The sequence below is a fragment of the Bufo bufo genome, chromosome 10 (assembly GCF_905171765.1).
Source record: "Bufo bufo chromosome 10, aBufBuf1.1, whole genome shotgun sequence".
Classification (NCBI taxonomy): domain Eukaryota; kingdom Metazoa; phylum Chordata; class Amphibia; order Anura; family Bufonidae; genus Bufo; species Bufo bufo.
This window is the reverse complement of record NC_053398.1, coordinates 4845598-5133955: the sequence shown is the minus strand read 5'-3', so window position 1 is coordinate 5133955 and position 288358 is coordinate 4845598. Positions and strand designations below refer to the sequence as shown.

General features: G+C 48.8%; 3 protein-coding genes across 5 annotated transcripts; 1 reads left to right on the top strand and 2 right to left on the bottom strand.

Moving 5' to 3' along the window:
• Window positions 1-17440: 17440 nt before the first annotated feature.
• On the bottom strand, window positions 17441-21648 carry MYOD1 (myogenic differentiation 1). Its single transcript, XM_040410511.1, has 3 exons — window positions 21091-21648; window positions 20353-20431; window positions 17441-17975 (listed from the first exon to the last, which is right to left on the bottom strand). The coding sequence occupies exons 1-3, from the start codon at window positions 21613-21615 to the stop codon at window positions 17761-17763; spliced, it is 819 nt and encodes a 272-aa protein (XP_040266445.1). The 5' UTR covers window positions 21616-21648; the 3' UTR covers window positions 17441-17760.
• A 76573-nt stretch (window positions 21649-98221) lies between these two features.
• On the bottom strand, window positions 98222-219194 carry OTOG (otogelin). The gene is made up of 58 exons (XM_040410305.1): window positions 219140-219194; window positions 218892-218943; window positions 211224-211272; window positions 198899-202520; window positions 198550-198843; window positions 195256-195306; window positions 193661-193753; window positions 187031-187185; window positions 181440-181561; window positions 181103-181308; window positions 179854-179987; window positions 178644-178750; window positions 172058-172167; window positions 165903-166028; window positions 165558-165666; window positions 163106-163152; window positions 162386-162531; window positions 155204-155336; window positions 151318-151495; window positions 147744-147868; window positions 147444-147659; window positions 143936-144101; window positions 143780-143854; window positions 138786-138829; window positions 138275-138428; window positions 133177-133284; window positions 132721-132859; window positions 131065-131199; window positions 130842-130988; window positions 130649-130768; window positions 129397-129513; window positions 128966-129122; window positions 126498-126524; window positions 126093-126260; window positions 125510-125788; window positions 120925-121042; window positions 120620-120699; window positions 117485-120111; window positions 117063-117231; window positions 116770-116915; window positions 116255-116329; window positions 114884-115067; window positions 114521-114741; window positions 114270-114408; window positions 113729-113923; window positions 113385-113597; window positions 111451-111555; window positions 111042-111152; window positions 110865-110966; window positions 110201-110299; window positions 108402-108442; window positions 108203-108278; window positions 106189-106367; window positions 105814-105918; window positions 101575-101694; window positions 100581-100626; window positions 100344-100423; window positions 98222-99170 (listed from the first exon to the last, which is right to left on the bottom strand). The coding sequence occupies exons 1-58, from the start codon at window positions 219192-219194 to the stop codon at window positions 98970-98972; spliced, it is 13398 nt and encodes a 4465-aa protein (XP_040266239.1). The 3' UTR covers window positions 98222-98969.
• A 5585-nt stretch (window positions 219195-224779) lies between these two features.
• USH1C (USH1 protein network component harmonin) lies at window positions 224780-264711 on the top strand. Of its 3 annotated transcripts, XM_040409458.1 has the most exons (27): window positions 224780-224902; window positions 228780-228847; window positions 230358-230501; window positions 230592-230730; window positions 231448-231556; window positions 231635-231659; window positions 232555-232612; window positions 237030-237130; window positions 238021-238105; window positions 238334-238393; window positions 241034-241090; window positions 241196-241338; window positions 241448-241513; window positions 242066-242187; window positions 245364-245413; window positions 245887-246039; window positions 251533-251649; window positions 252239-252634; window positions 253579-253635; window positions 253742-253861; window positions 254079-254141; window positions 254677-254718; window positions 255088-255141; window positions 255781-255880; window positions 256004-256113; window positions 256183-256238; window positions 264412-264711. In XM_040409458.1, exons 1-27 carry the CDS (start codon window positions 224867-224869, stop codon window positions 264422-264424), a joined length of 2544 nt encoding a protein of 847 aa, XP_040265392.1. In that variant the 5' UTR covers window positions 224780-224866; the 3' UTR covers window positions 264425-264711. The 3 variants fall into 3 exon arrangements, with proteins under 3 accessions (XP_040265392.1, XP_040265391.1, XP_040265390.1); XM_040409457.1 differs by lacking the exons at window positions 245364-245413; window positions 245887-246039; window positions 251533-251649; ... (2 more) ...; window positions 253742-253861; window positions 254079-254141 and adding an exon at window positions 243943-243989 and having other exon boundaries at window positions 254686-254718; XM_040409456.1 differs by lacking the exons at window positions 245364-245413; window positions 245887-246039; window positions 251533-251649; ... (2 more) ...; window positions 253742-253861; window positions 254079-254141 and adding an exon at window positions 243943-243989.
• Window positions 264712-288358: the final 23647 nt, after the last annotated feature.

Sequence of the window (288358 nt, the reverse complement as noted above, 5' to 3'; positions counted from 1 at the left end):
ATCCCCGCTACCCCACCTTATAATACACCGCTTCATCCCCGCTACCCCACCTTATAATACACTGCTTCATCCCCGCTACCCCACCTTATAATACATTGCTTCATCCCCCCTACCCCACCTTATAATACACCGCTTCATCCCCGCTACCCCACCTTATAATACACCGCTTCATCCCCGCTACCCCACCTTATAATACATTGCTTCATCCCCCCTACCCCACCTTATAATACACCGCTTCATCCCCGCTACCCCACCTTATAATACACCGCTTCATCCCCGCTACCCTACCTTATAATACACCGCTTCATCCCCGCTACCCCACCTTATAATACACCGCTTCATCCCCGCTACCCCACCTTATAATACACCGCTTCATCCCCGCTACCCCACCTTATAATACACCGCTTCATCCCCGCTACCCCACCTTATGATACACCGCGTCATACCCGCTACCCCACCTTATAATACACCGCTTCATTCCCGCTACCCCACCTTATAATACACCGCTTCATTCCCGCTACCCCACCTTATAATACACCGCTTCATCCCCGCTACCCCACCTTATAATACACCGCTTCATCCCCGCTACCCCACCTTATAATACACCGCTTCATCCCCGCTACCCTACCTTATAATACACCGCTTCATCCCCGCTACCCCACCTTATAATACACCGCTTCATCCCCGCTACCCCACCTTATAATACGCCGCTTCATCCCTGCTACCCCACCTTATAATACACTGCTTCATCCCCGCTACCCCACCTTATAATACACCGCTTCATCCCCGCTACCCCACCTTATAATACACCGCTTCATCCCCACTACCCCACCTTATAATACACTGCTTCATCCCCGCTACCCCACCTTATAATACACCGATTCATCCCCGCTACCCCACCTTATAATACACCGCTTCATCCCCGCTACCCCACCTTATAATACACCGCTTCATCCCCGCTACCTCACCTTATAATACACCGCTTCATCCCCACTACCCCACCTTATAATACACCGCTTCATCGCTGCTACTCCACCTTATAATACACCGCTTCATCCCGTTACCCTACCTTATAATACACTGCTTCATCCCCGCTACTCCACCTTATAATACACCGCTTCATCCCCGCTACCCCACCTTATAATACACCGCTTCATCCTCGCTACCCCACCTTATAATACACCGCTTCATCCCTGCTTCTCCACCTTATAATACACCGCTTCATCCCCGCTACCCCACTTTATAATACACTGCTTCATCCCCGCTACACCACCTTATAATACACCGCTTCATCTTGCTACCCCACTTTATAATACACTGCTTCATCCACGCTACCCCACCTTATAATACACCGCTTCATCCCCGCTACCTCACCTTATAATACACCGCTTCATCCCCGCTACCCCACCTTATAATACACCGCTTCATCCACGCTACCCCACCTTATAATACACCGCTTCATCCCCGCTACCTCACCTTATAATACACCGCTTCATCCCCGCTACCTCACCTTATAATACACCGCTTCATCCCCACTACCCCACCTTATAATACACCGCTTCATCCCCGCTCCCTCACCTTATAATACACCGCTTCATCCCCACTACCCCACCTTATAATACACCGCTTTATCCCCGCTACCCCACCTTATAATACACTGCTTCATTCCCCCTACCCCACCTTATAATACACTGATTTATCCCCGCTACCTCACCTTATAATACACTACTTCATCCACGCTACCCCACCTTATAATACACCGCTTCATCCCCTCTACCCCACCTTATAATACATTGCTTCATCCCCCCTACCTCACCTTATAATACACTGATTTATCCCCGCTACCTCACCTTATAATACACTGCTTCATCCCCGCTCCCCACCTTATAATACACCGCTTCATCCCCGCTACCCCACCTTATAATACACCGCTTCATCCCCGCTACCCCACCTTATAATACACCGCTTCATCCCCGCTACGCCACCTTATAATACACTGCTTCATCCCCGCTATCCCACCTTATAATACACTGCTTCATCCCTGCTACTCCACCTTATAATACACCGCTTCATCCCCGCTACCCCACTTTATAATACACTGCTTCATCCCCGCTACACCACCTTATAATACACCGCTTCATCTTGCTACCCCACTTTATAATACACTGCTTCATCCACGCTACCCCACCTTATAATACACCGCTTCATCCCCGCTACCCCACCTTATAATACACCGCTTCATCCCCGCTACCCCACCTTATAATACACCGCTTCATCCCCGCTACCCCACCTTATAATACACCGCTTCATCCCCGCTACCCCACCTTATAATACACCGCTTCATCCCCGCTACCCCACCTTATAATACACCGCTTCATCCCCGCTACCCCACCTTATGATACACCGCGTCATCCCCGCTACCCCACCTTATAATACACCGCTTCATTCCCGCTACCCCACCTTATAATACACCGCTTCATTCCCGCTACCCCACCTTATAATACACCGCTTCATCCCCGCTACCCCACCTTATAATACACTGCTTCATCCCCGCTACCCCACCTTATAATACACCGCTTCATCCCCGCTACCCCACCTTATAATACGCCGCTTCATCCCTGCTACCCCACCTTATAATACACTGCTTCATCCCCGCTACCCCACCTTATAATACACTGCTTCATCCCCGCTACCCCACCTTATAATACACTGCTTCATCCCCGCTACCCCACCTTATAATACACCGCTTCATCGCTGCTACTCCACCTTATAATACACCGCTTCATCCCGTTACCCTACCTTATAATACACTGCTTCATCCCCGCTACTCCACCTTATAATACACCGCTTCATCCCCGCTACCCCACCTTATAATACACCGCTTCATCCTCGCTACCCCACCTTATAATACACCGCTTCATCCCTGCTTCTCCACCTTATAATACACCGCTTCATCCCCGCTACTCCACCTTATAATACACCGCTTCATCCACGCTACCCCACCTTATAATACACCGCTTCATCCCCTCTACCCCACCTTATAATACATTGCTTCATCCCCCCTACCCCACCTTATAATACACTGATTTATCCCCGCTACCTCACCTTATAATACACTGCTTCATCCCCGCTCCCCACCTTATAATACACCGCTTCATCCCCGCTACCCCACCTTATAATACACCGCTTCATCCCCGCTACCCCACCTTATAATACACCTCTTCATCCCCGCTACGCCACCTTATAATACACCGCTTTATCCCCGCTATCCCACCTTATAATACACTGCTTCATCCCTGCTACTCCACCTTATAATACATTGCTTCATCCCCGCTACCCCACTTTATAATACACTGCTTCATCCCCGCTACACCACCTTATAATACACCGCTTCATCTTGCTACCCCACTTTATAATACACTGCTTCATCCACGCTACCCCACCTTATAATACACCGCTTCATCCACGCTACCCCACCTTATAATACACCGCTTCATCCACGCTACCCCACCTTATAATACACCGCTTCATCCCCGCTACCCCACCTTATAATACACTGCTTCATCCCCGCTATCCCACCTTATAATACACCGCTTCATCCCTGCTACTCCACCTTATAATACACCGCTTCATCCCCGCTACCCCACTTTATAATACACTGCTTCATCCACGCTACCCCACCTTATAATACACCGCTTCATCCACGCTACCCCACCTTATAATACACCGCTTCATCCCCGCTACCCTACCTTATAATACATTGCTTCATCCCCGCTCCCTCACCTTATAATACACCGCTTCATCCACGCTACCCCACCTTATAATACACCGCTTCATCCCCTCTACCCCACCTTATAATACTTTGCTTCATCCCCCATACCCCACCTTATAATACACTGATTTATCCCCGCTACCTCACCTTATAATACACTACTTCATCCACGCTACCCCACCTTATAATACACCGCTTCATCCCCTCTACCCCACCTTATAATACATTGCTTCATCCCCACTACCCCACTTTATAATACACTGCTTCATCCCCGCTACCCCACCTTATAATACACTGCTTCATCCCCGCTATCCCACCTTATAATACACCGCTTCATCCCCTCTACCTCACCTTATAATACACCGCTTCATCCCTGCTACCCCACCTTATAATACACTGATTTATCCCCGCTACCTCACCTTATAATACACTGCTTCATCCCCGCAACCCCAGCTTATAATACACCGCTTCATCCCCGCTACCCCACCTTATAATACACCGCTTCATCCCCGCTACCCCACCTTATAATACACTGCTTCATCCCCGCTATCCCACCTTATAATACACTGCTTCATCCCCGCTACCCCACCTTATAATACACTGCTTCATCCCGCTACCCTACCTTATAATACACTGCTTTATCCCCCCTACCCCACCTTATAATACATTGCTTCATCCCCTCTACCCCACCTTATAATACACCGCTTCATCCCCGCTACCCCACTTTATAATACATTGCTTTGTCCCCACTACCTCACCTTATAATACACTGCTTCATCCCCGCTACCCCACCTTATAATACACCACTTCATCCCCGCTACCCCACCTTATAATACACTGCTTCATCCCGCTACCCTACCTTATAATACACCGCTTCATCCCCGCTACCCCACTTTATAATACACTGCTTCATCCCCGCTACCCCACCTTATAATACATTGCTTCATCCCCCCTACCCCACCTTATAATACACTGCTTCATCCCCACTACCCTACCTTATAATACATTGCTTCATCCCGCTACCCTACCTTATAATACATTGCTTTATCCCCCCTACCCCACCTTATAATACACTGCTTCATCCCCACTACCCTACCTTATAATACATTGCTTTGTCCCCACTACCCCACTTTATAATACACTGCTTCATCCCCGCTACACCACCTTATAATACACCGCTTCATCTTGCTACCCCACCTTATAATACACTGCTTCATCCCCCCTACCCCACCTTATAATACACCGCTTCATCCCCACTACCCCACCTTATAATACACCTCTTCATCCCCGCTACCCCACCTCATAATACACCGCTTCATCCCCGCTACCCCACCTTATAATACACCTCTTCATCCCCGCTACCTCACCTTATAATACACTGCTTCATCCCCGCAACCCCACCTTATAATACACCGCTTCATCCCCGCTACCCCACCTTATAATACACCGCTTCATCCCCGCTACCCCACCTTATAATACACTGCTTCATCCCCGCTACCCCACCTTATAATACACCGCTTCATCCCCGCTACCCCACCTTATAATACACTGCTTCATCCCCGCTACCCCACCTTATAATACACTGCTTCATCCCGCTACCCTACCTTATAATACATTGCTTTATCCCCCCTACCCCACCTTATAATACATTGCTTCATCCCGCTACCCCACCTTATAATACACCGCTTCATCCCCGCTACCCTACCTTATAATACATTGCTTTGTCCCCACTACCTCACCTTATAATACACTGCTTCATCCCCGCTACCCCACCTTATAATACACCGCTTCATCCCCGCTACCCCACCTTATAATACACTGCTTCATCCCCGCTACCCCACCTTATAATACACTGCTTCATCCCGCTACCCTACCTTATAATACACCGCTTCATCCCCGCTACCCCACCTTATAATACACTGCTTCATCCCGCTACCCTACCTTATAATACACCGCTTCATCCCCGCTACCCCACCTTATAATACACTGCTTCATCCCCGCTACCCCACCTTATAATACACCGCTTCATCCCCGCTACCCCACCTTATAATACACCGCTTCATCCCCTCTACCCCACCTTATAATACACTGCTTCATCCCTGTTACCCCACCTTATAATTCACCGCTTCATCCCCGCTACCCTACCTTATAATACACCGCTTCATCCCCGCTACCCCACCTTATAATACACCGCTTCATCCCCGCTACCCCACCTTATAATACACTGCTTCATCCCCGCTACCCCACCTTATAATACACCGCTTCATCCCTGCTACCCCACCTTATAATACACTGCTTCATCCCCGCTACCCCACCTTATAATACACTGCTTCATCCCTGTTACCCCACCTTATAATACACCGCTTCATCCCCACTACCCCACCTTATAATACACCGCTTCATCCCCGCTACCCCACCTTATAATACACCGCTTCATCCCTGCTACCCCACCTTATAATACACTGCTTCATCCCCGCTACCCCACTTTATAATACACTGCTTCATCCCCGCTACCCCACCTTATAATACACCGCTTCATCTTGCTACCCCACGTTATAATACACTGCTTCATCCCCGCTACCCCACCTTATAATACACTGCTTCATCCCCGCTACCCCACCTTATAATACACCGCTTCATCCCCGCTACCCCACCTTATAATACACCGCTTCATCCCCGCTACCCCACCTTATAATACACCGCTTCATCCCCTCTACCCCACCTTATAATACACTGCTTCATCCCCGCTACCCCACCTTATAATACACTGCTTCATCCCCGCTACCCCACCTTATAATACACCGCTTCATCCCCGCTACCCCACCTTATAATACACCGCTTCATCCCCTCTACCCCACCTTATAATACACTGCTTCATCCCTGTTACCCCACCTTATAATTCACCGCTTCATCCCCGCTACCCTACCTTATAATACACCGCTTCATCCCCGCTACCCCACCTTATAATACACCGCTTCATCCCCGCTACCCCACCTTATAATACACTGCTTCATCCCCGCTACCCCACCTTATAATACACCGCTTCATCCCTGCTACCCCACTTTATAATACACTGCTTCATCCCCGCTACCCCACCTTATAATACACTGCTTCATCCCTGTTACCCCACCTTATAATACACCGCTTCATCCCCACTACCCCACCTTATAATACACCGCTTCATCCCCGCTACCCCACCTTATAATACACCGCTTCATCCCCGCTACCCCACCTTATAATACACCGCTTCATCCCCGCTACCCCACCTTATAATACACCGCTTCATCCCCTCTACCCCACCTTATAATACACCGCTTCATCCCCGCTACCCCACCTTATAATACACTGCTTCATCCCCGCTACCCCACCTTATAATACACCGCTTCATCCCCGCTACCCCACCTTATAATACACTGCTTCATCCCCGCTACCCCACCTTATAATACACCACTTCATCCCCGCTACCCCACTTTATAATACACTGCTTCATCCCCGCTACCCCACCTTATAATACACCACTTCATCCCCGCTACCCCACTTTATAATACACTGCTTCATCCCCTCTACCCCACCTTATAATACATTGCTTCATCCCCTCTACCCCACCTTATAATACACTGCTTCATCCCTGTTACCCCACCTTATAATACACTGCTTCATCCCCGCTACCCCACCTTATAATACACCGCTTCATCCCCGCTACCCCACCTTATAATACACTGCTTCATCCCCATAGCCCACCTTATAATACACTGCTTCATCCCCGCTACCCCACCTTATAATACACCGCTTCATCCCCGCTACCCCACCTTATAATACATTGCTTCATCCCCCCTACCCCACCTTATAATACACCGCTTCATCCCCCCTACCCCACCTTATAATACACCGCTTCATCCCCGCTACCCCACCTTATAATACACCGCTTCATCCCCGCTACCCCACCTTATAATACACTGCTTCATCCCCACTACCCCACCTTATAATACACCTCTTCATCCCCGCTACCCCACCTTATAATACACCGCTTCATCCCCGCTACCCCACCTTATAATACACCTCTTCATCCCCGCTACCCCACCTTATAATACACCGCTTCATCCCCGCTACCCCACCTTATAATACACCGCTTCATCCCCGCTACCCCACCTTATAATACACCGCTTCATCCCCACTACCCCACCTTATAATACACCGCTTCATCCCCACTACCCCACCTTATAATACACTGCTTCATCCCGACTACCCCACCTTATAATACATTGCTTCATCCCCCCTACCCCACCTTATAATACACCGCTTCATCCCCGCTACCCCACCTTATAATACACCGCTTCATCCCCTCTACCCCACCTTATAATACACTGCTTCATCCCTGTTACCCCACCTTATAATACACCGCTTCATCCCCGCTACCCCACCTTATAATACACTGCTTCATCCCCGCTACCTCACCTTATAATACACCGCTTCATCCCCGCTACCCCACCTTATAATACACCGCTTCATCCCCGCTACCCCACCTTATAATACACTGCTTCATCCCCGCTACCCCACCTTATAATACATTGCTTCATCCCCCCTACCCCACCTTATAATACACCGCTTCATCCCCGCTACCCCACCTTATAATACACCGCTTCATCCCCGCTACCCCACCTTATAATACATTGCTTCATCCCCCCTACCCCACCTTATAATACACCGCTTCATCCCCGCTACCCCACCTTATAATACACCGCTTCATCCCCGCTACCCTACCTTATAATACACCGCTTCATCCCCGCTACCCCACCTTATAATACATCGCTTCATCCCCGCTACCCCACCTTATAATACACCGCTTCATCCCCGCTACCCCACCTTATAATACACCGCTTCATCCCCGCTACCCCACCTTATGATACACCGCGTCATACCCGCTACCCCACCTTATAATACACCGCTTCATTCCCGCTACCCCACCTTATAATACACCGCTTCATTCCCGCTACCCCACCTTATAATACACCGCTTCATCCCCGCTACCCCACCTTATAATACACCGCTTCATCCCCGCTACCCCACCTTATAATACACCGCTTCATCCCCGCTACCCTACCTTATAATACACCGCTTCATCCCCGCTACCCCACCTTATAATACACCGCTTCATCCCCGCTACCCCACCTTATAATACGCCGCTTCATCCCTGCTACCCCACCTTATAATACACTGCTTCATCCCCGCTACCCCACCTTATAATACACCGCTTCATCCCCGCTACCCCACCTTATAATACACCGCTTCATCCCCACTACCCCACCTTATAATACACTGCTTCATCCCCGCTACCCCACCTTATAATACACCGCTTCATCGCTGCTACTCCACCTTATAATACACCGCTTCATCCCGTTACCCTACCTTATAATACACTGCTTCATCCCCGCTACTCCACCTTATAATACACCGCTTCATCCCCGCTACCCCACCTTATAATACACCGCTTCATCCTCGCTACCCCACCTTATAATACACCGCTTCATCCCTGCTTCTCCACCTTATAATACACCGCTTCATCCCCGCTACCCCACTTTATAATACACTGCTTCATCCCCGCTACCCCACCTTATAATACACTGCTTCATCCCCCCTACCCCACCTTATAATACACCGCTTCATCCACGCTACCCCACCTTATAATACACCGCTTCATCCCCGCTACCTCACCTTATAATACACCGCTTCATCCCCGCTACCCGACCTTATAATACACCGCTTCATCCCCACTACCCCACCTTATAATACACCGCTTCATCCCCGCTCCCTCACCTTATAATACACCGCTTCATCCCCACTACCCCACCTTATAATACACCGCTTCATCCCCGCTACCCCACCTTATAATACTTTGCTTCATTCCCCCTACCCCACCTTATAATACACTGATTTATCCCCGCTACCTCACCTTTTAATACACTACTTCATCCACGCTACCCCACCTTATAATACACCGCTTCATCCCCTCTACCCCACCTTATAATACATTGCTTCATCCCCCCTACCTCACCTTATAATACACTGATTTATCCCCGCTACCTCACCTTATAATACACTGCTTCATCCCCGCTCCCCACCTTATAATACACCGCTTCATCCCCGCTACCCCACCTTATAATACACCGCTTCATCCCCGCTACGCCACCTTATAATACACTGCTTCATCCCCGCTATCCCACCTTATAATACACTGCTTCATCCCTGCTACTCCACCTTATAATACACCGCTTCATCCCCGCTACCCCACTTTATAATACACTGCTTCATCCCCGCTACACCACCTTATAATACACCGCTTCATCTTGCTACCCCACTTTATAATACACTGCTTCATCCACGCTACCCCACCTTATAATACACCGCTTCATCCCCGCTACCCCACCTTATAATACACCGCTTCATCCCCGCTACCCCACCTTATAATACACCGCTTCATCCCCGCTACCCCACCTTATAATACACCGCTTCATCCCCGCTACCCCACCTTATGATACACCGCGTCATCCCCGCTACCCCACCTTATAATACACCGCTTCATTCCCGCTACCCCACCTTATAATACACCGCTTCATTCCCGCTACCCCACCTTATAATACACCGCTTCATCCCCGCTACCCCACCTTATAATACACCGCTTCATCCCCGCTACCCCACCTTATAATACACCGCTTCATCCCCGCTACCCTACCTTATAATACACCGCTTCATCCCCGCTACCCCACCTTATAATACACCGCTTCATCCCCGCTACCCCACCTTATAATACGCCGCTTCATCCCTGCTACCCCACCTTATAATACACTGCTTCATCCCCGCTACCCCACCTTATAATACACTGCTTCATCCCCGCTACCCCACCTTATAATACACTGCATCATCCCCGCTACCCCACCTTATAATACACCGCTTCATCGCTGCTACTCCACCTTATAATACACCGCTTCATCCCGTTACCCTACCTTATAATACACTGCTTCATCCCCGCTACTCCACCTTATAATACACCGCTTCATCCCCGCTACCCCACCTTATAATACACCGCTTCATCCTCGCTACCCCACCTTATAATACACCGCTTCATCCCTGCTTCTCCACCTTATAATACACCGCTTCATCCCCGCTACTCCACCTTATAATACACCGCTTCATCCACGCTACCCCACCTTATAATACACCGCTTCATCCCCTCTACCCCACCTAATAATACATTGCTTCATCCCCCCTACCCCACCTTATAATACACTGATTTATCCCCGCTACCTCACCTTATAATACACTGCTTCATCCCCGCTCCCCACCTTATAATACACCGCTTCATCCCCGCTACCCCACCTTATAATACACCGCTTCATCCCCGCTACCCCACCTTATAATACACCTCTTCATCCCCGCTACCCCACCTTATAATACACCGCTTCATCCCCGCTACCCCACCTTATAATACACCTCTTCATCCCCGCTATCCCACCTTATAATACACTGCTTCATCCCCGCTACCCCACTTTATAATACACTGCTTCATCCCCGCTACACCACCTTATAATACACCGCTTCATCTTGCTACCCCACTTTATAATACACTGCTTCATCCACGCTACCCCACCTTATAATACACCGCTTCATCCACGCTACCCCACCTTATAATACACCGCTTCATCCACGCTACCCCACCTTATAATACACCGCTTCATCCCCGCTACCCCACCTTATAATACACTGCTTCATCCCCGCTATCCCACCTTATAATACACCGCTTCATCCCTGCTACTCCACCTTATAATACACCGCTTCATCCCCGCTACACCACCTTATAATACACCGCTTCATCTTGCTACCCCACTTTATAATACACCGCTTCATCCACGCTACCCCACCTTATAATACACCGCTTCATCCCCGCTACCCTACCTTATAATACATTGCTTCATCCCCGCTCCCTCACCTTATAATACACCGCTTCATCCACGCTACCCCACCTTATAATACACCGCTTCATCCCCTCTACCCCACCTTATAATACTTTGCTTCATCCCCCATACCCCACCTTATAATACACTGATTTATCCCCGCTACCTCACCTTATAATACACTACTTCATCCACGCTACCCCACCTTATAATACACCGCTTCATCCCCTCTACCCCACCTTATAATACATTGCTTCATCCCCACTACCCCACTTTATAATACACCGCTTCATCCCCACTACCTCACCTTATAATACACTGCTTCATCCCCGCTACCCCACCTTATAATACACCGCTTCATCCCTGCTACCCCACCTTATAATACACTGATTTATCCCCGCTACCTCACCTTATAATACACCGCTTCATCCCCGCAACCCCAGCTTATAATACACCGCTTCATCCCCGCTACCCCACCTTATAATACACCGCTTCATCCCCGCTACCCCACCTTATAATACACTGCTTCATCCCCGCTATCCCACCTTATAATACACTGCTTCATCCCCGCTACCCCACCTTATAATACACTGCTTCATCCCGCTACCCTACCTTATAATACATTGCTTTATCCCCCCTACCCCACCTTATAATACATTGCTTCATCCCGCTACCCCACCTTATAATACACCGCTTCATCCCCGCTACCCCACCTTATAATACACCGCTTCATCCCCGCTACCCCACCTTATAATACACTGCTTCATCCCGCTACCCTACCTTATAATACATTGCTTTGTCCCCACTACCTCACCTTATAATACACTGCTTCATCCCCGCTACCCCACCTTATAATACACCACTTCATCCCCGCTACCCCACCTTATAATACACTGCTTCATCCCGCTACCCTACCTTATAATACACCGCTTCATCCCCGCTACCCCACTTTATAATACACTGCTTCATCCCCGCTACCCCACCTTATAATACATTGCTTCATCCCCCCTACCCCACCTTATAATACACCGCTTCATCCCCGCTACCCCACCTTATAATACACTGCTTCATCCTGCTACCCTACCTTATAATACATTGCTTCATCCCGCTACCCTACCTTATAATACATTGCTTCATCCCGCTACCCTACCTTATAATACATTGCTTTATCCCCCCTACCCTACCTTATAATACACTGCTTCATCCCCACTACCCTACCTTATAATACATTGCTTTGTCCCCACTACCCCACCTTATAATACACCGCTTCATCCCCGCTACCCCACCTTATAATACACTGCTTCATCCTGCTACCCTACCTTATAATACATTGCTTCATCCCGCTACCCTACCTTATAATACATTGCTTCATCCCGCTACCCTACCTTATAATACATTGCTTTATCCCCCCTACCCTACCTTATAATACACTGCTTCATCCCCACTACCCTACCTTATAATACACTGCTTCATCCCCGCTACCCCACCTTATAATACACTGCTTCATCCCCACTACCCTACCTTATAATACATTGCTTTGTCCCCACTACCTCACCTTATAATACACTGCTTCATCCCCGCTACCCCACCTTATAATACACCGCTTCATCCCCGCTACCCCACCTTATAATACACTGCTTCATCCCCGCTACTCCACCTTATAATACACCGCTTCATCCCCGCTACCCCACTTTATAATACACTGCTTCATCCCCCCTACCCCACCTTATAATACACCGCTTCATCCCCGCTACCCCACCTTATAATACACCGATTCATCCCCGCTACCCCACCTTATAATACACTGCTTCATCCCGCTACCCTACCTTATAATACATTGCTTCATCCCCCCTACCCCACCTTATAATACACCGCTTCATCCCCCCTACCCCACCTTATAATACACTGCTTCATCCCCACTACCCCACCTTATAATACACCTCTTCATCCCCGCTACCCCACCTCATAATACACCGCTTCATCCCCGCTACCCCACCTTATAATACACCTCTTCATCCCCGCTACCTCACCTTATAATACACTGCTTCATCCCCGCAACCCCACCTTATAATACACCGCTTCATCCCTGCTACCCCACCTTATAATACACTGATTTATCCCCGCTACCTCACCTTATAATACACTGCTTCATCCCCGCAACCCCAGCTTATAATACACCGCTTCATCCCCGCTACCCCACCTTATAATACACCGCTTCATCCCCGCTACCCCACCTTATAATACACTGCTTCATCCCCGCTATCCCACCTTATAATACACTGCTTCATCCCCGCTACCCCACCTTATAATACACTGCTTCATCCCGCTACCCTACCTTATAATACATTGCTTTATCCCCCCTACCCCACCTTATAATACATTGCTTCATCCCGCTACCCCACCTTATAATACACCGCTTCATCCCCGCTACCCCACCTTATAATACACCGCTTCATCCCCGCTACCCCACCTTATAATACACTGCTTCATCCCGCTACCCTACCTTATAATACATTGCTTTGTCCCCACTACCTCACCTTATAATACACTGCTTCATCCCCGCTACCCCACCTTATAATACACCGCTTCATCCCCGCTACCCCACCTTATAATACACTGCTTCATCCCGCTACCCTACCTTATAATACACCGCTTCATCCCCGCTACCCCACTTTATAATACACTGCTTCATCCCCGCTACCCCACCTTATAATACATTGCTTCATCCCCCCTACCCCACCTTATAATACACCGCTTCATCCCCGCTACCCCACCTTATAATACACTGCTTCATCCTGCTACCCTACCTTATAATACATTGCTTCATCCCGCTACCCTACCTTATAATACATTGCTTCATCCCGCTACCCTACCTTATAATACATTGCTTTATCCCCCCTACCCTACCTTATAATACACTGCTTCATCCCCACTACCCTACCTTATAATACATTGCTTTGTCCCCACTACCTCACCTTATAATACACTGCTTCATCCCCGCTACCCCACCTTATAATACACTGCTTCATCCCCACTACCCTACCTTATAATACATTGCTTTGTCCCCACTACCTCACCTTATAATACACTGCTTCATCCCCGCTACCCCACCTTATAATACACCGCTTCATCCCCGCTACCCCACCTTATAATACACTGCTTCTTCCCCGCTACTCCACCTTATAATACACCGCTTCATCCCCGCTACCCCACTTTATAATACACTGCTTCATCCCCCCTACCCCACCTTATAATACACCGCTTCATCCCCGCTACCCCACCTTATAATACACCGATTCATCCCCGCTACCCCACCTTATAATACACTGCTTCATCCCGCTACCCTACCTTATAATACATTGCTTCATCCCCCCTACCCCACCTTATAATACACCGCTTCATCCCCCCTACCCCACCTTATAATACACCGCTTCATCCCCACTACCCCACCTTATAATACACCGCTTCATCCCCTCTACCCCACCTCATAATACACCGCTTCATCCCCGCTACCCCACCTTATAATACACCTCTTCATCCCCGCTACCTCACCTTATAATACACTGCTTCATCCCCGCAACCCCACCTTATAATACACCGCTTCATCCCCGCTACCCCACCTTATAATACACCGCTTCATCCCCGCTACCCCACCTTATAATACACTGCTTCATCCCCGCTACCCCACCTTATAATACACCGCTTCATCCCCGCTACCCCACCTTATAATACACCGCTTCATCCCCGCTACCCCACCTTATAATACACCGCTTCATCCCCGCTACCCCACCTTATAATACACTGCTTCATCCCGCTACCCTACCTTATAATACACCGCTTCATCCCCGCTACCCTACCTTATAATACACCGCTTCATCCCCGCTACCCCACCTTATAGTGCACCGCTTCATCCCCACTACCCCACCTTATAATACACTGCTTCATCCCCGCTACCCCACCTTATAATACACCGCTTCATCCCCGCAACCCCACCTTATAATACACCGCTTCATCCCCGCTACCCCACCTTATAATACACCGCTTCATCCCCGCTACCCCACCTTATAATACACTGCTTCATCCCCGCTACCCCACCTTATAATACACCGCTTCATCCCCGCTACCCCACCTTATAATACACTGCTTCATCCCCGCTACCCTACCTTATAATACACCGCTTCATCCCGCTACCCTACCTTATAATACATTGCTTTATCCCCCCTACCCCACCTTATAATACATTGCTTCATCCCGCTACCCCACCTTATAATACACCGCTTCATCCCCGCTACCCTACCTTATAATACATTGCTTTGTCCCCACTACCTCACCTTATAATACACTGCTTCATCCCCGCTACCCCACCTTATAATACACCGCTTCATCCCCGCTACCCCACCTTATAATACACTGCTTCATCCCCGCTACCCCACCTTATAATACACTGCTTCATCCCGCTACCCTACCTTATAATACACCGCTTCATCCCCGCTACCCCACTTTATAATACACTGCTTCATCCCCGCTACCCCACCTTATAATACATTGCTTCATCCCCCCTACCCCACCTTATAATACACCGCTTCATCCCCGCTACCCCACCTTATAATACACCGATTCATCCCCGCTACCCCACCTTATAATACACTGCTTCATCCCGCTACCCTACCTTATAATACATTGCTTTATCCCCCCTACCCCACCTTATAATACATTGCTTCATCCCCCCTACCCCACCTTATAATACACCGCTTCATCCCCACTACCCCACCTTATAATACACCTCTTCATCCCCGCTACCCCACCTTATAATACACCGCTTCATCCCCGCTACCCCACCTTATAATACACTGCTTCATCCCCGCTACCCCACCTTATAATACACCTCTTCATCCCCGCTACCTCACCTTATAATACATTGCTTCATCCCCGCTACCCCACCTTATAATACACCGCTTCATCCCCGCTACCTCACCTTATAATACATTGCTTCATCCCCGCTACCCCACCTTATAATACACCGCTTCATCCCCGCTACCTCACCTTATAATACACCGCTTCATCCCCACTACCCCACCTTATAATACACCTCTTCATCCACGCTACCCCACCTTATAATACACCGCTTCATTCCCGCTACCCCACCTTATAATACACTGCTTCATCCCCGCTACCCCACCTTATAATACACCTCTTCATCCCCGCTACCCCACCTTATAATACACCGCTTCATCCCCGCTACCCCACCTTATAATACACTGCTTCATCCCCGCTACCCCACCTTATAATACACCTCTTCATCCCTGCTACCTCACCTTATAATACATTGCTTCATCCCCGCTATCCCACCTTATAATACACCGCTTCATCCCCGCTACCCCACCTTATAATACACCGCTTCATTCCCGCTACCCCACCTTATAATACACCGCTTCATCCCCGCTACCCCACCTTATAATACACCGCTTCATTCCCGCTACCCCACCTTATAATACACCGCTTCATCCCCGCTACCTCACCTTATAATACACCGCTTCATCCCCGCTACCCCACCTTATAATACACCGCTTCATCCCCTCTACCCCACCTTATAATACACCTCTTCATCCCCCCTACCCCACCTTATAATACACTGCTGCTCCTCTAGCTGTGAGGATTGTGAAGTTTTTGCCTAAGGGAGGTTTTCACCTTTTCCCGGACGGCAGGCGGTTATAAATAATCAGCTTTATTCAGAGTAGTGCGGTAATCGACCGCAGTGTTCACACGGTATAAATATATAAAAGCAGCATTGTACACAACAACCCGTCAGCGACGTTAAATATCTTATTTACACATAGAAAATGATAGAAAAGTGGTCCAGAACCTCGCACAGAACCTCGGGGCCTCAGCCTGACGACGTCCATTCTCTGGAAGCTCCAGCGCTTCCTGTGAATGCTTCAGACTAGAATGGTCCGGTCAGTGGCCCCGGACTGGAAATAAATAGGAAGCCCAAATGTGATTGTGTCCAGGAGCGTTAGACGTAAACATGGCGGTCTGCTTCTACAAGGCGTGATAAAGGGAGCTGTCCGTAGCAGGGGAGGGAATGCTGATGCATGGCTCACTCAGTGGCTCCCCCTGGAGGGCAGAGCATGGACTGTCTTCAGAACCACTCTCCAGTGCAGGCACTATAGGGCAGTGTGGACTTTCTGTAGAGATTCTCTCCACTATGCTGGAAAGGCAGTCCAAACTGGAGACGACAGAGATCTTCCGTGTATCTGTGGGGAGAGAAGACACCGGGTAAGAGAGAATAGCACCAAACCATTGGCTTACAGGACCATTGGCTTACCGTTGGCTTACAGGAATAAGCCAACGGTAGAAACTGCCGGCGGTATCTACAGGAAGAAGACATCAGTGAAAACTGCCGGCGGTATCTACAGGAAGAAAACATCAGTAAAAACTGCCGGCGGTATCTACAGGAAGAAGACATCAGTGAAAACTGCCGGCGGTATCTACAGGAAGAAGACATCAGTGAAAACTGCCGGCGGTATCTACAGGAAGAAGCCAACGGTGAAAACTGCCGGCAGTATCTGCTCACTTCACCATATTCTGATTCAATGGCGATTTATCTCTCTGCAGATAATTCAAAAGTATTTCTCTGAAGTCTTTAATGGGACAAACAGGTTACATGTGTAAAGTGCCAGTGTTCTGTTCCAAATGTCACTGGATGATAGATAGATAGATAGATAGATAGATAGATAGATAGATAGATAGATAGATAGATAGATAGATAGATAGATAGATAGATACTGTAGAGGCATGCAAATGTTTGAGCACCCCTGGTCACAATTCCTGTGAACAGTTCAGCATGCTGAAGATGAAATGATCTTCCACAAGGGAAAGGGCCTGAAGCAAAACTTTGGGCCCCCTGCATGGTTAGTACCTAGTAGCACCCCCTTTGGCGAATAGCACAGCTGGGGAGGAGAAAGAGAGACTATCCATATTGCTGGGGGAAGAGGAAGAGAGACTATCCATACTGCTGGGGGAGAAGGAAGAGAGACTATCCATACTGCTGGGGGAGGAGGAAGAGAGACTATCCATACTGCTGGGGGAGGAGGAAGAGAGGCTATCTATACTGCTGGGGGAAGAGGAAGAGAGACTGTCTAAACTGCTGGGGGAGGAGTAAGAGAGACTATCCATACTGCTGGGGAGAAGGAAGAGATACTATCCATACTGCTGGGGGAGGAGGAAGAGAGACTATCCATACTGCTGGGGGAGGAGGAAGAGAGACTGTCCATACTGCTGGGGAGGAGGAAAAGAGACTATCCATACTGCTGGGGGAGGAGGAAGAGAGACTATCCGTACTGCTGGGGGAGGAGGAAGAGAGACTATCCATACTGCTGGGGGAAGAGAAAGAGAGACTATCCATACTGCTGGGGAGGAGGAAAAGAGACTATCCATACTGCTGGGAGAGGAGGAAGAGAGACTATCCATACTGCTGGGGGTGGATAAATAGAGACTATCCATACTGCTGGGGAGGAGGAAGAGAGACTATCCATACTGCTGGGGGAGAAGGAAGAGAGACTATCCATACCGCTGGGGGTGGATAAATAGAGACTATCCATACTGCTGCGGGTGGATAAACAGAGACTATCCATACTGCTGGGAGAGGAGAAATAGAGACTCTCCATACTGCTGGGGGAGGAGAAATAGAGACTATCCATACTGCTGGGGGAAGAGGAAGAGAGACTATCCATACTGCTGGGGGAGGAGGAAGTGAAACTATCTATACTGCTGGGGGAAAAGGAAGAGAGACTCTCCATACTGCTGGGGGAAGAGGAAGAGAGACTATCCATACTGCTGGGGGAAGAGGAAGAAAGACTATCCATACTGCTGGGGAGGAGGAAGAGAGACTATCCATACTGCTGGGGGAGGAGGAAGAGAGACTATACATACTGCTGGGGGAAGAGGAAGAAAGACTATCCATACTGCTGGGGAGGAGGAAGAGAGACTATCCATACTGCTGGGGGAGGAGGAAGAGAGACTATACATACTGCTGGGGGAAGAGGAAGAGAGACTATACATACTTCTGGGGGAAGAGGAAGAGAGACTATCCATACTGCTGGGGGAGGAGGAAGAGAGAATATCCATACTGCTAGGGGAGGAGGAAGAGAGACTATCCATAATGCTGGGAGAGCAGAAAGAGAGACTATCCATACTCCTGGGGGAAGAAGAAGATATTCTTTTTATACTGCTGGAGGAGGAGGAAGAGAGACTATCCATACTGCTGGGGAGGAGGAAGAGAGACTATCCATACTGCTGGGGGAGGAGGAAGAGAGACTATCCATACTGCTGGGGGAGGATGAAGAGAGACTATCCATACTGATGGGGTGGAGGAAGAGAGACTATCCATACTGCTGGGGGAGGAGGAAGAGAGACTATCCATACTGCTGGGGGAAGAGGAGAACACAGCGGCCATAGCAGCACAATATATTACTACCTGCCATAGAGTGAGAGGAGCCTGATATACCATGGACTACTATATCCCCACCATGGATGTGTCCCCATCCCACACAAAATGTATTTAGTCCTACCAATAAAGCTTATTTGAATTTGATATGATATAGATAGAATGTTACATGCTGCAATACTCACCATTTGATACTTGGGAGTAGTAATCTTTATGGAAGTTGTTCCTCCTCTGGGTGTTACTGGGAGCTCGATTGTATTCCACCTGTGAACAAGCAAAGGTTTCATGTACATCTGCACTGATAGAACCAGGTAACAATGTAACATCTGCACTGATAGAACCAGGTAACAATGTAACATCTGCACTGACAGAACCAGGTAACAAAGTAACATCTGCACTAACAGAACTGGGTAACAATGTAACATCTGCACTGACAGAACCAGGTAACAATGTAACATCTGCACTGACAGAACTGGATAACAATGTAACATCTGCACTGATAGAACCAGGTAACAAAGTAACATCTGCACTAACAGAACCAGGTAACAATGTAACATCTGCACTGATAGAACCAGGTAACAATGTAACATCTGCACTGATAGAACCAGGTAACAATGTGACATCTGCACTGATAGAACCAGGTAACAATGTGACATCTGCACTGATAGAACCAGGTAACAATGTAACATCTGCACTGACAGAACCAGGTAACAATGTAACATCTGCACTGATAGAACCAGGTAACAATGTGACATCTGGACTGACAGAACCAGGTAACAATGTAACATCTGCACTGACATAACCAGGTAACAATGTAACATCTGCACTGACAGAACCGGGTAACAATGTAACATCTGCACTTGTAACATCTGCATTGATAGAATCAGGTAACTGTAACATCTTGGCTGACGCCCAAGACCTACTGTGCCGTCCGAGCAGTTTGACCGCGGGCTGGAGGCCTCCGAGTCCCCACTGTCGGGCTCTCTGTGGTAAGGGTCCTCTTGCCCCCGGAGTAGGCTCTGCAGACTTTCGATGTAGTGGATGGCGTTGCGCAGGATCTCCACCTTGGGCAGCCTCTGGTTCGGATTACTGGATGTGTACTTTTTCAGGGTCTCGAAGGCCTCATTGACTTTGCCGAGTCGCCTCCGCTCCCTCATGGTGGCCGCCTTTCTGCGGTCCGAAGTGGTGGTCTTCCTCTTACAAGCCTTACAAGCCCACAGCAGACATCTGCCGGCCTGGTGGTGGCTGCTGGGGGCCCGGATGTGCTCATCTTCTGCATGGTGCAGGTGGTCCTCAGGAACCAGCCGGGGGTCCAGGTCCTCAAAGAACCTCATGTCTGCGGTGCTGAAGCAGGGGTCATCATAGAAGTCCTCAGTTGCTGAGAAGGAGCAGAGGGAGCCGTCCACCTGGATCTCCATGTCCCGGAGAGGAGGTGACAGCAAGTCCATGGAGGTCACTGGAGAAGAAGCAGCGTCCTAGAGCAGAGTTCCCCCCCTCCTGCACAGGAGAACCCTGAGACAAGGGGGTAAGGAAGTGTCCTGGAGAAGAAGCAGAGGTCCTGACCAGATTCCTCTCCTTCACTAGAGACAACGGGGTAAGGAAGGGTCTTGGAGAAGAAGCAGAGGTCCTGACCAGATCCCCTCCTGCACAGGAGAACCCTGCGACAAGAAGTAAGGAAGGGTCCTGGAGAAGAAGCAGAGGTCCTGACCAGATCCCCCTCCTTCACTAGAGACAAGGGGGTAAGGAAGGGTCCTGGAGAAGAAGCAGAAGTCCTGACTAGATCCCCCTCCTGCACAGGAGAACCCTGAGACAAGAGGTAAGGAAGGGTCCTGGAGAAGAAGCAGAGTCCTGGGGCAAAAGTCCTGACCAGATCCTCCTCCTGCACAGGAGAACCCTTAAACAAGGGTGTAAGAAAGGGTCCTGAGAAGAAGCAGAGTCCTGGGGCAGAGGTCTTGACCAGATCCCCCTCCTGCACATGAGCTGTCATTTATGTGTGAATGGGAGACTCTGGAAACCTCTCTCTTCACACTTGTCCAGGGGTCAGCCAATCAGCGGTCACATCATGAGGAGGTGTGGTCCCAGGGCGAAAGGAAACTTCTCTGATTTGTGGACAATTTAATTCCCAAGTTAGGAAGTGGGGTTCCCATGCTGTTTTAAGCTTGGGAGCCCTTGACTGAGGTGCAGGGAAGAGGAGAAAGGGTTAATAGTTGCAGGGGAAGTGCTTTCTGGCCAAGCGTGCCACCAGGGGATATATAAAGGGTTAACTTTCTCTTCGTGTGCGCTGGACCCCAGGAGACTTGTGGTCTGCACCAGGTGATACTTTGCTGGCGCTCCAGCAGGAGAAAATTGCCAGGGAAGGTTCGTCATGGTTAGTCCCCTGCTGTCCGATAGTGCCCCGGGGAGCTCTGCGTCCCTCAGGTGGCTACTTCATCCATGACCCCCCCCCCCGACCCGTTTAGGCCCCTTTCACACTAGAGAGTTTTCCGCGCGGGTATGATGTGTAAAGTGACCGTATTGCACCCATTCATTTCAATGAGTCTCTGTATATGTACACATTCTTTTTTTCACGCATCATTTCTGCGTTGTGTAAGAATCGCAGCATGTTCTATATTCTGCATGTTTCACGCAGCCCTGGCCCCATAGAAGTGAATGGGGCTTCAGTGAAAAACGCATTGCGTCCAGATGTAATCCGGATTCGATGGTTGATAAGAATTTTTTTTTCACGTGCATGAAAAACGCATCAAAACGGATTGCAGCGGTGCGGAAAAAACTGAACGCAATCGCAGACAAAAATGACTGAACTTGATTGCAAAATGGTGCGAGTTTCACTGAACGCACCCTGAGCCAATCCGTATCGTTCATGTGAAAGAGGCCTTGTCCCCTTCCCCTGTCAAGCACAGCCGTTCTCAGTCCAGAGCAGGGTGTGTTGGATGGGGGTCAGCTGCACAGCCGTGTGCAGCTGACCCCCATCCAACACACCCTGCGCCAGCAGCGCCTCACGCTGATTCCATCTCCAGGCCTCCTACAGGTGTTTATGGCGGCAGCACTAACACGGCAGTCCTGCTACCCACAGCAGCGCTTATACAGCCCCCTGAGGTGTGAATCCGCCTGTTAGCCGCCTGTAGCTGGAAGACTAGCCAGGTGGTTTGGTCAATGTGCAGTAGCTGAAACTGCCCCCCTTCTCCTCAGCACCTTGCTTCTGCTCCCCCTTCTCCTCAGCACCTTGCTTCTGCTCCTCCTTCTCATCAGCACCTTGCTTCTGCTCCCCCTTCTCCCCAGCACCTTGCTTCTGCTCCTCCTTCTCATCAGCACCTTGCTTCTGCTCCCCCTGCTCCTCAGCACCTTGCTTCTGCTCCTCCTTCTCATCAGCACCTTGCTTCTGCTCCCCCTTCTCCCCAGCACCTTGCTTCTGCTCCCCCTTCTCCCCAGCACCTTGCTTCTGCTCCCCCTTCTCCCCAGCACCTTGCTCCTTGCTTCTTCTCCTCAGCACCTTGCTTTTGCTCTTCAGCACCTTGCTTCTGCTCCCCCTTCTCCCCAGCACCTTGCTCCTGCTCCTCAGCACCTTGCTTCTGCTCCCCCTCCTCCCCAGCACCTTGCTTCTGCTCCTCCTTCTCCTCAGCACCTTGCTTTTGCTCTTCAGCACCTTGCTTCTGCTCCCCCTTCTCCCCAGCACCTTGCTCCTGCTCCTTAGCACCTTGCTTCTGCTCCCCCTTCTCCTCAGCACCTTGCTTCTGCTCCCTCTTCTCAGCACCTTGCTTCTGCTCCCCCTTCTCCCCAGCACTTTGCTTCTGCTCCCCCTTCTCCCCAGCACCTTGCTTCTGCTCCCCCTACTCTTCAGCACCTTGCTTCTGCTCCCCTTTCTCCCCAGCACCTTGCTTCTGCTCCCCCTCCTCAGCACCTTGTTTCTGCTCCCCCTTCTCTTCAGCACCTTGCTTATGCTCCCCCTTCTTCCCAGCACCTTGCTTTTGCTCTCCCTCCTCCCCAGCACCTTGCTTCTGCTCCCCTTTCTACCCAGCACCTTGCTTCTGCTCCTCCTTCTCATCAGCACCTTGTTCTGCTCCCCCTTCTCCTCAGCACCTTGCTTCTGCTCCCCCTTCTCTTCAGCACCTTGCTTCTGCTCCCCCTTCTCCCCAGCACCTTGCTTCTGCTCCCCCTTCTCCCCAGTACCTTGCTTCTGCTCCCCCTTCTCCCCAGCACCTTGCTTCTGCTCACCCTCCTCCTCAGCACCTTGCTTCTGCTCCCCCTCCTCAGCACCTTGCTTATGCTCCCCCTCCTCCCCAGCACCTTGCTTCTGCTCCCCCTTCTCCCCAGCACCTTGCTTCTGCTGCTCCTTCTCCCCATCACCTTGCTTCTGCTCCCCCTCCCCAGCACCTTGCTTCTGCTCCCCCTTCTCCCCAGCACCTTGCTTCTGCTCCCCCTTCTCCCCAGTACCTTGCTTCTGCTCACCCTCCTCCTCAGCACCTTGCTTCTGCTCCCCCTTCTACCCAGCACCTTGCTTCTGCTCCCCCTCCTCAGCACCTTTCTTCTGCTCCCCCTTCTCCTCAGTACCTTGCTTCTGCTCCCCCTTCTCCTCAGCACCTTGCTTCTGCTCCCCCTTCTCCCCAGCACCTTGCTTCTGCTCCTCCTTCTCCCCAGCACCTTGCTTCTGCTCCCCCTTCTCCCCAGTACCTTGCTTCTGCTCACCCTCCTCCTCAGCACCTTGCTTCTGCTCCCCCTCCTCAGCACCTTGCTTATGCTCCCCCTTCTCCCCAGCACCTTGCTTCTGCTGCTCCTTCTCCCCATCACCTTGCTTCTGCTCCCCCTCCCCAGCACCTTGCTTCTGCTCCCCCTCCTCCTCAGCACCTTGCTTCTGCTCCCCCTTCTCCCCAGCACCTTGCTTCTGCTCCCCCTCCTCCTCAGCACCTTGCTTCTGCCCCTCAGCACCTTACTTCTGCTTCCCCTGCTCCCCAGCACCTTGCTTTTGCTCCCCCTATTCCTTAAGCACCTTGCTTCTGCTCCCCCTTCTCCTCGGCACCTTGCTTCTGCTTCCCCTTCTCAGCACCTTGCTTCTTCTCCTCAGCACTTTGATTTTGCTCCTCAGCACCTTACTTCTGCTTCCCCTTCTCCTCAGCACCTTGCTTCTGCTCCTCCTTCTCCTCAGCACCTTGCTTCTGCTCCTCCTTCTCCTCAGCACCTTGCCTTTGCTCCTCCTTCTCCTCAGCACCTTGCTTCTGCTCCCCCTCCTCAGCATCTTGCTTCTGCTCCTCCTTCCCAGCACCTTGCTTCTGCTCCCAAGCAACTTGCTTCTGCTCCCCCTCCTCAGCACCTTGCTTCTGCTCCCCCTGCTCCTCGGCACCTTGCTTCTGCTCCCCCTTCTCCCCAGCACCTTGCTTCTGCTCCTCCTTCTCCTCAGCACCTTGCTTCTGCTCCTCTTTCTCCTCAGCACCTTGCTTCTGCTCCCCCTCCTCCTCAGCACCTTGCTTCTGCTCCCCCTTCTCTTCAGCACCTTGCTTCTGCTCCCCCTTCTCCCCAGCACCTTGCTTCTGCCCCTCAGCACCTTGCTTCTGCTTCCCCTGCTCCCCAGCACCTTGCTTTTGCTCCCCCTTCTCAGCAACTTGCTTCTTCTCCTCAGCACTTTGATTTTGCTCCTCAGCACCTTACTTCTGCTTCCCCTTCTCCTCAGCACCTTGCTTCTGCTCCTCCTTCTCCTTAGCACCTTGCCTTTGCTCCTCCTTCTCCTCAGCACCTTGCCTTTGCTTCTCCTTCTCCTCAGCACCTTTCTTCTGCTTCCCCTTCTCCTCAGCACCTTGCTTCTGCTCCTCCTTCTCCTTAGCACCTTGCCTTTGCTCCTCCTTCTCCTCAGCACCTTGCTTCTGCTCCCCCTTCTCCTCAGCACCTTGCCTTTGCTTCTCCTTCTCCTCAGCACCTTGCTACTGGCTCCCCCTCCTCAGCATCTTGCTTCTGCTCCTCCTTCCCAGCACCTTGCTTCTGCTCCCAAGCAACTTGCTTCTGCTCCCCCTCCTCAGCACCTTGCTTCTGCTCCCCCTGCTCCTCAGCACCTTGCTTCTGCTCCCCCTGCTCCTCAGCACCTTGCTTCTGCTCCCCCTTCTCCCCAGCACCTTGCTTCTGCTCCTCTTTCTCCTCAGCACCTTGCTTCTGCTCCCCCTTCTCCTCAGTACCTTGCTTCTGCTCCCCCTTCTCCTCAGCACCTTGCCTTTGCTCCTCCTTCTCCTCAGCATCTTGCTTCTGCTCCTCCTTCCCAGCACCTTGCTTCTGCTCCCAAGCAACTTGCTTCTGCTCCCCCTCCTCAGCACCTTGCTTCTGCTCCCCCTGCTCCTCAGCACCTTGCTTCTGCTCCTCCTTCTCCTCAGCACCTTGCTTCTGCTCCTCTTTCTCCTCAGCACCTTGCTTCTGCTCCCCCTTCTCCTCAGCACCTTGCTTCTGCTCCCCCTCCTCCTCAGCACCTTGCTTCTGCTCCTCTTTCTCCTCAGCACCTTGCTTCTGCTCCCCCTTCTCCTCAGCACCTTGCTTCTGCTCCCCTTTCTCCCCAGCACCTTGCTTCTGCCCCTCAGCACCTTACTTCTGCTTCCCCTGCTCCCCAGCACCTTGCTTTTGCTCCCCCTATTCCTTAAGCACCTTGCTTCTGCTTCCCCTTCTCAGCACCTTGCTTCTTCTCCTCAGCACTTTGATTTTGCTCCTCAGCACCTTACTTCTGCCTTCCCTTCTCCTCAGCACCTTGCTTCTGCCCCTCCTTCTCCTCAGCACCTTGCCTTTGCTCCTCCTTCTCCTCAGCACCTTGCTTCTGCTCCCCCTTCTCCTCAGCACCTTGCCTTTGCTTCTCCTTCTCCTCAGCACCTTGCTACTGCTCCCCCTCCTCAGCATCTTGCTTTTTCTCCTCCTTCCCAGCACCTTGCTTCTGCTCCTCCTTCTCCTCAGCACCTTGCTTCTGCTCCCCCTCCTCAGCATCTTGCTTCTGCTCCTCCTTCCCAGCACCTTGCTTCTGCTCCCAAGCAACTTGCTTCTGCTCCCCCTCCTCAGCACCTTGCTTCTGCTCCCCCTGCTCCTCAGCACCTTGCTTCTGCTCCCTCTTCTCACCAGCACCTTGCTTCTGCTCCTCCTTCTCCTCAGCACCTTGCTTCTGCTCCTCTTTCTCCCCAGCACCTTGCTTCTGCTCCTCTTTCTCCTCAGCACCTTGCTTCTGCTCCCTCTGCTCCTCAGCACCTTGCTTCTGCTCCTCCTTCTCCTCAGCACCTTGCTTCTGCTCCTCTTTCTCCTCAGCACCTTGCTTCTGCTCCCCCTCCTCCTCAGCACCTTGCTTCTGCTCCCCCTTCTCCTCAGCACCTTGCTTCTGCCCCCCCCCCCCCCTCCTCAGCACCTTGCTTCTGCTCCCCTTTCTCCCCAGCACCTTGCTTCTGCTCCTCAGCACCTTGCTTCTGCTCCTCTTTCTCCTCAGCACCTTGCTTCTGCTCCCCCTCCTCCTCAGCACCTTGCTTCTGCTCCCCCTCCTCCTCAGCACCTTGCTTCTGCTCCCCCTCCTCCTCAGCACCTTGCTTCTGCTCCCCTTTCTCCCCAGCACCTTGCTTCTGCTCCTCAGCACCTTGCTTCTGCTCCTCTTTCTCCTCAGCACTTTGCTTCTGCTCCCCCTCCTCCTCAGCACCTTGCTTCTGCTCCCCCTCCTCCTCAGCACCTTGCTTCTGCTCCCCCTCCTCCTCAGCACCTTGCTTCTGCTCCCCTTTCTCCCCAGCACCTTGCTTCTGCTCCTCAGCACCTTGCTTCTGCTCCCCCTCCTCCTCAGCACCTTGCTTCTGCTCCTCAGCACCTTGCTTCTGCTCCTCTTTCTCCTCAGCACCTTGCTTCTGCTCCCCCTCCTACTCAGCACCTTGCTTCTGTTCCCCCTTTTCCTCAGCACCTTTCTTCTGCTCCTCCTTCTCCTCAGCACCTTGCTTCTGCTCCTTCTCCCCAGCACTTTTCTTCTGCTCCTTCTCCTTAGCACCTTGGTTCTGCTGCCCCTTCTCCTCAACACCTTGCTTCTGCTGCCCCTTCTCTTCAGCACCTTGCTTCTGCTGCCCCTCCGCCTTATGAATGCTCCTGCTCCAGCTCCATCGGTGTCTTGGAATGCAGTTACCAGTTTTGTCCACTTGCTCATAATAGTAGTGAGGGGTTCTCTCTTGACACCCAACCGCATAGGCTATTTTCTGTCCTGACTGACGGCCCCACTTTGGTCAGTGGTTCCAGCACCGTCAGTGTCTGTAGTCATCGGGTGCTCATCGTTCCCTGTCTTCATCCACTTCAGGCCACATGACATGACAGAGTGCAGTTGGAGCCCACTCAGCAGGTCTCGCACCCGTCGATCGGACCACAGTATGCGGTCACGTTAGAATCGTGGACACCGCAGTCCCCGTTGTACTTGGGCGCCTTTTGTCCAGTGGCAATCATTCGCTCGTTTTTCGATGTCCGTCCCTGGTTTTCTAATGACACGCCGATGGTTCTCCGCTGACTAAATATCAATTTACAGTACGACCCTTTTCAAACACTGTATTGCCAAGGTGCGTCTCTCACCATCCGAATTTGTCACACATTCTTTCCGCATAGGGGTGGTGTCACGGTCCCTCAGGTGACTGATGTCAGGAAATCAAGGAGACTGGCTGAGCATGGAGGAATCTAACAGCCTCCTTGATTTCTCTGGACTCCATGTTGATAGGGTTAATGACCACTTCCTTTTTCTCAGCTGTTGCTCAGTGGTCATCACTTCTACCCTTTATAGTCTGACCCCACCCTTCTGACTATGCGGTAGATAGCTTCATTTGGGTTTGGCTGAGCTGGTGTGAGTTTGTCTCTGGTGTTCCTGCTCGTCCGTCTCTACAGAAGTTAAGTGTCGCGTTTGTGTTTGTTATATTCCCTGTTGTTTGTATCTGGCCCTGAGACAGAGACTTCCATTCGTCCATCTGGGGAGGAATGGGTTGTCTCTGGTCCTAACCCTTTTCCAGGGCCTTATAGTTTCCCCCCCACACTGATTGCGATAGGTCGCTACCGTAGCAGCTGCGGCAGGTATGTTGGAGAATCAAGTTATGAGACTTGATTTGTTAACATTGTGATTATTGTTTTTTCCTTAGGTTTTAGGAGACCACTTCTTGAACACTTCTATGCGTTTTGGGCCGTGCAGAGAGCGTTGTAACGCCGAGGAGGCTTGCAGTTGGGCTTTCCGCAAGCGGACGTCTCATGGAGGGGTGTTCGTGGCTTCAAATGGTTTCAGATTTTGCAGGAAGTGGTGGCAATTAGCATGGAGTCCTGCGGTCCCACAGTCCTGTTTTTTTCACATAGGTGGAAATGATTTGTGCTCCGTCAGGTCTTTAGGGTTAATTGAAATTATACGTTCCAATATTGATAGTTTTCCTGCCTTTTTTAAAGATTTGGTGATAGTCTGGTCTGAAACAGTACCCCGAGTTTTGAGGAGGGGTGCGCACAACACGGACGGCATTGAAAGAGCGCGCCGACTGCTTAACATGCAGTTTTCCAGGGATGTGCTCTCTAGGGGTGGAGTAGGGATTTGCCAAAGAAAACTTGAGGGTGACAATCAGAATTTAATCCTACCGGATAGGGTATATCTTACCGATATAGGATTAGATATATTCCTCTCTGGGTTGCCGGAGGCTATAAATTGGGCTCTCTTTATACTGTTGGGGGGGGGGGGGGGGGTCGGAGCGTGGTGTAGAATCAACACCTGGCTTTGTTGGCAGAGGGAGGACTTATCTAAGAAGATGATGGAGAAGTTGCAGTCACCTGAAGGTTCATTGAAGACATGCTCACCATACCCACAGTGATCAGGCATGCAAGGTGTTGCGGATGTACAGCTTTTTGGGCATAGGAGGAAAAGGGGTGAGGGAATAAGGCCTGGAAACTAGGGAAAAAAGATGGACACCTCCTGGTAAAACCCTAATCAAAGTCCTGACTTACTACCAGTATGAACAGACCCCAGAGGTAGGTGAGCTCATACACAGGAATACCTAGTGTCCAAACTCTCCCTATAGGACCCTGGTACTAATGTCAGGATTGAGACAACCTGTTCCACCAAATGGAAGGACGAACAGGAGTCTCCCTCAGGCCTTAATACAAATGACAGGGAAATGCAACACACAAAATAACCAAAACAAAATACAAAAGGGAAAGAAAACACTTAACTTCAAGTGGCTATGGCAGCACCAGGAACTCAGCCGAGATCCACACACCAGCTATCCACAACTCCAACAGAAGCTATAAACCACACAGCATGGTGGGAGAAACAACTATGAATAGAGAAGGTTAAATTACCCTAATAGCCACACCTGGGGAAAGAAGGTGAGGGAAGCACCAGAAACAACACAGACGTCATTTGATCCAAACAGAAAACATGTCAGATCAAACCACGTGTTGCCAGTCTCACCGATCTCCTGCCACCTGTCGCGGGAACGTCCGTGACAGTTAGACAAGGTCCTCCAATGGTGTTAATAAAGCTGTGGCCTCCCCCCCCCCCTTTTTTTTTTAACCACAAAAGACCGTGTCTTTCTATTTATTTAACTGGATAGAGAGCCCTAATTGGTTGTAGGGGTTAGGACTGTTGCGTCAGTCATCTGTATAGGTGGCAGTGATGTGAAGGAATCTTCCTAGTGCAAAGACCACCATGCCTGCATCTCCAGTGCTGAGAGCAAACACCATGGACAGACTACTGGTGCTGAGAATGACCACCATGGATAGATCGCCAATGCAGAGGGCAACCACCATGGATAGACCTCAGGTGCTGAGTGACCACCATGGATGGGTCTCCAGTGCTGCAAGTGACCACCATGGACAGACCTCCAGTGCTAAGGGTGACCACCATGGACAGAACTCCAGTGATGGGAGTGACCACCATGAATGGATCTCCAGTACAGAAAGTGACCAACATGGACAGACCTCTGGTGCTGAGAGTGACCGCCATGGATCGACCTCTCTTGTTGAGGGTGACCACCATGGACAGATCTTTAGTGCAGAGACCAACCATCATGGATGGATCTCCAGTTTTGAGAGCAACCACCATGCACAGATCTTCTGTGCACAGAGTGATCACCATGAATAAATCTCTAGTTCTGAGAGTGACCACCATGAATGGATCTCCGGTGCATACAGTGACCACCCTGGACAGACCTCTAGCGCTCAGCAGGGGCATTGCTAGGTTAACAAATTTGAGGCCTGGGCCCCTGATGTTTTGTCCCAGGCCCCAAATGTCCTACCTGCCAGATAGATACAACTGTAAGTCCTCAGGACGGCAATACAACTAAATCTAATGTTCCTGCAAGAGCTGAAGGACCTGTAGTGACATCACAGGTCATGTGACCCATAAAACAGGAAGTGGTTGAGAAGGACCTGTGATGATGTCCCTATCAAGTGACCAGTGCAGGAGAGAATGGCAGTGAAGAGGAGAAGAAGCTGTGGTGAGGTCTGTACATGAGGAGAGGTAAATAAAGGGAGAGGCAGAGCAATGCTGGGAGTTGTGGTTATTTAACAGGGACTGTATGTTAGGGCTGAAGGGGGGATGTTATTTACATGGGACTTTATGTTGATGGTGGCTGTAGGAGGGAGTGATGTTATTTACATGGGATTGCATGTTAGAGGCGGCTGGGGAGGGGGTGATATTATTTACTTGGGACTGTATTTTGGAGGGGGCTGTAAATAGAGAGGGATGTTATTTACATGGGACTGTATATTAGAGGGGGCTGGAGAGATGTTGTGATGTTATTTACATGGGACTGTATGGCGGAGGGAGGGAAATAGTGTTATTTACATGGGACTGTAAGTTGGAGGGGCTGAAGGGAGGGGAGTGATGTTATTTACATAGGACTGTATTTTGGAGGGGGCAGAAGAGATGGTGTGATGTTATTTACATGGGACTATATGGTGGAGGGAGGAATATAACAGTAGGGGGCAGTATAAATCCAGGGGACATTAGGTGTTCTTATTACTACTGGGGGCTCTATAGGAGGGACTTATAGATCTGCCCTATTTCTACTAAGAGCACTATGGGTACCTTATTAATACTGAGGGGAACAATGGGGGGCTTATTTCTACTGGGGGCTCTTCTACTAATGGGGGCACTCTTGGGGAGCACTATCACGGTTGGGGGCTCTGTAGGGGGCAGTATTAGTAATGAGGGCATTCTAGAAGGGAATTACTATTGGTGGGACTATGAGGAGCACTATTACTATGAGGGGCACTATTATTTCTTCAGGACAGTATTTAGGGGTATCGGGGGCACAGCGAGCAGTGGGGGCTCCAGGTTGGGGGATGATGATAGAAATGTGATGAAGCTAAGTTGTCCGTGAGTCACACTCTGCAGAGACGAGGCGGCTGAAAGAAGTTGTCCGGACCAAATGAAGAAGATGATGACAGAGAAGATCAACATCGGAGGAGACGTCACCTGGAGGCCCTGGATGTGAGACTTAAGTGCTGCTGTATAGCAAGTACAGCAAGGGCGGAGACTTAGAGAACTGGGCCATATTCATTGGGGCTTGGAACTCGGATCTTTTGAGACCCTAGCAACGCCCCTGGTGCTCAGAGCAACCACCATAGATAGATTTCCGGTGCCGAAAGTGACCACTGTGGACAAATCTCTGGTGCTAAGGACAACCACCATGAATGGATCTACAGTGCTGAGAGACCTCAATGGAAAGATCGCCAGTGTAGAGAGTGACCACAATAGACAGATCTCCAGTGCTGAGCGTGATCACTGTGGAAAGATCTCTGGGGCTGAGAGCAAACACCATGAATGGATCTCTTGTGCAGAGATTGATCACCATGTACAGATCTCATAGGCAGAGAGCAGCCACCATGAATGGATCTATAGTGCTGAGAGCGGATACCATGGACTGATCTCTGATGCAGAAAGCTACCACCATGGACAGATCTCCAATGCAGAGGGTGACCACCATGGTCAGATCTCCGGTTCTGAGATTGACCACCATGGACAGATCTCCAGTGTTGATAGCAAGCAGTATGGACAGATCTCCTGTGTAGAGAGTGACTACGATAGACAGATCTCTGGTGCTGAGAGCCACCACCATGAATGGATCTCCAGTGCTGAGAACGACCAGCATGAACAGATCTTCAATGCAAGGAGACACCAAAATGGATGAACCTCTGGTGTTCAGAGCAAGCACTATAGATAGGTTTCCAGTGCTGAGAGCAACCACCATGAATAGATCTCTGGTGCAGAGATTGACCACCATAAATGGATCTCCTGTACTAAGACCGAGCACCATAGATGGATTTCCAGTGTTCGGAGAAGTCTGTTCCTACACTGGACCCAACACTCTGCTCCTTTAGGCTAGGTCTACACGACGACATTTGTCGCACGACAATAAGTCGCGCGACAGATAGGGCACAACTACCATAGACTGCCATTATAAAAATTGTCGCGCGACATTAGTGCAATAAAATGTCGCGCGACAAATGTCGTCGTGTAGACCTAGCCTTAGTCTTCGCTCATTGTCCAGATCACTACATCTGCCATCATTCACATTGTACTGGATCTACGCAGTATTATTACAACTAGGTTCTTATTACATTGTTTTATAAGAATCTTCCAATAAAATATTATAGCCATAATTACAGTTTTATAATGTACCGAATATGTTGTCCTTATTACATGCAAAGATTTTAATTTTATAATGTACAGAACATTTCCATCGTTGCATCCTAATTATGTATACAGATTATTACATATTCGTTACGAGTGCAGATTATTCCCATTATTGTAGCAATATGACTTGTATTGTTTATTATATCCTTATAAAGTTTGGATTAATATAACCATTGTGAGACAGTGACAGGTCTCACGCAGGTTGGAGGTAAGGAAGGGGTGGATAGTGCGGTCCACACCCCTGTTCCACCACAGGTGAGAGAAGCTGGAGGTAATCAGCCTGGCATAAGGCACCTCCCAGAGTGTCAGAAAGGGGGGAGTGTGTTACCTGTGGACAGAGGCCTGGAGGCTCTGTGTGGTCCAAGCCAGGAGGGCTGAGAGACCACTATTCCCCATGTGCGCTGAGACACTGGACTGGAGGCAGTGGGCGTACTGGGCTCTGTACAGCCAGGAGGCTGTGGGACATTGGCTGAGAAAGCCGCTTGTGTTCACAGGGTGTGAACTGGGACCTAGGGTGAGTCAGGAAACTCTGTGTTAGTTAGAGCCTGGACGGGCGAGTCTTTATTATTTTATGTGGATGTCACATGTGTTTAGGTGAAGCTGCGACTTCATGATAACCTGTATTGGTTGGAGTGTGCACAGTAAATGCACGGTTTGGACCTGAAACCTGGTGTCCTAAAGTCGTATCTGTGAGACTGACCCCCCCCCCCCCCAAATAAGAGGCGATCCCTTACAATTAGTGTCGGATGCGGGCAATAACAACAGCAGGTCGCTAGGGGCAACGACCTGACGGAAAAGAGCAGGTGCTGCTGAATGTTTCCAAGGAATTGCTGTGCAGTGATTTAAAGGGCCGGAAGCCTGCTAGTTTGCAGGAGCAGAGACTGCTGGTGTTAATCTGGACATTCTTTTTTTTTTTTTCTGTGGTGCAAACAGTGCAGGACTTAAAGGGCCAGTAGCCGAGTAAAAGAGACTGACTTGTGGCATTTTTGGTAAAAATGGCTGCAGCTTGGTATCATCCATGGGAGAAGGACTGCGAGCTAGTGATTGGGGGAATCCCGCTGGGGGTCACTTTAGATGCCCGCCAGCAGGTGTCTCTCGTCAGGCCTGAAGTGCTGGATTCTTAAAATGTGAGACCCTGGAAGTGGAGTTTGTGCTTGGCAAAGACTTCCCATTATTTTGGCAGCTGTGGAGCGGAGAAAATGCTACAAATTGTGTACCTGGAGAATCCGATGAACAGCAGATATGTGCCGTTGCCAAGGGCAACCGTCGGGAAGACAAAGAGGTGGAGAGCGGTGCGGTTCTCAGGAGTGCATATCTTCCCTGCGACTGTGTCCGGAGTCCTGGAGAGGAAGTGCGGAGGGGCAGTAAAGCTGTTGCTAGGAGCAACCACAACCTTGATGAGTCCGCGGGAGAGAATGTCACTGCTTTACCAGAATGGTTGATTACAAAGGGTAAGACTGTTCCTGTTATTAACCATGTGGCAGATCCAGTGACAGTGAGCCGGCGGCAGGGGATACCTGCTGGGCCGGTAGGTGATCAGTCTGTGTCTGGTGACAGTGAGCCGGCGGCAGGGGATACCTGCTGGGCCGGTAGGTGATAAGTCTGTGTCCAGTGACGGGGAGCCGGCGGCAGGGGACACCTGCTGGGCCGGTAGGTGATAAGTCTGTGTCTGGTGACAGTGAGCCGGCGGCAGGGGATACCTGCTGGGCCGGTAGGTGATCAGTCTGTGTCTGGACAGTGAGCCGGCGGCAGGGGATACCTGCTGGGCCGGTAGGTAATAAGTCTGTGTCTGGTGACGGTGAGCCGGCGGCAGGGGATACCTGCTGGGCCGGTAGGTGATCAGTCTGTGTCTGGTGACAGTGAGCCGGCGGCAGGGGATACCTGCTGGGCCGGTAGGTGATCAGTCTGTGTCTGGTGACAGTGAGCCGGCGGCAGGGGATACCTGCTGGGCCGGTAGGTAATAAGTCTGTGTCTGGACAGTGAGCCGGCGGCAGGGGATACCTGCTGGGCCGGTAGGTGATAAGTCTGTGTCTGGACAGTGAGCCGGCGGCAGGGGATACCTGCTGGGCCGGTAGGTGATAAGTCTGTGTCTGGACAGTGAGCCGGCGGCAGGGGATACCTGCTGGGCCGGTAGGTGATAAGTCTGTGTCCAGTGACGGGGAGCCGGCGGCAGGGGATACCTGCTGGGCCGGTAGGTAATAAGTCTGTGTCTGGACAGTGAGCCGGCGGCAGGGGATACCTGCTGGGCCGGTAGGTAATAAGTCTGTGTCTGGACAGTGAGCCGGCGGCAGGGGATACCTGCTGGGCCGGTAGGTAATAAGTCTGTGTCCAGTGACAGTGAGCCGGCGGCAGGGGATACCTGCTGGGCCGGTAGGTGATAAGTCTGTGTCCAGTGACGGGGAGCCGGCGGCAGGGGATACCTGCTGGGCCGGTAGGTAATAAGTCTGTGTCTGGACAGTGAGCCGGCGGCAGGGGATACCTGCTGGGCCGGTAGGTGATAAGTCTGTGTCCAGTGACGGGGAGCCGGCGGCAGGGGATACCTGCTGGGCCGGTAGGTAATAAGTCTGTGTCTGGACAGGCGGATCAGCCGGCTGTGATCGCTCCCTCGCAGAAATCTACAGGGGAGAAGGTTTCTGGGTTGCCTCAGTTGCCCATGACCAAAGCTAGTTTTGTGATGACAAGGATCCGGGATCCCAGGCTAGCCCGGGTGAGAGATAGCACAATATTGAAACCTGAGACTGGTAAAATAATAAAGGTGCTGGACAGTCGTGCGGATAAGGACTATCCGCTGATTTTCACTGAGCGTGAGACTCCAATGAGAACAGAGACTGATGAATTTGATGTTACAGATACGCTCATGCATGAGGGAGTGTTGGGCCGTGATATCGGTTTGTTGCTGTGGGGTAAGGTAGACACTTCTGCAGATAGTGACGAAACTCCTGCAGAACCTGTACCTGTCCCTTTAAGTGAGGATCTAAGGGAGCTGCACTTTGACCTGCATGGGGAAAGAATATTGACCACTGGAAACAATGGTGCTGGTCAAGTGCAAAGTGATGGTGACAAAAGTGTGGAAATGCATAAGGAAAATGTGATATCATATGAAATATGTGGTGACAGTGATATATCTTTTCCGTTGCAGGTTGTGGTCAGGGGAGAAGCGCCCCCTGGTGGTAAAAATGTAAATGATGATGAAACTTTATTTTCTGCTATGTTTCATGAAGCGCGATATGACTTATAGGCATGTCTTCAAACCTGTTGATTAAGTAGTGTGGAGCAAAGCCCAGCTCCAGCTCACTGTTTGAAGGTGCAGGAAAATATGATGGGGCTAGAGGGTGTACCGCACGTACCAGAGGTGGAAATGCAGTCTCCACAATGTTGGTTGGTTACTAAGGAAGTGTCCCAGGTGGGGATTAGCTCATCGGTGCCCCTAGAGGTCAGAATTAATAATGACACGAGCGGTATAGGTGACGTATGTGCTGTGACCGGTAGCAACCCAGAGAGTGAAGCTACCATGTCAAGGTCCTGTGAAACAAAGGTGGTTACTAGTAGCGACCAGACAGTTCTATCTGACAAGATGGGAATTAAGTTGGGTGACATCAGCCTAGGGTCTGAAGCCCATATCCAGACAGTTGTAGGTGACCTGACACGACAGTACAACTGCAAACAGGAGGATGATCTCTCTCTCTCTCCTCACGCTCCCTAGAAACGTTAAAGACGGGACTAGCTGTCTTCACAGAGCAACTGAAGAAGGCTTCAGAAAGGGCAAAGAAGGAGAGCCAGAAAGAGAATGGTGATACTCCTACATCTGCTGCAGCAGAGCCGAGCAAGGAGCAGCTGGAACCGGAGGCCCAAAAGCGGGGCACTTCCCACAAGCTTGTGCAGAAAGCTGAAAAGAAACTGCTGAAAAACATGGAGTTGGTGGTTCAGCGCCTGGAGAAACAGGGTGTGACATACAAAAAGGTGGAGAAAACCAAGAACAAACTTCAGCGAGGATTGGATGATCTAATGGTGGACCTGGACCACCAGAAGCAAGTTATGTCTAATCCAGCGAAGAAACAGGAGAAGTGTGACTGCCTCCTAGCTGAAGAGAAATACATCTCGGCTCGATATGGTGAAAAACGTGACCAGAGACTGATGCTTGGGAAAAGGAGACCAAGGCCCTCTCCTTGGCTAAAGCCCTGGAAGAAGCGCTTGAGGAGCATGCTGAATTGGAGAGGCTGAACAAGCAACTCGGAGCAGAGACTGAAAATCTCATGAGCTTAAAAGATGAGTTGGAGAAATCTAAGGGTGCTCTCGAGCAGCAGGTGGAAGGTGAGAAATCTAAAGAGGAGAGTTCTCTGGAAGACGTCAAGAAGCCAGAGCCTGTTAAAAATGGGACTGGAGAGGGTGGCACTGTGGTGCTGGCTGTGGCAGAGAAGATGGAAGATGCTTCTGCTAAACCAGATGATGGGGCTGATGTGGATGCCGAAGACCACAGACCCGTGGTAGCGTGTAGCCTAGGCCTGGAAGACGTCCCCTCTGCATACAAGGCCTTCCAAATAGCCAGCAGCCTTCTGGGGAAGAAGTACGAGGAGGTGAACGATCAGTTTTCGGATCCGGGCTATTACAATGGGCTGTATCTCCTGAATCCTCCACAAAATGAGAACAGGGTCCTGGGTGAGCCTCTGGAGAAAATGACAACAGACGAGGAGTCTGCTGAAGACCCTGGTGCCTCCTGCCTCGATGAGAAAGAGGGGGAGCGGTTAACAGGGCAAGTGTATGGTGCCATGTCCGAGAAGGATGAGAAGGTGGTCAAAGAGACTGGAGACTTCAAGAAGACAAAGACTGAAAAAGTTAAGGCCGATATGTTGGTTGACATGAAGTCCCCAGGTTCTACAGAGACCAAAGTTAAGCCAAAGGGAGCCGCTAAAGAAGCAGAGGTCTCTAAAACTGTCATAGTAGCTGGAGTAACTACTGTTGGAAGGAAGGAAGAAGTGACCCAGATGCACGTAAAAGAAGCAAGTAGGGGCAAGCATGCTCTGCTGAAGGAGCCCTGCAAAGCAAAGGAGAAAGTGTCGGGATATGACCATGACTGGGAACAGTTCAGGCAAGAGCTGCAGCAGTCCAAGAAAGGACGTGAGGCGCATGTACAGGAGCCAGAGGATCTAAAAAGAGAGAGAGATCAAAATATACGACAGCGCATCATTATCACTCGGGAAAGAGTAAGAAAAGAATATCTGGCCATGAGATGAGCACATGAGGCCTTTAGGCAGTTTCTGTTAGGCAGGATGTTGGTTTTGGTGATATACCAAGCTCTGCTGGCGTGGGTCTGGCAGAACAAAGGGAAGGTACGTGTCACCGAGGTTCCTGGCCTCGGTGAAATAAGAACCGGTAATTTTATGTGTCAGCGGCAGCTAGTGCTCGCTGACACTGTTCTACTTAGTGTGGCTGTAAAGCCAATCTGGGCCGGTTCTTATTGGGAGCAGCCAAAGAGCAGGGTGGATGGCTGTTCCCCACGTCCAGGCCAGGTCGATACCCTCTCACCAGCCTCCCGTGGTTATGCAGGTGTTCACCCTCACAGGCTTGAACAAAGGGGGAAGATATGTGAGACAGTGACAGGTCTCACTCAAGTTAGAGGCAAGGAAGGGGTGGATAGTGCGGTCCACACCCCTGTTCCACCACAGGTGAGAGAAGCTGGAGGTACTCAGCCTGGCATAAGGCACCTCCCAGAGTGTCAGAAAGGGGGGAGTGTGTTATCTGTGGACAGAGGCCTGGAGACTCTGTGTGGTCCAAGCCAGGAGGGCTGAGAGACCACTATTCCCCATGTGCGCTGAGACACTGGACTGGAGGCAGTGGGCGTACTGGGCTCTGTACAGCCAGGAGGCTGTGGGACATTGGCTGAGAAAGCCGCTTGTGTTCACAGGGTGTGAACAAGGACTTAGGCGAGTCAGGAAACTCTGTGTTAGTTAGAGCCTGGACGGGCAAGTGTTTATTATTTTATGTGGATGTCACATGTGTTTAGGTGAAGCTGCGACTTCATGATGACCTGTATTGGTTGGAGTGTGCACAGTAAATGCACGGTTTGGACCTGAAACCTGGTGTCCTAAAGTCGTATCTGTGAGAATGACCCCCAAATAAGAGGCGATCCCTTACACCATATATATATATATATATATATATATATATATATATTACATTTACCAATAATTCCCATTATTACAGCAATATATAATCTACGGATTATTCTTATATATTTAACCCCTTCTACCCAGGGTCAGTTTTCGCCCTTCTGCCCAGGCCATTTTCTGCAAATCTGACGTCATTTTATGTGGTAATAGCTTTGGAACACTTTTCTTTATCCAAGCCATATGTTTACTTGTGACACATTGTACTTCATGACAGTCATAAATTTGAGTCAATATACATTATTAGGAACACCATACTAATACGGTGTTGGACCCCCTTTTGCCTTCAGAACTGCCTTAATTCTACGTGGCATTGATTCCACAAGGTGCTGATAGCATTCTGTAGAAATGTTGGCCCATATTGATAGGATAGCATCTTGCATTTGATGGAGATTTGAGGGATGCACATCCAGGGCACGAAGCTCCCGTTCCACCACATCCCAAAGATGCACTATTGGGTTGAGATCTGGTGACTGTGGGGCCATTTTAGTACAGTGAACTCATTGTCATGTTCAAGAAACCAATGTGAGATGATTGGAGCTTTGTGACATGGTGCATTATCCTGCTGGAAGTAGCCATCAGAGGATGGATACATGTTCTCATTCTGTTTACCCCAAATTCGGACTCTACCATTTGAATGTCTCAACAGAAATCGAGACTCATCAGACCAGGCAGCATTTTTCCAGTCTTTAACAGTCCAATTTTGGTGAGCTCGTGCAAATTGTAGCCTCTTTTCCCTATTTGTAGTGGAGATGAGTGGTCCCCGGTGGGGTCTTCTGCTGTTGTAGCCCCTCCGCCTCAAGGTTGTGCGTGTTGTGGCTTCACAAATGCTTTGCTGCATACCTCGGTTGTAACGAGTGGTTATTTCAGCCAACGTTGCTCTTCTATCAGCTTGAATCAGTCGGCCCATTCTCCTCTGACCTCTAGCATCCACAAGGCATTTTCGCCCACAGGACGGCCGCATACTGGATGTTTTTCCCTTTTCACACCATACTTTGTAAACCCTAGAAATGGTTGTGCGTGAAAATCCCAGTAACTGAGCAGAGTGTGAAATACTCAGACCGGCCCGTCTGGCACCAACAACCATGCCACGCTCAAAACTGCTTAAATCCCCTTTCTTTCCCATTCTGACATTCAGTTTGGAGTTCAGGAGATTGTCTTGACCAGGAGCACCCCCCTAAATGCATCGAAGCAACTGCCATGTGATTGGTTGACTAGATAATTGCATTAATGAGAAATAGAACAGGTGTTCCTAATAATTCTTTAGGTGAGTGTATTTCACCTTTTATTTATGAAAAAATCCCAAATTTACCCCAAATTTAGAAATTTGTATTTTTCTGCTTTTAAAACAGAAAGTGATACTTATCACTTAACATTCCTCATATGTCTACTTTATGTCGCATAATTTTGTAAATGTCATTTTATTTTTTTAGGACGTTAGAAGGCTTAGAATTTTAGAAGCAATTCTTAAAATCTTTGAGAAAATTTCCAAAACCCACTTTTTAAGGACCAGTTCAGGTCTGAAGTCACTTTGAGGCTTACACAGTGGAAACCCCCAATAAATGATCCCATTGTAGTAACTACACCCCTCAAGTTACTCAAAACTGATTTTACAAACTTTGTTAACCCTTTAGGTGTTCCACAAGAATTAAAGGGAAATGGAGATGACGTTTCTAAATTTCACTTTTTTGGCAGATTTTAAATTTTAATCCATTTTTTTTCTTTAACACATCAAGGGTTAACAGAAAAACAAAACTCAATATTTATTACCCTGATACTGCAGTTTACAGAAACCTCCCACATGTGGTCGTAAACTGATGTAAGGGCACGCGGCAGGGCGCAGAAGAAAAGGAGCGCCTCGTGGTTTTTGAAAGGCAGGTTTTGCTGAACTGGTTTTTAGATGCCATGTCCCATTTGAAGCCCCTCTGATGCACCCTTACAGTGGAAAGTGACCCCATTTTGGAAACTAGTGGATAAGGTGCTAGTTTTATTGGTACTATTTTGGGGTACATATTATTTTTAATTGCTCTATTTTACGTTTTTTGTGAGGCAAGGTAACCAAATAATTTCTGTTTTGGCACCGTTTTTATTTTTTACAACATCTGATTATGTGCTATTTTTATAGAGCAGGTTTGTACTAACGCAATGATATCAAATATGTCTACTTTCCTTGTTTCAGTTTTACATAATAAAGCATTTTTTTAAAATTTCTGAACGCCTTATTTTTTTATTTTTCTGCCGATTGTCTTGTGCAGGGGCTCGTTTTTTGCAGGAAGAGTTGAAGTTTTTATTGGTATCATTTTTGGGTACATTTGATCTTTTGATCATTCATTATTACACTTTTTATGGGGCAAGGTGACCAAAAAATTGGTTGTTTTGGCACAGTATTTATTTATTTTTACAGCGTTCATCTGAGGGGTTAGGTCATGTAATATTTTTATAGAACTGGTTGTTACGGACGCGGCGATACCTAATTTGTCTACTTTTTCTAATTTATTTCACTTTAACACAATAATGTAGCATATTTAAAACAGGTGACGGTTTTATTACCATTTTGTGGGACATACGCCTTCTTGATCGCTTGGTGTTGCACTTTTTGTGATGTAAGGTGACAAATCTATTTTTGACAGTTTTTGTTTTATTTTTTGGTGTTTATCAGATGGGGTTGATCATGTGATATATCTATAGAGCCGGTCGTTGCGGATGCGGTGATACCTAATGTGTGTATTTTTTGAATTTCTTTTTTATTATTGCAGGGATCGGGCGCGCACCGCTCTGATGCCCACCCGATCACCATGACGTAATAGTACGTCAAAATGTGGCAAGTCACTTAATATGTGTACTGATTATTATATCTTTATTACATATACCGATTGTTAAATCTACGGTTTATTACATGAACAGATTATTCTCATTATATCTGGTAGGCTACTGTCACACTAGTGTTCTTACAGGATCCGTCAGGATTCAGCAAAAACGCTTCCGTTACTGATAATACAACCATCTGCATCCGTTATGAACCGATCTGGTTGTATCATCTGTAATATAGCCAAGACGGATCCGTCATGACCCACAATGCAAGTCAATGGGGATGTTTTCTCTGACACAATCTGACACAATAGAAAACGGATCCATCCCCCAATGACTTTCAATGAGGTGACATACATAGGACACATATAACATGTAGACCAGTACATACACTACTCACAAAAAGATAGGGATATTTGGCTTTGGGGTGAAATTTATGGAAAACATAAAAAGTTCCCACTCCAGTGATATTATATCATGAAACTAGGGCATTTAAGTAGAAGCAGCAATGGTGGGTAGAAGCCAACACCAGTGCTGGGTACACCGCCACAAAAATTTCAATGTTTTAAAAACTTGTCCTGTGGCCTTGAGCATCAATTCCAGCTTGACAACGACGTCTCCTGCTGTTCACAAGTCGCCTTATTGTCTGCTGAGGCATGGCATCCCACTCTTCTTGAAGGGCGGCCCTCAGGTCATTGAGGTTCTGGGGTACAGAGTTACGAGCCTCTACACGGCGACTCAGCTGATCCCATAGGTTTTCAATGGGATTCAGGTCTGGAGAAAGTGCAGGCCTAAACATTTGCGGTCCCACAGTCTCCAGCAGCCGTTCCCTAATAATGTGACCTCTATGAGCCGGCGCATTGTCCTCCATGAAGATGACATTAGGCCTGTGTTCCTGCAGAGGCTCCATGACTGGAGTAATGATGTTCTTCAAGTAGTCTAGGCTGTCACTGGACCATTCACAAGGTGTAGGGCAGTTCTGTACTGACTAGACACAGCTGTCAGGTACCCTTGCAGGTTGTCTAGCACACAGACCACGCTGATGTAATCCGTTTTGAATGGTCTGACGTGACACGGGTGCCTCTCATCTCCCTTAAATGTGCCTGCAGTTGTGTGGCATTCATCACCCAGTTCCACAGGGCATTTCTCACAATGAAGCGGTCATCAGTGTGGTATGTGGCCAAGGGACGTCCACTTCTCTGCCTTCCTGTGACTCTTCCAGTCTCTGTATCTCTGATACAACCTGCTGATGACTCTCTGTGATGCTCTAAGCTCAGGGGCCACTTCCGTCTGAGAACGTCCCGCTTGAAGCTTCACAATGGTGAGGGGCTGTTCATCAATTGTTAGGTGTCGTCTTGGTCTCATGATGTCAAAATGTGAACAGCATGATGAGGAGGACTGTTTAATACCAATTCTAATTGAACCATGAAATTTATTGGGCGATTCATGGATCAAACACCTGTTGTGAATTTTGTCGTTAAGCTCCTTGTTAGAGAACAGCGTTAAGTTCACCTGTAAAGGTTAAAGGGCATTTTAGGTTCATCTTTTAATTTCACCCACAAGACAAATATCCTGAACTTTATGTGAGTAGTGTAGAAGTCAGGTAATGTGGGGTGAAGGGGGGTGAAGGCTTAGGCCTCTTGCACACGACCGTATGGCTTTTTCAGTATTTTGCAGTCTGCAAAAAACGGATCCGCAAAAAATACAGATGACGTCCGTGTGCATTCCGTTTTTGCGGAACAGAACAGCTGGCCCCTGATAGAACAGTACTATCCTTGTCTGTTATGTAGACAATAATAGGACATGTTCTATCTTTGAAATATATGGAAACGGAAGGCATACGGACTACCTTCCGTTTGTTTTGCGGATCCATTGAAATGAATGGTTCCGTATACGGAACGCAAAAAACGGAACGCAAAAAAAATGTTTGTGTGCAAGAGGCCTTAGGCCCCCTGCACAAGGCCGTTTTTTTCCCCGTTTACTGGCCGTTTTTTGCGTTCAGTATACGGTCCGTATACGGAACCAATGTACTCCGTATGCATTCAGTTTCCGTATTGCCGTTTTTTCTGTTCCGTTCTAACATAGAACATGTCCTATTATTGCCCACAAATCACGTTCCGTGGCTCCATTCAAGTCAATGGGTCCGCAACAAAAATGGAACAGATACGGAAATGCATCCGTATGTCTTCCGTTTCCGTTCCGTTTTTGCTGAACCATCTATTGAAAATGTTATGCCCAGCCCAATTTTATCTATGTAATTACTGTATATGCCATACGGAAAAACCAAACGAAACGGAAACACAACGGAAACAAAAAACGGAACGACGGATCCGTGAAAAATGGACTGCAAAACACTAAAAAAAAGCCATACGCTTGTGTGCAAGAGGCCTTAGGGTACTTTCACACTACCGTTTTTGTTTTCCGGTATTGAGTTCCGTCACAGGAACTCAATACCGGAAAAAAACTGATCAGTTTTAGGCCTCTTTCACACTACCGTTTTTTTTTTTTTTTCATTTTGCGGGCCGTTTTTTGCGTTCCGTATACGGAACCATTCATTTCCATGGTTCCACAAAAAAAATTGAATGTACTCCGTATGCATTCCGTTTCCGTATTTCTGTTTTTCCATTCCGTTGAAAGATAGAACATGTCCTATTATTGCCTGCAAATCACGTTCCGTGGCTCCATTCACGTCAATGGGTCCGCAATAAAAACGGAACACATACGGAAATGCATTTGTATGTCTTCCATATCTGTTCCGTTTTTGCGGAACCATCTATTGAAAATGTTATGCCCAGCCCAATTTTTTCTATGTAATTACTGTATACTGTATATGCCATACGGAAAAACGGACCGCAAAACACTGAAATAGCCATATGGTAATGTGAAAGAGGCCTTACCCTAATGCATTCTGAATGGAGAGCGTTCCGTTCAGGATGCATCAGTTTAGTCTCTGCATGCTGCAGTTTTCTCTCCGGCCAAAAATACTGAACACTTGCCAGACCCGGCATTAAGTTACATTGAAGTCTATTAGTGCCAGTCCGGCATTAAGTGTTCCATCAAAACGGATACCAGATCCATTTTTCTGGATGACACCGGAGAGACAGGTCCGTTATTTCAATGCATTTTTCAGACGGATCAGCATCCGGATCCGTCTGACAAATGCCATCAGTTTGTGTCTGGATTGCAGGATCCGGCAGGCAGTTCCGGCGACGGAACTGCCTGCCGGAATCCTCTGACGCAAGTTTGACCCTTAAAGGTTTAAAGAAGAGCATGTTTTGGAGGAAAAAAGCCAGACTTGTTTACCACCAAAACCAGACAGACTGACCTTGTGAATGTCTGGTTTAGTTCAGTTGTTATGTCTGGAAAATCTGCTGCGTCATTGCCTTTGAGTATCATTGAAGCAGTAATGTAAGTCTATGACCACAAAGTGTAACATTGTATCTGTTTGTGCTGAGTTTCTCCGCTCCACCCCTCCCACTAGGAGGTTCTAGTTTTAGCCAGAAACTGTATACAAGGAGAGTAATCAGAGCCCCTTCTGCAGTTTGGGATCAGAGCTTAGAAAAAGAGACTCTGACAGACTACTGAGTGACCAGAAGAAGACGCTGACATGGGGACACTGAGCCACAGACCATGGGTCACCAGCCCTGTGACCAAGGAGCCACCTGGACTACTGAACTATAGACCCTGGATTACCAGCCTTTGGCCAGTGTACCAGCCTTCTGAGAGAGAGGGGGGGACAGCTCGCTCAGGCCTTTCCTCGGCATCAAACCCTTCTTTTGCCAGGGAGGAGACTGGAGAAGCCGGCCCTATGCCTCGTCTCAGGGAGGAGACTGGAGAAGCCGGCCCTATGCCTCGTCTCAGGGAGGAGACTGGAGAAGCCGGCCCTATGCCTCGTCTCAGGGAGGAGACTGGAGAAGCCGGCCCTATGCCTCGTCTCAGGGAGGAGACTGGAGAAGCCGGCCCTATGCCTCGTCTCAGGGAGGAGACTGGAGAAGCCGGCCCTATGCCTCGTCTCAGGGAGGAGACTGGAGAAGCCGGCCCTATGCCTCGTCTCAGGGAGGAGACTGGAGAAGCCGGCCCTATGCCTCGTCTCAGGGAGGAGACTATAGAAGCCAGCCCTATGCCTCGTCTCAGGGAGGAGACTGGAGAAGCGAGCCCTATGCCTCGTCTCAGGGAAGAGACTGGATAAGCCGGCTCTATGCCTCGTCTCAGGGAGGAGACTGGAGAAGCCGGCTCTATGCCTCGTCTCAGGGAGGAGACTGGAGAAGCCGGCTCTATGCCTCGTCTCAGGGAGGAGACTGGAGAAGCCGGCCCTATGCCTCGTCTCAGGGAGGAGACTGGAGAAGCCGGCCCTATGCCTCGTCTCAGGGAGGAGACTGGAGAAGCCGGCCCTATGCCTCGTCTCAGGGAGGAGACTGGAGAAGCCAGCCCTATGCCTCACCTGTATTGTTTTGCCATTGGGGTGCACCACGCCTTACCATACCTTCCAGAGAGCAGCAATACATGGTGGCACCTCTATGGTGTCCAGGGGACCCAGCGTAGCGTTGGGGTCACCCCAAACCCGCCCTCTGCATTCACACCTCAGCCTGACAAGTATGAGCCACGGCCTCCCATGTATATACCTCAGCCTGACAACAATGTCCCACGGCCTCCATGTATACACCTCAGCCTGACAGTGTGTCCCACGGCCTCCATGTATACACCTCAGCCTGACAGTATGTCCCACGGCCTCCCATGTATACACCTCAGCCTGACAGTATGTCCCACGGCCTCCCATGTACATACCTCAGCCTGACAGTATGTCCCACGGCCTCCCATGTATACAGTACACCTCCACACTCTCAGATGTCTGCAGCATAGCTATGGGTAGAATTCTGAGCACTAAAAGGCACGGTATGAACCTGATCCTGGAGACATCTGCTATATACACGAGCATAATAAGGTAATAGCAGTCTGTTCACCGTGTGCTAAGAACATCTTAGAGGGAATGTGCTGCCTATCATTTTCTCTGCCAGTTAATACCAGATAGCGATGTGTCTCCTGTTTTTTTCTGATCTGTTTTTATTTTCTGAATGCAGATTTTTTTTATTCTATTTGCTGAACGTGATCACGGGGGCAGCCATCTTGCCTAAGCTATTGTTAACAGCATTTAGAGAATAGCTTTACAGCAGCCACATGGGCCATAGACACAATAGACAGGGAGAGTTTTCCAGGGACGCTCCGTAACCTGTGCAGAGGTCATTGTGCAGGGAGGGGAAGTAATTAAGCTGCAATATCATCTATTGTGAATGGTGGATCCAGTGTTATCTAGATCTAGAGGTGATATCTGTCATTGTAATTTTCCTGTGATGATAATGAGATGACTGCTGAAAAGTGATCTCTACAGACCAAGTAGTGGCGCCTATTATAAGGCTTAGATGGTGTCATGCAACATTAAAAATAACATCACCAAAAATTTGTTAAAAATATCTCCATTTACAACTTATTCCTGACACATCCCATCTCCATTACACTTTACGTTGTACCAGACCTGAAGTATACGCTGCATATATAAATGGAGGGCATAGGTCTGAGCATTACGAGTGGTCTCATGCACATTGGAGGCCAATGCCAGGACCTGTCTTCAGCCTCCATGCTAGGCTCTGTTTATGAAGGTGTCAGGACGAGCCCATCTCGCCGTCTCTAAGACCTGCAGGGTGTGATCATCAGTCACGGAGCCAGGTGAGGGCCAGGGGCTGCGGGGTGACCTTTATGTCATGGACTGGTGAGAAGTCCTTCTCCTGTTGTTCGGGAACCTCCATGCTAATGACGCGCATTAGACCTCATGCATCACTTAATCCATAATTAGCTTTCATGTCCAGTGCAAATGAGGTGAAGGAAGAAGGTGTCCGGTGGAGTCCAGTGCAAACGTCACCTGGGGGCTAGCTCTAATGACAAATTAGCCAGAAGCTAATAGGGTGCAGTGGGGCGGATGATGACAAGTCCTCCTGCTGCGCACCCTCCTGCCGAGCAGTCCAGTACTAGGTGGCTGCCACTATGGGCAATATTGCCTGCCTGCAGTTGTGGGCCTATGGAGGATCCAATGATGGGCAGTGCCGCCCTGTATATCTAAATATTCCAGCATCAAAAATATGGATGGAGCCATCGAGGGTTCAGGTCTAATGGACAGACATCACCCTCCTCAGGTCACCAACAGCGCCTCATACACTAGCTCTGCCAGGCTGCCCCTCGCTGTGCCTACCCCACAACGGCGCTTTATCCTCTGGTCGCTGAGGAATGATCAAGGAACATTCAATGAGAAGTTGTGGGTAAGTAGCGCCACACGTGCCGGTCATTAGGGCGAGTGCTAGCTGTGTGGCTCTAGGGTCTACCAGGGACAGCGACTGGTCCTATCCCCCAGACTGGCGAACACTCAGAAATCCCGGGGAGACTTGTTTTGGGACACTTACCTCTTAGTGAACTTTAATGCTAATACCCACTCATGTATGAGGCTGGGGGTGTGGATGATGAGGGTTGCAGTTGTATGAATATCAGATTCCAATGCAGATGAATGAGAGCTGACTGTGCCCGGCGGCTAGAATGTCATAAATAGCGGCGCAGGCTGGAATGCTGCTGGCTCTGAGACCCGCAGCTCAGCTTTCTGCTGGCATTTTATGATTCAGAGCTGGAGATAGGACACATGGAATTCTTCCTGTAAGTGATATAAAACATTTTCTATGGATACAGGGAAAGGTCAGTAGTCTGATCCCCAAAACCTGGACAAGCCTGTGGATTCTGGGAGCAGATGGCGTCCAGTAGGAATCATGCTCAGTCCCCCCATTATCCTCACAGCCATAGTCTCACTGCTCTTACAGTAAAGAGTCCACAGTCTCTCTGCTCTTACAGTAAAGAGTCCATAGTCTCTCTGCTCTTACAGTAAAGAGTCCATAGTCTCACTGCTCTTACAGTATAGAGTCCATAGTCTCACTGCTCTTACAGTAAACAGTCCATAGTCTCACTGCTCTTACAGTATAGAGTCCATAGTCTCACTGCTCTTACAGTATAGAGTCCATAGTCTCACTGCTCTTACAGTATAGAGTCCATAGTCTCACTGCTCTTACAGTATAGAGTCCATAGTCTCACTGCTCTTACAGTATAGAGTCCATAGTCTCACTGCTCTTACAGTATAGAGTCCATAGTCTCACTGCTCTTACAGTATAGAGTCCATAGTCTCACTGCTCTTACAGTATAGAGTCCATAGTCTCACTGCTCTTACAGTAAAGAGTCCATAGTCTCACTGCTCCTACAGTAAAGAGTCCATAGTCTCACTGCTCTTACAGTAAAGAGTCCATAGTCTCACTGCTCTTACAGTAAAGAGTCCATAGTCTCACTGCTCTTACAGTAAAGAGTCCATAGTCTCACTGCTCTTACAGTAAAGAGTCCATAGTCTCACTGCTCTTACAGTATAGAGTCCATAGTCTGACTGCTCTTACAGTACAGAGTCCATAGTCTGACTGCTCTTACCGTAAATAGTCCAGAGTCTCACTGCTCTTACAGTAAAGAGTCCATAGTCTCACTGCTCTTACAGTAAAGAGTCCATAGTCTGACTGCTCTTACAGTACAGAGTCCATAGTCTGACTGCTCTTACCGTAAATAGTCCAGAGTCTCACTGCTCTTACAGTAAAGAGTCCATAGTCTCTCTGCTCTTACAGTAAAGAGTCCATAGTCTCACTGCTCTTACAGTATAGAGTCCATAGTCTCACTGCTCTTACAGTAAAGAGTCCAGACTCTGTACTGACCCCTGATATATTATACAGTTATTACATCTCTGTACTGACCTAACAGGTAAAAATGGACCAGATGAGGTGTGACTAGTATTATTATTTTTTTCAACAAAATGTTTATTGAGTTCTTCCATATGTTGCAAAGCAATCAGTTTACAGATTATTCAAACCATCACTTACATTTTATAACCCTTAACCCCCCCATCCTCCCCTCCCCCTTCTCAGGTGGTCAGAATTCTAGTCATATAAGAGTTATGTCTTATTTTCTAGTTTCTTATGTGTCTATTTTTTTTATTTCGCCATTATTCAGTTATTATGTTTTTAGTATTTTCAGCTTTCCTAATGCGTTTGCTATATCCTCTTTGAGGTGCCATGTTGAATCTCTAAAAGGAAACATCAATTTACCTATATCTGTCTCCGATAGGAATTCACTAATAAACCGTCTCCATTTCTTGAAAAAAACGTTATTGCTTGTGTTTCTTGTTTTTTCTCCGCCTCTATTATTCTCTATTCTCCGTCATACTAGGGCAGCCCGGGTCTAACCATTTACCTAGTAGGCGTCTCTTGGCAGCTAATATGAAAAGATGTGTTATTTCTGGTAGGTGAACTTTCTGAAAAAGTATCATTTCCGGGGCCTCTTGAAACCCATTTTCCAGTTTTTGCTTGAGTAATCTATTAGGTTGAGTCCAAAAGTATCTGGAAGCCTGGCATGTCCATAACACGTGGTGTAGATCAGTGTCTTCCAGCTTAGGCTACATTCACACTCGCGTCATGGACGGATCCGTTCAGATAATACAACCGCCTGCATCCGTTCAGATAATACAACCGTCTGCATCCGTTCAGAACGGATCCGTCATGAACTCCACTGAAAGTCAATGGGGGACGGATCCATTTTCTATTGTGTCAGTGAAAACGGATCCGTCCCCATTGACTTACATTGTGTGCCGTTTGGCTGCAGGCAGCGTTTGGCGTCCGCCTCCAGAGCGGAATGGAGACTGAATGGAGGCAAACTGACGCATTCTGAGCGGATCCTTTTCCATTCAGAATGCATTAGAATGCAAACTGATCCGTTTTGGACCGCTGAGCCCTGAACGGATCTCAGAAACGGAAAGCCAAAACGCGAATGTGAAAGTAGCCTTACACTTGGGACGTGCTGTTAATTTGTTTTGTTCTTCATTGTCTTTGTTTTTCTGGAAACCATATATTGCCCTATGAATGATCCTGAATTTCATCTTTCCCTATCCGTATACCTCCTATATTTTCTGATAAGGGGATGGCTCTGGATAGTGGCTCTAGGGTTAGGTTGAAAAGCAATGGTGACAACGGGCAGCCCTGTCTTGTGCCCTTTTGCAAGGGGAAAGGTGTGGACAGGAAAGCCGGTGTGTATATTCTAGCATGTGGGTCTTCATACAGTGCGTTTAAATATCCAGAAAAGCTCCCTCAAATCCCATTTTGTCTAGAACCACATTTAGCCAACTCCACTTGACATTATCGAAAGCCTTTTCTGCATCGATCGTTAATACAGACGGATGTTTGTGTAATTGTGTGTGGTTCGTGACATGATCTAGGACCATCATGACCCTTCTTATATGATGTACTGCCACCCTCCCTTTAATGAAACCTACTTGGTGTTTTGAAATTAACCTTGGTAATAGTTTGGCCAATCTATCCGTGAATATTTTAGATTGTAGCTTAATGTCTATGTTCATCAGTGAGATTGGTCTGTATGATGCCGGCTGTGTAAGGTCCTTTCCAGGCTTGGGTAGAATCTTTATGTAAGCTGTGTTTGAGTGCAATGCCATCTCCTCTCCTTCCATGTATCGCGTGTATACAGTAGGGGTGTAATTTGTTCATTGAGAATTTTTAAGAACTCGCCCGTGTAGCCATCTGGGCCTGGAGATTTGCCTAGAGTCAGGTTTTTGAATGCTGCCTGGATTTCCTCTGTAGTTATGGGAGCATTTAAGGAGTGTTGTTCGTCTTCAGATAGTGAAGGTAAAGGTATGGAGTGTAACCAGTTTCTTGCATCCTCTGTACATTCCAGTTTATCAGAGTATAGTTGTTTGTAGTATTCTAGCAGTATGTTATTTATTTTCCTTGGGTCATGATGTAGTGTTCCGTCTTTTGCTTTGAGGCTCACTATTCGTGTGGACGCAGAGTGGCCATGCGCTAATCTAGATAGTAATTTTCCGGCCTTATTGCCATACCTGTATAATTGAGCCTCTTTTTGGGTGCGATAAAGTTTCTCTTTTTTCTGTAGCCAGATTTCATGTTGGGACTTGGCTTCTTGCCAAATCTTTTTATTTGATGTTGATGGTATGGCGGTGAAAGCTGCATACGCCTGTATTAAAGCCCTGTATTTTTCAGTTTTGGACCTCACCAAAAGGGTACTGGCAGGTGCCCTTAACGGAGGCTGCCAAAGAGAAAACGGCCTTCATCACGCCTGAGAGGCTGTACCAGTATAAGGTGCTACCCTTTGGTCTGCATGGCGCCCCCACCACTTTTCAACGGCTTATGGACATTGTGCTGCAACTACATCGTCGGTACACTTCGGCTTACCTGGACGATATTGTCATCCACAGTACCGATTGGGAAAGTCACCTACCCAAGGTGCAGGCCGTAGTGGACTCCCTTCAGAAAGCTGGGGTTAGAGGAGACTATGTACCTGGGGTATGTCATCGGGCGCGGAGTCATCAAACCCCAAGTAAACAAAATAGAGGCGATAAGAAATTGGCCCCGACCTGTCACCACTAAACAAGTAGTCATTCCTAGGTATGATAGGCTATTAGATGAGGTTTATTCCCCACTTTGCGCCATTTACAGGGTTATTGAAAGGACGCAAGTCAGTGATGGGATGATCTGGCGGAAGAGGCGTTCTCCGCTTTGAAGTCGGCCCTGTGCGCCCGACTTCAAGAGGGAAATCATAGTACAGACCGATGCCTCCGAAGTAGGCCTCGATGCTGTACTGTCTCAGGAAGTCAACGAGGAGGAGCATCCAGTTGTCTTCCTGAGCTGTAAGCTCACCCCAGCCGAGACCATGTACAGAATAGTGGAGAGAGAGAGCCTGGCCATCAAGTGGGCACTCGAGTCTCTCCGCTATTATTTGTTGGGGAGAACATTCCGCCTGGTGACCGACCACTCCCCTCTCAAGTGGAAGAGCCAGGCCAAAGAGAGGAATGCCCGAGTCACCGGGTGGTTCCTGTCCTTACAAAACTTTAAGTTCTCCGTGGAACACAGAGCAGGCCGGTTGCAGGGTAACGCGGATGCCCTGTCCTGAGTATACTGTATGGCAGGTGTTCAACCCCTCAGGGTTGAACAAAGGGAGGAGGTATGTAAGAAGGTACAAGGAATCATCGTGTATGATAGGTACGTGTCATCGAGGTTTTTGGCCTCGGTGGAGTAAGAGACAGTTTTTATGTTTCAGCAGCAGTTGCTGTTTGACACCTTAATACTTAGTATGGCTGTATAGCTGATCCGGGACGGCTCTTACTGGGAGTAGTCAAAGTGCTGGGTGGGTGACTACTCCCCATGTTCCAGGCTGGGTTTTGCCAGGCCTAAAAACCAGCCAGCATTGCCAGGTGAGGAGGATTACCTCAGTCTGACAGTGGAGCACAGGAGGTGTGTGTGCTGGGATCTGAGGCTTGTGCCGTGCTGGAGGCTGAGACCCGTCTGTAAGGGAAACAGGCCCCCTAAAAGCCTGCTATGGACTGCTAGAGGTAGAACTGCCAACAAGGTGATTTTTGCTATGTGGACTTTCCATTGTGTGTGAACTAACACCAAGACTGCAAAGGGACCTTTTTGTTTTTGCTTTATGTGTGAATAAACACGGAAATTGATTTAAGAACTGGCAATTTGCCTCTGTACTGCGTCCGCACACCCTGTCTACCAGAGCGAAGCCCCACAACAGGTAACAATGCACCAGGTGAGGAGGAACTGGTGTCTTATACCTGTCCATGTTACCTATGTATAAGACAGAAGTCACACCTCACCTGGTGCATTGTCATCTGTGTATAAGACACTAGTCACACCTCACCTGGTGCCTTATATGCATTGTTAGCTGTGTATAGGACACTAGTCGCACATCACCTGGTGCATTGTTACCTGTGTATAAGACACTAGTCACACCTCACCTGGTGCCTTATATGCATTGTTAGCTGTGTATAGGACACTAGTCACACCTCACCTGGTGCATTGTTACCTGTGTATAAGACACTAGTCGCACATCAAATAGGTTTTGGAACCGCGCTGCAGGAAAATACGTATTCCGGTCCCAAATGGATGATGTACGGGTGTCAGCCCTTCTCCTCGACAACCAGAGGGTACGGTCCTCCCAGACCCCCTCCTCTACAAGATTTAAGGAGATAGGCAAGATAGTGAAGCACCCCTGAGAATGTTATAATCAAAGGTTTTATTCTACTTACAACAGGTCAGTAGACAAAAGGCATAAAATTACAAGATGATCGTCACGTTTTTGCCCGACCCGGGTTTCGCTACCTCTTCTTCATCGCCCTTGAAGAAGCGAGGTAGCGAAACCCGGGTCGGGCAGAAACGTGACGATCATCTTGTAATTTTATGCCTTTTGTCTACTGACCTGTTGTAAGTAGAATAAAACCTTTGATTATAACATTCTCAGGGGTGCTTCACTATCTTGCCTATCTCCTTAAATCTTGTAGAGGAGGGGGTCTGGGAGGACCGTACCCTCTGGTTGTCGAGGAGAAGGGCTGACACCCGTACATCATCCATTTGGGACCGGAATACGTATTTTCCTGCAGCGCGGTTCCAAAACCTATTTGACTTTGATTTTACCTGTGTGAAACCTACCGCACTACTCCGGGACCAGCAGCAGCGCTAATAGTGTCCGTGTTGGGACACAGGACTGACCTTCTGTTTTATCTGTAACTAGTCGCACATCACCTGGTGCATTGTGTGCATTGTTACCTGTGTATAAGACACCAGTCAGAGGGTCATAGGTGGCATGTAGTGCTGCAATAAGTCTACAGATGGAGCAGAGGAGCATGTAGTGCTATAAGTCTACAGATGGAGCAGAGGGGCATGTAGTGCTATCAGTCTACAGATGAAGCAGAGGGGCATGTAGTGCTGTAGTATGTCTACAGATGGAGCGGAAGGGCATGTAGTGCTATAAGTCTACAGATGGAGCGGAGGGGCATGTAGTGCTATAAGTCTACAGATGGAGCGGAGGGGCATGTAGTGCTATAAGTCTACAGATGGAGCGGAGGGGCATGTAGTGCTATAAGTCTACAGATGGAGCGGAGGGGCATGTAGTGCTATAAGTCTACAGATGGAGCGGAGGAGCATGTAGTGCTATAATAAATTTACAGATGGAGCGGAGGGGCATGGAGAGATAAACTGGCATGGATAATGGCCGTATATTTTTTGTCGGTCCCTCCCTGCACTCAGTCGCCCTTCTCTCGTACTTGACTCTGTGGTGTAGGATGGCTGCTGCAGATCCGCGGTTACTTCATGGATTTGTAAGTTAATCCCCCGGCCCCTGATGAAGTAAAACATAAAATAGCGTTTTAAGCATCTCAGGCGCCATTCTGCCTGCTCTCTGCTCTAAGTGGGCCTAATGCCAGTAGGCTGCTGGCACTGTGCTTGTAAATGAGGCATGTTGATCTCATGTGAGCAAAGAGAAGGACAATAAGGCCCCTGCGCTGACAGATGTGAACGAGCTGGGACCGGAGCGTGCAGTCTGAGCGGTGTCTGCGGCCTGCGCACCTGCACCACTGAGAATTTCTTCCAGGACCCTTGACCGCTGCTATCAGGACATTATGCCGAGGAGAAATTACCACTGTTTTGACATCTTTGGGGCGTTTGCATTCACAGTAATTGGGGAGAATTCTCCAGTAAATCCTCAGGGACGTCCAATGCTTCATGTTAATGGAATTCCTATCGGGCCTTTTCTTCCTTATTGTTGATTGTCTCCTATACTGTGCCATTATGTGAGCAGAGTTTTAAGTCTGTGGCCGGAACCTGGAGATAAGTGATGACCATTCAGGGATAATATGAGTCCCCCAGGATCAGATCTGCCTTGGACCATGAGGCCGTGTCACATCTGGTTACGCAGCTTCAGGATGGAGTGGATAAGAGAAAGTCTTAAACTGTAATCAATGGAGATAAGAACTTCAGCCCATGGAGGCTACAAAAGGCATCACACCTTCACAGGTGCACTTCAGCCATGGATATGACCGGCTTTGTCCAGGAGAAGACATCCTGTTGGCCAGTTCACCATAATACACCAATCTCCTTCTCCCTGGTGAAGTTCAGTAGGGCACAAAGGACCCAATGTGGCCCAGGGCTTGGATTCCCAGATCTGTGGGGTCTGACCACTGAGGCCAAACACTTTTCATGTGAGACGATATGATAGATAAATATGTGGATGTACATGACTACAGTTACAAAAATAAATAAATCACAGAAAACAGAAAATAATGCACTCACAAAATAGATGCAAACATTATATATGGACTAAGCCCTCACTCTGATATGATAAAATCCGAGACTCTCTGCCAATATATTTTGATCAAAACACATCTGTGCCCACCTACCCACGTCAAGGTGGTCTCAGTCAGGCAGGTCCTACTCTAAACCTACCTGTGCCGTTGGGCATTTACATTCAGGAGAACAGACCCTGCACATATCGTGTGCTGCTCCTAGTTACCTGTATGTGCATCCAGCAACTAATGAGAGGAGGAGATGCACAGCTATATGTACCACCTAATCAAGGGCGCCCGTGGGAGCCCACACAGCTATATGTACCATCTAATCATGGGAGCCCACACAGCTATATGTACCATCTAATCATGGGAGCCCGCACAGCTGTATGTACCACCTAATCAAGAGCGCCCGTACAGCTATATGTACCACGTAATCAAGGGCGCCCGTGGGAGCCCACACAGCTATATGTACCATCTAATCATGGGAGCCCGCACAGCTGTATGTACCACGTAATCAAGGGCGCCCGTGGGAGCCCGTACAGCTATACAGGGAGTGCAGAATTATTAGGCAAATGAGTATTTTGACCTCATCATCCTCTTTATGCATGTTGTCTTACTCCAAGCTGTATAGGCTCGAAAGCCTACTACCAATTAAGCATATTAGGTGATGTGCATCTCTGTAATGAGAAGGGGTGTGGTCTAATGACATCAACACCCTATATTAGGTGTGCATAATTATTAGGCAACTTCCTTTCCTTTGGCAAAATGGGTCAAAAGAAGGACTTGACAGGCTCAGAAAAGTCAAAAATAGTGAGATATCTTGCAGAGGGATGCAGCACTCTTAAAATTGCAAAGCTTCTGAAGCGTGATCATTGAACAATCAAGCGTTTCATTCAAAATAGTCAACAGGGTCGCAAGAAGCGTGTGGAAAAACCAAGGCGCAAAATAACTGCCCATGAACTGAGAAAAGTCAAGCGTGCAGATGCCACTTGCCACCAGTTTGGCCATATTTCAGAGCTGCAACATCACTGGAGTGCCCAAAAGCACAAGGTGTGCAATACTCAGAGACATGGCCAAGGTAAGAAAGGCTGAAAGACGACCACCACTGAACAAGACACACAAGCTGAAACGTCAAGACTGGGCCAAGAAATATCTCAAGACAGATTTTTCTAAGGTTTTATGGACTGATGAAATGAGAGTGAGTCTTGATGGGCCAGATGGATGGGCCCGTGGCTGGATTGGTAAAGGGCAGAGAGCTCCAGTCCGACTCAGACGCCAGCAAGGTGGAGGTGGAGTACTGGTTTGGGCTGGTATCATCAAAGATGAGCTTGTGGGGCCTTTTCGGGTTGAGGATGGAGTCAAGCTCAACTCCCAGTCCTACTGCCAGTTTCTGGAAGACACCTTCTTCAAGCAGTGGTACAGGAAGAAGTCTGCATCCTTCAAGAAAAACATGATTTTCATGCAGGACAATGCTCCATCACACGCGTCCAAGTACTCCACAGCGTGGCTGGCAAGAAAGGGTATAAAAGAAGAAAATCTAATGACATGGCCTCCTTGTTCACCTGATCTGAACCCCATTGAGAACCTGTGGTCCATCATCAAATGTGAGATTTACAAGGAGGGAAAACAGTACACCTCTCTGAACAGTGTCTGGGAGGCTGTGGTTGCTGCTGCACGCAATGTTGATGGTGAACAGATCAAAACACTGACAGAATCTATGGATGGCAGGCTTTTGAGTGTCCTTGCAAAGAAAGGTGGCTATATTGGTCACTGATTTGTTTTTGTTTTGTTTTTGAATGTCAGAAATGTATATTTGTGAATGTTGAGATGTTATATTGGTTTCACTGGTAAAAATAAATAATTGAAATGGGTATATATTAGTTTTTTGTTAAGTTGCCTAATAATTATGCACAGTAATAGTCACCTGCACACACAGATCCCCCTAAAATAGCTAAAACTAAAAACAAACTAAAAACTACTTCCAAAAATATTCAGCTTTGATATTAATGAGTTTTTTGGGTTCATTGAGAACATGGTTGTTGTTCAATAATAAAATTAATCCTCAAAAATACAACTTGCCTAATAATTCTGCACTCCCTGTATGTACCACCTAATCAAGGTCACCTGTGCGAGTCGGAACAGCTATATGTACCACCTAATCAAGGTCACCTGTGCGAGTCGGAACAGCTATATGTACCACCTAATCAAGGGCGCCCGTGGGAGCCCACACAGCTATATGTACCACCTAATTAAGGTCACCTGTGGGAGCTCGGATAGCTATATGTACCACCTAATCAAGGATGCCTGTGGGAGCCCGCACAGCTATATGTACCACCTAATCAGAGGCGCCTGTGGGAGCCCACACAGCTATATGTACCACCTAATCATGGGAGCCCGCACAGCTGTATGTACCACGTAATCAAGGGCGCCCGTGGGAGCCCGTACAGCTATATGTACCACCTAATCAAGGTCACCTGTGCGAGTCGGAACAGCTATATGTACCACCTAATCAAGGGCGCCCGTGGGAGCCCACACAGCTATATGTACCACCTAATTAAGGTCACCTGTGGGAGCTCGGATAGCTATATGTACCACCTAATCAAGGATGCCTGTGGGAGCCCGCACAGCTATATGTACCACCTAATCAGAGGCGCCTGTGGGAGCCTGGACAGCTATATGTACCACCTAATCAGGGCCGGCGCCACCCATAAGCAAGGTACGCCACCACATAGAGTGCACTCTTACTGGAGGCGCCGACCCCCGGCCCGCGGCACGGCCTCCTAGCTAATTTATTTACTTCACTTGCCTCTGTGTAATCTCGCACAGGCGCACTTGCAGAGGCATCATCGAGCAAAGTGTGCATGCGCCGTCTTCCAGCGCACCTCGTTCGGTGATGCCAGTGCGCCTGTGCGAGATTACACAGAGGCAAGTGAAGTGAATAAATTAGCTAGGAGGCGGCGCTGGGCGCGGAGGGGGATCTGTGGATGACACTGATGGGGATCTGTGGATGACATGGTATGTAGCTGGAGGGAGAAAACATGGCCTTACCACAATGATGGGTACAGTCTGTATAAATAGGTGGCTGACAAAAAAGGGGCGGGTCAAAGGGCGTGGTCAGTTGGCGGAGTCAAGGGGGTGGCAAAATTCCTTGCACCAGTTCTGCACCTAATCAAGGGCGCCCAAGGGAGCCCGCACAGCTATATGTACCACCTAATCAAGGTCACCTGTGGGAGCCCACACAGCTATATGTACCACCTAATCATGGTCTCCTATGGGAGCCCAGACAGCTATATGTACCATCTAGTCAAGGTCACCTGTGGGAGCCCGCACAGCAATATGTACAATCTAATCATGGTCTCCTATGGGAGCCCGCACAGCTATATGTACCATCTAATCATGGTCTCCTATGGGAGCCCGCACAGCAATATGTACCACCTAATCAAGGGTGCCTTTAGGATAGGTGGGGCAAAGGTACACAAAAATGCTACTCCCCAGATAATAGGAGCGCATTCACACTTGAAGGTGCCATTCCCTCAAGTGTATAAAACAAACTAAACAAAAATCACAGAGAAAAGATAAAAAACAAATATAAAACATCCTGCACGATATTATAGATAAATATGCGGATGTACATGGCTACATGTACGAAAAAAATCACAGAAAATAATACACCAACCCAACAGATGCAACAGGAGGTGCCACTGCCTCAAGTGTATACTACAAACTAAACAAGATGCCCAACAGCATAGGTAGGTTTAGAGTAGGACCTGCCTGACTGAGACCACCTTGGCGTGGGTAGGTGGGCACAGATGTGTTTTGATCAAAATATATTGGCTGAGAGTCTCGGATTTTATCATATCAGAGCGAGGGCTTAGTCCATATACAGTATAATGTTTACATCTATTGTGTTAGTGCATTATTTTCTGTTTTCTGTGATTTTTGTCACCCTAATGTACCCCTCCTTTACCCCTCTCACCCCCAGTTCTGTCTTATCCCTCCCATATCTAAGATATACATTATATAATATAACCTTCATGCAGTGAATGACCTTCTATTCCTCTATATGTGTCATGGTCACCCTAATGTAACCCTCCCTTACCCCCCTCCCCCCCCCCCAACCCCATATATCTGGAGGTGTATGATATTAAGAAATACACGTGATATATTATTTAAATGATAAACTTTGATGTTTGCATTAGGATAAAAAGATCAGACGGGTGAGTTTTTTTCTGGGCCCCATGCCGGAAGAAGAGCTGTGAAAGTCATGTTGTTCATTTTTCTTTTGGAGAAGTATTACGTCAGATCAGCCATAGTCATGGTCGCTTCTCAAGTGGCTGATGACATCAGAAGGACAGAGGCGTGCAGCAGGACTGACAGACGTCCAACCTGCTGATAAACCACATCCGAGACCCGTCACACTCCTCTGGGGTCACTGCTGGTGGGCGATGTGAAGGACTTCACCATACCTTGTGTACTACTTCTCCAAGAGGACCTGGGTCAGAAACCAGCATTGGCCCATCACACCCCAATGCCCACGTTGCCAGCAGTGTCCAGGGCTTGACTCCAACCCTTCTAGGATAGATAGGTGGAATGACCATTGTCCATTCCCTTTCCATCAGAGAGATCTCCTTTCCTTTCCCAGTCTGGGGCCCCTATCTTCTCCTGCTCTGGGCTCCCTGACTTTTTCTGCTGTGAAGACCCTGTCTTCTCCTGCTGTGGGGCCCCTGAATTTTTCTGGACAACTTAACCAAAAATCATGGACAGCATGAAATTTTTTATGGCCATACGCCCCACCACGCCTCCATTCTACACTCTTAAAGTGTCTTAAACACAATGTCCTTACATCACAAACATCCCAAATTAAAGGGGTTGTCCAGGGATGATGTCCGTGACGGGCTGGACTTTCTGACATCATTGCTGCGGCCATGTGAACAAAGACTGATAGGGATGTAACCGGCGAGTACAGTATCGGTGACGGGTACGGCATGTGACCACTGCAGCCAGTCACTATCCTCAGCATTAAAAACACTGACAGGTGATCGGCTGCAGTGGTAACATGCCATATTCCGGCAGGAGGGAACGGACCAGAGCTGCAGGGAATGGCGCTGAAGAAAGGGGTAAGAACACGCACTCACAAGGCATATCTGCCAAATCTCTGCTCCAATCGCCCCCCCAAGCATTAAAGATGGACATTACATTCACCACTACCATACAGAAGAACACAGCGCCACATACCTCATCATCCAGTGATGTCTCCTCTGATCTCTCAATAGTACCCCCAGTAGTAGTAATAATGCCCCATCACGGAAATAATGTTCCTCATAGTAATAAATCCTCCCATAGTATCGGTGATAACCCCCCATAGTGACCTAGAAAGTGTCCCCAGTATTGATAAAGACCCCCATAGTGCTCCCAGAAAGTAGTAAGGCCCCTCTATAGTGCCACCAGTAATTATAATGCACTCTTGTAACTTAAATGCCCTCCCAAGTGCCGCCAGTACTCCCCTGGAGTGTCCCAGGTGGTATAAATGGTGCCCTATGGTTTCCCCAGTAGTATAAATGTTCCATATATTGCCCGCAGTAGAATAAATGGTCCCCTATAGTGCTCCCAGTAATATAAATGGTCTCCTATACAGGGAGTGCAGAATTATTAGGCAAGTTGTATTTTTGAGGATTAATTTTATTATTGAACAACAACCATGTTCTCAATGAACCCAAAAAACTCATTAATATCAAAGCTGAATATTTTTGGAAGTAGTTTTTAGTTTGTTTTTAGTTTTAGCTATTTTAGGGGGATATCTGTGTGTGCAGGTGACTATTACTGTGCATAATTATTAGGCAACTTAACAAAAAACAAATATATACCCATTTCAATTATTTATTTTTACCAGTGAAACCAATATAACATCTCAACATTCACAAATATACATTTCTGACATCCAAAAACAAAACAAAAACAAATAAGTGACCAATATAGCCACCTTTCTTTGCAAGGACACTCAAAAGCCTGCCATCCATGGATTCTGTCAGTGTTTTGATCTGTTCACCATCAACATTGCGTGCAGCAGCAACCACAGCCTCCCAGACACTGTTCAGAGAGGTGTACTGTTTTCCCTCCTTGTAAATCTCACATTTGATGATGGACCACAGGTTCTCAATGGGGTTCAGATCAGGTGAACAAGGAGGCCATGTCATTAGATTTTCTTCTTTTATACCCTTTCATGCCAGCCACGCTGTGGACTACTTGGACGCTTGTGATGGAGCATTGTCCTGCATGAAAATCATGTTTTTCTTGAAGGATGCAGACTTCTTCCTGTACCACTGCTTGAAGAAGGTGTCTTCCAGAAACTGGCAGTAGGACTGGGAGTTGAGCTTGACTCCATCCTCAACCCGAAAAGGCCCCACAAGCTCATCTTTGATGATACCGGCCCAAACCAGTACTCCACCTCCACCTTGCTGGCGTCTGAGTCGGACTGGAGCTCTCTGCCCTTTACCAATCCAGCCACGGGCCCATCCATCTGGCCCATCAAGACTCACTCTCATTTCATCAGTCCAAAAAACCTTAGAAAAATCAGTCTTGAGATATTTCTTGGCCCAGTCTTGACGTTTCAGCTTGTGTGTCTTGTTGAGTGGTGGTCGTCTTTCAGCCTTTCTTACCTTGGCCATGTCTCTGAGTATTGCACACCTTGTGCTTTTGGGCACTCCAGTGATGTTGCAGCTCTGAAATATGGCCAAACTGGTGGCAAGTGGCATCTTGGCAGCTGCACGCTTGACTTTTCTCAGTTCATGGGCAGTTATTTTGCGCCTTGGTTTTTCCACACGCTTCTTGCGACCCTGTTGACTATTTTGAATGAAACGCTTGATTGTTCGATGATCACGCTTCAGAAGCTTTGCAATTTTAAGAGTGCTGCATCCCTCTGCAAGATATCTCACTATTTTTGACTTTTCTGAGCCTGTCAAGTCCTTCTTTTGACCCATTTTGCCAAAGGAAAGGAAGTTGCCTAATAATTATGCACACCTGATATAGGGTGTTGATGTCATTAGACCACACCCCTTCTCATTACAGAGATGCACATCACCTAATATGCTTAATTGGTAGTAGGCTTTCGAGCCTATACAGCTTGGAGTAAGACAACATGCATAAAGAGGATGATGTGGTCAAAATACTCATTTGCCTAATAATTCTGCACGCAGTGTAGTGCCCCCAGTAGTATAAATGGTCCTCTATAGTGTTCCTAGTAATAAAATGCTCCTCTATAGTGCTACTAGTAATAAAATGGTCCCTTATAGTGCCCTCAGTAATTTAAATGTCCCCTAGAGTGCTCCTAGTAATATAAATAGCCCCCTATAGTGCTCCAAGTAGTATAAATGGTCCCCCATAGTGCCCCCAGTAGTATAGATGGTCCACTATAATGACCCCAGTAGTATAAATGGTCCCTATTGTTATGCAAGCAGGTGTAGACCTGCAGCGTCCCACTACATGTGTGTGGGCACTGCTTAAAAGCACTTTTTTCCCTTAAAATTGTATTATGCTATGTTATGCTATTTTGCACTAACTTATCTGCAAAATCCCTGTTACCAGGCAGATTAGGTGTAATTTATACATCCCACCACTAGATGGGGATAACACTTAGGTCTTACAAATACCTAGGTCAGGCCTAGTTAGTGGAGGTTAGGCAGATCAGAGGAGACAGAGTAGTGGGAGAGAATGCAGAGTGAAGACTCAACACCACAGATCAGTGCGTGGAGCCAACTTCGCTATGAGGTAGTACCAAGGAGTGAGGCGCAGAAGAGCGTTTTCCTTCTGTGGCCGGACTATACACTTGCATCCCTGACCAGTAGGAGAGAGTTTGCCTCCCTGGAACAGACCTAAGCATCAGAAAGATTCATCGGTGATAATAGCTGTTATTTAGGGCCACAGACACCTTTGCGCATGGTGGAGGACTTTATGGCTTCTGGCCGCCACACCATAACTCTGGGAAACAGATTAGCTACCTGTCCCAATATTCAGCTTGGAGGGAAAGGACAAGGTATAGGACTGAGCACATCAACAGGAACAAGGTACTCCATAACCACAGCTCAAACCAAAGCCTAAGAAAGCCTAGGAACAGTGGATTTACAGATTAACTCTACTGCTAACAAAAGACTGCATTGTGATTGATGTACCTACTGCAACTGGAACCAACCTCAGTAAAAGCTGTGAGTCTTATCTTCCCACTGTCTACCTCATTATTACCACTACTGGTTGTACCACCATTAACGGTACTGGCGTCACAACAAAAACCATCAAGGGACTCAGCCACAACAAGCACCCTAAGCACCCCTAACACCAAGGGCACCTCAACCTCCATCTTGGCTGATGCTTCCTACCACAGAGCGTGCCCCGGAGGATTTCGTGCTGTCCACCTCAACACTGTGCTGCCGGTTTAGGGAGGCTTTCTGCTAACCGGGAGTAAACTGATGAACTGTGTGTTATTATTTGGCCCCTCATCGGTCCACCGTGCACCTCACGTGTGGCCCCTGCGCTACTGGCTGGCTGCCTATCCACTGCGCCACCGACTGGGTATACTCTGGAGGGGCATGACTAAGCAACTACCTGGTCTTCACTAGATTCTCTGATGGTGAGGATAGGCTTGGGCCAATAGGGTAGTTGCCAGGTGCCACTCCAGAGCAGTCCCCGAGTCAGTGGCAGCTGACCAGGGGGTCAGAGATACCGGTGCAAGCACTGAGGGGAAGTATGTGGTCAGGGCAGGCAGAGATGAAGCAAGGTCCGTAAATGAAGTCTGAGGTCAGAGGCAGGCGGCAAACAAGCAAGGTCCGTAAACGAAGTCCAAAGTCGGAGGCAGGCAGCAAACAAGCAAGGTCCGTAAACGAAGTCTGAGATCAGAGGCAGGCGGCAAACAAGCAAGGTCCGTAAACGAAGTCCGAGGTCAGAGGCAGGCAGCAAACAAGCAAGGTCCGTAAACGAAGTCTGAGGTCAGAGGCAGGCAGCCGGCTCCCGTGTTAAGCCAATGTACCTGTCCCATTACTTCCCTCTAGGTGGCGGCACAGGAGACAGAGCTTTATCTATTCCTTTACGGCGCAGATTAACCCTTATGTCACCAATGCACTACACAACTGCTAGTGGTCATCCCCTACAACCAGGGACTCATGCCAGGAGTCCGTATCATGGACCTCAGGCCTCCGCACTGGAGATAGAACGCCATTCACACTGAGCAGCTCTCAGGTGTTTGATGTAAAGGATAAATAAACTTCCGTGTTTTCTTTGGCTCCGTGCAGCATGGAGTCCTCCAGTGTTGAGGACCGGCCCTTCTTCTTGCCCCGCTGTTTTATGTGAGTCCCAGATTTCAGCCAGAACACTCTGAGAGATTATGAAGATTTGCAAGCAGCTGCTCCAGACCGACACTTGGCATCATGAAATCAGATGAAATTACCATTTTGGAATATGACAAGAAAGCCAAAAAAAAGTGCCCTCAAAGTAACAATGATGGCATCTGAGACGGGGAGTAACTTCTGTACACAATGATCCCTCCGAAAATGCCACAAATGGTCCAATAAAACTGGGCACTTGACTCAAATGGCCGGAATGACTACACTTGTCATTGTGCTGGAATGTCCATGTGTGATGTAGACGGAGAAGAATGGTCCTCAGGAGCCCTGCTGTGCGCCGTGCCGAGGGCTGGCCAGCATCTAGCGGGAGGTGACAGAGAGCTGGGCCCAACACACACTCCTATATTAGGCGTATTTCAGGCAAAGACGGCGCAGCAGTTAGTTTCGCCGTTATGTGTGACTTCTCCCCATTCACGACAGGTCTAAAAAAGTGAGCCTAACGGGGGCGGGGAAGGGGACAGGCTGGCAGGTCCACCTCATTTACCATTTTCGACGCCTGTTTTAGGTGCAGAAAATGGTCTAAATGTAAGACAGCTCTGAAGCCGTTTAACATTTCAAACTGGCGCTGGATCCGCCAAAGGTATAGAGTGGCCGGCACCTGTGCATAACTTCGGCGGATCCTCTGCCAGCGCAGGGTCTTTATTAAGACCGGCATCTAAAACGCTGGTCTTAATAAATTTGCCCCTTTGTATCTTAACATAGTCTGTAAGGCTGAAAAAAGACATCTGTCCTTCCAGTTCCTTCTAGAGACTTATTATACAAGAGCACAACACCCTTATGGCTAACTCCTGGATGCAGAGTGTTACAGATAAGCAAGTGTGAACCCGATGTGCCAACTAACTGGTTTGGTTTTAGTCTAAACCCTGAAGGCGTTATTCCAGTGCTCCCCTGGTAGTCACCCTTTAACCCCAGTACAGGGATCTGGACTTCGCCGCAGGGGAGCAATCAAACTGCTACCTCTTGGGATACTCCCAGTGTAGTTGGTAGCTGAGCCACTGAGGTCACTGCTCACTGACTCCTCCAACACCTTGGCTGGTCACAGCTTGTGCCTGGAGAGGGGGCCTTACATACCCAGGGACCTTGAGCCTTTGAAAGACCGGACAAGAGCGTGCAAGCACCCTAAGGGCACACTAGAGAAGATGATGGAGGATTCATCATAGAGAGGACACTGGAGACAAGGACGCCGATGGCATGGTGAATGGCGCAGTATCCACGTCAACAAGGGACAGCAGGAGAGCGGTGGGCATGAGCTGCAGACCTAACACACTAAATGGATCTACAGTAAGCCAAGAACCCCTGAGCTAATAGCCCCAGTGCCAAGAGCCCTAATGAAACAAACCTCAGTGCCGGAGCCACAAGGCAAGGAACATCTGTGCCAAGAATCTCAGCACCAAACATCTGTGCCAAGAGTCCCTGTGCTAGGAACCTGAGTATCAAGAGTCCCTGCAAAGACCCTCAGTGTCCCAGTATATATAGATAGAGACCTCCCGTACAATGTCCTGGTGTATATAGATAGAGACCTCCCGTACAATGTCCCGGTGTATATAGATAGACCTCCCGTACAATGTCCCGGTGTATATAGATAGAAACCTCCCGTACAATGTCCCGGTGTATATAGATAGAGACCTCCCGTACAATGTCCCGGTGTATATAGATAGACCTCCCGTACAATGTCCCGGTGTATATAGATAGAAACCTCCCGTACAATGTCCCGGTGTATATAGATAGAGACCTCCCGTACAATGTCCCGGTGTATATAGATAGAGACCTCCCGTACAATGTCCCGGTGTATATAGATAGACCTCCCGTACAATGTCCCGGTGTATATAGATAGAAACCTCCCGTACAATGTCCCGGTGTATATAGATAGACCTCCCGTACAATGTCCCGGTGTATATAGATAGAGACCTCCCGTACAATGTCCCGGTGTATACAGATAGAGACCTCCCGTACAATGATCCCAGTATATACTGGGATGTATGTGTAGATTCCAGTACATTGTAGATCTCAATATGTAAGACACTGGAAAATCTGTGAATTACCAACATTGAGCTCTATGGCTGAGTGGTTAGAGTTTTGACTTTAATGCAGAAAGTTGTGGGTTAGATACCTGACGGAGACAATTAAAAAATGAAGACTTAGGAAATGTTACGTCAACAGGGACCCCCAAGCCACCCCGCCTTTATGGTATTTTTTGCTGGAAAAGGTGGCAACCCTAACTGGGATCAGTGTCCCTTTTTAATTCAATGGCTGAAGTCTCAGATTCGTCGTCTGTCCACCTGGTGCTTGAGCAGCAGTTCGTGGATTAGGCTCGTTCTTGGAGCGTGGGCCCGAGGTTGGAGAAGTCGTTTGTGGAGACAACCCCCCCTTTGTTTTAGTTGTGAATACAGTGGTCTGGTTAGCCAACTTTCCGAGTTGTTGTTTGCTTCTGGTATGTGGCCTGCATGCCACGAGGAGTCCAGAAAGAAAGAGCATGAAGCGGTAATTAATGTAAATGATCAGGGACAGCTGTCCTCCACTCCAGGGGGGCTACACTCAATCTCCCCCGTAAATCAGCAGAGGCACGCTCGCCCGGAATAGATACAAGGCTCTCATTTCACAAGACAAAGTCTGAGTCTATTAATCATTAGGAAAACATGGGGCAAAGCCGCGCTCAGCACACGGGGCGACACCTGAGCCCACGCCTTGCTTTATGGAAAACCCAGCAGCTACAGGACTACATCTCATAATCCACAACGACACCTGTTCCTACAACCGCAAGGTTCACTGTAGTCATTCCAGCCCCCAAAATGACTTCAAAGTCAGAAGACTTGTCACCTGCAATAGGCACCTCCAGCCACGTTGGCTCTTGCATCTACTCTCCATCTACTTGCTAGGAAAAGCCGCCAATCTGGGTGGGTGTCGGTCCTGCCATCTGGGTGGGTGTCGGTCCTGCTATCTGGAAGGGTGTCGGTCCTGCTATCTGGGTGGGTGTCAGTCCTGCTATCTGGGTGGGTGTCGGTCCTGCTATCTGGGTGGGTGTCGGTCCTGCTATCTGGGTGGGTGTCGGTCCTGCTATCTGGGTGGGTGTCGGTCCTGCTATCTGGGTGGGTGTCGGTCCTGCTATCTGGGTGGGTGTCGGTCCTGCCATCTGGGTGAGTGTCGGTCCTGCCATCTGGGTGGGTGTCGGTCCTGCCATCTGGGTGGGTGTCGGTCCTGCCATCTGGGTGGGTGTCGGTCCTGCCATCTGGGTGGGTGTCGGTCCTGCCATCTGGGTGGGTGTCGGTCCTGCCATCTGGGTGGGTGTCGGTCCTGCTATCTGGGTGGGTGTCGGTCCTGCTATCTGGGTGGGTTTCGGTCCTGCTATCTGGGTGGGTGTCGGTCCTGCTGCCTTTACTTCCATTCTGAAAGGAGAAACTGTTGAGGGTTAGGTTCTAGGGTTAGGTTCCTGACTGTACCTGGTCACGGGGCTCCGTGACTAGGTCACTAGGGCTAGTGTAGTTATCTTGCAGGGCATCCTTAGGGCAAGCTAGCTAGTTATCCTAACCCTTCTCTGCAACTTCTTCTAGCCTCGGTGGACTGCATTTATCTATCATCGTTGAGGCAATCGTTGCACAAGGAACATATCCATTGGAGCGGTAGGACCATCGGTTTACACTTTTGGGGCCGCCGAGCACTTTTCGTATTTATCTAGAGTGTTTTTGGCCACCCAGTGTTACAATCATTTGTGGGGTGACCTACCTATGCTCCAATGTCGTATTGTGTGTTTATATTTGGATTATCAATTTTATATTGAGGCCAATTTTTCTTATTAGATAATTATTAAAGGTTACGTTTTATATTGATCATCCTTCTACTTTTGCTGTAAAATTAAGGTGGTCTATATCAGAATAGCTCTCTGTTCAGAGACTGTATTCCACTGAGAATACTGCAGAGATACCATACAGTGAGGGCAGCAGATCGACAAGTTGCACCCCTGGTTGATTTGGGAAGAGCATGCAGATGGGAAGCTGCAGAGACTGCATTTAATGTGTACAGTGTCTGTGTGACTCCACCAGAGGACCCCAACTGACATCAGACAGGAGATCCCAAAACCAGGGTGTGCCCCGAAGGATGCACCCTTCGACTGTAAGTACTACCACCATCATTGCTACTATCACTCCTCTCTCCTCCTGGACTGGCTGTATAAGAAGAGTCACGTTTAAGCACCATGATAAACTCGCCTGGAGGTGCCAGAGATATACCGTGTATACAATGGTTCACTGGTCACAGGCGTACATGAGGCTGAAGAACTTTTCTAAAATGACAGTACTTGACATAGGCTAAGGTCCTCTCTGGTGGACAATCTCAGGTTGGCCATTTTGGGGTTTGTTAGCCCATCTTTTCTGCCTAGTGAATTTTGCTTCTTGTGTTACAGTACAGTATATGAAGCATGTACGAAAGACGAAGCCTAGAATCAGCTCAGAAGCTACTTCTCCAGAACACAACCCAGGAAACATTCATCCTGCTTTCCTCTGACACAGGCATCCTCAACCTGCGCCCCTCCAGCTTTTGTTAAACTACAACTCCCACAATGCCCTGCTGTAGGCTGATACCTGTAGGCTGTTCGGGCATGCTGGGAGTTGTAGTTTTGCAACAGCTGGAGGGCCGCAGTTTGAGGATGCCTGCTCTGACACTTGCTGATATAAGACACTGGGTCTAAGCAAAGTAGCTGGGGATCTGACGTGACCATGGGTAATGTGGTGGCTGAGAACTGAAGCCAGGACCCCAGTGATACAAAGCAATATGTTCAGCATCGGGGCAGTGATATGAGGACATGTCTGCGGGCCATTTGCTCTTCGTTTGCCCCCCAGTGTGGAAGCCACCTACAGTCAGGTACGTTTCTCTCCAAATCTTCCCTTTGTTCTTGTGTTGGGCTCTTGGTCTGCTACAGATGGAAAACATTAGCTGTGGATTAGAGGACATGGCCTGGTTTCCTGTAACACAGCACAGGTTGGACGGATCTGTCATTTAAGCCCTGAGTCTATTCTGAAGCCATTTCTGTAATGTACAGGCAATGTGATCCCCAACGAGGAATGTCATGTTCGCAGCCAAGCGCGGAAAATCCCTGTTTAGCACAATTGCTGCCAAAACCCTAAGCAGCTTCTTGCAGATAAAATCAATCTGAAAAGTTACACGTCCCTCTGACCAACATGGCAAGTCCCAAAAACCTGAGCTCCTGATGAAGAAGTCTCCAATAATGTCACCCTCAAGATAACGTGTCAGGTGTGGGTCAGTGGCGAGCAGATCACTATAAGAGCTTTCACAAAGCCCGGCTTACAGAAATATAAAGTCCAGCTTTTATTGTTCCAAGACGTAAAATCCAAATAGCAAAAAAAGTCTACGCGTTTCAGGTCATGATTAAGGGTCGCTGTCTGACCCGAAACGCGCAGACTATTTTTGCGATTTGGATTTTACGTCTTGGAACAATAAAGGCTGGATTTTATATTTCTGTAAGCCGGGCTTTGTGGCCTTTTTTCTATTGGATCGGTGCTTTGTTCCTGGCACCGCCCGTGCTCTCAGTTCGGATTCAGATGAGCGCAGTAATATGCCCAGATATGTGCCCCCTCACATTAGTTATTTCCAGATATGTGCCCCCTCACAGTGGTTATGCTCAGTTATGTGCCCTCTCACGGCAATATACCCAAGTTGTGCCCCCTCACAGTAGTTATGCCCAGCTGTGCCCCCTGACAGTAAGATGATGGAGCAGGGAGCCGATGGATGGCTCTTGCTTCATCATTACAGGCAGCTGTCTCTGCGTCCTATAGAAGGAGAGACGGCTGCCAGAAAGCGGGACATACCTCCCCTGTACCAGGACCACGAGACAGCCACTGAAATCCGGGACTGTCCGGCCAGATCCAGGACGGTTGGGACGTGTGCTACTATATATGCACTAAAAGAAGGAAATCTACTATATATACAGTATATATAGTAGATATCCTGCATATCTGTACTGTATGCTGTGTATATATAGTAGATCTTCTGTATACACTCACCTAAAGAATTATTAGTGCCACCTGTTCTATTTCTCATTAATGCAATTATCTAGTCAACCAATCACATGGCAGTTGCTTCGATGCATTTAGGGGGGTGCTCCTGGTCAAGACAATCTCCTGAACTCCAAACTGAATGTCAGAATGGGAAAGAAAGGTGATTTAAGCCATTTTGAGCGTGGCATGGTTGTTGGTGCCAGACGGGCCGGTCTGAGTATTTCACAATCTGCTCAGTTACTGGGATTTTCACGCACAACCATTTCTAGGGTTTACAAAGAATGGTGTGAAAAGGGAAAAACATCCAGTATGCGGCCGTCCTGTGGGCGAAAATGCCTTGTGGATGCTGGAGGTCAGAGGAGAATGGGCCGACTGATTCAAGCTGATAGAAGAGCAACGTTGGCTGAAATAACCACTCGTTACAACCGAGGTCTGCAGCAAAGCATTTGTGAAGCCACAACACGCACAACCTTGAGGCGGATGGGCTACAACAGCAGAAGACCCCGCCGGGTACCACTCATCTCCACTACAAATAGGAACAAGAGGCTACAATTTGCATGAGCTCACCAAAATTGGACTGTTGAAGACTGGAAAAATGTTGCCTGGTCTGATGAGTCTCGATTTCTGTTGAGACCTTCAAATGGTAGAGTCCGAATTTGGTGTAAACAGAATGAGAACATGTCTCCATCCTCTGATGGCTACTTCCAGCAGGATAATGCACCATGTCACAAAGCTCCAATCATCTCACATTGGTTTCTTGAACATGACAATGAGTTCACTGTACTAAAATGGCCCCACAGTCACCAGCTCTCAACCCAATAGAGCATCTTTGGGATGTGGTGGAACGGGAGCTTCGTGCCCTGGATGTGCATCCCTCAAATCTCCATCAACTGCAAGATGCTATCCTATCAATATGGGCCAACATTTCTAAAGAATGCTATCAGCACCTTGTGGGATCAATGCCACGTAGAATTAAGGCAGCTCTGAAGGCAAAAGGGGGTCCAACACCGTATTAGTATGGGGGCACTAATAACTCTTTAGGTGAGTGTATATATATATATATAGTGACACAGTGAGTGGTTACTTGCTAGATGGGAGGTATTTTCCTCGGAGGATGTGCTGCAGGACTGATTGACAGCCAGGTGAGGTCAAGCACCGGACCGGATCTCACATGCCGGTCAGGGCTTTGCGGACGCCCAACTGTCATAAAAGCCAGCTTGAGTCCAGTCGGTCTGTCTCTGTTAGGGCTCATGCACAAGATCGTATGGGCTGTTTCACACGAGCAAGTCCATTGCGTGAATCACGTACCGTGTGTGAGTGTGATCCTCCGCTCTGGATTGCAGGAGCGCACGGCATTATCAGGATTTATAATGCTGTGTGTCTCTGCTTGGCTTTTTTTCCCACAGAATCATAGTGACATAAAGCTGTCACTATGATTCTGTAGAAATAAGGCCAAGCAGAGACACACAGCATTATAAATCCTGATAACGCCGTGCGCTCCTGCAATCCAGAGCGGAGGATCACACTCACACACGGAGCGTGATTCCCGCAATGGACTCGCTCGTGTGAAACAGCCTTATGTATTTTGCGGTCCGCAATAAACGGATCTGCAAAAAATTATGACACCCGTGTGCATTTTGTATTTTGCGGAACGGAACAGCCGGCCCCTAACAGAACAGTCCTATCCTTGTCCATAATGCAGACAATAATAGGACATGTTCTATTTCTTTGCAGAAACGGAATGCACATGGAGTACCTTCCGTTTTTTTGCGGACCCATTGAAATTAATGGTTCCGTATATGGTCCGCAAAAAAAACTGAATGGAAGCGGAATGAAAATACGTTCATGTACAAGAGGCCCTAGGCTCCATTCAGATGTCCGTAGTGCATTGCGGATCTGCAATACACCCGGCCGGCACCCCCATAGAAATGCCTATTCTTGTCCGCAATTCCGGACAAGAATAGGACATGCTCTATTTTCTTGCGGAGCTTCGGACCGGAAAATCGCGGCCGTGCTCCGTAAATGCGGATGTGGAGGGCACATAGTGTGCTCTCCGCATCTCTTTCAGCCCTATAGAGAATGAATGGGTCCGCACCTGTTCTGGATAATTGCGGAATGGATGCGGACCCATTCTACGGACGTCTGAATGGAGCCTTAAGGTGCTTGTGGCTGGATGCATGTTTGTGACTTGTCTGGGAGGACGGGTCGACGATGTTCAGGACTTGAACCCTTTAAGCAGATCTGATGGTGCAAGGTGTGAGCACAGAGCAGGACTCGTTCTCTATACGCGGTACCTGCAGCACAGTGTGAACACCAGGACCTAAAACTAAGGGGTTTAATGTTCTGTGAAACCTGTGAGTTCTGGGTAAGAACGGCTTTTGTGCCTCTGTTCTGCATCCGCTCACCCTGCCCACCAGAGCGAATCCCCACAATATATATATACGGGCTGGGGCAGTGATGTCTTCATACCTGGTAGGAGAAGGTGGAGAGCATCAGGTGGGGGGGGCACTCACACATGACCGGCCAGAGCTGATAATGACTGTGCCGACGCCTGCTATGTGTATTAGGGGCTGCATAGTGCCGGCACCTGCACTATGTATTGTCCTGGGACTGTTAGACACCGGGAATCTTACACATAAGGCCCCTTGCAGACGAGCGTGTCCGGATGCGTTGCGTCTGCAATCAGGGAAAATCGCGTGAATAGGTACGCAATTGCAGTCAGTTTTGTCTGCGATTGCGTTCCGATGTTCAGTTTTTATCGCGCGGGTGCAATGCGTTTTGCACGTGCGTGATAAAAAACTGAGTGTGGTACCCAGACTCAGACTTCACTGAAGTTCAGGTTTGGTTCAAGGTTGTGTAGATGTCATTATTTTCCCTGGGTTAATATTGACAATAATAGTATTCTTAATACAGAGTGTTTACTAAAATGTGGCTTTAGGGGTTAAAAAATAAAAAAATTAACTCACCTCATCCACTTGTTCGCGCAGCCGGCATCGTCTTCTTTCTTCTTCTCTCAGGACCTGCAAAATGACCTTTGACGTCATCGCGCTCACCTCGCGAGCTTCATGTGAGTTAGAGAAATGGGGACCCAAATGCTGCCACACCGGGACATTTAGGTCTGGGTCAAAGAGTGTTTAAAAGGGTTTTCCAGGACTGTCCTTTGGATAGGTTATCACTAGGGATGAGCGAATCGACTTCGGGTGAAACATCCAAAGTCGATTCGCATAAAACTTTGTTCTAATACTGTACAGAGCAGGGGCTCAGTACAGTATTAGAATGTATTGGCTCGCGAGACTTTGCATAATAACTTCAGAAATCAATTTCTACTCTAAAAACCCATTTCCCGAACTCTGGTTCGGTTCCAAGTGGTACCTTGTAGAAGGTGCGGTACTGTCACGCACTTATCTGTCTGCGCTCCTGCAGCGAGTCTGGGTGCAATATGGCAATGATATCAGCAACACTCTGTTGCTACGGCAACTAGCCCCGCTGACAGTGGGGCTTCTCAACCTCTCAGGGAGCTAGGACACCAGACCAATCAGGGTCTGTGCTGGAGTCACATGCTTCCTGAGGCGGGCTATCGGGTAGCTGTTAGCCCTAGGGGCCTGGGATTGGTATTCTTGCAGCTCTAGCTTGCTGTGTATTTGTTCCTCTGGATCTCTGACCTTTTGCCTGTTCTCTGGCACTGACTCTGATTACTGATACTGCCTCTGACGTGACCTCCTTGACTCTGCTTGTTTGTGACCTCGCCTTTGCTGCTTTGTCTGTGACATTTTTTCCTGGTCTCACTTTGCTGTGTATTTACATCTGAATTTGGATCTTGATTGGGTCTCGGTTTTGCCTGGTTGGTTTTCACCTATTTCTGTTCCCATTTTGGTTTAGGCCTCTCCACTTAGCTAAGAAGGGACTGTCATCCAGTTGTGGGCCAGCTCTTAGGATAGATCGTGCAAGTCGGTAAGGACAGTGGTGTTGGTGGAGCACAGAGCTGCACTGTTCCTTTTGGGCTTTGTAATGCCGGGGGACAGTCCAGAGGCTGATGGAGAAATGTCTCAGGAGCAAGAACTTCGAGTCTGTCTTACTGTATCTGGATCCTGGCCTCCAGGAGCGACGCGGCCTTCTCTCGGTTGCCCTTAGGCCCAGTGACGTCACGACTAGTTTTACTGGCCTGGGCGCGGCTATGCTCTGTTCACTTGAATGGAGCTTAGCCACGCCCAGGCCAGTAATACTAGTCGTGACGTCACTGGGCCTGTGGTAAACAGTGAGAAGGCCACGGCGCTACTGCCAGCGCCGCTGCCTTCTCAAACAGCTGATCAGCGGGGGTCCGACTGATGATCTATCCAGAGGATAGATCATCAGTTTAAAAGAACTGCAAAACCTTTTAACTGAGATGCTTGCAAGACTAATGACAATGCCCACACCTTGTCCAGGCCACCTACTAAAGAGGAATTTGTTTCTGCAGATAAACAGTGGGACGATGTAGAGATGCCAGTTTGCCCAGCAAGAGACTCAGCACCTTAGGCCCAAGATTTCTGGAGCCGTCGGCTCTCTACAGACCTGTGACCCTACACCTCCAGTAGAGAGAGAACTCTTGATCAGGCTCCAGGCAGAGAGTAGAGTCATCGGGGAGCTGCTCGACTACTTCCCTAGTGAAGAGCATCTTAAAGGATCAGGAAGAAAAGGGCCATCCCAGAATTGGAGGTCTGCTCCTCCTGAGCCCTGTCAGTCATGAGCACCTACATCAGATAGTAGTGCCTCACAGGGATGCATATGACTATTAGTCTAGGCCTCCTTCTATTAGATCGGGTGTCCGCCCGTCTGTCCTCTATTAATTTCTAGATGTTCTGGTGTATAGACTCCTTCTCATTAGATCGGGTGCCCGTCTGTCCTCTATTTATATATGGATGTTTTGGTGTATTTTAGTCTAGGCCTACTTCTGATTAGATCGGGTGCCCGCCCGTCTGTCCTCTATTCATTTCTAGATGTTCTGGTGTATAGACTATTAGTCTATGCCTCCTACTGATTAGATCGGGTGCCTGCCCATTCTTCATTCATATCTGCATGTTGCTATTAGTTTGAGGAAAGCATCATCCATAGGGTGAACTATTGGAAAGGTCTCGTTCTCATTTATGTCCTCCCCTTGACTCTATAGGGGCCCCAGGACTCTGAGGAGAACTGACACAGCATTAGTTTCAGTGCGCACCCCTGGCATCTGGAGATCAGCAAGAATCTTAGGCACAATTATTTTCATATTAGTTCCAGTCTTATTTCAATGACTGACAAATGTGGGCCTGTGAGGAGGTTAGGAGTTCCTGTCCAGGAAAGTAATCTGTGAGAACTCCGTTATCAGCATCCTTTATTACATAAATGGTGATTTGTTTCCAGGGTCATTGTTACATCCATAATTTAGAGATCACTCACAATAGGCAGTAAGCTGAAGAAGCAACTGGTGTGGGGCTTCCTGATCCTAAGATTAGAGGGAGCAAGAAGATTGGACTAGGGCTCCACAACCCTGGGGTCAAGAGGAGCAGGAAAATTGGATGAGAATGGGGCTCCACAACCCTGGGTTGGGGCAGCAGTAAGATTGGACCAGGATGGGACTGTCACCAGCTTGCCTATCTCAGGACTGCTTGTTTTCTGGTCCAATGAGGACCGAGTCCCGGGACCTATCAGGTTTTGATGCAGGGACTCAGCGCCCTATTTAAATCACCTGCTGGAAATACCCCCTTTCCAGTCATAGGTTTCCCTTGCTGTGCTCCGGTTGCTATCGTGCATTCTTGGATTGTTGCTGTTAGGATTTCACTTTGGCTTGACTTTGACCTCTCTCTCTCTCCTTAGTAATTTTATACCCTGTTTCCCGTCCGGTTCTGACCCTTGGCTTGACTATTTATGACCACCCTCCGCTCTGTGATTTTTGTACTGTATTGCCCTCCCAGCTTTGACCAATTTCTGTACGACCTTTTTGTGTGTGTTTGTCTGTTTTGGGTTCCAGGTGTGTCAACAGGTCCCTGCCTTTTTTGCCTCGGGTGCTTGGTTTCGCTGCCTGCACTTACCAGTATAGGGACGGTCTATCAGTTGTGTGCTTGTCGCTTAGGGCCTGCTCTGCAAGTAGGCAGGGACAGGAGGTTCGGTGCAAGTTAGGGCTCACCATGTGAATGCATTTCCCTGTCCACAGTCGTGAGAGGGGCTCCAAGCTTGGACCAGGATGGGGCTCCACGCACGACCCTAGGGTTAGAGAAAGTAGGAAGATTGAACAAGGAGAGGGCTCCATGATCTTGAGGTCAGGGGGAGCAGGAACATTAGACCAGAATGGGTCTCCATGACCCTGCAGTTAAGGGTAGTAGAAAGACTGGACCAGGTTGGGGCTTCACGACCTTGATGTTAGGAGGCTCAGGAACACTGGACCAGGGTGGGGCTCCACAAGCTTGGACCAGGATGGGGCTCTATGACTCAAGTGTTAGAGGGAGCAGGAAGATTGGACCAGGATGGGACTCCATGATTCTGGGGTCAGGGTTTTTATACATGAAGTTATATTTGTAAAAATGAGTGACGGGTGATGATATAATACATTTTTACACTCGAGATAGGTGTATTTATAAGTAACAGTAATCATTTGTTTTCTCGTCATTTAGGTCCCTCGTTTCCTTTTGTCTCACCTGTTTACACGAGGGGAAATAAACCCTGGCGAATGATCTTTTTTCGGTTCTCCTAAAAGAATGCACAGGACCCTCTAATGTTCCCTCTGCAATTTCTATTCTGCAACTGTTTAATTTAATGTGATGTGAGTGATCACAGAAATGAATGAACCCACAATCTGTAGAAATGGGTCAGACACAATGAAAACATGGACTTAAATGTAGCATAAGAAGAGGAACAAGATAATTACAGAAATGCTGCTTCCCTCCAATCATAAGGCCAAGAGGAGCCCAGGAAGAAGTCAAGCTGCCAACCATCACTGACTGTCAACAGCCTCTGCAAATCTCGTAGACATCTGTGTCCTATCAAATAAGAAGCATTTTTCTTGCATTAATCTCCTGTAGGCTCGACCCAGCTTTCATTTCAAAAGCCTTGGCATTATATCTAGCAAGAAGAAAAGGCCTCATTTCCCTGGTGCAGCTGGCGCCGTGGACTTTGAAATCTGAGCATGTTACTGAGATGTTGACATGCTTGTTGTGAATGGAGGAGCAGGTCTAATTAATGAAGCCCCCTCACAGAGCCCGCAGCTCGGCAACTTGGGGTTATGGATCTCAAGCGTCTTCAACCTTCTCTTTGGTAAACCGAGTTAGTGAGTTCTTTAAAGTGACAAATAATTGGTCATTAAAAGAGTTTGATGTGAACTGCAAATACACGTGCCAGACGCCCTCCACAGCTCTTGAAAAATGATACCTTTGTCCTGGGAGCAAATCTGTTTTGTCTTCTAGAAGTTTTCAGATGGAAGCTCCTGAAAGTTTAGGAAGTGTCTAAAGATTATATCTTAATACCTTTTCCTGGTGGTTAAATTATCCTTAGTGAAAAGGCGAGATCCACAAAATCAATCCGAGGAGCTTGATGATGTTTCTTCAGGGGACACCATGTAAGGACATTAGCGGTCATCCCTCATTTCAGAGCCATTGTGTTGTGGTACATACTGCATTATACGGAAAAAACACAAAATCAGCACATCTGAATGCTTAGGTGCACGTCGCCAAGGCCGAAAATACAAAATCAGACACAAGGCAACAGTACAGTGCAAATACAATGACCAATATGTCAAATAATGCCCACTCCCTATAGAAAATATACTAGTGCTAATGCTATGCTTATGGAAATGTGAGGTTCTTGTCAAATACATTTTGTACAAAATCATCTGTGCCCCCCCACCACGGCAAGATGACCCATGCTAAATGCTACTTCTTGTGGTGCCAACTGGCCCCCAGTAAATTTAGGGAAGGCAGGTTACACATATGACATGCACCTGCACATTTGGATATGCTGTGTCTTTTCTTTGCTGTCTGCATTTGAGGATGTGGCTGTCTCCATTGGTCGTGCACTCCTGGCTAAGCTCCCACAGGTTGATTTTAATTAATGCAAGTATAAAGCTGTAGCTCTCCCTGTATTTATTGGAGGACATTTGGCCCCAGGAGAGGTAAAATACAGAGTGGGTGCAGCATGCATGTGGAACCTGCCTTTCCTGAATGAGGCCAGTTGTCTTCGAAACAGGTAGCATTAAGTGTAGGTTCATGTCCTAAAGGGATCACCTTGCCGGGGTGGACAGGCTCAAATTATTTTATGATGTATAGCCAAGAATCTCACATTTATATAATAAGCAGAGCATTAGCCCTAGTCTATTTTCTATGGGGACATTATTTTATACATTGTGGTCTTTGTGTTTGCAGCGTGCTGTTGCATTGTTTAGTTTTGCATACTGTATTATAGGGGAGACAAAGAGAGGCTCCTGGAGCTTTATGTATCTTTACAGTCTCCTGGGATCACAGCAATGAATAAGCGCTGCTCTCGAAGGGAGAGTTGGGGCATTTGCTGACTGATGTCTATGTTCTGAATTGTTAATGACTTGTGTCTCAGATGTCTTACCTTGACCTCAGTAAAATCCACGGGCAGGGTGTTAGAGATAAGACTAGGTAATGTCTGAGGGTACATATGAAACCATCCTAGACCAAACCAAAAAATTGTGAAATGCCATGAAATTCAGTGTTAGTTCATCCATCCTACAACATATTATGGAAGTAGTGGTCATGGTGATGATGCTAGTTAGAGATGAGTGAATTTCATGTTATCAAATTCGTTCGCGCTTCGTTTGGTGGTAAAAGCAGAATTGCGTTATGGATTCCGTTACCACAGACCATAACGGAATGTCTTTAGAGGCTTTCCGTTATTCATTCCGTCATAGATGAAGTCTATGGGCTGCAAAACGGATCCGTCCCGTTTCCGTTATGCAGGGGAGTCCTCCCCTGTTTCCATGCCATAGTTCCTGGGGGCACCCTGGTTTCCATGTCATACTTCCTAGGGGCACCCTGGTTTCTATGTCATACTTCCTGGGGGCACCCTGGTTTCCATGCCATAGTTCCTGGGGCACACTGTTTTCCACGTTATGCCGGGAAGCCCATACTCTGAGAGACTTTAACGAGAACATACTTGCTGTATTCAGATTGTACCAGGTGTCTACAAACAACAGGAAATCCTCATCGGTCAATTAGAAGGGGCCGCACTAAGAGAAGTGAAATCCTAGCCAAGCTCAGAGTGGGACAGACAGTTGGAGAGATATCTGAAAGAATGTGCGCTACTTCTGAACCCAGGACTGTGTCCGAAATAAAGATGAAATTCTTCAGCAAGAAACACCAGCCAGTGAGTCCCTCAGAGACTTTACATTATCTCTACAGGAAGCTCTGAAGGCTCTTATACATGTAGACCTCCAGTAAGCGGAAGACCAAGACGAACCTACGCTGAACTATTGCCACTCAAGCCACAGCTCTTAGGGACATAGGTCGCCACATTGAGGACGGATAATAGGTGATGGCGGAATAATATCAGAGTTAGAGGTCTCCCTGATGCTACTGGGGCTGAAGATCTTTTTGCCACTCTAGATTCTATATTCAACATGATCCTGGGGAGCCTTCCACACACAAAATTAAGCTGGACAGGGCACATAGGGCCCTAAAACCTCAGGGCACGGCTGCCCGTCCTCAGGACGTTATCTGTTGTGTGCATAATTATGCACTTAAAGGTTAACTCATGTTTTCCTTAAAAAATAAATTTTAGCATATGTTGCTGCTGCAGGGGCATTCTGCATAAATAAATCTTTAGTTTCTTCACATACCACTGTTTTCCTTCCGTTTTTCCCTTAGTTACGGCTGTTTAAACATTTACAATATGAGGACTTTCTCAAGATGGCTCCTCTGCCAGTTCTCTGAGGCCAAAACTGCTTTCCCTCACTTCCCATACACACTTGCTGTAGCTAGCAGCTCTCTGCCAGCCAATCAGATTGGATTACTGAGAGACACGCCTCCTCACTCTGAAGCCTAATGCAGTCATGCAGTGTAAAGGACCGCCCCTCCGTCTTCTGTTTACATTAAGTTGGAAGCAGTGGAAAGGGACAGAGGACATTAATGAAAGCTGTTATTATGAGGTAATTACAGATCTTTTGACAATCATTAATAGACTAACTCAGGCCTAGCTCTAATAAACTAGCAAATACAAAAAAAATTGACAGTTACCCTTTAAAAAAGCCATCATGTCAAAGGAAAGGACTTTCCGAAACTTTGAATTAGACGGGGCCCCTCTCCAGTTGTTCCCGGACCTCTCCTGGATAACGCAACAAAAGAGATGTCTGCTACAGCCCTATCAGTGCTTCACCAGGGACAGGTGGCTATCCTACGTTCATTTGCTGACCTTCATCCTTTTTGTGAAGCCCTGAACATCCCTGTGCCTAAGATTCTGGATTGGGAAGTAGACCCTCCTCCACCCCCACCATCCAGGATTTGGATACCCGGTTCAACAGAAAAGGAAGGCTGGATCTTCTTCAGGTTCCCGCATACCCTTAAAGGGGTTCTCCGAAAATTAAGAAAATCAAAATCCTAAATATTACTTTAGTATAAATATATTCCCAAATACCTTTCATTAGTTATAATGGCTTGTTTTGTCTGGGGAGTGATCATCAGGGGAAATAATATGGCCGCCATCCTATTAGCACACACAAAACCTGTCCTAATCACACAGCAGGACAAGTTACTTCACAACACTGAGATAAAGAGCTGCCTCATCCTCCTCTCTTACTTGTCAGAGATTATGATCCTGAATACAGCTGATAAGATCTTCAGCCTAATCTCTGTGGGAATAGAGTTCATGAGAAGACATGAAGTACAGAGCGGACGGACAGGACAGACTGTGGTAATGGAGACTGCTTACAAGTGCTGCTGCTCATTATCTATTATCTATCCTCTCTGTACTTCATGTCTCCTAATGAACTCCATTCCTACAGAGATTCATCTGAAGATCATATTAAACTGTATTCAGGATCATAATCCCTGACAAGTAAGAGAGGAAGATGGTGCAGCTCTTTAACTTGTCCTCCTGTGTAATTAGGACAGGTTTTGTGTGGACTAGTAGGGTGGCGGCCATTTTATTTTTCCTAATGATTGCTTCCCGATCAAAACAAGCCATTATAACTAATGAAAGGTATTTGGTAATAAATTTATAATGAAGCAATATTTAAGTATTTTCATTTTCTTAATTCCCGGAGAACCCCTTTAAGGAACCAGCCATCAACACGAGATCCCGATCCCGACTGAACTCACTGTTCTCTTCATTGCCAGGAAGTTGTTTTTCCTGTTTGATCTTTAAAACTGGGAGGTTTAGAGGGAAGCCTATATGGTCTAACCTACTCTTGTCCCCAGCCGCATCATTTTGGATCTACTTTAAGTGCCTTATCCTGATACCTCTTTTTAATTATGTGAAATAGTCAGTTTTTCTTTTTCTTAATCTTTATATGTTTAAATGTAAGGTGCAGGCTTGGTGGAGTGTAACCTGCCATAGCTAAAACTCTTGTTTTTGTTCTGTAATCTTTTACTAGTTGGAGTCCGACATTCTAACCCCTACTCGTAGGACATACTCAAATCTTACGTTAATTCCAAAACCGGGTAAAGATCCTCTAGAATGTCAGAATTACCGACCAATAGCTCTTCTAAACTTTGATCTCAAAATCTTTACGAAAATATTGGCAACTCGACTAAATGTTTTTCTTTCTGCCCTAATCCACAAAGACCAGGTTGGGTTTGTACCGTGTAGACAAGGGGGAGACAACACTAGACGTAACATTGATTTAATAGATGTGGTTCATCGTTCGGATGAGGAGGCCTTGTTGCTTAGTCTAGATGCTGAAAAGGCATTCGACCGTCTAAGTTGGCCGTTCATATTTGATGCTTTGAAAGCTTATGGATTTACGGGTCCCTTTCTCCAGGCCATACGTGGCTTGTACTCCACTTCTGTAGTGATGGTCAAACTCCCTCATGCTTCTTCCCAACCTATCGCCATTAAATATGGCACTAGGCAAGGATGTCCCTTGTCCCCACTTTTGTTTGCACTATGTATTGAACCCCTAGCAGTGACAATTAGATTGAACCCTGATGTTTGGGGTGTCATGATTAAGGATAGAGAGTTTAAAATATCACTGTTTGCAGATGATGATGTTCTTCTTACATTGACCAGACCCCACATTTCTCTTCCCAATCTCCATTCCATATTACAGGCCTTTGGGACACTTTCAGTTAACTAGGTCAACACTAATAAGACTGATACCTTACCCCTTAATATTCTTAATACACTCCAGACGGTAGTCCCTTGAATACTTGGGTGTTAACCTAACCACTAGGTATGCCACTTTGTATCGACATAACTTTCATGCCATCTATAGGGAAATTGGGGATCTTCTTGACAAATGGACTAAACTCCCTTTATCCTTACTTGGTCGTATTGCAGCAATGACGATCCTCCCTAAAATCCTATACCGTTTTGAAACTATACCCATCACCGTTCCTGCTAGAGACCTTAAGACACTACAATCTCATTTACTTTGATTTATTTGGCCTAATAAGCGGCATAGAATCCCTCAATCCCCTAGCTGAACAACACTGAGACTACTTTCTCCGGGCTGACAGTTTCTCTCCCGACTATGTTTGAACGTATTTGCAGGAGGTGCCATCTACCATGGGGCTAATTTCAGACATTTATAACATACTTTTGAATCCGGTCCCTAATAAGATCTTTAGGCAACCATATATGGTTAGATGGGAGGAATATTTGGGAAGGACGCTCCCTGATGCTGTCTGGCGTCTCATATGGAGGAGGTCGGCAACGTCTTCCTGGTCTGTTCTATTTAAAGAGAAACAATATAAGATTCTTATGCATTGGTACCGCATGCCTGATCTCCTCCATGGGATGAATCCAGCAGTTTCGAAGATGTGTTGGAGGTGTGGGACCTCTCGGGGAACTTTACCTCATATTTTTTAGGATTGCCCCCTCATTCGTCCTTTTTATGGCGCTGTTGGCTCTCTCCTCCAGGACCTGCTTGGGTGCACTATACCCTTTGATCCTTTACCATACCTGCTAAATATAATGCCCACCCCGGTTAGGAAACACTTTGAAAACAGCTCATTGTCTTATTGCCCGGTTTTGGAAACGCGCTGATCCCCCGACTATTTCAGACCTATACTCTAGGGTTGCTGACATCAGAACTATGAATTATATGACCGTCCTATTGCAGGATTAGACATTTTCCACTCTATCTGGGATGTATGGGACTCATACTGGCTTAACAGACAGGTGTGACCTTGGAGTTTGGTAGATCGTCCTTTTTCTATGCCCTTCCCTTACCCTACTCTTATTGTGTCTGTCTTGTCCACAGTCTCATGTTTCTTTTTCTGTTTTGTTTTTATTTTGCACATGTCCTTGTTGGCAGATTATGAGGGTTGTTTCGGGGAATTCCTCGGCAACTACTGTCAGATGAAATATCTTATATAGTTAGGACAGTATACAGCAATTTGACAAGTCAACTTTTATTGGTTATTTACTAATTATGCTAAACCAATGTTTTATGTCTTGGTTCTTGCTATTTTGTTTTTCCTGTACAAAATGTAAAACCTTTAATAAAAACACAATTATATAAAAAAAAAAGAAAAAGGGGAGATCTGCCATGATTGCATTAGAGATAACCACTCAGTGGTCCTGAAACCCATTACCGAAACACTCTTGTGGTGCCAAGCCTGTCTAGGTATCCAAGGCCAAGACTACCAGCTCCTGATAGAACCCATCAGCCCATCCTCTGGTCCAAGCAGCAAGAAGCATAGTCTCTCCCATGACAAGTACCAATTTGTCTGTTGAACTTAAGTAAGAACTGTATGACATTTACAAACCACTGACCTGTTGCTCAACGTTTTCTAATCACTTTCCAAGACATTGTAAATGTACCAGCAGCCATTGCCAAACAGTCTACTAAGAAGCTGACCACCCAAGAATATACTCCAACTACACCATAGTGGACAGAACTCCATGTGGGAGACACTTCCACACCTGCTGATGACATTGAAGGAGTCCTCAATGTTGTAAAAGAACATCATCAAGCCTTCAGAAAACATCCAGCAGACTACGGGGAAGTCATTGTGATCAAACACATCATCCCTACTGGCTCTCAAGGAAAGGTACCGGCCTATACCACCAGCTATGTACCAACCTCTCAAAAAGATGATCCAGGAGATGCCAAAATCATAGTCCATGGGCTGCACCTCTAGTCCCTGTGCGAAAGAAAGATAGTAACACCAGATTCTGTATGGATTACAGAAAAATGAAACAAAACCCACAAGGATGCTTATACTTTGCCACATATAGAGCAGTCCTTAACAGCATTAGTATCCTCAGCCTACTTCACTACTCGGGATACATGGCTCCAAAAGATTGTGAAAAGACAGCGTTCACTACCCCCATGGGCTTATTTGGATTCAACTTCATGCCCTTTGGACTGTATAATGCACCAGGGACTTTCCAGAGACGAATGGAATTCTACTTGGGTCATAAGAACTTTGAAACTGTTCTTCTGTACTTGGATGATGTCATCATATACTCCAAGTCCTATGAAGACCACCTACAACATCTGGCTGAAGTCTTCGAAGTCCTCATCAAGCATGGTCTCAAGGTCAAGTCTTCCAAATGTCATCTGCTGAAGCTTGATCCAGGGAAAATAGCTGCAGTCCAGAACTGGACTACCTTCTCTTACCACCATAAAAAAGGTGTGGCGTTTTATTGGTTTTACAGGCTACTACATACACGTCATCCCTCATTTCTCCCAAATTGCTGAAACGCTACAAGAACACCTAAAAGGACTTCCAAAGAAGTACCAAAATACCCAAATAGCCATAGATTGGAATGAAGACAGATAAATCCCCTTCCAACTCTTGAAGAAGAAGTTAACTGAACCACCTGTCCTAGGCTATCCTAATTACAATCAGCCATTCTGTCTCTACACAGATGCAAGCAGAAAAGGTCTAGGAGCTTCCTGTCTCAAGTGCAAAATGGTAAGGAAGGAGTTCCTTCAAGCAATAATTCCTTGTATACTCAGATGAGCCGTCACTGAGAAATTCAAAGACTACCTTGCAGTGACACCATTTGTGACCTATACTGATAACCCGCTGGCTCCTCTGACCACAGCAAGGGGCTCTAGAACATAGATGGGCCTCACATCTTGGAAACTACAACTTTATGGTAAAGAATAGAACAAGTAAGTCCAATGAGAATGCAGATGCCTAATCCCGTCTGCCTACTAGAGAAGACCCTACTGAGCAAGAAGATATCTGGGAAGAAGTAGAGATGCCGACTTTCTACAAGCAACTTGCCCAGCAGGATGCCATCGCCATCAAAGGCAAAGGTAAAGAAGGTTTCAGCTCCCAACACCAGAAACATCCAGAACCATAAGTCGAGAAAGGTGGGTCAAGCTTCAAGCTGAAAGTCGAGTGTTAGGAAGAATGCCAACGAGAATCCGCTGAAGAAATGCAGACCCAGAGCTACTCAAGCTATGGAGACAGCAGAAACAGCTCTTCATGCAACGAGGGCTGATGCTGAGAAGAACCCTAGATCCCATTACTGATCAACTGCAACAAATTGTGGTACCTCGCAGAGATGCCAGAATTGCCCTAGAGATATACTACAACGGATACGGACACTTTGGTGTACAGAAAACAGAAGCCGCCATTTGCCAAATATTCTATTGAATTGGAATGAAAGTAGATATTAAAAACTGGTGTCAAGAATGTCATTGGAAGAGATGAGAAACATAATCAGAGAGCTCCTCTACATCCTATTGTGAGCCGTAAACCATGTCACGTTGGAACCAAGCCGCTCAGGATATACTTATGCCATGACCATTATTGATCATTACACCAAATTTGTTGTTGCTGTACCTGTGAAAGATCTAACAGCCAAAACCGCTGCAATTGCTTTTTAGAAGAACTTTGTGTTGCCTTACGGATGCCCTGAGAAGATCTTAACGGACCAGGGATCTGCCTTTGAGTCCCAACTCTTCCAAGAACTATGCTCACTCCACAACAGCCAAAAGCTCAGAACAACAGCTTATCATCCTCAAGGTAATGGACTTTGTGAAAAGATGAATCAAACTCTCATTGAGATGCTGAGAGCTGTATCACCTGACCAAAGAACTGATTGGCCGATTTTGCAATTGCTACCTGAGCTGGTGTACCTCTATAACAACGCCATCCATTGTTCTACTGGGTACACACCATACTACCTTTTGTTTGGCCGTCAAGGTAAACTACCAGCAGACCTCACCTTAGACGTATCAGTTCCAGATGCCATCAACTCTTTACCACAGACAGATTGGGTGAGTGAACATCAAAAACACCTAGCTGATGCTCAAGAGATTGTTCAAATCCACATTGCAAATACACCCCAGAAACAAGAGACTATGACCAATCTGCCAAAGCTGAGCCCTTCAAAATTGGTGACCATGTATGGCTGAAACATAACCATCGTACCAGCAAACTGGATAGCAAATGGGAAAGAGATCCATATATCATCACTACTATCCCCTATCCTGGGACAGATGTCTATGAAATCGCTAAGGCTACTTTCACACTAGTGTTTTGGCTTTCCGTTTGTGAGATCCGTTTTGCCCTAATGCATTCTGAATGTAAAAGGATCCGTTCAGTCACCATTCTGCTCTGGAGGCGGACACCAAAACGCAGTGTTTTGCTGTCCGCCTGAGGAAGCAAAGCCAAACACAATCTGGCACAATAGAAAACGGATCCGTCCCCCCTTGACTTTCAATGGTGTTCAAGATCTGTCATGGCTATAGCAGACATAATACAACCGGATCTGTTCATGACTGATGTATGCGGTTGTATTATTGTAACGGAAGGGTTTTTGCAGATCCATGACGGATCTGCAAAATACGCTAGTGTGAAAGTAGCCTAAAGAAAACAGAGCACCTCAAGTACTGAATCACAACCATCTCAAATTATGCCTAAAAGAGACTGTTCAGGAAGAAATTCCAATCACTCAGCAACCATCCGGGGAATGAAAGTTTTCGGCTCCAGTGTAACTGCTGATGCCCATAGGGAAACAATTATTGACTCAGATCCTCTGCATTGGTTTCTTACTCCATTGCTTAACTTCCTTGTTCCTGTTGGAAATACTCCAGCTCCACATCAACCAGAAGTGCCATCCTATGAGGAGTCCTCTGCGAATCAAGAGGAACCAAGTTGACCAGAGTCGACGCCTGAAGATGAGGAAGAACAGAACAACAGTCACTCCAAAGATCCGACCAGATCACAAAAGGGAAACTACCTGCCCAGTACCTTTTCAGACACTTTGGAACTACAGAGGCAGGGTAAGAGACTTGCTGTGATTTTAATTGTTTGCTGGCTACCACCAACCTTGCCTTAAGGACTCTCTAAACACTCCTTTACCTTGTTGCAAAGTTTAAGTTCATGTGCCCGGAGGTGGACTTTAATGCAAAAGCCCTCCGTAATGTCCTGCAACCTCAAGCTTTGTGCCCAGGGAACGGACTCCTGAGATGTTCCAAGTTGCCTTTAAGTTACTATGGACTATCCTTGGCTTTATTGTTGCTGTACCAAGCCAGCGCCCCCAGGTCCCCATATGAGAGACCCCTGTCACCCATACTGCTGCATATATACAATATGGTACCGTATATATGCCTGTATCTCTCTGTCTTCCAGGTGACCTATCTTCATGGTAAGAGTGCTCTGGGGATGGCTTCCCTTAAAGTAGGAGGGGGGGGGGGGGGGGGGGATGCAGTGTCCTGAAATACACTGCAAAGCATTGAAAGTGTTAATATGAGGGTATTTCATGTATTATTTGCATGTACTACAAATCCCAGAAGGTTGTATGAGGATTGTGTGGATCACCTGCTGACCGGCTTCAGTAAAGTGCTGTGGATTTGTTATACCAACAGCGGTCTCATCATTATACCGTACTGCATCTACACCACCGGGACCCTGCCTCGCACCGTAAAACAGCAACATCAAGGCCACCTCAACCACCATCAGGCAGGAGGACCCCAGAACCAGAATGTGCCCCAAAAGGAAGAACCAGTGCACCCTTTCCGTCACTGCACGCCGGCCCAGCGAGCTTCAGGAAACCATGAGTACAACTACTGCGCTCATCCAGCCACTCACACGGTGCCCCTGCGGCCCGGTCGCTGCACTATGTAGCAGTGTCAGATGTGAGGCCGTGGTAGAAGCATATCCGCATGTAGTAGTGTCAGATGTGAGGCCGCTGGTAGAAGCATATCCCTATGTAGCAGTGTCAGACGTGAGGCCGCTGGTAGCACCATATCCCCATGTAGTAGTGTCAGACGTGAGGCCGCTGGTAGAAGCATATCCCCATGTAGTAGTGTCAGACGTGAGGCCGCTGGTAGCACCATATCCTTATGTAGTAGTGTCAGACGTTAGGCCACTGATAGCAGCATATCCCTATGTAGCGGTGTCAGACGTGAGGCCACTGATAGCAGCATATCCCTATGTAGTAGTGTCAGACATGAGGCCGCTGATAGCAGCATATCCCCATGTAGTAGTGTCAGATGTGAGGCCGCTGGTAGCAGCATATCCCCATGTAGCAGTGTCAGACGTGAGGCCGCTGATAGCAGCATATCCCTATGTAGCGGTGTCAGACATGAGGCCGCTGGTAGCAGCATATCCCTATGTAGAAGTGTCAGACATGAGGCCGCTGGTAGCAGCATATCCCTATGTAGCAGTGTCAGACTTGAGGCCGCTGATAGCAGCTTATCCCTATGTAGCAGTGTCAGACGTGAGGCCGCTGATAGCAGCATATCCCTATGTAGCAGTGTCAGACGTGAGGCCGCTGGTAGCAGCATATCCCTATGTAGTAGTGTCAGACATGAGGCCGCTGGTAGCAGCATATCCCTATGTAGAAGTGTCAGACATGAGGCCGCTGGTAGAAGCATATCCCTATGTTTCACCACTTAGTGCTGCTTCCTGAGAGGTACCGGGTATTATTGCACATACTACTCCCAGTGATGGCAGCCATTGTAGTTCTGCAGCATATCTCGCCTCTTTACGAGCCGTGTCACTTTTTTGGGGCTCACTATTTTACCAAGGCTTCCTGGGACGTGTGTCAGATGTCTGGGCTGGTCACTGCAGTCACTGGGTTTCCACCAAACCAGAGACTGACCCCTGAAATAACAATGGGAAACAGATGTCAGCCGAGCCTGTGCCGCGAGTATTCGAGGGTCTTCCTGGATGGCAGAGAATAATCCTTCTCCAGCAGCTGCACAATGGCCGTCCTGTGAGCCTGACCCTCCACACACGTCACTTCTTCTTCTCTTACACAGACATGGTGCAGCCACTTGGCTTTCAGCCAGAAAGTAAAGCCCCTCGTGCAGCCCAGTAATAATGTGAACAATGGGAGACGCTCACATCACGTGTGCCCCACACCCGACCCCCAGCCTTGGCATCAGGCTGCGCTTCAACATCTTGAATTTTCATTTGCAAACACATTTGTTCTTGCAGCTGACCAAGCACTGAGACCATGACAGCTGCACCAGAAATTACCTTCACCCTCATCTAGAGGGATTAGCTGGGTACAGTGAGCCCTGTGTACTGGTTGTACTGGGGACCAGGACCGTGTCCATCAATAGCCGAGTACATGCCACATAATGGCACACAATGCAGCAGCTAAATCCAGAAGGATGGAGGTGTTCACCACAGGCAAGTAATCTATATGGCCTGGATACCTCCAGGTCCTCTAGGACAAGCAATGTCCAGGCCCCTTCATATTGTCTCACCTGAGGAATGTAACGTGTGTGGCCTGTGCACCTACAACTGCTCTAGAATAAGAAATGTCCAGGCTTCTTCATATTGTCTCACCTGAGGCAGGGAACGTGTGTGGCCTGTGCACCTACAACTGCTCTAGAATAAGCAATGTCCAGGCTTCTTCATATTGTCTCACCTGAGGCAGGGAACGTGTGTCGCCTGTGCACCTCCAACTGCTCTAGAACAAGCAATGTCCAGGCCCCTTCCTATTGTCTCACCTGAGGCAGGGAACGTGTGTCGCCTGGTTACTTCCAGCTGCTCTAGAACAGGCATCCTCAAACTGCGGACCTCCAGCTAGAACAAGCAATGTCCAGGCTTCTTCATATTGTCTCACCTGAGGCAGGGAACGTGTGTCGCCTGTGCACCTCCAACTGCTCTAGAACAAGCAATGTCCAGGCTTCTTCATATTGTCTCACCTGAGGCAGGGAATGTGTGTGGCCTGTGGACCTCCAACTGCTCTAGAATAAGCAATGTCCAGGCTTCTTCATATTGTCTCACCTGAGGCAGGGAACGTGTGTCGCCTGTGCACCTCCAACTGCTCTAGAACAAGCAATGTCCAGGCTTCTTCATATTGTCTCACCTGAGGCAGGGAACGTGTGTCGCCTGGTTACTTCCAGCTGCTCTAGAACAGGCATCTTCAAACTGCGGACCTCCAGCTAGAACAAGCAATGTCCAGGCTTCTTCATATTGTCTCAACTGAAGCATGTAATGCATGAGGCCTTAGGGCCTCCAGCTGCTCTAGGATGTCCGAGGTCCAGGGTCCTTCATATTCACTCACTTCAGGTGTGTGTCCTGAGCACCTCCATCTGCTCTAGAAGGAGATACGTCCAGACTCTTTTATATTGTGTCACCCGAGGTAGGAACCATGTGCAGCCTGGGCACCTCCGACTGCTCTAGGACACGCAGTGTCCAGGCTTCTTCATAATGTCTAACCTGAGGCAGGGAACGTATGTGGTGTGGGCACCTACAGCTGCTCAAGGACATACAGTCAGGTCCATAAATATTGGGACAGCGACACAATCCTAACATGTTTGGCTCTATACACCACCACAATGGATTTGAAATGAAACGGACAAGATGTGCTTTACCTGCAGACTGTCAGCTGTAACTTGAGGGCATTTACATCCAAATAAGGTGAACGGTGCAGGAATTACAGCAGTTTGCATATGTGCCTCCCACTTGTTAAGGGGCCAAAAGTAATGGGACAGAATAATAATAATAAATCAAACTTTCACTTTTTAATACTTGGTTGCAAATCCTTTGCAGTCAATTACAGCCTGAAGTCTGGAACGCATAGACATCCCCAGACGCTGGGTCTCATCCCTGGTGATGCTCTGCCAGGCCTCTACTGCAACTGTCTTCAGTTCCTGCTTGTTCTTGGGGCATTTTCCCTTCAGTTTTTCTTCAGCAAGTGAAATGCTCCATCGGATTCAGGTCCGGGGATTGACTCGGCCATTGCAGAACATTCCACTTCTTTCCCTTAGAAAACTCTTTGGTTGCTTTTGCAGTATGCTTTGGGTCATTGTCCATCTGCACTGTGAAGCTCCATCCAATGAGTTCTGAAGCATTTGGCTGAATATGAGCAGATAATATTGTCCGAAACACTTCAGAATTCATCCTGCTGCTTTTGTCAGCAGTCACATCATCAATAAATACAAGAGAAGCAGTTACATTGGCAGCTATACATGCCGACGCCATGACACTACCACCACCATGCTTCACTGATGAGGTGGCATGCTTAGGATCATGAGCAGTTCCTTTCCTTCTCCATACTCTTCTCTTCCCATCTCTCTGGTACAAGTTGATCTTGGTCTCATCTGTCCATAGGATGTTGTTCCAGAACTGTGAAGGCTTTTTTAGATGTCGTTTGGCAAACTCTAATCTGCCCTTCCTGTTTTTGAGGCTCACCAATGGTTTACATCTTGTGGTGAACCCTCTGTAGTCACTCTGGTGAAGTCTTCTCCTGATTGTTGACTTTGACACACATACACCTACCTCCTGGAGAGTGTTCTTGATCTGGCCAACTGTTGTGAAGGGCGTTTTCTTCACCAGGGAAAGAATTCTTCGCTCATCCACCACAGTTGTTTTCCATGGTCTTCCGGGTCTTTTGGTGTTGCTGAGCTCACCGGTGCGTTCCTTCTTTTTAAGAATGTTCCAGTTGTTTTGGCCAGGCCTAATGTTTTTGCTATCTCTCTGATGGGTTTGTTGTGTTTTTTCAGCCTAATGATGGCTTCACTGATAGTGACCGCTCTTTGGATCTCATCTTGAAAGTTGACAGCAACAGATTCCAAATGCAAACAGCAGACTGGAAATGACCTCTGGACCTTTTATCTGCTCATTGTAATGGGGATAATGAGGGAATAACACACACCCGGCCATGGAACAGCTGAGAAGACAATTGTCCCATTACTTTTGGTCCCTTAACAAGTGGGAGGCACATATGCAAACTGCTGTAATTCCTGCACCGTTCACCTGATTTGGATGTAAATTCCCTCAAATTACAGCTGACAGTCTGCAGGTAAAGCACATCTTGTCCGTTTCATCTCACATCCATTGTGGTGGTGTATAGAGCCAAAAATGTTAGAATTGTGTCCATGTCCCAATATTTATGGACCTGACTGTACAAGGTATGGAAGTGTCTGGCCTGTAAATGGTGCTGTTCTGGGGATTAAGGCCACCATGGGCCCGGTCTGTACGAGAAGGGAGCGATTGTGTAGAATGGACTGATGTCACAGGAAAGAGGGCTTATCACTCTGTTATCTGTGGTCTTACATAGGACTGCAGGTGACATCTACTACATTATCTGTACTCAGAGAGTTATCACTGTGGTATCTGTGGTGTTACATAGGACTGCAGGGGACATCTACTACATGATCTGTACTCAGAGTTATCACTGTGTTATCTGTGGTGTTACATAGGACTGCAGGTGACATCTACTACATTATCTGTACTCAGAGGGTTATCACTGTGTTATCTGTGGTGTTACATAGGACTGCAGGTGACATCTACTACATTATCTGTACTCAGAGGGTTATTACTGTGTTATCTGCGGTGTTACATAGGACTGCAGGTGACATCTACTACATTATCTGTACTCAGAGAGTTATCACTGTTATCTGTGGTGTTACATAGGACTGCAGGTGACATCTACTACATTATCTGTACTCAGAAGGTTATCACTGTGTTATCTGTGTTGTTACATAGGACTGCAGGGGACATCTACTACATTATCTGTACTCAGAAGGTTATCACTGTGTTATCTGTGGTGTTGCATAGGACTGCCGGTGACATCTACTACATTATCTGTACTCAGATTATCACTGTGTTATCTGTGGTGTTACATAGGACTGCAGGTGACATCTACTACATTATCTGTACTCAGTTATCATTGTGTTATCTGTGGTGTTACATAGGACTGCAGGTGACATCTACTACATTATCTGCACTGAGAGTTATCACTGTGTTATCTGTGTTGTTACATAGGACTGCAGGTGACATCTACTACATTATCTGTACTCAGATGGTTATCACTGTGTAATCGGCGGTGTTACATAGGACTGCAGGAGACATCTACTACATTATCTGTACTCAGAGAGTTATCACTCTGTTATCTGTGGTGTTACATAGGACTGCAGGTGACGACTACTACATTATCTGTACTCAGAGAGTTATCACTGTTATCTGTGGTGTTACATAGGACTGCAGGTAACATCTACTACATTATCTGTACTCAGAGAGTTATCACTGTGTTATCTGTGGTGTTACATAGGACTGCAGGTAACATCTACTATATTATCTGTACTCAAAGACTTATCACTGTGTTATCTGTGGTGTTACATAGGACTGCAGGTAACATCTACTACATTATCTGTACTCAGAGTTATCACTGTTATCTGTGGTGTTACATAGGACTGCAGGTGACAACTACTACATGATCTGTACTCAGAGAGTTATCACTGTGTTATCGGCGGTGTTACATAGGACTGCAGGTGACGACTACTACATGATCTGTACTCATAGAGAGTTATCACTGTGTTATCTGTGGTGTTACATAGGACTGCAGGTGACGACTACTACATGATCTGTACTGAGTTATCACTGTGTTATCTGTGGTGTTACATAGGACTGCAGGAGACATCTACTACTTGATCTGTACTCAGATGGTTATCACTGTGTTATCTGTGGTGTTACATAGGACTGCAGGTGACGACTACTACATGATCTGTAGTCAGAGATATCACTGTGTTATCTGTGGTGTTACATAGGACTGCAGGTGACATCTACTACATGATCTGTACTCAGATGGTTATCACTGTGTAATCTGTGGTGTTACATAGGACTGCAGGTGACATCTCCTACATTATCTGTACTCAGTTATCACTGTGTTATCTGTGGTGTTACATAGGACTGCAGGTGACGACTACTACATGATCTGTAGTCAGAGATATCACTGTGTTATCTGTGGTGTTACATAGGACTGCAGGTGACATCTACTACATGATCTGTACTCAGATGGTTATCACTGTGTAATCTGTGGTGTTACATAGGACTGCAGGTGACATCTCCTACATTATCTGTACTCAGTTATCATTGTGTTATCTGTGGTGTTACATAGGACTGCAGGTGACGACTACTACATTATCTGTACTCAGAGAGTTATCACTGTTATCTGTGGTGTTACATAGGACTGCAGGTGACAACTACTACATGATCTGTACTCAGAGAGTTATCACTGTGTTATCGGCGGTGTTACATAGGACTGCAGGTGACGACTACTACATGATCTGTACTCATAGAGAGTTATCACTGTGTTATCTGTGGTGTTACATAGGACTGCAGGTGACATCTACTACATTATCTGTACTGAGTTATCACTGTGTTATCTGTGGTGTTACATAGGACTGCGGGTGACATCTACTACAACATCTGTACTCAGTTATCACTGTGTTATCTGTGGTGTTACATAGGACTGCAGGAGACATCTACTACATGATCTGTACTCAGTTATCACCGTGTTATCTGTGGTGTTACATAGGACTGCAGGAGACATCTACTACATGATCTGTACTCAGTTATCACCGTGTTATCTGTGGTGTTACATAGGACTGCAGGAGACATCTACTACTTGATCTGTACTCAGATGGTTATCACTGTGTTATCTGTGGTGTTACATAGGACTGCAGGTGACATCTACTACTTGATCTGTACTCAGATGGTTATCACCGTGTTATCTGTGGTGTTACATAGGACTGCAGGAGACATCTACTACTTGATCTGTACTCAGATGGTTATCACTGTGTTATCTGTGGTGTTACATAGGACTGCAGGTGACATCTACTACTTGATCTGTACTCAGATGGTTATCACCGTGTTATCTGTGGTGTTACATAGGACTGCAGGAGACATCTACTACTTGATCTGTACTCAGATGGTTATCACTGTGTTATCTGTGGTGTTACATAGGACTGCAGGTGACATCTACTACTTGATCTGTACTCAGATGGTTATCACTGTGTTATCTGTGGTGTTACATAGGACTGCAGGTGACATCTACTACTTGATCTGTACTCAGATGGTTATCACTGTGTAATCTGTGGTGTTACATAGGACTGCAGGAGACATCTACTACATGATCTAGTACTCAGATGGTTATCGGCGGTGGTACATAGGCCGGGGCTGGATGCAGGTGTGAAGAGGGGCCGTATTCTGCATCACTGTGTGTGGACCCGGGTAGGTGAGGACCAGGATAGTCCACAGCAGCCTCCATCTTGACCCTTGGTTTGTTCCATGAGTCAGCCTGGAGCAGGGCCCTGGTGCCCACGGGTAGGGCATACTCTGAAGCGTCCCAGCATTTTCCTCAGTGTATGACATTTCTGAAATTTAAGAACCTTCTCGCTTTGTGAATGAGACGAGGCGACAACTTCTGGTTATTTCATTTTATTATGAGCGTTGTTTGTAGTCCTGCTGAAGTTCACAGTGACCCATATGATTGTCAGTTCTTCAGGTAAGTGCTCCAAGCTCAGGCGCTCTACATGGCAGCATGATATACTGACTGACACGTAGGGAGCACTTTACAGGTGGCCGACTGCAGGAAGGTTTCCAGTCATGTCAGAAGGGACGGCACCGGGGGCTCCACAGCTCCAGACTGCCACCTGCAGGCCACAGACATGTCCTGCGCCAGCATGGAGGAGTTAGGTGGCATCAATAAAGAAAACAGCCATCACTGGGAACTGGGCCTGCCCTCCGTCCGTCACACCCTGGACCCTTGAGGGGGGTAAGCGGTGGGATGTCACCACCCTGTGTCCGTGTGAGATCACGTTAGGCCTGAATCCATGTTCCTCATCTTGTCTCAGTACGGGCGAGTTCACATCACCGTTTATTTTTCCGTTCTTCTTTTCCGATAGAAGAAGAAAAATGGGTCCTGACCACCAGTTCTGCACATTTCATTTCCATCTGAGCCATTTCTGTCAAAGATCCGTCATTTTAGAAAAAACAAAAGTCCTGCGCGCATAGCGGATGCTTAAAATACAGAATCCGTTTTTCTTTAGAAGAACGGAAAAGTAACGGTGATGTGAACTCAGCCTAACGGACACTTGAATGCTGCACTACAGTCTGCTCCTGCAGACACCCTAATAAACACAACTTTCTGGCTGAGACGAAGCTCTTTTTGGCACTTTTCCTTGGCCTGGTGCAGGGGAAGGGACTATATACAGCTGGTTATCGAGCGCTATCGCTAGGTGGCGCTCACGACCACTGGCAGGAACAGTCCGTTGGCTCCTGAATGGAATAACTGACCCAGGTTGAATTTCCGCTACAATATAACTGCACGACTCGTCTCTGCAGCCCCAGCTCGCGGCAGCACTTACAGAAGCGCGCATACGTGTTTATGTTGTAGTTGTAGATGCTGGCCGATGGACACTTCCCGTCACATGACACGATGTTCACCTGAGGAGATAGGAAGGGTATTCAGTGTGATCGCGTCTTACATTCAGGAGCCTTCACCCCATTCAGACCTCTCATGAAGAGTGCGGCTACGGGGAGAGCCACCAGCAAGAGTGCGGCTACGGAGAGAGCCACCAGCAAGAGTGCGGCTACGGAGAGAGCCACCAGCAAGAGTGCGGCTACGGAGAGAGCCACCAGCAAGAGTGCGGCTACGGAGAGAGCCACCAGCAAGAGTGCGGCTACGGAGAGAGCCACCAGCAAGAGTGCGGCTACGGAGAGAGCCACCAGCAAGAGTGCGGCTACGGAGAGAGCCACCAGCAAGAGTGCGGCTACGGAGAGAGCCACCAGCAAGAGTGCGGCTACGGAGAGAGCCACCAGCAAGAGTGCGGCTACGGAGAGAGCCACCAGCAAGAGTGCGGCTACGGAGAGAGCCACCAGCAAGAGTGCGGCTACGGAGAGAGCCACCAGCAAGAGTGCGGCTACGGAGAGAGCCACCAGCAAGAGTGCAGCTACGGAGAGAACCACCAGCAAGAGTGCTGCTACGGAGAGAGAGCCACCAGCAAGAGTGCGGCTACGGAGAGAGAGCCACCAGCAAGAGTGCGGCTACGGAGGGAGAGCCACCAGCAAGAGTGCGGCTACGGAGAAAGAGCCACCAGCAAGAGTGCGGCTACGGAGAGAGCCACCAGCAAGAGTGCGGCTACGGAGAGAGCCACCAGCAAGAGTGCGGCTACGGAGAGAGCCACCAGCAAGAGTGCGGCTACGGAGAGAGCCACCAGCAAGAGTGCGGCTACGGAGAGAGCCACCAGCAAGAGTGCAGCTACGGAGAGAACCACCAGCAAGAGTGCTGCTACGGAGAGAGCCACCAGCAAGAGTGCTGCTACGGAGAGAGCCACCAGCAAGAGTGTGGCTACGGAGAGAGCCACCAGCAAGAGTGCGGCTACGGAGAGAGCCACCAGCAAGAGTGCAGCTACGGAGAGAACCACCAGCAAGAGTGCTGCTACGGAGAGAGAGCCACCAGCAAGAGTGCTGCTACGGAGAGAGAGCCACCAGCAAGAGTGCGGCTACGGAGAGAGAGCCACCAGCAAGAGTGCGGCTACGGAGAGAGAGCCACCAACAAGAGTGCGGCTACGGAGAGGACCTCTAAAAAGAAAGCAACTACACAGAGAAGCCACTTACTGGAGTGTTACTTCTGCAGTCGTTCTTCCTGATTGTCATCCGCACAGTGACTCGCTTACAAAACTTTCCATCTTCTTTGCCTAGGAACGATCAGTGTAAAACAGTTAATACCATACCAGTTGTTCCAAAACTATAACTCCTAGCATCCTGACAGCTGCAATTAACCACTTGCTGCCCAAGTGACAAAGTGTCTGACCTGATCAGACTGAAGGAGCCTCCAACTACCCCTTTACTTACATGTTTTACAGCATCCGTCTAAGAACGACACAACATATCCTCCCATCTGGAAGAAAAGGATGTGAATTAGAAAGAAGAAGAGACTCCACGGCATCTACATGGGGGGCAGCAGCGGGGCACGTGGCTCTGAGACCATGTCTACCAGTAAACTTCCTGGGGTGCCTTTACTGATCAGCGACAACCCACTATATTCCCATTGTCTGTGTCGTCCCAGATCAAACCTAACTTGAAGGTGTCATAAATGGTGTAGAGCAGCACAAGCCAGGGAGCGGGGGCATGCAGGCACACGAAGGACAGATTACAAGAGTCCCACGTCATTAGAAGGAAACTACCCTCCGCAATTACCAGACACAAGTGGTAAACTCTCTAATACTTCCCGCAGAGGGAAATGATCGCAGCCCACCCTCTGCATGGTCACCCAATATAGAGGAGGCATGGAATGCGTCAGCGTGAAGAATCTGTGCACACACTGGCCTATGGCTCACATTACTTTGGATAGTTTCCATTTAATGTTCTACTGGGGGGACCAGAAAATCATCATCTACTCTACTGCACCTGTGCGGTCAGGGGAGAGTTGGCAAACATCCCATGGGCTTCTTACACCAGGGAGACAGCCTTGGCCTCATGCAGTCGCTGGTCCTTTATATTAAAGAGGCCTGGCCACCAGTCCTGGGGTCAGAAGCCACCGTCTCTGCTCTGATTTCTTTTCCACGTTAGGTCACTTGCACACAGGCAGGATTCGGTGTTTGGACCCACTTCTGGTTTTGGCTTACGGATCAATCTTTCCATTCCACCTTTTCTGTGTAGGTTCTACCCTTGGTTCTGTCTTAGTACAGATGAAAGATACTGACCGTGTACATACTTATCAGAATCCCGGCCCAGTCAGAGAAGTTAGCTAAAAGCATGCCTCCTGCAGCACACCCCACGGACATGAGTAAACGTGGCCACTACATCTACACTAAAGCAAGCAGCACGTAAGGGTGTAGACACTGACCTTTATGCACTCTGTCTCATTAAATGGGGGGCAGCTGACGGCGGACGTGACTAACACTGGTCCTAGGGGTGTGTTTGTGCAGTCATATTTGACACACTTAGAAATCCAGGTAGAACCGGGCTACATAAAAAGTGAAAAAAGGATGCACAACATTTAAAAAAAAGAGCAATGTCAACAAGACCAAGAGTAAGGCCAAGCTCCTACAGATGTTCTTACCAGGACATGACAGAAGTAAGACTAAGGAAGCATCAAGCTCAGTGCTTACTAAACATGGGGAAAGGATAGTCATAGATGTCATAGGTCATGGAACTATTGATCTACTAGGCTTAGATTCACATGTGTGGACAGATCAGGTTCCTGGAGGTGCCAGTAGAAGAGAGGAGGTTCAAAGGCAGCAGAGGGAAGGACGAGCTAGGAGGAGATGCCTGGATATAAAGCCAAATGGATAAAGCTATAGAGGCTTCAAGAAAGAAGACCATAGAAGCAAGAGAAATCAAGGAATAGGACCATGGGTGATAGAGATACCAACAGAGAAGAGGCAAGAAAATCGAGAGAGAAGACCATACATACAGGAGACTTACATACAAAGTGAACACTCCTTCAAATCACCTAACTGTAGAAACAATGTGGGGGCATTTTTCATGGGGAGGGGGGAATTTTTAATTTATCTTCAGTCAGTTGCACCCAATTTATCTATGTTTTATCTGTTGCACATAGTTTTATAAACTTGTCCATCTTTAAACATGGTCTAGAAATGCTACTGCAGTCCTTGTACACCGCCCCACCGCTGGAGTAAGACCGCACCTTTGTGTGCAAAAACTAATTGCAGTGATGAATGTGGAGTGAAACTAATTAACATTCTTAAAGACACCTACTTCTCGAAACTGGACTAGGTCGTGTAATGTTTGCACAAGTAAATCCAAAAAGTACTGGGCTTAATAAATTATAGAGTGCTTACGGGAACTACAAATCTTGTATTCTAGAGGCAGCAAACACAAAGAGAACGGAAAATGTTCTAGATGCAGTGGACTCACGGAAGAGGAGTTCTAGAGGCAGCAAACAAAGAGAATGGAGTTCTAGAGGCAGTGAAAATCTACAAGCGTGCAGAACAAGTTCTAGAAGCAGTGGACATAGAAGATAATGAGTTATAGAGGCAGTGAAGACCAAGAACAGAACTCATTATGGAGGCAGTGGATACACAGAGAAGACAGTGTGTTCTAGAAGCAGTGAACACAGAATGTGTTCTAGAGGAAGAGGACACACAACAGAACAAGTTCTAGAGGCAGTGAAGACAGAGAATGTTTTTTAGACGCAGTGAACACACAAAGAAGAGAATATGTTCTAGAAGCAGGGGACACAGAAGAGAACATGTGCTAGAGGCAATGAACACACAGAGGCACTAATCACATAGAACAGGTTCTAGAGGTAGTGAAACCACAAAAGAGAACGGGTTCTGGAGGCAGTGGACACATGGAAGAGAACATGTAATAGAGGCAGTGAACACAGAAGAGAAAATGTTTCTAGAGAGAGTGAACACACAGAAGAGAATGAGTTCTAGAGGCAATTTACACACAGAGGTTCTAATCACACAGAACAGGTTCTAAAGGTAGTGAAACCACAGAAGAGAACGGGTTCTAGAGGCAGTGAACACAGAAGGGAACATGTGCTAGAGAGAGTGAACACACAGAAGAGAATGAGTTCTAGAGGCAGTAAACACACGGAGAACGGGTTCTAGATCAGTGGACACTGAAAAGAATCTGTTCTAAAGGCAGTCACAAGACATTTCCACGTATTTAGCCTTAGGGCGGCATCACAAGACATTTCCAGTGAGACATCTGTGGAGCTGAACACCGGGTCATTCGCCTGTCACTGTTGCTATTGAGCACTACATGGCAGAATCCCCCAGCTATTCAGGATATCCTCTGACCCAGGCATCTACACACCACCATTTGGCCCTCGTCACTCAGACCCTTCCACTTGTCTGTTTTTCCTGCTTCCAACACATGAAGTTCTAAAACAGACTGCTCCCCTGCTCCCCTGCAAGTGTCCCCCTGACAGGTTTTGCTGAAATCAGATGGTACAGGTCATTCAGTGTGCCCGTCAATGGCAAGATCCCTGCATACCTGGAGACTATAGCCACTCCACCTCATCGCCTGACATGCCCCATCTACCCCAATGTCCTGAACCCCGTCTTCTATCAGCCGAGCTGATGCTGGATTGCTCCCCATATCTGCCAGAGGAACCCACACCACCCAGTCCTCGGTCTGCTCCAGGATGGCTCCCCATATCTGCCAGAGGAACCCACACCACCCAGTCCTCGGTCTGCTCCAGGGTGGCTCCCCATATCTTCCAGTACACCCCACACCACCCAGTCCTCGGTCTGCTCCAGGATGGCTCCCCATATCTGCCAGAGGAACCCACACCACCCAGTCCTCGGTCTGCTCCAGGGTGGCTCCCCATATCTTCCAGTACACCCCACACCACCCAGTCCTCGGTCTGCTCCAGGATGGCTCCCCATATCTGCCAGAGGAACCCACACCACCCAGTCCTCGGTCTGCTCCAGGATGGCTCCCCATATCTGCCAGAGGAACCCACACCACCCAGTCCTCGGTCTGCTCCAGGATGGCTCCCCATATCTTCCAGTACACCCCACACCACCCAGTCCTCGGTCTGCTCCAGGGTGGCTCCCCATATTTTCCAGTACACCCCACACCACCCAGTCCTCGGTCTGCTCCAGGGTGGCTCCCCATATCTTCCAGTGCAACCCACACCACCCAGTCCTCGGTCTGCTCCAGGATGGCTCCCCATATCTTCCAGTGCAACCCACACCACCCAGTCCTCGGTCTGCTCCAGGGTGGCTTCCCATATCTTCCAGTGCAACCCACACCACCCAGTCCTCGGTCTGCTCCAGGATGGCTCCCCATATCTTCCAGTACACCCCACACCACCCAGTCCTCGGTCTGCTCCAGGGTGGCTCCCCATATTTTCCAGTACACCCCACACCACCCAGTCCTCGGTCTGCTCCAGGGTGGCTCCCCATATCTTCCAGTGCAACCCACACCACCCAGTCCTCGGTCTGCTCCAGGATGGCTCCCCATATCTTCCAGTGCAACCCACACCACCCAGTCCTCGGTCTGCTCCAGGGTGGCTTCCCATATCTTCCAGTGCAACCCACACCACCCAGTCCTCGGTCTGCTCTAGGATGGCTCCCCATATCTTCCAGTGTAACCCACACCACCCAGTCCTCCGTCTGCTCCAGGGTGGCTCCCCATATCTTCCAGAGGAACCCACACCACCCAGTCCTCGGTCTGCTCCAGGGTAGCTCCCAATATCTTCCAGTACACCCCACACCACCCAGTCCTCGGTCTGCTCCAGGATGGCTCCCCATATCTTCCAGTACACCCCACACCACCCAGTCCTCGGTCTGCTCCAGGATGGCTCCCCATATCTTCCAGTACACCCCACACCACCCAGTCCTCGGTCTGCTCTAGGGTGGCTCCCCATATCTTCCAGTACACCCCACACCACCCAGTCCTCGGTCTGCTCCAGGATGGCTCCCCATATCTTCCAGAGGAACCCACACCACCCAGTCCTCGGTCTGCTCCAGGATGGCTCCCCATATCTTCCAGAGGAACCCACACCACCCAGTCCTCGGTCTGCTCCAGGGTAGCTCCCAATATCTTCCAGTACACCCCACACCACCCAGTCCTCGGTCTGCTCCAGGATGGCTCTCCATATCTTCCAGTACACCCCACACCACCCAGTCCTCGGTCTGCTCCAGGATGGCTCCCCATATCTTCCAGCACACCCCACACCACCCAGTCCTCGGTCTGCTCCAGGATGGCTCCCCATATCTTCCACTACACCCCACACCACCCAGTCCTCGGTCTGCTCCAGGATGTCTCCCCATATCTGCCAGTGCACCCCACACCACCCAGTCCTCGGTCTGCTCCAGGGTGGCTCCCCATATCGTCCAGTGCAACCCACACCACCCAGTCCTCGGTCTGCTCCAGGATGTCTCCCAATATCTGCCAGTACACCCCACACCACCCAGTCCTTTCCTTACATCAGCACTTCTGTCAGGGTCCCTGGGGATCTACCTCATGTGGGCGCTCTGCCCCCATCACAATGTATAGGACGGAATATCATGGTGTGGGGCTCTAGAGAATGACATCTGAGCCCACAACACAGAGACTCCCTACAGATCCGTGTGATTGGTACAGTCCATATGGTACTCACCTTGTGAGTGAGGACTGTACCATTTAGCAAGGTATGGACACATGACACATTCCTACAGCGCCCACAGCATCGGGTCACGTCTCGTGGCGGCTCATACAGCTGATTCTGAGATAGAGAGAGAAGAATTATCTTCCATGACTGACTCGCAGATCCTAGCACGGCCCCCGATCAATCAGGTCCTATGTGCTGCATTACAGGGGCACATAACAGCCCCGGGGCACACACGCATGGATACCACCTGGGGCAGAATGAACCCTGTAAAGGGTGCTGCGTCCCGGCACAATCAGGGAGGTTGTAGGAGCACAGTTTTCAGCTGTGTCGGGTGCAGAGGATTTCGCTATATGTCCGGAACATTATCTGTGCGGATCAACTTACAGCTTCACATTTGGCAGCACAATTCAGGGAGGAGACGTTGATGAGGTGGTATTTAGTCAAGGGGTCGATGGCGGAGGTACAGTGGGCAGAGTGGCACACTCCCTCAGACGTGTGCTGGACCACGGTCTGGCCTGGGCGCAGGACGCCATGTTCCTTACTGACACACACGGTGTCCTTCACTGCAGAAGAAAGAGATGAGAGATCAGTGGCTCAACTTTACTGCCCCTCTTCTACAGAGGTCACCCCAAAACCACGCCATGACCCATCAGCTGGGTGAAGCAGTTACGGGCGCCATCATGCTGCAGGCCTCTCCCGATCTGCGGCACCAGTGCCCCTCGCTGCGGGTTTACTGCAGGATTCTGGCGCAGCCATTAATCAGGGCAACTGATAAACAGCATATACGTAACAGCTCAATGTCCCAGCTGACAGCTGCTGCAGCCTCCAGAGCTGCGCTCCACACTGCAGCAGACATCACACGTACTAGAAGTAGCTAGAAGTGACTGGGCCCCACAGCAAATTTTTGTATCCCCCACGCGCTTCGCAACTCCCTCCTCTTGTGTAAACCCCACTCCTTTGGCTAGTCACGATCTAGACCAGACCAGGCTGCCACGCCATCCTTTTCCTATATAATATATATACATGTAGTGTCATTGTATAATACTGCTGTGGGGCCCTGCCAATGTCTTAACCCTCCCCCCATGCAACCCCCACACGATCACTGCCGCTCCAGGATCGAATGCCTCAGAGGGCATATGGTCGTGTGCATAGGCCCTTATTCAATATTTTTTTTTTGTTTCGTGCGAGTGTGTGTTGTGTGGGGGGGGGGGGGGGGGGAGTTGGTCACCAAAACCGTGTTTTTAGTATTTTTATATTTTAATAGTAAAGACTCTCTTTTCGGTTTACTTACCTTTATATAAAACATTGGGAAGGGGGGTGATACTGTCTACAGCTTGCAGCACATGGCAGCCTCCCCCTTCTGCCCGCTCTTCCGCCATGTACTAGGGCTTATTATGGCACATATAAGCGCCCACCCTCTGCGTATATAAGAGTAACAAAACAAGCAGGGGTAGATGGTGGAACAGCAAGTAGGGGGGCGCAGACAGGGGCTGGGGGGGGGGACAGATAATGGTTGGGGGGGGGCGCAGACAAGGGCTTGGGGGGGGACGCATGCAAGGGCCTAGGGAGGGGCACAGGCCAGGGCCAGGGGGGCACAGATAAGGGCCAGGGGCTGCACTGAAAGGGCCCAGGGTGGCGCACACAGGGGCCAAGGGGACACAGACAGGGACCGGGGAGGCGCAGACAAAGGCCATGGAGGGGCACAGATAAGGGCCAGGGGCTGGGGGGGCACAGAAAGGGCCAGGGTGGAGCACACAGGGGTCAAGGGGGCACAGACAGGGGCCAGGGGCGCAGACAAAGGCCGGGGGGGGGGGGGGGGGGAACAAATAAGGGCCATGGCCAAGGGGAGCAGACAGGGGCCAGGGAGGCACAGACAGTGGCCTGGGGGCCCAGGGCGGGCAAAGACGAGGCCCAGAGGGGCGCAGCTGTGCAGATAAGGGTCAGGCAGGGATGTGCTGAAAGAGCCAGGGAGGGGCAAGGGGGGCACACAGGCAGCGGGCACAGACATACCTGAAAAGCCCAGTGACTGATGTGCGCTGTGCTGCTCCTCTTGCCTGCCACGCTGTTTCTCCTGCCTGCCGCTCCCTCCTCAGGTCAGAACTTGGTAGGCGGGCCTAATTAGACCAGCGCGATGCCAGCTTGTACCGTCTTGTGCTGTCTGGCAGTAAGATGGCGCCGCACTGTATGTGAAGGGGCCGCCGCTGTATGTGAAGGGGCCGCCGCTGTATGTGAAGGGGCCGCCGCTGTATTAAATAATCAGAGACTGACTGACACACTGCCGGGTGCCGGGCCCCTTCTCCGCCCCGGGCCCCTTGTCAGCCGCTTCCCCTGCTTCCCCGGTAGTTACGCCACTGCTCCCAGTAGGTCACGTGTTATGGGGCGCTCCGCTCACTCTTACCACACTTATATACTGTGCAGTTACAGGGATTTCCTGCAGAATTCAATAATTCTTCAGCAACTTCTAATTTTTCTCCCTAAGAAAACAAGGAAAAGAAAAAGGAAAAAAAGACATTTCTAGCAGAGTATACCGGAGTGAGAGGGCGGCACTATTTCTAAAATAACAGCAGATGGCAGAGAGTCAACCAAGCAACACTCACCGCACTACACTCCGGCTTATGGAGCTCATCACAGGAGCATTCTGCAGAGATAAACACAGGGCAATACCAGTTAGAACCAGAGAGGGCAGAATAACAGTACTTATACTCCTGAACATAGGAGCAGTATTATAGTAGTTATATTCTTGTACATAGCAGGCAGTATTATAGTAGTTATATTCCTGTACATAGGAGCAGTATTATAGTAGTTATATTCTTGTACATAGGAGCAGTATTATAGTAGTTATATTCTTGTACATAGGGGCAGTATTATAGTAGTTATATTCTTGTACATAGGAGCAGTATTATAGTAGTTATATTCTTGTACATAGGAGCAGTATTATAGTAGTTATATTCTAGTACATAGGAGGCAGTATTATAGTAGTTATATTCTTGTACATAGGAGCAGTATTATAGTAGTTATATTCTTGTACATAGGAGGCAGTATTATAGTAGTTATATTCTTGTACATAGGAGGCAGTATTATAGTAGTTATATTCTTGTACATAGGAGCAGTATTATAGTAGTTATATTCTTGTACATAGGAGGCAGTATTATAGTAGTTATATTCTTGTACATAGGAGGCAGTATTATAGTAGTTATATTCCTGTACATAGGAGCAGTATTATAGTAGTTATATTCTTGTACATAGGAACAGTATTATAGTAGTTATATTCTTATACATAGGAGGCAGTATTATAGTAGTTATATTCTAGTACATAGGAGGCAGTATTATAGTAGTTATATTCTTGTACATAGGAGGCAGTATTATAGTAGTTATATTCTTGTACATAGGAGCAGTATTATAGTAGTTATATTCTTGTACATAGGAGGCAGTATTATAGTAGTTATATTCTTGTACATAGGAGGCAGTATTATATTAGTTATATTCCTGTACATAGGAGGCAGTATTATAGTAGTTATATTCTTGTACATAGGAGCAGTATTATAGTAGTTATATTCTTGTACAGAGGAGGCAGTATTATAGTAGTTATATTCTTGTACATAGGAGCAGTATTATAGTAGTTATATTCTTGTACATAGGAGCAGTATTATAGTAGTTATATTCTTGTATATAGGAGAAGTATTATAGTAGTTATATTCTTGTACATAGGAGCAGTATTATAGTAGTTATATTCTTGTACATAGGAGCAGTATTATAGTAGTTATATTCTTGTACATAGGAGGCAGTATTATAGTAGTTATATTCTTGTACATAGGAGCAGTATTATAGTAGTTATATTCTTGTACATAGGAGCAGTATTATAGTAGTTATATTCTTGTACATAGGAGCAGTATTATAGTAGTTATATCCTTGTACATAGGAGCAGTATTATAGTAGTTATATCCTTGTACATAGGTGCAGTATTATTGTAGTTATATTATTGTACATAGGAGCAGTATTATAGTAGTTATATCCTTGTACATAGGAGCAGTATTATAGTAGATATATTCTTGTACATAGGAGGCAGTATTATAGTAGTTATATTCTTGTACATAGGAGCAGTATTATAGTAGTTATATTCCTGTACATAGGAGCAGTATTATAGTAGTTATATTCTTGTACATAGGAGCAGTATTATAGTAGTTATATCCTTGTACATAGGAGGCAGTATTATAGTAGTTATATTCTTGTACATAGGAGGCAGTATTATAGTAGTTATATCCTTGTACATAGGAGGCAGTATTATAGTAGTTATATTCTTGTACATAGGAGGCAGTATTATAGTAGTTATATCCTTGTACATAGGAGCAGTATTATAGTAATAATAATTCACTGTTAACAATTAAGAAGTCTTTACCACATGTTCTGTAGGGGCAGCAGCTATTAGGGGTCCACATCTCGACTGCAGACATTCCCAGGTCACATGTGATATCTGGACATCGAGCAGCATCACACACTATGAAAAGATCAAAATGTCAACATCCTTAACACAGAAGAGTTATATTAATGATTAAATTAAATCATTATTTGAGAGGGCAGCAGGCAAGAAATCATAAAGACTTGAGGATTGTTCTTTAATTACTGTATTGTTTAGAGTTTGCTTAAAGGAGTATTCCGGTTATAGAAAGTTATCCCCTGTACTGGGATATCTCCTGTGCTTCCATACAAATGAATGGAGCAGCAATGCACTTTTCTGACCAGCCCTCTGTCCATTTCACGGTGGCTCCACAGGGTACAGGATAGGGGATAACTGATAAAAGTGGAATCTTATGGCAGTGCAGCACCTCCTCTCCTCCCTCCACCTGGCGGAAGCTCCTCCCCTTCCTCCACTTTGGCGGCAGCTCCTCCACTTTGGCGGCAGCTCCTCCCCTTCCTCCACTTTGGTGGCAGCCCCTCCCCTTCCTCCACTTTGGCGGCAGCTCCTCCCCTTCCTCCACTTGGCAGAAGCTCCTCCCCTTTACTTTGCTGCCATTATGACTACATCATAGCTACTGAAGTCTGGACATGGGTGAGGGACTTACCACACTGGTAGGTGGGGCAGCATCTGTCAGTAAGGTTGCTGCTGACGGTGAGTATTTCTCCCTGCTGACAGGTAGGTACCGGCTCAGAGCAGACGTTACATCCTGCACACAGAAATGACGGAGGTGAGCAGCAGGGCTTTACTTACAGTAGGACATCTGTGAAAGTTCAGTCCTTACCACAGAAGTGCCTGACACAACACGACTCCCTGGTGCGAACAGCAAACAGCGTCTGGTCCTCTCGACACTGACGGACACCGTCCACCTGGTTACACTTCTCAGGGTCACACTCTGCAATAAAAAACAGAAGAATGGCAATGAAGATGACAGATTGTATGTGTGGAGCCTCAGCTCTCACCACCCCCACAGATGAGGCCAGAGACTGCTGGGATGACAGAAAACATCCTTATGCTAGGGAACAACCACTAGTCAATACACCATAATACAGTAGATCCTGGACCACAGAGCCACAGAAATGTGGCTTAGAAAATCTTGTGGTCAGTGACCTGTGTGACCCCATTTCTTTCTTTACTGGATCTACTACTCCCCACCATACCTCATCCCATGTCTGAAGAGCAGTGGATCTTACCACACGTATATCGGGGGCAGCAAGAGCCATCTTGATAATAGGCGGTGAGCTTCTCGTGGCTGCGGCACACTGGGATCAGACCATCACACAGCGTCTCATTACACACTAAAGATATAAGCGGTTAGAATTAATCCTGTGATGTAAGAAGAGGTAAGATCCAGCAGTGTCATTAGGTTCTGCACCAAACACCACAGGAACGTGGTTTCAAGACGTGCCACAGATTTATGGACGTTCTCTGGTGTAAGCCAGAAGACATAATAGGAAAGACTTGAGGAACATTTTACAGAGAATCACCTAAAGATAATATTGAAATAAAGTCCAGGACTAAAGATGGTGAGATCCAAAACAACGGGCACAGTTGGAAACAGAGAACACAGGGATCCTGCTGAAAAACTGTACCAAAAAAATTCCACATGAAAGCCACACTCGTCCTCAGCTTGGACTCATTAAAAGTACCCATCAATGCTACTGATAAGAATGTGACTCAGCAGCTCAAGAGAACCCAAGCGGGTGGATGAGGAGAACCCCTCCAGGCATCTGAAGAGAACATGTAGGGGCAGCTAACGGGAATACTTCTAAGCAGCTGATGTAAACATATTTGGGTGACTGATGGGAACCCAACTAAGTGGCTCATGAGAACCCCTACAGGCAGCTGAGAACATGACCAGAAGGATGATGAGAATGCCTCTAGACAGCTGAGAACCCTACAGGAGGATGATAACTAATATAAGCAGCTGAGAACATGACCAGAAGAACGATAAGAACCATTCTAGGCAGCAGAGAACCCGATCAGTAGGATGACGAGAACCCTTCAAGGCAGCTGAGAACATGACCAGAAGGATGATGAGAACCCTTCTAGGCAGCTGAGAACATGACCAGAAGGATGATGCGAACCATTCTAGGCAGCTGAGAACATGACCAGAAGGATGATGAGAACTCACCTTTACAGCTGAACACCCAACCAGGGGGATGATGAAAACCCCTCTAGGCAGCTGAGAACATGACCAGAAGGATGATGAGAACTCATCTAGACAGCTGAGAATCCGAAAAGGAGGATGATGAAAACCCATCTAGGCAGCTAAGAACATTACCAGAAGGATTAGAACAACCCTTCTGGACAGCTGAGAACAGGACCAGCAGGATGATGAGAACCCATCTAGACAGCTGAGAACCTGACCAGAAAGATGAGAAGAACCCATCTAGGCAGCTTAGAACATGACCAGAAGGATTAGAACAACCCTTCTGGACAGCTGAGAACAGGACCAGCAGGATGATGAGAACCCATCTAGACAGCTGAGAACCTGACCAGAAAGATGAGAAGAACCCATCTAGACAGCTTAGAACCCAATCAGGAGGAGGATGAGAACCCCTCTAGGCAGCTGAGAACATGTAAGAGCAGCTAACAAGAATATGTCTAAGTGGCTGAGCAAAACATATTTGGGTGGCTAATGGGAACCTAGCTGAGTGGCTGATGAGAACGCTTCCAGGCAGCTGAGGAGAACCAAAGTCTAATATTGCCAATGAAGCTATAAGAAGCAGGACGCCCCCCCCCCCCCCCCATCCCTTTGTAAAATCCAATTCCCCAAGTTGCACAAAATAAAAAAGACAAAAGGCAGCGGCTCGTGTGGTACAACACATACATAAAAATTTAAAAGGTTGATGTGTAAAAAATATTGAGAGTTAATTGATTCGTAGAGATGTGTACGAGTATACACCACACCTAGCCTCCTATATTTATATATTTTTTTTATTTTTATTGATTTTGCTTTTATTACTTTAATATTTATTTACCTCTTATTTTTATAATTTTTATCTTTCGTTGCCATTAAAGCATGCCAGCAGTCACTTATGGGTTAACATCTCCATTTGGAGATGTTTGAGATCAGGGATCCTCTCCAGCAGCTCTCCAGCTACGTAGATCTTCAGGCACTTACCGCAAAGCTTCTGAGGACAACATGTCTGGTCATGGGAGATGGACACCAGCACCTCTCCGTATCGCCGGCACTCCGGCTCCTCTGTATCAGAACAGCCGAGCTGAATTGGGACCATGGTATCGTTATCGACACACTGATAGGCGCAGCATCCGGCCCCTGATAGCCGCCAGACCTCTCCGATCTCACGCGGGGTCCCTGTGCTGTCCGTACAAGCTGCAACCACAAACATCACTACCTTCAGAACATGCACTACTTCCAAGGAGCGGAACTACTTCCTCCACTCACCACAAATGATAGGGTGCTACTGGAGCTAGGGGTGCATGCAGACAATCAGGGGTAATTACCGCATTTGCTCTCTGAAATGCAGACAGTGGAGTATGGCCGGTGTAAGACTTCTCCCTCGGCGCAGACGCAGCCCTCAGTCAGTGCAGCACACGACTCGCTGCCGTACAGGTCAATCTCATTGTTCTGACACGTCGGGGTGATGTCACAGACCGGCAGGCATGCCTGGTAGATTAATGATGGGGGGCAGTAAAATGCTGCAGTGAACAGGGAAGATGAAGAACACAATAAGTCCTTGACATGTCTCTGAAATGTAATGTGGCACCCAAGAGCTCACACTCTAGTCACGGGGAACCATACAGATAGATCCAGTGAATCCAGCAGAGAAAGAGATCATGCCATAGACCTCCTCAACCTGATGTCAACCCCGTCATCTGAAAGGGAGTGACAATACCCCTACCCCAGTGATGTCAAACAGAGCAGGGGGCGTTCCGGTGCAGCGTATATATGTACATGCACATACCCCTTACGTATTCCAGTACCATCACCAACATCAGATCCATGGCTCCGGCTCCAATAATGGATGCAAGTGGCGCTACTTACAGCAAAAGTCTGGTCTCCTCCACTCAATGCAGACGTTAAATTTGTGGCACATGGCGACGTAGGCAGTCAGGGCTTTGCATGGATCCTGAGCGTATGCTACGTCCTTCACCCACAGTTCACAGAACGCCTCTGGAGACACCTGCAGGACATTTGGACGGTGAGAAACATGAGCTGACCTGTCTAGACACATCCAGTGGCCCCCGCGCACAGGTCCCTGTGGGCCCTTGGGTTCGGCCCTGTTGGGTACTTACATATGGGTGACAGCTGCTGAACGCCTGGTCGAGGATCAGCTGGAAGCACTCGGAGCAGTCCATCACTGTGCAGTTCAGGTCCCGGTGTCTCTCCTTTCCTACATATTTTAGTGTGTAGGGAACTTGCCAGCTGTCCACAAACTCCTCAGAATCATCGCTCTTGGACAAGACTCGGCCGTTGGGCAAAATTAAGTCGTTTGTTGCATTCCCATCACAGAATCCTAAAAAGCAGAATACGACTCAATCGCCTTTCTAGAATCTGAGACACTCTAGGAGGACAGAGCCACAGCCAGCTCTACGTACACATCTGGACGTGGTGTATTGTGGCCGTGCGGTCACTGACCATGTACTTGTACTACTCACCACAAAGTCCCATAGACGTGGGCTTACTGGTGGAGTTGGATTCAATGATCATCAGACCAGTGCTGTGAAACCACTGGATCTTCACATCTGATGGAGTGTCGATTAAGTACATATTACCAGTATCCACAATCTTGTATCCATATTTCCTGACCATTGGCCAAGCATTCCTCGAGTTCACCACAACCTATCATAGAAATCACATGGAGGGGACAAAGGGCAGAAGTCCATCAAACTCAACCAGAAACTGGGCCACATACAAATCAATGTTGGTAAATCCCATAAATTTCAGCAGGATCAATAGACGATGGCAGAGGGGCCTGAAAGAGGAGGAGGCCAACAGAGGCGCCCGGAGAAGGAAGAGACCAACAGAGGGGCCCGGAGGAGGAAGAGACCAACAGAGGGGCCCGGAGGAGGAAGAGACCGAGAGAAAGGCTGTAAAAAGGAGGAGAAAAACAGAGGAGGTTGACAGAGGGGCCTGGAGGAGGAGGAGGAGGCGGACAGAGGGGCCTGGAGGAGTAGGAGGCTGACAGAGGGGCGCGGAGGAGGAGGCCAATGACAGAGTGGCCGTAAAGAGGAGAAAAATAACAGAGGGGCCTGGAGGAGGAGGAGGCTGACAGAGGGGCCTGAAGGAGGAGGAGGCTGACAGAGGAGCCTGGAGGAGGAGGCTGACAGAGGGGCCTGAAGGAGGAGGAGGCTGACAGAGGAGCCTGGAGGAAGAGGCTGACAGAGGGGCCTGAAGGAGGAGGAGGCTGACAGAGGGGCCTGGAGGAGTAGGAGGCTGACAGAGGGGCGCGGAGGAGGAGGCCAATGACAGAGTGGCCGTAAAGAGGAGGAGAAAAATAACAGAGGGGCCTGGAGGAGGAGGAGGCTGACAGAGGGGCCTGAAGGAGGAGGAGGCTGACAGAGGGGCCCGGAAGAGGAGGCCGACAGAGGCGCCTGGAGGAGGAGGACAACGACAGAGTGGCTGTAAAGAGGAGGAGGAAGACAACAGACGGCCTGGAGGTGGAGGAGGCTGACAGAGGGGCCTTTAGGAGGAGGAGGCTATCAGAGGAGCCTGGAGAAGGAGGCTGACTGAGGGGCCTGGAGGAGGAGGAGGCTATCAGGGGAGCCTGGAGAAGGAGGCTGAGAGGGGCCTGGAGGAGGAGGAGGCAGACAGAGGAACCTGGAGGAGAAGGAGGACAGAGGGACTGGAGGAGGAGGACAGATGGGTCTGGTAAACAGTTAGCAGTGTCGGATTCAAAGGTTGGCCGACACTGATTGCATCCACATCATACACCTGGACACAGGGTGCGGTGAGGAATAGGGGGATGTCCCAGATGGACGGCGATGATTAGTAAATTATTCATTGTGAGCAGCCATGAGGTCACTTACTTTTCGGTTTAAACGATTGATGATGATCTGGTTGGATATATAGGTCAGCTCCAGTGCAGATAAACACAGTGTAACCTCGTTCTCACTGACCTGTATGGAAAGAAAAGGAGGTTGATCACAGCAATCCCGGACCTCCTTCCCCCCAGAACCCAACGCTGTCAGGGAGCAACATCCTCACCGTTACAGAGATGTCAGGCCACACAGTCACCTTCTCTGATCTACCACACACCAGGCCAATGCAACCCCAACTCTACCTCACAGAAGCCTCTTGGTGATGACACTAACCAGACCCTGCAACGTTCTCAGTTAGTCCTCACACCCAGCTTGTATCTGCAGATGCATGGACCAGGCCTGCCGCTGCTGCAGTATGGTGGGGTGTATGGTAGATACCCCTGGAGGGTAACATCTGCTCTGATGGAATGTCTTCCCTGGTTTTCCCTGCACAATCTGTGACCCTATTCTGTCTCCTCTGCTGCTCTTCCCTCTGGTGTCCTGCACCGCCTGCTGTTCCTCACCTGGCCTGTGTGTCCACATTGTGAAACCTGCACCGTAATGGATTCTTCCTCTGTCAGAGTCAAGATGTACGAGGCTTCTTTATACAACGCAAGATAACGTCCATCAAAAGTAACAAAGCTCAAGTCTGAGAAGAGGGAGCAGCGGCCTGGAAAGAGAAGCAGGTAAGAGAATAAGATGGAAGTCCCCCAACAGAGCAGAGGCGGCCACACGCTTATCCGTTCCCCCCTTATGGAGATGGACTGGGGGAAGGGGAGGAAAATGTCACCCTCAGCCCGGGGACGCCCATACTTACAGGCACACTCCCATCTGGGGCAGCAGCGATCTCCATTGATTTGGACTGCGAATCCTAGGAGTCCGCAGCCGGGCTGAGTGACGTTGTAGGGACAGTGCTGTGATTTGTTCACCTGGATTAGCTGTCCGTCCACACAGATATGTTTAATGCACTCATTTTCTGTGTATGGCTGCAAGACAAGAAGGGTGCATCAGCCATGATCCAGCGCCCTCCTGAAGTCACCAGAGATGTGCCAAAAATGGCTCACAGCACCCAGTGCCTGCAGGGGCCCCGCTGCTACATAAAGGCTGCGGACTATGTATGTCAACAGGATGCTGACCAGAAGAGAGAACAAGTCCCACACATTACATGTCATACTAGAGCTAGTCATGCTCGATCATGCATCTGACCTGCTCCCTATACATGTCGTATCTCCTACTTACCATGCATGGCTGGCTTGTGGCAGGTTCTCTGGATGATAAGGAGGACACAGTGATTCCTGTCGAGATATCTGGAGTGCTGCTCTGGAGGGCAGGGTAAGATGTCTCTGTCTCGCTGAAGGCTCTGGATGATGTCATCACTAGAAGTTGAGTGGACGCTGCTTCTGTTGTGGGGGGCAGTTTGTACTGGGGCCGGATAGTAACACTGGGAGTAGTCGTCTGGTTGTCTGGAACTTGTACATGTATGCCATGTGTCAAGAACACCGGAACATAACTGGTGTTTCCAGGAGACAAAGTATGAAGAGGGTACGGTGAGGCTTCTGCCCATGTGGAATATTTGGATTTTGTCTGTGAAGTTGATGGGGATTTTGCTGTCACACTTGTACTCATGTCAGGAGCCACCACAGTCTGTTCACTGTGAGATGTGAAGTCACCATGCGAGGTTAACGAGCCTGTGATAATTGATGGGTGGTACATTGTAGATGAAGCAGGTGTCACAGCTGAGGTCTGGCTCTCCTCAGTAATGGACCCAGGAGACATCAAGGCCTCAGTTGACGGACGATAAGCGGCTAATGTTTCAGATACAACCACTGGTTGAGAAGCAGAAGGGAAGAGAGCTGTGGTTTTATAGGCCTCTGGTGGTGACAGATCTCTCCGTTCAGTTGTACTCATGGCTTCTTCTGTAGATGGTCTTTCTGTGGTGACTTTAGATGTTGCACTGTGCTGGGGAGACTGCACTGGTGTGGAGCTAGTGCCAGGCTTCATGTGTGTCATGGTTACGGTGTCTGGAAACATGGTCACCACTGCTGTGCTAGTGTGTGTGGTCACTGATGGTCCAGGATGAGAAATAGTTGGAGATAATGAGGTTGGAGCACTTCCATATGTTTCTAGAGTCCTGGACTGTGTTGTTCTGGAGGTGTAGAACAGAGAGCGATCAGAAGCTGGTGATGATAGGGTCACAATGGTTTTACTATAGGTGGGGCTCAGTGTTACTGACAGGTCTGGAACCATTGTGACACTTATGCTGGATGTCCTTGTTAAGAGCCCTGGTTGAGATGTTTGCTGAGAAGTCTCCTCAGAGGGGTATGTAGGAGGCAGTTTGGTATCATATACATGAAGATCAGTAGGTGACAGTGTTGCTCTTGTGCTTGGGGTGGATTTTATTGGACCAGTTACATTCCTTAAGTCTAGGATGAGCCTAGTGGACTGTGCTGTGGCTATGGGTTCTGTTATGGGTTGTGCAGTCCCTTGTTTGGTGGACATCTGAGTGGCATTGGAGGTTCTGGTGCCATGGGATGTTAGCTCAGTAGACGCGCGTGCCTCCTTGGATGCCACTGAAGTCAATGGAGCTATTTTTGTGGTAATAGTTGTAATGGCTGTCGCTGAGGTTGAGTTCATGGTGATGGCTTCTGAGCGCTGTAGTTTGGTTCCTTCCACATAAATTGCATGCTCACTAGATGTAGCCTGAGATGAGGCACTTGGGCTTGGAGCTAATCTTGTTCCTTCAGTTGTAGGCAGCTGAGACATTAATGATGTCTCCTTGGAGGTAAATGTTACGGCAGTAGATGGTCTTGTTGACAATGTGATGGAAACAGATGTTGGTTGAGTCTGTGCAGGGATACTGGAAACACTGATCGTCACCAGGCCCGGAGAGCTGCTGGGAAGGTAGCCAGACAAGGATTCTTTGCTTCTTGTGTCTTGACTTGTGGTAAGGGGCAGCACACTGTAGACTAGAGGAGCTTCTGTGGTGGACTTTGTGATCTTCTGAGAAACGCTACTTACACCTGATGTTCGGGTTATTCCTCCCACAGACTCAGTCAGATCCTTCGCATGTGAAATCTCTGTTTCGGTCACCAGCTTGGTGGACATTAGGAAGGTTTGCAAGGTGGATTGTCCAGTGGTCTCAACAGCTTGACTTGTTTTCCTTGTAATCCCAGTGACTGATGTTGCTTTCTCTGGTGGTCTAGGGACCATGGTATAGTGTGTAGATGTGATCCTTGATGGTGGGAGGGACGATCCCTGGTCTATTTGTGAGACAGTGTGATCTGTACTTCCAGATGTAGATGTGTGTGGCTCAGAGGACAACTTCATGGGGCCTGTGCTTGGGGTGGACTGTTCAGAATGGGTTACAGTGCGGCTGATCTGAACTCCAGCAGTGGGTGAAGAATCTGCTGACCTTGTTACATTCCGCCAAGCTGTCAAAGTCCTATGGGCGTCATCCGATGTTGTCAAGGTGGCTGGCACAGAAGAGTACACGGTCTCAGTGGAGATAGTGCCTGGAGATGGAGATGAGGTGGTGACTGTCCTAGGGGCTGATACGTGTGAGGGGTGAATGTCTGCACCTGATGTTGCCTGAGTCCTTGTAGTTTTAGGAAGAGCAGTAGGTGTCCTGGTCTTCGGGATGTCTGCCTGTGTTGGGGTGCGCACAATATCAGTGGAGCTTTCTCCAGACTGCGTCGTGGTGTGTAATGGAGCAACAGGTGTGGTGCGGTGCGCTGCAGAGATGATTGTGGAGAAGACAGGTCTGGTGCTAAAGGCAGTCAGGGCACCGGCTCCTGTTACAGGCGCTGCGGGGGATGAGGCCACCTTCATGGTAGTGGACGTGGTCAGACTGACTGCAGATTCAATACCTGCCAATAAACAGTGAAATATATGCAATGATCAGAGGTCAGGCCAAAGGTCAGTTCGCGCAGTCCACACTGCACACAGGGGTAGATGATCTGCATCAGCCCCTTCCATATTCCTCATATCAGGAACTCACAGTCATGTCCTGTACTTACAGTCAAATCGGATACTTCCAGACACATCGGATACACGCAGAAACGTCAGATACTCGCAGAAACATTGGGTACTTGCAAGCACATGGATATCCACAGGCAAATCAGGTACTCACAGACACGTCAGGTACTCGCAGTCACGTCAGATACTCGCAGACACGTCAGATACTCGCAGACACGTCAGATACTCGCAGACATGCCGAATACTCAGTCACATCGGATACTCGCAGACACGTTGGATACTTGCAGACACGTTGGGTAGTAACAGCAGACACGGATACTTGCAGACACATCAGGTACTCGCAGGCACATCGGATACTCACAGACATGTCGGATATTCACAGACACGTCGGATACTTACAGTCAGGGAAGTAGACACATTTTTTAGTAACTTCATCCATGACCATGTCTGGTGGGCACCATGGGAAGCAACCTTCAACCCTACAAGAGATTAGTGTGACACAAGACTGTTGAGAGCAGGGGCCACACTACTGCAGTCTGGGGGCCCTGGAACAATTCCCTGCTAACCAATAGGTTTTAGAGGAAATAGTAACTGTTGAGGATGATTGGCGTGCTGAAGCATGGAATGGGAACACGGACTCAGAAGTGGAACTGGAGCGTTGCTGAGATCAGCAGCAATGTCGGGAATCCAGGAGAACAACTTACCTAGGGACACCGTGACAGCGTTCACCGGCCGGGTCTCTGCAGGTTCGGTAACAAGCACTACTACAAGCATCATAGCGCCACTCACAGGAAGATCGCAGAACGACACGCAACTTGGAATCTGCCAATACAAAATGGATGACGCTTAGTTTCCTCACTGCACAGCTATCCTGAAACCTAAGCCCCAAAAGGGTGTTACACCCCTCATGTAGCCCCAGTTTTATGTCTCTTCCTGTGCTGCACTCCTCATGTAGCCCCAGTTTTATATCTCCTCCTGTGCTGCACCCCTCATGTAGCCCCGGTTTTATGTCTCCTCCTGTGCTGCACCCCTCATGTAGCCCCAGTTTTATGTCTCCTCCTGTGCTGCACCCCTCATGTAGCCCCAGTTTTATGTCTCTTCCTGTGCTGCACTCCTCATGTAGCCCCAGTTTTATGTCTCTTCCTGTGCTGCACTCCTCATGTAGTCCCAGTTTTATTTCACCTCCTGTGCTGCACCCCTCATGTAGCCCCAGTTTTATGTCACCTCTTGTGCTGCACCCCTCATGTAGCCCCAGTTTTATTTCACCTCCTGTGCTGCACCCCTCATGTAGCCCCAGTTTTATGTCACCTCCTGTGCTGCACCCCTCATGTAGCCCCAGTTTTATTTCACCTCCTGTGCTGCACCCCTCATGTAGCTCAGTTTTATGTCTCCTCCTGTGCTGCACCCCTCATGTAGTCCCAGTTTTATGTCACCTCCTGTGCTGCACCCCTCATGTAGCTCAGTTTTATGTCTCCTCCTGTGCTGCACCCCTCATGTAGTCCCAGTTTTATGTCACCTCCTGTGCTGCACTCCTCATGTAGCCCCAGTTTTATGTCACCTCCTGTGCTGCACCCCTCATGTAGTCCCAGTTTTATGTCACCTCTTGTGCTGCACCCCTCATGTAGCCCCAGCTTTATGTCTCCTCCTGTGCTGCACTCCTCATGTAGCCCCGTTTTTCCACCTCCTGTGCTGCACTCCTCATGTAGCCCCAGTTTTATGTCTCCTTCTGTGCTGCACCCCTTATGTAGCCCCAGTTTTATGTCACCTCTTGTGCTGCACCCCTCATGTAGCCCCAGTTTTATGTCACCTCCTGTGCTGCACCCCTCATGTAGCCCCAGTTTTATGTCACCTCCTGTGCTGCACTCCTCATGTAGTCCCAGTTTTATGTCACCTCCTGTGCTGCACCCCTCATCTAGCCCCAGTTTTATGTCTCCTCCTGTGCTGCACCCCTCATGTAGCCCCAGTTTTATGTCACCTCTTGTGCTGCACCCCTCATGTAGTCCCAGTTTTATGTCACCTCCTGTGCTGCACCCGTCATGTAGCCCCAGTTTTTTGTCACCTCCTGTGCTGCACCCCTCATCTAGCCCCAGTTTTATGTCTCCTCCTGTGCTGCACCCCTCATGTAGTCCCTGTTTTATGTCACCTCTTGTGCTGCACCCCTCATGTAGCCCCAGTTTTATGTCACCTCTTGTGTTGTGCTGCACCCCTCATGTAGCCCCAGTTTTATGTCACCTCTGGTGCTGCACCCCTCATGTAGCCCCAGTTTTTTGTCACCTCCTGTGCTGCACCCCTCATGTAGCCCCCGTTTTATGTCTCCTCCTGTGCTGCACCCCTCATGTAGCCCCCGTTTTATGTCTCCTCCTGTGCTGCACCCCTCATGTAGCCCCCGTTTTATGTCACCTTCTGTGCTGCGCTCCTCATGTAGCCCCAGTTTTTTGTCACCTCCTGTGCTGCACCCCTCATGTAGCCCCCATTTTATGTCTCCTCCTGTGCTGCACCGCTCATGTAGCCCCAGTTTTATGTCACCTCCTGTGCTGCACTCCTCATGTAGCCCCAGTTTTATGTCACCTCTTGTGCTGCACCCCTCATGTAGCCCAATTTCTAGGTCTGTGCCCCAGAGACATTTTTAGGTCTGTGCCCCCAGAGACACCCCTGGTCTCCTGTCATTATCTTGGTATTAAGGGGAGAACACGTTTTTCATGCTCTCCAGTTACACTTGGCTGCGACCCCACATTTGTATCTGCTCAGTCGCACCGTCAGTCGCTTGCTGTCTCTATTAGGTACCTGTTCTCAGGTCACAGAGAGCAGAAAGTGAGGGGATCACCACCAGAAATAGAGAGAAATTGTATGCTTTAGATGTGGTAGAGAATTAGCTCAGTGTCTGCAGATGGCGCTGCTCCCCACACCTTGAATTAAGCCGAGACTAACATAAAAAGCAACAGCGCCCCCTGCAGGAGCCGAACGTGAACTACATGACAGTGAGAGGAGGAACAGCGCCCCCCGCAGGAGCAGACCACAAACTACATGACAGTGAGAGGAGGAACAGCGCACCCGCAGGAACAGATCGTGAACTACATGACAGTGAGAGGAGGAACAGCGCCCCCACAGGATAAGACTATGAACTACATGACAGTGAGAGGAGGAACAGCCACAGGAGCAGACTGTGAACTACACGGCAGTGGAAGGAGGAACAGCGCCGCCCGCAGGAGCAGAATGTGAACTACACAACAGCGAAAGGAGGAACTAAGCCCCCTGCAGGAGCAGACCGTGAACTACATGACAGTGAGAGGAGGAACAGCGCCACCGCAGGAGCAGACCGTGAACTACAGGACAGTGAGTGAAGGAACAGCGCCCCCCGCAGGAGCAGACCGTGAACTACACGGCAGTGGAAGGAGGAACAGCGCCGCCCGCAGGAGCAGACCGTGAACTACAGGACAGTGAGAGGAACAGCGCCCCCCGCAGAAGCAGACCGCGAACTACAGGACAGTGAGTGAAGGAACAGCGCCCCCCGCAGGAGCAGACCGTGAACTACACGGCAGTGGAAAGAGTAACAGCGCCGCCCGCAGGAGCAGACCGTGAACTACAGGACAGTGAGAGGAGGAACAGCGCCCCCCGCAGAAGCAGATCGTGAACTACACGGCAGTGGAAAGAGGAACAGCGCCCCCCGCAGGAGCAGACCGAGAACTACAGGACAGTGAGTGAAGGAACAGAGCCCCCCGCAGGAGCAGACCGTGAACTACACGGCAGTGAGTGAAGGAACAGCGCCCCCCGCAGGAGCAGACCGAGAACTACAGGACAGTGAGAGGAGGAACAGCGCCCCCCGCAGGAGCAGACCGTGAACTACAGGACAGTGAGAGGAGGAACAGCTCCCCCCGCAGAAGCAGACCGTGAACTACAGGACAGTGAGAGGAGGAACAGAGCCCCCCGCAGGAGCAGACCGTGAACTACAGGACAGTGAGAGGAGGAACAGCGCCCCCCGCAGAAGCAGACCGTGAACTACACGGCAGTGGAAAGAGGAACAGCGCCCCCCGCAGGAGCAGACCGAGAACTAGAGGACAGTGAGTGAAGGAACAGAGCCCCCCGCAGGAGCAGACCGTGAACTACACGGCAGTGAGTGAAGGAACAGCGCCCCCCGCAGGAGCAGACCGAGAACTACAGGACAGTGAGAGGAGGAACAGCGCCCCCCGCAGAAGCAGACCGTGAACTACATGGCAGTGGAAAGAGGAACAGCGCCGCCCTCAGGAGCAGAATGTGAACTACACAACAGCGAAAGGAGGAACAGAGCCCCCTGCAGGAGCAGACCGTGAACTACATGACAGTGAGAGGAGAAACTGCGCCCCCCGCAGGAGCAGACCGTAAACTACATGACAGTGAGAGGAGGAACAGCGCACCCGCAGGAGCAGATCGTGAACTACATGACAGTGAGAGGAGGAACAGCCACAGGAGCAGACTGTGAACTACACGGCAGTGGAAGGAGGAACAGCGCCGCCCGCAGGAGCAGAATGTGAACTACACAACAGCGAAAAGAGGAACTAAGCCCCCTGCAGGAGCAGACCGTGAACTACATGACAGTGAGAGGAGGAACAGCCCCTCGTATAGACCCAATTTTGTCTCCTCCTGTGCTGCACCCCTCATGTAGCCCCAGTTGGGGTGAGTAGAGGAGGCACAGCTCTGGTATGAGGTGAGTAGAGGAGGCACAGCTCTGGTATGGGGGGAGTAGAGGAGGCACAGCTCTGGTATGAGGTGAGTAGAGGAGGCACAGCTCTGGTATGAGGTGAGTAGAGGAGGCACAGCTCTGGTATAGAGGAGTAGAGGAGGCACGGCTCTTGTATGAGGTGAGTAGAGGAGGCACAGCTCTGGTATGAGGTGAGTAGAGGAGGCACAGCTCTGGTATGGGGTGAGTAGAGGAGGCACAGCTCTGGTATGAGGTGAGTAGAGGAGGCACGGCTCTTGTATGAGGTGAATAGAGGAGGCACAGCTCTAGTATGGGGTGAGTAGAGGAGGAACAGCTCTGGTATAGAGGAGTAGAGGAGGAACAGCTCTGGTATAGAGGAGTAGAAGAGGCACTGCTGTGGTATGGGGTGAGTAAAGGAGGCACAAGGTCTTTATGAGGTTAGTAGTGGAGGCACAAGGTCTTTATGGGGTGACTCCTTCTCTCATATACTTGTGTGTATGCCATGTCCTGCTCTTTGGGTCTATATACTCACACCCTGCGGTTCCTCTATCTGGGGTAGTTAATGGGGTCCCCCTGGATATCAGGGGCTGTGGTCACTGTGAATATGATCCCACCTGATAACATGAAGAGCGTGGCGAGCCTGAATGCAGCAGAGTGATGATATTTTGCCAGGAAGATGGAGGAGGCCGAGACTCTCACAAAGTGTCCGGGTTTGGCGAGGCTCTCAAAGGCACTGTACCCGGCCGTCCACCGGTTCTTGTGGATTATGAACGTTGCGCTCCTCTGGAACTCATCGCTTCTCTGCCATTTGGACACTTGTAAGGTTCCATTACGTCCCAGATGTAAGAATATGTTTGGCCGCTCGGCTACCTCCAAGGAGATGATGCTTTTATCTGGAACAATAAAGGTGATGTCACATCCAACAGGGGCAACGAACACCCAGCAAACGACACCCGCAATTTCTGGAACTGGCGCACCATTAGAGTGAAGATGCCTCCACAGTGGTCAGAGGGGTGGCTGGACTCCAGGCAGTAGATGCTCCTCTCTACAGTAATGGGGGAGCGCATCTAGTCTCTTCACTCCTCAAATAATTGGTGGTGAAAAGAATTGGTAATCATCTGCTGCCAGACCCCAAGGGACAAGAAGAGACCCCCAATAACACTGCAGTGTATATGCACACCCAGCCAGGCATCTTACCATGTGCTCTGGGGCTGAATAGTCCTGGGGTGATCATGAAGTCTGCGGCGTGTCCAGGCATCGCACGTTCTTCTCTCATTGGCAGCACAGTCGCATCAGTCATTCGGACCGCCAGCACCAGGTCTCTGTCCACCTGACTATGCAGCCTGTATGGACCTTTACCTAGAACTGAAGGCAGAACCAATATTAGCGTAACTCATATGCGCAGATTAACCATATGGGCCCTACTTGTATCATGGGGCCCCAGAAAACATTATAGCAGATGGTGAGAGACCCAGACTGCAGTGTCACCAACCTCCGCTGCCCCGACTGGTGCATTATAGATTGACAGAATGCCGCCATATATCCCAGCAGCCTCTCTCTATAGGCCCAGGCCTCTTGCAACCACAAAGAGGAAGCACTCACCTTTATTGTAGAATTCACAGTCATAAGCTGGAAAGAGAGAGGCAAAACATTAGATGGGTGAGCAGAGCACCCGCAATATCCACATCATCATCCAGCTCTGAGAGACACTGACACCCGGCTGCACTTGTGTCCCGATCCATTTCCCGCTCCCCAGGGTGAATGAACGCGAGGGCTGCATCCTGCTATTATAGGTACAGCATCCATTCAGCAGGTTTCAGATTTGCATTTTGGATAAGAGATCTTTCAATCTGCTCTTACAGATCTAGACCACAACAGTCGATGGTAGGTGCAGGGGGAGAAGAAGACAAAAGCAGCTGAGACGCAGAGGGCAGAAGACGACAGGAGCAACTGAGGAGCAGAGGACAGCAGCCAAGTCCAGGAGCAGAGGGCAGAAGACGACAGGAGCTACTGAGGAGCAGAGGACAGCAGCCAAGTCCAGGAGCAGAGGGCAGAAGAAGACAACAGCAGCCGAGGAGCAGAGGGCAGAAGAAGACAACAGCAGCCGAGGAGCAGAGGGCAGAAGAAGACAACAGCAGCCGAGGAGCAGAGGGCAGAAGAAGACAACAGCAGCCGAGGAGCAGATGGCAGAAGAAGACAACAGCAGCCGAGGAGCAGAGGGCAGAAGAAGACAACAGCAGCCGAGGAGCAGAGAGCAGAAGAAGACAACAGCAGCTAAGAAGCAGAGGGCATAAGACAACAACAGCAGCCAAGGAGTAGACTGCAGAAGATGACAGGAGAAACCGAGCAGCAGAGGGCAGAAGACGACAGGAGCAACTGAGGAGCAGAGGGCAGCAGCTGAGCCCGGAAGCAGAGGGCAGAAGACGACAACAGCAGTCTAGGAGTAGAGGGCAGAAGAAGACAACAGCAGTCGAGGAGCAGAGGGCAGAAGAAGACAACAGCAGCCGAGGAGCAGAGGGCAGAAGAAGACAACAGCAGCCGAGGAGCAGAGGGCAGAAGAAGACAACAGCAGCCGAGGAGCAGAGGGCAGAAGAAGACAACAGCAGCCGAGGAGCAGAGGGCAGAAGAAGACAACAGCAGCCGAGGAGCAGAGGGCAGAAGAAGACAACAGCAGCCGAGGAGCAGAGGGCAGAAAAAGACAACAGCAGCCGAGGAGCAGAGGGCAGAAGAAGACAACAGCAGCCGAGGAGCAGAGGGCAGAAGAAGACAACAGCAGCCGAGGAGCAGAGGGCAGAAGAAGACAACAGCAGCTAAGAAGCAGAGGGCATAAGACAACAACAGCAGCCGAGGAGCAGAGGGCAGAAGAAGACAACAGCAGCTAAGAAGCAGAGGGCATAAGACAACAACAGCAGCCAAGGAGTAGACGACAGAAGATGACAGGAGAAACCGAGCAGCAGAGGGCAGAAGATGACAGGAGCAACTGAGGAGCAGAGGGCAGCAGCTGAGCCCGGAAGCAGAGGGCAGAAGAAGACAACAGCAGTCGAGGAGTAGAGGGCAGAAGAAGACAATAGCAGTCGAGGAGTAGAGGGCAGAAGAAGACAACAGCAGCCGAGTAGTAGAGGGCAGAAGACAACAGGAGCAACCGAGGAGCAGAGGGCAGCAGCTGAGCTCAGGAGCAAAGGGCAGAAGATTACAGTAGCAGAGGGCAGAAGACGACAGGAGCAACTGAGGAGCAGAGGGCAGAAGACAACAGGAGCAACTGCAGGGCAGAGGGCAGTAGACAACAGCAGCCGAAGAGCACATGACAGTAGACAACAGCAGGCCAAGAGCAGATGGCAGAACAAGAAAACAGCAGCTGAGGAGCAGAGGGTAGAAGAAGACAACAGCATCTGAGGAGCAAAGGGCAGCAGCCGAAGAGCAGAGGGCAGAAGACAACAATACCAGCCGAGGAGCAGAGGGCAGAAGACAACAATACCAGCCGAGGAGCAGAAGATGACAAGAGCAAAGGTCAGCATCCAAAGAGCAGAGGTCAGAAGACAACATGTGCAACAGCCAAGCCCAGAAGCAGAGGGCAGAAGGAAAGCACAGTAACAGAGAAGAGGTTAGGAGCAGGGCGCAGCAATGGAAGACAAGAGCAGAGTTTTGATGCAAAGAGCAGTAACAGATGACAAGAGCAGAGGGCAGGGAGAAAGCACAGTAACAAAGGGCAGGGGCAGAGGGCTGTGAGAAAGAGCAGTAACAAAGGGCAGGAGGAGACAGCAGGAGCAGAGGGCAGGGAGAAAGCGCAGTAACAGAAGGCAGGGAGAAAGCACTGTAACAGAGGGCAGGAGCAGAGGGCTGGGAGAAAGCACAGTAACAAAGGGCAGGAGGAGACAGCAGGAGCAGAGGGCTGGGAGAAAGCGCAGTAACAGAGGGCAGGGAGAAAGCGCAGTAACAGAGGGCAGGGAGAAAGCACAGTAACAGAGGGCAGGAGAAGAGAAATTTTTTACCAACATTGAAGATAGAAAAATGCATGGAGTGAAACTTATATACATGGCGCTGGGCACAGCAGGATAACATCAGGAACTTACGACATGTTCGGGGCGACCTCCAGTCCACAGCGACTCCTTGCTGGCAACACTGATGGGCATACGCCGAGACACTGGTACAGAAACACTCACAGTCTCCACCAAGGTTGCAGCCGCATGTGTCCGACAGGCAGTTGGAGTAAAACCAAGTCACATCTACCTGAACACACAAATAACAGGAATTAGATGATGCCCGACCCTCAGATGCATCAATGGTACACAAAGTATCGCAGATGATGACAACTCACAATGGCGTTAATATCCCGACACAGAAATGTAATGAAGCTCATGAATTACATATATGGCTATTGCGACATGCATATCATGACATCAAGCTACTAATCAACATTATGATACTCAGGAATATCACGATCCACATGAATATTAGGCTCCAGAACGCACAGATACAATTCCTGTGTAAAGCTCCGACTCACCACCGGGTGGCAGTCTTCAAATACTTCACTCAGCAAGATCCCACATTGCTTCTTGGCAAAAGGCTCTCGCAGCGGGTTCTGACGGCAGCGATCCCGGGTGTCGGGGCTGTCAAGACACTAAATAACACACTAACTGTAGGAAGCATGCACAAGGTGGTGTCAAAACTGTACCCACAGGAATCACCCGAGAATAGAAAACTATAACCTGCCAGTCTCATCATCATCCACTGTAACCACGTATCATCCACAGATCACACTGTAACAACGTATCATCCACAGATCACACTGTAACCACGTATCGTCCACAGATCACACTGTAACCACGTATCGTCCACAGATCACACTGTAACCACGTATCGTCCACAGATCACACTGTAACCACGTATAGTTCACAGATCACACTGTAACCACGTATAGTTCACAGATCACACTGTAACCATGTATCATCCACAGATCACACTGTAATCACATATCATCCACAGATCACACTGTAACCACGTATCGTCCTCAGATCACACTGTAACCACGTATCATCCACAGATCACACTGTAATCACATATAATCCACAGATCACACTGTAACCACGTATCGTCCACAGATCACACTGTAACCACGTATCGTCCACAGATCAGACTATAACCACATATCATCCACAGATCACACTGTAACCACGTATCATCCACAGATCACACTGTAATCACATATAATCCACAGATCACACTGTAACCACGTATCGTCCACAGATCACACTGTAACCACGTATCGTCCTCAGATCACACTGTAACCACGTATCATCCACAGATCACACTGTAACCACGTATCGTCCACAGATCACACTGTAACCACGTATCATCCACAGATCACACTGTAACCACATATCATCCACAGATCAGACTATAACCACATATTGTCCACAGATCACACTGTAACAACGTATCATCCACAGATCACACTGTAACAACGTATCATCCACAGATCACACTGTAACCACGTATCGTCCACAGATCACACTGTAACCACGTATAGTTCACAGATCACAATGTAACCACGTATAATCCACAGAACACACTGTAACCACGTATCGTCCACAGATCACACTGTAACCACGTTTTGTCCACAGATCACACTGTAACCACGTATCGTCCACAGATCACACTGTAACCACGTATCGTCCACAGATCACACTGTAACCACGTATCGTCCACAGATCACACTGTCACCCTGTACCGATGGCGCCGATTTCCCCTTTTACCTCGGACGCTGTCCAGCTGGTTCCAAATTCCTGAGGATTGGATAACTCGAGGTTTTCGGGAGTCCTCATCTCATTGACTGTTTTCAGATCAAAATTTCCACACAGGCCACTGAGTGCACCCTGAAAGGAGAGATCACATGACCATGGAGCGGGACATCCTCACCACTCTGTCACCGGGCCCCTCACACTATACCTGCCACTGGGGCCCAGCCTGGATGTGAAGGGCCGTCCTCTGGTCCCACAGAAGTGTTATGTATTCGGAGGGGAAGTGGATGAATGTGAAGAAGCCGGCCTGCCAGACGTGCACCTCGTGGGACGTATCGATGACACTCGAAGGGTTCTGTACAGATCAGAGAAGGCAGTCAGTGTACCCCACAAGATGCCACGTCCTGACCCACAGAGTGCCGCCACATTACCGGCATTCCCGTGTCGTCATCGAGCAGGATTTGAGAGCGCCCCACGCTGATGGAGATGACCTTCCTGCAGATGGCTCCACTGCTGAAACAATTCACATTTTCTGCTGTGACAGAGAAGTTGCTTGGTGACCGAGCCTGTGAGAGATGTCAGCATATGAGGGGTTAATGTGACCGTCTAGTGGGGTCCACACCATTAGAGACCATGGAGGTGAGTGGAATCAGGCCTCATGCTGCAGGATGCCAGGTGACCAATCGCTTCACTCAACGGTGATAGGAAAATGACCGCAAGCGCCATGAGGTTACCCGGCGAAATCAACAGTGGAGGCATCACATGACGGACACCTATGGCACCCAATGGACAGCGAGGTCTCTACTATCGGACTGTACGGCGGCACGGTCTCTGGTATCGGACTGTACGGCGGCACGGTCTCTGGTATCAGACTGTACGGCGGCACGGTCTCTGGTATCAGACTGTACGGCGGCACGGTCTCTGGTATCAGACTGTACGGCGGCACGGTCTCTGGTATCAGACTGTACGGCGGCACGGTCTCTGGTATCAGACTGTACGGCGGCATGGTCTCTGGTATCAGACTGTACGGCGGCATGGTCTCTGGTATCAGACTGTACGGCGGCACGGTCTCTGGTATCAGACTGTACGGCGGCACGGTCTCTGGTATCAGACTGTACGGCGGCACGGTCTCTGGTATCAGACTGTACGGCGGCACGGTCTCTGGTATCAGACTGTACGGCGGCACGGTCTCTGGTATCAGACTGTACGGCGGCACGGTCTCTGGTATCAGACTGTACGGCGGCACGGTCTCTGGTATCAGACTGTACGGCGGCACGGTCTCTGGTATCAGACTGTACGGCGGCACGGTCTCTGGTATCAGAGTGTACGGCGGCACGGTCTCTGGTATCAGACTGTACGGCGGCACGGTCTCTGGTATCAGACTGTACGGCGGCACGGTCTCTGGTATCAGACTGTGCGGCGGCACGGTCTCTGGTATCAGACTGTACGGCGGCACGGTCTCTGGTATCAGACTGTACGGCGGCACGGTCTCTACTATCGGACTATACAGCGGCGCGGTCTCTACTATCGGACTGTACGGCGGCACGGTCTCTGGTATCAGACTGTACGGCGGACGTTCTCTGCTATCAAACTATACGGCGGCGCGGTCTCTACTATCAAACTATACGGCGGCGCGGTCTCTACTATCGGACTGTACGGCGGCGCGGTCTCTACTATCGGACTATACAGCAGCGCGGTCTCTACTATCGGACTATACAGCAGCGCGGTCTCTACTATCGGACTATACAGCAGCGCGGTCTCTGGTATCGGACTATACAGCAGCGCGGTCCCTACTATCGGACTGTACGGCGGCGCGGTCTCTGGTATCGGACTGTACGGCGGCGCGGTCTCTACTATCAAACTATACAGCAGCGCGGTCTCTACTATCGGACTGTACGGCGGCGCGGTCTCTACTATCAAACTATACAGCAGCGCGGTCTCTACTATCGGACTGTACAGCAGCGCGGTCTCTACTATCGGACTATACAGCGGCGCGGTCTCTACTATCGGACTATACAGCAGCGCGGTCCCTACTATCGGACTGTACGGCGGCGCATCTCTCCTATCAGACTTCACAGTTCTCTCACCTTCACCAGATGAACTTTACAATTTCCCACGAAATCAAAGGTAAAACCATCAAACGTCCGGTAATGGCGGTCTGCGTAGAACGTGCACATGGAGGGGCAGGGGTGGAAGCTGCACTGAAAGGCTCCATGCTGGCAGACACTGGAATACACATGAAAATTACCACAAGGGGGAGCTATAGAAAGGGTAATACCAAGAAAATGGCCGAGGCACACAACCGCCTGCACTGACTTTTAACTCTTGAGTTGATTGATTTTAACTCTTGAGTGATCACTGCAGTCCACAGGACCGCATACAGCCTAGAGTATTCCCCTGTACTGTAGCTCTATAAGGATAATCATTCTGTAGCGCAGTGTAGTCTTAGCCTTCACCCTCTTCACCTTCTCATTGCGTCCTTAAATACTCTGTGCTGCTGTGAGCCCACTAAGCAACTGTGACCTCCCACAAGCATTACTCACCAGGTGTGACAGGGCGAGTGCACGATGTCTCCTGGGAAGTATTCCTTGGCTTTCCATGAGCAGGGACAGGCAGCCGGCTCCAGGCACTCTGTGCCATGCTTCACCAGCCTACGGAGAAAGGAGCGCACGTGAGGACAGCGCCATGTGTGTGCGGGCAACGACAGGCAGGTAGAGGGACCCTGATTAGACAGAGGCCATCTCAGACGATTCATCTACTACTGCTGACAACCTGCCTGTATATCTGTCCTACAGAGGAGTCAGAACCAGTGGGGAGAGGGGGGTGCACGGTCATTTTGCTGTAGTCAGTGATGTGACATTTTGAATTTTTGGGGGGAGATCACGTGTAATCTGTATATTTTCTTTGGTTCAGTGCAGATATTTCCCATCTTTTGCCGCTGATCCTTCTCAGTGATATCTTGGCTTCTGCTGCCCAACTCCATCTCAGCACCATTAAATTAGTCTTTAAAAATGTCCTAATGAATTGGCCAGAGGGAGCGGACATTATTTAGCAGAGGTCACAGGTTCATCTCTGAGGTGCTGGGGAGGGGTGGCAACAGACAGAAGAGACGTGATGGCCACAGTGAGACCACAAGAGGCCACGGACTGTCCACAAGTGACTGTCATCTCTGACCTGAGCCCCCACACACCTACACTGAGGTCCATAGACATCCATGATCTCACATTTTATAACTACGAGGAAACACTGCAGTAATCCTGCAATATTACTACAACTCCCAGGCAACATCAGTCCATGAAGGATGCTGCACAGTGCGGTGAAGAAAGCAGCAGTCTATGTTGACCCTTATTTCCATCCTCGTCCAGTCCAGACAACCCCCATTGTATTCACCATCTCTACAGCCGTCCCGTCCATACAACCCTCATCGTATTCACCATCTCTACAACTGTCTCGTCCATACAACCCTCATCGTTTTCACCATCTCTACAGCCGTCCCGTCCATACAACCCTCTTCATATTCACCATCTCTACAGCCGTCCAGTCCATACAACCCTCATCGTATTCACCATCTCTACAGCCGTCCCGTCCATACAACCCTCATCGTTTTCACCATCTCTACAGCCGTCCCGTCCATACAACCCTCATTGTATTCACCATCTCTACAGCCGCCCCGTCCATACAACCCTCATCGTTTTCACCATCTCTACAGCCGCCCCGTCCATACAACCCTCATCGTTTTCACCATCTCTACAGCCGTCCCGTCCATACAACCCTCATTGTATTCACTATCTCTACAGCCGTCCCGTCCATACAACCCTCATCGTTTTCACCATCTCTACAGCCGTCCGGTCCATACAACCCTCTTCATATTCACCATCTCTACAGCCGTCCAGTCCATACAACCCCCATGGTATTCACCATCTCTTCACCCGTCCTGTCCATACAACCCCCATGGTATTCACCATCTCTACAGCCGTCCTGTCCATACAACCCTCATAATATTCACCATCTCTACACCTGTCATATCCATACAACCCTCATCGTATTCACCATCTCTACACCTGTCTTGTCCATACAACCCTGATCGTATTCACCATCTCTACACTCATCTGGTCCATACAACCCTCTTCATATTCACCATCTCTACAACTGTCTCGTCCATACAACCCTCATCGTATTCACCATGTCTACACCTGTCTCGTCCATACAACCCTCATCGTATTCACCATCTCTACACTCATCCGGTCCATACATCCCTCTTCATATTCACCATCTCTACAGCCGTCCCGTCCATACAACCCTCATCGTATTCACCATCTCTACACCTGTCTCGTCCATACAACCCTCATCGTATTCACCATCTCTACACTCATCCGGTCCATACAACCCTCTTCATATTCACCATCTCTACAGCCGTCCAGTCCATACAACCCCCATGGTATTCACCATCTCTTCACCCGTCCTGTCCATACAACCCCCATGGTATTCACCATCTCTTCACCCGTCCTGTCCATACAACCCTCATCGTATTCACCATCTCTACACTCATCTGGTCCATACAACCCTCTTCATATTCACCATCTCTTCACCCGTCCTGTCCATACAACCCTCATGGTATTCACCATCTCTTCACCCGTCCTGTCCATACAACCCTCATAATATTCACCATCTCTACAGCTGTCATATCCATACAACCCTCATGGTATTCACCATCTCTACAGCAGTCTAGTCCATACAACCCTCATCGTATTCACCATGTCTTCACCCGTCCAGTCCATACAACCCTCATCGTATTCATCACCTCTTCACCCGTCCCGTCTATACAACTAACCCTCATCATATTCACTCTCTACAGCTGTCACGTCCATATAACCCTCATCGTATTCACAATCTCTACACCCGTCCAGTCCATACAACCCTCATCATATTCACTATCTCTACACCCCTTTGGTCCATACAACCTTGAGCCTCAGGCACATGGGCGTATGATGCTCCATATGCCTCAGAGACCTTCCATACAGCTCTGCCATGTGCAAGACACCTCGCGCTACCTTTGGCACTGTTCCACCTAGCTCTGTGTTTGTCTGGACCATTTGTCACACATTGAACCCTTTGCACCAACTTATTTCAGAACTTCCCAAATCCCCTAAATTTGGTAAAGTGGTAAAAGATGGTATTGCAGGTCACATGGTAGAAACATGAAGGACTGTTACAGATCAAGGGCCCATTGGACACTGTTCACATCTGTCACATGACTGATCCAGGGCTTATGTTAAAAGGATTTGCCACTTTCTGGCTACTGTTGACCAATGTGTATGTGAGATGACGGTATGGCTCCGTTGTTGATATTCTGTACCCTTCTGCTGTAATTCATAAGCCATGTCCCCTTGTTGGGCAAATCTTCTGTGTTGTTCACAAGATGGCCGCTGATGGAGGGTCATGTGACCAGACTTTCATTATAAGAAATTTACGTTGGTGTGTGTTCTACAACGTCGCAAAACAGTAGAAACGGATCCTGGTGTGGAGAAGGGTCAAACGTTGACGCGCACCCAACAGAAGCCCTAAGGACGAGTGCTGTGGCCACTACCTGACTGAATTGGTGCACAGGTCTACTATAGGATAAACCCAGAGGAGACTTCAGGGGCAAATTAATTGTTTGTAACTGGCGCCTGATGATACAGGATGGCGATTAGCATTTGTTTTCGGGGTCAATTATCCGGAGGGGTTAACAATGGCTCAGACCTCTCCATTCATGTATCCGTGCACCCTCTTCACACAAGTAGAAGATTTTGATGACCACATTAAAGACGCGATGAATAACACATGACTGTTCTCTTGTCAGTCGACTGATCGATGCACAGGTTTACACAGGGCGACAACATCTGCTTACCCGATCATGGGTCTGTGTCCAGGGACTTCAGGGGATCAGCAGCACTGACACAATGCAGCAGGAACTCACATAAACCCTCATTGTGTCCACCCTGGAATTAGAAGGCGCTGATCTCTCAGGAATCTGATTAAGCTTCTTAGCAGATATGTGATCCTGGCTGCCACCTGCTTACTACAGAGGGGTAACCCCAACCCACGCCTGCACAACCACAGTCCTTCTCTCATACCACCATCTTACCAGAAAAATCCATAATGTTATCCCCAGCTGCTCTGGCCAAACCCAAATACCCTCCTTGCTCAGTATAAAAACAACCCTTCTTTATGGAAAATTCTGTCAGAGAAATTCAAAATGATATGAGCAGCCTGAACCTTTTTCCAGATATATAGAGCGGCCTGAACCCCTCCAGATACATAGAGCAGCCTGAACCCCTCCAGATACAGCCTGAACCTCTCTAGATACATAAAGCAGCCTGAACCTCTCCAGATTCATAGAGCAGCCTGAACCTCTCCAGATACATAGAGCAGCCTGAACCCCTCCAGATACATAGAGCAGCCTGAACCTCTTCAGATATATAGGGCAGCCTGAACCTCTCCAGATACATAGAGCAGCCTGAACCCCTCCAGATACATAGAGCAGCCTGAACCTCTTCAGATATATAGGGCAGCCTGAACCTCTCCAGATACATAGAGCAGCCTGAACCCCTCCAGATACATAGAGCAGCCTGAACCTCTTCAGATATATAGAGGAGCCTGAACTTCTCCATATACATATAGCAGCCTGAACCCCTCCAGATACAGCCTGAACCTCTCTAGATACATAAAGCAGCCTGAACCTCTCCAGATTCATAGAGCAGCCTGAACCTCTCCAGATACATAGAGCAGCCTGAACCCCTCCAGATACATAGAGCAGCCTGAACCTCTTCAGATATATAGAGGAGCCTGAACTTCTCCATATACATATAGCAGCCTGAACCCCTCCAGATACATAGAGCAGCCTGAACCTCTCCAGATACATAGGGCAGCCTGAACCTCTCCAAATACATAGAGGAGCCTGAACCTCTTCAGATATATAGAGGAGCCTGAACTTCTCCAGATACATAGAGCAGCCTGAACCCCTCCAGATTCATAGAGCAGCCTGAACCTCTCCAGATACAGCCTGAACCTCTCTAGATACATAAAGCAGCCTGAACCTCTCCAGATTCATAGAGCAGCCTGAACCTCTCCAGATACATAGAGCAGCCTGAACCCCTCCAGATACATAGAGCAGCCTGAACCCCTCCAGATACATAGAGCAGCCTGAACCCCTCCAGATACATAGAGCAGCCTGAACCTCTCTAGATACATAGAGCAGCCTGAACCCCTCCAGATACATAGAGCAGCCTGAACCCCTCCAGATACATAGGGCAGCCTGAACCTCTCTAGATACATAGAACAGCCTGAACCCCTCCAGATGTAGAAGAGAAGTTTAACCGAGGCACATCCCACAGATCTGCTCCTTCTCACATGTGATTCTTCAATGCTGAGAATTATCATTATTAATTGCTATAATTTGACATTCTTGACTCATGAGGGTTATAGTTAGGACAGAATGATGAGAATGATAGTGCAAATGATCCAGGGAAATGATAGGACTGTTGTTTTAGGTTCTGCATGTTCTGGGTTCTAGTTGATGGAGAAGTAGTTATATATATATATGTAATGTATGACCTGGGAGAAGAGGGCTATACATGCACATGAGGCAAGGATACCCACCCTCTGGGGCAGACACAGACGGACACACAGGGCAGGCTGGAGGACGCAGAGACATTCAGCAGCTGATTCTCACAGGTCTTCTCTGGGCTCAGTGCAATGTCCACCTCTGAACTGCTGCAGTTGCGATAGATCTGACCGTCTGGACAGCTGTGCACTACAGGAACCAAAGAGGGAGAAGTCATTACCTGCGCCATGTACAACGAGACAAGGATTTCCATAGGAATGTGCTCAATTATCTCAAACTTTCTCATTATGGGCCACAGAGACAATAATATCCCATGTCACATGTATGGTGCCCGTCACAGTGACATTCATCCACTGCCACAGGATGACGGCCACTGCTAAACTGACTGCATCAACAGCAGAAGTGAAGACAGCTGCGCCTCCTAGTGACGATACATAAAACTACATGACAGCTCCATCCAACTACAGCACATCCGTAGGAATGAGCGAGGGAGCCTGTGTATCGGGGCGGGGGATCGGCCGGTCCGGGGGTCACTGCACATCTCACCTGCTGCGCTGCTCTCACACTTCATTACTCCATCCATGCAGAGGCTGCAAATGACAGAACAAACATGGAAGCGTCATGACCAGGACTGTGGAGGATGGGAGTGATAGTACAGTGTCTGGGACATTAGCGGTTAAACTGCAGTGTCAGGCAGCACCCCGAAAATCCCTGAGATGAGGTCCTCCGATCAATACCTTCTCCTCTGCTCCACACTAAGATATTTTCTAGTTTCCAGAATCCCACACTCTTAAAGGGACACTCATTTGGCATTACGAGCTGGCCGCCATGACACGCAGGTAGAGACGTCATAAAAGAGCTCGGGGCGGAGACAAGAAGATGACGGAGGCCGAAAATACAGCCAAAAACCTGAAGAATCTACACGTGACCGCCCCCTATCTGCTCTATCATGTATACAGATGTGACCACCCCCTATCTGCTCTATCATGTATACAGACGTGACCACCCCCTATCTGCTCTATCATGTATACAGATGTGACCACCCCCTATCTGCTCTATCATGTATACAGACGTGACCACCCCCTATCTGCTCTATCATGTATACACACGTGACCGCCCCTATCTGCTCTATCATGTATACACACGTGACCGCCCTCTATCTTCTCCACCATGTATACACATGTGACCGCCCCCTATCTTCTCTACCATGTATACACATGTGACCGCCCCCTATCTTCTCTACCATGTATACATATGTGACCGCCCCCTATCTTCTCCACCATGTATACACACGTGACCGCCCCTATCTTCTCCACCATGTATACACATGTGACCGCCCCTATCTTCTCCACCATGTATACACATGTGACCGCCCCCATCTTCTCTACCATGTATACATATGTGACCGCCCCTATCTGCTCTATCATGTATACACACGTGACCGCCCCCTATCTGCTCTATCATGTATACACACGTGACCGCCCCCTATCTTCTCTACCATGTATACATATGTGACCGCCCCCTATCTGCTCTATCATGTATACACACGTGACCGCCCCCTATCTGCTCTATCATGTATACACACGTGACCGCCCCCTATCTGCTCTACCATGTATACACATGTGACCGCCCCCTATCTTCTCTACCATGTATACACATGTGACCGCCCCCATCTTCTCTACCATGTATACATATGTGACCGCCCCCTATCTTCTCCACCATGTATACACATGTGACCGCCCCTATCTTCTCCACCATGTATACACATGTGACCGCCCCATCTTCTCTACCATGTATACACATGTGACCGCCCCTATCTGCTCTATCATGTATACATATGTGACCGCCCCCTATCTGCTCTATCATGTATACACACGTGACCGCCCCTATCTTCTCCACCATGTATACACATGTGACCGCCCCTATCTTCTCCACCATGTATACACACGTGACCGCCCCTATCTGCTCTATCATGTATACACACGTGACCGCCCCCTATCTGCTCTATCATGTATACACACGTGACCACCCCTATCTTCTCCACCATGTATACACACGTGAGCGCCCCTATCTTCTCCACCATGTATACACATGTGACCGCCCCTATCTTCTCCACCATGTATACACACGTGACCGCCCCTATCTGCTCTATCATGTATACACACGTGACCACCCCTATCTTCTCCACCATGTATACACACGTGAGCGCCCCTATCTTCTCCACCATGTATACACACTTGACCGCCCCTATCTTCTCCACCATGTATACACATGTGACCGCCCCTATCTTCTCCACCATGTATACACACTTGACCGCCCCTATCTTCTCCACCATGTATACACATGTGACCGCCCCCTATCTTCTCCACCATGTATACATATGTGACCGCCCCCTATCTGCTCTATCATGTATACACATGTGACCGCCCCCTATCTGCTCTATCATGTATACACATGTGACCGCCCCCTATCTGCTCTATCATGTATACACATGTGACCGCCCCCTATCTGCTCTATCATGTATACACATGTGACCGCCCCCTATCTTCTCCACCATGTATACACATGTGACCGCCCCCTATCTTCTCTACCATGTATACATATGTGACCGCCCCCTATCTTCTCTACCATGTATACATATGTGACCGCCCCCTATCTGCTCTATCATGTATACACACGTGACCGCCCCTATCTGCTCTATCATGTATACACATGTGACCGCCCCTATCTGCTCTATCATGTATACATATGTGACCGCCCCTATCTGCTCTATCATGTATACATATGTGACCGCCCCTATCTTCTCCACCATGTATACACATGTGACCGCCCTCTATATTCTCCATCATATAAACAAATGTGACCGCTCCTTTATCTAATCTTTCTCAACAGACGTGACCATCCCCTATGTACTCTAATAAGTATACACACATGTATTCACACCTGACCGCCCCATATCTTCTCTATCATGTACACACGTGACCGCCCCATATCTTCTCTATCATGTACACACGTGTTACCGCCCCCTCCTCTGTATCATGTACACACGTGACACTGTCCCCCTACTCTCTATTATGTACACAAGTGTCACCGTCCCCCCTCATCTCTATTATGTACACAAGTGTCACCGTCCCCCCTCATCTCTATTATGTACACAAGTGTCACCGTCCCCCCTCATCTCTATCATGTACACACGTGTCACCGTCCCCCCTCATCTCTATCATGTACACACGTGTCACCGTCCCCCCTCCTCTGTATAATGTACACGTGTCACCGCCCCCTCATCTCTATCATGTACACAAGTGTCACCGTCCCCCCTCCTCGCTATCATGTACACATGTGTCACTGTTCCCCTACTCTCTATCATGTACACACGTGTCACCGTCCCCCCTCCTCTCTATCATGTACACACGTGTCACCGCCCCCCTCATCGCTATCATGTACACACGTGTCACTGTCCCCCCTCATCTCTATCATGTACACACGTCTCACCGTCCCCCCTCATCTCTATCATGTACACACGTGTCACCGTCCCCCCTCATCTCTATCATGTACACATGTGTCACCGTCCCCCCTCATCTCTATCATGTACACACGTGTCACCATCCCCCCTCATCGCTATCATGTACACATGTGTCACCGTCCCCCCTCATCTCTATCATGTACACACGTGTCACTGTCCCCCCTCATCTCTATCATGTACACATGTGTCACCGTCCCCCCTCATCTCTATCATGTACACACGTGTCACCATCCCCCCTCCTCTCTATCATGTACACACGTCACCGTCCCCCCTCATCGCTATCATGTACACACGTGTCACCGTCCCCCCTCCTCTCTATCATGTACACACGTGTCACCGCCCCCCTCATCGCTATCATGTACACACGTGTCACTGTCCCCCCTCATCTCTATCATGTACACATGTGTCACCGTCCCCCCTCATCTCTATCATGTACACACGTCACCGTCCCCCCTTCTCTCTATCATGTACACACGTGTCACCGTCCCCCCTCCTCTCTATCATGTACACACGTGTCACCGTCCCCCCTCCTCTCTATCATGTACACACGTGTCACCGTCCCCCCTCATCTCTATCATGTACACACGTGTCACCGTCCCCCCCTCATCTCTATCATGTACACACGTGTCACCGTCCCCCCTCCTCTCTATCATGTACACACGTGTCACCGTCCCCCCTCATCTCTATCATGTACACACGTGTCACTGTCCCCCCTCATCTCTATCATGTACACACGTGTCACCGTCCCCCCTCCTCTCTATCATGTACACACGTGTCACCGTCCCCCCTCATCTCTATCATGTACACACGTGTCACCGTCCCCCCACATCTCTATCATGTACACATGTGTCACCGTCCCCCCTCATCTCTATCATGTACACACGTGTCACCGTCCCCCCTCATCTCTATCATGTACACACGTGTCACCGTCCCCCCACATCTCTATCATGTACACACGTGTCACCGTCCCCCCTCCTCTCTATCATGTACACACGTGTCACCGTCCCCCCACATCTCTATCATGTACACATGTGTCACCGTCCCCCCTCATCTCTATCATGTACACACGTGTCACCGTCCCCCCACATCTCTATCATGTACACACGTGACACTGTCCCCCCTCATCTCTATCATGTACACACGTGTCACCGTCCCCCCTCCTCTCTATCATGTACACACGTCACCGTCCCCCCTCCTCTCTATCATGTACACACGTGTCACCGTCCCCCCTCCTCTCTATCATGTACACACGTGTCACCATCCCGCCTCCTCTCTATCATGTACACACGTCACCGTCCCCCCTCCTCTCTATCATGTACACACGTGTCACCGTCCCCCCTCCTCTCTATCATGTACACACGTGTCACCGTCCCCCCTCCTCTCTATCATGTACACACGTGTCACCGTCCCCCCTCATCTCTATCATGTACACACGTGTCACCGTCCCCCCACATCTCTATCATGTACACACGTGTCACCGTCCCCCCTCATCTCTATCATGTACACACGTGTCACCGTCCCCCCTCATCTCTATCATGTACACACGTGTCACCGTCCCCCCTCCTCTCTATCATGTACACACGTCACCGTCCCCCCTCCTCTCTATCATGTACACACGTGTCACCATCCCGCCTCCTCTCTATCATGTACACACGTGTCACCGTCCCCCCTCCTCTCTATCATGTACACACGTGTCACCGTCCCCCCTCATCTCTATCATGTACACACGTGTCACCGTCCCCCCTCATCTCTATCATGTACACACGTGTCACCGTCCCCCCTCATCGCTATCATGTACACACGTGTCACCGTCCCCCCTCATCTCTATCATGTACACACGTGTCACCGTCCCCCCTCATCTCTATCATGTACACACGTGTCACCGTCCCCCCTCATCGCTATCATGTACACACGTGTCACCGTCCCCCCTCATCTCTATCATGTACACACGTGTCACCGTCCCCCCTCATCTCTATCATGTACACACGTGTCACCGTCCATGCTCTGCTCTTCCTACCATTTTCCGATGGAGGTGATGACGTTTTCTCCAGGTTGATAGTTGATTCCCTGGAAGTAACATGGACACCGGCTCCTGGAGAGACAATAATATGCACATGACTCTTGCTTCACGTCACATACATGACTCATGACAGATACATGGGGAACACCATACCTCTCTACACATGTGCTGAGCTGAGTGCTGTAATACATGTTGTCAGGACACGCACAGCCCTCCATACACTCTTCATCACAGACTTCTGGAGCCGACATTGACTGGCAGGTGCGGGCACATGGACTGGCACACGTGCTGTAGACCATCGAGCCTTCACATGGAATATCTGAAGACAGAGCCATGTTAAATGAGCAGGAAATGTAGGCATAAGAGTCAGGCGGCTGCTGTAAAGCTTTGTGATCGGGTGGAGCAGACCATGCTGGTGTAGATGGGAGGCGTGACCTCTAGGCCAGGGATGGACAACCTGCGGCTCTCCGGCTGTTGCAAAACTACAACTCCCAGCATGTCCAGACTGCCTACAGCTATCAGCCCACAGCAGGGCATGGTGGGAATTGTAGTTTTACAACAGTTGGACCACAGGCTGGCCATCCCTGCTCTAGACTAATGCTACCAAATATTGACAGGTAAAGATGGTTGCCCGGCAAGACAATTCTCCACGCATAACCAACTGCTTGTGCCAGAAAATGTGCTGGTGTCCATCAGGGCAGATAATGTGTGGTCATCAGAAGAGGTGCCGGGCTCCACACGTCTGCTCCTCTAATCCTCCCACAGAGGAACGGGCACAGGTGACCACCAGGAAACGTCATGAGGTCATGGATGGTACAAAGTCACCTCCATCTACAGCAGCCTATGTCCACTGGGCAGGGATCCACTCAAAACTCAATGCTCCTATGGCTTCTGATGGTGACAGTAAGGAAACCTCCGATCTACAGAGAAACCACACAGCCCTGTACACAGACAATGCATCACCGGTCACCGCTCTACCTGCCGCAGGATCATCTATATCCCCTGTCACCGCTCCACCTGCCGCAGGTACATCTATATCCCCTGTCACCGCTCCACCTGCTGCAGGAACATCTATATCACCGGTCACCGCTCCACCTGCTGCAGGTACATCTGTATCACCTGTCACTGCTCCACCTGCTGCAGGAACATCTATATCCCCGGTCACCGCTCCACCTGCTGCAGGAACATCTATATCACCTGTCACCGCTCCACCTGCTGCAGGTACATCTGTATCACCTGTCACCGCTCCACCTGCTGCAGGAACATCTATATCACCGGTCACCGCTCCACCTGCCGCAGGTACATCTATATTCCCTGTCACCGCTCCACCTGCTGCAGGAACATCTATATCACCGGTCACCGCTCCACCTGCCGCAGGTACATCTGTATCACCTGTCACCGCTCCACCTGCCGCAGGTACATCTATATCCCCTGTCACCGCTCTACCTGCCGCAGGTACATCTATATCCCCTGTCACCGCTCCACCTGCCGCAGGAACATCTATATCACCTGTCACCGCTCCACCTGCCGCAGGATCATCTATATCCCCTGTCACCGCTCCACCTGCCGCAGGATCATCTATATCACCTGTCACCGCTCCACCTGCTGCAGGTACATCTATATCACCGGTCACCGCTCCACCTGCTGCAGGAACATCTATATCACCTGTCACCGCTCCACCTGCCGCAGGAACATCTATATCCCCTGTCACCGCTCCACCTGCTGCAGGAACATCTATATCACCTGTCACCGCTCCACCTGCTGCAGGAACATCTATATCACCTGTCACCGCTCCACCTGCCGCAGGAACATCTATATCCCCTGTCACCGCTCCACCTGCTGCAGGAACATCTATATCACCGGTCACCGCTCCACCTGCTGCAGGAACATCTATATCACCGGTCACCGCTCCACCTGCCGCAGGATCATCTATATCACCGGTCACCGCTCCACCTGCCGCAGGAACATCTATATCCCCTGTCACCGCTCCACCTGCTGCAGGAACATCTATATCACCGGTCACCGCTCCACCTGCTGCAGGAACATCTATATCCCCTGTCACCGATCCACCTGCTGCAGGGACATCTATATCACCTGTCACCGCTCCACCTGCTGCAGGAACATCTATATCCCCTGTCACCGCTCCACCTGCTGCAGGAACATCTATATTCCCTGTCACCGCTCCACCTGCTGCAGGAACATCTATATCCCCTGTCACCGCTCCACCTGCTGCAGGAACATCTATATCACCGGTCACCGCTCCACCTGCCGCAGGAACATCTATATCACCTGTCACCGCTCCACCTGCTACAGGAACATCTATATCCCCTGTCACCGCTCCACCTGCCGCAGGAACATCTATATCACCTGTCACCGCTCCACCTGCCGCAGGATCATCTATATCCCCTGTCACCGCTCCACCTGCTGCAGGAACATCTATATCACCGGTCACCGCTCCACCTGCTGCAGGAACATCTATATCCCCTGTCACCGCTCCACCTGTCGCAGGAACATCTATATCACCTGTCACCGCTCCACCTGTCGCAGGAACATCTATATCACCGGTCACCGCTCCACCTGCCGCAGGATCATCTATATCACCTGTCACCGCTCCACCTGCTGCAGGAACATCTATATCCCCTGTCACCGCTCCACCTGTCGCAGGAACATCTATATCCCCTGTCACCGCTCCACCTGCTACAGGAACATCTATATCACCTGTCACTGCTCCACCTGCTGCAGGAACATTTATATCCCCTGTCACCGCTCCACCTGCTACAGGAACATCTATATCCCCTGTCACCGCTCCACCTGCTGCAGGAACATCTATATCCCCTGTCACCGCTCCACCTGCTGCAGGAACATCTATATCACCTGTCACCGCTCCACCTGCTGCAGGAACATCTATATCCCCTGTCACCGCTCCACCTGCTGCAGAAACATCTATATCCCCTGTCACCACTCCACCTGCTGCAGGAACATCTATATCCCCTGTCACCACTCCACCTGCTGCAGGAACATCTATATCCCCTGTCACCGATCCACCTGCCGCAGGAACATCTATATCCCCTGTCACCGCTCCACCTGCTGCAGGAACATCTATATCCCCTGTCACCGCTCCACCTGCTACAGGAACATCTATATCCCCTGTCACCGCTCCACCTGCTGCAGGAACATCTATATCACCTGTCACCGCTCCACCTGTCGCAGGAACATCTATATCACCTGTCACCGCTCCACCTGCTACAGGAAAATCTATATCCCCTGTCACCGCTCCACCTGCCGCAGGAACATCTATATCACCGGTCACCGCTCCACCTGCCGCAGGAACATCTATATCCCCTGTCACCGCTCCACCTGCTACAGGAACATCTATATCCCCTGTCACCGCTCCACCTGCTACAGGAACATCTATATCCCCTATCACCGCTCCACCTGCTGCAGGAACATCTATATCATCTGTCACCGCTCCACCTGCTGCAGAAACATCTATATCCCCTGTCACCGCTCCACCTGCTGCAGGAACATCTATATCATCTGTCACCGCTCCACCTGCTACAGGAACATCTATATCACCGGTCACCGCTCCACCTGCCGCAGGATCATCTATATCATCTGTCACTGCTCCACTTTCCATAGGGACACATATCTGTATACATACCACAGCTGGGGACGCTGCCTCTGAAGTTGATGGTGACTCCGAAGTGGCGGCATTGGTGGGCATAGTGTGCCAGGGCGGAGCAGAGGCAGGCATCTCCACACTTACATGTGTCTCTCCTGCACTGCTCATAATACGACACAGGACTCAGGTAGGAATGACAGGGAGCGAAGAGATCCCCGCTGCTGATGACGCTGCAGCTCTCTGCCGCATAAGAGGCTGAGGAAAGAAGACAGGAGAGATGGCGGATAATGGTTGAACGCGGTTTCGGCTGAGTAGTTGCAGATCATAGTCTCCACACACCTGCCTGCAGGTGAACATCACACGGGTCCAGGCGAGAGGACAGATATTCTGTCCCACAGGCGGAGGATGTTTTCCACGAATTTCCAAACAACTGTGGAGTACTTTCTGGAACTCCAGCTGGAGAGCTTAATAGGGGAGAAGATATGAGGAGGTCAATGCATTCCAACATCTGATCGAGCTGCCTCCACCCATACACACACTACATACAGTACAGACCAAAAGTTTGGACACACCTTCTCATTCAAAGAGTTTTCTTTATTTTCATGACTATGAAGGCATCAAAACTATGAATTAACACATGTGGAATTATATACATAACAAACAAGTGTGAAACAACTGAAAATATGTCATATTCTAGGTTCTTCAAAGTAGCCACCTTTTGCTTTGATTACTGCTTTGCACACTCTTGGCATTCTCTTGATGAGCTTCAAGAGGTAGTCCCCTGAAATGGTCTTCCAACAGTCTTGAAGGAGTTCCCAGAGATGCTTAGCACTTGTTGGCCCTTTTGCCTTCACTCTGTGGTCCAGCTCACCCCAAACCATCTCGATTGCGTTCAGGTCCGGTGACTGTGGAGGCCAGGTCATCTGGCGCAGCACCCCATCACTCTCCTTCATGGTCAAATAGACCTTACTTTCTAAGTTTTCCCAATTTTTCGGCTGACTGACTGACCTTCATTTCTTAAAGTAATGATGGCCACTCGTTTTTCTTTACTTAGCTGCTTTTTTCTTGCCATAATACAAATTCTAACAGTCTATTCAGTAGGACTATCAGCTGTGTATCCACCTGACTTCTCCTCAACGCCACTGATGGTCCTAACCCCATTTATAAGGCAAGAAATCCCACTTATTAAACCTGACAGGGCACACCTGTGAAGTGAAGACCATTTCAGGGGACTACCTCTTGAAGCTCATCAAGAGAATGCCAAGAGTGTGCAAAGCAGTAATCAAAGCAAAAGGTGGCTACTTTGAAGAACCTAGAATATGACATATTTTCAGTTGTTTCACACTTGTTTGTTATGTATATAATTCCACATGTGTTAATTCATAGTTTTGATGCCTTCATAGTCATGAAAATAAAGAAAACTCTTTGAATGAGAAGGTGTGTCCAAACTTTTGGTCTGTTCTGTACATATACAATATACACACGCTACATACATATACAATATATACATGCTACATACATATACAATATACACACGCTACATACATATACAATATACACAATACAAATACATACAGTGTATACACTCCTACACAGATGATACATATAAAAAACAATCATGTACACAATACAGTCTTATACACACACATTATAAACACACTACATACATACACACACACACAGAAACAACATGCGTGTACAATACAATCTCCTTCTGTGTATACAGTACAATATGTACAATACATAGATACACTGTACAACACATCATACGTACATACTACTACACTCATGTATACTGTACAATAACATAAGAACCCAATACTCATGTTTACACATTACATGAACACTACAATAATGTACAGACACTATACAATACAATCAGACATACACTATGTACACGGCATATACATGCACCCACACTCCACAGTCATACATACAACACACTGATATAAACATAAAGATACAGCAGCCCGTGACAGACAGCATGCTACATACAAACACTCACTTCATATAACAATCCTATAATATATATATATATACACTACTCACAAAAAGTTCGGGATATTTGGCTTTCGGTGAAATTTATGGAAAACGTTAAAAAGTTCCGGCTCCAGTGATCTTATATGATGAAAGTCGGGCATTAAGTAGAAGCAGTAATGGAGATTTCTTGGTCTCAAACAATTCATTGACACAAAAGCCGACCCCAGTGCCACAAAATGTCAGTGTCTCAAGAACTTGTCCTATGGCCTTGAGCATCAATTCCAGCTTGACAACGACGTCTCCGGCTGTTCACAAGTCGCCTCATTGTCTGCTGAGGCATGGCATCCCACTCTTATTGAAGGGCGGCCCGCAGGTCATTGAGGTTCTGGGGCACAGAGTTACGAGCCTCTACACGGCGACTCAGCTGATCCCATAGGTTTTCAATGGGATTCAGATCTGGAGAAAGTGCAGGCCGCTCCATGTGAGGTCCCCCAGTCCCTAGGAGCCGTTCCCTAATGATGGGACCTCGATGAGCTGGAGCATTGTCCTCCATGAAGATGACATTAGGCCGGTGTTGTTCATGCAGAGGCTCCATGACTGGAGTAATGATGTTCTTCAGGTAGTCTGGGCTGTCACTGGACCATTCACAGTGTAGGGCAGTTCTGTATGGACTAGACACTCCTACCCACACTGTAATACCACCACCACCAAAGGCTCATCTGGTGACCACAGTGGCTGATGCAGACCACTCTACTTGACATCTCCAACATCGTTGGCGGCCATCATTTCTGCTCAGCGTGAACAGCACTGAGGCCCACTGGTCCCTCGTCCAGCGTAGATGCTCCCTGGCCCATACAAGACGATGACGCCTGTGCCTGGTGGTGCGGTCAGGTACCCTAGCAGGCTATCTAGCACGTAGACCGTGCTAATGTAAACGGTTTCCAATGGTCTGAGGTGACACTTGGGTGCGTCTTACCTCCCTTACATGTGCCTGGAGTATGTGCCATTCATCATCCGGTTCCGCAGGGCAGTGTTCATAATGAAGCGGTCATCGGTGTAGGATGTGGCCAAAGAACGTCCACTTCTCTGCCTTCCTGCGACTCTTCCAGTCTCTGTCTCTCTGATACAACCTGATGATGACTCTCTGTGACGCTCTAAGCTCAGGGGCCACTTCCGTCTGAGAACATCCTTGAAGCCTCACAATGGCGAGGTACTTGTGATCAATCGTTAGGTGTCGTCTTGGTCTCATGATGTCAGAATCTGAACAGCATGATGAGGAGGATTGTTTAATACCAATTCTTATTAAAACAGGAAATTTATTGGGCGATTCATGGATTAAACACCTGATGTGAATTTTGCCGTTAAGCTCTTTGTTACAGAACAGCAAGTTGTGCAAAAAGTACTGAAACATTGAACTATACCCACACACACCACATAAGGTACAATCTTACACTACGCTCAAGTAATATATTCATATTCACACTGAAAAAATACATAAACTATACACAACACATACATTCACAGTCCACACACTAAAAACGACATATATACATACACACTATACTCATACAATCAATATACTCTTACCACATGAAATATAAATATAACTACACTCATACACAATGAATTTATATACAACACACTACCTACCTACATACACACACACTGCACATATATATATATACACAATACACATCCTACAAACCTACATACACACACACCTTAACACTGTACACTCACTAAATACCTGCATACACACTACATAAACTACATACACACACTACACTGACTACACTACATGCACAGAATAGCATCATATACACATACTACAAACTACCTACATGTCTACACTCACATGCACACTACACTAATATCATTATACATATACTTATTCCACCTATGTACAAACTGAGTGCACTACAGCTGCACATACAGAAAGTCGTCCTGCGTGTTGTCATTGAAGGTCCCGCAGAGGCCTGTGGTGTCGTCCTTCCAGCGCTCGTCCACTTGGAGGTAAAGGCGGAGGCCTCCTCGGTCATACAGCAGCTGCAACCCCAGAGACGTCTTCACTCGTACAAACACCGAAGAGAAATCTCTGATCTCAAACACATCTGGAAGAAGAGCAAAGGTGAAGAGACCGAAAACCTGTACACTACACCCAGACTGTGTATACACACTATATACAGACACTACACCCAGACTGTGTATACACACACTATATATACACACTACACCCAGACTGTGTATACACACACTATATATACACACTACACCCAGACTGTGTATACACACACTATATACACACACTACACCCAGACTGTGTATACACACACTATATATACACACTACACCCAGAATGTGTATACACACACTATATATACACACTACACTCAGACTATATATACACACTACACCCAGACTGTGTATACACACACTATATACACACACACACACTACACCCAGACTGTGTATACACACACTATATACACACACTACACCCAGACTGTGTATACACACACTATATACACACACACACTACACCCAGACTGTGTATACACACACTATATATACACACTACACCCAGACTGTGTATACACACACTATATACACACACTACACCCAGAATGTGTATACACACACTATATACACACACTACACCCAGACTGTGTATACACACACTATATACACACACACACTACACCCAGACTGTGTATACACACACTATATACACACACTACACCCAGACTGTGTATACACACACTATATACACACACTACACCCAGACTGTGTATTCACACACTATATACACACACTACACCCAGACTGTGTATACACACACTATATATACACACTACACCCAGACTGTGTATACACACACTATATACACACACTACTCCCAGACTGTGTATACACACACTATATATACACACTACACCCAGACTGTGTATACACACACTATATACACACTACACCCAGACTGTGTATACACACACACTATATACAGTACACACTACACCCAGACTGTATACACACACTATATATACACACTACACCCAGACTGTGTATACACACACTATATATACACACTACACCCAGACTGTGTATACACACACACTATATACACACTACACCCAGACTGTGTATACACACACTATATACACACTACACCCAGACTGTGTATACACACACTATATACACACACACTACACCCAGACTGTGTATACACACACTATATACACACACACACTACACCCAGACTGTGTATACACACACTATATACACACACTACACCCAGACTGTGTATACACACACTATATACACACACACACTACACCCAGACTGTGTATACACACACTATATACACACACTACACCCAGACTGTGTATACACACACTATATACACACTACACCCAGACTGTGTATACACACACTATATATACACACTACACCCAGACTGTGTATACACACACTATATATACACACTACACCCAGACTGTGTATACACACACTATATACACACTACACCCAGACTGTGTATACACACACACTATATACAGTACACACTACACCCAGACTGTATACACACACTATATATACACACTACACCCAGACTGTGTATACACACACACTATATACACACACACACTACACCCAGACTGTGTATACACACACTATATACACACACTACACCCAGACTGTGTATACACACACTATATACAGTACACACTACACCCAGACTGTGTATACACACACACTACACCCAGACTGTGTATACACACACTATATACACACACTACACCCAGACTGTGTATACACACACTATATACACACACTACACCCAGACTGTGTATACACACACTATATACACACACTACACCCAGACTGTGTATACACACACTATATACACACACACTACACCCAGACTGTGTATACACACACTATATATACACTACACCCAGACTGTGTATACACACTATATATACACACTACACCCAGACTGTGTATACACACACTATATACAGTACACACTACACCCAGACTGTGTATACACACACACTATATATACACACTACACCCAGACTGTATATACACACACTATATATACACACTACACCCAGACTGTGTATACACACACTATATACACACACACTACACACAGACTGTGTATACACACACTATATACACACACTACACCCAGACTGTGTATACACACACTATATATACACACTACACCCAGACTGTGTATACACACACTATATACACACACACACTACACCCAGACTGTGTATACACACACTATATATACACACTACACCCAGACTGTGTATACACACACTATATATACACACTACACCCAGACTGTGTATACACACACTATATACACACTACACCCAGACTGTGTATACACACACTATATACACACACTACACCCAGACTGTGTATACACACACTATATATACACACTACACCCAGACTGTGTACACACACACTATATACACACTACACCCAGAATGTGTATACACACACTATATACACACACTACACCCAGACTGTGTATACACACACTATATACACACACACTACACTCAGACTGTGTATACACACACTATATATACACACACTACACCCAGACTGTGTATACACACACTATATACACACACTATACCCAGACTGTGTATACACACACTATATATACACACTACACCCAGACTGTGTATACACACACTATATACACACACTACACCCAGACTGTGTATACACACACTATATACACACACTACACCCAGGCTGTGTATACACACACTATATATACACACTACACCCAGACTGTGTATACACACACTATATATACACACTACACCCAGACTGTGTATACACACACTATATATACACACTACACCCAGACTGTGTATACACACACTATATATACACACACTACACCCAGACTGTGTATACACACACTATATACACACACTATACCCAGACTGTGTATACACACACTATATATACACACTACACCCAGACTGTGTATACACACACTATATACACACACTACACCCAGACTGTGTATACACACACTATATACACACACTACACCCAGGCTGTGTATACACACACTATATATACACACTACACCCAGACTGTGTATACACACACTATATATACACACTACACCCAGACTGTGTATACACACACTATATACACACACTACACCCAGACTGTGTATACACACACTATATACACACACTACACCCAGACTGTGTATACACACACTATATATACACACTACACCCAGGCTGTGTATACACACACTATATACACACACTACACCCAGACTGTGTATACACACACTATATACACACACTACACCCAGACTGTGTATACACACACTATATATACACACTACACCCAGACTGTGTATACACACACTATATATACACACTACAACTATACGGTATATATATATATATATATATATATATATATAATATAGCCACATATACACACAATACAACCACGCTGTATATATAATATAGCCATATGCACACTACAACCATACTGTATATACACTACACCATACACAAGTATAGACACTTAGATTGTGAGCCCCATTGTGGACAGCTTGATGCTGATATCTGTAAAGTTCTGCGGAATATAGTAGCGCTATATAAGTGCATAAAATAAAATAGAGACGTAGCACACCTACATGCACACTATGGCCACATTTCCAGTGTTTGTGCAGCCGCCACATTGCCTCCTATGGGTGCTATATAAGATGTGATGTGCAGCAGATGGCGCCCTGCGCTCGCAGCACTCACCGTCGGTATATGGCAGGTTGACTTTGTATTGGTCATACACAAAGACGTCTCCGGACTGCGTCAGAATCACCTCTTTCCTCTGATCCTGGTGAACGATGATGTTCACAGACTGGATACAGGATCCGTCCAGGTTCTGCAAAACCCAAAAAGAAGGATCTGAAATCTAGTGGGAGCCTTCATGGTGGCACGGAGTGGAGAGACCTTCTAGGGGCTGCACCCTGGCACAAGGAACCCCAGACAGTGAATTAGGGGTGAACTCTGGTGCCTATAAAGATAGGCCTGGAGGTCCCCAAAATGTGGAAATGTCCAGGGAGGATCCTTCAGCACAAAAGCTCAGCTCTAAAAGACTCCCACCATTCTTAAGACCTCTGCTTGCTGCGCAGAAACTGAAAAATCATTCTGAACATCATATCTGGACATTCCCCACAGCTGAAGGTCTGTTACCACGTCTCAGTTTAAAGCAGCTGCCGAAATCTCTGTCCTGAAAATGCTGGAGTCCCATATCCTATGGTGCAGGGAGGACACTGAGCACCTACTACCGTATCCTATGGTGCAGGGAGGACACTGAGTATCTACTGACCGTATCCTATGGTGCAGGGAGGACACTGAGTATCTACTGACCGTATCCTATGGTGCAGGGGGGACACTGAGTATCTACTGACCGTATCCTATGGTGCAGGGAGGACACTGAGTATCTACTGACCGTATCCTATGGTGCAGGGGGGACACTGAGTATCTACTGACCGTATCCTATGGTGCAGGGGGGACACTGAGTATCTACTGACCGTATCCTATGGTGCAGGGGGGACACTGAGTATCTACTGACCGTATCCTATGGTGCAGGGAGGACACTGAGCACCTACTACCGTATCCTATGGTGCAGGGAGGACACTGAGTATCTACTGACCGTATCCTATGGTGCAGGGAGGACACTGAGCATCTACTGACCGTATCCTATGGTGCAGGGGGGACACTAAGCACCTACTGACCGTATCCTATGGTGCAGGGAGGACACTGAGCATCTACTGACCGTATCCTATGGTGCAGGGAGGACACTGAGTATCTACTGACCGTATCCTATGGTGCAGGGAGGACACTGAGCACCTACTGACCGTATCCTATGGTGCAGGGAGGACACTGAGTATCTACTGACCGTATCCTATGGTGCAGGGAGGACACTGAGTATCTACTGACCGTATCCTATGGTGCAGGGAGGACACTGAGCATCTACTGACCGTATCCTATGGTGCAGGGGGGACACTGAGTATCTACTGACCGTATCCTATGGTGCAGGGAGGACACTGAGTATCTACTGACCGTATCCTATGGTGCAGGGGGGACACTGAGCATCTACTGACCGTATCCTATGGTGCAGGGAGGACACTGAGTATCTACTGACCGAATCCTATGGTGCAGGGAGGACACTGAGCATCTACTGACCGTATCCTATGGTGCAGGGGGGACACTAAGCATCTACTGACCGTATCCTATGGTGCAGGGGGGACACTAAGCATCTACTGACCGTATCCTATGGTGCAGGGAGGACACTGAGCATCTACTGACCGTATCCTATGGTGCAGGGAGGACACTGAGCATCTACTGACCGTATCCTATGGTGCAGGGGGGACACTAAGCATCTACTGACCGTATCCTATGGTGCAGGGGGGACACTGAGCACCTACTGACCGTATCCTATGGTGCAGGGGGGACACTGAGCACCTACTGACCGTATCCTATGGTGCAGGGGGGACACTGAGCACCTACTGACCGTATCCTATGGTGCAGGGAGGACACTGAGCATCTACTGACCGTATCCTATGGTGCAGGGGGGACACTGAGCATCTACTGACCGTATCCTATGGTGCAGGGAGGACACTGAGCACCTACTGACCGTATCCTATGGTGCAGGGAGGACACTAAGCATCTACTGACCGTATCCTATGGTGCAGGGAGGACACTAAGCATCTACTGACCGTATCCTATGGTGCAGGGGGGACACTGAGCATCTACTGACCGTATCCTATGGTGCAGGGGGGACACTAAGCACCTACTGACCGTATCCTATGGTGCAGGGGGGACACTAAGCACCTACTGACCGTATCCTATGGTGCAGGGGGGGACACTGAGCATCTACTGACCGTATCCTATGGTGCAGGGAGGACACTGAGCACCTACTGACCGTATCCTATGGTGCAGGGAGGACACTGAGCATCTACTGACCGTATCCTATGGTGCAGGGAGGACACTGAGCACCTACTGACCGTATCCTATGGTGCAGGGAGGACACTGAGCATCTACTGACCGTATCCTATGGTGCAGGGAGGACACTAAGCATCTACTGACCGTATCCTATGGTGCAGGGAGGACACTGAGTATCTACTGACCGTATCCTATGGTGCAGGGAGGACACTGAGTATCTACTGACCGTATCCTATGGTGCAGGGAGGACACTGAGCATCTACTGACCGTATCCTATGGTGCAGGGAGGACACTAAGCATCTACTGACCGTATCCTATGGTGCAGGGGGGACACTGAGCACCTACTGACCGTATCCTATGGTGCAGGGAGGACACTGAACACCTACTGACCGTATCCTATGGTGCAGGGAGGACACTGAGCATCTACTGACCGTATCCTATGGTGCAGGGAGGACACTAAGCACCTACTGACCGTATCCTATGGTGCAGGGAGGACACTGAGCATCTACTGACCGTATCCTATGGTGCAGGGAGGACACTAAGCACCTACTGACCGTATCCTATGGTGCAGGGAGGACACTAAGCATCTACTGACCGTATCCTATGGTGCAGGAGGACACTGAGCATCTACTGACCGTATCCTATGGTGCAGGGAGGACACTGAGTATCTACTGACCGTATCCTATGGTGCAGGGGGGACACTGAGCATCTACTGACCGTATCCTATGGTGCAGGGAGGACACTGAGCATCTACTGACCGTATCCTATGGTGAAGGGAGGACACTGAGCACCTACTGACCGTATCCTATGGTGCAGGGAGGACACTGAGCATCTACACCCTGTACAGAATTATTAGGCAAATGAGTATTTTGACCACATCATCCTCTTTATGCATGTGGTCTTACTCCAAGCTGTATAGGCTCGAAAGCCTACTACCAATTAAGCATATTAGGTGATGTGCATCTCTGTAATGAGAAGGGGTGTGGTCTAATGACATCAATACCCTATATTAGGTGTGCATAATTATTAGGCAACTTCCTTTCCTTTGGCAAAATGGGTCAAAAGAAGGACTTGACAGGCTCAGAAAAGTCAAAAATAGTGAGATATCTTGCAGAGGGATGCAGCACTCTTAAAATTGCAAAGCTTCTGAAGCGTGATCATCGAACAATCAAGCGTTTCATTCAAAATAGTCAACAGGGTCGCAAGAAGCGTGTGGAAAAACCAAGGCGCAAAATAACTGCCCATGAACTGAGAAAAGTCAAGCGTGCAGCTGCCAAGATGCCACTTGCCACCAGTTTGGCCATATTTCAGAGCTGCAACATCACTGGAGTGCCCAAAAGCACAAGGTGTGCAATACTCAGAGACATGGCCAAGGTAAGAAAGGCTGAAAGACGACCACCACTGAACAAGACACACAAGCTGAAACGTCAAGACTGGGCCAAGAAATATCTCAAGACTGATTTTTCTAAGGTTTTATGGACTGATGAAATGAGAGTGAGTCTTGATGGGCCAGATGGATGGGCCCGTGGCTGGATTGGTAAAGGGCAGAGAGCTCCAGTCCGACTCAGACGCCAGCAAGGTGGAGGTGGAGTACTGGTTTGGGCTGGTATCATCAAAGATGAGCTTGTGGGGCCTTTTCGGGTTGAGGATGGAGTCAAGCTCAACTCCCAGTCCTACTGCCAGTTTCTGGAAGACACCTTCTTCAAGCAGTGGTACAGGAAGAAGTCTGCATCCTTCAAGAAAAACATGATTTTCATGCAGGACAATGCTCCATCACACGCGTCCAAGTACTCCACAGCGTGGCTGGCAAGAAAGGGTATAAAAGAAGAAAATCTAATGACATGGCCTCCTTGTTCACCTGATCTGAACCCCATTGAGAACCTGTGGTCCATCATCAAATGTGAGATTTACAAGGAGGGAAAACAGTACACCTCTCTGAACAGTGTCTGGGAGGCTGTGGTTGCTGCTGCACGCAATGTTGATGGTGAACAGATCAAAACACTGACAGAATCCATGGATGGCAGGCTTTTGAGTGTCCTTGCAAAGAAAGGTGGCTATATTGGTCACTGATTTGTTTTTGTTTTGTTTTTGAATGTCAGAAATGTATATTTGTGAATGTTGAGATGTTATATTGGTTTCACTGGTAAAAATAAATAATTGAAATGGGTATATATTTGTTTTTTGTTAAGTTGCCTAATAATTATGCACAGTAATAGTCACCTGCACACACAGATATCCCCCTAAAATAGCTAAAACTAAAAACAAACTAAAAACTACTTCCAAAAATATTCAGCTTTGATATTAATGAGTTTTTTGGGTTCATTGAGAACATGGTTGTTGTTCAATAATAAAATTAATCCTCAAAAATACAACTTGCCTAATAATTCTGCACTCCCTGTACTGACCGTATCCTATGGTGCAGGGAGGACACTGAGCATCTACTGACCGTATCCTATGGTGCAGGGGGGACACTAAGCACCTACTGACCGTATCCTATGGTGCAGGGAGGACACTGAGCATCTACTGACCGTATCCTATGGTGCAGGGAGGACACTGAGCATCTACTGACCGTATCCTATGGTGCAGGGAGGACACTGAGCATCTACTGACCGTATCCTATGGTGCAGGGAGGACACTGAGCATCTACTGACCGTATCCTATGGTGCAGGGAGGACACTGAGCATCTACTGACCGTATCCTATGGTGCAGGGGGGACACTAAGCACCTACTGACCGTATCCTATGGTGCAGGGGGGACACTGAGCATCTACTGACCGTATCCTATGGTGCAGGGAGGACACTGAGCATCTACTGACCGTATCCTATGGTGAAGGGAGGACACTGAGCACCTACTGACCGTATCCTATGGTGCAGGGAGGACACTGAGCATCTACTGACCGTATCCTATGGTGCAGGGAGGACACTGAGCATCTACTGACCGTATCCTATGGTGCAGGGGGGACACTAAGCACCTACTGACCGTATCCTATGGTGCAGGGAGGACACTGAGCATCTACTGACCGTATCCTATGGTGCAGGGAGGACACTGAGCATCTACTGACCGTATCCTATGGTGCAGGGAGGACACTGAGCATCTACTGACCGTATCCTATGGTGCAGGGAGGACACTGAGCATCTACTGACCGTATCCTATGGTGCAGGGAGGACACTGAGCACCTACTGACCGTATCCTATGGTGCAGGGGGGATACTAAGCACCTACTGACCGTATCCTATGGTGCAGGGGGGACACTGAGCATCTACTGACCGTATCCTATGGTGCAGGGAGGACACTGAGCATCTACTGACCGTATCCTATGGTGCAGGGGGGACACTGAGCATCTACTGACCGTATCCTATGGTGCAGGGAGGACACTGAGCATCTACTGACCGTATCCTATGGTGCAGGGAGGACACTGAGCACCTACTGACCGTATCCTATGGTGCAGGGAGGACACTGAGCATCTACTGACCGTATCCTATGGTGAAGGGAGGACACTGAGCACCTACTGACCGTATCCTATGGTGCAGGGAGGACACTGAGCATCTACTGACCGTTTCCTATGGTGCAGGGAGGACACTAAGCACCTACTGACCGTATCCTATGGTGCAGGGAGGACACTGAGCACCTACTGACCGTTTCCTATGGTGCAGGGAGGACACTGAGCATCTACTGACCGTATCCTATGGTGCAGGGGGGACACTAAGCATCTACTGACCGTATCCTATGGTGCAGGGGGGACACTAAGCACCTACTGACCGTATCCTATGGTGCAGGGAGGACACTGAGCATCTACTGACCGTATCCTATGGTGCAGGGAGGACACTGAGCATCTACTGACCGTATCCTATGGTGCAGGGAGGACACTGAGCATCTACTGACCGTATCCTATGGTGCAGGGGGGACACTAAGCACCTACTGACCGTATCCTATGGTGCAGGGAGGACACTAAGCACCTACTGACCGTATCCTATGGTGCAGGGAGGACACTAAGCATCTACTGACCGTATCCTATGGTGCAGGGAGGACACTAAGCATCTACTGACCGTATCCTATGGTGCAGGGGGGACACTAAGCACCTACTGACCGTATCCTATGGTGCAGGGGGGACACTAAGCACCTACTGACCGTATCCTATGGTGCAGGGAGGACACTGAGCATCTACTGACCGTATCCTATGGTGCAGGGGGGACACTAAGCACCTACTGACCGTATCCTATGGTGCAGGGAGGACACTAAGCATCTACTGACCGTATCCTATGGTGCAGGGGGGACACTTTCATTATCAATCGCTCATGAAGAGAAGAAATTCTAGAGGAGAATAATTCTCTGTCCTCATGAATTGATCCTTTCATAGTTTCCTCACACATAATCCGCTCAAAACACTCAACAAAAAATATCTTATATATTCAAATCTTTTCACATCTCAGCAAATTACAAAGTGTTGCTGCGGACACCGGACACCGCATTGCTCCGCGCTCATGGCTCCTCTCATTCTCTCTTCAGAAAGCACTTTAGCAAAATTCCTCATAATTCTGAGGCCACTTACAGGGCGATGACGGCTCGTGTCACCAGCTGTGGGACGGGATGACTGGGAGCTTTGTGATCTCATCCAGGAAAGTCTCCTCATCCCACTGCACTTCTCTCGTATTTAAGGTTTTCATCCAGACAGTCTTTCATGGGGCCAGGTGCGGACACAGAACATGGGCGACCTCCCCAGTCCAGACATCAGCACAATAAATGAGGCGTTTTTTATAAGCTACAGAGTAATTAGACGTTATCTGTAAGGAGACCATTCTCCGCTCAGGTGACTACTGGGCCGAAGATGAAATAATACCAGCAGACCCCACATGGGATGCAGACGCTGCTTGTTGTGTCTGCCAAGTTCTACAACCGTGCACCCATCTCACAGGAGATGGACGGAGCGCAGCAGTCTGCACCAGGGCCATGTTTTGTGGCATCTGCACAACCTGCAGTAACTCACCGGTCCACAGGGGGCGTTCTGCAGAGACACAGTGAAGGTTCCGGATGAGAGGCTCTTCGCCAGGATGTACTGGCATGGGGCCTGGAAAGTGTATTTACGTCCATCAAATGTCATAATGTGAAAGTCCCCAGTGACAGAACACTCGGCTGGCAGAAGAAGAGCAGAAGAGCATGAGATTAGTCTCCTTCATATACATTCCTCTGGTGGCAAAAGACACAAGACCGTAAAGGTCTGAAGTCAAGAACAAATGGCGCAAACACCTGGAACCTCCGAACCCAAAGGCAGCACTCCAATAAAAATGTCTATTGTTCACCTTGAAAGGTACATGCTGTAAACTGAAGTGAAGGCCATCTTTGTACCAGAGCTGTCCACTGTCTTCTGGTCCTTGGCCGTGTCCTGTGACCAACAGTATGACCCTCCATCAGACTCAACATGATGATGACGACGTTTCGGTTGTGGTGACCTTTTTCAAGTATCATCAGTGGGTACACATATAGGGGGGATGCCAAAACCGGTCTCGGCATTCCCCCTATGTGTGCACACACTGATGATACTTGAAAAAGGTCACCACGACAATCATCATCATGTTGAGAAATGATTCTTGAAACCATGAAAAACATAACCTTCACTACAATTTACTGCATGTTTGTCCACAGAACACGTGTGCTTCGGAAACAAGCTCCCCTCCCTTGAAGATCAGCCAGCAGACGCCGCACTCACCTGGACAAGTCAGCTCTGTGCAAACCCATTTTCCTTCAGAACAAGTGCTGCAAAACCAAGAAGAGAAATCAAAGTCAACTCCTGGAGACCAGAAAGCCCCTCCAGATCAACGATCAACTCTTATTCATGGCCTGAGGGGGCCAACAATGTATAAAATGCATTATATTGTAAAGATGACCATAAATCTCAATCAATCGACAGCTATTTCTCCTGATCCCCAAATACACCTGCATGCTCAGCCAAGCAGGTATGTGTTAACAGTAGGTGGGACAAAGAAAACACTGCCAAATTCATCTGTCCCCTCAACGGTCCCCCTCATCTCCAGGCCCCCCTCTGTCCTCATCTCCAGGCCCCCCTCTGTCCTCATCTCCAGGCCCCCTCTGTCCTCATCTCCAGGCCCCCCTCTGTCCTCATCTCCAGGCCCCCCTCTGTCCTCATCTCCAGGCCCCCCTCTGTCCTCATCTCCAGGCCCCCCTCTGTCCTCATCTCCAGGCCCTCCTCTGTCCTCATCTCCAGGCCCCCCTCTGTCCTCATCTCCAGGCCCCCCTCTGTCCTCATCTCCAGGCCCCCCTCTGTCCTTCTCTACAGGGCCCCCCTCTGTCCTTCTCTACAGGGCCCCCCTCTGTCCTTCTCTACAGGGCCCCCCTCTGTCCTCATCTCCAGGCCTCCCTCTGTCCTCATCTCCAGGCCCCCCTCTGTCCCCTTCTCTCCAGCCCCCCCCCCCCCTCTGTCCTCATCTCCAGGCCCCCCTCTGTCCTCATCTCCAGGCCCCCCTCTGTCCTCATCTCCAGGCCCCCCTCTGTCCTTCTCTACAGGGCCCCCCTCTGTCCTTCTCTACAGGGCCCCCCTCTGTCCTTCTCTACAGGGCCCCCCTCTGTCCTCATCTCCAGGCCTCCCTCTGTCCTCATCTCCAGGCCCCCCTCTGTCCCCTTCTCTCCAGCCCCCCCCCCCCTCTGTCCTTCTCTACAGGGCCCCCCTCTGTCCTCATCTCCAGGCCCCCCTCTGTACTCATCTCCAGGCCCTCCTCTGTCCTCATCTCCAGGCCGCCCTCTGTCCTCATCTCCAGGCCCTCCTCTGTCCTCATCTCCAGGCCCCCCTCTGTCCTCATCTCCAGGCTCCCCTCTGTCCTCATCTCCAGGCTCCCCTCTGTCCTCATCTCCAGGCCCCCCTCTGTCCTCATCTCCAGGCCCCCCTCTGTACTCATCTCCAGGCCCCCCTCTGTCCCCTTCTCTCCAGCCCCCCCCCCCCTCTGTCCTTCTCTACAGGGCCCCCCTCTGTCCTCATCTCCAGGCCCCCCTCTGTACTCATCTCCAGGCCCCCCTCTGTCCTCATCTCCAGGCCCCCCTCTGTCCTCATCTCTAGGCCCCCCTCTGTACTCATCTCCAGGCTCCCCTCTGTCCTCATCTCCAGGCCCCCCTCTGTCCTCATCTCCAGGCCCCCCTCTGTCCTCATCTCCAGGCCCCCCTCTGTCCTCATCTCCAGGCCCCCCTCTGTCCTCATCTCCAGGCCCCCCTCTGTCCTCATCTCCAGGCCCCCCTCTGTCCTCATCTCCAGGCCCCCCTCTGTCCTCATCTCCAGGCCCCCCTCTGTCCTCATCTCCAGGCCCCCCTCTGTCCTCATCTCCAGGCCCCCCTCTGTCCTCATCTCCAGGCCCCCCTCTGTCCTCATCTCCAGGCCCCCCTCTGTCCTCATCTCCAGGCCCCCCTCTGTCCTCATCTCCAGGCCCCCCTCTGTCCCCTTCTCTCCAGCCCCCCCCCCTCTGTCCTTCTCTACAGGGCCCCCCTCTGTCCTCATCTCCAGGCCCCCCTCTGTACTCATCTCCAGGCCCCCCTCTGTCCTCATCTCCAGGCCCCCCTCTGTCCTCATCTCCAGGCCCCCCTCTGTCCTCAACTCCAGGCCCCCCTCTGTCCTCAACTCCAGGCCCCCCTCTGTCCTCATCTACAGGCCCCCCTCTGTCCTCATCTCCAGGCCCCCCTCTGTGCTCATCTCCAGGCCCCCCTCTGTCCTCATCTCCAGGCCCCCCTCTGTCCTCATCTCCAGGCCCCCCTCTGTACTCATCTCCAGGCCCCCCTCTGTACTCCTCTCCAGGCCCCCCTCTGTCCTCATCTCCAGGCCCCCCTCTGTCCTCATCTCCAGGCCCCCCTCTGTCCTCATCTCCAGGCCCCCCTCTGTCCTCATCTCCAGGCCCCCCTCTGTCCTTCTCTCCTGGCTGCCCCCCCTGTCCTTCTCTCCAGCCCCCCCCCTCTGTCCTTCTCTACAGGGCCCCCACTGTCCTCCTCTCCAGGGCCCCCTCTCTGTCCTCCTCTCCAGGACCCCCCCCCCCCTCCAGCGCCCCCTTCTGCCTCCTTCCAGTTCTTCATTGCACACATCTACTCAGTTCCATGACTTTCAAAGGCATCACTGTCCAATCAATGCTCAGCCATGGCTTAGTCAGCCCCAGTCAGACACCCACCAGTTGTTACACTGGTCCTGCACCACAGTGCCAGCTTGGCGGGGGACGCCATGGAAATCGCAGGGACATTCAGAGGGATAAACACAAGTTTCATTTTCTAGAACCATCCCTGTAAACAGAAGCAAAGTGTAAGATTCTGATATGTAGACAATAAAAAAAGTTCTAAAAGAATGGTATACAGCAGTATACAAAGAGTCAGCCCGCAGCAGCTCTATGAGCATCCCACAGGAGAAGCGCAGCTCATTGTGGAGTGTCCTGGACCAGCAGACATAGCAGCCGATCCTACAGTGACCGGAGAGACTCCACTCCATATACAGCACATCAGCACCGCTGAAGATGTGTTACCCTCAGGACAGTAGCAGCCGTCTACACAGGAGATCTCGCTGTCCATACATGGCTTCCTCAGGTGGCACGAGGTTGGACAACATTCAATGCATTCACTGTATACCAGGCCAGTGTCACATGTAACGTCTGCAGAGGAAGAACACGGTTACTGCAACACACACAGAGCAAACCTCACAGAAAACATGACACATGAGCAGAATAATGCTGCAAAGAAAGCGACAGAGCGGTACAGAAAGGAAGAGAGCGGTATAGAATAGTATAGAGCGGTATAGAAAGGAAGAGAGCGGTACAGAAAGGAAGAGAGCAGTACAGAAAGGAAGAGAGCAGTACAGAAAGGAAGAGAGCGGTATAGAAAGGAAGAGAGCAGTACAGAAAGGAAGAGAGCGGTACAGAAAGGAAGAGAGCGGTACAGAAAGGAAGAGAGCGGTATAGAAAGGAAGAGAGCGGTACAGAAAGGAAGAGAGCGGTACAGAAAGGAAGAGAGCGGTATAGAATAGTATAGAGCGGTATAGAAAGGAAGAGAGCAGTACAGAAAGGAAGAGAGCAGTACAGAAAGGAAGAGAGCAGTACAGAAAGGAAGAGAGCGGTACAGAAAGGAAGAGAGCAGTACAGAAAGGAAGAGAGCGGTACAGAAAGGAAGAGAGCGGTACAGAAAGGAAGAGAGCGGTACAGAAAGGAAGAGAGCGGTATAGAATAGTATAGAGCGGTATAGAAAGGAAGAGAGCAGTACAGAAAGGAAGAGAGCAGTACAGAAAGGAAGAGAGCAGTACAGAAAGGAAGAGAGCGGTACAGAAAGGAAGAGAGCAGTACAGAAAGGAAGAGAGCGGTACAGAAAGGAAGAGAGCGGTACAGAAAAGAAGAGAGCAGTGCAGAAAGTATAGAGCGGTACAGAAAGGAAGAGAGCAGTACAGAAAGGAAGAGAGCGGTACAGAAAGGAAGAGAGCAGTACAGAAAGGAAGAGAGCGGTACAGAAAGGAAGAGAGCGGTACAGAAAGGAAGAGAGCGGTACAGAAAGGAAGAGAACGGTATAGAAAGTATAGAGCGGTACAGAAAGTATAGAGCGGTACAGAAAGGAAGAGAGCAGTACAGAAAGGAAGAGAACGGTATAGAAAGTATAGAGCGGTACAGAAAGTATAGAGCGGTACAGAAAGGAAGAGAGCAGTACAGAAAGTATAGAGCGGTACAGAAAGTAGGTATAGAAAAGCATAAAGCGGTATAGAGTGGTATAGGAAAGTATAGAGTGCTAACAGGATTGTATAAAAAGGTATAGAAAAGTATAGGGCAGTATAGAAAGGTATAGAGCATAAAAAAGTATATTGGTACAAAAAAGTACTAACAGAATAGCATAGACTGCTAACAGAATAGTATAAAGTGCTAACAGAATAGTATAGAGCGGTATAGAAAAGTACAGAATGCTAACAATAGCATAGAGTGCTAACAGAATAGTACAGAGCTATATATAAAATATAGAGTGCTAACAGAATAGTATAGAATGCTAATAGAAGAGCATAGAATGCTAACAGAATAGTATAGAGCGGTATAGAATAGAATAAAGTGCTAACAGAATAGTATAGAGCGATATATAAAATTATAGAGTGCTAACAGAATAGTATAGAGTGGTATAGAATAGCATACAGCGGAATAGAATAGTATGAAGTGCTAACAGAATGGTATGGAGCAGTATAGAATAGTATGAAGTGCTAACAGAATAGTATGGAGCAGTATAGAATAGTATAGATTGGTTTAAAATAGTACAGAATGCTAACAATAGTATAGAGAGATAAAGAAAAGTAGAGAGTGCTAACAAAAGCATAGACCGATATACAATACTATAGAGTGGTATAGAATAGTACAGAGCGGAACAGAATAGCATAAAGTGCTAACAGAATAGTATAGAGCGGTATAGAATAGTATTGAGCGGAATAAAATAGTATAGAGAGCTAAAAGAATTGTGTAGAGGGGTATAGAAAAGTACAGAATGCTAACAATAGTACAGAGTGGTACAGAAAGTTACAGAGTGCTAACAGAATAGTACAGAGCGGTATAAAAAGTACAGAGTGCTAACAGAATAGTACAGAGTGGTATACAAAGTACAGAGTGCTAACAGAATAGTACAGAGTGGTATACAAAGTACAGAGTGCTAACAGAATAGTACAGAGCGGTATAAAAAGTACAGAGTGCTAACAGAATAGTACAGAGCGGTATAAAAAGTACAGAGTGCTAACAGAATAGTACAGAGTGGTATACAAAGTACAGAGTGCTAACAGAATAGTACAGAGCGGTATAAAAAGTACAGAGTGCTAACAGAATAGTACAGAGTGGTATACAAAGTACAGAGTGCTAACAGAATAGTATAGAGTGGTATACAAAGTACAGAGTGCTAACAGAATAGTACAGAGCGGTATACAAAGTACAGAGTGCTAACAGAATAGTACAGAGCGGTATACAAAGTACAGAGTGCTAACAGAATAGTACAGAGTGGTATACAAAGTACAGAGTGCTAACAGAATAGTACAGAGTGGTACAGAAAGTTACAGAGTGCTAACAGAATAGTACAGAGCGGTATAAAAAGTACAGAGTGCTAACAGAATAGTACAGAGCGGTATAAAAAGTTACAGAGTGCTAACAGAATAGTACAGAGCGGTATACAAAAACATAGACCTTTAAGAATACTATAGAGCTGTATAGAATAGTATAAAGTGCTAACAGAATAGTATAGAGCGGTATAGAATAGTATACAACAGTACAGAAGAGTACAGACCAGTATAGACCAGTTTAGAACAGTACACAACACTATAGAACAGTATAGAACAGTACATAAAAATACAAAACAGAATAGTATAGAAGAGTATACAATAGTATAGACCAGTATAGAAAGTATAGAACAGTGCACAATAGTATAAAACAGTATAGAACCGCACAGAACAATGGATTCACAGCTCAGCAGGAAGGATCACACACTTTAGGATTAGATACACAGTTCAGCAGGAAGGATCACACACATTAGGATTAGATACACAGTTCAGCAGGAAGGATCTCACACATTAGGATTAGATACACAGCTCAGCAGGAAGGATCACACACATTAGGATTAGATACACAGCTCAGCAGGAAGGATCACACACTTTAGGATTAGATACACAGCTCAGCAGGAAGGATCACACAATTAGGATTAGATACACAGCTCAGCAGGAAGGATCACACACTTTAGGATTAGATACACAGCTCAGCAGGAAGGATCACACAATTAGGATTAGATACACAGCTCAGCAGGAAGGATTACACATATTAGGGTTAGATACACAGCTCAGCAGGAAGGATCACACACTTTAGGATTAGATACACAGCTCAGCAGGAAGGATCACACATATTAGGGTTAGATACACCGCTCAGCAGGAAGGATCACACACATTAGGATTAGATACACAGTTCAGCAGGAAGGATCTCACACATTAGGATTAGATACACAGCTCAGCAGGAAGGATCACACACACATTAGGGTTAGATACACAGCTCAGCAGGAAGGATCACACACATTAGGATTAGATACACAGCTCAGCAGGAAGGATTACACATATTAGGGTTAGATACACAGCTCAGCAGGAAGGATCACACACTTTAGGATTAGATACACAGCTCAGCAGGAAGGATCACACACATTAGGATTAGATACACAGCTCAGCAGGAAGGATCACACACATTAGGGTTAGATAAACACAGCTCAGCAGGAAGGATCACACACACATTAGGGTTAGATACACAGCTCAGCAGGAAGGATCACACACTTTAGGATTAGATACACAGCTCAGCAGGAAGGATCACACATTAGGGTTAGATACACAGCTCAGCAGGAAGGATCACACACTTTAGGATTAGATACACAGCTCAGCAGGAAGGATCACACATATTAGGGTTAGATACACAGCTCAGCAGGAAGGATCACACACATTAGGATTAGATACACAGTTCAGCAGGAAGGATCACACATTAGGGTTAGATACACAGCTCAGCAGGAAGGACCACACACATTAGGATTAGATACACAGTTCAGCAGGAAGGATCTCACACATTAGGGTTAGATACACAGCTCAGCAGGAAGGATCACACACACATTAGGGTTAGATACACAGCTCAGCAGGAAGGATCACACACATTAGGATTAGATACACAGCTCAGCAGGCAGGATCACACACACATTAGGATTAGATACACAGCTCAGCAGGCAGGATCACACAATTAGAATTAGATACACAGCTCAGCAGGAAGGATCACACAATTAGGAGGAGATACACAGCTCAGCAGGCAGGATCACACACACATTAGGATTAGATACACAGCTCAGCAGGAAGGATCACACACATTAGGATTAGATACACAGCTCAGCAGGCAGGATCACACACACATTAGGATTAGATACACAGCTCAGCAGGCAGGATCACACACATTAGGATTAGATACACAGCTCAGCAGAAAGGATCACACACATTAGGATTAGATACACAGCTCAGCAGGAAGGATCACACACTTTAGGATTAGATACACAGCTCAGCAGGAAGGATCACACAATTAGGATTAGATACACAGCTCAGCAGGAAGGATCACACACTTTAGGATTAGATACACAGCTCAGCAGGAAGGATCACACAATTAGGATTAGATACACAGCTCAGCAGGAAGGATTACACATATTAGGGTTAGATACACAGCTCAGCAGGAAGGATCACACACTTTAGGATTAGATACACAGCTCAGCAGGAAGGATCACACATATTAGGGTTAGATACACCGCTCAGCAGGAAGGATCACACACATTAGGATTAGATACACAGTTCAGCAGGAAGGATCACACATTAGGGTTAGATACACAGCTCAGCAGGAAGGATCACACACATTAGGATTAGATACACAGTTCAGCAGGAAGGATCTCACACATTAGGATTAGATACACAGCTCAGCAGGAAGGATCACACACACATTAGGGTTAGATACACAGCTCAGCAGGAAGGATCACACACTTTAGGATTAGATACACAGCTCAGCAGGAAGGATCACACACATTAGGATTAGATACACAGCTCAGCAGGAAGGATCACACACATTAGGGTTAGATAAACACAGCTCAGCAGGAAGGATCACACACACATTAGGGTTAGATACACAGCTCAGCAGGAAGGATCACACACTTTAGGATTAGATACACAGCTCAGCAGGAAGGATCACACATATTAGGGTTAGATACACAGCTCAGCAGGAAGGATCACACACATTAGGATTAGATACACAGTTCAGCAGGAAGGATCACACATTAGGGTTAGATACACAGCTCAGCAGGAAGGACCACACACATTAGGATTAGATACACAGTTCAGCAGGAAGGATCTCACACATTAGTGTTAGATACACAGCTCAGCAGGAAGGATCACACACACATTAGGGTTAGATACACAGCTCAGCAGGAAGGATCACACACATTAGGATTAGATACACAGCTCAGCAGGCAGGATCACACAATTAGAATTAGATACACAGCTCAGCAGGAAGGATCACACAATTAGGAGGAGATACACAGCTCAGCAAGAAGGATCACACACATTAGGATTAGATACACAGCTCAGCAGGCAGGATCACACACACATTAGGATTAGATACACAGCTCAGCAGGAAGGATCACACACACATTAGGATTAGATACACAGCTCAGCAGGAAGGATCACACACACATTAGGATTAGATACACAGCTCAGCAGGAAGGATCACACACACATTAGGATTAGATACACAGCTCAGCAGGCAGGATCACACACACATTAGGATTAGATACACAGCTCAGCAGGCAGGATCACACACATTAGGATTAGATACACAGCTCAGCAGGCAGGATCACACACATTAGGATTAGATACACAGCTCAGCAGGCAGGATCACACACATTAGGATTAGATACACAGCTCAGCAGGCAGGATCACACACATTAGGATTAGATACACAGCTCAGCAGGCAGGATCACACAATTAGGATTAGATACACAGATCAGTAGAATATATCACGTGACAGGATTAGATACACAGCTCAGTAGAATATATCACGTGACAGGATTAGATACATCAGCAGGTGATGGGATTAGATCCAGAGATGTTTAATCTGGGGACACGTACCACACTTTTTGAACACCTCCCTCCATCCTTGCAGTGGGTGCCCGGCGTGAGCACAGGCGCGGGCATACTCTGCCAGAGCTCTGCACAAGGTGCCCATGTCCATCTCTGACCTGCAAAGAAAACCAAGAAAAGATGCTGGAACGTCCCTGACACCTGAAGGACTGGGAAGGTGAAGGGGGGGGGGGGTCCCCTGCACCAACAGGGGTCCAGTCACACTGTGAATGTGTTAATGGGACAGAAGAGGCCCAGGTGGAGACCATCACTATCCACCAGAATGGGAATCCCCACTGTGTGCCAGGTAATAGGAGGGGGCGTGCACCTGTATGCACAGGGGAAACCTCCGACACTGGTGCTCCATAAGGAACCGCCATCCAGCACAGCTTCCATACAGGGGTGTCACCTCATAGGAACCCAAAACATAACTTCACATTGGCCCCTCACCCCCCCAGTACCGGTGCATCAAAACACCCCCAGCAACATGCCCCCGATTGATGACACACTATATATACACTATATATTATACAGGGGCCACACTATATATACACTATATATTATACAGGGGCCACACTATATACACACTATATATTATACAGGGGCCACACTAGATATACACTATATATTATAGAGGGGCCACACTATATATACACACACTATATATTATACAGGGGCCACGTTATATATACACTATATATTATACAGGGGCCACACTATATATACACTGCGTGCAGAATTATTAGGCAAATGAGTATTTTGACCACATCATCCTCTTTATGCATGTTGTCTTACTCCAAGCTGTATAGGCTCGAAAGCCTACTACCAATTAAGCATATTAGGTGATGTGCATCTCTGTAATGAGAAGGGGTGTGGTCTAATGACATCAACACCCTATATCAGGTGTGCATAATTATTAGGCAACTTCCTTTCCTTTGGCAAAATGGGTCAAAAGAAGGACTTGACAGGCTCAGAAAAGTCAAAAATAGTGAGATATCTTGCAGAGGGATGCAGCACTCTTAAAATTGCAAAGCTTCTGAAGCGTGATCATCGAACAATCAAGCGTTTCATTCAAAATAGTCAACAGGGTCGCAAGAAGCGTGTGGAAAAACCAAGGCGCAAAATAACTGCCCATGAACTGAGAAAAGTCAAGCGTGCAGCTGCCAAGATGCCACTTGCCACCAGTTTGGCCATATTTCAGAGCTGCAACATCACTGGAGTGCCCAAAAGCACAAGGTGTGCAATACTCAGAGACATGGCCAAGGTAAGAAAGGCTGAAAGACGACCACCACTGAACAAGACACACAAGCTGAAACGTCAAGACTGGGCCAAGAAATATCTCAAGACTGATTTTTCTAAGGTTTTATGGACTGATGAAATGAGAGTGAGTCTTGATGGGCCAGATGGATGGGCCCGTGGCTGGATTGGTAAAGGGCAGAGAGCTCCAGTCCGACTCAGACGCCAGCAAGGTGGAGGTGGAGTACTGGTTTGGGCTGGTATCATCAAAGATGAGCTTGTGGGACCTTTTCGGGGAGAGGATGGAGTCAAGCTCAACTCCCAGTCCTACTGCCAGTTTCTGGAAGACACCTTCTTCAAGCAGTGGTACAGGAAGAAGTCTGCATCCTTCAAGAAAAACATGATTTTCATGCAGGACAATGCTCCATCACACGCGTCCAAGTACTCCACAGCGTGGCTGGCAAGAAAGGGTATAAAAGAAGAAAATCTAATGACATGGCCTCCTTGTTCACCTGATCTGAACCCCATTGAGAACCTGTGGTCCATCATCAAATGTGAGATTTACAAGGAGGGAAAACAGTACACCTCTCTGAACAGTGTCTGGGAGGCTGTGGTTGCTGCTGCACGCAATGTTGATGGTGAACAGATCAAAACACTGACAGAATCCATGGATGGCAGGCTTTTGAGTGTCCTTGCAAAGAAAGGTGGCTATATTGGTCACTGATTTGTTTTTGAATGTCAGAAATGTATATTTGTGAATGTTGAGATATTATATTGGTTTCACTGGTAAAAATAAATAATTGAAATGGGTATATATTTGTTTTTTGTTAAGTTGCCTAATAATTATGCACAGTAATAGTCACCTGCACACACAGATATCCCCCTAAAATAGCTAAAACTAAAAACTACTTCCAAAAATATTCAGCTTTGATATTAATGAGTTTTTTGGGTTCATTGAGAACATGGTTGTTGTTCAATAATAAAATTAATCCTCAAAAATACAACTTGCCTAATAATTCTGCACTCCCTGTACACACTATATATTATACAGGGGCCACACTATATATACCCTATATATTATACAGGGGCCACACTATATATACCCTATATATTATACAGGGGCCACACTATATATACACTATATATTATACAGGGGGCCACACTATATATACACTATATATTATACAGGGGGCCACACTATATATACACTATATATTATACAGGGGGCCACACTATATATACACACTATATATTATACAGGGGCCACACTATATATACACTATATATTATACAGGGGGCCACCACTATATATACACTATATATTATACATAGACCACACTATATATTATACAGGGGGTCACACTATATATACACTATATATTATACAGGGGCCGTACTATATATACATTATATATTATACAGGGGCCACGCTATATATACACTATATATTATACAGGGGGCCACACTATATATTATACATGGGCCACACTATATATACACTATATATTATACAGGGGCCGTACTATATATACACTATATATTATACAGGGGCCACACTATATATACACTATATATTATACAGGGGCCACACTATATATACACTATATATTATACAGGGGCCGCACTATATATACCCTATATATTATACAGGGGCCACACTATATATACACTATATATTATACAGGGGCCACACTATATATACACTATATATTATAGAAGGGCCACACTATATATACACTATATATTATACAGGGGCCGCACTATATATACCCTATATATTATACAGGGGCCGCACTATATATACACTATATATTATACAGGGGCCACACTATATATACACTATATATTATACAGGGGCCGCACTATATATACCCTATATATTATACAGGGGCCGCACTATATATACACTATATATTATACAGGGGCCACACTATATATACACTATTATACAGGGGCCACACTATATATACACTATATATTATACAGGGGCCGCACTATATATACCCTATAAATTATACAGGGGCCATGCTATATATACACTATATATTATACAGGGGCCACACTATATATACACTATTATACAGGGGCCACACTATATATACACTATATATTATACAGGGGCCGCACTATATATACCCTATAAATTATACAGGGGCCATGCTATATATACACTATATATTATACAGGGGCCACACTATATATACACTATATATTATACAGGGGCCGCACTATATATACCCTATAAATTATACAGGGGCCACGCTATATATACACTATATATTATACAGGGGTCGCATTATATATTATACAGGGGCCACACTATATATACACTATATATTATACAGGGGCCACGCTATATATACACTATATATTATACATGGGCCGCACTATATATACACTATATATTATACAGGGGCCGCACTATATATACACTATATATTATACAGGGGCCACACTATATATACACTATATATTATAGAAGGGCCACACTATATATACACTATATATTATAGAAGGGCCACACTATATATACACTATATATTATACAGGGGCCGCACTATATATACACTATATATTATACAGGGGGCCACACTATATATACACTATATATTATACAGGGGCCACACTATATATACACTATATATTATACAGGGGTCACACTATATATACACTATATATTATACAGGGGCCACACTATATATACACTATATATTATACAGGGGGCCACACTATATATACACTATATATTATACAGGGGCCACACTATATATACACTATATATTATACAGGGGGTCACACTATATATACACTATATATTATACAGGGGGCCACACTATATATACACTATATATTATACAGGGGCCACACTATATATACACTATATATTATACAGGGGCCACACTATATATACACTATATATTATACAGGGGCCGTACTATATATACATTATATATTATACAGGGGCCACGCTATATATACACTATATATTATACAGGGGGCCACACTATATATTATACATGGGCCACACTATATATACACTATATATTATACAGGGGCCGTACTATATATACCCTATATATTATACTGGGGCCACGCTATATATACACTATATATTATACAGGGGGCCACACTATATATTATACATGGGCCACACTATATATACACTATATATTATACAGGGGGCCACACTATATATACACTATATATTATACAGGGGCCACACTATATATACCCTATATACTATACAGGGGCCACACTATATATACCCTATATATTATACAGGGGCCACACTACATATACACTATATATTTTACAGGGGCCACACTATATATACACTATATATTTTACAGGGGCCACACTATATATACACTAACTGTGGAAGGAGCTTCATGGTCTGGATGTCCATGGCCGCTCCATGCCAGCCTTCCATCACCAAGCACAATGCCAGGCATGGGATGGAGGTGGAGGAGTGGTAATGCTATGGGGGGGGGGGGGGTCTTCAGGGGTTGGTGGAGGAGGGGTAACGCAATGGGGGGTTTTAAAGGGTCGGTGGAGGAGGGATAATTTTATGGGGGATCCTCAGGGGGCAGTGGGGGATGGGTAATGCTATGGGGGGGTTTTCAGGGGTCATGCGGGGTAATGCTATGGAGAGTCTTCAGGATGTACAGTCTGGTGGAGGAGGGGTAATGCTATGGGGGGTCTTCAGGGGTCATGCGGGGTAATGCTATAGAGAGTCTTTAGGATGTACAGTCTGGTGGAGGAGGGGTAATGCTATAGAGGGTCTTCAGGGGTCATGCGGGGTAATGCTATGGGGGGTCTACAGGGGTCATGCGGGGTAATGCTATGGAGAGTCTTCAGGATGTACAGTCTGGTGGAGGAGGGGTAATGCTATGGGGGGTCTTCAGGGGTCATACGGGGTAATGCTATGGAGAGTCTTCAGGATGTACAGTCTGGTTAAGGAGAGGTAATGCTATGGGGGGTCTTCAGGGGTCATACGGGGTAATGCTATGGAGAGTCTTCAGGATGTACAGTCTAGTGGAGGAGGTGTAATGCTATGGGGGGTCTTCAGGGGTCATGCGGGGTAATGCTATAGAGAGTCTTCAGGATGTACAGTCTGGTGGAGGAGGGGTAATGCTATGGAGGGTCTTCAGGGGTCATACGGGGTAATGCTATGGAGAGTCTTCAGGGTGTACAGTCTGGTGGAGGAGGGGTAATGCTATGGGGGTGTTTTCAGGGGTCATGCGGGGTAATGCTATGGAGAGTCTTCAGGATGTACAGTCTGGTTAAGGAGAGGTAATGCTATGGGGGGTCTTCAGGGGTCTTACGGGGTAATGCTATGGAGAGTCTTCAGGATGTACAGTCTGGTGGAGGAGGGGTAATGCTATGGGGGGTCTTCAGGGGTCATGCGGGGTAATGCTATGGAGAGTATTCAGGATGTACAGTCTGGTGGAGGAGGGGTAATGCTATGGGGGTGTTTTCAGGGGTCATGCGGGGTAATGCTATGGAGAGTCTTCAGGATGTACAGTCTGGTTAAGGAGAGGTAATGCTATGGGGGGTCTTCAGGGGTCTTACGGGGTAATGCTATGGAGAGTCTTCAGGATGTACAGGCTGGTGGAGGAGGGGTAATGCTATGAGGGGTCTTCAGGGGTCATATGGGGTAATGCTATGGAGAGTCTTCAGGATGTACAGTCTGGTTAAGGATAGGTAATGCGATGGGGGGGTCTTCAGGGGTCATGCGGGGTAATGCTATGGAGAGTCTTCAGGATGTACAGTCTGGTTAAGGATAGGTAATGCGATGGGGGGGTCTTCAGGGGTCATGCGGGGTAATGCTATGGAGAGTCTTCAGGATGTACAGTCTGGTTAAGGAGAGGTAATGCTATGTGGGGTCTTCAGGGGTCATGCGGGGTAATGCTATGGAGAGTCTTCAGGATGTACAGTCTGGTTAAGGAGAGGTAATGCTATGGGGGGTCTTCAGGGGTCATACAGGGTAATGCTATGGAGAGTCTTCAGGATGTACAGTCTGGTGGAGGAGGGGTAATGCTATGGGGGGTCTACAGGAGTCATGCGGGGTAATGCTATGGGGGGTCTACAGGGGTCATGTGGGGTAATGCTATGGGGGGTCTACAGGGGTCGGCCACTTAGTTCCAGTGAAGGGAAATCTTAAAGTTTCAGAAGACAAGACGTTGTGGACAGTTGTATGGTCACTACTTTGTGGGAACAGTATGGGGAACGCCCTTTTCTGCTTCGCCATGACTGCGCCCCAGTCTACAAGCTCCATAAAGACATGGCGGTGAGTAGGGGAGACAGTAACATTCTTCCCATAGTTCAGATGAATGACATGGGGGACGCATCTACTTACATGCACAGGTCATCTGCGCAGCTCGCCATGAAGGGCTCCGGACTCACCAACTCGTGACAACTCTGAAATGGAGGCTGAAGTAATGAGCTGCAGAGAGAGTGCGCCACCTGTGAGGAGAAGACAGGGAACCCGTCATCACGGCGCCAACACCACGAATGTCTGCCCAATGGAGAGAAGACTGCAACGTAAAGATCCAAAACAATAAGCGCCCGCTCAGGAGGCCGCGCTATACTATAGACCCTGGAGCAGCTGGAGTCTCCAGCACGAAGGATGTCAGGCTGCAGTATATATGTTCTGGAGGTCAGGACGAAGAGTATATAGTCTTCTAGCCGTACACCCTGTATACATCTCATTACATTTGCTCGTTTGGCACACTGGTGGCAGTCATGTCTGTAAGTACCAGTGCAGGGTGACCAGGTTGGTGGCAGCCAGGGGAAATCTGACTGGTGATTGTGGGTCTCCTGGACACCATTCCCCATCACTGCTGCCACGCTGTGGTCATGCTGAAGAGGTAAGTGTCTCTGGACTGTCGCCCTGATTCATTGACCAGGGTCCGGGGGGTGGCGCTGCTGGTGTGGGGTCCGTTCCTGACCTGATGGGATGTCCGGGGCGGAAGAGGCAGGAGCAGCACATAAGCAGCTGTTCACACTTATATCCGAAAAAGCAATGTGTGCCGTATGGCACACTGATGTAATATATGGCAGGTAGGTATCACCACTTATATAATATATGGCAGGTAGGTATCATCACTGATGTAATAAATGGCAGGTAGGTGTCATCACTTATATAATATATTGCAGGTAGGTATCATCACTGATGTAACTGGTCTGGACGGTTGGTGTCATTACTGATGTAACTGGTCTGGACGGTTGGTGTCATTACTGATGTAAGTGGTCTGGACGGTTGGTGTCATTACTGATGTAATAGGTAAGGACGGTTGGTGTCATTACTGATGTAACTGGTAAGGACGGTTGGTGTCATTACTGATGTAACTGGTATGGGTGAGACATGCACTCACATATCAGTATCTGCTCTGACAACTACTGAGACCCGTTGCCATCCTGACAACATAATCATTGTCATATTTCAGCTCTTGGCAGGAGACGATCTGGTGCCATCATAAAGCTCTGGAAGGGAAATGTTACACGTCCGCAGGCTGCGCGCTCCATGCAGCCGACACTGCAGCAGCCATGCGCGCCGGGCACTGTACCTGTCTCGCCTGCGGCTTCAGCTTAGCACATGGTGGCTCATAGGAAGTGGATGGGGCAGGGTTCAGCCACAATTTCTGGGGCAAATCCTCCCTCCAGCTGTTCACAAATTCCTCAATGTCCTCTGTCACTTTACCTGAACGGAGACAGAGCAGGCACATTCTGAATAAAGGAAGGAAAAGAAAGAGGGGAGGAAAAGGAGAAGGGGATGAAAGGAAGGAGGGAAGGAAAAGAAGGTGTGGAGAAAAGGAAGGAGGGGAGAAAAGGAAGGAGGGGAGGAGAAGAAGGAGGGGAAGGAAGGAAGGAGGGATGGTTGAAAAAAAGGAAGAGAGGAAATGAAAAAGGGGAGGAAAAGAAGGAGGGGAGGAAAGCAAGGAAGGGGAGAAAAGAGGGAAGAAAGGAAAGAAAGGCATAGAGGAAAGGAAGGAGGGGAGGGAGGAAGGAATGAAGAAAGAAAGGAAGGGAAGGAGGAGAGGAAGGAAGGGAAGGGAGGAAAAGAAGGAAGGGATAAAAGGAAGGAAGAAAGGAAAGATAAAAGAGGAGAAAAGAAAGGAAGGGATAAAAGGAAGGAGAGGAAGAAATGAAGGAAGCGAGGAAAGGAAAGAAATGAAGGAATTGAGGAAAGGAAAGGAAGGAAAGGAAGGAATGGAGGAACGGAAGGAGGTAAGGGAACTAAAGTAGGGAATAAAGGAAGGAGGAATTGATGGAAAATAGGGAGGAGAGGAAATGAACAAGTGGAGGAAAAGAAGGAGGGGAAAAAAGAAAGGATAGGAGGAAAATGGAAGGGAGGAAAGCAAGGAAGGGAAGAAAAGAGAGGATGAAGGAATGAAGAAAGTAAGGAAGGAAAATAAAGTATAAAGGAAGGGAAGGAGGAGAGGAAGGGAGGAAAGGAAGGAAGGGATAAAAGAAAGGATGAGAGGAAAGGAAGGAGAGGAGGAAATATAGGAAGGGATAAAAGGAAGGAGGAGAAGAAAGGAAGGAGCGGAAGAAATGAAGGAAGGGCAGATAGGAAAGGAAAGGAAGGAGAAGAGGAAGAAAAGGGAATGGAGGAAAAAAGGAATGATGGGAAGGAAAGGAAAGGAAGGAAGGGAAAAAATGAAGAAGAGGAGGAAGGAAAGGAAGGATGGGAAGAAGAAAGCAGGAAAAGAATGGAAAGAGGGGAGAAAGGAAGATAGATAGACAGATAGAAGATAGCTGACATGTTGATCTTCCTGTCATTGTACACGGTATCTGCTCACAGAATATCCGCACCATAACTTGTCACCAGATCATCGTGGGGGATCCAGTTATTATTGCCACATATTCCGTGGGTTCTGCCGACATAATCCGGACTCATTTTCAGATAAATAGCGGAGTTTCCATCCCAGGCCAAGGAGAAGGCGTAGTGCTGAGTGATGATGATGTATCCGGCGAGGCGCTGTATCCTCAGTACCCCATTGGTATATGGCAGCTGCACCCTGGGGGAGGACAAAGGACAGGGAACATTGGGGTCCAGGGGCCCCAGGGGTAGAAGGTTTTACCATCAGTGATGGGGCCAATTAGGTCAGAAGGCACCATGCTATAATCTGATTGGCTGCTGGAAACTCACCTGAGGTTGTTGAGGAGAACAATGTGTTCCTGTAACGTCACTTCCCCGGCACCAGCAAAGTACAGTGTGACGAAGCGAGCGCAAGAGTAGGGGTGGGAGGCGCAGGACGGGTCGTTGTGCACCTGCGTCAGGTAATGGGCAAATCTCAGTCACGTCACATACAACTAGCAGCACCACACACGTACCAGTCAGGGTCTGCCATGGTTAGATGACACCTGCAGAGCCACGTGTGATAGACTGCTCTGGTACAGTCCCTTCCTTTAGTGTGAACGCACTCATACTGCGGAGCCTAACAGAGCGCTGCGAGCGGGTGGAACCCTTCATACAGCTACCACGTCAGCCATGATGGCTGATATTATATAAGCACTACAGCTGGTATTATATGTACAGTGTGGCAGGTATTTGGGTACTATGGTAGGTATTATATGGGCACTACAGCTGGTATTTTATGTACGGTGTGGCAGGTATTTGGGTACTATAGTAGGCATTATATGGGCACTACAGCTGGTATTATATGTACAGTGTGGCAGGTATTTGGGTGCTATAGTAGGCATTATATGGGCACTACAGCTGGTATTATATGTACAGTGTGGCAGGTATTTGGGTACTATGGAAGGTATTAAAAGGGTGCTACAGCTGGTATTATATGTACAGTGTGGCAGATATTTGGGTACTTTGGAAGGTATTATATGGGCACTACAGCTGGCATTATATGCACAGTGTAGCAGGTATTTGGGTACTATGGAAGGTATTATATGGGCACTACAGCTGGTATTATATGTACAGTGTGGCAGGTATTTGGGTACTATGGAAGGTATTATAAGGGTGCTACAGCTGGTATTATATGTACAGTGTGGCAGGTATTTGGGTACTATGGAAGGTATTATATGGGCACTACAGCTGGCATTATATGTACAGTGTGGCAGGTATTTGGGAATGATGGTAGGCATTATATGGGCACTACAGCTGGCATTATATGTACAGTGTGGCAGGCATTTGGGTACTATAGTAGGCATTATATGGGCACTACAGCTGGCATTATATGTACAGTGTGGCAGGTATTTGAGTACTACTGTAGGCAATATATGGGCACTACAGCTGGTATTATATGTACAGTGTGGCAGGTATTTGGGTACTATGGAAAGTATTATAAGGGTGCTACAGCTGGTATTATATATACAGTGTATCCAGTATTTGAGTACTACTGTAGGCATTATATGGGCACTACAGCTGGTATTATATGTACAGTGTGGCAGGCATTTGGGTACTATAGTAGGAATTAAATGGGCACTACAGCTGGTATTATATGTACAGTGTGGCAGGTATTTGGGTACTATGGAAGGTATGATATGGGCACTACAGCTGGTATTATATGTACAGTGTGGCAGGTATTTGGGTACTATAGTAGGCATTATATGGGCACTACAGCTGGTATTATATGTACAGTGTGGCAGGTATTTGGGTGCTATAGTAGGCATTATATGGGCACTACAGCTGGTATTATATGTACAGTGTGGCAGGTATTTGGGTACTATGGAAGGTATTAAAAGGGTGCTACAGCTGGTATTATATGTACAGTGTGGCAGATATTTAGGTACTTTGGAAGGTATTATATGGGCACTACAGCTGGCATTATATGTACAGTGTAGCAGGTATTTGGGTACTATGGAAGGTATTATATGGGCACTACAGCTGGTATTATATGTACAGTGTGGCAGGTATTTGGGTACTATAGTAGGCATTATATGGGCACTACAGCTGGTATTATATGTACAGTGTGGCAGGTATTTGGGTACTATGGAAGGTATTATAAGGGTGCTACAGCTGGTATTATATGTACAGTGTGGCAGATATTTGGGTACTTTGGAAGGTATTATATGGGCACTACAGCTGGCATTATATGTACAGTGTAGCGGGTATTTGGGTACTATGGAAGGTATTGTATGGGCACTAGAGCTGGAATTATATGTACAGTGTGGCAGGTATTTGGGAATGATGGTAGGCATTATATGGGCACTACAGCTAGTATTATATGTACAGTGTGGCAGGCATTTGGGTACTATAGTAGGCATTATATGGGCACTACAGCTGGCATTATATGTACAGTGTGGCAGGTATTTGGGTACTATGGAAGGTATTATATGGGCACTACAGCTGGCATTATATGTACAGTGTGGCAGGTATTTGGGTACTATAGTAGGCATTATATGGGCACTACAGCTGGCATTATATGTACAGTGTGGCAGGTATTTGGGTACTATGGTAGGCATTATATGGGCACTACAGCTGGTATTATATGTACAGTGTGGCAGGTATTTGGGTACTATGGAAGGTATTATATGGGCACTACAGCTGGTATTATATGTACAGGGTGGCAGGTATTTGGGTACTATGGAAGGTATTATAAGGGTGCTACAGCTGGTATTATATATACAGTGTAGCCAGTATTTGAGTACTACTGTAGGCATTATATGGGCACTACAGCTGGTATTATATGTACAGTGTGGCAGGCATTTGGGTACTATAGTAGGAATTAAATGGGCACTACAGCTGGTATTATATGTACAGTGTGGCAGGTATTTGGGTACTATGGAAGGTATTATATGGGCACTACAGCTGGTATTATATGTACAGTGTGGCAGGTATTTGGGTACTATAGTAGGCATTATATGGGCACTACAGCTGGTATTATATGTACAGTGTGGCAGGTATTTGGGTACTATAGTAGGCATTATATGGGCACTACAGCTGGTATTATATGTACAGTGTGGCAGGTATTTGGGTACTATGGAAGGTATTATAAGGGTGCTACAGCTGGTACTATATGTACAGTGTGGCAGATATTTGTGTACTTTGGAAGGTATTATATGGGCACTACAGCTGGCATTATATGTACAGTGTAGCAGGTATTTGGGTACTATGGAAGGTATTATATGGGCACTACAGCTGGTATTATATGTACAGTGTGGCAGGTATTTGGGTACTATAGTAGGCATTATATGGGCACTACAGCTGGTATTATATGTACAGTGTGGCAGGTATTTAGGTACTATGGAAGGTATTATAAGGGTGCTACAGCTGGTATTATATGTACAGTGTGGCAGATATTTGGGTACTTTGGAAGGTATTATATGGGCACTACAGCTGGCATTATATGTACAGTGTAGCAGGTATTTGGGTACTATGGAAGGTATTATATGGGCACTACAGCTGGTATTATATGTACAGTGTGGCAGGTATTTGGGAATGATGGTAGGCATTATATGGGCACTACAGCTGGTATTATATGTACAGTGTGGCAGGCATTTGGGTACTATAGTAGGCATTATATGGGCACTACAGCTGGCATTATATGTACAGTGTGGCAGGTATTTGGGTACTATGGAAGGTATTATATGGGCACTACAGCTGGCATTATATGTACAGTGTGGCAGGTATTTGGGAATGATGGTAGGCATTATATGGGCACTACAGCTGGCATTATATGTACAGTGTGGCAGGCATTTGGGTACTATAGTAGGCATTATATGGGCACTACAGCTGGCATTATATGTACAGTGTGGCAGGTATTTGGGTACTATGGTAGGCATTATATGGGCACTACAGCTGGTATTATATGTACAGTGTGGCAGATATTTGGGTACTTTGGAAGGTATTATATGGGCACTACAGCTGGCATTATATGTACAGTGTAGCAGGTATTTGGGTACTATGGAAGGTATTATATGGGCACTACAGCTGGTATTATATGTACAGTGTGGCAGGTATTTGGGTACTTTGGAAGGTATTATATGGGCACTACAGCTGGCATTATATGTACAGTGTAGCAGGTATTTGGGTACTATGGTAGGCATTATATGGGCACTACAGCTGGTATTATATGTACAGTGTGGCAGGCATTTGGGTACTATAGTAGGCATTATATGGGCACTACAGCTGGCATTATATGTACAGTGTGGCAGGTATTTGGGTACTATGGAAGGTATTATATGGGCACTACAGCTGGCATTATATGTACAGTGTGGCAGGTATTTGGGAATGATGGTAGGCATTATATGGGCACTACAGCTGGCATTATATGTACAGTGTGGCAGGCATTTGGGTACTATAGTAGGCATTATATGGGCACTACAGCTGGCATTATATGTACAGTGTGGCAGGTATTTGGGTACTATGGTAGGCATTATATGGGCACTACAGCTGGTATTATATGTACAGTGTGGCAGGTATTTGGGTACTATGGAAGGTATTATAAGGGTGCTACAGCTGGTATTATATGTACAGTGTGGCAGATATTTGGGTACTATGGAAGGTATTATATGGGCACTACAGCTGGTATTATATGTACAGGGTGGCAGGTATTTGGGTACTATGGAAGGTATTATAAGGGTGCTACAGCTGGTATTATATGTACAGTGTGGCAGGCATTTGGGTACTATAGTAGGCATTATATGGGCACTACAGCTGGCATTATATGTACAGTGTGGCAGGTATTTGGGAATGATGGTAGGCATTATATGGGCACTACAGCTGGCATTATATGTACAGTGTGGCAGGCATTTGGGTACTATAGTAGGCATTATATGGGCACTACAGCTGGCATTATATGTACAGTGTGGCAGGTATTTGGGTACTATGGTAGGCATTATATGGGCACTACAGCTGGTATTATATGTACAGTGTGGCAGGTATTTGGGTACTATGGAAGGTATTATATGGGCACTACAGCTGGTATTATATGTACAGGGTGGCAGGTATTTGGGTACTATGGAAGGTATTATAAGGGTGCTACAGCTGGTATTATATATACAGTGTAGCCAGTATTTGAGTACTACTGTAGGCATTATATGGGCACTACAGCTGGTATTACATGTACAGTGTAGCAGGTATTTGGGAATGATGGTAGACATTATATGGGCACTACAGCTGGTATTACATGTACAGGGTGGCAGGTATTTGGGTACTATGGAAGGTATTATAAGGGTGCTACAGCTGGTATTATATGTACAGTGTGACAGGCATTAGATTAGCTCTGTGGCTGTGGTAGATTCATAGTCACCCCCCTATATTCAGACTTTGGGGTCAATGCTGCCTCTCAAACTGTCCTCTTCATCTCTGACACAAACATTGGCGCGTGCCGTGTCCCGTTACACTGCCATCAATGAGAATCCCCGGTGGTAACGTCTGCACCTGTCTGTCATGCTGTCAAATGTGATCCACCGCCGAGGACACAACTCTACCAGAGAAGAACAACGCTATCGTAGGACACCGCCAACACTGCCACCGGGGACTTGGAATGAAAGAATTCAAACTGAAAACTGACAACCAAAAAATGGCACCATGTGGTATGGTGGGCAGTGTCTCTAGGGCAGCCATATTACTGGGTCAGATTAGGGGTTATTTTATTGTGTGCCATGATGTCTGGAACAAGAACAGTCAAATCTGAGAGACAGCGAGACGGCGGAGCTAAATGGAACCCTTCCAAGAAATTCACCACGTGACCGTCAGAATAATACACCACTCACTGGTCACAGGAGATCAAAGGAAATGATGGGGGTTATGGCACAAACGAGGACAAACCTCACACTCACCTGTATGGAAAAGCTCTGCTCATCTGGTTCTGCTTGGCGCAGGAGGTCATACGTGAATTTTCCAGGAAAAAAAAAATAAAGTCCATCAAAGGTCTCATAATGATACTGCCCCCACGTCCGGCAGATGTTCTCTCTCTCCGGGCCTGTATTATACACTGAAAGAGAAAAAACACAGCATACACCCAATATATACATACAGCAGGCACATGTACCGCACAGAGGTACACACAAAACACCTCTACAGCACAGAAATCTGCACAACATATATGTACATACACATCACACAATCTCGTTTGAGCTCTAACTAAACATAAGCAGTTTTTGTAGGAGGCCACCTCTGTTACACATCATCCCCGGCACTGTCCTAGGAGGCCACCTCTGTTACACATCATCCTCGGCACTGTCCTAGGAGGCCACCTCTGTTACACATCATCCCCGGCACTGTCCTAGGAGGCCACCTCTGTTACACATCATCCTCAGCACTGTCCTAGGAGGCCACCTATGTTATACATCATCTCCGGCACTGTCCTAGGAGGCCACCTCTGTTACACATCATCCCCGGCACTGTCCTAGGAGGCCACCTCTGTTACACATCATCCCCGGCACTGTCCTAGGAGGCCACCTCTGTTACACATCATCCCCGGCACTGTCCTAGGAGGCCACCACTGTTACACATCATCCCCGGCACTGTCCTAGGAGGCCACCTCTGTTACACATCATCCTCGGCACTGTCCTAGGAGGCCACCTCTGTTACACATCATCCCCGACACTGTCCTAGGAGGCCACCTCTGTTACACATCATCCCCGGCACTGTCCTAGGAGGCCACCTCTGTTACACATCATCCCCGGCACTGTCCTAGGAGGCCACCTCTGTTACACATCATCCTCAGCACTGTCCTAGGAGGCCACCTCTGTTACACATCATCCCCGGCACTGTCCTAGGAGGCCACCTCTGTTACACATCATCCCCGGCACTGTCCTAGGAGGCCACCTCTGTTACACATCATCCCCGACACTGTCCTAGGAGGCCACCTCTGTTACACATCATCCCCGGCACTGTCCTAGGAGGCCACCTCTGTTACACATCATCCCCGGCACTGTCCTAGGAGGCCACCTCTGTTACACATCATCCTCAGCACTGTCCTAGGAGGCCACCTCTGTTACACATCATCCCCGGCACTGTCCTAGGAGGCCACCTCTGTTACACATCATCCCCGGCACTGTCCTAGGAGGCCACCTCTGTTACACATCATCCCCGGCACTGTCCTAGGAGGCCACCTCTGTTACACATCATCCCCGGCACTGTCCTAGGAGGCTACCTCTGTTACACATCATCCCCGGCACTGTCCTAGGAGGCCACCTCTGTTACACATCATCCCCGGCACTGTCCTAGGAGGCCACCACTGTTACACATCATCCCCGGCACTGTCCTAGGAGGCCTCCTCTGTTACACATCATCCCCGGCACTGTCCTAGGAGGCCACCTCTGTTACACATCATCCCCGGCACTGTCCTAGGAGGCCACCTCTGTTACACATCATCCCCGGCACTGTCCTAGGAGGCCACCACTGTTACACATCATCCCCGGCACTGTCCTAGGAGGCCACCACTGTTACACATCATCCCCGGCACTGTCCTAGGAGGCCTCCTCTGTTACACATCATCCCCGACACTGTCCTAGGAGGCCACCTCTGTTACAGATCATCCCCGGCACTGTCCTAGGAGGCCACCACTGTTACACATCATCCCCGGCACTGTCCTAGGAGGCCTCCTCTGTTACACATCATCCCCGGCACTGTCCTAGGAGGCCACCTCTGTTACACATCATCCCCGGCACTGTCCTAGGAGGCCACCTCTGTTACACATCATCCCCGGCACTGTCCTAGGAGGCCACCACTGTTACACATCATCCCCGGCACTGTCCTAGGAGGCCACCACTGTTACACATCATCCCCGGCACTGTCCTAGGAGGCCTCCTCTGTTACACATCATCCCCGACACTGTCCTAGGAGGCCACCTCTGTTACACATCATCCCCGGCACTGTCCTAGGAGGCCACCTCTGTTACACATCATCCCCGACACTGTCCTAGGAGGCCACCTCTGTTACACATCATCCCCGGCACTGTCCTAGGAGGCCACCTCTGTTACACATCATCCCCGACACTGTCCTAGGAGGCCTCCTCTGTTACACATCATCCCCGACACTGTCCTAGGAGGCCACCTCTGTTACACATCATCTCCGGCACTGTCCTAGGAGGCCACCTCTGTTACACAGCATCCCCGGCACTGTCCTAGGAGGCCACCTCTGTTATACATCATCTCCGGCACTGTCCTAGGAGGCCACCTCTGTTACACAGCATCCCCGGCACTGTCCTAGGAGGCCTCCTCTGTTACACATCATCCCCGGCACTGTCCTAGGAGGCCACCTCTGTTACACAGCATCCCCGGCACTGTCCTAGGAGGCCACCTCTGTTATACATCATCTCCGGCACTGTCCTAGGAGGCCACCTCTGTTATACATCATCCCCGGCACTGTCCTAGGAGGCCACCTCTGTTACATATCATCCTCAGCACTGTCCTAGGAGGCCACCTCTGTTACACATCATCCCCGGCACTGTCCTAGGAGGCCACCTCTGTTACACAGCATCCCCGGCACTGTCCTAGGAGGCCACCTCTGTTATACATCATCTCCGGCACTGTCCTAGGAGGCCACCTCTGTTATACATCATCCCCGGCACTGTCCTAGGAGGCCTCCTCTGTTACACATCATCCCCGGCACTGTCCTAGGAGGCCTCCTCTGTTACACATCATCCCTGGCACTGTCCTAGGAGGCCACCTATGTTACACATAATCTCCGGCACTGTCCTAGGAGGCCACCTCTGTTATACATCATCCCCGGCACTGTCCTAGGAGGCCACCTCTGTTACACATCATCCCCGGCACTGTCCTAGGAGGCCACCTCTGTTACACATCATCCCCGACACTGTCCTAGGAGGCCTCCTCTGTTACACATCATCCCTGGCACTGTCCTAGGAGGCCACCTATGTTACACATCATCCCCGGCACTGTCCTAGGAGGCCACCTCTGTTACATATCATCCCCGGCACTGTCCTAGGAGGCCACCTCTGTTACACATCATCCCCGGCACTGTCCTAGGAGGCCACCTCTGTTATACATCATCCTCAGCACTGTCCTAGGAGGCCACCGCTGTTACATATCATCCCCGGCACTGTCCTAGGAGGCCACCTCTGTTACACATCATCCCCGGCACTGTCCTAGGAGGCCACCTCTGTTACACATCATCCTCAGCACTGTCCTAGGAGGCCACCTCTGTTACACATCATCCCCGACACTGTCCTAGGAGGCCACCTCTGTTACACATAATCCCCGGCACTGTCCTAGGAGGCCTCCTCTGTTACACATCATCCCCGACACTGTCCTAGGAGGCCGCCTCTGTTACACATCATCCCCGACACTGTCCTAGGAGGCCACCTCTGTTACACATCATCCCCGGCACTGTCCTAGGAGGCCACCTCTGTTACACATCATCCCCGACACTGTCCTAGGAGGCCACCTCTGTTACACATCATCTCCGGCACTGTCCTAGGAGGCCACCTCTGTTACACATCATCCTCAGCAGCACTGTCCTAGGAGGCCACCTCTGTTACACATCATCCCCGACACTGTCCTAGGAGGCCACCTCTGTTACACATCATCCCCGGCACTGTCCTAGGAGGCCTCCTCTGTTACACATCATCCCCGGCACTGTCCTAGGAGGCCACCTCTGTTACACAGCATCCCCGGCACTGTCCTAGGAGGCCACCTCTGTTATACATCATCCCCGGCACTGTCCTAGGAGGCCTCCTCTGTTACACATCATCCCCGGCACTGTCCTAGGAGGCCACCTCTGTTACATATCATCCCCGGCACTGTCCTAGGAGGCCTCCTCTGTTACACATCATCCTCAGCACTGTCCTAGGAGGCCACCTCTGTTACACAGCATCCCCGGCACTGTCCTAGGAGGCCACCTCTGTTATTCATCATCTCCGGCACTGTCCTAGGAGGCCACCTCTGCTATACATCATCCCCGGCACTGTCCTAGGAGGCCTCCTCTGTTACACATCATCCCCGGCACTGTCCTAGGAGGCCACCTCTGTTATTCATCATCTCCGGCACTGTCCTAGGAGGCCACCTCTGTTATACATCATCCCCGGCACTGTCCTAGGAGGCCTCCTCTGTTACACATCATCCCCGACACTGTCCTAGGAGGCCACCTCTGTTATTCATCATCTCCGGCACTGTCCTAGGAGGCCACCTGTGTTATACATCATCCCCGGCACTGTCCTAGGTGGCCTCCTCTGTTACACATCATCCCCGACACTGTCCTAGGAGGCCTCCTCTGTTACACATCATCCCTGGCACTGTCCTAGGAGGCCACCTATGTTATACATCATCTCCGGCACTGTCCTAGGAGGCCACCTGTGTTATACATCATCCCCGGCACTGTCCTAGGTGGCCTCCTCTGTTACACATCATCCCCAGCACTGTCCTAGGAGGCCACCTCTGTTACACATCATCCCCGGCACTGTCCTAGGAGGCCTCCTCAGTTACACATCATCGTCAGCACTGTCCTAGGAGGCCACCTCTGTTACATATTATCCCCGGCACTGTCCTAGGAGGCCACCTCTGTTACACATTATCCCCGGCACTGTCCTAGGAGGCCACCTCTGTTACACATCATCTCCGGCACTGTCCTAGGAGGCCACCTCTGTTACACATCATCCCCGGCACTGTCCTAGGAGGCCACCTCTGTTACACATCATCCCCGACACTGTCCTAGGAGGCCACCTCTGTTACACATCATCCCCGGCACTGTCCTAGGAGGCCACCTCTGTTACACATCATCCCCGGCACTGTCCTAGGAGGCCACCTCTGTTACACATCATCCTCAGCACTGTCCTAGGAGGCCACCTCTGTTACACATCATCCCCGTCACTGTCCTAGGAGGCCACCTCTGTTATACATCATCCCCGGCACTGTCCTAGGAGGCCTCCTCTGTTACACATCATCCCCGGCACTGTCCTAGGAGGCCACCTCTGTTACATATCATCCCCGGCACTGTCCTAGGAGGCCTCCTCTGTTACACATCATCCTCGGCACTGTCCTAGGAGGCCACCTCTGTTACACATCATCCTCAGCACTGTCCTAGGAGGCCTCCTCTGTTACACATCATCCCCGGCACTGTCCTAGGAGGCCACCTCTGTTACATATCATCCCCGGCACTGTCCTAGGAGGCCTCCTCTGTTACACATCATCCCCGGCACTGTCCTAGGAGGCCACCTCTGTTACATATCATCCCCGGCACTGTCCTAGGAGGCCTCCTCTGTTACACATCATCCCCGGCACTGTCCTAGGAGGCCACCGCTGTTACATATCATCCTCAGCACTGTCCTAGGAGGCCACCTCTGTTACACATCATCCCCGGCACTGTCCTAGGAGGCCACCTCTGTTACACATCATCCCCGGCACTGTCCTAGGAGGCCACCGCTGTTACATATCATCCTCAGCACTGTCCTAGGAGGCCACCACTGTTACACATCATCCCCGGCACTGTCCTAGGAGGCCACCTCTGTTACACATCATCCCCGGCACTGTCCTAGGAGGCCACCACTGTTACACATCATCCCCGGCACTGTCCTAGGAGGCCACCTCTGTTACACATCATCCCCGGCACTGTCCTAGGAGGCCACCTCTGTTACACATCATCCCCGGCACTGTCCTAGGAGGCCACCTCTGTTACATATCATCCCCGGCACTGTCCTAGGAGGCCACCTCTGTTATACATCATCCCCGGCACTGTCCTAGGAGGCCACCTCTGTTACACATCATCCCCGGCACTGTCCTAGGAGGCCACGTCTGTTACACATCATCTCCGGCACTGTCCTAGGAGGCCACCTCTGTTACACATCATCCCCGGCACTGTGCTAGGAGGCCACCTCTGTTACACATCATCCCCGACACTGTCCTAGGAGGCCACCTCTGTTACACATCATCCCCGACACTGTCCTAGGAGGCCACCTCTGTTACACATCATCCCCGGCACTGTCCTAGGAGGCCACCTCTGTTACACATCATCCCCGGCACTGTCCTAGGAGGCCACCTCTGTTACACATCATCCCCGGCACTGTCCTAGGAGGCCACCGCTGTTACATATCATCCTCAGCACTGTCCTAGGAGGCCTCCTCTGTTACACATCATCCCCAGAAAACAATACAGATAATACAGGCCACAAAGGAAGGGGGGTGGGGGGGAGGGGGCGATTATGAACCTCACTATCACTGGTGACACGGAATACAGATCGGCGCTGATTTCACCAGAATCCATCCCCCGCAGCTACAATCACCAGAAGCACATGGATGAAACCACTACCTGGCACTTTCCGGCCCCGCTCACCAGCCGTTTTCACTTTTACTTTGGGGGGGTTTTCTTTCTCTTTTTTTCTATTTCACAATTAATATTGTGAAGATTAATAAAATGTGAGCTTTATATAGTATTGTGAATGTGGGGTAATATGTTCCTTCCGCTCTTTAGTTTCAGTGACCAGGACCATACGTCACACATGACAATCACCTATCTGACATCTGGATCCCGATGCGTTGTACCGGCTGCAGTCACAGAACTTCTTCTGCCAACATTCTCCTCCATTGAAGCAGGGAAGAACATCTGAGAAATAACCAGAGGTGTTATCAGGACCACGAATGTGATCGGGGTCTACATGTGCCGGCCCGGGCCCTGTTCACATCTGCACTCAGAGCCTCCATCACTTTTCATTCAGCAATATATCATACTTGTCAGAATGACGGAAACTTCTACGGAACAATCCACACTGCCCTATAAGTCATTCCCTTTTTGTATCCGCCAAGACATCAGGGAGCGTATCGCCAGACAGCTGGCCCCTGGGAGCACATCGTCAGACAGCCGGCCCCTGGGAGCATATCGTCAGACAGCCGGCCCCTGGGAGCATATTGTCAGACAGCCGGCCCCTGGGAGCATATCGTCAGACAGCCGGCCCCTGGGAGCATATTGTCAGACAGCCGGCCCCTGGGAGCATATCGTCAGACAGCCGGCCCCTGGGAGCATATTGTCAGACAGCTGGCCCCTGGGAGCACATCGTCTGACGGTTGGCCCCTGGGAGCATATCGTCAGATGGCTGGCCCCTGGGAGCATATCGTCAGACAGATGGCCCCTGGGAGCACATCGTCTGACGGTTGGCCCCTGGGAGCATATCGTCAGATGGCCGGCCCCTGCGAGCGTATCGTCAGACAGCGGGCCCCTGGGAGCACATCGTCAGAAGGCTGGCCCCTGGTAGAATATCGTCAGATGGCCGGGCCCTGGGAGCACATCGTCAGAAGCCTGGCCCCTGGTAGAATATCGTCAGATGGCCGGCCCCTGGGAGCACATCGTCTGACGGTTGGCCCCTGGGAGCACATCATCTGACGGTTGGCCCCTGGGAGCACATCATCTGACGGTTGGCCCCCAGGTGGGCAGTACATCCTCAGGTACCCGGCTTTTAATGCCAGTAATTAATGGTATTACCCTAGGGAGCCCCTAAAATATAATACTGTCCCAACAAACCCCCGTCTACAACCCTACAGGAGGGGGTCTTCGATTATAAAATGGGGCGGCTGGAATCATGGTCAGAGGCCTCCATAGTAGGTAGAATGCTATACACGCGTGGTCTGGGGGGCTGCCGTGTCACACAGAAGACTCGGGTCACGTGGTCTCTTACAGTCTCCAGGAAACCACAGAGCTGAGCATGGACGCTCACATTGAGACTGCCCAGGTCCTCTCACTGTTCTGCAGACACCTGGACTACATGTCCGAGGCTGCAATGCTCTGCAGGTGGAGGCACATCTTACATCTGGGCCTCTGAAGCCTCATCTCCTCTTATTTGCAGGTCACTGGTTTGAACTTTAGAAAATGAATTAACTCATTAATGGCTGATATAAATTTTTGGGGAAACGTCTTATGGGTGTCAGTGTGAATGCAGCGGAGGGAATCTCGTCCACGCTGCACCGCCATGAGGCGACCTGCTGGACAACTGTCATGGGGTGCACACAGTGTGGCACTGAGCATGGTCACCCCCTCCCGGCAGGTCGTATCGGCCCCCTCCCCCTGTTACCGCGCTTTTCATGTGTGTTTATTTGCTTCTTACCGCACTTTACTTTGGGAAGTCTCCTCTCCACTGACTGCCGCCCGCTGCGCGTTCTGCTTTCCTAAAGAAAAAAACGGACAATGGAAAATTAGGCCAACACGCGTGTCTCCTACATGTAATGTGTCCCCCCCACCAGCCATACTGGCAGCCATGTAAAGCCCACACCCCAAACACTGGGGACCAAGTGACCCCCTTACCCATAAGTCACAACATGAGTACAGAGGTGTGTAAGGGGGGAAACTGATAATAGGGGGCCTGTGGAAGTTACTGGGGGGCCTGTGGATGTTACTGGGGGGGCCTGTGGGTGTTACTGAGGAGCCTGTGGATGTTACTGGGAGGCCTGTGGATGTTACTGGGGGGCCTGTGGATATTACTGGGGGGGCCTGTGAATGTTAGTGGGGGGCCTGTGGATGTAACTGGGGGGGCCTGTGGATGTTACTGGGGGGCCTGTGGATGTTACTGAGGAGCCTGTGGGTGTTACTGAGGAGCCTGTGGATGTTACTGAGGAGCCTGTGGATGTTACTGGGAGGCCTGTGGATGTTACTGAGGAGCCTGTGGGTGTTACTGAGGAGCCTGTGGATGTTACTGGGAGGCCTGTGGATGTTACTGAGGAGCCTGTGGGTGTTACTGAGGAGCCTGTGGGTGTTACTGAGGAGCCTGTGGATGTTACTGGGAGGCCTGTGGATGTTACTGGGGGGCCTGTGGATGTTACTGGGGGGGCCTGTGGATATTACTGGGGGGGCCTGTGAATGTTCGTGGGGGGCCTGTGGATGTTACTGGGAGGCCTGTGGATGTTACTGTGAGGCCTGTGGATGTTACTGGGGGCCTGTGGATGTTACTGGGGGCCTGTGGATGTTACTGGGGGCCTGTGGATGTTACTGCGGGGCCTGTGGATGTTACTGGGGGCCTGTGGATGTTACTGGGAGGCCTGTGGATGTTACTGGGAGGCCTGTGGATGTTACTGGGGAGCCTGTGGATGTTACTGGGGTCCTTCAGCTGTGAGTGTCACTGGGGGGCTTGTGATGTTACTGGATGGCTTGCAACTGTGGATGCTATTGGGGGGCCTGTGGCTGTAGATGTCACTGCGGGGGCCTGTAGCCATTACTGGGGTCCTTTAGCTGTGGCTGTAGATATTACTGGGGGTCATTTAGCTGTGGGTGTTACTGGGCGGCCTGTAGCCATAATCGGGGGTCCTTTAGGTGTGGCTGTAGATATTACTGGGGGTTCTTTAGCTCTGGGTGTTACTGGGGGGCCTATGGATGTTACTGGAAGGCTTGCAACTGTGGATGCTATTGGGGGGCCTGTGGATGTCTCAGGGAGGCCTGAGGCTGTGGATGTTACTGGGGGACCTTTAGCCATTACTGGGGGTCCTTTAGGTGTGGCTGTAGATATTACTGGGGGTTCTTTAGCTCTGGGTGTTACTGGGGGGGGGGGGGGGGGGGGCATGTAGCCATTACTGGGGATTCTTTAGCTGTCAATGTAGATATTACAGGGTTTTTTTTAGCTGGGGGTGTTACTGGGGGGGGGGGGGGGCTGTTTTGGCGGGTCCTTTAGCTGTGGCTGTAGATATTACTGGGGGTTCTTCAGCTGGCAGTGTTACTGGGGGGCCTGTAGCCATAACTGGAGGTCCTCTAGCTGTGGCTGTAGCTGGTGGTCCTGCAGCTGATGTTACAGGGGGCTCTGTGGCTTTCACTCCTAATCCTTCAGGATTATTTTATTGTCTTCAGTCAGTGGACATTGACCCTGTGTGCTGAGGTCGATGTGATGATGGGGGTCTAGTAACCGGTAAGGTTGGCCTTCTCAAAAGGCCAAAAGTCCCCCTATTCTGCTTCTGAAGAGATGAGAGAGCTGCACTGGTGTCTTGTAAAATGTTATTTCTTGGTAAAAAACCATTAAGGTATAAAATAAGATAGTTACGCATTTCAGCAGCGTACCGGACATACAACCACTATTCTGTAGGGCGTCTCCAGGGTCTCAGTGCCCTCAGTCACTGGATCATTCTCTTCTCAGGGTGAAACGAGAGAAGCCTCCAGGAAGTGTTTCCCGGCATCGCTCCTGTGTAATCGCTGGATCAGGGACAAATTAGTCCTGGAGCTCGTCCAATGTTATAAACTTGTTCTGCCATTTGAAGATCAGAGGAAACATTCCGACCTGACGCTGATATCAATGCGAGTGACTCCGAGATGCGGGGCACAGGGCGACAGAACTACAGCTCTGAGGCAGGGAAGCAGCGGCTCCTGATGTCCAGGCAAGCCGGACTGGGCATTGTAAAGTGAAGCCCCCAGAGAACAGAATGTAGAAGAGGGTAAGGAGGTCTCCACAGCACCCGACACCCCACCAACAAACCGAGACCCTCAAATAGGGGCAGGGATGCCGGTAAGTGAACCCAACACCGTCAGGGAAGGAAAGCACCGACACCAAGGACACAAACCCACAGAGGTCCTGATCAGAGCAAAGGGACAAAGGAGCAGAGACACAAGCCCCACAGTCACGGCATCTGTCCACAGGTCAGTGGTGAATGGGAAAAGCCCTGATGATGCCCAGACAAGTCCTCATGAGGTCACATATGAGACGTCCTCGGTCTACAGGACAAGAGACTTGAGGATTTTGGTTTCAAGTAAGCAGCAGTGCTCAGTGCCAGGCAGCAGCAAAAGCAAATACAATTTTAAGGTGTATAAAAAGATCGAAATACCTGTGATCCCAACATAATATTACCCCTATAAATCCTCCGCAAGGACACATCTGCTGTGGGGTTCAGTATTGGGCCCCAAATCCTATAAAATACACAGAAGAGGTGGAGCTGATGCGATGCGCCCTTGTTTAATAAGCTCTTACCCTGTGTGAGTATATTAAACATGGCGCTCTGCAGGAAGTTGCTGGAGGTGCTCCGGGGGAAGTGCACTGTGGGAGGCACTCTGGGGGAAGTGCACTGTGGGAGGCACTCTGGGGGAAGTGCACTGTGGGAGGCACTCAGGGGATAGTGCACTGTGGGAGGCACTCTGGGGGAAGTGCACTGTGGGAGGCACTCTGGGGGAAGTGCACTGTGGGAGGCACTCTGGGGGAAGTGCACTGTGGGAGGCACTCTGGGGGAAGTGCACTGTGGGAGGCACTCTGGGGGGCACTCTGGGGGAAGTGCACTGTGGGAGGCACTCTGGGGGAAGTGCACTGTGGGAGGCACTCTGGGGGAAGTGCACTGTGGGAGGCACTCTGGGGGAAGTGCGTTGAAGGAGGAACTATCCTGGAGGATCTCAGTGGGAAGTGATCTGAAGGAGGCACTTTCCTGGAAGCTCTCTGTGGGAGATACTCTGCAGCAGGCGCTTTCCTGGAAGCTCTCTGTGGGAGATACTCTGCAGCAGGCGCTTTCCTGGAGGCTCTCTAGGGGAGGTGCTCTGGGGGAAGGCGCTTTCCAGGAAGCTCTCTGTGGCAGGTGATCTGGAGGAGGTGTTTTCCTGGACTCTCTGTGGGAAGTGCTCTGGGGTGAGGCACTTTCCTGGAGGCTCTCTGTAGGAGACGCTCTGGGGGAGGCACTTTCCTGCAATCTCTCTGTAGGAGACGCTCTGGGGAGGCACTTTCCTAAAGGCTCTCTGTAGGAGACGCTCTGGGGGAGGCACTTTCCTAAAGGCTCTCTGTAGGAGACGCTCTGGGGGAGGCACTTTCCTGGAGGCTCTCTGTAGGAGACGCTCTGGGGGAGGCGCTTTCCTGGAGGCTCTCTGTAGGAGACGCTCTGGGGAGGCACTTTCCTGGAGTTTCTTTGTAGGAGACGCTCTGGGGGAGGCACTTTCCTGCAATCTCTCTGTAGGAGACGCTCTGGGGAGGCACTTTCCTGAAGGCTCTCTGTAGGAGACGCTCTGGGGGAGGCACTTTCCTGGAGGCTCTCTGTAGGAGACGCTCTGGGGGAGGCGCTTTCCTGAAGGCTCTCTGTGGGAGGCGCTCTGGGGAGGCGTTTTCCTGGAGGATCTCTGTAGGAGACGCTATGGGGAGGCACTTTCCTGGAGTCTCTCTGTGGGACGTGCTCTGAGGAGGCGCTTTCCTGGAGGCTCTCTGTAGGAGACGCTCTGGGGGAGGCACTTTCCTGGAGGCTCTCTGTGGGAGACGCTCTGGGGGAGGCGCTTTCCTGGAGGCTCTCTGTAGGAGGCGCTCTGGGGGAGGCGCTTTCCTGGAGGCTCTCTGTAGGAGACGCTCTGGGGGAGTCGCTTTCCTGGAGGCTTTCTGTAGGAGACGCTCTGGGGGAGGCGCTTTCCTGGAGGCTCTCTGTAGGAGACGCTCTGGGGGAGGCGCTTTCCTGGAGGCTCTCTGTAGGAGGCGCTCTGGGGGAGGCGCTTTCCTGGAGGCTCTCTGTAGGAGACGCTCTGGGGGAGGCACTTTCCTGGAGGCTCTCTGTAGGAGACGCTCTGGGGGAGGCACTTTCCTGGAGGCTCTCTGTAGGAGACGCTCTGGGGGAGGCGCTTTCCTGGAGGCTCTCTGTAGGAGACGCTCTGGGGAGGCACTTTCCTGGAGGCTCTCTGTAGGAGACACTCTGGGGGAGGCACTTTCCTGGAGGCTCTCTGTAGGAGACGCTCTGGGGGAGGCACTTTCCTGGAGGCTCTCTGTAGGAGACGCTCTGGGGGGAGGCACTTTCCTGGAGGCTCTCTGTAGGAGACGCTCTGGGGGAGGCGCTTTCCTGGAGGATCTCTGTAGGAGACGCTCTGGGGGAGGCGCTTTCCTGGAGGCTCCCTGTAGGAGACGCTCTGGGGAGGCACTTTCCTGGAGGCTCTCTGTAGGAGACGCTCTGGGGAGGCACTTTCCTGGAGGCTCTCTGTAGGAGACGCTCTGGGGGAGGCGCTTTCCTGGAGGCTCTCTGTAGGAGACGCTCTGGGGGAGGCGCTTTCCTGGAGGCTCTCTGTAGGAGACGCTCTGGGGGAGGCGCTTTCCTGGAGGCTCTCTGTAGGAGACGCTCTGGGGGAGGCGCTTTCCTGGAGGCTCTCTGTAGGAGACGCTCTGGGGGAGGCGCTTTCCTGGAGGCTCTCTGTAGGAGACGCTCTGGGGGAGGCGCTTTCCTGGAGGCTCTCTGTAGGAGACGCTCTGGGGGAGGCGCTTTCCTGGAGGCTCTCTGTAGGAGACGCTCTGGGGGAGGCGCTTTCCTGGAGGCTCTCTGTAGGAGACGCTCTGGGGGAGGCGCTTTCCTGGAGGCTCTCTGTAGGAGACGCTCTGGGGGAGGCGCTTTCCTGGAGGCTCTCTGTAGGAGACGCTCTGGGGGTGGCGCTTTCCTGGAGGCTCTCTGTAGGAGACGCTCTGGGGGAGGCGCTTTCCTGGAGGCTCTCTGTAGGAGACGCTCTGGGGGAGGCGCTTTCCTGGAGGCTCTCTGTAGGAGACGCTCTGGGGGAGGCGCTTTCCTGGAGTCTCTCTGTGGGACGTGCTCTGAGGAGGCGCTTTCCTGGAGGCTCTCTGTAGGAGACGCTCTGGGGAGGCACTTTCCTGGAGGCTCTCTGTAGGAGACGCTCTGGGGAGGCACTTTCCTGGAGGCTCTCTGTAGGAGACGCTCTGGGGGAGGCGCTTTCCTGGAGGCTCTCTGTGGGAGACGCTCTGGGGGAGGCGCTTTCCTGGAGGCTCTCTGTAGGAGACGCTCTGGGGGAGGCGCTTTCCTGGAGGCTCTCTGTAGGAGACGCTCTGGGGGAGGCGCTTTCCTGGAGGCTCTCTGTAGGAGACGCTCTGGGGGAGGCGCTTTCCTGGAGGCTCTCTGTAGGAGACGCTCTGGGGGAGGCGCTTTCCTGGAGGCTCTCTGTAGGAGACGCTTTGGGGGAGGCGCTTTCCTGGAGGCTCTCTGTAGGAGACGCTCTGGGGGAGGCGCTTTCCTGGAGGCTCTCTGTAGGAGACGCTCTGGGGGAGGCGCTTTCCTGGAGGCTCTCTGTAGGAGACGCTCTGGGGGAGGCGCTTTCCTGGAGTCTCTCTGTGGGACACGCTCTGGGGGAGGCGCTTTCCTGGAGTCTCTCTGTGGGACGTGCTCTGAGGAGGCGCTTTCCTGGAGGCTCTCTGTAGGAGACGCTCTGGGGAGGCACTTTCCTGGAGGCTCTCTGTAGGAGACGCTCTGGGGAGGCACTTTCCTGGAGGCTCTCTGTAGGAGACGCTCTGGGGGAGGCGCTTTCCTGGAGGCTCTCTGTAGGAGACGCTCTGGGGGAGGCGCTTTCCTGGAGGCTCTCTGTAGGAGACGCTCTGGGGGAGGCGCTTTCCTGGAGGCTCTCTGTAGGAGACGCTCTGGGGGAGGCGCTTTCCTGGAGGCTCTCTGTAGGAGACGCTCTGGGGGAGGCGCTTTCCTGGAGGCTCTCTGTAGGAGACGCTCTGGGGGAGGCGCTTTCCTGGAGGCTCTCTGTAGGAGACGCTCTGGGGGAGGCGCTTTCCTGGAGGCTCTCTGTAGGAGACGCTCTGGGGGAGGCGCTTTCCTGGAGGCTCTCTGTAGGAGACGCTCTGGGGGAGGCGCTTTCCTGGAGGCTCTCTGTAGGAGACGCTCTGGGGGAGGCGCTTTCCTGGAGGCTCTCTGTAGGAGACGCTCTGGGGGAGGCGCTTTCCTGGAGGCTCTCTGTAGGAGACGCTCTGGGGGAGGCGCTTTCCTGGAGGCTCTCTGTAGGAGACGCTCTGGGGGAGGCGCTTTCCTGGAGGCTCTCTGTAGGAGACGCTCTGGGGGAGGCGCTTTCCTGGAGGCTCTCTGTAGGAGACGCTCTGGGGGAGGCGCTTTCCTGGAGGCTCTCTGTAGGAGACGCTCTGGGGGAGGCGCTTTCCTGGAGGCTCTCTGTAGGAGACGCTCTGGGGAGGCGCTTTCCTGGAGGCTCTCTGTGGGAGGCGCTCTGGGGAGGCACTTTCCTGGAGGCTCTCTGTAGGTGGCGCTTTCCTGGAGGCTCTCTGTAGGAGACGCTCTGGGGGAGGCGCTTTTCTGGAGGCTCTCTGTAGGAGACGCTCTGGGGGAGGCGCTTTCCTGGAGGCTCTCTGTAGGAGACGCTCTGGGGGAGGCGCTTTCCTGGAGGCTCTCTGTAGGAGACGCTCTGGGGGAGGCGCTTTCCTGGAGGCTCTCTGTGGGAGGCGCTCTGCTTTTATATGTAGTTGGTGGATTGCAGCGCAGGCAAGCAGAAAACAGTATAGGGAGCAGATGCGAGATACAGGGAGCCACGTAGCATGGCCCTCAAGCTGGGGAGCTTGGAGATGAGATCTATCCTCCGTTCTATTATAAGGGTCGGGCGGCCTATGATTGGACTTCAGTGTCCTCCTTCCAGTATACTGGAATTCTGAATTATCAGGCAGGTCAAGCTGAAGCAGAAGAATTTGGTCGGTTTGTACTGAACCAGCACTTAGATCAGTCTTAGAGGCGCAATATGTAATATACATAATATACAATATGTAGATTCCGGGGTCAGTCACACTGATGCCAGCTTTCTGTACTCTTGTTATTTCTTGGAAAGGTGGTCGGCGGAGGGCAGCAAGTTGGCACTAGGCCACACTTTACTTGAAACAGGAGCTTCTTCTTTGTGACAATGAAAACTGATCCAAAAATACAGAAGGTGAGAACAATCCAGTGCGCAGTCCCCGGGGAGCGGCGCCTCCAAATAACACTGCTTCAGGCAAAATACAGATCAATGGCTATGAAAACACAGCAGCCACCGGGCAATCGTCAGCGCTTCTCCGGCGATACACAATGGGACATGAGGCACCGGAGAACTGGCCCAGAGGCAGCGGAGAGGTGGGCAACAGGGCAACTGAGAACTGGCCCAGGGGCAGAGGAGAGGTGGGCAACAGGGCAACTGAGAACTGGCCCAGAGGCAGCGGAGAGGTGGGCAACAGGGCAACTGAGAACTGGCACAGAGACAGAGGAGAGGTAGGCAACTGAGAACTGGCCCAGAGGCAGCGGAGAGCCGGGCATTGAACACCTGAGAACTGGCCCAGAGGCAGCGGAGAGGTGGGCAACAGGGCAACTGAGAACTGGCACAGAGACAGCGGAGAGCCGGGCATTGAACACCTGAGAACTGGCCCAGGGGCAGAGGAGAGGTGGGCAACAGGGCAACTGAGAACTGGCCCAGAGGCAGCGGATAGCCGGGCATTGAACACCTGAGAACTGCTCCAGAGGCAGCGGAGAGCCGGGCATGGGGGACATGAGAACTGGCCCAGAGGAAGAAGAGAGCCGGGCACGGGATATGGGGCACTGAGAACTGGCCCAGAGGAAGAAGAGAGCCGGGCACGGAATATGGGGCACTGAGAACTGGCCCAGAAGGAGCAGAAAGCCAGACATGTTGCACTTGACAACTGGCCCAGAGGCAGCAAAGAGCCTGGCATGGGAAATGGGGGACAGAGAACTGACCCAGAGGAAGCAGCGAGCCGGGCATGGGGCACTAAGATTCGGTCCAAAGGCAGCAGAGAGCCAGGCAGCCTACGCCAGTGCGGAGACGTGTATGAGGCATCTGAGAATCGTGTGGAGGTCAGGAATTGAAGAGAAGGGGTGCAACAGAGAGCTGTAAAGGAGACAGGTGAGGATTGGTAGACGGTGCTGGACTAAGGTCTTTGGAACGACCCTGTAAATATCATGATGATGGTGATGATGATGATGATGGTGATGGTATGGAAGAGCTCAGTTCAGAATAGACACTGTGGATAATGTGCAATGAATGTGATCATTACAGTAGGAGCTTGTGCCATGGAAAATGGTAATAAAGTCCCAATCCTCACCCAGCTGGGTCATGTCCACCTAGAGGTGCATCTAACCTAGCTTTGGTTTCTATATATTTGAGGCTACAAAAGCAAACCCCAAATTTCTAAACATGAACCAGCAAGTAAAAAGCAATTATCACCAGGGAATGGGCTTAAGGATAGACTGAACCTCAGCTGCACCCCAACAACTGCACCTAGGCCTCTGCACCACAACATCTGCACCGCAACATCTGCAATCCACCATCTGCACTGCAACATCTGCACCACAACATCTGCAATCTACCATATTCACTGCAACATCTGCACTGCAACATCTGCACCACAACATCTGCAATCTACCATCTGCACCACAACATCTGCACCACAACATCTGCAATCCACCATATTCACTGCAACATCTGCAATCCACCATCTGCACCGCAACATCTGCTCCACAACATCTGCAATCCACCATCTTCACCGCAACATCTGCACCTCAGACTTTGCATCCCAGCCCCTGCACCGCAACATCTGCACCGCAACATCTGCTCCCAAGCCTATGCAAACTGGGAGCAGGTCAGATAGACTTGAGGGGCCACATAAAACAATTTCAAAGGTGTCAGGTAGAGAGGTTGGGGTCCTGGCCGGTAATGTGGGGTACAAGTCAACTATACTCTTCATATATATCCACAGTTTTCGTTTTGGCCCAAAATGGTCTTATAAGTAACACTAAAAACAGAAGTGTCACTGCAGGAAGAGAATGCACCATAGTCAGCTCAGTGGGCTCACCAGGGAGAGCCAATACAGGTACCGTATATATGTAATTATATTATATACAGGTGTAATATACTGGAGATGTGACAGGTGTATTATATGTGATGTAGATATATACAGGTGTAATATACAGGTAATGTGACAGGTGTATTATATGTGATATAGATATATACAGGTGTAATATACAGGAGATGTGACAGGTGTATTATATGTGATGTAATTATATACAGGTGTAATATATAGGAGATGTGACAGGTGTATTATATGTGATATAGATATATACAGGTGTAATATACAGGAGATGTGACAGGTGTAATATATGTGATATAGATATATACAGGTGTAATATACAGGAGATGTAGATATATACAGGTGTAATATATGTGATGTAGATATATACAGGTGTAATATACAGGAGATGTGACAGGTGTATTATATGTGATGTAATTATATCAGGAGATGTGACAGGTGTATTATATGTGATGTAGATCTATACAGGTGTAATATACAGGAGATGTGACAGGTGTATTATATGTGATATAGATATATACAGGTGTAATATACAGGAGATGTGACAGGTGTAATATATGTGATATAGATATATACAGGTGTAATATACAGGAGATGTAGATATATACAGGTGTAATATATGTGATGTAGATATATACAGGTGTAATATACAGGTAATGTGACAGGTGTATTATATGTGATATAGATATATACAGGTGTAATATACAGGAGATGTGACAGGTGTATTATATGTGATGTAATTATATCAGGAGATGTGACAGGTGTAATATAGGTGATGTAGATATATATACAGGTGTAATATACAGGAGATGTGACAGGTGTATTATATGTGATGCAATTATATACAGGTGTAATATACAGGAGATGTGACAGGTGTAATATATGTGATGTAATTATATACAGGTGTAATATACAGGAGATGTGACAGGTGTATTATATGTGATGTAATTATATACAGGTGTAATATACTGAAGATGTGACAGGTGTATTATATGTGATGTAATTATATACAGGAGATGTGACAGGTGTATTATATGTGATGTAGATATATACAGGTGTAATATACAGGAGATGTGACAGGTGTATTATATGTGATATAGATATATACAGGTGTAATATACAGGAGATGTGACAGGTGTAATATATGTGATGTAGATATATACAGGTGTAATATACAGGTAATGTGACAGATGTATTATATGTGATGTAGATATATACAGGTGTAATATATGTGATGTAGATATATACAGGTGTAATATATGTGATGTAGATATATACAGGTGTAATATACAGGAGATGTGACAGGTGTATTATATGTGATGTCATTATATACAGGTGTAATATACAGGAGATGTGACAGGTGTATTATATGTGATGTAATTATATACAGGTGTAATATACAGGAGATGTGACAGGTGTAATATATGTGATGTAGATATATACAGGTGTAATATACAGGAGATGTGACAGGTGTATTATATGTGATGTAGATATATACAGGTGTAATATACAGGAGATGTGACAGGTGTAATATATGTAATGCAATTATATACAGGTGTAATATATGTGATGTAGATATATACAGGTGTAATATACAGGTGATGTGACAGGTGTAATATATGTGATGTAGATATATACAGGTGTAATATATGTGATGTAGATATATACAGGTGTAATATACAGGTGATGTGACAGGTGTATTATATGTGATGTAGAGATATACAGGTGTAATATACAGGTGATGTGACAGGTGTAATATATGTGATGTAGATATATACAGGTGTAATATATGTGATGTAGATATATACAGGTGTAATATACAGGTGATGTGACAGGTGTAATATATGTGATGTAGATATATACAGGTGTAATATATGTGATGTAGATATATACAGGTGTAATATACAGGAGATGTGACAGGTGTATTATATGTGATGTAATTATATACAGGTGTAATACACAGGTAATGAGACTGCAGGAGCAGTGCCGCACACGGCTCACTGGGCACACCGGGGGGCGCCATCACATTGATCAGTTTCAGGGGGTGTGGAGAAGTTTTTCTTTTGTTTCCTGGATTCCACATGATAAAGGCGCTATGGCGTGTTCCCATCGCAGTCGCCCCCCCGCACGCCGATCCTGGGCCATGTAACTATGGCTTTGATCACACAGGGTGGACAGGTCATTTGTGCTCCTGCAACCTGATCCATCGGAATTCTACTCAGTCCTGCAGAAGAAAGCCGAACGCTGGGAACGCCGCTGAGACCGGAAGCTGCCCCCCAGCAGACGCCTCAAAAGTCAAATGCTGCCCATTAGAAAGACACAAAGGATACATCACAATACAAAGTAACAGACTGTGCCTCAACATGGCAGCACTCAATAGATATGTGGAGAAGGGGTGTTCGCCCCTGATACAAGGATAAGAACATCCGCCATCAGAAGGTTTTATCTTCCTATGGATCCATGGCACAAAAAGACGGGCTAAGAAGAAGGATGGAAGGCGCTTACCAACTGTCCGACCAGAAGAGAGGAGACCCCCCAAAACTAGGAGGCCATATCCGAAAACACAGAAGACCCCACAACATAAGAACCAGTTCCAATGAAACCAGCCGATCATTACATCACCTATATTACACCTGTCACATCTCCTGTATATTACACCTGTATATAATTACATCACATATAATACACCTGTCACATCTCCTGTATATTACACCTGTATATATCTACATCACCTATATCACACCTGTCACATCTCCTGTATATTACACCTGTATATAATTACATCACATATATTACACCTGTCACATCTCCTGTATATTACACCTGTATATAATTACATCACATATATTACACCTGTCACATCTCCTGTATATTACACCTGTATATATCTACATCACCTATATCACACCTGTCACATCTCCTGTATATTACACCTGTATATAATTACATCACATATAATACACCTGTCACATCTCCTGTATATAATTACATCACATATAATACACCTGTCACATCTCCTGTATATAATTACATCACATATAATACACCTGTCACATCCCCTGTATATTACACCTGTATATAATTACATCACATATATTACACCTGTCACATCTCCTGTATATTACACCTGTATATAATTACATCACATATAATACACCTGTCACATCCCCTGTATATTACACCTGTATATATCTACATCACCTATATTACACCTGTCACATCTCCTGTATATTACACCTGTATATATCTACATCACCTATATTACACCTGTCACATCTCCAGTATATTACACCTGTATATAATTACATCACATATAATACACCTGTCACATCTCCTGTATATTACACCTGTATATAATTACATCACATATATTACACCTGTCACATCTCCTGTATATTACACCTGTATATAATTACATCACATATAATACACCTGTCACATCCCCTGTATATAACACCTGTATATAATGACATCACTTATAATACACCTGTCAAATCTCCTGTATATTACACCTGTATATAATTACATCACATATATTACACCTGTCACATCTCCTGTATATTACACCTGTATATATCTACATCACCTATATTACACCTGTCACATCTCCTGTATATAACACCTGTATATAATGACATCACTTATAATACACCTGTCACATCTCCTGTATATTACACCTGTATATAATTACATCACCTATATTACACCTGTCACATCTCCTGTATATTACACCTGTATATAATTACATCACATATATTACACCTGTCACATCTCCTGTATATTACACCTGTATATATCTACATCACCTATATTACACCTGTCACATCTCCAGTAGATTACACCTGTATATATCTATATCACATATAATACACCTGTCACATCTCCTGTATATTACACCTGTATATAATTACATCACATATAATACACTTGTCACATCTCCTGTATATTACACCTGTATATAATTACATCACATATAATACACCTGTCACATCACCTGTATATTACACCTGTATATAGTTACATCACCTGTATATTACACCTGTCACATCTCCTGTATATTACACCTGTATATAATTGCATCACCTATATTACACCTGTCACATCTCCTGTATATTACACCTGTATATATCTACATCACATATATTACACCTATCACATCTCCTGTATATTACACCTGTATATAATTACATCACCTATATTACACCTGTCACATCTCCTGTATATTACACCTGTATATAATTACATCACATATAATACACCTGTCACATCTCCTGTATATTACACCTGTATATAATTACATCACATATAATACACCTGTCACATTACCTGTATATTACACCTGTATATAATTACATCACATATAATACACCTGTCACATCTCCTGTATATTACACTTGTATATATCTACATCACATATAATACACCTGTCACATCTCCTGTATATTACACCTGTATATATCTACATCACATATAATACACTTGTCACATCACCTGTATATTACACCTGTATATAATTACATCACATATAATACACCTGTCACATCACCTGTATATTACACCTGTATATAGTTACATCACATATAATACACCTGTCACATCTCCTGTATATTACACCTGTATATAATTACATCACATATAATACACCTGTCACATCTCCTGTATATTACACCTGTATATAATTACATCACATATAATACACCTGTCACATCACCTGTATATTACACCTGTATATAATTACATCACATATAATACACCTGTCACATCTCCTGTATATTACACCTGTATATAATTACATCACATATAATACATCTGTCACATCTCCTGTATATTACACCTGTATATAATGACATCACATATAATACACCTGTCACATCTCCTGTATATTACACCTGTATATATCTACATCACATATAATACATCTGTCACATTACCTGTATATTACACCTGTATATCTCTACATCACATATAATACACCTGTCACATCTCCTGTATATTACACCTGTATATATTTACATCACATATAATACACCTGTCACATCTCCTGTATATTACACCTGTATATATCTACATCACATATAATACATCTGTCACATTACCTGTATATTACACCTGTATATCTCTACATCACATATAATACACCTGTCACATCTCCTGTATATTACACCTGTATATCTCTACATCACATATAATACACCTGTCACATCTCCTGTATATTACACCTGTATATATTTACATCACATATAATACACCTGTCACATCTCCTGTATATTACACCTGTATATATCTACATCACATATAATACACCTGTCACATCTCCTGTATATTACACCTGTATATAATTACATCACATATAATACACCTGTCACATCTCCTGTATATAATTACATCACATATACTACACCTGTCACATCTCCTGTATATTACACCTGTATATATCTACATCACATATAATACACCTGTCACATCTCCTGTGTATTACACCTGTATATAATTACATCACCTATATTACACCTGTCACATCTCCTGTATATTACACCTGTATATAATTACATCACATATAATACACCTGTCACATCTCCTGTATATTACACCTGTATATAATTACATCACATATAATACACCTGTCACATCTCCTGTATATTACACCTGTATATAATTACATCACCTATATTACACCTGTCACATCTCCTGTATATTACACCTGTATATAATTACATCACATATAATACACCTGTCACATCTCCTGTATATTACACCTGTATATAATTACATCACATATAATACACCTGTCACATCTCCTGTATATTACACCTGTATATAATTACATCACCTATATTACACCTGTCACATCTCCTGTATATTACACCTGTATATAATTACATCACATATAATACACCTGTCACATCTCCTGTATATTACACCTGTATATATCTACATCACATATAATACACCTGTCACATCTCCTGTGTATTACACCTGTATATATCTACATCACATATAATACACCTGTCACATCACCTGTATATTACACCTGTATATAATGACATCACATATAATACACCTGTCACATCTCCTGTATATTACACCTGTATATATCTACATCACATATAATACATCTGTCACATTACCTGTATATTACACCTGTATATCTCTACATCACATATAATACACCTGTCACATCTCCTGTATATTACACCTGTATATATCTACATCACATATAATACACCTGTCACATCTCCTGTATATTACACCTGTATATAATGACATCACATATAATGTACCGATCACCCCATGGGTACACACCTGCACCACAGGGGATGGGTGGATTAGAATACGTGACATTAACCCCTGTGTGTCATATCTTTGGGGTTTTTCATAAGTTGCAGCTTGACGTCTTGACATCTGCCAGGACGTTTCGTGTGTCCTGTGGAGCAGCGCAATGCCATGGTCGGGCACCATGCTGTACCCAGGACACGGTGGCACGGTGCTAGTGCCATGTGTGCAGGGTGTGTGCACGCGCTTTCTTACCGTGTCTGCTTGGGACGTGGGATCCACTTTCGGAGGAACCATGCGGCTGCTGTGAAGAAGAGAACAAGGGTGAGTCTGTTCTGTCTCTGCTCATGCAGAACATTCTCTGCTGCACACAGGAAAGACCCCCATCCCCCATGTCGTCCTGTGAGTAGGGGGCTCTGTGCGACTGTTCCACAGTCCTATCGTCTTCCTGAAGTCTGGGCATAGCATTCATCCTCACCTGCCATTCACATGCACAGAGGTGCCCCCCCAACCTCAGACACGCCACAAGCCCGAGGGTAGTGGGGATCAGTGCAAGCGGGAGTGAATGGGGCGACCGCCTACACCCGCCCGCATCACCCCAATGTCAACACTGGAGCAACTACAGGTGAATATCACACACAGAGGACACGGCACAGGGGACATACAGGAGGACACGGCACAGGGGACACGGCACAGAGGACATACAGGAGGACACGGCACAGAGGACATACAGGAGGACACGGCACAGGGGACATACAGGAGGACACGGCACAGGGGACACGGCACAGAGGACATACAGGAGGACACGGCACAGAGGACATACAGGAGGACACGTCACAGAGGACATACAGGAGGACACGGCACATGAGACACGGCACAGAGGACATACAGGAGGACACGGCACAGAGGACATACAGGAGGACACCGCACAGGGGACACGGCACAGAGGACATACAGGAGGACACGGCACAGAGGACATACAGGAGGACACGGCACAGAGGACATACAGGAGGACACGGCACAGAGGACATACAGGAGGACACGGCACAGGGTTCACGGCACAGAGGACATACAGGAGGACACGGCACAGAGGACATACAGGAGGACACGGCACAGAGGACATACAGGAGGACACGGCACAGAGGACATACAGGAGGACACGGCACAGGGGACATACAAGAGGACACGGCACAGAGGACATACAGGAGGACACGGCACAGGGGACATACAGGAGGACACGGCACAGGGGACACGGCACAGAGGACATACAGGAAGACACTGCGCACTCACGAGAAGGCAGATAATATAGTAAAATCCGTTCATCTAGTTCAGACTATTATACTGTATGTTGATCCAGAGGAAGGCAAGACCCCCCATGAGGTAGAAGCCAATCTTTCTAATTTTAGTGGGAAAAAAAATCTTCCTGACTCCAATCAGAATAACTCCCTGGATCAACGACCCCTCTCTAGTAGCTATAGCCTGTAATATTATTACACTCCAGAAATACATCCAGGCCCCTCCTGAACTCTTATAGTGAAATCACCATCACCACTTCCTCAGGCAGAGAGTCCATAGTCCCACTGCTCTTACCGTAAAGAGTCCATAGTCCCACTGCTCTTACCGTAAAGAGTCCATAGTCTCACTGCTCTTACAGTAAAGAGTCCATAGTCTCACCGCTCTTACAGTATAGAGTCCATAGTCTCACTGCTCTTACAGTAAAGAGTCCATAGTCTCACTGCTCTTACAGTAAAGAGTCCATAGTCTCACTGCTCTTACAGTAAAGAGTCCATAGTCTCACCGCTCTTACAGTATAGAGTCCATAGTCTCACTGCTCTTACAGTAAAGAGTCCATAGTCTCACTGCTCTTACAGTACAGAGTCCATAGTCTCACTGCTCTTACAGTAGAGAGCCCAGTCTCACTGCTCTTAAAATAAAGAGTCCATAGTCTCACTACTCTTACAGTAAAGAGTCCATAGTCTCACTGCTCTTACAGTAAAGAGTCCATAGTCTCACTGCTCTTACAGTAAAGAGTCCATAGTCTCACCGCTCTTACAGTGAAGAGTCCATAGTCTCACTGCTCTTACAGTAAAGAGTCCATAGTCTCACTGCTCTTACAGTAAAGAGTCCATAGTCTCACTGCTCTTACAGTAAAGAGTCCATAGTCTCACTGCTCTTACAGTAAGGAGTCCATAGTCTCACTGCTCTTACAGTAAAGAGTCCATAGTCTCACTGCTCTTACAGTAAAGAGTCCATAGTCTCACTGCTCTTACAGTAAAGAGTCCATAGTCTCACTGCTCTTACAGAAAAGAGTCCATAGTCTCACTGCTCTTACAGTAAAGAGTCCATAGTCTCACTGCTCTTACAGTATAGAGTCCATAGTCTCACTGCTCTTACAGTAAAGAGTCCATAGTCTCACTGCTCTTACAGTATAGAGTCCATAGTCTCACTGCTCTTACAGTAAAGAGTCCATAGTCTCACTGCTCTTACAGTAAAGAGTCCATAGTCTCACTGCTCTTACAGTATAGAGTCCACAGTCTCACTGCTCTTACAGTAAAGAGTCCATAGTCTCACTGCTCTTACAGTAAAGAGTCCATAGTCTCACTGCTCTTACAGTACAGAGTCCATAGTCTCACTGCTCTTACAGTACAGAGTCCATAGTCTCACTGCTCTTACAGTAAAGAGTCCATAGTCTCACTGCTCTTACAGTAAAGAGTCCATAGTCTCACTGCTCTTACAGTATAGAGTCCACAGTCTCACTGCTCTTACAGTAAAGAGTCCATAGTCTCACTGCTCTTACAGTAAAGAGTCCATAGTCTCACTGCTCTTACAGTACAGAGTCCATAGTCTCACTGCTCTTACAGTACAGAGTCCATAGTCTCACTGCTCTTACAGTAAAGAGTCCATAGTCTCACTGCTCTTACAGTAAAGAGTCCATAGTCTCACTGATCTTACAGTAAAGAGTCCATAGTCTCACTGCTCTTACAGTAAAGAGTCCATAGTCTCACTGCTCTTACAGTAAAGAGTCCATAGTCTCACTGCTCTTACAGTAAAGAGTCCATAGTCTCACTGCTCTTACAGTAAAGAGTCCATAGTCTCACTGCTCTTACAGTAAAGAGTCCATAGTCTCACCGCTCTTACAGTAAAGAGTCCATAGTCTCACTGCTCTTACATTAAAGAGTCCATAGTCTCACTGCTCTTACAGTATAGAGTCCATAGTCTCACTGCTCTTACAGTACAGAGTCCATAGTCTCACTGCTCTTACAGTAAAGAGTCCATAGTCTCACTGCTCTTACAGTAAAGAGTCCATAGTCTCACTGATCTTACAGTAAAGAGTCCATAGTCTCACTGCTCTTACCGTAAAGAGTCCATAGTCTCACTGCTCTTACAGTAAAGAGTCCATAGTCTCACTGCTCTTACAGTAAAGAGTCCATAGTCTCACTGCTCTTACAGTAAAGAGTCCATAGTCTCACTGCTCTTACAGTAAAGAGTCCATAGTCTCACCGCTCTTACAGTAAAGAGTCCATAGTCTCACTGCTCTTACATTAAAGAGTCCATAGTCTCACTGCTCTTACAGTATAGAGTCCATAGTCTCACCGCTCTTACAGTAAAGAGTCCATAGTCTCACCGCTCTTACAGTAAAGAGCCCATAGTCTCACCGCTCTTACAGTAAAGAGTCCATAGTCTCACCGCTCTTACAGTAAAGAATCCATAGTCTCACCGCTCTTACAGTACAGAGTCCATAGTCTCACTGCTCTTACAGTAAAGGGTCCATAGTCTCACCGCTCTTACAGTAAAGGGTCCATAGTCTCACTGCTCTTACAGTAAAGAGTCCATAGTCTCACTGCTCTTACAGTAGAGTCCATAGTCTCACTGCTCTTACAGTAAAGAGTCCACAGTCTCACCGCTCTTACAGTAAAGAGTCCATAGTCTCACTGCTCTTACAGTAAAGAGTCCATAGTCTCACTGCTCTTACAGTAAAGAGTCCATAGTCTCACTGCTCTTACAGTAAAGAGCTCCATAGTCTCACTGATCTTACAGTAAAGAGTCCATAGTCTCACCGCTCTTACAGTAAAGAGTCCATAGTCTCACCGCTCTTACAGTAAAGAGTCCATAGTCTCACTGCTCTTACAGTAAAGAGTCCATAGTCTCACTGCTCTTACAGTAAAGAGTCCATGGTCTCACTGCTCTTACAGTAAAGAGCTCCATAGTCTCACTGATCTTACAGTAAAGAGTCCATAGTCTCACCGCTCTTACAGTAAATAGTCCATGGTCTCACTGCTCTTACAGTAAAGAGTCCATAGTCTCACTGCTCTTACAGTATAGAGTCCATAGTCTCACTGCTCTTACAGTATAGAGTCCATAGTCTCACTGCTCTTACAGTAAAGGGTCCATAGTCTCACTGCTCTTACAGTATAGAGTCCATGGTCTCACTGCTCTTACAGTAAAGAGTCCATAGTCTCACTGCTCTTACAGTATAGAGTCTATAGTCTCACTGCTCTTACAGTATAGAGTCCATAGTCTCACTGCTCTTACAGTAAAGGGTCCATAGTCTCACTGCTCTTACAGTATAGAGTCCATAGTCTCACTGCTCTTACAGTATAGAGTCCACAGTCTCACTGCTCTTACAGTAAAGAGTCCATAGTCTCACTGCTCTTACAGTAAATAGTCCATGGTCTCACTGCTCTTACAGTAAAGAGTCCATAGTCTCACTGCTCTTACAGTAAAGAGTCCATAGTCTCACTGCACTTACAGTATAGAGTCCATAGTCTCACTGCTCTTACAGTAAAGAGTCCATAGTCTCACTGCTCTTACAGTAAAGAGTCCATAGTCTCACTGTTCTTACAGTAAAGAGTCCATAGTCTCACTGCTCTTACAGTATAGAGTCCATAGTCTCACTGCTCTTACAGTAAAGAGTCCATAGTCTCACTGCTCTTACCGTAAAGAGTCCACAGTCTCACTGCTCTTACATTAAAGAGTCCACAGTCTCACTGCTCTTACAGTATAGAGTCCATAGTCTCACTGCTCTTACAGTAAAGAGTCCATAGTCTCACTGCTCTTACCGTAAAGAGTCCACAGTCTCACTGCTCTTACATTAAAGAGTCCATAGTCTCACTGCTCTTACAGTATAGAGTCCATAGTCTCACTGCTCTTACAGTAAAGAGTCCATAGTCTCACTGCTCTTACAGTAAAGAGCCCATAGTCTCACCGCTCTTACAGTAAAGAGTCCATAGTCTCACTGCTCTTACAGTAAAGAATCCATAGTCTCACCGCTCTTACAGTACAGAGTCCATAGTCTCACTGCTCTTACAGTAAAGGGTCCATAGTCTCACCGCTCTTACAGTAAAGGGTCCATAGTCTCACTGCTCTTACAGTAAAGAGTCCATAGTCTCACTGCTCTTACAGTAGAGTCCATAGTCTCACTGCTCTTACAGTAAAGAGTCCATAGTCTCACTGCTCTTACAGTATAGAGTCCACAGTCTCACCGCTCTTACAGTAAAGAGTCCATAGTCTCACTGCTCTTACAGTAAAGAGTCCATAGTCTCACTGCTCTTACAGTAAAGAGTCCATAGTCTCACTGCTCTTACAGTAAAGAGCTCCATAGTCTCACTGATCTTACAGTAAATAGTCCATGGTCTCACTGCTCTTACAGTAAAGAGTCCATAGTCTCACTGCTCTTACAGTAAAGAGTCCATAGTCTCACTGCTCTTACAGTATAGAGTCCATAGTCTCACTGCTCTTACACTAAAGAGTCCATAGTCTCACTGCTCTTACAGTAAAGAGTCCATAGTCTCACTGCTCTTACAGTAGAGTCCATAGTCTCACTGCTCTTACACTAAAGAGTCCATGGTCTCACTGCTCTTACAGTATAGAGTCCATAGTCTCACTGCTCTTACAGTATAGAGTCCATAGTCTCACTGCTCTTACAGTAAAGAGTCCATAGTCTCACTGCTCTTACAGTATAGAGTCCATAGTCTCACTGCTCTTACAGTATAGAGTCCATAGTCTCACCGCTCTTACAGTATAGAGTCCATAGTCTCACTGCTCTTACAGTATAGAGTCCATAGTCTCACTGCTCTTACAGTAAAGGGTCCATAGTCTCACTGCTCTTACAGTATAGAGTCCATGGTCTCACTGCTCTTACAGTAAAGAGTCCATAGTCTCACTGCTCTTACAGTAAAGAGTCCATAGTCTCACTGCTCTTACAGTAAAGAGTCTATAGTCTCACTGCTCTTACAGTAAAGAGTCCATAGTCTCACTGCTCTTACAGTATAGAGTTCATAGTCTCACTGCTCTTACAGTATAGAGTTCATAGTCTCACTGCTCTTACAGTAAAGAGTCCATAGTCTCACTGCTCTTCTGTATAGATGGGGATAAATAGATGATGGGAGTGATCCCTGTACTGACCCCTGATATATTTATACATAGTTATTAGATCTCCCCTTAGGCCTCATGCACACGGGCTTTGTGCGGCCGCTCTGTGCATTGGGGACCGCAATTGCACCTGTAGTCCACTGATTCCAGTTATTACTTTAGTTGCCCTCCTCTGGACCCTCTCCAGCTCTGCTATATCTGTCTAGTGCACAGGAGCCCAGAACTGTACACAGTCCTCCATGTGTGGTCTGACTAGTGGCAGGAAGTGTATTCACATCAGGACCGTACATTATACACACATCAGGGCCGTACATCATACACACATCAGGGCCGTACATCATATACACATCAGGACCGCACATTATACACACATCAGGGCCGTATATTATATACACATCAGGGCCGTATATTATATACACATCAGGACCGTACATTATATACACATCAGGGCCGTACATTATATACACATCAGGACCGTACATTATATACACATCAGGGCCGTACATTATATCCACATCAGGACCGTACATTATATACACATCAGGGCCGTACATTATACACACGTCAGGGCCGTACATTATACACACATCAGGGCCGTACATTATACTCACATCAGGGCCGTACATTATATACACATCAGGGCCGTACATTATACACACATCAGGACCGTACATTATACACACATCAGGGCCGTATATTATACACACATCAGGGCCGTATATTATACACACATCAGGGCCGTACATTATACACACATCAGGGCCGTACATTATACACACATCAGGGCCGTACATTATATACACATCAGGACCGTACATTATACACACATCAGGGCCGTATATTATACACACATCAGGGCCGTACATCATATACACATCAGGACCGCACATTATACACACATCAGGGCCGTATATTATATACACATCAGGGCCGTATATTATATACACATCAGGGCCGTACATTATATACACATCAGGGCCGTACATTATACACACATCAGGGCCGTATATTATATACACATCAGGGCCGTACATTATATACACATCAGGGCCGTACATTATACACACATCAGGGCCGTATATTATATACACATCAGGGCCGTATATTATATACACATCAGGACCGTACATTATATACACATCAGGGCCGTACATTATATACACATCAGGACCGTACATTATACACACATCAGGGCCGTATATTATATACACACCAGGACCGTATATTATATACACATCAGGGCCGTACATTATACACACATCAGGGCCGTACATTATATACACATCAGGGCCGTACATTATATACACATCAGGGCCGTACATTATATACACATCAGGACCGTACATTATACACACATCAGGGCCGTATATTATATACACACCAGGACCGTATATTATATACACATCAGGGCCGTACATTATACACACATCAGGGCCGTACATTATATACACATCAGGGCTGTATATTATATACACATCAGGGCCGTACATTATACACACATTAGGGCCGTACATTATACACACATCAGGACTGTACATTATATAGACTCACCTGTCGTCACCGGGTAAAGACTGAGGGTCTGAAGTAAACACGGAGGTAAAACCTACAACAGACAGGAAAGGAATAAGATGCTTGAGGGCTGGAGGTAGAACGGAGGCGCCGCTGATCACAAGAATGATGATACTGATGAGGATGATGATTATACTGATGAGCCTTTTTTTTACATAGCACCGACATATTCCTCTTATCACATGTGAGACCCTTTCTTCAGACGCCGCTGCTCCCCGGACCCCACTCACCTGTCCTGACCCAGGCAGACGTCAGCAGACACCACAGCAGGAGAACTGGGTCCATCTCTCCTGAGCGCCGGCGACTGCAGAAATGTGGGGAGCGTGAGGAGACCAGTCCTCTACCTGAGCAGGTGGGACACAGGCAGCGCAGGCGCTCAGGTTACACCGGGCTCCTAGAGTTACTGATCCTGCCCAACAAGGGGGGCTTTATCTACAAAGAGCATTCTCCCTGCACCTCACAATCATTGTGTGGGATCACTAGTCTCCAGTGTGTAGTCACAATCTGTGATCACTAATGTCTAGTGTGTAGTCACAATCACTGTGTGTGATCACTAATGTCTAGTGCGTAGTCACAATCACCGTGTGATCACTAATGTCTAGTGTGTAGTCACAATCACTGTGTGTGATCACTAATCCCTAGTGTGTAGTCACAATCACTGTGTGTGATCACTAGTCTCCAGTGTGTAGTCACAATCTGTGATCACTAATGTCTAGTGTGTAGTCACAATCACTGTGTGTGATCACTAATCCCTAGTGTGTAGTCACACTGTGTGTGATCACTAATGTCTAGAGTGTAGTCACAATCACCGTGTGATCACTAATGTCTAGTGTGTAGTCACAATCACTGTGTGATCACTAATGTCTAGTCACAATCACTGTGTGATCACTAGTCTACAGTGTGTAGTCACAATCACTGTGTGATAACTAATCCCTAGTGTGTAGTCACAATCTGTGATCACTAATCCCTAGTGTGTAGTCACAATCACTGTGTGTGATCACTAATGTCTAGTGTGTAGTCACAATCACTGTGTGATCACTAATGTCTACTGTGTAGTCACAATCACTGTGTGATCACTAGTCTCCAGTGTGTAGTCACAATCACTGTGTGTGATCACTAATCCCTAGTGTGTAGTCACAATCACTGTGTGATCACTAGTCTCCAGTGTGTAGTCACAATCACTGTGTGATCACTAGTCTCCAGTGTGTAGTCACAATCACTGTGTGTGATCACTAATGTCTAGTGTGTAGTCACAATCACTGTGTGTGATCACTAGTCTCCAGTGTGTAGTCACAATCTGTGATCACTAATGTCTAGTGTGTAGTCACAATCACTGTGTGTGATCACTAATCCCTAGTGTGTAGTCACAATCACTGTGTGATCACTAATCCCTAGTGTGTAGTCACACTGTGTGTGATCACTAATGTCTAGAGTGTAGTCACAATCACCGTGTGATCACTAATGTCTAGTGTGTAGTCACAATCACTGTGTGATCACTAATGTCTAGTCACAATCACTGTGTGATCACTAGTCTACAGTGTGTAGTCACAATCACTGTGTGATAACTAATCCCTAGTGTGTAGTCACAATCTGTGATCACTAATCCCTAGTGTGTAGTCACAATCACTGTGTGTGATCACTAATGTCTAGTGTGTAGTCACAATCACTGTGTGATCACTAATGTCTACTGTGTAGTCACAATCACTGTGTGATCACTAGTCTCCAGTGTGTAGTCACAATCACTGTGTGATCACTAGTCTCCAGTGTGTAGTCACAATCACTGTGTGTGATCACTAATGTCTAGTGTGTAGTCACAATCACTGTGTGATCACTAATCCCTAGTGTGTAGTCACAATCACTGTGTGATCACTAGTCTCCAGTGTGTAGTCACAATCACTGTGTGATCACTAATCCTTAGTGTGTAGTCACAATCACTGTGTGTGATCACTAATGTCTAGTGTGTAGTCACAATCACTGTGTGATCACTAATGTCTAGTCACAATCACCGTGTGATCACTAATGTCTAGTGTGTAGTCACAATCACTGTGTGATCACTAATGTCTAGTCACAATCACCGTGTGATCACTAATGTCTAGTGTGTAGTCACAATCACTGTGTGATCACTAATGTCTAGTCACAATCACCGTGTGATCACTAATCCCTAGTGTGTAGTCACAATCACTGTGTGTGATCACTAGTCTCCAGTGTGTAGTCACAATCACTGTGTGATCACTAATCCCTAGTGTGTAGTCACAATCACTGTGTGATCACTAATCCCTAGTGTGTAGTCACAATCACTGTGTGATCACTAGTCTCCAGTGTGTAGTCACAATCACTGTGTGTGATCACTAATGTCTAGTGTGTAGTCACAATCACTGTGTGATCACTAATCCCTAGTGTGTAGTCACAATCACTGTGTGATCACTAGTCTCCAGTGTGTAGTCACAATCACTGTGTGATCACTAATCCTTAGTGTGTAGTCACAATCACTGTGTGTGATCACTAATGTCTAGTGTGTAGTCACAATCACTGTGTGATCACTAATGTCTAGTCACAATCACCGTGTGATCACTAATGTCTAGTGTGTAGTCACAATCACTGTGTGATCACTAATGTCTAGTCACAATCACCGTGTGATCACTAATCCCTAGTGTGTAGTCACAATCACTGTGTGTGATCACTAGTCTCCAGTGTGTAGTCACAATCACTGTGTGATCACTAATCCCTAGTGTGTAGTCACAATCACTGTGTGATCACTAATCCCTAGTGTGTAGTCACAATCACTGTGTGATCACTAATGTCTAGTCACAATCACCGTGTGATCACTAATCCCTAGTGTGTAGTCACAATCACTGTGTGTGATCACTAATCCCTAGTGTGTAGTCACAATCACTGTGTGTGATCACTAGTCTCCAGTGTGTAGTCACAATCACTGTGTGATCACTAATGTCTAGTCACAATCACCGTGTGATCACTAATGTCTAGTCACAATCACTGTGTGATCACTAATCCCTAGTGTGTAGTCACAATCACTGTGTGTGATCACTAGTCTCCAGTGTGTAGTCACAATCTGTGATCACTAATCCCTAGTGTGTAGTCACAATCACTGTGTAATCACTAATGTCTAGTGCAGGCATGCTCAACCTGCGGCCCTCCAGCTGTTGCAAAACTACAACTCCCAGCATGCCCAAACAGCCTACAGCTATCAGTCTACAGCAGGGCATTGTGGGAGTTGTAGTGTTACAACAGCTGGAGGGCCGCAAGTTGAGCATGCCTGGTCTAGTGTGTAGTCACAATCACCGGGGCCCCGCTCCCTATCATACAGGTGAGCGCAGCAGCCGCACATTTCCCCATTTTGTCAGCAGAGGTTTGGTGTAAGTCACAGCTCCACACTGATAGTCTTTCTGGCTCCTGGGGTCCTTACACTTGGGGGCCCCATTATTGTACGTCACGGCGCCATGTATGACGATTCACTTTCCTATTAACACTCAGTTATGCAAGGCAATCACAGGGGCAGCACGGGTGGGGCCCTCCAGGGGCCACACTACTGGTGGAGATGTCTGATGTCTATCAAGTATTCTAGAGGGCGCTAGAGCCTGACTGGGGCCTGGGGGGCTTCATACACCTGGAGAGGACTGGTGGGTGCGGGGGTCACATCACAGAGAGACCCTTGTGTTATCAATGAGCAGAAGAGCCCCCTCCCCCGCCCTCCATCTGATAAGACAAAGGGGCAGGAGGAGACCCCCACCTCTGCAGGAGACCCCCACCCCCACCTCTGCAGGAGACCCCCACCTCTGCAGGAGACCCCACCACAGGAGCCGCTGCGGAGCGCAGGAACCACAGAGCGGCTTTCTTCATGTAATGCGTTTCGAGAGCGCGGCGCCTTCTTCAGCGGACGCAATACATACAGGTCAGGCTACGTCCAAAACCCGGACCGGATAAAAAACCGTATAAAACTTTATTCCCACTCAATAAGGACGTAAAGAAATGTTATAAAGATATTTGACTGCCGGACTCGTTCAGGGGTCTCATCGAGCCCCTCCGGCCTCAGAGTCCGTAGTTACGGGTTTTGTATGCTGCCCGACCCTGTATATATCGTGCCCCGCGCTGTGTCTGATGAAGATGGCGGCGCGCCCCAGAAACGCGTTACATGAGAAAGCGGCTCCGTGGTATCCTGCGCTCCGCTGCCGCTTCTTCTGGAGGTTTTCTGATCGTTTCGGGGATCCCCTGGATTGGGCCGCGGTCACATCACGTTTTATGCCTCCGTTTGACGTAAAAAAAAGGAAACAAAAGCGCAGCAAATCACGTTCTTGTATCCTGCGCAGTCTGGTAAAAAAAACGTATACCGCCATCATCACCCCCGGAGCAGAAATCACACGTGAACCAGCCTTACTTGCTGGTATTTGGGAAGTGGGGGGCTCTCACTGGTAATTAGGGGGGGGGGCTCTCACTGGTATTTAGGGGGGGGGGCTCTCACTGGTATTTAGGGGGGGGGGCTCTCACTGGTATTTAGGGGGGGCTCTCACTGGTATTTAAGGGGGGGGGGCTCTCACTGGTAATTAGGGGGGGCTCTCACTGGTATTTAGGGGGGGCTCTCACTAGTATTTAGGGGGGGCTCTCACTGGTAATTAGGGGGGGGGCTCTCACTGGTATTTAGGGGGGGGGGGCTCTCACTGGTATTTGGGGGGGGGGCTCTCACTGGTATTTAGGGGGGGCTCTCACTGGTATTTAGGGGGGAACACTCACTGGTATTTAGGGGGGAACACTCACTGGTATTTAGGGGGGCTCTCACTGGTATTTAGGGGGGCTCTCACTGGTAATTAGGGGGGGGCTCTCACTGGTATTTAGGGGGGGCTCTCACTGGTAATTAGGGGGGGGGCTCTCACTGGTATTTAGGGGGGGGCTCTCACTGGTATTTAGGGGGGCTCTCACTGGTATTTAGGGGGGCTCTCACTGGTAATTAGGGGGGGGCTCTCACTGGTATTTAGGGGGGGCTCTCACTGGTAATTAGGGGGGGGGGCTCTCACTGGTATTTAGGGGGGGGCTCTCACTGGTATTTAGGGGGGCTCTCACTGGTAATTAAGGGGGCTCTCACTGGTAATTAGGGGGGCTCTCACTGGTATTTAGGGGGGAACACTCACTGGTATTTAGGGGGGCTCTCACTGGTATTTAGGGGGGCTCTCACTGGTAATTAGGGGGGGGGCTCTCACTGGTATTTAGGGGGGGCTCTCACTGGTAATTAGGGGGGGCTCTCACCGGTAATTAGGGGGGGCTCTCACTGGTATTTAGGGGGGCTCTCACTGGTAATTAAGGGGGCTCTCACTGGTAATTAGGGGGGGGCTCTCACTGGTATTTAGGGGGGGCTCTCACTGGTATTTAGGGGGGAACACTCACTGGTATTTAGGGGGGCTCTCACTGGTATTTAGGGGGGCTCTCACTGGTATTTAGGGGGGGCTCTCACTGGTATTTAGGGGGGGCTCTCACTGGTAATTAGGGGGGGGGCTCTCACTGGTATTTAGGGGGGGCTCTCACTAGTATTTAGGGGGGGGCTCTCACTGGTATTTAGGGGGGGGGCTCTCACTGGTATTTAGGGGGGGCTCTCACTGGTATTTAGGGGGGGGGGCTCTCACTGGTATTTAGGGGGGGCTCTCACTGGTAATTAGGGGGGGGGCTCTCACTGGTATTTAGGGGGGGCTCTCACTGGTAATTAGGGGGGGGGGGGCGGCCCGTACGCAGCTGATTAGAGGGAAGGTTTAGCTCTCCTCAGGATAAATCATCGATATCCGATCTGCTCTCTCTTGTCTCTCTCTCTCTCTCGATCCGGGCTGGGGGCGTGGTCTCCGCGGTTACCAGGTGCAGCCGCTGTCAGGACAGAGGTCAGCGGGGACCAATCAGCGCTGGCCCCGCCTCCTGTCGTGTGTCTGCGCTCAGTCCGGAGCCGCTGTCCCCGAGAAGCCATGGAGCGGAAGATCGCCCGGGAGTTCCGACACAAGGTGAGAGCCGCCGGGAGAGACGCTGCCGAGAGGCCCCGCCCCTTTTGCCTCCTCCTCCCTCCAGGACCCCTGTGTCAACCCCCCTCCTCCTCCCTCCAGGTCCTCTGTGTCAAGTCAACCCCCCACCAGGACCTCTGTGTCAACCCCCCTCCTCTTCCTCCAGGACCTCTGTGTCAACCCCCCTCCTCCTCCTCCTCCCTCCAGGACCCCTGTGTCAAGTCAGCCCCCCACCCCTCCTCCTCCTCCTCCTCCTCCTCCTCCTCCTCCAGGACCTCTGTGTCAACCCCCCTCCTCCTCCAGGACCTCTGTGTCAACCCCCCTCCTCCTCCAGGACCTCTGTGTCAACCCCCCTCCTCCTCCTCCAGGACCTCTGTGTCAACCCCCCTCCTCCTCCTCCAGGACCTCTGTGTCAACCCCCCTCCTCCTCCTCCAGGACCTCTGTGTCAACCCCCCTCCTCCTCCTCCAGGACCTCTGTGTCAACCCCCCTCCTCCTCCTCCAGGACCTCTGTGTCAACCCCCCCCCCCCCTCCTCCTCCTCCAGGACCTCTGTGTCAACCCCCCCCCCCCCTCCTCCTCCTCCAGGACCTCTGTGTCAACCCCCCTCCTCCCTCCAGGACCTCTGTGTCAACCCCCCTCCTCCTCCTCCTCCCTCCAGGACCTCTGTGTCAACCCCCCTCCTCCCTCCAGGACCTCTGTCTCAACCCCCCTCCTCCTCCCTCCAGGTCCCCTGTGTCAACCCCCCTCCTCCTCCAGGACCTCTGTGTTAACCCCCCTCCTCCTCCTCCTCCCTCCAGGACCTCTGTGTCAACCCCCCTCCTCCCTCCAGGACCTCTGTCTCAACCCCCCTCCTCCTCCCTCCAGGTCCCCTGTGTCAACCCCCCTCCTCCTCCAGGACCTCTGTGTCAACCCCCCTCCTCCTCCCTCCAGGTCCCCTGTGTCAAGTCAACCCCCCACCAGGACCTCTGTGTCAACCCCCCTCCTCTTCCTCCAGGACCTCTGTGTCAACCCCCCTCCTCTTCCTCCAGGACCTCTGTGTCAACCCCCCTCCTCCTCCTCCAGGACCTCTGTGTCAACCCCCCTCCTCCTCCTCCTCCCTCCAGGACCTCTGTGTCATCCCCCCTCCTCCTCCTGCAGGACCCCTGTGTCAACCCCCCTCCTCCCTCCAGGACCTCTGTGTCAACCCCCCTCCTCCTCCTCCAGGACCTCTGTGTCAACCCCCCTCCTCCTCCTCCAGGACCTCTGTGTCAACCCCCCCTCCTCCTCCTCCAGGACCTCTGTGTCAACCCCCCCTCCTCCTCCTCCAGGACCTCTGTGTCAACCCCCCTCCTCCTCCTCCTCCTCCTCCAGGACCTCTGTGTCAACCCCCCCTCCTCCTCCTCCAGGACCTCTGTGTCAACCCCCCTCCTCCTCCTCCAGGACCTCTGTGTTAACCCCCCTCCTCCTCCCTCCAGGACCTCTGTGTCAACCTCCTCCCTCCAGGACCTCTGTGTCAACCCCCCTCCTCCTCCAGGACCTCTGTGTCATTCCTCCTCCTCCTCCTCCTCCTCCATTGAAATGATGGTTCCGCATACGGTCCACAAAAAAAAATGTAACGGACACGGAAAGAAAATAAGTTTGTGTGCATGAGCCCTAAGTCTGTGTTCACATTTAGCAGCTGAGGTTTCTCTTGTTTCATCAGTTTTTCTATAATGTATGTAACCAATTCTTGTCCTCCTGCCTGTCTGCCCCGGGGGTGGTGATGCGGGTTGACGTGTGATCTCTGCCCTGGGGGTGGTGATGCGGGTTCACGTGTGATTTCTGCCCTGGGGGTGGTGATGCGGGTTCACGTGTGATTTCTGCCCCGGGGGTGGTGATGCGGGTTCACGTGTGATTTCTGCTCCGGGGGTGGTGATGCGGGTTGACGTGTGATCTCTGCCCTGGGGGTGGTGATGCGGGTTCACGTGTGATTTCTGCTCCGGGGGTGGTGATGCGGGTTGACGTGTGATTTCTGCTCCGGGGGTGGTGATGCGGGTTGACGTGTGATTTCTGCCCCGGGGGTGGTGATGCGGGTTGACGTGTGATTTCTGCCCCGGGGGTGGTGATGCGGGTTCACGTGTGATTTCTGCCCCGGGGGTGGTGATGCGGGTTCACGTGTGATCTCTGCCCCGGGGGTGGTGATGCGGGTTGACGTGTGATTTCTGCCCCGGGGGTGGTGATGCGGGTTCACGTGCGATTTCTGCCCCGGGGGGGGGGGGGTGCCTTCTGGCAGCGTCAAGTTCCAGTGTGAATGGGGCATTCCGGCTTCGTGGGGAGATGGGTGTGTCCTCAGGTCATCAGTATCAGATGGTGGGGGTCCAACTCTCAGCACCCCTCTCGGACCCCCACCGATCCTGAGGATGCCTCGTCTACACTGTGACCCCTTTAATGTGTCTTCCCATGTTCATGTGATCAGGATGGAGACTCCTTGGGGGGTTGCACATGACGAAGCCTTACATGGTGATGCCCCCTGTCTCTTGTCTACCAAGAGCAAGTCTTGATATCTGACAGGAGCCCACACTGGGTCATACCATTGTCGGACCTCCCCCGCCCTCACTGCGGTCATGGTGCTGCTTAATGAGTTTATTACAGGTAAAGGTCCAATGTGCGAAGCTAACGCCCTCCGACCCCACCCTTGTGACCCTGAGCTCAGGAAATCTGTCGTGTGTGTGTGGGGGGGGCACTGTGTGTGTGGGGGGGGCACTGTGTGTGTGGGGGGGGGCACTGTGTGTGTGGGGGGGGGGGCACTGTGTGTGTGGGGGGGGGGGCACTGTGTGTGTGGGGGGGGGGGCACTGTGTGTGTGGGGGGGGGGGGGGGGGGGCACTGTGTGTGTGGGGGGGGGGGGGGGGGGCACTGTGTGTGTGGGGGGGGGGGGGGGGCGCTGTGTGGGAGGAGGGCGGGGGGGGGGGGGGCGCTGTGTGGGAGGAGGGCGGGGGGGGGGGGGGGGGCGCTGTGTGGGAGGGGGGCAGGTCGGGGGGGCGCTGCGTGTGTGGGAGGAGGGCAGGTCGGGGGGGCGCTGTGTGTGTGTGGGAGGAGGGCAGGTCGGGGGGGCGCTGTGTGTGTGTGTGTGTGTGTGTGTGGGAGGAGGGCAGGTCGGGGGGGGGGGCGCTGTGTGTGTGTGTGGGAGGAGGGCAGGTCGGGGGGGGGGGCGCTGTGTGTGTGTGTGGGAGGAGGGCAGGTCGGGGGGGGGCGCTGTGTGTGTGGGAGGAGGGCAGGTCGGGGGGTGGGGCGCTGTGTGTGTGGGAGGAGGGCAGGTCGGGGGGGGGGGGCGCTGTGTGTGTGTGTGGGAGGAGGGCAGGTCGGGGGGTGGGGCGCTGTGTGTGTGGGAGGAGGGCAGGTGGGGGGGGCGCTGTGTGTGTGGGAGGAGGGCAGGTCGGGGGGGGGGGGTGCTGTGTGTGTGGGAGGAGGGCAGGTCGGGGGGGGCGCTGTGTGTGTGGGAGGAGGGCAGGTCGGGGGGGGGGGGGCTGTGTGTGTGGGAGGAGGGCAGGTCGGAGGGGGGGGGGGGCGCTGTGTGTGAGTGACTTTACTAAATAAGTTGAGTAACAGGGGTAAGACGTGGTGCAGGGGCTCAAGGAGATGATTAAAACAATGTGGACGCAGTGTAACTCGCTTCAGCGGTGTGCTGAAACCAATGGAATCCATGCCGTTTCCCACTGGTGGACCTTTGGAGTCCATGCCCGGTTTTCTACACTGCATCCACGTTGTTTTAGTCCTCTCATCGGGCCCCTGCGCTTGTTACCCCCTGCTACTTACCTTTCTTACATCTACTTTATTTCACTCTGCGGCGACCCTTGGAGTCTTATCTCTCTGTGGCACTGCATTCTGCTCCACCTGTATTTTTAATGTTTTCTGTGTTTCAGGTGGAAAAATTCATTGAAAATGAGGCAGAGAAGGATTATCTGTACGACGTGCTGCGCATGTACTACCAGTGAGTGCTGCCTGTGTAATTACCCTGCTCCACTCTGGGGGTTGTAGTCCACTCATCCCCCACCACACTGGAGGAGTGATGACTTGTTCTCGCTCTCCGCCTGGGTCTTTGTCATCCCTGTAAATCTCAATTATTCACAGGGTGCCACAGCCAAGCATTCAGCCGGAGCGCTGCTCTGAGGCTCATACTGGATGTATTACGTTTCTGACCCCCACACCCCGAGCATCATAATATCTGTATGAGGTTATGATACGGTCGGACAGGTGGTGATATATAGAGGGGGTTATGACATGGTTGGACAGATGGTGGTATCTATAGGGGGTTATGACATGGTTGGATGGGTGGTGATATCTGTAGGGTTATGGCATGGTTGGATGGGTGGTGATATCTGTAGGGGTTATGGCATGGTTGGATGGGTGGTGATATCTGTAGGGTTATGACATGGTTGGATGGGTGGTGATATCTGTAGGGGTTATGACATGGTTGGATGGGTGGTGATATCTGTAGGGGTTATGACATGGTTGGATGGGTGGTGATATCTATAGGGGGTTATGACATGGTTGGATGGGTGGTGATATCTGTAGGGGTTATGACATGGTTGGGTGGGTGGTGATATCTGTAGGGGTTATGACATGGTTGGGTGGGTGGTGATATCTGTAGGGGTTATGACATGGTTGGGTGGGTGGTGATATCTGTAGGGGTTATGACATGGTTGGATGGGTGGTGATATCTGTAGGGGTTATGACATGGTTGGATGGGTGGTGATATCTGTAGGGGTTATGACATGGTTGGATGGGTGGTGATATCTATAGGGGGTTATGACATGGTTGGATGGGTGGTGATATCTGTAGGGGTTATGACATGGTTGGGTGGGTGGTGATATCTGTAGGGGTTATGACCTGGTTGGGTGGGTGGTGATATCTGTAGGGGTTATGACATGGTTGGATGGGTGGTGATATCTGTAGGGGTTATGACATGGTTGGATGGGTGGTGATATCTGTAGGGGTTATGACATGGTTGGATGGGTGGTGATATCTGTAGGGGTTATGACATGGTTGGATGGGTGGTGATATCTGTAGGGGTTATGACATGGTTGGATGGGTGGTGATATCTGTAGGGGTTATGACATGGTTGGATGGGTGGTGATATCTGTAGGGGTTATGACATGGTTGGATGGGTGGTGATATCTGTAGGGGTTATGACATGGTTGGGTGGGTGGTGATATCTGTAGGGGTTATGACATGGTTGGATGGGTGGTGATATCTGTAGGGGTTATGACATGGTTGGATGGGTGGTGATATCTGTAGGGGTTATGACTTGGTTGGACCGGTTGTGATATCTAGAGGGGGTTATGACATGGTCGGATGGATGGTGATATCTGTAGGGGGTTATACCATTGTTGGACAGGTGGTGATATCTAGAAGGGGATATGACATTGTTGGACGGATGGTGATATCTAGAGGGATTTATGACATGGTTGGACAGGTCCGGATCCTCATTGTCTTCACAGGTCCATGGACCTTCCAGTGTTTGTTGGGGATCTGAAGCTTGTCCTCAGTGAGCCGTCCCGGCTACCCATCTTTGATGCCATTCGCCCCCTCATCCCTCTCAAGCACCAGGTGGAGTATGATCAGCTGACGCCCAAACGTTCCAGGTGAGAAGTGCTCATTAATATGGGTCATGTGATGGCGCTGGTTCTTCCATCTTGTCATACTTGTCCTGTTGTCTCCTCTTTGCTCTCCAGGAAGCTAAGGGAGGTGAAGCTGGATCGTTCTCACCCTGATGGTCTCGGCTTCAGTGTCAGGGGGGGACTGGAGTTTATTTGTGGCCTGTACATCTCCCACATCATGAAGGAAGGACAAGCGGACAATGCTGGTCTACAGGTGAGGTGATTCCGGAGGAGATGTGTGCAGCATGGTGGCTCCTCTAGGAGTTGTCCCATTTATGGTATTCCCACTCTTGTCTTCATTATGGGGCCCCTTTCAGCTCAGATCCTTCCAATCACTTTGTGGGATGAGATCTGGGGAGAGAGCGGCGCAGGCGCATCCACCTCTGGAGGCACAAGACAGGGGCTGGGGCTGGTGGAGCTGGAGTCTCCACCAGCTTTATCTGGTAATGGGGGTCATTGCTGCTGCTCGGGGGCTTTGTGCCCGTCCATGGGAAGCTGTTCAACATCTTGGGGGGGGGATCCAGGGGCCACGTGTGTACGGACAATGGGGCCGTTCTACTAGGGTACTATTCCTGCTTCTGATTGTGCCAGCAGGACACGCTGTATAAACAGAAACGTGTGGGTTGGTGGCCACCAACCTCTGATGCTGCGGGGGAGTCGGCATGGTCGTGTCAAAGGGCTGATGCTGGGTGAGAAATCTGCTGCACCTTAGTTGCCTTCATCTGCAGAAACATTCTGGCGCACTTTGGTGTAGCATCTTGAGCCACTCCCACTTTCCGCTAGGACACACCCCATTGTCGTGAGCATAATAAATGATGCGGGCCTCAGTCTGACATGCAGTCCCATTTAAGACCATAGATGATTGGTGGGGGTGACCTCCTGCATCCTGCTGCTTCCATCTTGTTCTGGGATTTAACCCTTTCTCTTCCAGATTGGCGATGAGGTGGTGCGGATTAATGGCTACTCAATTGGCTCGTGCACTCATGAGGAGGTCGTCAGTCTCATCCGCACCAAGAAGATCGTGTCCATAAAAGTGCGGCGTAAGTTCTGTAGGGTGTGGAGCTTTGGAGAGCAGCGGCGCCCTGTGATGCTGACCTTCATTTCTCTTCTCTTTGCAGATGTTGGGATGATTCCTGTCAAAAGGTGATGTCCTGGTGTTAGCTGCCCCAGCACGCTACACAGTGCACCCACCGTGCCCACCCCAGCACGCTACACACTGCACCCGCCGTGCCCGCTCCAGCACGCTACACACTGCACCCGCCGTGCCCACCCCAGCACGCTACACAGTGCACCCGCCGTGCCCGCTCCAGCACGCTACACACTGCACCCGCCGTGCCCGCTCCAGCACGCTTCACAGTGCCCCTGCCGTGTCCACCCCAGCACGCTTCACAGTGCCCCCGCTGTGTCCACCCCAGCACGCTACACAGTGCACCCGCCGTGCCTGCCCCAGCACGCTACACAGTGCACCCGCCGTGCCCGCCCCAGCACGCTTCACAGTGCCCCTGCCGTGTCCACCCCAGCACGCTTCACAGTGCCCCCACCGTGTCCACCCCAGCACGCTTCACAGTGCCCCCGCTGTGTCCACCCCAGCACGCTACACAGTGCACCCGCCGTGCCTGCCCCAGCACGCTACACAGTGCACCCGCCGTGCCCGCCCCAGCACGCTTCACAGTGCCCCTGCCGTGTCCACCCCAGCACGCTTCACAGTGCCCCCACCGTGTCCACCCCAGCACGCTACACAGTGCCCCCGCCGTGTCCACCGCGCACCTGCCGTGCTTGCCCCAGCACGCTGCATTGCGCCCCCGCAGTGCTTGCCCCAGCACCGTGTCCCCGCTGTTCCCTCCCCAGCATGCTGCACAGTGCCCCCGCTGTTCCCTCCCCAGAATGCTGCACAGTGCCCCCGCTGTTCCCTCCCCAGCATGCTGCACAGTGCCCCCGCCGTGCCCAGCACGCTGCACTGCGCCCCTGCTGTGTGCCTGCCCCAGAATGCTGCACCCCGGCACTCTTCCTGCAACGTTGTGTGTATTGTGTCTTACAGCTCGGCGGAGGAGCCTCTGAAGTGGCAGTACGCTGACCAGTTTGTGTCTGAAACCAAGGTAAGTGTGAGAAAACACACCGCACCGCACCCCAGCCGCATCAACCCTGCAGCCGTCCTGCCACCCACCCTAGGGCTGTGTCCCCCACCATGGGCCCCTGTATCATTCCTGGGACTGTAATCCGCATAGGATTAGAGCCAGGCCCCCTCCCCATGTTGCGGTGTTGGGTTTCTGGCTCTACCTGGATTTATCGCTGCGCTGGAATGTGACACAATTCCGCTGCCGTCCTCAGACGTGGATTTTATTGCCTGGATGCCCAGAACTCGGGGCGCTCCTTACCAGCTGCTGTGAAACCCCAGTAGGTTAATCCTCCGCGGCTCGTGCTCTTTATTTGTCGCCTTTGTCTTCTGCAGGCGCCACGAGCAGCAGACGTTATTAATATTGGCTCGTGTGATCCCCTCAGGGGGTACTGCCAGATGAGGAGGGGTCGGGGGAGGGGGGGCGATGTGTAGATTTAATAGAGAATATCAAACATCATGATGATAAAAGTATTCACGCCCGTCACCTTTGTCATGATTCATTGTGTAATGTTGATGGACAGCCTCATGTGACCCCCTGACTATAGTCACCAAGGGCTCCATGGTCTGCAGGTTCCATAAAACACAGACCAGCAGAACCCTCCCAGAAATCCTGCTGCAGTCTGCAAGAGCCCCAGAAATAAAGGGGCCCCAAACATGAAGGCAGGCGCCAAATACCAGCAGAACCCTCCCAGAAATCCTGCAAGAGCCCCACAAATAAAGGGGCCCCAAACATGAAGGCAGGCGCCAAATACCAGCAGAACCCTCCCAGAAATCCTGCAAGAGCCCCACAAATAAAGGGGCCCCAAACATGAAGCAGGCGCCAAATACCAGCAGAACCGTCCCAGGCAATCCTGCAAGAGCCCCACAAATAAAGGGGCCCCAAACATGAAGGCAGGCGCCAAATACCAGCAGAACCCTCCCAGAAAACCTGCTGCAGTCTGTAAGAGCCCCACAAATAAAGGGGCCCCAAACATAAAGGCAACCGCCACACACCAGCAGAACCGTCCCAGGCAATCCTGCAAGAGCCCCACAAATAAAAGGAGCCCCCACACCAGCAGAAGCTCCCATTCTGCTGTGATGTCTGCAGTCCGAGCACTGAATGTAAGTGCTGGAAAGGAGAATCTGCTGCAGCCTGCCTTCATGTTTGGGGCCCCTTTATTTGCAGGAGAAGCACAAATTAGGGGAGGAAGCAACCGACTCAGACATAAAGGCAGGTGATGAGATTAAAACCCTCTAACCACAAAATGCAATCTGAAAGCGTCATATTACTGAGCGGGTGTATCGTTTTGTGGGAAAAGATTAATTAAAACTTGTAAATTATATATATTTATCTTTGCTCTTTTGCAGCCTTGTGAAGAGCAGTGACTGACAGCTATCAGTACAGGGGGAGGAGTTATCAGTGACTGACAGCTATCAGTACAGGGGGAGGAGTTATCAGTGACTGACAGCTATCAGTACAGGGGGAGGAGTTATCAGTGACTGACAGCTATCAGTACAGGAGGAGGAGTTATCAGTGACAGCTATCAGTACAGGAGGGAGGGGTTATCAGTGACTGACAGCTATCAGTACAGGAGGAGGAGTTATCAGTGACAGCTATCAGTACAGGAGGGAGGGGTTATCAGTGACTGACAGCTATCAGTACAGGAGGAGGAGTTATCAGTGACTGACAGCTATCAGTACAGGGGGAGGTGTTATCAGTGACTGACAGCTATCAGTACAGGAGGAGGGGTTATCAGTGACTGACAGCTATCAGTACAGGGGGAGGAGTTATCAGTGACAGCTATCAGTACAGGAGGGAGGGGTTATCAGTGACAGCTATCAGTACAGGAGGAGGAGTTATCAGTGACTGACAGCTATCAGTACAGGGGGAGGAGTTATCAGTGACAGCTATCAGTACAGGAGGAGGAGTTATCAGTGACTGACAGCTATCAGTACAGGGGGAGGAGTTATCAGTGACTGACAGCTATCAGTACAGGGGGAGGAGTTATCAGTGACTGACAGCTATCAGTACAGGGGGAGGAGTTATCAGTGACTGACAGCTATCAGTACAGGGGGAGGAGTTATCAGTGACTGACAGCTATCAGTACAGGGGGAGGAGTTATCAGTGACTGACAGCTATCAGTACAAGGGGAGGAGTTATCAGTGACTGACAGCTATCAGTACAGGAGGAGGAGTTATCAGTGACTGTCAGCCATCAGTACAGGAGGAGGAGTTATCAGTGACCGCTATCAGTACAGGAGGAGGAGTTATCAGTGACAGCTATCAGTACAGGGGGAGGAGTTATCAGTGACTGACAGCTATCAGTACAGGGGGAGGAGTTATCAGTGACTGACAGCTATCTGTGCAGCTCTTCCTCCTGTACTGATAGCTGTCAGTCACTGATAACTCCTCCCCCTGTACTGATAGCTGTCAGTCACTGATAACTCCTCCTCCTGTACAGATAGCTGTCACTGATAACTCCTCCTCCTGTACTGATAGCTGTCAGTCACTGATAACTCCTCCTCCTGTACTGATAGCTGTCACTGATAACTCCTCCTCCTGTACTGATAGCTGTCACTGATAACTCCTCCTCCTGTACTGATAGCTGTCACTGATAACTCCTCCTCCTGTACTGATAGCTGTCACTGATAACTCCTCCTCCTGTACTGATAGCTGTCACTGATAACTCCTCCTCCTGTACTGATAGCTGTCACTGATAACTCCTCCTCCTGTACTGATAGCTGTCACTGATAACTCCTCCTCCTGTACTGATAGCTGTCAGTCACTGATAACTCCTCCTCCTGTACTGATAGCTGTCAGTCACTGATAACTCCTCCTCCTGTACTGATAGCTGTCAGTCACTGATAACTCCTCCTCCTGTACTGATAGCTGTCACTGATAACTCCTCCTCCTGTACTGATAGCTGTCAGTCACTGATAACTCCTCCTCCTGTACTGATAGCTGTCACTGATAACACCTCCTTCTGTACTGATAGCTGTCAGTCACTGATAACACCTCCCCCTGTACTGATAGCTGTCACTGATAACTCCTCCTCCTCTACTGATGGCTGTCAGTCACTGATAACTCCTCCCCCTGTACTGATAGCTGTCACTGATAACTCCTCCTCCTGTACTGATGGCTGTCAGTCACTGATAACTCCTCCCCCTGTACTGATGGCTGTCAGTCACTGATAACTCCTCCCCCTGTACTGATAGCTGTCAGTCACTAATAACTCCTCCCCCTGTACTGATAGCTGTCACTGATAACTCCTCCCCCTGTACTGATAGCTGTCAGTCACTGATAACTCCTCCTCCTGTACTGATAGCTGTCAGTCACTGATAACTTCTCCTCCTGTACTGATAGCTGTCAGTCACTGATAACTCCTCCCCCTGTACTGATAGCTGTCACTGATAACTCCTCCTCCTGTACTGATAGCTGTCACTGATAACTCCTCCTCCTCCTGTACTGATAGCTGTCAGTCACTGATAACTCCTCCCCCTGTACTGATAGCTGTCAGTCACTGATAACTCCTCCCCCTGTACTGATAGCTGTCAGTCACTGATAACTCCTCCCCCTGTACTGATAGCTGTCACTGATAACTCCTCCTCCTGTACTGATAACTGTTCACAGTGGAAGAAGCAGAGATGTAAATATATAAATACATTTTTTCTGGGAAAAGATTCAGTACAACTCGTATCAATCGGCCGCTTTCAGATTGCTTTGTATTTTGTGGGGAGAGGTCCTCCTTAAAGGGGGGCTCTGACTCCAGCAGATGGCAGTTATGTAGAGAAAGGCTAATGTATTGTGATTCTCCATGTTGCCTACTTTGCTTGATTCGTTTTCCATTACATTGTACATGGCAGGTTACGACCATCCTGTAATCCAGCAGTGGTGGTCGTGTTTACCTGGTCTCCCTGGTGGCCGAGATCGTGGGAGCACGCATAGGCCATCATTTTCTCCTATAGCGTGCAAGCACGACCACGGCTTCTGGATTACAGGGTGGTCGTAACCAGGGTCGGACTAGTCTCTGAGGCCATAGTGGGCCTCAGATCCAGGAGGAAAGTCCCATTTGGAGCGACTTTATGGATGGTTGGGGGTCTGGGGAAATACCTTCCTCCGGTGGGCCCAGGGAACCCGTCCGCCCCTGGATAAGAGCAGAGCATAAAGTGATGAATCAATGTGGAGAATACATTAGGAAGTGGCTGGTAGTCACCCTGCCTACATGATAAATGCCATCTGCTGGAGTCAGAGCACCCCTTTAAGTACAGTAGAGTTACAATGTTCCCCCTCTTGCCGTGCCCACTTCTGCAGCTGCATTCCCTGCCTCACTGTTGGGCAATGCTGGGAGTTCTAGTTCCCCATCAGGTTGGAGATGACGCCTGTAATACCAGCGCTAACCACTATTAATGTGTCCACAGGACGGGAGGAGCAGTGTGGCCGGACTGGCCTCCATAGGAGGGGACATCAAGGAGAAGAAGGTCTTCATCAGCCTGGTGGGCACCACGGGCATGGGGTGCAGGTGGGTGAGACGTCAGTGCTAGCCAGGGCCTGGATGGTGACGTGATCTATAGGTGTGGGGGGGGGGAGTAGATCCTGTACGGATGAAAGAGGAGGTAGATCCTGTACGGATGATAGAGGAGGTATATCCTGTACGGATGATAGAGGAGGTATATCCTGTACGGATGATAGAGGAGGTATATCTTGTGCGGATGATAGAGGAGGTATATCTTGTGCGGATGATGGAGGAGGTATATCCTGTACGGATGATAGAGGAGGTATATCTTGTGCGGATGATAGAGGAGGTATATCTTGTGCGGATGATAGAGGAGGTATATCTTGTGCGGATGATGGAGGAGGTATATCCTGTACGGATGATAGAGGAGGTATATCTTGTACGGATGATAGAGGAGGTATATCTTGTACGGATGATGGAGGAGGTATATCTTGTACGGATGATAGAGGAGGTATATCTTGTACGGATGATGGAGGAGGTATATCTTGTGCGGATGATAGAGGAGGTATATCCTGTACGGATGATAGAGGAGGTATATCTTGTACGGATGATGGAGGAGGTATATCTTGTGCGGATGATAGAGGAGGTATATCTTGTACGGATGATAGAGGAGGTATATCCTGTACGGATGATAGAGGAGGTATATCTTGTGCGGATGATAGAGGAGGTATATCTTGTACGGATGATAGAGGAGGTATATCTTGTGCGGATGATAGAGGAGGTATATCTTGTACGGATGATAGAGGAGGTATATCTTGTGCGGATGATGGAGGAGGTATATCTTGTACGGATGATAGAGGAGGTATATCTTGTGCGGATGATGGAGGATGTATATCTTGTATGGGTGATGGGGAGGTTCTGATTATTTTAACCCTTGCACCTCCTCTTTCCCGCAGCATTTCTAGTGGACCCTCTCAGAAGCCCGGGATATTTGTGAGCAATGTGAAGGCCGGCTCCCTGTCTGCAGAGGTCGGCCTGGAGGTGAGCCCATCAGAAGCTAAAGCAATGTCACCTCAGGGGCAGGTACCTTCTTCGGACAGTCCCTCGATGACGGCCGTGGATTTCTGCCCCCCCCCCCCCCCCCACCAATGTTTATTTTTCTGTGAACCAGACAAAGGGATTCTGAGGTGCAATTCAAGCGGTCACCAGTGTCGCCCCCACCCCATGTGCTCAGCCCCTCATTGATCTTGGCATCTTGTTTCTTCTCAGGTCGGTGATCAGATTGTGGAGGTGAACGGTGTGGACTTCTCCAGCATCGACCATAAGGAGGTGACTGTCGCCGTGCTACGTGTGTCCTGTGTGTGTATTATATGTGGACTAAGCCCTCGCTCTGATGATAAAATCTCAGCCAATATATTTTGATCTAAACACATCTGTGCCCGCCTACCCGCGCCAAGGTGGTCTCAGTCAGGCAGGTCCTACTCTAAACCTACCTATGTCGTCCGGAATTACTTGCTGTGATTTTTCTTATATCAATGTCGCCGTGCACATCCGCATATTCCTAATCGGATCGCGCAGGATGTCTTTTATCTTTCTCTGTGATTTTTGTTTACTGTGTTTGTATGACATAGAAGACAGCAGGAGGAGCACACAAGAGCTTACAATCTATATATAGGAGACACATGAGGAGCGAGGGCCTGATCACAAGAGCTTACAATCTATGAGGAGACACATGAGGAGCGAGGACCTGATCACAAGAGCTTACAATCTATGAGGAGCGAGGAGCTGATCACAAGAGCTTACAATCTATGAGGAGGCACATGAGGAGCGAGGGCCTGATCACAAGAGCTTACAATCTATGAGGAGCTAGGGCCTGATCACAAAAGCTTACAATCTATAATGGATGTACAGTACAGACCAAAAGTTTGGACACACCTTCTCATTCAAAGAGTTTTCTTTATTTCCATGACTATGAAGGCATCAAAACTATGAATTAACACATGTGGAATTATATACATAACAAACAAGTGTGAAACAACTGAAAATATGTCATATTCTAGGTTCTTCAAAGTGGCCACCTTTTGCTTTGATTACTGCTTTGCACACTCTTGGCATTCTCTTGATGAGCTTCAAGAGGTAGTCCCCTGAAATGGTCTTCACTTCACAGGTGTGCCCTGTCAGGTTTAATAAGTGGGATTTCTTGCCTTATAAATGGGGTTGGGACCATCAGTGGCATTGAGGAGAAGTCAGGTGGATACACAGCTGATAGTCCTACTGAATAGACTGTTAGAATTTGTATTATGGCAAGAAAAAAGCAGCTAAGTAAAGAAAAACGAGTGGCCATCATTACTTTAAGAAATTAAGGTCAGTCAGTCAGCCGAAAAATTGGGAAAACTTTGAAAGTAAGGGCTATTTGACCATGAAGGAGAGTGATGGGGTGCTGCGCCCGATGACCTGGCCTCCACAGTCACCGGACCTGAACCCAATCGAGATGGTTTGGGGTGAGCTGGACCGCAGAGTGAAGGCAAAAGGGCCAACAAGTGCTAAGCATCTCTGGGAACTCCTTCAAGACTGTTGGAAGACCATTTCAGGGGACTACCTCTTGAAGCTCATCAAGAGAATGCCAAGAGTGTGCAAAGCAGTAATCAAAGCAAAAGATGGCTACTTTGAAGAACCTAGAATAGGACATATTGTCAGTTGTTTCACACTTGTTTGTTATGTATATAATTCCACATGTGTTAATTCATAGTTTTGATGCCTTCATAGTCATGAAAATAAAGAAAACTCTTTGAATGTGAAGGTGTGTCCAAACTTTTGGTCTGTACTGTACATGAGGGCCTGATCACAAGAGCTTACAATCTATGAGGAGACACAAGAGGACCTGATCACAAGAGCTTACAATCTATGAGGAGACACAAGAGGAGCAAGGGCCTGAACACAAGAGCTTACAATCTATGAGGAGCGAGGGCCTGATCACAAGAGCTTACAATCTATGAGGAGACACAAGAGGAGCAAGGGCCTGATCACAAGAGCTTACAATCTATGAGGAGCGAGGACCTGATCACAAGAGCTTACAATCTATGAGGAGCGAGGACCTGATCACAAGAGCTTACAATCTATGAGGAGCGAGGGCCTGATCACAAGAGCTTACAATCTATGAGGAGCGAGGACCTGATCACAAGAGCTTACAATCTATGAGGAGCGAGGACCTGATCACAAGAGCTTACAATCTATGAGGCGCGAGGGCCTGATCACAAGAGCTTACAATCTATGAGGAGACACATGAGGAGCGAGGACCTGATCACAAGAGCTTACAATCTATGAGGAGCGAGGACCTGATCACAAGAGCTTACAATCTATGAGGAGCGAGGACCTGATCACAAGAGCTCCACCCCTGGGGAGGTTGTCCGATGTCCTCCTCTTTCTCCCGGGTGGACGTCAGATGGTTTGGCCTTCAACCCCCCCGACTGATGGCGGCTCCTCTGAGATCACTGAGGTCTGAATGCTCCAGACCCACAACCTGCCGAACCTCCTGCCTCCACAGAGGATTATTGGCCCCTGGCGGATCCTTCAGTGGAGGGGGGATGCGTGATGACGGCTGTGTGCTTCATCTGACCTGATATGTAGCGAGGACTCCGTGTTTGTCATGACCGTCACTCACATACCTTGCCGATTCCGGGCTCACTGGGGGTGTGTGTGACTTTATTAAAGGGCCAGCGCACAGTAAATAACGCTTCATCATTGTGGAATGAAGCGTTCTTCAGCTTTCCAGTAGACTCTTCCCCGTATAGACCTCTGCTTGCTGTCATTGATGGACGACGTCCAGAGCTGCTGTCTCCCATCTCTGGAGGGATTGTCTACACTGATGCATTGTTTCTATTCATTGACAGTAAGCAGAGATGCTGATATTTCCCAGGATGTTCATGATGCATGATGACTTTGTAAATCCACAACCTTCTCTGTCTTCAGGCCGTGCGAGTGTTAAAAAGCAGCAGGACTCTGACGCTGAGCATTCTGACCGGAGCGGTGAGTCCTGTGTGTGGGGGCCCTCGGCTCTCAGGGGCCCCTGGTCACATGCTGTCATGGTGCCAGGGTCCTTATACACCCCATTATCATCCATGTCGCCCGCAGGGTCGGGAGTTCTTTATGACGGAGGATGAGAGGCTGATGGAGCAGCGGCGCCGGGAGCTGGACCGCCAGGAACTGCTGCGCCAGAAGAAACTCGCCATGGAGAGCAACCGAATCCTGAGAGAGCAGCAGGAGAAGGAGAAGCAGTGAGTCAGGGGCCCCGCACGATGGGAGTGCCCCTTTAATAAGTGTAGCACCTCCGCTGGGCTCACATTGTCAGAATGATGTAGAAATGGCTGCCCCCCTCCCCCACAGGAGGAAGTTGGAGATTTCCCAGAAGATGGCGGAGGAAGAGGAGCGATACCGCCAAGAGATGGACAGGTGCTGATGCTTCCCCTCCCCCCCCCTTCTATTGTCCGGAGCACCCCCTCATTAGAGAGCATCACCCCCACAATCAGGGCCCCTCATTAGAGAGCATCACCCCCACAATCGGGGCCCCTCATTAGAGAGCATCACCCCCACAATCGGGGCCCCACATTAGAGAGCATCACCCCCACAATCGGGGCCCCACATTAGAGAGCATCACCCCCACAATCGGGGCCCCTCATTAGAGAGCATCACCCCCACAATCGGGGCCCCTCATTAGAGCGCATCACCCCCACAATCGGGGCCCCTCATTAGAGAGCATCACCCCCACAATCGGGGCCCCTCATTAGAGAGCATCACCCCCACAATTGGGGCCCCTCATTAGAGAGCATCACCCCCACAATCGGGGCCCCCCGACTCCAGGAGGGGGGGCGCACCTGTGGTGATATATGACCTTCCCCTGCTGGCTCGCAGGCAGCTGGCTGACACTGTGCTGTTCTCTGTAATCCGGGGCACACAGGACGGCCCTCGGGCACAACCAGTCTCTGCAACTCTTTGTTTTCCTAGGATCGCTAAACGGGAGGAAAAAATCAGGAAAGATTGGGAAGAAGACTGGGAGCCAAAGGAGCAGCCGAAGATCCCAAAGCCTGCACCCCCGACACAGCGCAGCCCCCCAGCCAAGCACAAGAGTGAGTATCTGCAGCCCCCCCCTTCTGGGCAGTGTCTGCTGAGAGTCCTCATGGTTCATGACGGGAAAACCACAAGCCACATCATGTCTTATACTCCAGTCACATCCAGAGCTGCCTTCACTATTCTACTGTCACATTTATTATGGTCCCCACACACAAGGTCCGGGGGGGCTCCACATTCTACACACAGGGTCCAGGGGGGGCTCCACATTCCACATGCAGGGTCCGGGGGGGCTCCACATTCTACACACAGGGTCCGGGGGGGCTCCACATTCTACACACAGGGTCCAGGGGGGGCTCCACATTCTACACACAGGGTCCGGGTGGGCTCCACATTCTACACACAGGGTCCAGGGGGGGCTCCACATTCCACATGCAGGGTCCGGGGGGGCTCCACATTCTACACGCAGGGTCCGGGGGGGCTCCACATTCTACACGCAGGGTCCAGGGGGGCTCCACATTCCACATGCAGGGTCCGGCGGGGCTCCACATTCTACACGCAGGGTCCGGGGGGGCTCCACATTCCACACGCAGGGTCCGGGGGGGCTCCACATTTTACACACAGGGTCCGGGGGGGGCTCCACATTCTACACACAGGGTCCGGGGGGGGGGCTCCACATTCTACACACAGGGTTCGGGGGCGGCTCCACATTCTACACACAGGGTCCAGGGGGGGCTCCACATTCTACACACAGGGTCCGGGTGGGCTCCACATTCTACACACAGGGTCCAGGGGGGGCTCCACATTCCACATGCAGGGTCCGGGGGGGCTCCACATTCTACACGCAGGGTCCGGGGGGGCTCCACATTCTACACGCAGGGTCCAGGGGGGCTCCACATTCCACATGCAGGGTCCGGCGGGGCTCCACATTCTACACGCAGGGTCCGGGGGGGCTCCACATTCCACACGCAGGGTCCGGGGGGGCTCCACATTTTACACACAGGGTCCGGGGGGGGCTCCACATTCTACACACAGGGTCCGGGGGGGGGGCTCCACATTCTACACACAGGGTCCGGGGGGGGCTCCACATTCTACACACAGGGTCCGGGGGGGGCTCCACATTCTACACACAGGGTCCGGGGGGGGGCTCCACATTCTACACACAGGGTCCAGGGGGGCTCCACATTCTACACACAGGGTCCGGGGGGGGGCTCCACATTCTACACACAGGGTCCGGGGGGGGGCTCCACATTCTACACACAGGGTCCGGGGGGGGGCTCCACATTCTACACACAGGGTCCGGGGGGGGGCTCCACATTCTACACACAGGGTCCGGGGGGGGGCTCCACATTCTAAACACAGGGTCCGGGGGGGGCTCCACATTCTACACACAGGGTCCGGGGGGGGCTCCACATTCTACACACAGGGTCCGGGGGGGCTCCACATTCTACACACAGGGTCCGGGGGGGCTCCACATTCTACACACAGGGTCCGGGGCAGCTCCACATTCTACACACAGGGTCCGGGGCAGCTCCACATTATACACACAGGGTCCGGGTGGGCTCCACATTCTACACACAGGGTCCGGGGGGGCTCCACATTCTACACACAGGGTTCGGGGGCGGCTCCACATTCTACACACAGGGTCCGGGGCGGCTCCACATTCTACACACAGGGTCCGGGGGGCTCCGCATTGCACACACAGGGTCCGGGGGGGCTCCGCATTCTACACACAGGGTCCGGGGGGGGCTCCACATTCCAGTCTTCGCCAGCTCCTTCTCTTCTGTCATTTCCTTCCTACTTTCTCTCTGCAGCTGATGGGAAAACCTCACAAGATGGCGACGGGACGCAGCACCAGCAGGTTGTACTTTTCTCTGCTCTACCCCCCTGTTATCCCCCCTTCCAATCCTTTTTCCTTCCCCTTCTTGACAGCCAGGGCCACATGTCTACTCTTGTATTGCCTGTACTCCCCGGGAGAGGGTAGTCTGCAGCAGCAGCGTAGGTTCTTGTATTTTCTGTACTAGAAGCAGCTCAGGTTCTTGTATTTTCTGTACTCCCCAGGAGAGGGCAGTGTGCAGCAGCAGCGTAGGTTCTTGTATTGCCTGTACTCCCCAGGAGAGGGCAGTGTGCATCAGCAGCAGCTCAGGTACTTGTATTGCCTGAGTAGAGGGCAGTGTGCATCAGCAGTTCAGGCTCTTGTCATGCCTGCACTCCCCAGGAGAGGGCAGTGTGCAGCAGTTTAGGTTCATGCATTGCCTTTACTTCCCAGGAGAGGGCAGTGTGCATCAGCAATTCAGGCTCTTGTCATGCCTGCACTCCCCAGGAGAGGGCAGTGTGCATCAGCAGCTTAGGTTCATGTATTGCCTGTACTCCCCAGGAGAGGGCAGTGTGCAGCAGTAGCAGCTCAGGTTCTTGTATTGCCTGTATTCCCCAGGAGAGGGCAGTGTGCAGCAGTAGCAGCTCAGGTTCTTGTATTGCCTGTATTCCCCAGGAGAGGGCAGTGTGCAGCAGCAGCAGCTTAGGTTCATGTATTGCCTGTACTTCCCAAGAGAGGGCAGTGTGCAGCAGTAGCAGCTCAGGTTCATGTATTGCCTGTACTCCCCAGGAGAGGGCAGTGTGCAGCAGCAGCTCAGGTTCATGTATTGCTTGTATTCCCCAGGAGAGGGCAGTGTGCAGCAGCAGCTCAGGTTCATGTATTGCTTGTATTCCCCAGGAGAGGGCAGTGTGCAGCAGCAGCTCAGGTTCATGTATTGCCTGTACTCCCCAGGAGAGGGCAGTGTGCAGCAGCAGCAGCTCAGGTTCATGTATTGCTTGTATTCCCCAGGAGAGGGCAGTGTGCAGCAGCAGCTCAGGTTCATGTATTGCCTGTACTTCCCAGGAGAGGGCAGTGTGCGGCAGCAGCTCAGGTGCAGGGATACACAGCTACTATCAGTGATCGTCGCCGACCCCAGGATCTTGTATGACATTGATCCGTGACCTTGTTGCTCAGAACACCCAATCAGAGTCCACCATTTATCCAGTGCAGTCTAAAAGAAAGCTGATCTCTGATTGTCTACCATGGGTGCAGGAAACTCTGTGTCTGCTCCACCAGCAGCCACTGGTTTTAGATATGAGAAGACAATGGACTACCCTTCCTATCATCCTCTGTTACATGGACAATCGGCAGTATTGAGGTTCGATTGGTTACTGCATGTCGCTGCCGCCACTCACCTCCTTCCTCTCTCGCCACATCTAGCGTTCGGATGGTTTTACCGATATGAAGGGAAGTTCCCGACTCTGAGGAAGGTAAGACGTGTGCCGTGTAGTGCTTGCATGTGCTGGCCGTGCCCCATGCTCCACACACTGTGCAGATTGAAGAATCGTCTCCTGGAGTTCTGCTGCGTGTGAACATGGCCTAAAAATCCGATCGATGTTTCCTAATACTGCGCTGTACGTGCCCACACCACAGGCCTAATCCTCTAATACTACATCACATGTGCTGTGCCTCATGCTCTGCGCCATTTGCCTCGTGTGCCGTGAGATCTGTGTGGTGTGCCGTGTGATGTGTGCCGTGTGCCGTGTGATGTGTGCCGTGTGATCTGTGCCATGTGCCTCGTATGCAGTGTTGTCTGCACCATGTGCCTCGTTTGCCGTGTGATCTGCACTTTGTGCTCTGCACCATGTGCCTCGTGTGCCATGTGCTGCATGATCTGCCTCTGTGTGTTGTGCCCTGTATTTTGTGATCTGTATCCGTGTTTGTCTTGATCCCGCACCCTCAGAAAGGAAAAGAGAGAAAGAAATCCAAGGCGGAGAGTGTGCACGAGCAAAAGAAAAATAAGAAGGAGGTGGAGTTCGAGCAGAAATTGGCCATAGGGAAGGAGGAGATGCTGGAGAAAGAGAAGCAGCTGAAGATCAGTCGTCTGGTGCAGGAGGTAATGGAGGTGGAAGAACTGCTCCCTCTAGAGTCCGCCTCTGTGCGGGGTCCATGTAACTGCTCCCTCTAGAGTCCGCCTCTGTGCGGGGTCCATGTAACTGCTCCCTCTAGAGTCCGCCTCTGTGCGGGGTCCATGTAACTGCTCCCTCTAGAGATCGCCTGCGTCGTGTGTGCGGAGTCCATGTAACTGCTCCCTCTAGAGTCCGCCAATGTGCGGAGTCCATGTAACTGCTCCTACTAGAGTCCGCCTGTGTGCGGAGTCCATGTAACTGCTCCCTCTAGAGTACGTCTGTGTGCGGCGTCCATGTAACTGCTCCCTCTAGAGTCCGCCTGTGTGCGGAGTCCATGTAACTGCTCCCTCTAGAGTCCGCCTCTGTGCGGGGTCCATGTAACTGCTCCCTCTAGAGTCCGCCTCTGTGCGGGGTCCATGTAACTGCTCCCTCTAGAGATCGCCTGCGTCGTGTGTGCGGAGTCCATGTAACTGCTCCCTCTAGAGTCCGCCAATGTGCGGAGTCCATGTAACTGCTCCTACTAGAGTCCGCCTGTGTGCGGAGTCCATGTAACTGCTCCCTCTAGAGTACGTCTGTGTGCGGCGTCCATGTAACTGCTCCCTCTAGAGTCCGCCTGTGTGCGGAGTCCATGTAACTGCTCCCTCTAGAGTCCGCCTGTGTGCGGAGTCCATGTAACTGCTCCCTCTAGAGTCCGCCTGTGTGCGGAGTCCATGTAACTGCTCCCTCTAGAGTCCGCCTGTGTGCGGAGTCCATGTAACTGCTCCCTCTAGAGTCCGCCTGTGTGCGGAGTCCATGTAACTGCTCCCTCTAGAGTCCGCCTGCGTCGTGTGTGCGGAGTCCATGTAACTGCTTCTACTAGAGTCCGCCTGTGTGCGGCGTCTATGTAACTGCTCCCTCTAGAGTCCGCCTGCGTCGTGTGTGCGGAGTCCATGTAACTGCTCCCTCTAGAGTCCACCTGTGTGCGGAGTCCATGTAACTGCTCCCTCTAGAGTCCGCCTGTGTGCGGAGTCCATGTAACTGCTCCCTCTAGAGTCCGCCTGTGTGCGGAGTCCATGTAACTGCTCCCTCTAGAGTCCGCCTGTGTGCGGAGTCCATGTAACTGCTCCTACTAGAGATCGCCTGTGTGCGGAGTCCATGTAACTGCTCCTACTAGAGATCGCCTGTGTGCGGAGTCCATGTAACTGCTCCCTCTAGAGTCCGCCTCTGTGCGGGGTCCATGTAACTGCTCCCTCTAGAGTCCGCCTGTTTGCGGCATCCATGTAACTGCTCCCTCTAGAGTCCGCCAATGTGCGGAGTCCATGTAACTGCTCCTACTAGAGATCGCCTGCGTCGTGTGTGCGGAGTCCATGTAACTGCTCCCTCTAGAGTCCGCCAATGTGCGGAGTCCATGTAACTGCTCCCTCTAGAGTCCGCCTGTGTGCGGAGTCCATGTAACTGCTCCCTCTAGAGTACGTCTGTGTGCGGCGTCCATGTAACTGCTCCCTCTAGAGTCCGCCTGTGTGCGGAGTCCATGTAACTGCTCCCTCTAGAGTCCGCCTGCGTCGTGTGTGCGGAGTCCATGTAACTGCTCCCTCTAGAGTCCGCCTGTGTGCGGCGTCCATGTAACTGCTCCCTCTAGAGTCCGCCTGTGTGCGGAGTCCATGTAACTGCTCCCTCTAGAGTCCGCCTGTGTGCGGAGTCCATGTAACTGCTCCTACTAGAGATCGCCTGCGTCGTGTGTGCGGAGTCCATGTAACTGCTCCCTCTAGAGTCCGCCAATGTGCGGAGTCCATGTAACTGCTCCTACTAGAGTCCGCCTGTGTGCGGAGTCCATGTAACTGCTCCCTCTAGAGTACGTCTGTGTGCGGCGTCCATGTAACTGCTCCCTCTAGAGTCCGCCTGTGTGCGGAGTCCATGTAACTGCTCCTACTAGAGATCGCCTGCGTCGTGTGTGCGGAGTCCATGTAATTGTTCGCTCTAGAGTCCGCCTGTGTGCGGAGTCCATGTAACTGTTCCTACTAGAGATCGCCTGCGTCGTGTGTGCGGAGTCCATGTAACTGCTCCTACTAGAGTCCGCCTGTGTGCGGAGTCCATGTAACTGCTCCCTCTAGAGTCCGCCTGCGTCGTGTGTGCGGAGTCCATGTAACTGCTCCCTCTAGAGTCCGCCAATGTGCGGAGTCCATGTAACTGCTCCTACTAGAGTCCGCCTGTGTGCGGAGTCCATGTAACTGCTCCCTCTAGAGTACGTCTGTGTGCGGCGTCCATGTAACTGCTCCCTCTAGAGTCCGCCTGTGTGCGGAGTCCATGTAACTGCTCCCTCTAGAGTCCGCCTGCGTCGTGTGTGCGGAGTCCATGTAACTGCTCCCTCTAGAGTCCGCCTGTGTGCGGCGTCCATGTAACTGCTCCCTCTAGAGTCCGCCTGTGTGCGGAGTCCATGTAACTGCTCCCTCTAGAGTCCGCCTGTGTGCGGAGTCCATGTAACTGCTCCTACTAGAGATCGCCTGCGTCGTGTGTGCGGAGTCCATGTAACTGCTCCCTCTAGAGTCCGCCAATGTGCGGAGTCCATGTAACTGCTCCTACTAGAGTCCGCCTGTGTGCGGAGTCCATGTAACTGCTCCCTCTAGAGTCCGCCTGTGTGCGGAGTCCATGTAACTGCTCCCTCTAGAGTACGTCTGTGTGCGGCGTCCATGTAACTGCTCCCTCTAGAGTCCGCCTGTGTGCGGAGTCCATGTAACTGCTCCTACTAGAGATCGCCTGCGTCGTGTGTGCGGAGTCCATGTAATTGTTCGCTCTAGAGTCCGCCTGTGTGCGGAGTCCATGTAACTGTTCCTACTAGAGATCGCCTGCGTCGTGTGTGCGGAGTCCATGTAACTGCTCCTACTAGAGTCCGCCTGTGTGCGGAGTCCATGTAACTGCTCCCTCTAGAGTCCGCCTGTGTGCGGAGTCCATGTAACTGCTCCCTCTAGAGTCCGCCTGCGTCGTGTGTGCGGAGTCCATGTAACTGCTCCCTCTAGAGTCCGCCAATGTGCGGAGTCCATGTAACTGCTCCTACTAGAGTCCGCCTGTGTGCGGAGTCCATGTAACTGCTCCCTCTAGAGTACGTCTGTGTGCGGCGTCCATGTAACTGCTCCCTCTAGAGTCCGCCTGTGTGCGGAGTCCATGTAACTGCTCCCTCTAGAGTCCGCCTGCGTCGTGTGTGCGGAGTCCATGTAACTGCTCCCTCTAGAGTCCGCCTGTGTGCGGCGTCCATGTAACTGCTCCCTCTAGAGTCCGCCTGTGTGCGGAGTCCATGTAACTGCTCCCTCTAGAGTCCGCCTGTGTGCGGAGTCCATGTAACTGCTCCTACTAGAGATCGCCTGCGTCGTGTGTGCGGAGTCCATGTAACTGCTCCCTCTAGAGTCCGCCAATGTGCGGAGTCCATGTAACTGCTCCTACTAGAGTCCGCCTGTGTGCGGAGTCCATGTAACTGCTCCCTCTAGAGTCCGCCTGTGTGCGGAGTCCATGTAACTGCTCCCTCTAGAGTCCGCCTGCGTCGTGTGTGCGGAGTCCATGTAACTGCTTCTACTAGAGTCCGCCTGTGTGCGGCGTCTATGTAACTGCTCCCTCTAGAGTCCGCCTGCGTCGTGTGTGCGGAGTCCATGTAACTGCTCCCTCTAGAGTCCACCTGTGTGCGGAGTCCATGTAACTGCTCCCTCTAGAGTCCGCCTGTGTGCGGAGTCCATGTAACTGCTCCTACTAGAGATCGCCTGTGTGCGGAGTCCATGTAACTGCTCCCTCTAGAGTCCACCTGTGTGCGGAGTCCATGAAACTGCTCCCTCTAGAGTCCGCCTGTGTGCGGAGTCCATGTAACTGCTCCCTCTAGAGTCCGCCTGTGTGCGGAGTCCATGTAACTGCTCCTACTAGAGATCGCCTGTGTGCGGAGTCCATGTAACTGCTCCTACTAGAGATCGCCTGTGTGCGGAGTCCATGTAACTGCTCCTACTAGAGATCGCCTGTGTGCGGAGTCCATGTAACTGCTCCCTCTAGAGTCCGCCTGTGTGCGGAGTCCATGTAACTGCTCCTACTAGAGATCGCCTGTGTGCGGAGTCCATGTAACTGCTCCCTCTAGAGTCCGCCTGTGTGCGGAGTCCATGTAACTGCTCCCTCTAGAGTCCGCCTGTGTGCGGAGTCCATGTAACTGCTCCCTCTAGAGTCTGCCTGTGTGCGGCGTCCATGTAACTGCTCCCTCTAGAGTCCGCCTGCGTCGTGTGTGCGGAGTCCATGTAACTGCCTCTACTTGAGTCCGCCTGTGTGCGGAGTCCATGTAACTGCTCCCTCTAGAGTCCGTCTGTGTGCGGCGTCCATGTAACTGCTCCTACTAGAGATCGCCTGCGTCGTGTGTGCGGAGTCCATGTAATTGTTCGCTCTAGAGTACGTCTGTGTGCGGCATCCATGTAACTGCTCCCTCTAGAGTCCGCCTGTGTGCGGAGTCCATGTAACTGCTTCCTCTAGAGTCCGCCAATGTGCGGAGTCCATGTAACTGTTCCTACTAGAGATCGCCTGCGTCGTGTGTGCGGAGTCCATGTAACTGCTCCCTCTAGAGTCCGCCAATGTGCGGAGTCCATGTAACTGCTCCCTCTAGAGTCCGCCTGTGTGCGGAGTCCATGTAACTGCTCCCTCTAGAGTCTGCCTGTGTGCGGCGTCCATGTAACTGCTTCTACTAGAGATCGCCTGCGTCGTGTGTGCGGAGTCCATGTAATTGTTCGCTCTAGAGTCCGTCTGTGTGCGGCGTCCATGTAACTGCTCCCTCTAGAGTCCGCCAATGTGCGGAGTCCATGTAACTGCTCCCTCTAGAGTCCGCCTGTGTGCGGAGTCCATGTAACTGCTCCCTCTAGAGTCCGCCTGTGTGCGGAGTCCATGTAACTGCTCCCTCTAGAGTCCGCCTGTGTGCGGAGTCCATGTAACTGCTCCCTCTAGAGACCGCCTGTGTGCGGAGTCCATGTAACTGCTCCCTCTAGAGACCGCCTGTGTGCGGCGTCCATGTCACAGTAGAGTTCCTCTGCATCCTGTGTGCGGAGTCAGATTTGGCATTCCATAAATTCTTGGCCCTGTGAGCGATGGTTGCCATTTGGATGTGTTCAGTGGGGTTGACGGCCACCTCTGCTTTCTTATACTGAGCTGTCAGTCATCATACCACCCCGCCCCCTGGACTCTTCAGCACCAAAGCAGATGGGGCTAGACAGATCCACAGGTATAGACGGGGCAGGGTAACATTACAGTTTTTTTTTTCCACATTATTGGGATAAGCTTTAAATCTACAACATGAATGGGTCATCAACTTTGTAAATTAGGGTCAAAGCATTGCCCGTCCCTGACCCAAGGTGTGGCGAGGTGTGAGGCTCCTTAATGCTGGTGATGGGGGCACTATGTCTGCTGTGTTACTAGGGGGGTAACATCGCTTGTGAGCATGGCCCGTGTGGATGGGTAACCTCTCCCTCATCCCCTTAATGTCTGTACACAAGGTGTCCGAGACAGAGCGGGAAGATCTGGAGGAGTCGGAGAAGGTCCAGCATTGGGTGGAAAGACTCTGCCAGACGCGACTCGAGCAAATCTCCTCTGCTGAGAGCGATGCTCATGAGGTAAAGGAAAGGGTCCAGAGACCCCACATGTCCACTAAAGGGACTGTCCTGTGTGCTTGCGGGTGGAGTGCACGTTGTGTGTCTGGAGATACACTATGTAGATGGTCACAGGGACGCCCCTTCGTCTCGTCTGCCAAACCACTGGTCGCATAGAGGACTGCTTCACTGTATTCCTGAGGATGGGGGTGCAGTAAGTTCTGTCAGGGGCCCCTGATCCCTGGGGCCCTGTGCAATCGCATGGTCTGTGTAGTAGAGAAACCTGCCACTGTAGGGTGTATATGTATATTGTGTGTAAGGGGGGGGTGTCTATACACAGTGCATTGAGAAAGTCTTCGCACCCTCTCACTGTCCTCACATTCTGCTCCCTCGCTCCTTGTGCTGTCAGTCAGGGGTCCTGTGGTTTCAGATGCTGTCAGTTGCGGCCTCCATGATGCCACCGATCTCGGCAGCACAGTACAGGGTGGGCACTTGTAGGTTTAACCCTTTGAGATTGTGGATTGTGCAGCGTCGGTCAGACATTTGGGCTGCAGTTCGGCAATCTGTGTGATCTGCGCTTCTGCACTCATGAACTGCTTGTTGCCTACACCAGGGAGCCGGACATCCGCCAGTTGCTGCTGCTTCTCCTGCCGGCGCCGTGCACAGGTTTGTTGGCGGCCTCCAGCTTCACACCACAGATCTGGATGATGTTAATTTAGAGGACACCAGTCGTCCTGTTAAACGTCCAGCGCCTCCTCCGCCATCTTCACTGCACCCAATGTCTGCTGCACCCCCTAACGTCACAATGATGAGGAGGAGCGCACCGCCAGTGCCCACTCTGCCCTCCAGGACTTCTCCAGTTCAGCCAGCATGGATGCATTTGTCCTCGCCTGCAGCGCCTCCACCATCATCTCCCCGGCCTCCACTGCCTTTCAACGAGGAGCTGAAAAGAGGAAGAAGAGTACTGAGGTCGTCCAACCCCGAACCGGCCTACCCCCCCAGCCCCAAGGTCAGTCCTGTATGTGAATGTCGGGAGGATTGAGTTGTGTACTGGACCGGTGCGAAGCGTCGTGAAAAGACGAGTTCATCTGGGCAAGGCAAGATCAGACAGAGACTCTTGTGGACCAGGGGAGAAGAGTGATGCAAAAAGACCCTGGCGTGTGACCTCAATATGTGTCATGGGAGTGTGTGGTACGAGCGGAATGCCACGTGGTGCAGGGAGTGTGTGGTACGAGCATAATGCCACTTGGTGTAGGGAGTGTGTGGTACGAGCATAATGCCACTTGGTGTAGGGAGTGTGTGGTACGAGAAGAGGGCCACGTGGTGCAGGGAGCGTGTGGTACGAGCAGAGTGCGGTGCAGGGAGCGTGTGGTACGAGCAGAGTGCCACGTGGTGCAGGGAGTGTGTGGTACGAGCAGAGTGCCACGTGGTGCAGGGAGTGTGTGGTACGAGCAGAGTGCCGCACGGTGCAGGGAGCGTGTGGTACGAGCAGAGGGCCACGTGGTGCAGGGAGCGTGTGGTACGAGCAGAGGGCCACGTGGTGCAGGGAGCGTGTGGTACGAGCAGAGTGCGGTGCAGGGAGCGTGTGGTACGAGCAGAGTGCCACGTGGTGCAGGGAGTGTGTGGTACGAGCAGAGTGCCGCGCGGTGCAGGGAGCGTGTGGTACGAGCAGAGTGCCGCCCGGTGAGCGTGTGGTACGAGCAGAGTGCTCCGGGGAGCGTGTTGAGTGAGCAGTGTGGTACTAGCAATGTGCCGTACGGTGCGGGGAGCGTGTCTTCCATCATATATTTGGGGGGCAAGGACAAGATGATGGGCGGTGGACATGTAATCTGCACTGTGTAATTGAGTGGCGGGTTGGGGCTTAGCCCCCTTTTTGCCGTAAGGTGGGGGTCAGGACTGATGGACGGCAGCCAAGTAGATCTGAGGACAGGTTTGGATTGTGACTCTCCACAGGTCGTCAGGAACACTTCACACGTCAGTAAGATCTCGTCCTCCTCCAGCAATCATCTGGTATGTGGGGGGGGGCTGGCTGCCATGTTGTGTGGTGCAGTGGTTTGCAGTGGGCCTCTAGGGGCGAGTTCACATTTTCTTTCCTCTGTTGCTTCGTGCACTGCAGCATTTGGCTCCGAGTCCTCCCTCCCAGCGCCGTCCGACTGTGCCCATCCCCTCTAAACCCATCATGTTACCCCCAGACGCCAGCCTCATTCTCAGAGCGCCAGTGAAGCCGGACCCCCTGGTGAGTCGGGCCACGTTTACTCCCAGTCATTGGGTAGCGGGGCCCTTCTTCCCTATGCTTAGATACAGTGGGATACTGAACTAATGAGCGCAGTGATACTGGTATAATGGGGGGGGGGGGGGTCTTCTCCATTGTGTCCCAGCTAGTTGCAGACCCCCCCCCCAGCAGTGACTGTAATCTGTCTATAATAGTCTGTGATTATCCTTCTGTTCTGCAGCAGCCGGAGATGTTGAAGCGAATGGTCGTCTACAACTCGTCCTTTCAAGCAAATAAGAGACAAGTAACACCCCCGGGGCTGTGACCCTTCACCTCTGTCACCTGGGAAACGTCACCCTTCACCTCTGTCACCTGGGAAACGTCACCCTTTACCTCTGTTACCTGGGGGCCCTCACCCTTCACCTCTGTCACCTGGGGACGTCACCCTTCACCCCTTTCACCTGGGGCCCTTCACCCCTGTCACCTGGGGGCCCTCACCCCTGTCACCTGGGGGCCCTCACCCTTCCCCTCTCTCGGTCTTCTGATCGTTGTGACCCTTCACCCTGTGACCGCTATATGGCGTGCTCCTTGCCCATTGCTCTCCGGGTCGCGCCTCGTTACACAGATTTATTCGGGGAAATTCTAGATGTAGATAATGAAACCCCTCTTGGGGAGAAAGTGATCGGCGACCAATCAGAGATCGGCTTTCTTTTCTAAACTGCACATGGGCTCTGATTGGCTGCTGTAGGTGTTATTACACTGGGGGGGGGGGGGGGGGGGTATGGTTTGGCAGTCGGCTCCTCCGCTCTTCACTGACCTTGTTTTGTCTCTTTATTGAGGGATTCCAGAAGTACGTGGATGACTTTGACCCCTACACAATGGTAAGTGCCAGAGACCCCTGCAATATGGTTTATTCCAGGAGCTATAGTCACATGACACTGCTGAACACCATAGGCTGTGAGGTGTCCCTGGTGTGTAATAACCCGTCACGTGTGTCCCTGGTGAGAAATAATCCGTCACGTGTGTCCCTGGTGTGTAATAACCCGTCACGTGTGTCCCTGGTGTGTAATAACCCGTCACGTGTGTCCCTGGTGTGTAATAACCCGTCACGTGTGTCCCTGGTGTGTAATAACCCGTCACGTGTGTCCCTGGTGTGTAATAACCCGTCACGTGTGTCCCTGGTGTGTAATAACCCGTCACGTGTGTCCCTGGTCTGTCACTTTATTACAGCTCTCTCTCCTCTCTCTCAGTTCACTGCGGAGCAGATTGCGGGGAAAGACGTCCGGCAGCTGAGAATAAAAAAGGTGAAATGAACGTGTGCGCAGGGTTATTATGTACCGGTAATTATAAGATGGTGGAGCCCCTGCAGCCAGGGTCACATGTAGTATTCAGAAGGAGAAGGCTTTGAATTTTCCAGGGGTCCGACACCCTCCACTCCGCTGATTGCCGGCTTCAGGGGTCCGACTCTCTGCACTCCGCTGATTGCCGGATTCAGGGGTCCGACACCCTGCACTCCGCTGATTGCCGGCTTCAGGGGTCCGACACCCTGCACTCCGCTGATTGCCGGCTTCAGGGGTCCGACACCCTGCACTCCGCTGATTGCCGGCTTTAGGGGTCCGACACCCTGCACTCCGCTGATTGCCGGCTTCAGGGGTCCGACTCTCTGCACTCCTGCTACTAGGCGGCTTTAGGGGCCCGACTTCACACCCACTGATTGGGGTGCGGAGGATTTCGTTCATTATAGTTTGTGTGACTGGGGAGGAGGGGGGGCACAGGTTAGCTATGAAGCTGTTTACACGGGGGGCACTTACTTTTTTACATGAATGTAACGGGATGGCCTTGTTATGTTGGTGAGTGGGGGAGGGGCAGTCGAGGTCTCTGCATTTGTGATTTTTTTTTTTTTTTTTTTTGTCCACTCATAAAACCCTTCTCTTCTCCCGCAGGAAGGGGCGCTGGACCTGGCGGTAGAAGGTGGCATCGAGTCTCCAATTGGAAAAATCGTTGTGTCTGAGATCTATGACGGGGGCGCGGCTGACAACCATGGTGCGCCACATGAATAATGTCATGAGCCCCATAGAAGTTGTCACCTACGTGATGACATTTCCTCAATGTATATATGGAGGCGGCTGTAATGGCTGCACCCCTTGACGGTTCTCTGTTCTGTAGGTGGGATTGTGCGAGGGGACGAGATCCTGGCCGTGAACGGGAAGGTTCTGACGGATGTGCCTTTATTGGAAGCAAAGAGCAGCCTGTCAAAAGCCTGGAGCTCCGGAGGGGTGAGTGCAGCTCTGCAGTGAGTGCACTCCGCCCGTTGCCCAGCACTCATCATTGTCTTCTCTTCTCAGGATTGGATCGACCTGGTTATTGCCGTATCTCCACCAAAGGAATATGATGACGTAGTGTAAGTGCCGCTGCTCCCTTGATCATTGCAGTCATGGTCGCCGCCTGCAGGTGCCAGATACTGCTCCTTTAAGTGTCCAGGAGGCGGAGCTTCACTGTCATGTGCTCTCTGCATTGAGCTGTGCACCTCACAGTGAAGCTCCGCCTCTTGGTCACTTGTAGGAGCAGAATAAAACTTTATATTCATGCTACTCCTGATGATAGCTCCAGCTCTCCCAATCCCCTCTGCTTTCAGCAGTTGGCGGCTGCTGCGCACCAGGTGCTGAATACGGCTCCGGGAGGTCTGGAATGAGAACTTAAAGAGGTTGTGTCCCATCAGCAGATTGCATTTATCATGTAGAGAAAGTTAATACCCTTCCTAATGTATTGTGATTCTCCATGTTGCCTCTTTTCCTGGCTTCATTCATTTTTCCATCACATTATAAGCTGCTCGTTTCCATGATTACGACCACCCTGCAACCCAACAGCGGTGGTCGTGCTTGCACACTATAGGAAAAAGCACCAGCCTATGTGCGCTCCCACGGTCCCAGCCACCAGAGAGGCCGGTGCTTTTTCCTATAGTGGGCAAGCACGACCACCGCTGTTGGATTACAGGGTGGTCGTAGCCATGGAAAAATTAATCAAGCCAGCAAATATGGAGAATCACAATACATTAGTAAGTGCCTGGTAGTAACTTTACCTACACGATAAATGCTATCTGGGAAAAAACGTCATTGGCCCCATGTTGTAGGAGAGTCCAAATTTGCAGAAGGCGGGGTTAGCAATAACCTAGTGCAGCACAAAATGTCACCACAGCTGAACCAAAGGTCACAGCGGAGCACACAATACTGCCCCAGCTGCGCAAGATTCCTTCTAGAAGCTGCCCCTCGTTCTGTCCTTCTCCAGTTGTCTCTAAGATGCGGAGAAGGTGAGATGCGGCCACAGCTCCCAGCAAACGCTGCATACATTATGTTGCCTGGTCTTTCAGCACTACCAAACCTACAGGAGAATGCAGCACTACATACCTCTCACATCCAGTGACGTCTCCTTTAATGTAGACGAGCTTTTTCCTCGTGTTCTCCACTTGGCCTAGACCAAAATGACTAAATTTAGTCTCTGCAAAGTTTGCCACAAGGACGTTTTCCTCCCCACCTATTCAACACTAAATCCCCATCCTGTTGGCCCCCCATATATTGTGCCCACTATGCTCCCCGATGCCTTTAAATAATGGAGAAATAGTGCCCTAGGAGCATCATCCTCCAGAGTGGCTCTATAGAAATAAAGCCAATCGCAGTAGTAATATTCGTGTCCTCCATAGTACTCCAAATAGTAATGCCCCCTGTGGCGCCACCTGTGGTTCCCCAGTAATAATAATGCTCCCTCTTTCGACACGTGAACTGAGATGTCGTCTGTGTTGTGGCTACTCGACCACCGACGCCATTGGTACATTTCCTCGTAAGGTCCGGGTGTCATATCCTATAAGCATGAAGGGTGAGGCAGGGCGTTATCGGCTCCTGTGCATCTCCACAGTGGAATTGAGGAGGGCGACTTGCAGTACATCTCCCAGACCTCTCCAGGCTCTGGCAAGGGACGTTATTGAATGCTGGGAGCGTCAGGTCGTTGTGGATCCAACTCCTTCACACCCCATGTTCTGTGCTGCTAGAGAAGATGCGCCGAGTACAGCTCCGGTACAGGCGACAGGAACAGTGGAGCTGTACTCAGTACATCCTCGCTAGCGGTAGAGAACATGAGATGCAGAGAAGGAGAAGCATATAGCCTGTTCTGGAGCTGTATACAGAGGAGAAGCTGTGCTTCTGGCCTGTACCGGAGCTGTACTCTGTGTATCCCCTCTAGCGGTAGAGAACATGAGGTGCAGAGCAGGAGAAGCTGTGACTCTGGTCTGTACTGGAGCTGTATACAGAGAAGGAGAAGCTGTGCCTCTGGTCTGTACCGGAGCTGTATACAGAGAAGGAGAAGCTGTGCCTCTGGTCTGTACAGGAGCTGTATACAGAGAAGGAGAAGCTGTGCCTCTGGTCTGTACAGGAGCTGTATACAGAAAAGGAGAAGCTGTGCCTCTGGTCTGTACGGGAGCTGTATACAGAGAAGGAGAAGCTGTGCCTCTGGTCTGTACCGGAGCTGTATACAGAGAAGGAGAAGCTGTGCCTCTGGTCTGTATAGGAGCTGTATACAGAGGAGAAGCTGGGCCTCTGGACTGTACTGGAGCTGTATACAGAGAAGGAGAAGCTGTGCCTCTGGTCTGTACAGGAGCTGTATACAGAGAAGGAGAAGCTGTGCCTCTGGTCTGTACAGGAGCTGTACACAGAGAAGGAGAAGCTGTGCCTCTGGTCTGTACAGGAGCTGTATACAGAGAAGGAGAAGCTGTGCCTCTGGTCTGTACAGGAGCTGTATACAGAGAAGGAGAAGCTGTGCCTCTGGTCTGTACAGGAGCTGTATACAGAGAAGGAGAAGCTGTGCTTCTGGTCTGTACCGGAGCTGTATACAGAGAAGGAGAAGCTGTGCCTCTGGTCTGTACCGGAGCTGTATACAGAGAAGGAGAAGCTGTGCCTCTGGTCTGTACCGGAGCTGTATACAGAGAAGGAGAAGCTGTGCCTCTGGTCTGTATAGGAGCTGTATACAGAGGAGAAGCTGGGCCTCTGGACTGTACTGGAGCTGTATACAGAGAAGGAGAAGCTGTGCCTCTGGTCTGTACAGGAGCTGTATACAGAGAAGGAGAAGCTGTGCCTCTGGTCTGTACAGGAGCTGTATACAGAGAAGGAGAAGCTGTGCCTCTGGTCTGTACAGGAGCTGTATACAGAGAAGGAGAAGCTGTGCCTCTGGTCTGTACAGGAGCTGTATACAGAGAAGGAGAAGCTATGCCTCTGGTCTGTACAGGAGCTGTATACAGAGAAGGAGAAGCTGTGCCTCTGGTCTGTACAGGAGCTGTATACAGAGAAGGAGAAGCTGTGCCTCTGGTCTGTACCGGAGCTGTATACAGAGAAGGAGAAGCTGTGCCTCTGGTCTGTACCGGAGCTGTATACAGAGAAGGAGAAGCTGTGCCTCTGGTCTGTACAGGAGCTGTATACAGAGAAGGAGAAGCTGTGCCTCTGGTCTGTACAGGAGCTGTATACAGAGAAGGAGAAGCTGTGCCTCTGGTCTGTACAGGAGCTGTATACAGAGAAGGAGAAGCTGTGCCTCTGGTCTGTACAGGAGCTGTATACAGAAAAGGAGAAGCTGTGCCTCTGGTCTGTACGGGAGCTGTATACAGAGGAGGAGAAGCTGTGCCTCTGGTCTGTACAGGAGCTGTTTACAGAGAAGAAGCTGTGCCTCTGGTCTGTACAGGAGCTGTATACAGAGAAGGAGAAGCTGTGCCTCTGGTCTGTACAGGAGCTGTATACAGAGAAGGAGAAGCTGTGCCCCTGGTCTGTACGGGAGCTGTATACAGAGAAGGAGAAGCTGTGCCTCTGGTCTGTACCGGAGCTGTATACAGAGAAGGAGAAGCTGTGCCTCTGGTCTGTACAGGAGCTGTATACAGAGAAGGAGAAGCTGTGCCTCTGGTCAGTACAGGAGCTGTTATATACAGAGCAGGAGAAGCTGTGCCTCTGGTCTGTACAGGAGCTGTATACAGAGAAGGAGAAGCTGTGCCTCTGGTCTGTACAGGAGCTGTACACAGAGAAGGAGAAGCTGTGCCTCTGGTCTGTACAGGAGCTGTATACAGAGAAGGAGAAGCTGTGCCTCTGGTCTGTACAGGAGCTGTATACAGAGAAGGAGAAGCTGTGCCTCTGGTCTGTACAGGAGCTGTATACAGAGAAGGAGAAGCTGTGCTTCTGGTCTGTACCGGAGCTGTATACAGAGAAGGAGAAGCTGTGCCTCTGGTCTGTACCGGAGCTGTATACAGAGAAGGAGAAGCTGTGCCTCTGGTCTGTACCGGAGCTGTATACAGAGAAGGAGAAGCTGTGCCTCTGGTCTGTATAGGAGCTGTATACAGAGGAGAAGCTGGGCCTCTGGACTGTACTGGAGCTGTATACAGAGAAGGAGAAGCTGTGCCTCTGGTCTGTACAGGAGCTGTATACAGAGAAGGAGAAGCTGTGCCTCTGGTCTGTACAGGAGCTGTATACAGAGAAGGAGAAGCTGTGCCTCTGGTCTGTACAGGAGCTGTATACAGAGAAGGAGAAGCTGTGCCTCTGGTCTGTACAGGAGCTGTATACAGAGAAGGAGAAGCTATGCCTCTGGTCTGTACAGGAGCTGTATACAGAGAAGGAGAAGCTGTGCCTCTGGTCTGTACAGGAGCTGTATACAGAGAAGGAGAAGCTGTGCCTCTGGTCTGTACCGGAGCTGTATACAGAGAAGGAGAAGCTGTGCCTCTGGTCTGTACCGGAGCTGTATACAGAGAAGGAGAAGCTGTGCCTCTGGTCTGTACAGGAGCTGTATACAGAGAAGGAGAAGCTGTGCCTCTGGTCTGTACAGGAGCTGTATACAGAGAAGGAGAAGCTGTGCCTCTGGTCTGTACAGGAGCTGTACACAGAGAAGGAGAAGCTGTGCCTCTGGTCTGTACAGGAGCTGTATACAGAGAAGGAGAAGCTGTGCCTCTGGTCTGTACAGGAGCTGTATACAGAGAAGGAGAAGCTGTGCCTCTGGTCTGTACAGGAGCTGTATACAGAGAAGGAGAAGCTGTGCTTCTGGTCTGTACCGGAGCTGTATACAGAGAAGGAGAAGCTGTGCTTCTGGTCTGTACCGGAGCTGTATACAGAGAAGGAGAAGCTGTGCCTCTGGTCTGTACCGGAGCTGTATACAGAGAAGGAGAAGCTGTGCCTCTGGTCTGTACCGGAGCTGTATACAGAGAAGGAGAAGCTGTGCTTCTGGTCTGTACCGGAGCTGTATACAGAGAAGGAGAAGCTGTGCCTCTGGTCTGTACAGGAGCTGTATACAGAGAAGGAGAAGCTGTGCCTCTGGTCTGTACAGGAGCTGTATACAGAGAAGGAGAAGCTGTGCCTCTGGTCTGTACAGGAGCTGTACACAGAGAAGGAGAAGCTGTGCCTCTGGTCTGTACAGGAGCTGTATACAGAGAAGGAGAAGCTGTGCCTCTGGTCTGTACAGGAGCTGTATACAGAGAAGGAGAAGCTGTGCCTCTGGTCTGTACAGGAGCTGTATACAGAGAAGGAGAAGCTGTGCTTCTGGTCTGTACCGGAGCTGTATACAGAGAAGGAGAAGCTGTGCCTCTGGTCTGTACCGGAGCTGTATACAGAGAAGGAGAAGCTGTGCCTCTGGTCTGTACCGGAGCTGTATACAGAGGAGGAGAAGCTGTGCCTCTGGTCTGTACAGGAGCTGTATAAAGAGAAGGAGAAGCTGTGCCTCTGGTCAGTACAGGAGCTGTATACAGAGCAGGAGAAGCTGTGCCTCTGGTCTGTACAGGAGCTGTATACAGAGAAGGAGAAGCTGTGCCCCTGGTCTGTACAGGAGCTGTATACAGAGGAGGAGAAGCTGTGCCTCTGGTCTGTACCGGAGCTGTATACGGAGAAGCTGTGACTCTGGTCTGTACAGGAGCTGTATACAGAGAAGGAGAAGCTGTGCCTCTGGTCTGTACAGGAGCTGTATACAGAGAAGGAGAAGCTGTGCCTCTGGTCTGTACAGGAGCTGTTATATACAGAGAAGGAGAAGCTGTGCCTCTGGTCAGTACAGGAGCTGTTATATACAGAGCAGGAGAAGCTGTGCCTCTGGTCTGTACAGGAGCTGTATACAGAGAAGGAGAAGCTGTGCCTCTGGTCTGTACAGGAGCTGTATACAGAGAAGGAGAAGCTGTGCCTCTGGTCTGTACAGGAGCTGTACACAGAGAAGGAGAAGCTGTGCCTCTGGTCTGTACAGGAGCTGTACACAGAGAAGGAGAAGCTGTGCCTCTGGTCTGTACAGGAGCTGTTATATACAGAGCAGAGCGCCACGCTGAGCCGTTATATACAGAGCAGAGCGCCACGCTGAGCCGTTATATACAGAGCAGAGCGCCACGCTGAGCCGTTATATACAGAGCAGAGCGCCACGCTGAGCCGTTATATACTGAGCGGAGTGTTGTGCTGGCACGTGTCTCATGTGTGCATGGCACTGATGTATTTTACTCGCAGAGAACTCTCCTGTTGCTTTACAAGTGGTGTATTTGGTGGCGGTACAGTGGGGGCATCTCCAGTCTCTACACCTGCCTTATTCTAGTGGATCCCACCCCCGTTATCCTGTGTTTCACTGCAATAACCTTCAGCCGCTCTGTACGTTGCAGCACATGGCGTTGTCATGTAGGGGATATTATTTACACTGGGGGGAGGGGAGTAACAGGAGCACAGACTGAGGTAGAGCTTCTGCCGAGGGGTTACCCTCCCTGCTGCAATGTCAGCAATGTCCTCTCATCCATAGACCAAGCGTGCACACTGCAGAGCGAGCACCAGGTATTACCGACAGTCCTAAGGGGCCGATACACATTAGTCTAAGGTTAATCAAAAGGACAATTTCAACCATCGTCTTTCGGGTGAAATTTAACAATTGTTTGAGTCACCTGATGACAGACCGACTTTGTAAGAATGATATTTTTACCGTCTGTTGGTTTCACAGAACAACTGCAACAGGCAAGATTGAGTAAAATGTGCACGGCCTCTACCTCACATGCACGGCCACCATCGTCCTGCTTCTACCTCATGTGCATGGCCATTATCGTCCAGCCTCTGCCTGACGTGCACGGTCGCCATTATCCTGCTTCTACTTGATGTGCACGGCCACCATCGTCATGCTTTTTCCTGACATACACGACCGCCATCATCCTGCTTTTGTCTGACGTGCACGGCCACCATAGTCCTCCTTCTGTTTAATGTGCACGGCCACAATTGTCCTGCTTCTGTCTGACATACACGACCGCCATCATCTTGCCCTTCATTCCATAAGCAGTGACTGAGGGCCAGGACTACAGGACAGTGACCCTATAGAGTGGGAGATAATGGGGTGTATCTGCTTTCTTCATGTCTGCTCAGATCTGGTAGTGTCCTCCATTTATGGTGCATGGACATATGAGCCCAGAACATGGTGGGCTCGGCTGGGACTTGACCTGACGGCCCAGTTGTGAGGTTTCTCTCTAAAGCTGTGTGTGGCCCATATTCCCGTCCATTGCCCAGATACAATCATGAGCCATACAGTGTCAGTAGCCTGCAGGTGTCTGTGGCATGGCTGCTCCACCCCGGCTGTGTCTTGGTGGTGGTTTGTAGATGTGAAGAAATAGATGGCCAGAAGGTGGCGTCAGAGCTGGATCGGGCCTCACATTATCTGCAGTGTGTGGTCGGGGCAACTCGCAACCACGTCCAAGCCGAGCACCATGGGAGAAATCTATGTTCCCAGTGCGAGGGCGATTTACCCCATATAATCTGTTCCAGGAATAGAAATGTATCGTTTCACCCACAAAACATTGAAGTTTCCATTAGATTAACTTCTATTCATATCCCCTTATTTCTCATGTAGTAACTGGGACGCATTAACCTTTTCCCACAGACAATTATATAATAGTTGTCCAAAGAACTGCCGATGCGTGACTGGTGTATGGAAGCGAAATGCGCTGTCTATGTATGATCCCCTCTACTTCTCAGATACGTTGTTGTGTGTGGACATGAAACGCGACACGGCGTATATGCATGATCCCTTCTGTACTGTTCAGATACATTGCTGCATGTGGACATGAAACGCGCCACGCCGTATATCCATGATCCCTTCTGTACTGTTCAGATACATTGCTGCATGTGGACATTAAACGCGCCACGTCGTATATCCGCCATCCCTTCTGTACTGTTCAGATACATTGCTGCGTGTGGACATGAAACGCGTCACGCCGTATATCCGCGATCCCCTCTGTACTACTCAGTAAGGTGACTACTCCACAGATTTACAGCTCTTCCAGTAAAAGTATTTTCGCCACTGAAGGATGTTTTCCAGGAGGCGCTGTTGTCTTTTACACAGGAAGCTTTTCCCCATATTTTCGGTGGTGATTATATATACGGATTAACCCCCCATTTCTCTTCTGGGGGGGGTGCAGGTCTTCCGGTGTCCATGTTCTCTGCACTGTTCAGATATGTTCATTTGTCATGTAATGCGGCCGATTCATTGACTGCTCTGGACGATGGGTGTATCTGATAATAATATTCATATCTAATGACTGCAACTCTCTTTTTTTTTTCTAGGACGTTATTTTAAAGAAGAAAAAATCCCGGAAGAGCCCAGAGATCTCCAGCTACACTGGTCGCTCCCGGGCCCTGACTCCACCTGATGTGTTGCTGCCAGATTTCGTACACCCCCCCCCCTTCCTAGAAGCCCCCGATCAGAGGCCGCCTCTCTGCAGGGGGTACTGACAGGCAGAGGCTGTGCATCGACGCCATTCTGAATGGAAAATGGAAAAACAGTAAAAAAACAAAAAGCAAAACGTATCTTGTCCTCCGCAGCCTCTAGTTACACGAGTCGAATAAAGACCCTTGTGCATCAAGTCCAAGCGTTCTCGTCCTTCATTCTGAGGCTCACCTAGTACCTGCCATTACTAGCGCTCGGGCGTTAAATGTTGTGACTGCTCTTGGGCTACTTTCACACTAATGTTTCTATTTTCCGGTATTGAGATCCGTCATGTGGTCTAAATACCGGGAAAAAAACGCTTCCGTTTTGTCCCCATTCATTGTCAATGGGGACAAAGCGTAACTGAACAGAACGGAGCGCTCCAAAATGGATTCCGTTCCGTTCTCATACCGGAGAGCAGCGTGCTGCGGTTTTCTTTCCGTCATGGAACGCGGAGCAAAATGAATCCGTCATGACCCTCAATGCAAGTCAACGGGGACGGATCCGTTTTCTCTGACACAATAGAAAACGGATCCGTCCCCCATTGACTTTCAATGGTGTTCACGACGGATCCGTCTTGGCTATGTTAAAGATAATACAACCGGATCCGTTAATAACGGATTCAGACGGTTGTATCATCCGTAACGGAAGCGTTTTTACTGATCCATGCCTTACTGTAAAGAATCCTTTCCTGTTACTGATGTCCCCTGGTGTGAAGTCGTTAGAATAAATCCTACGCTGGTTTTCTGCGTTGGCCGCGCTCATGTTTGTATGTGTGAGGCTGCAACCTGCAAGCTACCATGACAGAAATCCAAAAGTGCTGGGTCATGTGACCAACAACCGCCTCTACGGAGTCATTAGACGTCAGACCTCCTGCCCCTGGTCGTCCGCCTCTAACCCCTTTTGTAGCTCTCCCAAATCCTTTATAGTCTGCGAAACTGACCCCATATGAAAGATTTGGCCTCAGGAGGAAGTGGGAATATTACATTGGGATTAAGGATGAGCAAATCGACTCTAAATTTATTGAATTTAGGAACTTCACAAAAATGTGTCCGCTAAATAGAGTCCGAAGCTTTTACAATTCGCTTTAGACAAACCACGTAAACAAAGCGCCCAGCTCCACTTTACTGTTGATATTGAGAGCAAGAGCAAGGAAGAAGACAGAGGATCACATCACACTGGGAGGAAATGGGGGGAGGGCTTGCCGTGATTGACAGACAGGCTGGATCAGCCAATCAGGAGGCAGGGAGATCGCTATGCTCAACCATCAGAAGTGCCGTAGTGTTCAGCTTCTGAGCAGGATGGAGAGTGCGTACAAAAATAATAATTACAGAGCCACAAGAAACTAATGTGACACTATGGGAAAGAATAGAATAAGGCCTCATGCACACGACCGTTTTTGTGGTCCGCGTCCGAGCCGCATTTTTTTTGCGGCTCAGGTGCGGACCCATTCACTTAAATGGGGACGCAAAAGATGCGGACAGCACTCCATGTGCTATCCGCATCCGTTGCACCGTTCCGTGGCCCCGCAAAAAAAATATAGCATGTCCTATTCTTGTCCATTTTTGGGGACAAGAATAGGCATTTCTACAATGGGCTGCCCGTTCCGTTGCGGAGGGCACGCGGGCCGCAAAAAACGGCACGTCGTGTGCATGAGGCCTAATGATGTAGGTTTTAGGGAATTTGATTAGGGGAAGCTTTAAGGGAGTGAGGGGCTAGTCACAAAGTGCTTAAGCTGCTTGCTGCTGAAGTAATTGAGCCTAGCAGTTCTACATTACAAAGCAAACCCCCTGCAAGAAAGAAAATCTTTTTTTTTATAATCTTTTATACGAACAAAGTTTTTTTTTTTTTCCAGAACCTCTAATTGTCAGCACAGCACCCCAATAGCATTCTGCTGCAAATTCTGAGCACTTGCACTTTTTTTTATGCATTTTATCCATCTGTGTTATTAATTGTGTTGCATTATAGCAAAATCATTCATTTTATGGCAGTAACATCAGCTCAAAGACCTTTCACCGCAGACACTGGATTATTATATTGGTGTTAGCAGACGTGTTATTGCATTGCACTGTATGTTTCACAGTACAATAAATGTGATTGTTGAACCAGTGATATTAAATGCATACGTAGGTCAAAGACATTTCACCACAACCACTGCATAATTCCCAACGTAAATTGTAAGCACCAGTGTGCAGTGTGTTTGCAGAAGGGCAGGGACATTTGATTGGGCCTCTGTTTTTAAATTATAGAAAACGATTTTGGTATCATTCAATAATCTGTGTGTACCAAACCACTTTTCATTTATAGGAAACCCTTGACTTTTCACTTATAGGCCTCGTGATAACATTTCCAGAGAACAGGTTAGTGCAAAATAAGCCTCATCCTCCCAGAGTCAGAAAGCAGCATCAGCCATCCATCCACTTATTTGTAGTAGGCCACGTTATTGAGGACAAAGAGGATGGGATTGTGGTTTGGATGGCTCGCTCCTGCTCTCAGTCACAGCAGGATGACGTGGAGGTGCCTTCTGAATCTGACACCATTCCATGGAGCCAGGGGTCCCAACATTTCTCCTTGCAGCCCCAGAGAAGCCTTTCAGTGGAGTCCTCTCCTTCTTCCTACCCCTAAGACAGCCACCGGCATATCTACTGCCTTGTATGTGGTTACTGCTACCTCTACCAACTTCTACTCAGCTGCAGTGGCATGATGGTAGGGAGGGAGATAGCAAGATTGGGCACCATCAGCGAGGGCAAATCTATTCATTAAGCCCAGCCAGAGGAGTGTGGACCCCCCCCCCCCTTGTTCATTTTGACAAAAGTGATGTTTTGGGCACTGGCAGAGGACAACTTGGCCTATTTGGGTGTCACCACTCCCCCTGCAGAGCTGAAAACCCTCTCCGAGGACGTCGTTCTCCATGTGGGTCCTCAATGGCTGCAGGATAGGCAGCAAGATGTGAGTCACTGTTTAGGGGTAGTAGTATTAGTAACATACAAGGCAGTAAATATGCGAGTGGCTGCTTAAGGGTAAATTCAGGACTGTTGACTACTATGCATGTAGTGCAGTTGGAACAGACCCCTAGAATGATTGCAGAGGACAGCGATTGATTTCCACAATGAAAAACCTGACCTGTAGGTGGACAGTGCTGACTATAGGTGGAATGGACCACCCTGGCGCAATGTTAGGTGCTGTAGGCCCAAACTGGTGTGGTGGTGGTGGACCTCTGGCCTGACAAAGCACCAGAGCTCTGCCACAGCTCAGGGTATGACAGCGCAGGCGCTCTGCCACAATCTGAGAACAGTCCTGGCTGATCTGGCACAGCAGAGGCTCATTTTCCCACAGAAGGCACAGAATGACCCTGAGTGCAGGACACGATCTGAGCCGCACTGGATGAGGCAGATGTCTGCAGATGTTCCTGCAGAGGCCAAAAAATAAACACTGAGCACAATCCACTGGGAACTGGAATAAAACAAGAGGTGAAAGGGGAAGAGAACATGAGGCTGCTACTACTCCCAGCGGACACAGCTACCATAATAATATCTTCCACCACATGTTAATGTCAAACAACAGGAGCAGAAGAGTCATAGGATCGCCCTTCTATCACCAGGAAGATACAAAACGGAACCTATACTATATAATGACATACAGGAAATACCCAGGTTATACCAGCTGTACATATATATAATTATATACAGGAGATGCCCAGGTTATACCAGCTGTACATATATAATTATATACAGGAGATGCCCAGGTTATACCAGCTGTACATATATAATTATATACAGGAGATGCCCAGGTTATACCAGCTGTACATATATAATTATATACAGGAGATACCCAGGTTATACCAGCTGTACATATATAATTATATACAGGAGATACCCAGGTTATACCAGCTGTACATATATAATTATATACAGGAGATGCCCAGGTTATACCAGCTGTACATATATAATTATATACAGGAGATGCCCAGGTTATACCAGCTGTACATATATAATTATATACAGGAGATGCCCAGGTTATACCAGCTGTACATATATAATTATATGCAGGAGATGCCCAGGTTATACCAGCTGTACATATATAATTATATACAGGAGATGCCCAGGTTATACCAGCTGTACATATATAATTATATGCAGGAGATACCCAGGTTATACCAGCTGTACATATATATAATTATATACAGGAGATACCCAGGTTATACCAGCTGTACATATATAATTATATACAGGAGATACCCAGGTTATACCAGCTGTACATATATAATTATATACAGGAGATGCCCAGGTTATACCAGCATGGTCCACATCACTATATACAAGAAGATGTATAACTTATACCAGCTGTACATATATAATTATATACAGGAGATGCCCAGGTTATACCAGCTGTACATATATAATTATATACAGGAGATGCCCAGGTTATACCAGCTGTACATATATAATTATATACAGGAGAGTCCCAGGTTATACCAGCTGTACATATATAATTATATACAGGAGATGCCCAGGTTATACCAGCATGGTCCATATCACTGTATACAGGAAGATGTATAACTTACACCAGCTGTATATATATAATTATATACAGGAGATGCCCAGGTTATACCAGCATGGTCCACATCACTATATACAAGAAGATGTATAACTTATACCAGCTGTACATATATAATTATATACAGGAGATGCCCAGGTTATACCAGCTGTACATATATAATTATATACAGGAGATGCCCAGGTTATACCAGCTGTACATATATAATTATATACAGGAGATGCCCAGGTTATACCAGCTGTACATATATAATTATATACAGGAGATACCCAGGTTATACCAGCTGTACATATATAATTATATGCAGGAGACACCCAGGTTATACCAGCTGTACATATATAATTATATACAGGAGATGCCCAGGTTATACCAGCTGTACATATATAATTATATGCAGGAGATACCCAGGTTATATCAGCATGGTCCATATCACTACATACAAGAAGATGTATAACTTATACCAGCTGTAAATATATTATTATATACAGGAGATGCCCAGGTTATACCAGCTGTACATATATAATTATATACAGGAGATGCCCAGGTTATATCAGCATGGTCCACATCACTATATACAAGAAGATGTATAACTTATACCAGCTGTACATATATAATTATATACAGGAGATACCCAGGTTATACCAGCTGTACATATATAATTATATACAGGAGATGCCCAGATTATACCAGCTGTACATATATAATTATATACAGGAGATGCCCAGGTTATACCAGCTGTACATATATAATTATATACAGGAGATGCCCAGGTTATACCAGCTGTACATATATAATTATATACAGGAGATGCCCAGGTTATACCAGCTGTACATATATAATTATATACAGGAGATACCCAGGTTATACCAGCATGGTCCATATCACTGTATACAGGAAGATGTATAACTTACACCAGCTGTATATATATAATTATATACAGGAGATGCCCAGGTTATACCAGCATGGTCCGCATCACTATATACAAGAAGATGTATAACTTATACCAGCTGTACATATATAATTATATACAGGAGATGCCCAGGTTATACCAGCTGTACATATATAATTATATACAGGAGATGCCCAGGTTATACCAGCATGGTCCGTATCACTATATACAAGAAGATGTATAACTTACACCAGCTGTATATATATAATTATATACAGGAGATGCCCAGGTTATACCAGCATGGTCCACATCACTATATACAAGAAGATGTATAACTTATACCAGCTGTACATATATAATTATATACAGGAGATGCCCAGGTTATACCAGCTGTACATATATAATTATATACAGGAGATGCCCAGGTTATACCAGCTGTACATATATAATTATATACAAGGAGATGCCCAGGTTATACCAGCTGTACATATATAATTATATACAGGAGATGCCCAGGTTATACCAGCTGTACATATATAATTATATACAGGAGATACCCAGGTTATACCAGCTGTACATATATAATTATATACAGGAGATGCCCAGGTTATACCAGCTGTACATATATAATTATATACAAGGAGATGCCCAGGTTATACCAGCTGTACATATATAATTATATACAGGAGATGCCCAGGTTATACCAGCTGTACATATATAATTATATACAAGGAGATGCCCAGGTTATACCAGCTGTACATATATAATTATATACAGGAGATGCCCAGGTTATACCAGCATGGTCCACATCACTATATACAAGAAGATGTATAACTTATACCAGCTGTACATATATAATTATATACAGGAGATACCCAGGTTATACCACCTGTACATATATAATTATATACAGGAGATGCCCAGATTATACCAGCTGTACATATATAATTATATACAGGAGATGCCCAGGTTATACCAGCTGTACATATATAATTATATACAGGAGATGCCCAGGTTATACCAGCTGTACATATATAATTATATACAGGAGATGCCCAGGTTATACCAGCTGTACATATATAATTATATACAGGAGATACCCAGGTTATACCAGCATGGTCCATATCACTGTATACAGGAAGATGTATAACTTACACCAGCTGTATATATATAATTATATACAGGAGATGCCCAGGTTATACCAGCATGGTCCACATCACTATATACAAGAAGATGTATAACTTATACCAGCTGTACATATATAATTATATACAGGAGATGCCCAGGTTATACCAGCTGTACATATATAATTATATACAGGAGATGCCCAGGTTATACCAGCATGGTCCGTATCACTATATACAAGAAGATGTATAACTTACACCAGCTGTATATATATAATTATATACAGGAGATGCCCAGGTTATACCAGCATGGTCCACATCACTATATACAAGAAGATGTATAACTTATACCAGCTGTACATATATAATTATATACAGGAGATGCCCAGGTTATACCAGCTGTACATATATAATTATATACAGGAGATGCCCAGGTTATACCAGCTGTACATATATAAATATATACAAGGAGATGCCCAGGTTATACCAGCTGTACATATATAATTATATACAGGAGATGCCCAGGTTATACCAGCTGTACATATATAATTATATACAGGAGATACCCAGGTTATACCAGCTGTACATATATAATTATATACAGGAGATGCCCAGGTTATACCAGCTGTACATATATAATTATATACAAGGAGATGCCCAGGTTATACCAGCTGTACATATATAATTATATACAGGAGATGCCCAGGTTATACCAGCTGTACATATATAATTATATACAAGGAGATGCCCAGGTTATACCAGCTGTACATATATAATTATATACAGGAGATGCCCAGGTTATACCAGCTGTACATATATAATTATATACAGGAGATGCCCAGGTTATACCAGCTGTACATATATAATTATATACAGGAGATGCCCAGGTTTTACCAGCTGTACATATATAATTATATACAGGAGACGCCCAGGTTATACCAGCTGTACATATATAATTATATACAGGAGACACCCAGGTTATACCAGCTGTACATATATAATTATATGCAGGAGACACCCAGGTTATACCAGCTGTACATATATAATTATATACAGGAGATGCCCAGGTTATACCAGCTGTACATATATAATTATATACAGGAGATACCCAGGTTATACCAGCATGGTCCATATCACTGTATACAGGAAGATGTATAACTTACACCAGCTGTATATATATAATTATATACAGGAGATGCCCAGGTTATACCAGCATGGTCCACATCACTATATACAAGAAGATGTATAACTTACACCAGCTGTACATATATAATTATATACATGAGATGCCCAGGTTATACCAGCTGTACATATATAATTATATACAGGAGATGCCCAGGTTATACCAGCTGTACATATATAATTATATACAGGAGATGCCCAGGTTATACCAGCTGTACATATATAATTATATACAGGAGATGCCCAGGTTATACCAGCATGGTCCACATCACTATATACAAGAAGATGTATAACTTATACCAGCTGTACATATATAATTATATACAGGAGATGCCCAGGTTATACCAGCTGTACATATATAATTATATACAGGAGATGCCCAGGTTATACCAGCTGTACATATATAATTATATACAGGAGATGCCCAGGTTATACCAGCTGTACATATATAATTATATACAGGAGATACCCAGGTTATACCAGCTGTACATATATAATTATATACAGGAGATGCCCAGGTTATACCAGCTGTACATATATAATTATATATAGGAGATGCCCAGGTTATACCAGCTGTACATATATAATTATATACAGGAGATGCCCAGGTTATACCAGCTGTACATATATAATTATATACAGGAGATGCCCAGGTTATACCAGCTGTACATATATAATTATATACAGGAGATGCCCGGGTTATACCAGCTGTACATATATAATTATATACAGGAGACACCCAGGTTATACCAGCTGTACATATATAATTAGATACAGGAGATGCCCAGGTTATACCAGCATGGTCCACATCACTATATACAAGGAGATGTATAATTTATACCAGCTGTACATATATAATTATATACAGGAGATGCCCAGGTTATACCAGCTGTACATATATATAATTATATACAGGAGATGCCCAGGTTATACCAGCTGTACATATATAATTATATACAGGAGATGCCCAGGTTATACCAGCTGTACATATATAATTATATACAGGAGATGCCCAGGTTATACCAGCTGTACATATATATTATATACAGGAGATACCCAGGTTATACCAGCTGTACATATATAATAATATACAGGAGATGCCCAGGTTATACCAGCTGTACATATATAATTATATACAGGAGATGCCCAGGTTATACCAGCTGTACATATATAACTATATACAGGAGATGCCCAGGTTATACCAGCTGTACATATATAATTATATACAGGAGATGCCCAGGTTATACCAGCTGTACATATATATAATTATATACAGGAGATGCCCGGGTTATACCAGCTGTACATATATAATTATATACATGAGATGCCCAGGTTATACCAGCTGTACATATATAATTATATACAGGAGATGCCCAGGTTATACCAGCTGTACATATATAATTATATACAGGAGATGCCCAGGTTATACCAGCTGTACATATATAACTATATACAGGAGATGCCCAGGTTATACCAGCTGTACATATATAATTATATACAGGAGATGCCCAGGTTATACCAGCTGTACATATAGATAATTATATACAGGAGATGCCCGGGTTATACCAGCTGTACATATATAATTATATACAGGAGATGCCCAGGTTATACCAGCTGTACATATATAATTATATGCAGGAGACACCCAGGTTATACCAGATGTACAGATGCAGCTCTGGATGTGTATGATTCAGGACCAGTGATGAGGTAAGTAGTCAGTGAACGGTTCAGGGTAGACTCGGTGGGTGACTTGTCATTTCCTCACCCAGTGCAGCTGTCAGGGACCCTCACAAATTCTCAGATGTTTGTTTTCTCTGTTCTCAGGATTCTCCATAATCTGCAGATCCTTCAGGGAATTGTGGGGATTATTCAGGATTTAGCTAATTTCCTCGATCAGCAGGACGGGTCAAAGGTAACAGAAGATTGCTGAAACCAGGCGAAACAGCAGGAAGAGGAACCAACCTGATAAAAGGGGACCTGAAACACGGACCAGGATCAGACCATCACCCCCTGTATGGGCCTGTTGCTGATTCCCTGGGCTTCCTTACTGACCATTACATAATGGGCCCCCTGACCACTCTGGGGGTGCTTTGACCCCATCGTGTGCACAATATGGTGGCGGTCACGGTAGCTCAGTTACTTCCGCTTGCTCATATTTCCCGCTTCAGCCACGTCCTGCTCATTGTCTCCTGACATCCCCCGACAGGCTGTAATTCCGCAGGATTACTCCTCAACCAGCAGAGGGAGCTGTGCGAGATGTATACAGCAGCCTGGAGGAAGCCGGGACCCAGGGGAGAGAGGTCGGTGTGTGCTGTGGAAGGCAGTGGAAGCGGAGCTGCTGAATGAGTAGGTTCAACGGGCTCTGGCAGCCACAAAGCAGGCCACAGACTTGGCTGAAAGCCGGAATAGGAGAATCCGAGGCTGGTTTACTGTCAGGGACAGAGGCCGGCAGGTGAACCGTGCAGTGCACAGCGTAGATTGCCAGGGAGTCCTGAGAGGACCTAGTGAGGGCCATCAGCCATAGGGAGACGCACGTGCAGGCAGCGACGGCGAGCATAGCATTCCCCAGGACAGGGAAATATGTTGTATAAGTTTGTTAGACACGGTCATTTCTGAATAAGCTCACTGTCTTAGTTATTAAGACCTTGTTCATTTCTATACCCTGAGAGATGACGTGTAAGAGAGAGAGAGAGAGAGACTCCCCTCATACAGGTGTGCGGCTGAAGACAGGGTAAATGTCTGATTATTGTAAACCCTGAGAGACGACGTGTAAGAAAGAGAGAGAGAGAGAGAGAGAGAGAGAGAGACTCCCCTCATACAGGTGTGCGGCTGAAGACAGGGTAAATGTCTGATTATTGTAAACCCTGAGAGACGACGTGTAAGAGAGAGAGAGAGAGAGAGAGAGAGACTCCCCTCATACAGGTGTGTGGCTGAAGACAGGGTAAATGTCTGATTAATGTAAACCCTGAGAGACGACGTGTAAGAGAGAGAGAGAGAGAGAGAGAGAGAGACTCCCCTCATACAGGTGTGCGGCTGAAGACATGGTAAATGTCTGATTATTGTAAACCCTGAGAGACGACGTGTAAGAGAGAGAGAGACTCCCCTCATACAGGTGTGCGGCTGAAGACAGGGTAAATGTCTGATTATTGTAAACCCTGAGAGACGACGTGTAAGAGAGAGAGAGAGAGACTCCCCTCATACAGGTGTGCGGCTGAAGACAGGGTAAATGTCTGATTATTGTAAACCCTGAGAGACGACGTGTAAGAGAGAGAGAGACTCCCCTTATACAGGAGTGCGGCTGAAGACAGGGTAAATGTCTGATTATTGTAAACCCTGAGACACGACGTGTAAGAGAGAGAGAGAGAGAGAGAGACTCCCCTCATACAGGTGTGCGGCTGAAGACAGAGTAAATGTCTGATTATTGTAAACCCTGAGAGACGACGTGTAAGAAAGAGAGAGAGAGAGAGACTCCCCTTATACAGGAGTGCGGCTGAAGACAGAGTAAATGTCTGATTATTGTAAACCCTGAGAGACGACGTGTAAGAGAGAGAGAGAGAGAGAGAGAGAGAGACTCCCCTCATACAGGTGTGCGGCTGAAGACAGAGTAAATGTCTGATTATTGTAAACCCTGAGAGACGACGTGTAAGAAAGAGAGAGAGAGAGAGACTCCCCTTATACAGGAGTGCGGCTGAAGACAGAGTAAATGTCTGATTATTGTAAACCCTGAGAGACGACGTGTAAGAGAGAGAGAGAGAGAGAGAGACTCCCCTCATACAGGTGTGCGGCTGAAGACAGAGTAAATGTCTGATTATTGTAAACCCTGAGAGACGACGTGTAAGAAAGAGAGAGAGAGAGAGAGAGACTCCCCTTATACAGGAGTGCGGCTGAAGACAGGGTAAATGTCTGATTATTGTAAACCCTGAGAGACGACGTGTAAGAAAGAGAGAGAGAGAGAGAGAGAGAGAGAGAGAGACTCCCCTTATACAGGAGTGCGGCTGAAGACAGAGTAAATGTCTGATTAATGTAAACCCTGAGAGACGACGTGTAAGAGAGAGAGAGAGAGAGAGAGAGAGAGACTCCCCTCATACAGGTGTGCGGCTGAAGACAGAGTAAATGTCTGATTAATGTAAACCCTGAGACACGACGTGTAAGAGAGAGAGAGAGAGAGAGAGAGAGACTCCCCTTATACAGGAGTGCGGCTGAAGACGGGGTAAATATCTGATTATTGTAAACCCTGAGACACGACGTGTAAGAGAGAGAGAGAGAGAGAGAGAGAGAGAGAGAGAGAGAGAGACTCCCCTTATACAGGAGTGCGGCTGAAGACAGAGTAAATGTCTGATTAATGTAAACCCTGAGACACGACGTGTAAGAGAGAGAGAGAGAGAGAGAGAGACTCCCCTTATACAGGAGTGCGGCTGAAGACGGGGTAAATATCTGATTATTGTAAACCCTGAGACACGACGTGTAAGAGAGAGAGAGAGAGAGAGAGACTCCCCTTATACAGGAGTGCGGCTGAAGACAGGGTAAATGTCTGATTATTGTAAACCCTGAGAGACGACGTGTAAGAGAGAGAGAGACTCCCCTTATACAGGTGTGCGGCTGAAGACAGAGTAAATGTCTGATTAATGTAAACCCTGAGAGACGACGTGTAAGAGAGAGAGAGAGAGAGAGACTCCCCTCATACAGGAGTGCGGCTGAAGACAGAGTAAATGTCTGATTAATGTAAACCCTGAGAGACGACGTGTAAGAGAGAGAGAGAGAGAGAGAGAGACTCCCCTTATACAGGAGTGCGGCTGAAGACAGGGTAAATGTCTGATTATTGTAAACCCTGAGAGACGACGTGTAAGAGAGAGAGAGAGAGAGAGAGAGAGAGAGAGAGAGACTCCCCTTATACAGGAGTGCGGCTGAAGACAGGGTAAATGTCTGATTAATGTAAACCCTGAGAGACGACGTGTAAGAGAGAGAGAGAGAGAGAGAGAGAGACTCCCCTTATACAGGAGTGCGGCTGAAGACAGGGTAAATGTCTGATTAATGTAAACCCTGAGAGACGACGTGTAAGAGAGAGAGAGAGAGAGAGAGAGAGAGAGAGAGAGAGACTCCCCTTATACAGGAGTGCGGCTGAAGACAGGGTAAATGTCTGATTATTGTAAACCCTGAGAGACGACGTGTAAGAGAGAGAGAGAGAGAGAGACTCCCCTCATACAGGAGTGCGGCTGAAGACAGAGTAAATGTCTGATTAATGTAAACCCTGAGAGACGACGTGTAAGAGAGAGAGAGAGAGAGAGAGAGACTCCCCTTATACAGGAGTGCGGCTGAAGACAGGGTAAATGTCTGATTATTGTAAACCCTGAGAGACGACGTGTAAGAGAGAGAGAGAGAGAGAGAGAGAGAGAGAGAGAGACTCCCCTTATACAGGAGTGCGGCTGAAGACAGGGTAAATGTCTGATTAATGTAAACCCTGAGAGACGACGTGTAAGAGAGAGAGAGAGAGAGAGAGAGAGAGAGACTCCCCTTATACAGGAGTGCGGCTGAAGACAGGGTAAATGTCTGATTAATGTAAACCCTGAGAGACAACGTGTAAGAGAGAGAGAGAGAGAGAGAGAGAGAGAGAGAGAGAGACTCCCCTTATACAGGAGTGCGGCTGAAGACAGGGTAAATGTCTGATTATTGTAAACCCTGAGAGACGACGTGAAAGAGAGAGAGAGAGAGAGAGAGAGAGAGAGAGAGAGACTCCCCTTATACAGGAGTGCGGCTGAAGACAGGGTAAATGTCTGATTAATGTAAACCCTGAGAGACGACGTGTAAGAGAGAGAGAGAGAGAGAGAGAGAGAGAGAGAGATTCCCCTTATACAGGAGTGCGGCTGAAGACAGGGTAAATGTCTGATTATTGTAAACCCTGAGAGACAACGTGTAAGAAAGAGAGAGAGAGAGAGAGACTCCCCTTATACAGGAGTGCGGCTGAAGACAGAGTAAATGTCTGATTATTGTAAACCCTGAGAGATCTCAGAGAACTGGCGGAGGAGCCATCTTGAGAAGATCCTCATATTGTAGAGGTTGAAACAGCCGTAACGAGGGAAAAACACAAAGAAAACAGTGGTATTTAAAGAACCTAAAGATGGCTTTATGCATAATTCTCCACCAGCAGTAACATATGCTAAAATTGATTTTTTTGATAAAAACATGACTGTTACACTTTAAAGCTCTCAGTATTATTATGTGACAGTAGCTGCTCCCAATCTATGCCCTAAAATGCTGCCCTCAACCCAGGGAAATTGGCCTTTTTAAAATTCTATGTTTTTGCCCTCCCAGCCAGAGTTTGCTTCTTATAGTTCAGGGGGAATATAATTATATTGTGGTCACTATTACCCAGTGTTTCTCGGACAGTAACATTTCCAACAAGCTCTGCATCGTTAGAAATTACCAGATCCAACAGAGCATCGCCCCTCGTGGGAGCTTCTACAGACTGACCCATAAAGTGGTCTTGTAGCAAGTTGAGGAATCTTCTCCCCCTTGCAGTTGTGGCAGAACCATGACCCCAGTCAATACCTGGGAAGATAAAATCTCCCATTATGACCATTGTACCAGCCTGCTCTATTTGGTTATTCAGTCGTGGCCAAAAGTTTTGAGAATGACACAAATATTAGTTTTCACAAAGTTTGCTGCTAAACTGCTTTTAGATCTTTGTTTCAGTTGTTTCTGTGATGTAGTGAAATATAATTACTCGCACTTCATACGTTTCAAAGGCTTTTATCGACAATTACATGACATTGATGCAAAGAGTCAGTATTTGCAGTGTTGGCCCTTCTTTTTCAGGACCTCTGCAATCCGACTGGGCATGCTCTCACTCAACTTCTGGGCCAATTCCTGACTGATACAACCCATTCTTTCATCATCACTTCTTGGAGTTTGTCAGAATTAGTGGGTTTTTGTTTGTCCACCCGCCTCTTGAGAATTGACCACAAGTTCTCAATGGGATTAAGATCTGGGGAGTTTCCAGGCCATGGACCCAAAATGTCAACGTTTTGGTCCCCGAGCCACTTAGTTATCACTTTTGCCTTATGGCACGGTGCTCCATCGTGCTGGAAAATGCATTGTTCTTCACCAAACTGATGTTGGATTGTTGGAAGAAGTTGCTGTTGGAGGGTGTTTTGGTGCCATTCTTTATTCATGGCTGTGTTTTTGGGCAAAATTGTGAGTGAGCCCACTCCCTTGGATGAGAAGCAACCCCACACATGAATGGTCTCAGGATGCTTTACTGTCGGCATGACACAGGACTGATGGTAGCGCTCACCTTTTCTTCTCCGGACAAGCCTTTTTCCAGATGCCCCAAACAATCGGAAAGAGGCTTCATCGGAGAATATGACTTTGCCCCAGTCCTCAGCAGTCCATTCACCAGACTTTCTGCAGAAGATCAATCTGTCCCTGATGTTTTTTTTGGAGAGAAGTGGCTTCTTTGCTGCCCTTCTTGACACCAGGCCATCTTCCAAAAGTCTTGGCCTCACTGTGCGTGCAGATGCGCTCACACCTGCCTGCTGCCATTCCTGAGCAAGCTCTGCACTGGTGGCACTCCGATCCCGCAGCTAAATCCTCTTTAGGAGACGATCCTGGCGCTTGCTGGACTTTCTTGGACGCCCTGAAGCCTTCTTAACAAGAATTGAACCTCTTTCCTTGAAGTTTTTGATGATCCTATAAATTTGTTGTAAACTGCAAATTTAGATCCAAGATCTGGGCTCCCAAATATGCAAAATGCGTCTAGTGCAAATGTATTCACCCTGAAATGGCTCATCAAGGCATGCACACACTGCACAGGACACAGCGAGAGCAGCATTGTCCATGGAGCACACACTGCACAGGACACAGCGAGAGCAGCATTGTCCATGGAGCACACACTGCACAGGATGCACCGAGAGCAGCATTGTCCATGGAGCACACACTGCAGAGGAAGCACACGGAGCAGCACTGTTCATGGAGCACACACTGCAGAGGACGCACACGGAACAGCATTGTCCTTGGAGCTCACACTGCAGAGGACGCACACAGAGCAGCATTGTCCTTGGAGCTCACACTGCAGAGGACGCACACGGGGCGGCATTGTCCATGGAGCACACACTACAGAGGACACACCGAGAGCAGCATTTTCCTTGGAGATCACACTGCAGAGGACCCACACGGAGCAGCATTGTCCATGGAGCACATACTGCAGAGGACGCACACAGAGCAGCATTGTCCATGAAGCTCACACTGCAGAGGATGCAAACGGAGCAGCATTGTCCATGGAGCACACACTGCAGAGGACGCACACGGAGGAGCATTGTCCATGGAGCACACACTGCAGCATTGTCCATGAAGCTCACACTGCAGAGGATGCAAATGGAGCAGCATTGTCCATGAAGCACACACTGCAGAGGACGCACACGGAGCAGCATTGTCCATGGCGCACACACTGCAGAGGATGCAAACGGAGCAGCATTGTCCATGGAGCACACACTGCAGAGGACGCACACGGAGCAGCAATGTCCATGGAGCACACACTGCAGCATTGTCCATGGAGCACACACTGCAGAGGACGCACATGGAGCAGCATTGTCCATGGAGCACACACTGCAGCATTGTCCATGGAGCACACACTGCAGAGGACGCACACGGAGCAGCATTGTCCATGGAGCACACACTGCAGAGGACGCACAAGGAGCAGCAATGTCCATGGAGCACACACTGCAGCATTGTCCATGGAGCACACACTGCAGAGGACGCACATGGAGCAGCATTGTCCATGGAGCACACACTGCAGCATTGTCCATGGAGCACACACTGCAGAGGACGCACATGGAGCAGCATTGTCCATGGAGCACACACTGCAGCATTGTCAATGGAGCACACACTGCAGAGGACGCACATGGAGCAGCATTGTCCATGGAGCACACACTGCAGCATTGTCCATGGAGCACACACTGCAGAGGACGCACACAGAGCAGCCTTGTCCTTTCTAGCACATGTTTAATGGGGATGAACAGTAAAGAAAGAAAATGAGGATGAGGACTGCTGATATTACAGGGGTCTCAGGTGGAGGACCCCTGGTATTACAGGGGTCTTGGCCTCCCAGTATTACAAAAGTCTTGGTAGGAGGACTCCAGGTATTACACAGGTCTCAGTCTCCAGGTATTACAAGGGTCTCGGCCAGGGTTGCCAACTGTCCAGAAATTTCTGGATAGTCCATAAAAATAGGCAGCTTTTTTACTATGTCCGTTAATAAAAAAAATAAAAATTATGGAAATACTTACCGGTTTCCATGAGATCACCATGATGGCCACAAGGAGATTGACCCCTGACCTCTGTAGGGGCAGGAACAGAGAAAGGTTAAAAAGCCTATAGTAATCTTATTATATAATTCAAAGATATTGACTCATACCCACATACAACAAAAAAAAGAAAGAATAAATTGGAGAGGGAATTGGAAACAGGCCGTCATGGTGATCTCATGGAAACCGAATTACCGGAAAGTCTAATTCCGATTTTCCATATCATCACCATGACGGCCAAAAATCTAAGCGGTAATGCTTTATAAGGTTATGTACACTAGACCAGGTTGCCGCCCTACAAATGTCTTCCAAGGAGGCACCTGCTCATTCTGCCTATGAAGATGACATAGCCCTAGTTGAATGCGCTTTTAAGTTAGCTGAACAAGAAAAACCCTGAGCGGTATAACAATAGGAAATTGTGCACTTACAGTAATCCACTGTCACGGTAGGTAGGGGAAGGAAGAACACCAAATAAACAAACTACAAACAGTAGCACAGACTAGGCCCCAAAGCTAGTGAGGAAGGAGAAGGTAACCTCCTAGTTATCCCTGAGCTTCTCCCTGACTGCTAACAGTATGAGCAAATCCTAAAAGGTGGAAGAACTCATATACCGGAACCTAAGACCTGCTGAAACTGACACAAACCCTAAATTAGGGAGCAGGGATGAGACTGCCGGGACCTTCCACCGTGAAGGGACCAGCGTCTCCCTGAGACCTAGACACAACACACACACATCGTAGAAGCAGGAGGACTTAGCTTGAGATGAGTAAGAAGTTTGAGAACCTCTAACATCCAGCTTGGAACTCCAGAAGACTCCCGTGCTGCAGGTCTATCTGATCTTCTCAGACCTCTCACAGGGCAGGGAGTGAAGAAAACAGGGGTGGTGCGCTGACCTGGCTGTACGGACAACGCCGGGAACCTAGGCGTAAAGGCAGATATCCAAATTGAAGAGGAGAAGGAGTCCAGCTTCCAAAAAATTTTGGTAATTTTATTGATTCAGTGCGTTAAAAACCAAAGACAAAGACAACCCATGTCTGCGCGTTTCGGATCCTGTAGTATTGATCCTTATTCATGACAAAGAAAGGACCGTATGAACCAGGATTAAATAATGGCCAGCTGAGAAAAAGGCAGGTGGCCAAAATTAACCATAGCCACACCTCCATACAAAATTGTTAACTAGAGTACATACAAACATCTAAAAAGCAACATGTATTCATAAAACACAAAGAGAAATGAAAAGATCAATAATGCAATATTAAATCATGTTTGCAGTATAAGCCATTAGGGATGCAGGAGCCCATACGGAAAATCCAATAGGACTCCCTGTTCAAAGCCTTCTTCCTGTGATCTCCACCCTTGGCCGGAGGGTTAACTCTTTCTAGACCTTGAAGTTGCATGCCTCTGGTGTCACCTCCATGGACTGCCGCATAGTGGGAACTAGCTGCAGAGACCTTTCTGGTCAGAGCGTGCGGAATATCAGAAATGTGTCTGCAGATCCTGGTTTTTAAACGATTGATAGTGCAGCCAACATATTGGAGATGACACAGGGTACAAGTTATGCAATATACCACGTACGTGGTATTGCAATTGATGTATTGTTTAAGAGAAAAGGACTGACCATTGGCAGTTGAAAAAATATGGTCACCAATTTGCATAACAGTACGACACGTACATATTTTGTGACCACATTTGAAAACTACCAAAATATCTCAGCCAAGCTGATTGTGCTGGACGCACTGCTGTAACGATTGACGGGCTAACTCTACTGCCTAGTGTGGTTGCCCTCCGTGCAATGCATCTGGTACCGCCACTGATCTTCAGAATGCAAGACTGACAAATGTTTCTTGACTATCTGACAAATTCGTGAGTATTCCAGACTGTAATTTGTTACAAAAGCTGGGGTTGGATTGTGCAATCTTGCAGCCTGAGTCCTCCTAGAATGAGCACAAGCCGCTGGGGAAAGATTAAATCAGCCCGGGAGATCTCAGCTGTACTGGTTTTGCCAACTGCAGTAAGTTACTTAAAGGGGTTGTCCGGGTTCAGAGCTGAACCGGGACATACCCTTATTTTCACCCAGGCAGCCCCCCTGAGGCTAGCATCGGAGCGTCTCCTGCTCTGATGCGCTCCCTTGCCCTGCGCTAGATCGCGAAGGCAAGGTCTCTTTTGTTTTCAATAACACACTGCCGGGCGGAAACTTCCGACCGGCAGTGTGTTCAGTGACGTCACCGGCTCTGATGGGCGGGCTTTAGCGTTGCCCTAGCAGTCACCGGATGTCCAAAAAATTTCTTTGCCCTGCGCGATTTGGCGCAGGGCAAAGGAGAGCATCGGAGCATGAACTTCTCCGATGCTCAAGTCAGGGGGGCTGCCGGGGAAGAAATGGAGGTATGTCCGGGTTCAGCTCTGAACCCGGACAACCCCTTTAAGTAAGACTTAGGTTTTAGAAAAGTTGGGACACTATACAAATCGTGAATAAAAACTGAATGCAATGATGTGGAGGTGCCAACTTCTAATATTATATTCAGAATAGAACATAAATCACGGAACAAAAGTTTAAACTGAGAAAATGTACCATTTTAAGGGAAAAATATGTTGAATCAGAATTTCATGGTGTCAACAAATCCCCAAAAAGTTGGGACAAGGCCATTTTCCCCGCTGTGTGGCATCTCCCCTTCTTCTTACAACACTCAACAGACGTCTCGGGACCGAGGAGACCAGTTTCTCCAGTTTAGAAATAGGAATGCTCTCCCATTCTTGTCTAATACAGGCCTCTAACTGTTCAATCGTCTTGGGCCTTCTTTGTTGCACCTTCCTCTTTATGATGAGCCAAATGTTCTCTATAGGTGACAGATCTGGACTGCAGACCGGCCATTTCAGTGCCCGGATCCTTCTCCTACGCAGCCATGATGTTGTGATTGATGCAGAATGTGGTCTGGCATTATCTTGTTGAAAAATGCAGGGTCTTCCCTGAAAGAGATGACGTCTGGATGGGAGCATATGTTGTTCTACAGGGTGGGCCATTTATATGGATACACCTTAATAAAATGGGAATGGTTCGTGATATTAACTTCCTGTTTCTGGAACATTAGTATATGTGAGGGGGGAAACTTTTCAAGATGGGTGGTGACCATGGCGGCCATTTTGAAGTCAGCCATTTTGAATCCAACTTTTGTTTTTTCAATAGGAAGAGGGTCATGTGACACATCAAACTTATTGGGAATTTCACAAGAAAAACAATGGTGTGCTTGGTTTTAACGTAACTTTATTCTTTCATGAGTTATTTACAAGTTTCTGACCACTTATAAAATGTGTTCAATGTGCTGCCCATTGTGTTGGATTGTCAATGCAACCCTTTTCTCCCACTCTTCACACACTGATAGCAACACCGCAGAAGAAATGCTAGCACAGGCTTCCAGTATCCGTAGTTTCAGGTGCTGCGGCCCAAATCATTAAAAATAAAAAGCTAGCATTTTGTAATTATAAAAAAAACCCAGAGCAATGAAGATAAGGAAATCTACAAGATTAGGCAGAGAGAGGCCAAGCAAGTTATAAGAACTTCTAAAGCGCAGGCAGAAGAAAAACTAGCCCAGTCTATGAAAAAAGGGGATAAGACATTCTTCAGATATATAAATGAAAAAAGGAAATTAAAACAAGGAATAACTAAATTAAAAACAAAGGACGGAAGGTATGTAGAAGAGAATAAAGGGCTAGCCGACTGCCTTAATGAATACTTCTGTTCAGTTTTTACAAAAGAAAAAGGAGAAGCACCTCCACTAGAAAGAATGACTATTAAATCGTTTGATGCATGTATCTTTACAGAGGAAGATGTTCTAAGTTTGCTGTCTAAGGTGAAGACGGATAAGTCACAGGGGCCTGATGAGATACACCCAAAATTATTAAAAGAGCTTAGTGGTGAGCTGGCAAAACCGTTAACAGATTTATTTAACCAATCATTAGTAACAGGAGTCGTCCCGGAAGATTGGAAATTGGCAAATGTCGTGCCCATTCACAAGAAAGGTAGTAGGGAGGAATCGAGCAACTATAGACCAGTGAGTCTGACATCAATAGTAGGCAAATTAATGGAAACCCTATTAAAGGATAGGATCGTGGAACATCTAAAATCCCATGGATTGCAAGATGAAAAACAACATGGGTTTACTTCAGGGAGATCATGTCAAACAAATCTTATAGATTTTTTTGACTGGGTGAATAAAATAATAGACGGTGGAGGTGCAGTAGACATCGCATATCTAGATTTTAGTAAGGCTTTTGACACTGTCCCACATAGAAGACTTATCAATAAACTGCAGTCATTGAGCATGGACTCCCATATTGTTGAGTGGATAAGGCAGTGGCTGAGTGACAGACAACAGAGGGTTGTAGTCAATGGAGAACATTCAAAACAAGGTCATGTTACCAGTGGGGTTCCACAGGGATCTGTACTGGGACCGATTTTGTTTAATATCTTCATAAGTGATATCGCAAAAGGCCTCGCTGGTAAGGTTTGTCTTTTTGCTGATGACACAAAGATATGTAACAGGGTTGATGTTCCTGGAGGGAAACGCCAAATGGAAAAGGATTTAGGAAAACTAGAAGAATGGTCAGAACTCTGGAAACTGAAATTTAATGTGGATAAGTGCAAGATAATGCACCTGGGGCGTAAAAACCCAAGGGCAGAATATAGAATATTTGACACAGTCCTGACCTCAGTATCTGAGGAAAGGGATTTAGGAGTAATTATTTCAGAAGACTTAAAGGTGGGAAGACAATGTAATAGAGCAGCACGAAATGCCAGCAGAATGCTTGGATGTATAGGGAGAGGTATAAGCAGTAGAAAGAGTGAAGTGCTTATGCCGCTGTACAGAACACTGGTGAGACCTCACTTGGAGTATTGTGCGCAGTACTGGAGGCCATATCTCCAGAAGGATATAGATACTCTAGAGAGAGTTCAGAGAAGAGCTACTAAACTAGTACATGGATTGCAGGATAAAACTTACCAGGAAAGGTTAAAGGACCTTAATATGTATAGCTTGGAAGAAAGAAGAGACAGAGGGGATATGATAGAAACTTTTAAATACATAAAGGGAATCAACTCGGTAAAGGAAGAGAGCATATTTACAAGAAGAAAAACTACCACAAGAGGACACAGTTTTAAATTAGAGGGGCAAAGGTTTAAAAGTAATATAAGGAAGTATTACTTTACTGAGAGAGTAGTGGATGCATGGAATAGCCTTCCTGCAGAAGTCGTAGCTGCAAATACAGTGAAGGGGTTTAAGCATGCATGGGATAGGCATAAGGCCATCCTTCATATAAGATAGGGCCGGGGGCTATCCATAGTATTCAGTATATTGGGCAGACTAGATGGGCCAAATGGTTCTTATCTGCCGACACATTCTATGTTTCTATGCACATCTCGTATCTTCACAGCATAGACGATTGCCTTCAGATGATACGAGATGTGCAGCACCTGAAACTACGGATACTGGAAGCCTGTGCTAGCATTTCTCCTGCGGTGTTGCTATCAGTGTGTGAAGAGTGGGAGAAAAGGGTTGCATTGACAATCCAACACAATGGGCAGCACATTGAACACATTTTATAAGTGGTCAGAAACTTGTAAATAACTCATGAAAGAATAAAGTTACGTTAAAACCAAGCACACCATTGTTTTTCTTGTGAAATTCCCAATAAGTTTGATGTGTCACATGACCCTCTTCCTATTGAAAAAACTAAAGTTGGATTCAAAATGGCCGACTTCAAAATGGCAGCCATGGTCACCACCCATCTTGAAAAGTTTCCCCCCTCACATATACTAATGTGCCACAAACAGGAAGTTAATATCACCAACCATTCCCATTTTATTAAGGTGTATCCATATAAATGGCCCACCCTGTAGAACCTGAAGATATTTTTCTGCATTGATGGTGCCTTTCCAGACATGCAAGCTGCCCATGCCACACGCACTCATGCAACCCCATACCATCAGAGATGCAGGCTTCTGAACTGAGCGTTGATAACAACTTGGGTTGTCCTTGTCTTCTTTGGTCCAGATTTCCAAAAAGAACTTCGAATCGTGACTCGTCTGACCACAGAACAGTCTTCCATTTTGCCACACTCCATTTTAAATGATCCCTGGCCCAGTGAAAACGCCTGAGCTTGTGGATCTTGCTTAGAAATGGCTTCTTCTTTGCACTGTAGAGTTTCAGCTGGCAACGGCGGATGGCACGGTGGATTGTGTTCACTGACAATGGTTTCTGGAAGTATTCCTGAGCCCATTCTGTGATCTCCTTTACAGTAGCATTCCTGTTTGTGGTGCAGTGTCGTTTAAGGGCCCGGAGATCACGGGCATCCAGTATGGTTTTACCGCCTTGACCCTTACGCACAGAGATTGTTCCAGATTCTCTGAATCTTCGGATGATGTTATGCACAGTTGATGATGATAGATGATATACGCTGGGTAACACCTTTCTGACATTGCTCCACTATCTTTCTGCGCAACATTGTGGGAATTGGTGATCCTCTACCCATCTTGGCTTCTGAGAGACACTGCCCCTCTGAGAAGCTCTTTTTATACCCAATCATGTTGCCAATTGACCTAACTAGTGTTAATTGGTATTCCAGCTCTTCGTTATGCTCAAATTTACTTTTTCCAGCCTCTTATTGCTACTTGTCCCAACTTTTTTGGGATTTGTTGACACCGTGAAATTTTGAATCAACGTATTTTTCCTTTAAAATGATACATTTACTCGGATTAAACGTT

Excerpts from the sequence above, each read along its gene's own strand:
- MYOD1 (XM_040410511.1), bottom strand. The coding sequence starts at position 21,615 with ATGGACTTGCTGTCACCTCCTCTCCGGGACATGGAGATCCAGGTGGAC. Across the intron at positions 20,432-21,090 it reads CAAACTGCTCGGACGGCACA|GTGGAATACAATCGAGCTCC; the intron begins GTAGGTCTTGGG and ends GCTTGTTCACAG. Across the intron at positions 17,976-20,352 it reads CTACTCCCAAGTATCAAATG|ATACACGGAAGATCTCTGTC; the intron begins GTGAGTATTGCA and ends CTCTCCCCACAG.
- OTOG (XM_040410305.1), bottom strand. The coding sequence starts at position 219,194 with ATGGACCCAGTTCTCCTGCTGTGGTGTCTGCTGACGTCTGCCTGGGTC. Across the intron at positions 193,754-195,255 it reads TGGAGAGGAGACTTCCCAAA|ATGTTCTTCCCTGCTTCAAT; the intron begins GTAAAGTGCGGT and ends GTTATTTCTCAG. Across the intron at positions 100,627-101,574 it reads ATGAGACAGAGTGCATAAAG|ATGGGAGGATATGTTGTGTC; the intron begins GTCAGTGTCTAC and ends CTTTTCTTCCAG.
- USH1C (XM_040409458.1), top strand. The coding sequence starts at position 224,867 with ATGGAGCGGAAGATCGCCCGGGAGTTCCGACACAAG. Across the intron at positions 242,188-245,363 it reads CCCCCCAGCCAAGCACAAGA|CGTTCGGATGGTTTTACCGA; the intron begins GTGAGTATCTGC and ends CGCCACATCTAG. Across the intron at positions 254,719-255,087 it reads ACTTTGACCCCTACACAATG|TTCACTGCGGAGCAGATTGC; the intron begins GTAAGTGCCAGA and ends CCTCTCTCTCAG.